Below are 288,358 nucleotides of genomic sequence, written 5' to 3' on the forward strand. Positions count from 1 at the left end.
TGCATTGCCTTCCGTGAGCTGTAATAGCACCGAATATTAGATTAAGCAGACTGTTCACATAGACGTTAACTCAACAGATGAGCATGGTAGTCATGAATGTGAAAAACATGTCCATCACGCCTTATGGACCGGAGTTAGCGCAGTTACGGGAGATATGAGGTTAACAGAACACTCAAGTCGATAACCAGTGCTCGAACAAGTATATCAAAATACAAAGAAAGGCGTGTTGGCTTAATTTCTACTTGAACCTCTGAAATAGTCGTAAAAATCGCCGACAAGAAACACAGAAGGCGGTACAGCTCGCAGTACAAGAGAGTGAGGAAGAGAAGAGCTTCACCCGCCACCGTTAACCGAGTGATTATGCCATTAACGGTGTCGCAGTTTTGCCTGAATCGCGAAGCATAGACAGCGATATCGAAGCATTAGATTCCTGCAATATATACACATAGTAAGGAATTTTAGGAGCCACATATACAGTGCGGTAAACATTCGATTACTAACGAGTGACGCAAGGTGCACCACGCCCGCAGAATTCCCATAGTGCACTCGATGACAACGCAGGTTGACACTGGCGTGCTGAGGAGTGCTGCAGGTGGGGGAGCACGCGCGCTTTTCTCGAGGTTCTGTACTGCCAGTTCTATTATTTCTTTTCTGTGAATACCATCAGTCCTACTTTCCCAAAAGGAAAAAAGTATGATGAGACCACGAGGCACCGATCACCAACAATGTGAGTAAAAGCAAAGCAGCGTGCCTAAGGTGGCCCTAAATTTCAGCAAGTGTTTTTATGCTTACAATAGTCAGCCGGCTACTGCACGCTTTAATAATTTCAGAAGGAAACTAATTTTGAAACATTCATTATGAAATGTGGGAAGAAAGATGTGCATGAAGTGACGATGTCTGCAATTTGCGTGCGTTCTGATCTCAGGGTGTGTAGTTGATAAATTAGCTTGGAAAGGGTTAGGTTTATAATTAAACACCTATCTTGGGCTCTAATGCGCAGTTCCAGCATCGAACGAATGAATATTTCCAAGTTTAAATGTCTTGGTCGAGAAAAAGCAATGGTGATATTGATAGCGATATTGTTTACAGTGAATGAGCAGTTAACACACAGATTTTGGATTTCAAATTATGGGTCCTATTATTGACCTATAGGCCAGACATTTGATATACTGAGTCACCACAATCAATTTTTTCAGAGGCTCCATAAAAGCTACCTGGCTTTGGAATATACTGTGTCGTTATGAACATTCCAGCGGAATGATACCCCAGAACTATGGAAGATTTTCATCTAATAATGTCAGATGGGTTATACAAAGCATTTTTTCCCTTTTACTAACGTACATTACGACCGATTCTGATGGATTTAAAACGACCTGATATTTGACCCTATGGCCTAATTTTTTCTGGGTTTGATTCAATTCGACCTGATTGATAGATGAATGAAACGCCTTAAACATAAGGCTGTCGTCTACGAATAGTCCAACTGGTACAGCAACGTCGTTAGGCAGAATTATGAAATACAATTGACACAATGCACTACCTTAGGGGACACCGGTTGTTTTAGTGGAGAAACTTCATTTAATAGGACCCATTTCAACATATCATCCCCGAGAATGAGGGTAAGAAAAAAATCACAGAGTAATAGAAAAATTTTATACTTCCACGTCATTGTCGGACAGTTTTGAGTGCGTTACCTTATCGAACGATTTTGCGAATTCTCAGCCTACTGTGCCAGTTTGACTGTGAGAAATAATGGTGAACAAGATGTCATCACGCACAAGTTCAAGTAGCTAAGTTGTAGTGGCCATTCTTATTACTGCAATCAGCGCTTTTGAAGAAATGAATTGCTGCGATCAGTGTATCCTAACAGGTATTTTGAAACTACATGTTCGAGCAGCTAGGGGCAGCGACCAAGAGGCACAGCAGCTTGATCAAAGCGCACGGTCGCTTTCATCCAGTGGCCTTGGAGTGAAAATAGGCCGATGGTCCCTAACATTTGAGAAATAGCCACATTTATGTACGGCCGTGCGATCGCGCTTAATAAATCGCAACTACCTAATAGACGGATCATATATAGTCGAAGCTAATGGTGTCTTCTCGTCATCAAAAATAGTAAGTACAGCGTCCCTCAGGGATCAATACTTGGGCCACTTTTATTTCTCATATTCATTAATGACTTGCCAGAAATATGAATACATGCGCACTGCCTTCTTTATGCAGATGACACCACTATTTTCGCGTCTGATAGAAATTTATTCGCATTGCAGGATAAAATTAACGCTGACTTAGCGAGTGTTCATTCCTGGTGTGTAAAAACAAGCTAACCATAACCCATCTAAGACAACATTTATGGTATTCCATTCTTGAAAAACTTTGCACATTGACTCTATTGTAGTGTCTCTAAATAATCATGTATTTGCAAGAACCGCGTCTACTAAATTTCTTGGTGTAGTTCTAGATGGGAACCTAAAGTTCCAGTGCTATATTCAATCACTTATTCAAAAAATCTCATTTGGTATTCACATCATCATAAAAACTCTCTTTTTTTCAGCAAACCATTCTAAAGCCTTCATATTACGCGTAAATACACAGTCATCTCTCATACTGCCTGTCATCTTGGGGTAATACGTATGCCACACATCGTCATCAGCTAGAAGTTTTGCAAGCAGGCATTACGATTAATTGCATTCCAATCGCATACATCTCCCTCTGCTCCGATATTCCGGTTCCTAAATGTTTTACCTTTACGCATGTTATTGAATCATAAGCTGTCATTACTTTTGTTTAGTCTTATAAATACCGAGTTTAATATTCCAGGTTTTACTCGCTCTAGCCTCATCAATTATGACAACACGATACTTTCAGCACAACTCAATCTTCTCCTTCCAAAAGGAAGAACTAATTATGGGAAATTTACCGTTGCGTTTTCAGTGATTTCTGTTTGGAATTCAGTACCAACTAATATGCAGTCATCTACATTATTATCATTCAAGAGTAGAACAAAGGAGCATGTCATGAATAGTTTATCTGACAGAATAATTTACCAAACCTACAATTAATTACATTTTGTTCTGCTTTACCATTATGCAATCTAGTAGTCAAATTACCGAGTCACTGAATGTTGCCTATAATTGATACTTCGCCTCGTTGTTAGCTTTACCTGCCATTTATCCTCATTTGTATTTGTGCGAGTTAATTTAAGACTTCATCTTATTTCTTTGTTTTCAACTGTGTTATTAGACTTCTGATAATTCTAATAGATTTTTTTTTCTTCCTTACCGCTTTTTTTACGATGATGATGTAGAAATTGTATACTATATGACATAACTCACTGTTCGCCACGATCCTACTATCCCCTTTTCATGTCCTCTTAGGAGGTCCCCCCGACAGTTGTTACTTTGAGACCTCCGAATGTGTACTTATACCCATCTTGGATTTGATTTCGTCAAAAATAAATATTTTATCAAAATGAAATCAAAAATGAAATGGCCACATTTATGTACGGGCGTTAGATCGCGCTTCCATGCTGTCGGTGCCGAACTCGTGGCAACTCATAGCGCCAAAATAAAATTTATTGTTTCCTAACTTCTACGGCATAACGGCACACCATTCCACGATGCCTACGAAACTAAGCAGATCACGTGACTTCCAGCACTTCACGGGCGGGACCCGCTAACGCTCTGTAGCACCCGGGGCTACACGGTCCACCCGTGTTGTCCGCATAATTCCAATGGTAATTAACGTGGGCAGGGCTGCTTCAGAACGGATATATTACCCATATCCGCCAACTGTTTACAGTTTCCGTGAAACTGTAAACAGTTGAACAATAGAAAGAAGGTGTAGGTGAGTGTGGTACGGATAACGCAATTCTGTCCTTTGCGTTGGTTTGACAGAGTAGAGACCCGTCATTATATGGCGAAGATAGCATTCTTAAATAATAAAAAAAATATCCGATTCAAGGTGGTTACATGAAGAGAGCTGAGAAAGGTTTTATATCTCTGACGCAAGGGTAAATTAAATATCCTTTGCACTAAACCCGTTTTGTTACAGCGAAGGGCATTTTTCAGAAAGGCGTTGCGCTAATGCCACACGGCACCCCAGTGTATTTCTGGAGTGGTTCCTTGGCAAACGCCGCCAAAAAGATAGCGCTGCTTGTTAGCACAGTAAGCGAGAAAAAGAAAATATAAAAAACTGCGTATGTGGCTACCATTCAGCGATTACAGAAACTAAAATCTTTTCTTTTTTTCCTTGTTGATGGCTTATAATGTGCATATGTATTTACTTCCTTCCTGTTTTCGCATTGTTGATTTGCATTAAGATTTGAAACCACAGTGCGTGACCAAAAAATGGCATTCGTTCACAAATCCCTAAATTTGATTGAATATACGTAATGAAAATACAATTACAAGCTGTCGAACATCGAATAAAGAGCGCTCAGGAATCAGCGAGAGGAATCTGCCGTCCCTGCCCACAGCCTCGTTTTCACATTGGCGTAAGATAAAAAAAAATTATAGCTTTTAATGCCCCGCGTTACGAGGCACAGAACAAATCAATGAGGACAAGTGGGCTGTCCAGAGGGCCCACGGTGCGGCGGTCGGGCATGGCCTGACTGTCCCAACGTGGGAGCGGCCCGCAGCGCGCTGAGTCGCGTACCTCAGGACCTTCATTAAAGTTTTGCACCCATCCATCGATCCACCTTTTAATGTATGCGCAATGCATATGCACGTCGAGTAGCCAGTGAAAAAAAAAAGAACATTCTTCGCTGGTGGAGGCCAATCCGACCACTGATAGATCAAGGACAGCTAATCTGTACACGTGGGTTCTTGCTGCACACTTCGGCAGTATAGGGGCCGGTTTGCTTGCTCACGGGCGTGCTCTGACGCACAGAGAACCGCAGATACTTCCTTCGAGCGCGCGGTCGTGGCTGGCTGTTTTTGGCGACGGCTCCCACGCAGACTGTGGCACAGCAGCAGTCTCTGATGCTTGAGCCCTACAAACTGCTAGTTGATTTCAAACTTGGAGCCGATATAACGTGATGTGATAAAAGGAGAATGCAGATTACTGGTCAAAAAGCTGACATATGAGTCGCTGTATGTTGGAAATAAGTATACGCAATTTAACTGATTTTATAATTATTGGTCATTAGGTTTCAACGAAAATTTGAAGATTGGACATACGTTGCGTTGCATTTACATTTGGTATTGACTACGACATCGCGCATGCCGGCTTTCACCACACGGAAATTGTTGTTTAACTCTCCTTTACAGATTCAATTTCAAAGCCATAAGCACCTGAAGCCGTAATTGAAGCAAGATGGTGTAAATTCAAGCGTCAGCTAACGGCACAAAAACAAAAAGAAACCTGTCTCCGGTAGGGTGTCAACGATGAAGTGCATAAAAAAACAGCTTCAAACATGTTGCCATAAGTATTTTTTTTCCATGGTGCGACGCCCGGAAGAAGTTCTCGCTGATTTCGCTGGCAGGCGTTTAGAACAACTTGTTTAGTATAATTGTGCCAACAAGTAACATCATATGCACGCTAATATTTACCGAGGCTGCAAGGCTGAAGTCTGCCCCTCATCTCAAATTTACGTAAACAGTGAACGCGCTGAAGGTATTTGGAAATATGAAGTGCATGCGTGTAGCATACGAGATGATGGAATAGCCATTTTAGCAAACCAGGTGTAGCAGTGCCGTTAAAGAAAGCTAACAGGCAGCTTACATCAGGTTAACTCACAGCGTTGTCTTAATGACATGTATAGAGTGGGCTTTTCGATCAGCAAATATTTTAGAATTTCCCGAGAGCCATCTGTGGTGTGCTAAGTAGAGCAACGCTCTAATGCGCTTGCGAGCAATCGCGCCAGTGGCCTCGTCATCAGCGTGATATACGGCTGTTTACACAGCGTATGGCGAATCCTGCCAACTTTCGCATATGAGTGCGGCCCGGCGAAAGCCGGTCAATGAGAGACGACGCCTCGACGGGGGTCCGTGGCCGAGAATCCCAGGGATACACCCACCCTAATCCCCTCGGAGGCTTCCCCTTTCAGCTCTAGCCGCCCATGCCTCCGCTTCCTCGGCCGACACCCCTTCACTGACTTTTAACCTTTTCGCGCTCACCGCCCTCCAGGTGGCGCAGACACCGACGGCAGTGGTGCGTCGTCCCGCGGCGGAGCCTTCCCGGCATGCCCCGCCCACCATCCCTGCCGGCGGCCATCGATCGGCCGTCACGGTATACGCTAGGGCGCCGTGGTATTGCCACACCGTACAGCGGAGGGAGAGGGCAAGTTGGAACAGAGGCGTCGCCATCTTTGTGCTCGTAGCCGTGATTGTCTGCCTCAGTGAGTTGAAAGGAGATGCGCGCTGGGAGATATGGAGTCGAATAGTCGACACGGAAACGGCTGCCACTGAGGAAACAATATTCCTAATTAGATGATCGAAATGGATGAATACCACAAAACACGCCTAATGGGGACGTAACACCAGCACGTTCGTTTTGTTGTTTACGTCCACCTGTTGGTCGCGGCCCGAAGAGAGATCTGATCGATATCACAGGTGCGATGTCGAAGCAGAGGAGCAGGCAGAAAGGAGCTTTCTTGCCCAGTTTTATTCGAGTTATCATTGTCTATTTACGGTGCTTGTTTACACCTGGAACTGTAGCAGAGACTGCACTTCTCGTTGCAACTTATTCTTTTTTTCTTTTTTGGGATGCGCATTTCTTTCTTCAGACCGGCCTTTAATTAAGGATGCCCACACAGCTCTTAGTTTATAACCAGAGTTACCTTCATAGTAGACTGAAGTATACTGCTGATTGGGCATACTCGCACTTCGTGTCTACTCTAAACGAAAATCGCTGAGGTTAAATCGAATGCAGTGCGTATCAGCGAGAATGAACAAGAGAGGAAACAAAATGGTGGTGCTAGCCATACTCTCCGCTACACTCTTCTTGCTCGGTTTTTGCACCGCCGCTCCCTTCGCTTCTTCCCGTCTGCCGACCTCCTCCCGCGCGCCTCCTCCCCGCATTCGGGAGCCGTTCTTCCGCAGCGCTCCTCCGCTGTCAGAGCCTCGGGTCCGCTCGATGGCTGCAGTCGCCGCCTCATCTAGCGGACGCTAGGAACTTCTGAGCTGACGGACAAGGTGAGTTCCTTAAAGGTGCCCCTTCCGGCGAGTGTTCAAAAAGCACTCCACCAACGCTTCGAGAGCCCGGCTTGAAGCGCCAGAATTAAGTTGCACGTAAATTGCGCGATTGCACTGACGCCGCAGAGTTAAGCGCTGAGGAGCACAAAGATAGTAGGTTTTGTACTGCATGTCAATCGCGGCCTAATGTTGCTTCGTTTATTTTTTTGTAATGTTTGATTAGGCAAAAGGTCATTTCGTTCTTTGCGAAGCAAGCTGTAAGAGCACTTTGAAAAAGTGGCAACCGTGCTCCTAAAGTAAAGGCGCGAATACGCCAAGAGGCAGTGCCACATTCATGTCCTAGCCACATTACGTGGCGATGAAGAATGAGTACTCAGGGCTTCCAGCCGAAATGCGCATCACGAGAACACCTAATCTTCAATGTTCGTGGTAGTACGATAGCGTACCAATCAATGTAAGGTAACTGTAACGTTCACTGTATTCACCGTGGTTTTGGCTCTACTCTCGAGTACACTGCGGGGCAATTTTAAATTTTTTTTTTTACTTGAATGACCTAATAGTGTCAGCAGTGCAAATTTTCTGAGGCAGGGAATCCCAACGAGTTCATTTTGCATTACCTGCTATCTATTGTAGAAAAAGATGGAGTAACAAATTATGGCCCAGGAAAGCCACTAAAATTAGAATTTCACCCATTCAATTATCGTTCATCGAAGAGTTAAACTCCATTGGTCCGGCAGGCCGCCTGCTGAATACGCCATTTGCTACGAACACGTGGAAGGCTTTCTGTAGGTGATGCACTTGTGGAGGAATATTATGCAGACATCTTTTTTTACAATCAGCCGAAAGATTCTGATTGTGGCAACAATAAAAAGGCTACAATTGTACAGATACGACGGCGTAAAAATCGCAGCGCCCCGTACTGATGTTTCATATACGTAGGAGACATAGTTAGCATCACGCCATAAGTATACACATTTAGGAAGACAGTAGGGAGACCATATGTTAAAGCATGTGGAAGCCTGTTGAGGGAATTGAGTTTGCAGTCTACGTAACAAAATGATCTCTAATGAGAATACGTCTTAAGCAATTGGCACGGTTGATCACGTGAACCAGAGAGCCACAATATAGATTAGGAAGCGCTTAATGTAAGCACCAAAAATATTGCGCTCCGCCAAGTGTACGGTTTAATTTTACAAAATTTATAAGCCCGTATTCACCAAACGTGCTTACTGCGTAAGTGTTCGTAAAAGAATCCCGACCAATCGTGGCGCTGGACATGTTACCCAAAAATACTGGCAAGTGGCAAAGAACATTTTATAGTGAGAAGCATCGTCAATTCTCCCCCAAATTTCTGAGAACTTGCAAAACATACCAACTGCACTAAGGCAACAGCTGAACGATTTCCCGCTTTGCCCATTTTTCGTCTACACATTTTGATGGCATCAAACGTAAGAACACTTCATGCTTTGACCTCATCAGCGCACAATTCCTATGATTTTGCCGGCAGAATCTATTTGTAATTAAAGTAGGAAAGTGGGCAAGTTCGTAAGCATTCATAATGGTAGAAGCGTGAAAAAACAGTGATGCGACTCCCTCGTTAGGAAGGAAGTGCAAACAGTTTAGCCGTTTAATTTAAGCACATCGCTTCTGTCTACTCTGTTGTTTCTTTCCAGATAAATTGAGCGAGTTCTTTCAGACCGTCAGTGTTGCGGGAATTGTGCTAGTTAACAGCGACAGCGTCTGTAGTAGCCTACAGATGCGAAAGCACGCAAAGTGCTCATATGCGTACTGCCCTTTTATTACTGAAGCGCACATATAAGTACAACATAATTACTTACCTTAGCGTTTATAGTAAGCTCTTCCTTCTTTTTTTTATAGAACTAGCTAATATTTACTTAAGACTTGTACGCAGTTCAGCACGAAGCGTAGAATTACGGCAATTTTCTAGAAAAACCATAACGTGCTGTCTCATACCATTGCTTGCTTGAATGCTTTGGTTCCTAAGGGTTCAAAATCATGTCTAACTCATTAAGCTCGGTCCAACTGCCGGTCAGTAAAGAGTACAGGGAAAATTCCGTCGTGGTCCGCAGCTGATTTAAAGCGAGATTTAGTGCGTTTTCTGCCCCCTATTGTGCGCTGAAAGGTACCACCCAACGAACACAATGATCCAAGAACTGCCGCTGCTGCTGCTTCTTGATTTGTGTTACCAGCGCTTTATGAATGAAACGCAAAGTGAAGACGAAGGCACAACAGACGCTTGCAGTGTTTGCGTCTTCAATTTATGCCTTGTCTATGCTGCGCTGCCAACACAAATGACGGATCTAGCAGCAGCCGTCGAACAACGCTATTACTCGCTGTGGCTGCATCGCCCATTGGGTGAGGTTGCAGCATTTGTTGTTGCGTACTAGTGCAAAGTTTCTTTTTTTTTTTGCCATCGCCCCCTCGTGTTCCTCATTTTAAGTACAGAGAAAGATGGAAGTGAGTGAGCAGTGCCAGGGTCTTGCATTGACACTGTTTCCAGCTAGGTTCTCGGGTAATGCTGGCGGTATCCGCGGATTAATCCGAGCACAGAGCGTGATACGCCGTATGTAAGCGGAGACTTTAGCATCTGACGTGTTTATTTATTAATTGTTTTTTACTGCGGTGACGGCGTCGCAAAACCACATTGATCAGAGGCCGGCCTTCAAAGGCCGCGAAACGAATCAAAAAGGCAACATGCTCTTCTTCTGAACGACTCTCGAGGGCTTAATTTCAACTCCAGCGTTGCTGTGGAAATCAGTGGAATTGAGTAAAGGGGAACACTGTTTGGGACGCACGTAATAATGGGCAACTTTGTGTAACACGGTAGGTCCCTAGGGCTTTCGTACTTATGTTAGACTTATATTATTATGCAAATTAACTTGATACGCTAAATACATGCCAGCATGCAAGCCTGACTTCGCTTTAGACCGCTAAAAGCTATAGAATTATGTATATTAACTTCTATTCTTGCGTTTTATTCAATACAATTTCACTACAAAACTGCCTTAAGAGACAGGGCTAAATGAAGTGTAACTCTTTATTTATTTATTATTTGTGGTCTTCCCATAGCGCTTATTGGCAATAAAGTGGGACGTTTACAAACATAGGACGTTAAAGTAGGTAAACATGACTCGTGTTGATAACATACATAACGGTTAAGAGTGAACCCACTTCGAGGCGTACAGAGAGCGCACGAATAAGGAGACACGCAGACACATTAACTCGTTCAGTACATCTTGCGTAAAAAAAAAACCACCATAAACACAGTGTAAAAGAAGCTGAAAAAATAAAGAAAACATTTCACGGTGGGAAACTCTTGCGCGAAAAGGCAACACGCGTTTTATCGCTAAATAAGGAAAACCGAAGTAGAACAAAAGACTAGAAGATGGCAGAACTGTGAAGCAACTGAAAAGAGTTCGTACACTTGGTATCGCGTTACAGGAGAACATGCGAGCCATGTAAAGAAGTAAAAACGAATCTTGACCAGTGGTCATCGTCACATCTTTAGATAACTGACTTAACTGCCGTATTGTTCACGCGAAAATTGAACCAGCAAAGGTCATTGTTCTACATTTGAATTGTCAAATCTCATGTTAGTGATAAAGTCGTACAGAAATAAAAAAAACAAGGAAGAATGTATTGTGCTCGTCGGATGCCGGTTCGTGAGGCACAAATACTATACAAAAATTTTTGTTCTTTAGCTTAGCCTTCTGTGTTGGAGCGGTTACCAGTTAAATATTTCCTTTAAATATGGCGTGCTCACTTTCTTTCCCTATAGTTGCCTTAACTAGGACATACTAGACGGCAATCTTCTCATTATTTTTTTTATTTTCGTTTATTGATACTCCAACCCCGATATCAGGAATATAGCAGGCGAAGAAAAGAAGTAAGCAATTTGCCAAAGAAAGCAAAGCGCAAACAAACAAATTAAGTAAAGGTGCGGGCAGAAGCTCTGCAGCATCAGGAATACAACAAATGAGCAAGATGTCAAACAGCAAAAATAAAAAAAGTACAACCATTCCACTCTGTGAAGATGGAATGGCAGCGAAAGCTGACGACGGCCAAAGGTCTCAAACGAAAAGCAAAGTTCTTTCGCTGCCATTCCATCTTCGCACAGTGAAATGGTTGTCATTTGTTTGAAGTGTCTGATGATGGGAATGATGTGCTTGATGATTTAGTAATGACAGTGGTTGATGTTCGATTGAGACTGTCGGTTCTCGAACTACAGACGGTCGCAAACTCTGCAACTAAATCCGAAATATTTATCTAGAAAGTCTCGTCGGAACTTGGCATCCACACCTTTGACGCCATTCACTCGGTCCATACCGTATTTCTGCCGCCGTATTGCGTTGCGAGTCTGGCGTAGTTGCAAGTCAGGAGGTGCCCTGGCTCGCGATTGTCGTTTTTGTTCAGCATCGCGGGAACGTTCTTTGTTGGTGTTCGTTTTGTGCCGACGCCGTTGACCTTCTCGTTGCTGTTCCCTCCGGCGCTCCTCGTATGCATGCTATTCTTCGGGGGTACGAACTATACGTGTCCGCCCCATCGATAACGCAGCAGTTGAATGGCTCACACCCTTTAATCAATGGCTCATACCCCGTAGACGCGGCCTTCCCATTACGATGACCGGAGAGAATTGAACGCTGGAATGATGAGTGGCAACGGAGCCACCTGTGGAAGACGACGGCGACGAAAACACGAGCAGTGGCACTGCGCGCTTGCGTCGTTGGCGCCGAGAACTTTTTGCAAAATTTGTACGAAACTTTTTTTCAACAAAATCTGTTCTTACCCGTGTGCCTGGTATCTCTTTGGGTCCCACGTGTGACAAGAATAGTTCAAGGGCGCGTTACAAGATCCTGAGCCCACAGGCGTATGCGACATGGACCTTGGCCCCTTTCTGCACTATCACCAGGATCGGCTCACGTGATGACTTTTTCTGTTGATGGAAGCCGAAAAAAGTACAGAAGGTTAGTCATATGCACCTTTGGCTGTAATATACCATATAACAATAAACTGACAAAATGCAGCACCACACGCTAGGTAACATGGCGCGCGAACAACCTCAGTGACGGTCGCAACACTTTATTGTAAACTGAATTTATTCCAAGGGATAACAGTTCGTGGAAAGGATGGGTACCTAAAGCAGTTATTAACGGACGCAATAAGGAGTCGTTGTCGTTGTGGAGTCGCATCCCAGAGGGAAATAGAAGTAACTGGGTGAGTTCAAGTTCTGTAGTGTCCTTTAATTAATTAGTGCACGCAGTTAAGTTGTGCAGAACGATTTCGCTCAGTTATTGTCGGCAGTACAGCTTTGATTGAAAGATGTGTCACTTATGTGCGTCAGTAATTGTTAGATATTTATCGAGGAACCCGTCTTCAAACCCTTGTTAGTCTTCTTGAATGACCCCAATTCTAAAGTAGGCAACACAATACATTTGCAAGCTAGGAGGCGGACAGATGGAGCGGGCAATCGCAATGCCTGTCTTAAGAAAAACAATATACGAAAAGCGTTACAGGTTATGAAACGAATAAGTTTATTCCAGGTAAGAGTGCCAGTGCCTCAGAGGCCTAGACATTTATGTTCTCTTGCTTCTGTAAGTGTCACACCATAAGTGTTCTAATCAAATCGTAAGACGCTCTTTTAGTGAGTGCCCTTCATTAGTACACCTTTTTCTAAGTTAATGAATATTCAACATGATTCACACCATGTAGAAACTTTTTGCAACGCGCTATTTAGAAGTAGTTCATCTACGACACTTCTTACTTCTGTATAGTTGACTCAATCGTCAGCGTGAAGTATAATTTTCACAGGAATTTTAGGGACAGCGTAATTAATATAAATTAGCAACAACAGAGGCCAAAGAACAGAGCCCTGAGGGATGTTACAGTGAACTGCAAACCTGTCATAGCAATGATCACCAAAAAAAAAAAAAAACGGATTCTTTTCGGTTTAAAAGGTAGGCTGAAATCCACATTACTAATTGTTTGTGATGAGTTATTGTGTCTAACTATTAGATCAACTTTTTGCGAGTGAGTCTGTGGAAAGCTTTCAAGAAACCGTAAAATACTACTGAAACAGTGTTCTATAATTAACTAAATAGGCAAAATTATGTAGAGTTTCTACTAGCCGTGTACAAGTGGACTAGCCTCTCCGGAATTCATGTTAATATCCGGATATTCATGCTGAATTCATGTTGATATTATGACACAAAAATGTGTTATATTTCAAGAAGTTTGATATGTGATTGCGAATTATGTATTCCAGTAATTTAAAAGCAGTCGATGCTAGTTAGATTGGTCGGTAGTTCTTGATCAATCTCTTGTCTCCACTTTTGCGAAGCGGTTTCACTCTGGCAGTACCCCAGTCTGGCGGAATTTCACTTTCAGATACGGACCTTGTAAATATAACAAACAAATATTAAGATGTCCATTGTGCATATTTTTAATAAGGTGTCAGGTATGTTGTGGTTTCCAGGTGATTGCTTCACATAGAGATTACGCAGCATACTTAAGTACCGTGTTCACTAATGATAACGACCCCCAAAGGCGGCAGTGAGGCTTCGAATATTAGAAAGATTATCGGGTCGCTAGTAAATAAGGACTAAAATGTTCATCGAAGACATTAGATACTGCTTGTGCGTCACTGACCATAAGCCCACTGGTTTCGAAGTGATCATGAGTCCTTGACGGTGGGGAAACCAAACTCTAGAATTTCTTGGGAGACATTGATATTAGCTTCCGTAAATGTTTATAAAAATAATGCTGTTCGTCAATCAACGTATGCTTCTTTAGCTGAAAACTAAGGAAAGGGATATTCTGTTGCAATTCAGGATGAAAAATGATTTTTTTTTCGTGCGCTTCAGGTGTATTTTTACCTGCAGGGTCACCCGAGAAATCCATGCGCTTTCGTTTTATTTTTTACAATAACCAGCGCACGATATTCAATACATTCAGGTACCAATACCTTAAAGTGGTCTCAAAATCCTTGAACAGTGGCACTATTATCATAAAATGCAAAAAAATTAATGGAATGAACATCAGCAATGGAGACATCTTCATCCCGGAAGAATATTATAAGGTGTATCTGAAAGCAATTTTATCAACAGTCAGGCTGAAAAGAGTGAGGGTCAGGAGAACTCAGGTGACCGGAGATACCAGATGACACTAAACACTTAATTTTATCGCTAATTATTCCAGAAAATAAAAAAAAGGTGTAATACACATTTTAAACTGCCGTGCATTCGGATGCGGAGCTCTACAATTTACGTCAAGTCAAACAAGGTAGCTTTGTCAAGCATAGTCTCACTTGACTTATGACTATCAGTTTTGAGTATTGAATTTTTCATCTCCATTTTTATCGAGGGCAAGCGGAGGGTCACATAATACGGACTCCTATTCCGATACCAGTCGTACCTTTGATTTGTACAACAGTTCGCGAGTGTACTGTGTAAATTTACGTGTATTTCACCGCAATGACCCTAGTGATTTCTAAGCCCTTGAGACTGTATAATCAGCACGCCCTATCCAAGACAGTGAATTTGCCAATTAGACTCATAGGCATTTGTACTCAGTAGCTGTCTGTAATACAGAACTAGAGACTCTATAACATGAACAGCGCTCGTTGCGTTCTCTTTGTTCGTGCGGGCTCCACATTGCGCGCCTTTATATTCAATAACACGTCTTTATTTGTTAAACTTTCAGGAAAGGTTCATAGACACTGTTTTTTTTTGCAAATTTTATTTACATACCACATTTTATCCCTAATAAGTATGCCGCGTCTAAGGCATTTTGTAGAATGCGGCAATCATCATTATTGCATACTTTTCTATACGAGGTACTACACTCTTCTTCAGATATGCATTATGCTACCTGAGTAGTGATGCCGTTGATGTACATAAGAAATAACTCGTGGTACTCCTGATGAAACATCAGTAGTACCTGCTTGTGACCCCTCAACGAAATTCTGCCGTCTCGGATGCACGTACGCGGCCGGCAATCTAAGAGACAGCCAGTAGATGAACATAGTAAATAGACTAATTTTCTATTCATAAGGTGTGAGGTATTCGAAAGCGTTGTTACAATAAAAAAAAACAAATTATCCATGTAAGATTGTTAACTGAAAAGCAAAATCCTCCAGTCTTGAAAACATTGTGTTAATTGTGAAACGCAGGAACATTATCGCCGATACCCATGTTCACTCTAGTTGAGCAGTGAATGTTATTGCTATACTGCATAATGAATGATTATGAAAGATGCTCTAAGATCTTAAAACAAACACATGTTAGAGATAGTGGACGGTAGTTGATAATGTATTCTGAGGGCCTAATTTCGAAACAGGCACGGTGGAAGCTTTTTTTTCAATCAAAAACAATATACCCATGGTTTAGCTATTACTAAAAATATTCTTTAAATATGGTGATACCGACTGAACAAGATTTCAGGAGTCAATAGCTTTGATGCATCTATCATCAGGAACACTTCCCACCCCATGACCACCAATGAAAATTTCCAGCATAACTGGTACTTCGCGCAGAGTAGGCTTGTCGAGTATGGTGTTGGCTTGTGGAAGTGAAAATACTGATTTAAAATATGTGATAAAACACTCAGTTTTCGCTGGCTCCGTAATGATAACGTTATCTATAACTACACCTGCAATAGAAACAGTGCCATTTCTATTTTTTGTCAGTTTTGTAAAGCCCTTTTGCATTTTGTCACACCTAGGAAAAAATTGTCAAATAAAATCGTACTTAGCACCTTCAGTTGCAAGTTTTACTTCACCAGTAATTGTTTTCAGCGTACTGACATTTCTCAACGATGCATTAGTTTGAGCGCTTGATACAGTCTGTTCTGGCACTGTGTCAGTTTATGCAATTATTTTGTAAATCATGGCTTATTCCGACGTCATTTTTGTGTCATTATCCACCGTGGGCCGAAACGAATTTCAAGGCGAATTATTTTATTCTTAAGAAGTTCCCAAAACTCGTCAATGTTACAAGAGTGCCAATGCGTTTCAAAAATCTTAAAATATGCATCCGAAGCCGAATTCCTCCCTGATATATTACCTTTTCCTATATATACAAACTTGTCGCACGCCACCGATATTTTCGTATAGGCAAACTTCATTTCAGTATGTAAGGCTCTGTGGTCACTAATTCCCGGAATAACTTTAGTTGAGAGCATGAGATCCGGTTTATCCGTCAGAAAAAGGTCGAGAAGGTAGACCGCTAATAGCTATACACCCGAAGTGAAAACTATGTCTACTTGCCCTAGTTCCGATGTATTTTATATGCTTTAATGTTTCTTCCGCAAGAAACAATATATCGGTGAAATAGGACAATCAATGAACGTCGGGTTAAGAGGACATCGCGCAGACACAGCTAAAAAGATTGCCGAAGCCGTCGCCGAGCATTTCAAATCAACCAGATCATAGCTCTGATGAATTTATAGATTCTGAATCCTGCAAACAAATTTCCGTTCTACTCGAGACAGAAAATACAGAGAATTATGCGGCACTCATAAGTTCTAGACACTGCAAACAATAGGCATAAACGTCTCAAAGGGAGCTTTAGAATCTATTTGCTATGCTAAATTTCATATTATACACAACAGCACCTAACTTGTTTATTTCTAATCGGGTTGCTTAGTTTTACTACTTGTCTTCTTGCTCTTTTTTTCGTTTTTTATTTATATATACTTTTTCTCGAGCATCAATTTCCGTCCCTACTTTTATTCTCTGCTTCAGAGAGACGTTAGTTCACTCACCTCAAACAGACCAAATATAACCTTCCCCCCCTCGTCGTCCAGGCCCCTTCCACGAGGAAAGGAACTTACATTGACACCTTGACCAGATGACTCACGACGTTACTCACATATCTTCGCCGACGTTAAATACCTCACCTTTCTGTACAATTCTACACCCTCGCTGCTAGCACACCCTCATTAGTTGGCTCGCCCACCCGCCTTATCCCCTTCTCCCCTTCAGAAGAACCATACCTGTATATACCGTGCCGAGGAAAGCATATGTCACATTGAAAAGGATAAGTTCTCTTGTTAACGTTGACTCCGACTTTCACTTCTTTTTCGGTTTGCGCACCTTCTTGAATTTCCGCCGCCCGCCTTCCCCGTGTTTTCCTCATTGAGCAACAGACACACTCAAGTAATCACGGTACGGGTCTTCGTCGTGTTCATCAATGTTCCACCGAAAAGCACAGCAGCGCGTCTGCTACAGTAAAACTGTTAAATAGGTTTCACACCTTTGTCTTGAAGCGCATTGGCAGCACACACTTCCGACGGCTCGTAGCAATGCAACTTTAAAGCTCGCGCCTATCAGCTCCCTCGAGTTGATTTGAGGCGCAAAGGGAGATGGCACACCAACATGAGCGCACTTCCGGCGTCAAAAGCGTGACGTCAGAGCCTCTCCCATTTGTTCATTTCCTCAGTGTGACTGCGTCTACGACAATACTTGCTCTTGGGCGTTGTCCTTGACGGGCGGTTGTCACGGGCTTCGCTGACGAAAGTGCTCGAGCAGAAAGTGAACTACTGAAGTAAACACTGAACTGAAATATACGTGTCAATATTATCAACATTCTTCGTCAATTTGCATGGGTGAGAGAAAATAGCGATTTGGGAAGTCACTCATTTTATGGGAAGTCACTTTTTTTTGCTTTCAAAACGAATAACATCGCCTATATTGAACCGTTTTTCTTTATAATTGGCTGCGAAGAGGCGAGTAGCATGCTCATGTGGAGAGAGTTTCGCTATGGCCGAGCCAGCGCACTGAAAATAGTTAACCGGACGAAGACGATGGTGGCGATGTCTGCGATTGGTCTGCTTTCACTTACTTAGCTTGCGGTGGCTGGGCGAAAATCACGGCGTCATGCAACGGAAGGTTAAGAATGCCGCAAAAACGGACCCTCCGCAAAGAAGAGTTAGCAGGAAGTTGTAAATGTGCCGAAAGTGCTCGATATCATTACACAATCACGTAAAAGCTTTTTTATACGCAAATAATCCCATGCTCTCTGGCAAGTGCGAATGGAAAAAGCCTGAGTGATCGGAGGCAGCCATCTTTTATTCCATTCGGAACGGGGGAGTCACCGCCTATTCATGAAAAAAATTGAGTTTTGTTCGGCATATTATTGCATCTTTAACGCGATCACGTCCCTTTCACGTGGTGAATTTTCGCGGTTTTGTGACGTTGCGTGACAAACAGGCGAAGTGGGTGCAGCCCGAAAACTTTTGACCAATAGCAGAGGGCTAAGGGCGAAGAGGTGTTGAATCAGAAATAATTATTTTTTTGTTCGGTCCAATTATGCCTAATCAGTGTGTACAAGTCGTATCAGATGGGGAAATATCGCAGTTTTCCTGACATCACGTGATAGACAGGGAAGTGGGGGTGGTCCAAAAAAGTTTTTCGCCACTCCCGGTGGGCTGATTGCAAAATTGGAATGGGAAAGTTTGGAATAGCTTTACGGTATAGCGACCTTGTTCTGCAATGTGAAAAAAAAAAACTGTTTGTGCTATCTACGTACGTCTGCTATTACTGGAAGCCGGACTCGTTTCGACGATGTTACCTTTCGGTGAATCTTACGGAACACTAGCGTTCTGCAGGTATTTATACTTCTGTGCTTTCTAGAAGAGTGTTTCAAGCTAACAGAAGCTGCCGTGCAATAAACACACACACAGAAGGAAGGAGACCATACAACGTAGGTCCCTAATACCATTTCGCAACCCGCTCCAGTCCGACCTCCAGTCCGCTCGCGGCGTAAGAATTCCAAGAGCCAAGACTCGATCGCATCCGCGTTAACGTCTTGACGAGAAGGGCAGCGTAATCAAGGCTCGCCCGATCGCTGAAAAGGCTTCGGAGTCCCAAGAAAACACTACGGCGAAAGTTGCAACGCAGGGTCTTGCGTCTCCCCTGCATAGTGATTCCTCATGCCTTCCCTCTGTTCACGGTGCGTCCCCGTGCTTAAAGTACCAACGTTCGCGGACATGCCCTGCCCACTCGTCGTTTTTTGTTAGCCATGTTCAACGCGCATCTCCATGAATATGTTGTGTTTGCCTCGCGCTGCCTGAATAAAATATCCTTCTCAGCTGCAGCCATTGTACAATTGATGGAGTTTACCGCAGGGGAAGGAACACCTCCACAGTGAGGCACGCCTAGTGGTGGCGAATAATGATTTCGCCCACGTGTAGCTTTTGTTTAGTTAAAGTCAGTAATTGTATCAGATGCGCGTTTTTCATTTCGCCCACGCTACGTGAAGCGCGGCCGGCGCAACACGGAATCAAAGGTTCCACATTGGAAACCAGGACGAGGTGGATATTTGCAAGTTCTGATACGGTATTCACAATGATTATTGCGAACAATCTTTACTCTTACGGAACCGTTACCCATCATTCACGCACATTTCTTCCCATTCGTTTAGATTCCTAACTGTTGGGAACAAGGGCTCAAGATTTGTTGGGAACAAATCTTGAGCTGGCTGCTAAGTGAGTATCTATGTATCCGAAGGAATGAACTTATATTGTATTGCATAAATCTTGTAGGCCCTGCAGGCGATATGTAATGCAGATCCAACACTCATGTTGCAATCTTAGTGAAGCAAGATGAAAGTTTATACAACTTAATGAGACACCTATACTTAACTGTATCTTCATCGTATGCAGCGTGCGACCTCATACAATGCTTACGTTTATGCGCTGCACAAGTCATAAGGTTAACGTTGCGCAATAATCAAGTTTATGCAATACACCATTGAAAAGCTATACCGAAATAGAAACATCTGCTGAAGCGTCCGTACACTGTGACACGTCGACTCAGTGATGCCCCAATTATGACGGCGATGTATGATCCTTGTCGTCGGATCAACGGCAAAGAGGAGGTGTACGCGCAATAAACACTACGCATATCTAGCTGCATCTAAGGGTTATGTATCTCTTGTATCACAGTGGCACACGCTCGTGCTGTGAGATTTTCCATTTATGGGCCACAGTAGCCCAACTATAAGGAAAATAAAGAGAATCGGAGAATATTTCAATATTATCTACTATTTCAATAATCACAGCATGCACTTTAAACGTGTACGCATGAGTCCTTGTTATACGCACAGGTTTTATGTCGAGTTCGATTACGGGAAGGCGCGCTGACTTGCATCTCTTGTATTCTGCATGCGTGCTTCGTTCTGTCATTGCTATCTCTTTCTGGCACTTTTATATGTTGTCTTGTGTGCAATAAAAGCGTATTAGTAATCACTGCTTCCTGGACTTATTTCCTTTCTCCCGTTCCATGCCATGTTACTCTGTTTAGGTATAAGACCGTATCCTATATTAGGTTACACCGGAATCAGCACGGCAAGCCTGTCAAAAGGCTCAGATGTCCAACCATCAAGAAACTGCCTCTATCACACACACGCGCGCGTGCGCACGCGCGCGCGCACGTGCTGTGGGCGTTAGAAATTGGAGCAGAGCCACCGCCAAAAGTTATGTGCACCAGGCTTGTACTGCAGCGGGACTCACACTCCGCGCCGTGTAGCGCTGCCGCTACGAAGCCTGCGCGTGGCATCCGAAATGCATGGCGTGCCGGTCCCTGGGTAACGCCGACAAATGCGTCCGGTGGCAACCGGTTCCGCTCTCGTGTTCTTTTTTTTTTTTTCTGGGCAAACTGCGCCATCTAATGGCACTGCCGACAAGTCGGCGCGTCGAGTTCGAGACGAGAGGCGTGCCAGGCCGGTGCCTGCGAGCCCAAAAAATTGTTCCCTCGCTTGCCGCACAATCAGTGACACATATTCAGTAGCTCAGTAGGTGACAGGTTCATTGAAGAACCACACATAAACAGTGCGTTAATGGCACAGCTCGCTAAATAGGTGGAAGGAAAGAGGCTTTCTGAACAGCAGCAGATACTCAGCGCGTCGGTGACGCAGCCTGCTAACGCGTCGTGTTGCTGTCCCTGTGGAACTCTCGAGACGTGGGTTTGATTCCGCTCTGCACCGAAGAAATTTAAGAGACCTTTTTCGTCATTGTAGAGCGGCACATTCCCAGCGCCACATACCTAGTTGAACAAGTTGGCTCCAAATCCGTTCATTAGAGCCACTCACCTACTGGAACGTACCCCGTTACCCAAATTCCTATCAACAAGGTTCATTGATCACTAGCACGGACCGAGTGGCACGCACCTAGGGCTCCAAGGTGGCGTAATGGAGCTTCTTCGAACAGCGCTGCCTACCCAGTGCCGCATCTACAGTGACCCACGTCGGTGTGAAAGAGGTCCGTTGAAGAGCGGCACGTAGTTACACACTAGCACATATTCGTTGACCCAAGTTGGTCCGATGCTTTGCTTTGAACCGTTACCTCAGCACGCCGCTCAATGAGCTGACTTTCCGGGCACTGACTAGGCGGGAAAACGGTTAGATATAAACATACAAACATGTATAGATAGCCCCCTGAAAGTGCGTAAATCACCCAAAGAACGTTAACGGGTTAAATGGAGCATCAGCAGTAGCCTATGTTTATGCCCACTGCCAGGATGAAGAAGTCTCCCGTGATCTCCATCTATGTCTCTCTTGCGCTAGCTGTTCCTGACTTGCACCTACAAATTTCTTAATGCATCATACCAAATAATTTTCTGCCGTCCTCGCCTACGCTCCCCTTCTCTCGGCAACTATTCTGTAACTATAATCCCCGCAGGGGCGTCTACGTAAGCAGGCATTTGGTGCGTTGCGACATCACATACCCAAGCACATGAGGGTTGCACCCTCACGAGTGTAACCGGGCGCGGCTTAGCCCCTGTACGGGGAAAGGGGGATCCTGGAGGTTGATACGATGCCGGGTATTTGGACCTTTAAGGTCCCCGGGGGAGACAACACATCTCTTTGGCCTCGGCTTCACGTAGACGGCACCCTCGGACTGGCCCATCCCGGGTAAATCAGCAGTCGCCTTTTCCTGTCTCTCTCCTCAAATCTTCGCCTTTCTCTCTTACTATTTGATCTCTCCTGTGTTCTTCGCTCTTCCATTTACTTTCTTTCTCCTTGGCAGCAAGGGTTAACCTGGTGTGTCTATCCTACGTTGGGTACACCATATTTGGTTATAGCGACGGCATACGACTGGCGTCGTGCAGACTTGTACACAAGCTTTGCCGCGTCCCCTCGTTGGGCTCCGCAGTGGGCGGTCGGCGCTGTTGGCCAGCCTACACATTTTCTTATGCCAGCGCAAACTTCTGTTGTCTATGATCGGCATCTGAAAAGATGCCGGACCGAAGCACCGTTTCTGTTCTCTTTTCAGAGCAACGCTGCATCATTTCCGAAGTACTATGTAGTCCACTGCGAAAACAATATACCAGTAAGAAAGCTCTCTCCATTCCTGGTGGCCAAGTGTCTGAAAGACAAAATCGGACTGACATGCAAAGCCTCAAGAATGCCTAGCGGGGACGTCCTCCTATAACTGAATGACAAAGATCAAGTGCAAAAGCTCTCGGAACTCACCAGTATTGGCGACGTGGTAGTGACAATTTTACCACACAAAACACTAAATAGAAGCAGGGCTGTGATATCAGAGGAAGACTTTGTTGGCCTGCGCTATGAGGAATTGCTCGAGGGTTTCCAGGAACAAAACGTGATCAAAGTATAAAGAATTGTCATCCGCAGAAGTGACCAAGAAATCCCGACAAAACATGTCATACTTACAATTGGAACAAGCTTAATACCCACGTCGGTGGATGCAGGGTACGTAAAAGTAGACATCAGGCCATATATCCCGAATCCCAGACGGTGTTTCAAGTGCCAAAGATTCGGACATGCTTCACATGCATTCCGAGACCAAACAACCTGTGCTAATTGCAGCTCCAATGATCATCAATCTGACAACTGCATTTCTTCGCCACATTGCAATAACTGCAAAGGAGACCATCCAGCTTACTCGCGGTCTTGCCCTTGCTTGAAAAAAGAAAAATAAGTAATTGCACTAACCGTGAAACATTGCGTTCTTTGAAGCCAGAAAGCGATTGCCTTACCTTTCGAGAAGTTATGCCGATGGGATGCAGGTGGGAGCAGTGTCATAGAGGCCTCAGGAGTCCTCCGAGCCCACGCATAGTGGTCCCGCAATAACCCCTTCCACCCCAGCCTTGGAATCAGCCAGTACTGTTCCATCCTTTTCGAAGGGCCTGCATACACCAGTTCCACAGGGCCCTAAGATCAACCGAACCCCCAAGCCCGAGACACGTGTCTCGGCGCCCAATTCTCGGTCCTCTAGCGGTTCAGAGAGAGCGATGAAGGCCTACCCAAAAACCCCGGTGTCATCGACGCCGAAGGACAAGCGCTCTCTCGAGCGCGAAAAGAGGGACAAAGCCCCAATAACCACATTAAATGAGAACGCGATAACCTAACGGTTATCGTGCCTTTGTATCAGCCTTCGTTAGATCTATGTCACCTAGCATCTTGCTTATCTTTTATTCACTCGTAATACCATTGTATACCTTTCAGTTTCATAGTGACCTTTATTATCCACTTGGATTGTAGAGGTCTCTTACATAACTTAGGTGACATCAAAGATCCGTTAATTAACTTCTCTCCTGGGGCCTTGGGCTTACAGGAAAGTAACCTAAGCGAAAAACACAAGAACATTTTAGAAGGTTCTAATGTACGGTGCGACAGTACTCAGACGAACCGCCTTTCGAGTGGTGTAGCCATTGTTCTGCAGCGTGGTATTGCAGCTAGAGAAGTTCCCATTACCGGTTGCATAGAAACCGTTGCTGTCACCGTTTCAGCTCACAAAACCATCACCATTTGTTGACTGTATATTCCACCCCACACCCATTTTACTACTCAACACTTACAAAATTTAACAGATCGATTACCGGAACCACTTGTTCTAGTAGGGGATTTTAAGGCTCACTGTACTCTTTGAGTCAGTGTCAAAATTGACCAACGAGGGCAGCTGGTGGAATATTTTATTCTCTCAAATGATATCTGCCTTTTAAATTCAAGTGCACCAACCCACTTTTCACCGATTTCCCGCACTTTTACTTGTTTAGATTTACCTGTTTGCTCATCATCTCTTTTTAATGATCTTAAATGAGAAGCCCTTGACACGTCATGTGGTAGTGATCACTTGCCCGCAGTCATCAAACTCTTATCATCACCACCAACTTTAGTCACTAGGCCATGCCGGTGGAAAATACAGCTCGCTGACTGGCCGGTTTTTATTGAGAATGGGAAATTGCAAGTTGCCTTTCACCGGAACTAAGCATTGACGAACGTAAAAAAAAATCACTGAGGTCATAATCTCAGCGGCAGAAAAGGCAATACCCAGTCATCCGGAATTGTGAGCAAAAAGCTAAATCCCTGGTGGACAAACAAGTGTACTGAAGCCAAAAAGAACAAAATGAGGCCTGGGGAATCCTACGGATGTACCCCACTTATAGAACATTTAACTTTCAAACAGGTCAAAGCCAAAGCACGATTTATTCGAAGAAGGGCGGAGAAATCATCATGCAAAAAATACCTATCTTCAATCATTAGTACAGTGACATCAGAACGAATATGGGACCAGGAGAGAAAATTTAAAGGAGAGTAAACATCCTACACCAACACCACTACTTACATGCCCAGGCACACAAACAATACTACAGGACGAGGCCAACTCATCAAGCGAACACTTTTGCAACGTCTCCAGCTCAGCAAGCTACTCAAGTGCTTTCATAAAAGATAGAGAGTCGGCGGAGAAACAGAGACTGCCCAGTGCTGGCGTTTCAAATGAACTTTATAATAACGTCCTTAATATGCAAGAATTGAACAGAGTTATCTATGCCGGCAAAAAAAAAATGGCAACAGGTCTTGACCGTGTCCACTACTCAATACTGACACACCTATCTCAAGCATGAATAGACAGACTTCTTAAATTTTTCAACAAGGTATGGGAGCCTGAAGTAATGCCTACAGATTGGAAAAATGCAGTAGTGGTGCCTTTTCTGTAATCAGGTAAACCCGCAACATCCCCAAGCAGCTACTCCACTAACAAGTTGTCTAGCCAAGTCCTACGGGAGCATCATAAACATAAGACTCACATTCATCCTTGAATCAAGAAGCCTAATAGACATGCACCAGTGCGGATACAGAAAGGGCTTCTCGACAACTGACCACCTCGTACGACTGGAACATGAAATACGTAACGTGCTTCTACGAAAACAACACTTTCTCGAACTTTTCATCGACTTAAAAAAGCGTACGATACCACGTGGCGATATGGAATTTTAAGAGACCTGGCTTACTCAGATGTTCGTGGCAGAATGCTAAATTGTCTATCTGATTTTATGGCAAATAGAACATTTCAGGTGCGTCTCGGCAAATACTTTCGCGCACATTTACACAGGAAAATGACATTCCACAGGGTTGCATTTTGAGCACGACAATCTTTATAGTCAAAATGAACTCTGTTAATAAGACCATCAACCATTATCTGTTATGCACTCAATATATGCCGACGTTTTCAAGTGGCTTACCGTGCCTCAAATCTACCCACTTGTGAAAGACAAATACAAATAACCAAAAATAAGCTCACACAATGGGCTGACAAAACTGGATTCCATTGTCAACACACAAAATAGTTGCAGTTATCTTTTCCCAGAAGAGAGGATTGCATTGGTATCCAGTTCTCACATTGGATGCTACAACGTTGCTGTTCAAAGAAGACCACAAATTTTTAGGCGTAACTTTTGAGACAAACCTGAACTTCTTGGCCCACATTAACACGACTAAAATTAAACCAAATAAAGTACTAAATATCCTCAAGGTGTTAACGCACAAGCACTGGGGATCTGATCAAACATGTCTACTACGTATATACCGGACCCTGGTACGCTGAATCCTCGACTGCGATAGTATAGCTTATCCAGCAGCTAGGCAGTCGTACACAAAGCGACTTGATCCAGTTCATAATCTCGGCCTACGACTGGCGAGCGGCGCCTACAGAACATCGCCTGTCCAAAGTTTATATGTTGACTGCAATGAGCCTTACTTACAGCACCGCAGAGCACTAGTTATACTTTCCTATGTACTGATAATTCGGTCATCACCACAGCATATACGCTACAACATCGTAACAAAGTGCAAATCACGGGTACACTGCACAAACAAACCCAACATGATTCGGCCACTTATATTACGACACGAAGAAGACTGTCAGACTTATGATGCTCCTCATGAGGTCCTGCAGGTTGCTGAAACGCCACCAAGATTGCCCCCATAGTGTAATTTGACACAGCTATGTGATTGGACACTAACACATCTAAAGAAAAAAGACATTCCACAAGAACACATAATACAAGAGTTCCGAGCTATTCAAGAAAAGTATAAAAATTACATGGAATTTTACACTGACGGCTCCAAAACACAATATTACGTAGGTGTCGGAATCATATTAAAAAATTGGGAAAATAGCATTCGGATAAATAATTTTTATTCAGTCTTTACCGCCGAAGTTTACGCGATATGGACGGCGGTAAAAGAAAATTACCACCGACAAGCACATCAATGCTATCATATATACCAATTCGTTAAGTGCACTCAGAGCTATAAACTTTAACTCCGCGTCTGAATTCCCGCTTGTCGATATACTAAACATGGTGGCCTGTAATATATAAGGAAGAACCATACGACTCTGCTGGGTCGCAAGCCATGTTGGGATACCAGGGAATGAAACAGCAAATAGGTGCGCGTTCATGGCAGCGCACACAGGCATAACGCACACAACACTTCCACACAAAGACAGTATCTGAGCGATTCATAAGGCTCTGGCATCAAAGTGGCAACTAGAATGGGATTCTTGCATAAATGACAAGTTACACGCAACAAAACCCATGCTTGGCGAGTGGAAGTCGTGCAGTCACCAGTAACGCTTCTATGAGGTGATCCTATGTCGACTTCGAATTGTGCATACACACCTGACACACAATTTTCTACTTCAAAACGAAAACCCGCTAACTTGCGAGAAGTGCCATGAACCACTTACAGTAATGCACAGTATGACATGCCCACATACTGAAACACGGAGACGGAAGCTTTTACAGAATCTATGTACCTTAAACATACCTTTATACCCTGCCTCAGTACTGAGAGATGATCCACAAGTATCTTTCACAGACTTGTTGAGCTTTTTAGAAGAAACCAGTTTTTTGTACAGACTGTAAAGTTACGCAGCATTCGCTGCATTAACATTTGATTTCCTAATATCCTTTGTTGGCGCAGCATGGCCTTCGTCACTTTTGCGCCATTAAACCCGATTTAACTAACTATAATAGCCCATTCACTACATGCCCACACAATACATTGTCGGCTTAGCTCCGGTTATTTCTCTTAATGTCAACTAGAATGTAAGATATATCTCTGTTTGATCTCTGATCCACACCGCTCTCTTCCTGTCTCTTAACGTTACGCCTAACGTTTTTCGTTCCCTCGCTGATTGCGCGGTACTGAAGTTGTTCTGGAGCTTCTTTGTTAACCTCTAAGTTTCTTCCCCATATTTTAGCACCGGTCGAATCCAATGATTGTGCACTTTTCTTTTCAACAGAAGCGCTAAGCTCCCACTCTGAATTTGGAAATGAGTGCCGTATGCACTTCAACCGATTCTTCTTTATTTTTAGTTTGTAAATTTTCTTCTCGTGAAATTAAAACTATTTTAACACCTTAAAAGCAGCTCAAGCTTCATGAGAGATGGAGTATTGGGTGAGGGGGTGTTGAATTTCGACATCTTGAAGTTATTTAGACAGCGTCGAATGCACCGTACACGAGCGAATATACCTCCAGGCCCCATAGAAATGCGAGCGCCTATAGTGAACACTAGATCCGCGATCTCTCGCTCAACAGCAGCACGCCATAGCCACTAAGCTACTCCGGCAGGTGTATTAAAAAAGTATACATGTCTTCGTCATAGCAACGCGCCCCAGTTTAGCCAACGCAGGAGCTGCATCAGACGGGTCAGTTGTGCCTTTTGTTCTAGTCTCACTGGTCTAGAAAGCCTCCACACAACTATATCAGCCATCGTTGTTTGTGGTGACATCATTTCGCATCATTATATCTTGAGTCTACCGAGGGAAAGCAGTGGCGCGAAACGCCGTGCGTCGCACAGGACAAGGGAAGACGAGGCCTAAGCGGGCGGCGAGCGGGGCTGCTCGTGCACGCGCCATAAAAAGGAAGAAGTTTTGGATCAGGGCAACGCGGATGTCGACCTCTTCTCTGTTGCTACAATATCAGTTACCCGCTGTTTTTCACGTCCTCTTTGCAATATGTTCGCAGATATTGCCTTGTCATTTTTTATAACGCCATACTCAATTTCTCTTCCGCTAGGATTATTCTTCACGTCCTTTATCTGGGCGTATTCGACGTGCGTTCTGCGCCGTCACCATACACTTCCAGCACGTAATTTTGATATTGCTTGCAAGGTTGTGACAGTCACTGTTACTGTGACGTTATTCCTTCCAAAGTATTCCGCTCTTGTAAACCAATACTTAACTATGAGCGTCGCAAGCTGCTTTGCTTTTATCTTTTGAATATTTGACTTCAAACTGATTATTTCCACTGCATATGACCGTGGTTCACATTCAAGTTGTGCCTCTTCGTCGCTCCAGTATCGCTAAGCAGTTCTTTATGAGATCAGACTGTTTTATCGACTACACCACGAAGGCCTCTCGCTGTGAGCCGTATCTTGCACTATCTTGTGTGTGGAAATTTCTGAATGCCATCCCTGTGCCTAAGCCTCTGCCGTCATGCACTGTGTTCCCCTCCCATTGGCACCCATTCTTCTGTTTAAAGTTCTCTAGCTTACCTTCTTTACACATTACAAGGCCTTTTACGCTGCTGTTGTTCCCCTCAATCTCAAATAGAATACCAGCCTACCCTTTTCTTGATTTCTAATCAGTACTGTCATCATGCTGGGCCTCCACGTTATGCTTATAGTTCGCCGTTCTGTTGCTCATTGAAGCTTTTCGAGTGTTTTTGTTACAAAACAAGCTTCTGCCCCAAAGGTTACTACTACTGGGATGCAATAATTGTGCATTATTCAAGAATATAAGTAACCCACCGCTCATCACTTGCGAATGCTTGTCATCTTGAAAAGCTGAATAGCTTGAACTAGAAGTATTGCCGAGGAGCAGTGGGGCAATACCACTTCCTAGAATGTTTTAATATGGACGGTGGTTTATCACGTGGTCCTTACTTTTTAGGCTATAAGAATGCTAAAGCGTGCGACAGTGACGTCAAAGTACTCCTACGACGAGAGAAGGCGTAGTTGAAAACTGTATTTAAATTCTGGCCACGTCGCACGCACCGCAATATTTGGCACGTCAGTTTGTCAGTGATGACAATTAAGGTTTATTCACATGCAGCCATTCATGCTGGCAGTCGCGGCTATCCTCATGTCTACTTGCCGCAAGAAAAAAGCTATTTCTACCTATCAACAATTCCGCCTTAACTTTTCAGATGAGGGTGTGGGACAAGCCAAGCATCCTTTATACACCCACAACAGTGCTAAAATGTTTTCTGTGCTGCAGTCCAGCGGCAATGAAATTGGGAAATCCCACTGAGCTTTAAGATACGCTTCATTGCCAAAGTAGCAGGTGCCTTTCGCGGCGCATCAGTTGGTGCTACCAACTGCATTTACACTTTACACATCTGGGAACACAAAAAGGCATGCTCCCGCCACAGTGGGTATGCCGGTTACCTGTACTGCGGCATCGAACGCACTCTTGGCGCTTGTCGTCCCTCCGCACAGTGACAGCCCTAAATCTTACCTAGTATAAGCGAACAAATAGACTTCGTCAAGGCTTCCAATCCTATAACACAATAAATATCAGAAAATATTCGTTGTTTTGTGTTTTCCCTCAATTTACGCCACTGTTGCTAAGGTACTGGCCGATACTGGTGCTTTCTTTTTTTACCTAGTTTACTTTCTCTTGCTGGAACTGGAAGCAGTTATAATCTGGACACCGGGACGCCCCTGTAACACAGCGGCTTTCCTAACATCAGGGCTTCTTGTAAAACCATGGCTGCTTTTATAATGACGCTTCATTTTAACATCACAGTTCTTTGTAAAATCAAAGCTGCTTTATTTTACCATAAAGGCTGCTTTATCATCACAGTTCACTCTAACACCACCGGTCATTGTAACTTTGCGGTTCTTTTAATGTAACGGTTCCTTTAAAATCACGGCTGGTTCGAACAACATGGCTGCTGGTAACATGACTGTTTATTGTAGCATTACTGCTGCTTGTGACATCACGACTAGTTGTGCCGTCACCCTTTAAGCGCCGCAAAGGGAAAGAAAGCTACGGTCAATTTGGCGCTTGCAGGGGCACAAATTGACAACAGCGCACTATGACCGTCAAGGGAAGGCCAATCTTTAGCCAGACTAATTTCATTTCATTTATTCCTGACCCGGGTAATAACAATGCAGAGAATAGTGTGTAATACAGTGTAATTATATCAAGTAAGTGGAAATGGGCGTCTTGAAGTAGTCGTCGTCGGTGATAGAGCTGCAGTCGGCGGGAAGGTTGTTCCGCTCCGTACTCTTCGTTCGTAGAAAACAATGGAAATACGCGTCCATACGACAGTTCGACACACCAACTTTCCACCGGTGGTCGTTGTGCGAAGAACTATAAGAGGGTGCTCTGAAGAGAGAGCTACGTTACTTAGTTAGGAAAGAGTTACTCTCCTTATGTGGAGGTTCGTTCCATTATAGGACTATTAGTTCTAAGTCGTGCAATAGAGCTTCTTAGATCAATCATGCACTCGAGGCTGCCAAAACTTAGGCTTTTTCTTTGCACTTTTTTTTTCGCTTTCACAGTCTGCATTAATATTCGCATGCCGTTTGCATTAACCTTCGACGGGATCTTGTTCCATTCCGCACTCTTTTCTTCTTCTTTCACATTCATATAGTTAAATCATATTTTTACTCCGCTGCACAAGGAGACACATAGTTTATTTTCCGGGGTCTGATTCTAGTACGGCAATTTTTGCTCGGCATTAGAACACAGGACTTCTTTAAGTGACCACTATTAATCGCCACCCGAGGACCCGCCGTGCTAAGGTTAGCTGCGATCAATAAGTGTTCCTGCGGCGGCCTGCTCTCTCCTTACTGCGCCGCCTTCGCCTCGCCAACTTATGTTCCATGTCACGGCAGTAATTATGAGTTACGAACTAAGAGCTGCTCTTTTCATTTTGTAACATGCCGAAAGCTTTTGTATACTTTTTAAAATGCGTTATATCTTTCGTCTGTGGAGGAAGACAGAATGGCTCCGTTCTTAAACGTGCTAAAATAGGGTATTTCCTCTTTAACTAGCAGGTATGTTACAGTTGCATGTCCTGTCTTTGGGATTATTTGCAACCACAATATAGATGGATTTAATGAGTCTACAGCGCTGTCTTTAAACATCAAGTGACTGAGCATACAAATCTTTTTTTTAAATACGAACAATTAGACACTTCTGTAAGAGTCACTTTAAACTCTCTGGGGATACCTGTCCATGGGGCGGGGAGCGGCCAATTCTTACCAACGTAATGTGAACGTCTAAACTATGGCCTCCAAATTCCAATTCGCCCTCACCGCGCAAATGCCGAATAACAGGCAGTGGTGGGTTTGGCTTGCAAGCGAAGATCTAGAGAGCTCGAGAGATCTTTTAGATCAAACCCAGTGAACGGCAGAGACCAGTGAAATACTGGACTGAGGGACTCACCCACCGCCCAAGACATCTACGAGAAATACAGTTTATACTACTACTAGACCTCGCTGGCGCTTCCGTAGTTATTTTCTTCCTTGCTATAGTACGTGTAGTGTTACCTTTCAGAGAAATGAAAGTGCAGCAACGACACTTCTCAGTAACTGCGTTAAAGGAAAAGAAAGCACAACTTGAAACCGCTAACAGCAAACACGAGCCATCGAACATGGCGGTACTGCATGTACTGGCATCGTGCTTGCACACCGTTGTGGCCAGAAAAACGTCCACAATGGGCAGCACACATTGTGATTCCTTTCACTGTTAGGACTAAATAGCGACACTCAAAGGTGCGCTCACCCGACCGATCACTGATTTAGCAGCCAAAACACATGTCACGTGACTAAGCTGAGAGCAATCGTGAATGATAAATCATTGCAGGCTCATACGATTGATGCTCCGAGGAGTGAGTTCACAACGATACCTTACGCCTGAACGTGACAGGAGACGCAATGTGTCACCAGATATGAAACAAGAAGCTTTCTTAAACTAAGACGAGTGTGACTTTTCACGCAGCTTTCAGATTTTTCTTAACAGGAGGAGTTATGCCGTCCTAACCGAGCGGCAGCTACTTAATAAAGAAAAGAAGAGAGCGCAACAACAACATGTTCTGTGCATTGGGGTGACGGGCCATTCTGCAATGCTATAGGGTAATTGCAATGACATTTTGAGCCACCTAACAATCCCAATTTGGGATAGCGAAAGTGTAGAACAGCCTTCGTGCCATGGAATACTTTCTGTGTCAAGTACGAGTACATGCCTCGAGAGACACGCAGAAAATTAGGCATTTTTGATAGCAGACATAAGGCAGGACTCGGAACGCGCTGCTCCTCTGCATGACCTCCGAGATTAGGCACCGTCCGCTTCTGTCCACGACGTTCTGCAAAATGTCTTAGGCCTCGTGCTGGGACTCACATCATATCAGCTAAACACCAGATGCACGTGTCGCCTCATTATGTGCTATTTAAAGGCTGCCGATAAGAAAATTTGAGAATTACAAGCCATGCAGCTTTGCCAAGGTCTCTTCGGCAATATACACTGCTCATTCATTACCACTTAGCCAAAGTAAAATTTCGTGTCAGTTAACATTTAAAGACCGTGCATGATTAACAGAGATACTCGAGAGTACTTTCGCCTTCTGCAACGCTCTGTACACGGTACTAGTAATTTTTTTCCTGCACGCATTGAGTTCTCTATGTACAGGTGTGTAAGATTTAAAGGAAAACGCATTTGCAGAAACAAAAAAAAACATAATTGGGGGGTTTTACCTGTCACGACCACGATGTGATATTAAGGCGAGTCGTAGTATAGAACTCCGCGTTCAACTTCACCACCTGAGATTCTTAGCGTGCGCCCTATGAAAGTACACGGGTGTTTTTTCGAGTTTCGCCTCCATTGAAATGCTGCCGCTACGACGGCGATCGATGCCCTGGCCTAGAGCTATAGAGCACAAAGCCGCCACAAAGCTATCGCGGTGGGTGCCGCGTGGGCAGTATTTTCTAATAAGTGATTATGTTTACGCTGTGTTTTTAATGAGTGATTAATCTACGCGCCTACTATTGTTTCCTTTAGGAAAACAAAACAGAGTGCACCAATCTCTTGTTTGCTTCAATAGCAGGCAAGCTAATATGAACTGCACATGCCGGACAGAAAGAAAAAGCACTTCGAGGCAAGAAGTGCTGAAAGACCTGTAATTCCTGTTTTGATTTCCCAACTTTTACTTTGCAGTTTTTTGCAGTTGCTTTTTACTTATGCATGCGTTTCTGCGCACTTGCACAAATTACATTAAGATGTTCATATCAGTCCTTGAAAATATACGCACACTGACTTAAATGCAACTTACGGTAATCTGTGACGCTTTGGCACACGATGTTAAAAGCACAAAAAGGAAGATATGTGGGGCGACGTGCGAAAGTGCAGATAACAGTATCGCCTTGCAACGCTGTATAAAAACGGACCCCGCTTCTTCCATTAAGGTATATTTGAGAAGCTTTTTAGCTGGGCTTTCAATGCAGCCCATGGCCCCACGCTGTATGCTGCTTACAATGATGTCCTTAACGATATTCTATGCTTATCCAATAAAAGCTTGTCTTCAGGCACGCATTTTTCATACAGAAAAAAGAAACATATTGCCCTGGCTTGACGAAAGGGCAGGTACATTGTCGTGCGTCATTATTCGAACCTGCATGAAAACCAAATACAGCATAAAAGAAGTGACCATAGGCCGGCGTGTACTGCTTTATTAAAGCGCTTTGGAGGATGGAACCATTAAGGCGGCTTGAAACACACCTTTGTCTCCACGAAATGAATCGTAGTAAGCAAAACAAAGCCAGTCATTTTTCAGGTCTGGTAATATTTAGTTACAGTATTGATTTACAGGAGCAATAACAAAACTCCAAAAAGCATGGCACACGCTAATAGTATCTCGCACAATATTTCAAACGAAAAATCAACTTCCATTTAACGGGCTGCAAAATTCTTAGCAAATTCTATTTTTTATGAAAGTCTCTGTGAATGAGTGTTCCTCGAAAAGAATGTTTCGTGGAACACACGTGCTACATACCAAAGTTGAGTGCTGTGGTCTGTTGAAGAAAAGTGGATGTCTTGGTATTTTACTGAGAGTTCGAGTAAAGTAATGTCTTCTCTTCCATTTAATTGATGTCTCGACCTTTTCGGCAGCGACGAGCCGCTCTCATAGTAAGGTGAAAGACAGCCTGGCTAGCGCTAGCTATATGTCAGGAGGAACACCGTCAGTCAACCCAGAGATGATTTGGCACTCTTTAAGGTCAGCCAAGGCACCGTGTCGTCTTTCCTCGTCGTACTACTCTTTGATGGCCTGTCCTCCTTTCAGTCTCTAGTTAAGGAAAAGTCCGAAGGCATCTCCATTGGTCGTCGAAAAGCGGTCCTGCATGCTACGCTTGATGTCTTCCCGTGATTCGTTGTTGCCGAATATCTTTGTCAGGTACCAGATGAACGCTTGCCCTTCGGTGTATTCGTTGAAGAGACAGACCCGATCGCGCTGCGTCCATCATGCATGAGCCACTTGTCGATTGGGACGTCTTCTGCCGTTGCTTTGTACTTCGGAACCTTGAGCGGATGCTTCGGGTTCTTTTCTAAAGCACGTGCACTTCCTCGTCCGCTTCTCCAGTCATCGCCTTCTTCAGTCGTCACACACAAACACACACGCACACACACAAACACACGCACACGCACACGCACACACGCCCAGATGTGTACATATATATATTGTCGCGGTACGACGTGGACAGAAGACAGGGAGACGTTCAAGAACAACAGGACAGCCTGTTCAAAAACAAACGAAACCGAGGCACGTCTTCTTCGTCCTCACCCAATCTCAGCCACCCACTAGACGGAGTCCGTTAATGCCCCCATCGTCGTTGTCTTCTAAGTAGAATACACGCGTCAATATAACACAGTAGCAAAAACTGTGTATTGCGAAACAGACTCTTCAGGGAGCGAACCTGTCCCAAGAAAACAGGCTACACTGAAAGCCGAGCGCAGCAAGTAAATGATCACTCTAGAAACCTCCGATACGTGCAATCGGGTCCTGCACTTAGCGATAACGTTTAAAATTTGTTAGCCGGTGAAAAGCAGTCAACCTAGGAAGGTAAGAAAGAAGACGTGTCAATGCCCGCCTCTTAAAAAACACAGTGTCCTTCCACTTTGGAGAAGAAGAGGTGCCGAGCAGTGCAGACGTATCCACGTCGGCTCCCGCGTTCTTAAATATTTTTGGGCGTCTTTCTAAGAAGAAGCCTGGATATATATACCTCATCGGAACCGCCAAGTTTCAAGGAATCCGCCGATGCCAGAATTTTATCGCTGGGTGGATTTTCGTCATATTCCGAGGCTTTTGCTCTACGATCACGCCGGCGAGGGAGCTAACCCTAACGGGCACAGCCTGCTCTCGGCGCGGCGTTGCAGGCAGGCCTGCCTGTAGAGGCAGTCCCACGTTTGCGCTTTCTCGTCTCTGTGCTCGACTGAAGCGACGACACGTGCTTTCATCGAAAGCGACGCCATGCCCGAAGTCGTAACTGTGCAAGGTATGGACGTAACCCAGGAAGATCTCAACGGTGCGGGTGGATCACTGCCCTCAGCAACCGTAAAAAGCAGGAGACGAAGAGGCCGCCATTACGAGATGGCCAACGTGGTACCGTGAACAGGACGGCTGGCTACCGCACTGCCAAGGGACCGGCTAAAAGTCTATTGTCGCAAGTAACGGCAGCTTCGCGACTTCCCAAGCTCCCGAAGGAACAGATCAAGGTTATCGTGCGCCCCAAGGGAGGCCTCGACGTATCAAAAGCCGACGTAGTACTGCTCGCTCAAGCCCTGGCCATGGCGGCGGCCCTGCCTGAGCATCAAACGAAGGAAGACACCGTGTGCCCAAACAAGGTACAGAATATTTTAATCATCGCCACTCCTCACGCCTCTAATGCGAGGGCCTATGCGAGACTAAATAAAATCCATACCAAGTACGGCGCCTACGAAGTCTCGGCGTACGTTGCCGCCCCCGAAGATACGTGCAAAGGCGTAATAAGGCACATCGACCCCTGTCACGATGAAGGCACGCTTAGAAACATGATTGTGAACGAAAGAAATCCCACGGCACTAGAAGCCAGACGAATCAAGGACTCGCACGTAGTCGTGATTTTATTCAGAGGCATGCGTGTGCTCAACCACGTGATCTGCGGCACGGCCTTGTTGCCATGTTCTTTATACCGACGCCAAGTCGACGTTTGCCATGCTTGCGGCCACGTAGGCCACCGTGCCGACGTTTGCATCAGCAGCGAGGAAGAGAAAAGTAAATGTCGCGGTTGCGGAAAAGCAAAATCGGACGACGAAGAAGAACATCAATGCACCCCCGAGTGCGAGGCGTGCGGCGGGCCCCACGTCACCGGGGACCGAACGTGCAAAAAGCGCTATCAAATCCCATACATCGTACGACGCCGACGCCGAAGACGCCGACAAAGAGCAAGGAAGGCACAACTGGACGAAGAATCTGACGTCACCGACGCAATTGGCGACATCTCGCTGGCTGCACCAGCTGCGCGGAGCGGTTCCATCCTAGGTACCCGATCTCTATCCGGAGGGCGCTCACGCTCGAGAAGGAGAGAACCCAAACCGAGGCAAGGCTCCTCCAGATCGAGATCCCGGTCTCGCTCCCAGTCCGTCAAGCGGGCAACGTGGGCCGACAAGGTCAAGGGAGCGACGCAGCGGCCTGGGAAGAAGAACGCATTAAGCAAAGAAACCACTGGTGAGGCACAGCCAGAGCATAGAATCGATCCCCGTATCCAAGCGCTCGAAGCGGAAAATAGGGAACTTAGACGCCAGCTCGCAGAGCTTAAGGAATCCTTTAACAGCATGAAAGGAAAACTTATAAACCGGCATGAGGTTAGCAACAGTAACCCAGGCCCGTTAGCCGGGCAGTCGAAACGCAAGGCGCCCAACCCGGAACCTTTTAGCGACACAGAGGAGGAAGAAGAGGGCGACATAACCGAGGTCAACGAGACCCCGTCCGCCGCCTCGGCTTCCCCCGTCAAAAACGAGGGTAAACTGGAAAAGACCCTGAGTAGGATTATGGAAATGCTCTGCGCAATAGAGTCGAGAGTAACGCTATTAGAATGACCTAAGGCTCAGCCCAAAAGTAGACAAACAACACATACTGAACCGCTCCCGACCGGATCAAATCCCGACGGGGGCGCCAAAGGTTTCTAAAATTTCACAGGAAACAAGATGGCTATCACAAATAACAATACCATTAAAATTTGGCAGTGGAACTGCGCTAGCTTCCAGAGGCGCAAGGCTCCGTTAGGTCAGCTCGTCAGATCGGTGACAGACAAGCCACAAGTCATTTTGCTGCAGGAGACGCATGCGGAGAAGATTACTCTGTCGGGGTATCGTGCAGTAGCGTACAAAGGCGAAACGGGGAGAGGCATCGCCACCTTAGTTAAAAAGAGCGTCTCTTTTATGGAGCACACCGTTCCAAAATATCGTAGCGGACTAGAAGCACGACTGATCGAGCTCGTGCCCAGTAGATCGAGCAACCCGAATGTCTTTATTCTTAACGTCTACAGTTCGCCTACAGATAAGAAGAGGGACTTTAATGCACTATTCCATTCCGCAATCAGGGCAGCCAGAGACGCGCCCCTCTTAATTGCGGGGGACTTCAACGCTCCGAACACGGAATGGGGATACGGGTTTAACAGCAAGAAAGGCACTAACTTATCCGGATGTGCAGCCTATTTTAACCTCACACTTGTTACAGATCCTAGGTTTCCCACTAGAAGGGGTAAGTCGGTCAGTCGAGACACAACGCCAGATCTCACATTCTTCCGAAATATTGAGGGCACGTGGGATAATCTCCAAGAGGACTTGGGTAGTGACCACTACGTTCTCAATATCGCGGTGCAGGTCAAACCCAAACCTCCGGTCAAATACGAATACGTCGATTGGGGTCTTTTCCGGAAAATTCGAGCGGAAACAGCCCCCTCAAGCGAATCCTACAAAGAACTAATTACCAATCTTAAAGAGGCCGTCAAAAACGCGACCAAGGAAATTAGCACAGAACTTAAAGTCCCCAAAATGGACTCGTGGTTAGCGCATCTCCTGGAGGCTAAACACGCTCTTAGAGAGAGGTTGAAAATACAGAAATTAAATCGCCGATTGCGAGCAAAACTAACGTTACGAACCAAGGAAATAGAGTGCTATTCCAAGCAACTGGCCCTGCAACAGTGGGACGAAACGTGCAACGAAAGGGACGGTCGCATGAGAAGAGGTAGTAAGTGGAATCTGCTTAAAAGCCTCCTAAACGACAAACAGTCCCGGAATGCGCCCAAACCGGGGAAACCTCCGCACATCAATAACCTGCGTCCCATCTCTCTAACGTCGTGCATTTGCAAAGTGGCAGAACATGCAGTACACAATCGAATCGTCGAACACGTAGAAAACCACGAACTATTTAGGCATAATCTAATAGGTTTTAGAAAGGGACTCTCCACACAGAACGCAATGCTCCTCCTGAAAAGATCCATATTTGATAACGAGACGCGGGACGTACGAGGTATCATTGCACTCGACCTCGCTAAGGCCTTTGATAAGGTGGCTCACGAACACATCTTGACCGAAATTTCCAATCTCAACCTAGGGCGGAAATTCTTTAATTTCACTCTCTCGTTCCTATCGGAAAGGAAAGCGTTCCTTCGACTGGGCACGATCTCGGGCGGTCCTTACGAACTGGGCAACTGCGGAACCCCTTAGGGCTCGGTCCTATCCCCGCTGCTATTTAATATCGCCAGGCATAAACTCTCCGAAAGGCTGGCCGCACTTCCAATAATAGGCCACGCAATCTATGCAGATCATATCACAATCTTGTCCCCGGGGGGATCTCTGGCCGATCTAGAGCAGTCTCTCCAGGCAGCCATAGATGTAACGGAAGAATTTCTTACATGCACGGGTCTCAAGCTGTCACCGACCAAATCCGAACTCTTCCTCTACAGACAGTCGAGGCAGGGCGTTAGGAACCTCGAGCCTCTGGAAACGCTGCCAGTCGAAATTACAACACGAGAAGGGCACCCCATTCCGAGGGTGAACTCCATCAAAATTTTAGGACTTCTAATCAACGCCAAAGGCTGTAATGCAGAAGCTCTAAACAAGCTGGGTGCCCAGGCGAACAACATATTAAGACTCATAACTAGAATCGCAAGCAAAAGGGGGGACTCAAGGAGGACAACCTACTCAGGGTCTTCCAAGCTTTCTTCATCAGTCACATTAGTTACACTGCACCGTACCACAAATGGAGCAAAATTGAAAAGAACAAACTCGACACGCTCATCAGGTCCGGCACCAAAAGAATACTCGGTATTCCACAATCCGCTAGCACAGTAAAACTACTTGAACTCGGAATCCACAATACCACAGACGAATTAATTGAAGCACAGTTTATTGCACAGATCTCCAGGCTTTCGTCAACTAGGCCGGGAATCAATATTCTTGATGAAGCTGGTCTACTCCCTATACAGGCACCGCTCGACAGACACCCCCTGTCTAAATTAGCCCGTGAAGGTATAAAGGTTGAGCCCGTGCCGAGGAACATCCACCCAATATATAACGAAGGTTGCAGAAGAGCGCGGGCTAGAACCATCCTTCGACGAATCGATCCTTACGGGGCAGATGCATTCTTCGTCGACGCCGCCAAATATGGCAGCGAAGACAGGTTTGCAATCACGGTCGTTGACGCGCGCGGAACACTTATCAGCGCCGCATCAATTTACGCTAAACACGTGAACGAGGCGGAGGAAACCGCGATAGCCTTGGCTCTTCAAGCCGCAAAAGGCCCGGCGACCATTTTCTCCGACTCGCGCACGGCGGTCGGGGCTTTCTCGTCCGCTCTAGTTTGTAAACACGCAGCCGACATCGTCAACAGATCCTTTCGTATTACTACGCGAGAAGACACTGGAGGTCATACCATAGCGTGGTTCCCGGCGCACATGAACGATGTAACTAAGCAAGCGGGCTCCAACCCTAACGAGCGGGCCAACTGCCTGGCGCGTGAATTCACGAACCGCGCCCGAGCTAACGGTCCGGCTCTCTCGCAGGATTGCCCCTTCAAAGATAATCTTACGACCTTTCATGAAATTACGTCACATTACAGACATAGCAGGAGGAAATTCCCTCCCCCCAGCCCGAAACTGAACAGGGCTCAGGCTGTTACTTTCAGGCTTTTACAGACGAGATCCTACCTCACCCCGAGAGCGCTTAGTTGAATAGACCCGAACTTCCCGCAATCGTGCTCCAAATGCGGTCACACTTGCTGCTCCTTTGACCACATGCTCTGGCTGTGCCCTTACAACGCGGGCTCCGACTTTCATAACAAGTCCAAGTGGGACGCCTTGCTGAAGAGCTCGGATTTTACAAACCAGCTACAGGCCGTCCAGAGGGCCCTCGTCGTCGCGGAGAGTCACCACCTCCCTGTGCCGTCGTGGGCGGAGCCACCAACTTGATCGGGGAGCCTTCGGTTCCCCCCAATCGGGTTCCTCAGGACACTCTAATAAAGTTCTTGTCACTGTCACTGTCCTTCCACTTTTTGAAGAAGGATGGCCGGCGAAGCTGTGCATGTGGATCCCTTAATGGCGAAATGCACCTCCGCCACGGGTCGGCCAGGCATTGCACCATCTTCGGGATCAGCCCACGTATGCGAAAAGCTTACCATGTGCTGCATGTCCGCCGTTGGTCGTCTCAGTATTGCATTATCTTCGGGATCGGCACGCGTATGGGGAGTGCTTAACGCCTGCTTCACCTCTGCTGCAGCTCGGCTCGGCATTTGACTAGCTTCGGGCTCTGCCCTCGTAAGGGAAGTGCTTACCGCCTGCTTCATGTCCTCCGCGGGTCGTCCCGGTATTGCACCCACCATCTTCGGAATCGGGCCACGTATTGGGAGTACTGAATGCCTGCTTCACGACCGCCCCGCCTCGTCCCGGTAGTGCACCATATCCGTGATCGGCCCACGTATGGGAAGTTCTTAACGCCTGATTGACCTCGGCCGCGGCTCGGCTCGACATTTGGTTGCCTTCGGGCTCGGCCCACGTACGGGGAGTGCTTAACGCCTGATTCATGTCCGCTGCGGTTCGGACCAGTTCGCACTATCTTCCGGATTGACCTACGTATGAAACATTGTTGGGGTAGGGGCGCACGCAATCCGCCAAATCTTAATCATTGACAACATCGCTTTTAAAAAAAGAGAACAATATTGACGTTTTAATAATACTCGTGCTTCATCTCGAGGCAATATAAAACGGTTCAATCAGCTCTCTGGCAGTGAAATTCTTGATGCATCACAGAATATTTTTCCTCGAAAACCGCGGAGCGCTCATGCAAAACTTCAATGTGTAGGCAAATGCGCAATACCATTGTTTCTTATCTAAAGCTAATACGGCCTTGTACGATCTGTAAAGGAATGGCTAGCTGTTAGGACGATATACGACTTCCCCTGCTTCTTACGTTGTGCACTAGCTTTTAGTTTTACGGGGGCACATTTCGGTAAGGACGCAGTGCAAAACATCTGTCTGCCATGCATTGTGTGCTCATGAAATCTACAAGTTGTTATGATAAATTCAAAGTCCCCCATATCGACGTGCCCTGTAATGACATTGTGGTCTAGGCACGTAACACTCCAGATTTTAAGCTTGTATTGACTTTTCTTTAAACGCCGGTTACGCTGAGCAAGTCGTGCAAAACTACATCGAAAAATATCAGGAATATAAAATTTGCTTACTACAAGCCCTGTGTTGTTCCAAGAAATGCAACTTAGTAACCTATGCTGGCAAGTCCACAGGAATCTCGGTGCAATAATTCCCGTCTTGTTGAGCAGCGGGCTAATACTGTTTGCTGCATAAGTAAGCCGGGAAAGCGTTGGATCTCTATTAGAATGGCCCAGCCGATATTCCATCCAAGGTGTTAATTTCAGGCGTTCACTGGGCCACGAATCAGGATGGCATAGCGCGTAGTGAAGGCGCGCTGTTAACCTTAGGCCATCGTCGGGCGTGGAGCGGCCAGTAAGTATCGAGCGTTGGCCCGAACTGTCGAGCCCTCTGGATAGCGTCCTAGTGACGGCGAACGCCGAGGCACGTCGTGTTCTTCACTGCGCTGCGGCGATATAGTCGGTCATGTCATGTGGTTGGTCGCCAAGCTGTGGACGAGGCACGTTGACGCTGAATTCACGTAGTCCTATCTCACGGTATGGGCAACGGCCGTAGACGTAGCCCGCTTCTCCGCAGTCATAGCAAAGTGGTCGGTGGGGAGGAGTGCACAGCACGTCTGCCTTCCTCGGGATGTAGCAATGGCTGACAGGCAGACGAACTGGTAGCGGCGGGTGCGGCGGCGGCACCGATGGTGGCGACAGAACTGCGGCTTTACCCGTCTCTGGAGCGACGTGAAAAAAAGAAGCTGACGGCAGGCGACGATAGCGTAGGCCTTTGCTTCAGGCTGGGGCTGCGGTGATTCAGGCTGCACACCGGGAACTCACAGTGACCACTGAATTTTTTAATTCTCAATGTCGGTGATCGAGGCTCCTTTAGGCTACGACACAGGAGACATGTTGCGTAGTCTTCGCACACGACGGCCCTGAATGTTTCTGAGAACTTGTCGGAGCCAAGTGCATGGACTTCGTGCCTCTGCGTAAGCACTTGACAGTGATACTGCCCACTTCGCGTCTCTAGCGTCTTCTCGATGGCGTGGCCTCTGTTGAGAATTCCGTAACTGTATTAGGCGGATTGCGAATTATTCGAGCAAAGAGTCCCTTCTTTACCCCCCGCATGAGGAAACTAACTTTCTTCTCTTCAGACATAATCGGGTCGGCACGGCGAAACAGAAAGGCAATATCTCCCATGTTAATGGCAACGTTCTCATTCGGTAGCTACACACGGGCTTCTAGAAAAGCTTCTGCCTTTTACTTGCGCACAACGCTCGTGAACGTCTGCAGGAAGCCATTGCGAAACAGGTAGCACGGCGTCAGAGTCGACTCCCGGCTCCCAAGCCAGGTGCTCGCGTAATCTTCGAACGAGAAGAACACATGGCGCTAATAGTCCTCAGAGTTCCAGTTACTGAACATCTCGAACATCTCATATGTCTCCAGCTAGCTTTCAGGGTCTTCAGCTGATGATCCGCTATAGGTCGGAGGCTCGTTGTATTCTTTCAGGACGATGGGAGACATGGGAATTATCACTTCGGCTCTTGGCTTGGCTATGATATTACGTCTACTGAATTATGCACCTTCTTGTAACCTATTTAGGCCACATAGAGGTTGGTTGTATCACCTATATTTCTCAATTACCTGACTGATAACCTGGATATCCCCCAGTGTAGAATATCCCTCCTGAAGCCAGTCTGTTTTCTTGGTTTATTGAAGCATTGCCCTAGTTCCATTGAAAATTACCTTGGGGATTATTTTCGGTAATAAGTAAAGAAAGATAATGGCTCTATATGTATAGAGGACGTTTAGGGTGTTCCTTCTTATGGACTGGTATGATCCTGACATTATTTCAACTCCCTAGTACACTTGAAGACATGAGGCATTGCGAGTAGTGTCGCGGGCTCTTAGTGTATGATATTACCTCCACCTTTGATCCCCATATCGGCTCTTGTTCCATATTATGCTGGCGCTTTTGTCCTGACATATGTTCCAAAAGCCGTTCTAACCTCGTCGCTAGTTACCCGTGCTATCTCTGTTTGTGGTTCGTCAGTATTTACAATCATTACGTGGCGTCTCTAGGTATTGTACAGTTCTGCATAGAATTATTTTCATTCTAGTGGTTTCGTTCTCTTCTCTTTCTTCCTTACTTTCTTCTTTATTTCTTTTTTCTTTCTTTTCCTTTTGTCTCTCAGTTTTTGTCTCCTCTTCCCTCCACTCAGTCTGCCTTCCTTCATTGTTGTTATCCCCGCTCTTAAATCGTCTTAATGCATACTGTCACCCATGGCTGACAACGTACCTGTAAAATTTCTGCAGGCAAATCTAGTGCATTCCCGATTACCAACATTGTTGTTGTCGAATTTTATTCAGCAGCGTCACATGGACTTCATTATTATTTCTGACCCATATACACGAGGCGACTCTCTTCCGCACCATCCCCACACGCACATCACTTTGCCAACTTGCAAAAGTGATGTGCTTCTCCTGTACCCCCTGAAACCTTGGGACTGTCATCCCACCCTCAAACCGATGTTTTTCATCATCACGTTCAGCTCCATGTGGTACCCTCTGTATCGCAACTTTTATCGATACGTCGCGGCGATTGGCTGCAGAGAGAACGATTACAGTGTTATTATCGTAGGCCTGCGAAAACACGTCCGGGGGAAATGGGAGGTCTAGTAATCCGTAAATAAAAAAATTCTATGGTAGCGGAATGAGGGGTTACCCTTGAGGGCTGCCCAATGTAGGCGTGGCAGAGACCCCGAGGCCTTGGCTGGAATTAGAAGAGGCCGTTCCTCTACTGACAACGTCATCGACCTCATGACGTCTGTACAACAAGAAAAACACCGCAAGCGTATATCGGTTGCACTTTTCCTCGATGTGAAAAGCACCTATGATAATGTAACGGATGAAGCTATTCTTGATGCCCTGGAAAATAATGGAATTGGTGGACGCATGTTTCGATGAATTCGGAACTATCTATTCAAAAGATCGTTCTTTGTGCACAGTAAAGATGGCCGAACCGCTGACCATAGGCTTGCCGTGGCGTCCTGCAGGGTGAGGTTCTTAGCCCCACTTTGTTCAACCTTGCAATCCTTGGATTTGCCGACGTTCTACCACATACAACAAACCTTTCCATATATGCTGACGATATATGCATATGTGTCTCGGCAGTTACACGTCTCCAGGTGTGCGGACGGCTCCAAAAAGCAGTCACTCTAACATCATCGTACCTGCGTGCTAAAGGTCTCAGCATTTCGACCGAGAAGTACGCCTTAGTCGCTTTTACCCACAAGCCCATGACCTGGTATCCCATTTCTATTGAACACCAAACAATTTCATACGCAAAATCTCTCCGATTCCTAGGCGTTATTATCGACAGACCTGTCATGGAGCCCCCCCCCCCCCCCCCATTTCATACTTGAAAAAAAGGCTTACTTCTATCGCACGTATGTAAGGTTTCTTGCAGCTAAAACGTGGGGCACATCCGTGGCATCTATGCTTCAGCTATACAGGACGCTCTTCCTAGGATATTTGCGATATAGCACACCAAATCTGTCCAATACTAACAAAACTAACATCCATGTCCTACAGAGCAATAAAGGCCAAGCCCTTCGAACATGTCTGAGGCTACCTCGAAGTGCTTCAACCATAGCAACAATTTCCACCGCAAGAGACCACCATATAATGACCTATATTGCTATCGACACACTTCGGGTGCATGTTCGCCATACATCCAAAGTCCCCGACCACCATCTCGCTCGCTTGCCCAATAAAAGACCCAAGGCAGTGTTCTCCAGATCAGTTGCGTCTAACCGGCACTCTTTGTCATTGAGGCACTTACCTGCAACAAGTACGCCATGCCCTCTGTGGTGCTTAAAAAGCCTCCTGTGTACCTTGCTATTTCAGGCATAGTGAAGAAAGCTAGCCTGACCACCGCGGCTCTGAAGTAGATCACATTCGAACCTTTGCATTGTTCACACGCTAACCGAATCCATGTTTACACGGACGGTTCCGTCTCGGAAAATTCGACGGGTGCCATTGTTATACCATCTCAGTCGGTCGTCATCAAGTTTAAGACTTCACACGTAACGACATCTACAGGTTCCGAACTGGCTGCTCTTCACGCTGCTGTCGAATACACTCAAAAAGAACCGCCCAACAATTTAGCAATATCTTGTGATTCGAAAGCAGCCCTCTAGATCTTGAGAGGTTTACGGCGTGGCAATTACGGTCATGTACTGTCCGTAATTGTATAAATAATTGTCTAAAATCAACGAAACTTGCCTTTGCGCTTCTAAACGAGGACAGGATATTATCTTTCAGTGGCTGCCGGGACGTTGTGGCGTTGTTGGTAATTACAGTGCCGATGACGCTGCCCTACGTGCCCAGGATGGCGCACCGACACTCCTTATACCTTTATCGAGAGCAGACGCTGCAAGACAGCTTCGCCGTCTCGCTCGTACCATCACATTAAGTTACTGGCATTCACCACAGAACTCTAAGTGTCGTTTGTACAGCCTCGACCCATCACTAAAACTGAAATTAGCAGGAAAGCTTTCACGACGTGACGCAACACGGCTGTGTCGGATGTGGGTAGGAGTAGCATTCACCAACTTCTACAGCTATCGTATTGGAATGGCGGACTCACCAATGTGCGCTAAGTGCAAGTATGAAGAGACCATCAGTAAACTTGTGTGCCACTGTTCTCGCTTTGATAACCAACGTAAGGCTCTCCAGTGTGCCTTGAATAGACTGGATGACAGGCCATTTACAGAAGCAAAGATCTTGGGAGCCTGGCCTTACAGTTCATTAGCCCAGACAGCAGTTCGAGCGCTTCTTCACTAACTGAAAGCAACAGGCTTGAGTGCCAGACTATCGACATCGAACACCTAAGTGCATGTGAAAGTGCGGTGAAGACTCATCTTTTCTCTCTCTCTCTCTTTCACTCCCCATTCCCCTCCCCACGTATAGGGTAGCAAACTAGAATCAGTCTGGCTAACCTCCCTGCCTTTCCTTCTTCCCTTCTCTCTTTCTCTCTCTGCATAGAATTCCTGTGCTGCCTTTCCCATATCAACAGAATTGCTGATGACACCTTTCGTGCTTATATTTCACTGCACACACCTTGTTCTTTCGAATGACATGTAGTTTCCTTATTATGTAATTCAATATGTTCCTTCTTTTACTGTTGGCGCTATCTTTCCAACTTGATAATTTCGAATATTACTTACTTTGCTCTTATTTGTCAGCTTTGAAATTTCAGCCTATTGCATATTACCTTTTGAGTTAGACACTTTCATGCTTTGTGGTTGCTTTATTAGGTCCGTTGTAACCGTGACGACCTTGCCTGTTTGCTCTCGTAGCTCCTGGCGCCCAACTTCCTGTAAATTAGTGTATTTTGGTCGCATTCAGTATTTCTAAGTTGTCTTCACTTTCACGTACGAAAGACGCTTATTTGTTCACGAGCACTAGCTTGAATTGATCTGCTTTGGTCATGACTGCTTCTAGTTCGGCCTATTTCTTATGACTAATTTTTTTTTCTCAAATCGAAAGCAAACCTTAACTTTGCTAACTGTGCTATGGAATTGACATTTGAAACGCGACGTATATTTTCTCTGTACATGGCAACAAATTTATTATTGAACGCGCACGATACACTTGTTCCCTAAGAAATCTGTAACTGCAGTTCTGTGAAAGCTATAGCGGGCAGAGGCCAGCAAGCGGGGCATCTCATCTGGGCTTTAGGTCGCGACGCTCGGCAGTAAATAACGGAAGCGCTGATTCGCAATCCTATATGTGGTACTATTTTGTGAAGGCTTAAGCGTGGAAGTGGCTCGCACACTGGATCTCTAGCCTTGGGCGAAGGAGCGAGTCATGTTTGGAAAGCTATTTCCGGTCGACTCGAACAGGAGTTTGCGCTGCAACAGGAAATGAAAAGACTGCCTGCTGTCATGCCGACGACCGAAAAAGGCCGCCATAGATGGCTCGGCATTGATGTGCCCCATCCAAGAATAGAATATAATCGAACCTCTGACGTTGGCGAATATATTGTTCCTTTGTGCTTTGTGAACTAAGCAGCCTGCCAAACTCTGGCTGATACCGGGCCTCGTTCGGGACACTGTTTCGAACAATAAGCGTTCCTTTCTCTCTCTCTCTTTCTGCACGTAATGATGTTACTTCATCTGTCCTGCGATTGCGGTGAGCTTTTACATACAGATCGATGCTACCAAACACATGAGCTCCTGCAAAGTGTGGTAGAAAACATGTACAATTAGGTATCACGTAGTCCTTCGCCATTGTTGTCCCGTCATAAAAGGAGAATATTTTCTTGCTTTTAATGAATTCTCAAATAGACGACTTAGTTTTGCGCAACCTGCAGAGCTGCATGAATGTAAACGTTGCACTTGCTTCAAGTTGTTGACAAATTCGACTTCGCCCTGCTATCTGCTAGCCGCCTGGTTAGCTGAGATGGTAGAGTGCTGCCCAGGAAAGGCGGTGGTCCCGGGTTCGAGTCCCGGACCACGAGGAACTTTTCTTCGACTGCGAGGTTTTGCTTTCAAGGCACCCGTATGTGTTTTCTTTGTAGCAACTGGTACAAGTGGATGCTTGGATTTCCCTTATTTAATGAACCTAAACGCTCAATGCAACTACGTAATTCTGGTCGTTTGAATCTGCGCGAAAAATCAGCGAAGTGTACTGATCAAGTTATATTATTGATGCATATCCCTGTTCCATCACGTCAACCTTGAACCTTGCCACATTGAACTTAAATATGCAATCTGTCTCTCATTTATATAATGTACGCCTGTAATTTTTATGAACATTGTTATTCTTCTGCGTGCAGGTGCGTGGCCGACACTGAATGTAAATTTCTAAATTGCTTTTAAGAAAGCATTGTAAATGATTACGAACTCTCTTATCAATCACAATATGGTGAAATTAAGCATGATCTGTGGTTGAAACTAATCGCCTGACTCCGAATCCGAATGCATGAAGTACATGGGTTCAGTCGGCAACTCTTGCTTTCTTCAGTTGAGACCATTGTACACAAGTAACTACTCGTAGTTTCTTATCATGGCGCATGCCGTAAAAGTGGGGTGTGGTTTCATGGCTCGCTTTCGCATTTAGACTACTGCTTAATCCATTCGAAGCACACGAAAAAAACGTGCCTGATGTGTCTATAGCATTTATGCAAGTGCCTGCTCTCCCGCTGCTCTGTTTAGTATCGTCGTTTACATTTCCTTTCTTCGCAGTATCGCGAGACTACAGCGCGGCTCTTGTCACACTACACATACATATCATCATCATCATCATCATCATCATCATCACCATCATCATCAGCCTGGTTACGCCCACTGCAGGGCAAAGGCCTCTCCCATACTTCTACAACCACCCCGGTCATGCACTAATTGTGCCCATGTCGTCCCTGCAAACTTCTTAATCTCATCCGCCCACCTAACTTTCTGCCGCCCCCTGCTACGCTTCCATTCCCTTGGAATCAAGTCCGTAACCCTTAATGACCATCGGTTATCTTCCCTCCTCATTACATGTCCTGCCCATGCCCATTTATTTTCTTGATTTCAACTAAGATGTCATTAACTCGCGTTTGTTCCCTCACTCAATCTGCTCTTTTCTTATCCCTTGTCACACTCATCATTCTTCTTTCCATAGCTCGTTGCGCCGCCCTCAATTGAAGTAAAACCCTTTTCGTAAGCCTCCAGGTTTCTGCCCCGTACGTGAGTACTGGTAAGACACAGCTGTTATACATTTTCCTCTTGAGGGATAATGACAACCTGCTGTTCATGAACTGAGAATGCCTGCCAACCGCACACCAGCCCATTCTTATTCTTCTGATTATTTCAGTCTCATGATCCGGATCTGCGGTCACTACCTGCCCTAAGTAGATGTATTCCCTTACCAATTCCAGTGTCTCGCTACCTATCGTAAACTGCTGTTCTCTACCGAGAGGGTTAAACATTGCATTAGTTTTCTGAGATTAATTTTTAGACCCACCCTTCTGGTTTGCCTCTCCAGCTCAGCGAGCATGCATTGCCATTGGTCCCCTTAGTTACTATGCAAGGCAATATCATCAGCGAATCGCAAGTTACTAAGGTATTCTCCATTAACTCTTATCCCCAATTGTTCCCAATCCAGGTCTCTGAATACCTCCTGTAAACACGCTGTGAATAGCATTGGAGAGATCGTATCTCCCTGCCTGACTCCTTTCTTTATTGGGATTTTGTTGCTTTCTTTATGGAGGACTACGGTGGCTGTGTAACCGCTATATATATCTTTAACTATTTTTACATACGGCTCGTCTACACCCTGATTCCGTAATGCATCCATGACTGCTGAGGTTTCGACTGAATCAAACGCTTTCTCGTAATCAATGAAAGCTATATATAACGGTTGGTTATATTGTGCACATTTCTCTATCACCTGATTGATAGTGTGAATATGGTCTATTGTTGAGTAGTCCTTGCGGAATCCTGCCTGGTCCTTTGGTTGACAGAAGTCTAAGGTGTGCTTGATTCTATTTGCGATTACCTTAGGCAACGTAGGCAACGGACAGTAAGCTGATCGGTCTATATTTTTTCAAGTCTTTGGCGTCCCCTTTCTTATGGACTAGGATTATGTTAGCGGTCTTCCAAGATTCCGGTACGCTCGAGGTCATGAGGCATTGCGTATACAGGGTGGCCAGTTTTTCTAGAACAATCCGCCCACCATCCTTCAACAAATCTGCTGTTACCTGATCCTCCCCAGTTACCTTCCTCCTTTACATAGCTCCCAATTCTTTCTTTACTTCCTCCGGCGTTACTTGTGGGATTTCAAATTCCTCTAGACTATTCTGTCTTCCATAATGGTCGTGGGTGCCACTGGTACTGTATAAATTTCTATAGAACTCCTCAGCCACATAAACTATCTCATCCATATTAGTAATGATATTGCCGGCTTTCTCGCTTAACGCATAGATCTGATTCTTGCCAATTCCTAGTTTGATCTTCACTGCTTTTAGGCTTCCTCCATTCCTGAGAGCATGTTCAATTCTATCCATATTATAGTTCCATATGTCAGCTGTCTTACACCTGTTGAATAACTTCGAAAGTTCTGCCAGTTCTATTCTAGCTTTAGGGTTAGAAGCTTTCATACATTGGCGTTTCTTGATGAGATCTTTTGTCTCCTGCGATAGCTTACTGGTATCCTGTCTGACGGAGTTACCACCGACTTCTATTGCACACTCCTTTATGATGCCCAGATGATTGTCGTTCATTGTTTCAACTCCACGATCCCCTTCCTGAGCTAACGCCGAATACCTGTTCTGTAGCTTGATCCGGAATTCCTCTATTTTCCCTCTTACCGCTAACTCGTTGATCGGCTTCTTATGCACCAGTTTCTTCCATTCCCTCCTCAATTTTAGGCTGATTCGAGTTCTTATCCTCCTATGGTCACTGCAGCGGACCTTGCTGTGCACATCCACATCTTGTATGATGCCAGGGTTAGCATGTTCGGTATGTTTATTTTTAAATTATGCAAGCTCTTTAAGTGTTCATTCAGCACGGTAACCACGGAATTATTAAAAGACCTGTGGGTGGAGCTGACATAATTTTAAATAAAGCTGCAATACGCTCGTGATAAATCGACTGAAATGTACAACACATTTTTTTTAATAGTGGTACATTAGTTACGTAGCTGTTAAACCACTTCCGTCAACGCTTTTCATGACAGGAACGCTTAGGCGCCGGTTTCCGGAACAAATGCAACCCGGACGTTGAACCTCTAATGCGGCATCTCTGCGTTATCGGTAATACGTTAACAGGTTGTCTTTCTCTTAAGCTGACGTGTCGATCACGTGAGATTAGAGCATAAGAGGCTGACAGACCCGCGATAATTAGGTTGCATTACTTGCTTGCTCTGTAGTTAGTGGACTCGTGACACCTAAATTTAAGTTTTATAACTGCAAGCTTCTAGCAGCCTGCAACATGTGCCTTTCTTCCAATGTCAGAATTTAGCGACGGTCTACGGACTTGGACTACCGCAATCAGCCAAGTGTGTGACGAGCAAATCTCGAATATGTGTTTTGCGATGTTTATGTAAGCTTCTACAAGGCTGTGATGTAAACAATGTGGCCATTCGTTAGATCATGTAGTTGTGATCATGTAGTTTGTATATACTACGAGTTGTGTGCACGATGCTATGAATTTCGCGCCAACGTTGGAAAGCTGTGCATAAACAGGTGCTTCTGAAGCCCATCGTATCCATCATGTGAGTTACTGCCGCATAACTATAGCTGTGCGTACGACACAGTGTATCGGCAAAAAAAAAAAAAAAAAACAATGCAGCTGCAGCAGTGGAGCAGCTCGCAAAATGACTGTGGGACCAACCCTGGATCACAGCCTGGATCCAAGCCTGAATATTCTCCGCTTTAAGGAAAACGGTTCAACCTTCATTAGCTTTGACACAAGCATAATACGCGGAAGATCGGGTATGAAACTCCAATGATATTGTTACGTAGGAAGACGCAGACGAAAAGCTATGTACAAATATATTTACAAGGAAAATACGCTGCGCTTGGCCAAGAGGCAACAGCCCGCGCTAGCTTCTAATCGTCGTCGTCGTCTTCACACTGCTGGCCTTTCGTGATCGCGCATATTGTGCCGTAGCACTACCCCCGGCTGCAAAAGCGCCGTCCCGGAGCGACTAAAGATCGGACTCGGAAGCAGTGTAGTAGGCCTTGAGCCTACTGACGTGTACGACATCACTAGATGCCACAGGAGAGGACGAGGTTGAGGCCACAGGAGCAATTTCGTAAGTCACAGGCGTCACCTGGCGCAGCACGCGGTAGGGCCCTGTGTATCGCGAAAGGAGCTTCTCTGAAAGTCCGACGTGACGAGAGGGCGACCACAGGAGCACGAGCGCACCAGGTGAAAACTGTACGTCACGATGGCGGGCGTTGTACTGACACTGCTGAGTGGTCTGTGAGGCCGTCAGTCGAGCACGGGCAAGCTGGCGTGCATGGTCAGCGAGGGCGATGGCGTCGCGCGCATACTCGCTTGTTGAGACCGCAGCAGGAGGAAGTGCCGTGTCTAGGGGCAAGGTAGGTTCGCGACCGTACAGTAGATAAAAGGGAGAAAATCCGGCGGTGTCGTGCCGGGAAGAATTGTACGCAAATGTTACGTAAGGAAGGGCAATGTCCCAGTCGTGGTGGTCCTTGGAAACGTACTTGGCCAGCATATCGGTAAGACTACGGTTTAACCGCTCTGTCAGGCCATGGGTTTGAGGATGGTATGAAGTAGTCAGTTTGTGTTGAATGGAGCAGGAACGCACAATGTCAGCGATAACTTTCGAGAGGAAGTTTCGACCACGGTCAGTAAGCAGCTGTCGCGGGGCGCCATGAAGCAAGATAATGTCACGCAAGAGAAAGTCCGCGACGTCAGTGGCGCAGCTGGTAGGGAGAGCCCGAGTGATAGCGTATCGGGTGGCGTAATCAGTCGCGACGGCTACCCATTTGTTCCCAGAAGATGACGTGGGAAAGGGACCGAGCAGGTCTAATCCAACACGAAAGAACGGTTCCACAGGGACGGTGATCGGCTGGAGATGACCGGCAGGTAGCACCTGAGGTGTCTTCCGACGCTGGCAGGGATCACAGGCAGCAACATAGCGTCGAACGGAGCGAGCGAGACCAGGCCAATAGAAGCGGCGGCGGACGCGGTCGTACGTGCGGGTTACCCCAAGATGTCCTGAAGTGGGTGCGTCATGCATCTCAAAGAGCACAGTCTGTCGTAGCTGTTTTGGCACGACAAGAAGAAGGTCAGAGCCGTCAGGGAGGAAGTTCCTTCGATACAGAATGCCACCCTGGAGGACATATCGGCGAACGGATGCGTCGGTAGGTGTAGAGCGCAGACGCTCGATAAGTGCTCGCAGCGATAGGTCTCGGTACTGCTCATCGGCGATGTTACCGAAGGCAGAGACAGAGAAAATGCCGTTGGCGCTACTACTGTCGGCGTCGTCAGGCTCGTCGACCGGGTAGCGAGACAGGCAGTCAGCGTCCTTGTGTAGTCGGCCAGATTTATAGGTGACAGTATACGAATATTCTTGGAGGCGTAAGGCCCAGCGACCAAGTCTTCCTGTAGGATCTTTCAGTGAGCATAACCAGCAAAGCGCGTGATGGTCTGTGACAACGGAAAAGGATCGGCCATATAAGTATGGGCGGAATTTCGCAACCGCCCAAACTAGGGCCAGACACTCACGCTCAGTGATGGAATAGTTGCGCTCCGCGGGTGAGAGGAGCCTACTGGCGTAAGCGATAACACGGTCGTGGCCACGCTGGCGTTGTGCCAGTACTGCTCCAATTCCGTGACCGCTGGCATCAGTGCGGACTTCGGTAGGCGCAGAAGGATCGAAATGGGCCAAAACGGGAGGCGTTGTGAGAATGTCGATTAGATGAGAGAATGCAGAGGCCTCGTTATCGCCCCACTGGAAAGGAGCGTCTTTTTTCAAAAGGTCGGTTAGTGGTCGTGCTATGGCGGCGAAATTTCTCACGAAACGGCGGAAGTACGAACAAACGCCGATGAAGCTGCGCACATCCTTGACACACTTCGGAACAGGGAAGTGCGTAACAGCATGGATCTTGCCTGGGTCTGGTTGCACTCCGTTCGCGTCAACGAGATGTCCAAGGACGGTAATCTGGCGACGGCCGAATTGGCACTTCGATGCGTTGAGTTGCAGACCGGCTCGCCGAAAAACGTCCAGGACTGCTGAGAGGCGCTCGAGGTGCGTAGCGAACGTTGGGGAGAATACGATAACGTCGTCCAAGTAGCACAGGCACGTGGACCATTTGAAACAGTGAAGAAGGGAGTCCATCATGCGTTCAAAAGTGGCAGGGGCGTTACATAGACCGAACGGCATCACTTTGAATTGATAAAGACCGTCGGGTGTGACAAAAGCAGTCTTCTCGCGGTCGAGATCGTCCACGGCAATCTGCCAGTAGCCGGAGCGAAGGTCAATAGAAGAGAAATAGCGAGCACCGTGGAGGCAGTCAAGGGCGTCATCAATCCGAGGTAGGGGATACACGTCCTTTTTGGTAACCCTGTTAAGGTGCCGATAATCCACGCAAAAGCGCCATGAGCCATCCTTCTTTTTGACCAGTACTACAGGTGACGCCCATGGACTATATGATGGTTCAATAATGTTCTTGGCAAGCATTTTGCGAACTTCTGCGTGAATAACTTGACGCTCAGCTGGTGACACTCGATACGGGCGGCGATGAATAGGAGGGGCATCGCCGGTATTAATGCGATGTTTGACAGCTGTAGTTTGGGCTAAAGGACGATCGTTAAAGTCAAAAATATCGTGGTAGGAAAACAGAAGGCGGTAGAGTTCACGAGCGTGCTCGGAGGGCAAGTCGGGGGCAATCATTTTCCGTAAGTCAGCGATGGTACAATTTGCCGACTGCGATGGTAGAGGAGTATCGGATGAAGTGTCGTCTACTGCAATGGATGCTACTGAGTGATCCTCGAATGAACAAAGCTGGGCCAAAGACATCCCACGTGGCAGCACTTGTGTCGTCAAGCCAAAGTTGACCACTGGCAGGCAGACGCAATTCGCCGTAATAGATAAAACTGTATGGGGTACTGTGATCCCATGTGTAAGGAGGACGTCTTGCATAGGAGCCGCGATGTAGTGACCGTCGGGGACTGGTGGGGATGACACTAGGTCAACGTAGGTCAGTGCCGAAGGTGGCAAGCGAACGAAGTCGGCGGAACTGAGGCGACTGGGGTGTGGTTCAGCAGGATCCAGAACAGGCAGGTCAAGGCGGAGAGTACTGGCGGAACAATCGATGAGAGCAGAATGTGCGGAAAGGAAGTCTAAGCCGAGGATGATGTCGTGGGGACAGTGGGCGATGACTGTGAATAGCACGATTGTTGAGCGATCGGCGAAGGAGACGCGGGCGGTACACATACCAATTACGGGGGCTGTTCCGCCATCGGCGACACGGACAACAGGCGTCGTGGCGGGCGTGATAATTTTCTTGAGCCGGTTACGAAGGTCAGCGCTCATTACGGACAAATGCGCCCCAGTGTCTATGAGAGCAGACACAGAAACACCGTCGACTTGCACGTCAAGAAGGTTCAGATGAGTGGGCAAAGTCAGTAGAGGATTTGGCGGCGTAGGGAGCAATGCAGCGTCACCTCGAGGCGCTGCATCGTCTAGTTTTCCGGCTGGGAGCGGCGTCCGAAGGGAGTCGGCGAATAGGAGCGACGGGGCTGGGGAGAGCGAGATTGTCGTCGTTGGGGCGAAGGCGAACGAGAATAGGGGCGGTTCGTTGCAGGAGAATCAGTGGTGGCATTATCGGAGCGTGCGGCATAGGGACGAGAAGGGCCACCTGAGGGGCGAGAGTAGGCAGTATAAGTAGGCCGGCTCGGGGAACTCCAGCGACTACGACAGTGCCGAGAAATGTGCCCGATTCGATGGCAGTGGAAACAAATAGGCTTGTCGTCAGCAGTGCGCCATTCAGATGGGTTGCGGAAACGTGGTGGGTAAGAAGATGCGGGACGGGGCGAAATCGAAGAAGCCGGGCGGGTATTAGGGCGATGGGCCGAGCAGATGGTGTGAAGACCCATGTTTTCAAACTCCTGGCGGACAACTGCCTGGATCAGTGAGACCGTGACTGCAGATGTGTTGGTGGGACTGGAGTCGAAGGCAGCCGGATAGGCGGCCTCGATCTCACGCCGGACGATCCTGGTAACATCGGCAGTGTTGTTGGGACGAGGAGCGTCGGCACAGGAAGATGTCGCTGGGGTGTTGGGCAGACGGGCAAACTGCTGGTCAATACGTCGGCTTTTGGCGAGTTCCAGGCGGCGGCACTCTCTTATAACAGCATCCACCGTGGCTACGTTGTTGCAAACGAGCAAGTTGAAGGCGTCATCGGCAATGCCTTTGAGGATGTGGGAAACCTTGTCTGACTCAGTCATGTGGGTGTCAACTTTGAGGCACAGAGCCAAGACGTCCTGAATGTACGTGACATAGGGCTCTGTTGACGTCTGCACACGGCCGGAAAGCGCCTTCTGCGCGGCAAGTTGTTGACCGTAGGGGTTGCCGAACAAGTCTCGAAGCTGTGTCTTAAGTGAATCCCAACTGGTGAGCTCATCTTCGTGCGTGCGATACCAAACTCGAGGTGTGCCACCGAGGTAAAAGACTACGTTGGCGAGCATAATAGTAGGGTCCCACCGGTTATTGCGGCTGACGTGTTCATACAGGCTGATCCAGTCATCGACGTCTTCCCCATCTTGGCCCGAGAATACGCCAGGATCACGGGGAGCGGGGAGAGTGATGTAGGTGGTCGAAGTGGCAGCAGGTGTCGGAGCCGGCGGAGTCGGGTTGTCGTCGCCGGGAGCCATGAAGGAAGGCTCGACGTACCGTCCACTGCGAAGCTCCGTGACGAGGTACAGGGAACGTCCACCTCCACCAGATATGTTACGTAGGAAGACGCAGACGAAAAGCTATGTACAAATATATTTACAAGGAAAATACGCTGCGCTTGGCCAAGAGGCAACAGCCCGCGCTAGCTTCTAATCGTCGTCGTCGTCTTCACACTGCTGGCCTTTCGTGATCGCGCATATTGCGCCGTAGCAATATGAAAATGATTACGAGCATGTATGCTTAATATGTTTTCAAGTGCGAATAACGACTTTCTAGTTACGGCGCCTGATCAATTTGTTCCCCACGTGAGAACGCTAGAGCGCGGGTGATGAGCGCTTGTGTTATGTCTTCTCCATGTCCATTTTTTGCGCTTTCTCATTTTACGATATACCACGAATCAACTAGACCAGCACCAAGCCTTTCTAAGAACAGCAACACGCCTTCTAATGCGTCAGTAATATAACCCTCATGTGAATAGCAACCCGACTTATTTTTTGATCGACTTGTTTTTATCAGACACAATACCTGTTGTGTGCTGGGTCATTCACCGTATTCATCCTTAGTGCACTGTTACTAGTCTCTCGGCTTCTCTTGACAGTGTTTTGTGATTTGACTAATTTAAGTTGTTTATTTTTGTTGTTCGATATCTTCCTTAAGTAGGAAATTGGGATAGCCCATCCTTTCGTTGTTCCTATGTTTTACAGCTAATAAAGAACGCGAAGAAGAGCGGTGCTAGTGATAGCAATGATGTGGCCATGATCTGCTGAAATGTCATCACTACTGATATTGAGTGAATTATCACGTATAAGGGCTCTCACGAACTGATCATAACTTTGAAAAGCATGGTAAATGCTCGCTGTCGCTTATTATAGTTTACGGAAAGCAGTGAACATAGCGCGCGTGACGTTTTCAAGAACCACTAGTCATGAAAGGATCACTACTTTCTTGAAAAATTATTATAAGCTAAGGAAAGGTGTAATCATAGCTCATTTCAATAGGTCACCGATTCTGAAGAGGCAATGTGGAGATATGCATACTGCGTGTGCTGATACAAGTGAAGCCTTTTATATTTATCGCCATTTGAAGTCGCTTAATATCATAAGCCCCTCCCTGTATTTAGGCATGAAAGACAGCTGTAGGGTTATGTGACCATTCTTGTTCTTTTGAGCTCTACTTCTGCGATAAAAGTGGTAAAACTTCTCTAAGAATTTTTACTGTATCAAACACAAACTGCAATCGGTGTGACAATTTTTTTTTAATTTCATCGCTCCGGTTATGATAACAATTTTTCCAACGTAACATTCCACAGCCAAACAGCAACATCAGCCCTAGGTGGTGGCTTCAGCCGCTCCATATTTCATCCATGTCGATACTTATTTCATTGTAGGTCTACAAATCAGATAAGTGTCGATGCCAAACGTACGTATCTGCCAAAATTATTTGAACATGCTGCAGGCTTTCCTTGCTTCACTTCAGCGAGAAAACACCAGCCTTACGATACATTCTACTGGTTCCCCCTACCGTGCTCCAACTCAAATTTGAGTGACGTGAAGACCTATCGACACGGCATCCAGAAAAAGCGCGCCCGATCCAAATGATCAGCTGCTCCCAAAGCATTAGGAGGAACCGCATGATTGGATTCTGTCGGACCTAGGTTACGTTCCCAGCTGAGAAAGTGGGACCGCTTTGATGCGCTCTTAGCCGGAGCGCCGCACCCTGAATGAACCAGGCGAAATTATCTCGAGCGCCAAATTTCGACCGACCGAATGTAGACCACGCCACAAGGGCGTTATAGAACGCTCCAAAGCAAAATGCGAAGTTTGCCATTTCATGTAGGTGTTTTTATTATTGCCAGAAAAACACGCGAGTAACGGTGCGTGCGCACGCAACCGTTGGCGCACCTCTGCCGAACGCCTTTGCCTTGTGCGAACAGCTGGGCCCCATCGTCTGAAAGCGGTATAGCCGGACTCGCACTTGCTACTCGCACTTGCGACTGCTGTTTGGCTGAACCAGCGAGATTTCTTCGAGGAAGAAAGCACCCATCTGCGCTGTCGCATATTACAAATGAGCGCTTAAGTGGCGTGCGGACGCACGCAATTACTTTATTGGGGTGACCAGGAATACGTAGTATGGAAAAATACGCCAAAGATGTGAGAATACGAGAAAGCTCCACAGCAGGCATTGCGGGACGCGTGACAACACGTGACAAGATAGCACAAGATACGAAAAGTTTGGGTTTACCGGCCGCTTTTTTTTTTGTAATTGCTTCCATTGAACGGGAAAATGTAGGGTACGATGTTCAAAGTGCACTGCAGAGGCAAGCATAAGACGGTGAAAACAAAGAATATAAATACACCGTGAATGCATGCTCCCGTTCTCTGTAACCTCTTTTTTTTTTTTATTCCTCATTTTGTCCCTGCCTTCACAGTGTAACAAAAATACACTGAAGAAATATGTGAGACTGCGCTATTAGTACTCCATTGCGATGTGCAGAGCGCTACCGCGGACAAAGACAGGAAAAACAAGAAAAACAAAGACATGTGCCGACGCACTTAAGATCGTTTACGTGTGGGAAGGCGAAAGCATTATAATCGCTTAGGTGAAGTGCTTCCAATTGTCATTTTCGATATGCATTAAAGTTTTTTCTCCTAAACTGGTGCGTGTGTTATCGCATACGTTTGCCACCGGCTGGAAACGTTTGGACCATTTTGCTACAGAACGATAAATTTTATTTTATGCCTAACGGTAGGTCTGTCGTGGCTATGCCGTCTTCTTTTTGTTGCCTTCCTTCATCTTCTGAGGCGTGCTTTCGTGGGTGACCACGTTTCACAGCTGCCGCTGAGGTAGACGCTTCGGAGTGCATCGCAGTAGACACATCCTTGATGAAATCTGAAGAGCAAGTGACACGTGGGAGGCAGTGACGAAGGCAGTGGCATCACGTATGCAATGACGCAAGCACTAGGGACAACTTTAGTCAACCATAGCTCTGGAGCTATTGTGGCATCGGGGAATAGTGCTCGTCTCACTACGGGGAGGCGCGGATTGGATTCCTAGCCAGACCGAAATTTGCCTAATTATCTTTTCAAAGGCATTAATTTACCTTGTTTATAGAAACCTGCCTGACAAGTTTCACGACAATCCGAATATTTTCTGACATGTTTCTACCCTTCGCTCCGTCGGCCGTTTATGGTACACATTTCGGTCCCGCCGCCTTCAACTATGCCGAATTTTGACCCAAAGGGGCATATAATTCTTTCCTATTAAAACGGCCGACGAAGGGCGATCGTTGGCTTCCAAGTCAACCTAAAAAGAGGCTCTACAAATTTCGCTGTGTGTGTTCGAAAAAACGTTTGCACTCACCACTACACTGTTCTTGTTGAAAATTTGGTGAAAAATTGCGCTTTGTAGTCTACGTCGTTTAGTACAACAATCGGCACCGTTATTTAAGCGGTTTTTAAGAAAGAAGTGTATATTTGCCTGGACTAAGCATAAACCTGTTTCGTCGCCTGTCGTCAGCTGCAGAAAGCAGCGCTTCATGGGCGGCAGTCGGGCCCAACGTTACTAGACTAGCTTCAGTAGTTGAACTCTCCGTCGACGCCGTATTTCGCGGTTGGCCTCGCGCCTTGGTCTGCCACCAGAGGGCGGAAGCGACGCAGGTAGCCCTACGCGGGTGCCGCTCTGCATTGACGAAGGTGCTCGGGTCCTCCAACTTCGTAACTTACGAACGCAGCGAGTGTTTTAACGGATGTGGTTTTTGACGTTTGTATAGTCTCGCGTTTAGCAGATGGATTGATGGACTGAGCTGTGAAAATGCTGCTGAGCTCCCCTGGAATGCGCTGTTGGAGTCCGTCCAGGGTCCCAGCAGCCCTGGCCGTTCGCTGCGCTCTATTAATCAACTGTTGCTGATGAGTACCTGTAAATAGCTGATTAGTAGCTGTAATCAGCTGTTGCTGATTAGTAATTATTAATCCGAACGCATTCTATGGCTCTAGAGGCGGAAAATTCGGCGTAGGCAGCGTTGGCGTGACCACACAATGCTCAGAAAAGTCAAGGGAGCCCAAGTAAGCCGATCGAGGGAGTTGATGTCAATTCAGGCATTGTTAATTAAGGCTGTGCGGATTCAGTCATAGTAAATAAGTCGGTGCTAATTAAGATAGAGTTAGTTAAGCCACTTGAACCCGCCACAATTCATGGAAGTCAAACCCACGAATCTTTGTGTCAATCAGGACGAAGGACGCATGTTTACGAGGGAGTTGATTGCGGCACTCGTACCCATGACCATTGGCAGTGGAACCAACTACCTTTGCTGTTGGGGAAGACTAAGGTATTTATTTAGATTTAAGTAGGGCACTCGAATCCACGATCTGTCGTGGGAGTCAAACCCTCGAGCTTTGATGGTGGGAATGCTTTCACATCCATCTACGTAGTGATAATTAAGTTCCCCTTGAACTTTATTTATTTAGCCATATAATTAAACAATTATTTAATTAGTACTAATAGCTGCTACCAATCAGCAGTTGTAGCTGTCAGCAAGTGAATCTGTTGATTAATTATTGAATTAGTACTAATAGGTGCTACTCATCAGTAGTTGAGGTCAGCAAGCCCATCGGTGCACATTTAAAATAGTAGGAATAAATCCAAGGCACCTTCTCTCGCTATATACATAATCCCAGCACTTCATTTCGGGATGAAAAAAAAAAGTGAAGCTAGCACAATTTGTTTTTATCAAAGCACCACATTCACAAGTACAATGTTAATACCTACGGCCGCTTTGCTCATTTTTGAGCAGAGTACTTGCATTCAAGGCAGGTTATCGCTGCAGGAACAACGCATAAAAATGCATTGGCGTCACCAAATAAAATTTGGTGATATGGGCCGTAAACTCCTGCAAATGCACACAGCTTTCAATACGCACAAGAGCGTCGCAACAGCACCGAGACTGCAGTAAAACAGGCATGTATAAACACCGCGAAAACACGTAAACAGTGCTTCGCCGCCCCGTCCACGCTGTGCTGACCGAGCAAAGTGCGACAGCAGCACCACCAGATGCGAGGATCGGTGGCGAGTCCGCGCAGTCACAGAATCATGGCAAGGTTCGTCACAGCGCAGCACAAGACAAGGACAAAGGAAGGTATAAAACGACGACACGGAGCTGACTCTGAGCTGATCACATTTCTCAACTCATTTCATTCATTTCTCAAGTCATTTCTCTTCTCTCTTTCATTTCTCAACTGGTCGTCAGAGTCAGCACCGTGTCGTCGTTTTATACCTTATTTTGTTCTTGTCTTGTGCTGCACTGTAACGAAAGTTACAATGAATCCCAACCAACTGGCCCAGCTTGCCGTGTTGATGCAGTCACAGAAGTTTGAAAACTGAGCCTAGTCTAGTAACGTTGGTCGGGGCACTCGCGTGTTCCAGTAGTCGGCAACACACGAGCTGCCCCGACTAGCATCCTTGAAGCGCTGGGTTTTTGCAGCTGACGGCAGGCGGCGACACAAGATTGTGCTTGCCTCGTCGCGGCAGCAGCTCGCATCGCCATAAGTCCAGGCAAATCTGCACTTTTCTCTTAAAAAGTGGGCAATTAGGTCTGCCAAGTGTTATACTAAGCTACGTAGACTCCGAAATGTGATCTCTCAGCAAAATTTCAGCAACAACAGTGCTGCGATGAGCGCAAAACTTTTTTTCCCAACGTACGTAGTGAAATATGCAGGACAGTGGGCAAACAACGCATATACATCCCCGCGCACATGATTCCAAACTATTTGAGTTTGTTACACCCTTCTCTTATACGGCAATACCCATAACCCGCTGTGAAGTTGCGGCAGGTTAAAACCGAGAATTTAATTGCATTTTTTTGATGGTACAGTGAACTGAGAATCGTTGGACAATTTTACTGGGAGAACGAGCTTGATTAATTATTTAGTATAGAGACGTACGAGGCTTTCTGAACTATCTACGTTTTGCTCGTGTAATTACGTACGTATGCATTCATGTGTGCACTATTCCTTCCTAATGAAACGCTGCTTCCCATGCGACTCATCACATTGCCAAGCCGATTATGCCTTGATGAGAATTCTCATTTCTTTCTTTCGTTTTTTTTTGCATTACTTGCCATCGTCGTGGATACTGTCGAGTTTTGTCGAGTGGAGGACTGCCTATTACTGTTTTTTTTATCTGGTCTGCGAGCCGGCGGACCATGTCGAATGCTGCAAATCATCCTACTGACATGGATCCTGTAATGATTGCTCCTCGTATAGCCAAACACGGCAAAGCCAGACGGCGCGGGCCATGATTGTCTGCTCAGATGAGTGGAGCTTCGATTAGCAAAACGGAAAAGTGCGGAACGCGGGACTTATTAGACCGTAAGAAGTGCGAATCTTGCAATAAGAAAACGCACTTTTCTTGCTCGGCCAGAATGAACTCATGCCTTACTGAAACAGGCAAAGGAAAATAAAAAAGGCGAAAAATGAAGAACAGGAGCTTGTTGGCGACACTCACATAAAAAAATGTATCGGCATAGGAGCGCCCCCCCCCCCCCAAAAAAAAAAGAAGAACAAAGATCTTGAACTAGAGCTTACAAACATAAAATCGCAGTGATGAGTTCCACGCAAACGACATTAGAATAGTGTTGTTCAATCAAGGTTGCGACGCGTGAGTCGAAGGAGAAGTGGAGCTAATGTAAATGCCGGCCAGAATCCAGAAGAACATTTGACCCAAATATCGGTGCTGCACTGACAAAACGAACGTTGGGGACGTAAAACAAACATCAAGCAACAGATTTACGGTGCTGAAGAGACATAGCAGACGTTATTGGACATGATGGGCGATAGGAAAACTAGAACAAATTGGATCAACTAGCACCGAACAGCAACTGGAACCTCAAGAAAGGAGAGCACAACGCAAGGAAGGCAAAAATAAAAATAACAAGGACGATGGCAGCTGGTAGCAAAAGTGATTGGTGTCTGGGCCACGAGAGATTCGGGTTGCGAGCGTGGTTGCGCGAATCCCGTTGCTATAGGACGTGCATCTCGGCATCGTATTTCTCGTGTAGTCACCGTGCTACCCCGGAGCAAAGGCGCCCGGCCACCAGGCGTTAAGGAGAAAAGCTGGGCGCAAGTCCGGCCCTGCTAACGCTGGCTTGGTATTTTAGTACTTGCTTGAGAACGAAGTGTATTTGCACTCTCGTACGTCTTGTTAGCAGCTCTGTGCATTATCGAAACGAATTATAAGTGAAAAATCTCACTCCAATGGGGTTCCCGTGAATTATATCGTGGGCATTCCGTACTATAGAATGCTTGGGTATATGACACGTACATTCTGTGTGGCTAGGTAAAGAACAAGCTTAAACAGTTAATTGTGTATTTGCATCATACTCTGATTTTATCACCTCTAGCTGGTCTTTTTCGGTTGTCTTGGGCTGCTTTGTTGAAATATAGGCATCATTTTTTTATGTTTCTTCGGTGATTATAAACTTGTATTTGACAAGTGCAGCTAAAGGACTTCTACAGTCAATATATAGTTATCTCACACAAACACAAGTTTGTTTGAGTTGACTGGTAAGAAGAAATTTAATTTTAAGTATTTACGGCGGACTGTAGCCACACATGCCGTAGAGACGAACCGCGATAAGCCCATCCTTATCTTTGCGCCGGTGGGAAGGGGGGGAGGTGGTTGAGGGCAAAGACAGTACTAAATTGGGTGGAGGTAGGCATGAAGGCCAACAAATAAATCATTCTTAGTGCTAGGGCTTCATGCCAGTCAGTGGTCGGCAAATAGGAATACTCAATTTGTGCCTGCGCACGCCATTAAAGGGACAGGAAATAAAAATATTACCCAGAGTGACATCAATAGCTTATCTGTCTAGATGTCTATCATCATTTTCTGATGCCAATATATTCCTGTGTTGGGTAGAATATTGCCGCTTAACGTCCTGCTGGTTCTCCTCATTTTCAATCGCCAGCCCCAAAACGAACAAGTTGACGCAATTCCCACGTGATCTATCTGTCTATCCCTCTCCGTCAAAGAACGGGTGCTACAATTTGGGGATTTCACCAGTTCGTTCAGAAACTGCTAACTGCCCAAATCTGGTATGGACTGGTTTGTCATGGTAAATGTTTGTAACTAGAGATTTGAATGACACAGCACAGCACGCCGCGAAGTAGAACCTTTACCGTTCACCAAGATAAAGTGCGAACGTGGTCGACCGAAACAAGAACTTAGTGATTTATTCTGCAGTGAGGAAGGGGCGGTGCTTTATAGCAAAAGCTTCGCCCTATCCCACACGTTCATCATGGTCAAAATTTGCCTAACTTAATTCTTATATCTAGCACGTAGCTGTAGTCGAACAAATAAAATAGCCAGTGACGTTTCGCTTGAAGAAGAAGTATTTTTTTAATGACTGGAAAATGTAGAGAGGTCGGCGGGATAATGGAGCATCTGGCCTGCTACTCAACGTAAGGGAAGGGGAAGAGGGGAAGAAAAAGGGTCACAATGGGGGATGATAATGGGAGGAACGAGGTGAAGGACACATTACACAAACTGGTATCACAGGCGTGAGTCCAGGCCCTGTGTCACCTAGGAAACGTGAAAGAGCACGCATTGTCTCTGTCGTCTGCCAACTCTGTGGCCATGCGCCTAACAAGAGGTCCTCCGACAGTGGTCCATGGTGTAAATGTCCTGAAAAAGAATTATGAACTATGGGGGTTTTCATTAACTCAAACTAAGGCGTTTTATTTGGTGAATCTTTATATATTGCTGGAGAAACTTGAGAGCTGCGGTATTCCTCGCGCACCTTTGAGGTTCATTAGCACATATTCGAAGAACTGTCAGCAATATGTAATAGTTATTGGTGTAGCGTCCTAACAGCTAACTACCAACAGCGGCATACCTCGTAGGTTCATTTGGGCCCTTCTCTTTTTGTCGGCCTTCCCGGTTATGCGTCAGAATATTGCACCTTATACACGGAGGATACGAATATTTTCCTAGCAGCTCAGACGGATACCGAGCTTTACATATAGTTCTTAGACTTTTGCGCGCACTAAGACAGGACGTTTGAACGAAGAAAGGACACACAACGTGCGCAAACTTCAACTGGCTTTTATTGTGAACGCGACATATATATATATATATATATATATATATATATATATATATATATATATATATATATATATATATATATATATATATATATATATATATATATATATTGTTACGCATGAAGAAAACGAAGACCGGTGAACGTGCTTGCGGTCCCGAGTGGAGGAAGGAAGAAGAGAACGACGCTGCGTTGGTCAACTATACATATCGCTTAACTATCATGTCGAAGACATCCCACAAGTAGAGTCACTAAAATACCTTGGAGTTATTTACAACGGAATTCTTAACTGGCGGCCGCATATTGAATATATTGCGACAAAAGGAGCTCGTTCAATGGGCATTTTGCGCAAGTTGAGCAACCGGAGAACAGGTATGCGAAGAAAATCCCTCTTGATGGTATATAAGATGTATGTTCGTCCGGTGTTAGAATTTGGATGCGTTTTATTCTCCGGTGATCCAGCATACAAGCTTCGGCCGCTAGTTTTGTTGGAACGAGAGGCGCTACGTCTGTGCTTAGGCCTCCCAAAATACGTTTCGAATGCCGTATTATACCTGGAGGCAAGAATCCCACCCATAATATGCCGATTTCGCCTTCTGACAGTTCGGACTTTCCTAAGGCTATATGAATCCCCATTAAACCGCCTTCAAATTATTTTCCGCTCTGATCCAGAATTATTTTTTCCTATTCATTGGCCCAGGTTTCATAGACCACAGATTATATTTGTGCAAACATTACTTGAACCACTAAATGTGCAAATTCGCGAGGTGCTTCATGATAATACGCATTCAAATTACCCAGAGATCAGGTTCGATGACATTTTCCCAAACCACGCGAAACTACTCCCTTACGGCATCTTAAACGCCATGTTGCAAGACCACCTAAGCAGCCTAGAAACAAACGTTATCATTGCAACAGATGCCTCACAGTGCGAGGAAAAAGCTGGCATTGGAATATTTTGTCCTGCACTCGACTGGTCTTTTTCTTTAAGGTTGCCTGATTTTGTGCCTATTTTTCTGGCCGAGTTGTTAGCAGTAATCCTAGCTTTACGTAAATTAGACCCAATTATTACAACGGCTGCCATTCTGACTGATTCCCTTTCAGTATGCTCTTGACTTACCGCTACTAATGAGTCACCCATGCTAAAGCTATTCCACTTACTAGTTCCAGCCCATGTGCAATGTGTTCATTTGATTTGGGTGCCAGGGCATAAAGGTTTGTTTTTTAATGAAACTGCTGATTCACTGGCAAATGCATCACTATCCGGCCCTGTTCTTCCTATTCTACCAGACACAGCACAGATCACGGCGGCAAGATTTCAGATGCGATCAATAAGATTAGCCTTATCAAACCCACATTTGACTGCTTCTCCAGAGTATAAGCACCTGACATTTCCCTGGCATAGCGAATCCTGTGACACAAAGATGCTTGAGGTCTGCCTCACCAAATTACGCTGCCGCGTACCCTCGCTGAATTTCTATTTACACAGGTCGGGTTTGGTTCCCTCCCCCCTCTGCTCTTTTTGTAATGAGGAAGAGTCGATACACCACTTTCTTCTATCTTGTCGCCGCTTTACTGCGGTTAGAAAAAGATGGTTGGAAATACCTTTTCGAAGAATTGGCCTGGACTTGACAGAACCTTCAATTCTTTCGTTCGGAGCGTCCACTTTGGGATTCAGCCACAGGGATGCATGCTTCGCTGTCCGAACATTTCTTACGGAATCTAAACGAATGCCCTGCTAAATTCCTTTCTTTTTGTTTTTACATTTAAATTAATTATTACTCATTCAATATGACCTTCCTGATTTTATTTAGCAGGTAATTAAGCGCTATTCAATGCTATTTCAATAGCTATTAGGAAATTTATGCTCCATAATAATTTTGAATAATCCACCCATTTCTTGGCCAATCCCCCAACGTGGGTAGGAGCCACACGCATCGCAGGCTACAACAACAACAACAACAACAACCAGCTGGCCGCTCTTGCGCTCACCTTCGCGACCTAAAGTAAACGGTCCCCTTAATCCGTAAGGGTTATAAACGGTCTCCTTCGCGCGTACCAAAGTGGTGGAGGTGCGGGGTGCCGCTCACAACAACGGAACCGTCACCGCCGCAGCTTCGTCCACGCCGTCTACTTGCCGGCCTCCCGCCATCAGCCGTGACCGTCTTCGACATGCCAGAAAAAGGAGCCGATGCGAGGGCAGCGCCTAGCAGTCCACTGCCATACTAACGAGTTCCACTTACCTTCGGAGGCAAAGCGGGGGAAGATGCCGACGAGTGGCTCGTCCACTACAAACGAGTGAGCAAGTCCAACGGGTGGGATGCAACCGCTCAGCTCACCAATGTGGTGTTCTCCCTGACCGATACCGCCCTCGTGTGGTACGAGAACCACGAGGACGCACTTACGACGTGGGAACATTTTGTTGACGAGTTAAAGGCGTGTTTTGGGGACTCAGTCAACAAAAAGAAGCGTGCGGTGCAGGCACTGTCGCAACGGGCGCAGCTACCAGGTGAGACATGCACAACATATATCGAAGAAGTGTTAAAGCTGTGCGAAGTTGGTCAGTGCTCGCATGTCGGAAGAAGATAAAATTGGACATTTGCTGAAAGGAGTGGCTGAGGATGTGTACAATTTTCTAATTGGAAAGCAGAGCCTCAGTTCTGTGTCCGACGTCATTCGACACTGCAGAACTTTTGAAACGCTCAAGATGCGTCAGATTGCGCCAAAGTTTGGTCGGTTGGCAAACGTTACGATCGTTGCCAGTGTGGACACGAGTCCTTGCCTCGACCTTCCTTCGACCATCCGACGGATTTTCCGCGAGGAACTTTCCCGCCGCGAAGAGGTGCTGCATTCAACTGTTGAACACCATGGCGTGTACACGTCACGTGAGGCTATGACGGCACCACATTCGGCCCCTTGGCAACCGATGGTTACCGCAGCGGCCGTAGAGTACAGCGCAGCCCCGCAGTCGAGGATGACGACACGCCCGCCGACTCCGCGCTATGACTGACGCGCTCAGCGCACGCCTTCTCGACGCCCGATGTATCGTCGTGACACACGCCATGAACCAACCCACTACACGCGGGAAAATGATACTATCCGCTTCATCGACGAACAACCAAGGTTTCGACTTCTCCCGGTGTGTTATTCCTGCGGTGTCCCGGGTCATATATCGTGGTTTTGGAACCAGCGTATGACCACGTGGTATGACCAGCCTTCAGAGTTTTCTCGGCCCTCCGAACGGCCACACAGTGCCCCGTGGCCAGCACACGTATCATCTGGCGACGAGTATTGGCCGAGCAGCTCCCAGAATCGCTCCCCGGCATCTGACAGGAGTTTGACGCCCCCACCGCAGCATCGTGCTCCCCGTTCTCCCTCACCGCTGCATCGCACCACGTCCCTTTCGTCACCGGAAAGCTAGCTAGCGCGGCCGATGAAGGTGAGGTCGCTGGAGACGTGCTACTGACAGAAATACCTCCTGTGTTGATGCTGAAAAACAAAGTGCGCGTGCTTGTAGATAATCTCCCTGTGATGGCTCTGGTGGAAACAGGCGCAACAATTTCGGTCATGAGTGTCTCTTTTAAACACGTGTTAGGGCGAAAGGTTTTGTTTAAATGGGACGAAGATTCAAAGTTCTGTGGAGTGATTGGCGAGCCGTTGCGACCTATTGGGGTGTGTAGCGCTGACGTGTTTTTGGGAAGCCATGTTATCACGACAGAGATTGTAATTATTCCTCGGTCGACCCATGATGTTATTCTCGGCATGGACTTCTTGCGGGAGTGTGGTGCTACTGTCGACTGCCGCACAGGGAAGGTATTCTTAAGTGGTAGGTTTCCATCAGGACTCCTGGAGAACCCTGTAGGTCGCGAAACTACACTGTGTGTTTGTGGTGATACGGGCATACCGGCATCATCTACCGTTTCCGTTCCCGTTGTCTGTTGCGGCGCCGATTCCGACAGCTTCGAAGCTACCATAGAACCGGTGCACTTTAACTGTATGAAGAAGAATGTGTTGGTGCCACATTGTGTGGTGTCGATCAAAGACGGACGCACTGGCTTATGGACCGTAAACTGTTCTAAGGAGCCCGTTATACTACCAGACGGCATGAAATTAGCCTTCGCCTGGGAACACGCGTCCTCATCAGTGGCTGAACTTCCAAATGTGCCGGAAGAACCTGATGGCCACAGTTAGGAAACGGCCCTTTTATCGATGGTAAATAAATCGCTCAGCACGACTGAACACCGAACGTTAGTGGGTGTGCTTTCGAAGCACGTTTCGGTATTCGACCTTGAGCAGAAGCACAAAATACTTGCAATCCATGCGTCTCGAGCGCGCCATACAATCAACACGGGTTCGGCAAATCCGATTAGACAAAAGCCATATCGTGTTTCACCATCAGAGCGCCAGATTATCAACGAACAAGTGCACGAAATGATGCAAAAGGGAGTCGTACAAGAGTCAGCGAGTCCGTGGGCAGCTCCAGTCATTCTTGCTGAAAGAAAAAACGATGGATCTTGGAGATTTTGCGCCGACTATCACCGTTTGAATGCTGTAACAAAAGGGAAGTGTACCCACTCCCACGTATTGATGACGCAATAGACTGCCTTCATTCCGCCTCTTACTTTTCCTCAGTAGATTTACGATCTGGCTATTGGCAAATTCCGATGCACCCTAACGACAAGGAGAAGACTGCCTTTGTAACCCCTGACGGGCTCTTCGAATTAAATGTGATGCCATTTGGATTGTGCAACGCTCCTGCAACTTTCGAGAGATTTATGGACACTGTTCTGCGCGGCTTGAAGTGGAACATCAGCATGTGCTACCTCGACGACGTCGTCATTTTTGGCCCAACCTTCCGCGAACACAACTCGCGTCTGGATATTGTCTTGAACTGCACCAGGAACGCTGGCCTAGTTTTAAACTCTAAGAAATGCCACTTCGGAGACCGCCAAACCCTTGTGCTTGGGCACCTCGTCGACAAGGATGGCATCCGCCCTGATCCCCAGAAAACAGCAGCCGTTGAAGCGTTCAGCGCACCGCGCTCTGTCAAGGAGCTCCGTAGTTTTCTGGGGCATTGTTCCTATTTCCGCCGATTTATTCCTAAATTCGACGAAGTCGCGTATCCGCTGACATGCCTGCTACGAAAGGACACCCCTTTTGAGTGGACTCCGGAGTGCGACTCTTCTTTTTATCAGTTGAAGTTTCTGCTGACGTCACGACCGGTTCTTCAACACTTCAGTCCTTCAGCTCCGACGGAACTCCATACGGATGCCAGTGGCATAGGTATTGGTGCCGTCCTAGTTCAACGCTACGGTAAGCGCAACCACGTGATCGCATATGCAAGCCGCTCATTAAGTAGGCCCGAGCAGAATTGCACTGTCACGGAACAAGAATGCCTCGCGGTAATATTTGCGGTTCAGCGGTTTTGTTCTTACCTGTATGGACGCCCCTTTACATTAGTCAACGATCACCACTCATTGTGTTGGCTTGTGAATCTTCGTGACCCTTGTGGCGGCCTTGCGCGCTGGGCGCTCCGACGGCAAGAATACAGCTTCACTGTCTCTTATCAGAGTGGTCGACGACACGCTGATGCAGACTGCCTCTCGCGTATGCCACTTTGCACTACGGACTGTGACGCCGACGACTTCGATCACCTCGTGGCTTCTGTGTCGCCGCGTTTTCCAGACTTCGACTGCTTCAAAGCCGGACAGCGAAAAGACGATAAATTAACACCGCTCTTCACCACTACGACCGCTTCGATGACAGCAAACCATTTCTGTGTACGTGATGGACTCCTGTATAGGAAGAACTTTTCCAGTACTGGCGCACGTTTTCTCCTAGTGGTACCGGAGAGTCTTCGCACAGCGATTCTGAGTGCTATGCACGACGACCCCACGTCTGGCCATTTAGGTTAGGCGAGGACGCTCTACCGGATTCAGGAACGCTTTTATTGGCCTGGAATGCGACAGTCTCTTGAGACGTATGTGGCCAGCTGCATGCTGTGTCAGCGCCACAAACGGCTATCTACTGCTCCATCTGGTCTCCTGTAGCCGATCCCGTCTCCAAGCACGCCTTTCCAACAAGTGGGCATCGACTTCGTAGGCCCATTTCCAAAATCAGCCAAGGGAAACCGTTGGATAGTTGTTTGCGTCGACTACCTCACACGCTATTGCGAGACGGCGGCCGTGCCCTCCGCAACTGCCACTGACGTTTCAACATTCCTGCTGCAATATGTGATCCTGCGACATGGTCCGCCTCGCTTGATCATCAGCGACCGTGGACGACAATTCACAGCGGACTTCGTAGAGGAGCTGCTTCGTTTGTGTGATTCCCACTTGCGTCACTCGACACCATACCATCCACAAACGAATGGGCTTACGGAACGCACCAACCGAACAATTGTAAACATGCTGTCTATGTACGTTTCATCCGACCACAAGAACTGGGATGACGTACTGCCTTTTATCACGTACGCGTTCAACACCGCCAAGCACGAGACTACCGGCTATAGCCCTTTCTTCCTGCCGTACGCACGGCCACCCCGGTACACAATCGACACTGTTTTTCCTTTCTGTAGTCACAATAATCCCACTGTCGCCGAGACTCTCTGCCTTGCCGAAGAAGCTCGTCATATTGCTCGTTTGCGCACTTTGGCATCGCAGGACAGATCAAAAGCACGCTACGACATTGGCCACCGTCCGGTAACCTATCACCGTGGTGATTTAGTCTGGCTGTGGACTCCAGTACGGAAACGCGGGTTATGCCAAAAGCTTTTGGCCACCTACGATGGACCGTTTGTTATTATTAACAGACTCACGGAAGTCGCGTATAACATAACTCACCTCACGGCGAGTGGTAGAAGCGCTGCCAAGACACAAGTGGTCCATGTCGCCCGCTTGAAATTGTTCACGTCAAGACGAATGGATTGACTCGCCCGGCGGGCTTCGTCTGCGACGAGAGGAATGTTACGCATGAAGAAAACGAAGACCGGTGAACGTGCTTGCTGTCCCGAGTGGGGGAAGGAAGAAGAGAACGACGCTGAGTTGATCAACCAGCTGGCCGCTCTTGCGCTCACCTTCGCGCGTAACAATATATATATACATATATATATATATATATATATATATATATTTCACAATCAGAAGGAAACAGGATAACAAAAAATTTCGCGTCATGCTATTTTTTTTTCTGATTGTGGTTGTTCTGATTTCTTCTCATTTATATATATGTACATATATATATATATATATGTATATATATATATATATATATATATATATATATATATATATATTTATATGTATATATATATATATATATATATATATAATAAAAGCCAGTGGCATTTTGCGCATGTTGTGTGTCCTTTCTTCGTTCAAACGTCCGGTCTTTGTGCGCGCAAAAGCTTATTAAGAGCCATGTACAACCAACTCGCCCAAAACGCAACGCTTTAAGCATATAGCTGATTATGCGCTACAAGAGCTGTCGAACTGGCGTCAATCTCGTTACCGTCGCGGTAGCATAGCTAACAGCAATTACACAGCCTTTGCCGCGAAAAACACCTAGTTAAAGAACGCTGAATTTTGCTGCCTGAAGCTGTCCTTTACAGACGCTTAACGCTGCACTATTTTTAGGAGTTCAGCTTGACAGCCGGTACACAACCATCCACAATACTATGCTCATATTCTGCAAGAAAATTACAATGCTTTACAAATTACTCCATATCTTTCCATTAGATACCTGCTCAGAAAGCGGTTACAGGGTGATCACGCGTCGCACTTGCGTGTGAAGGCGCCTATAAGCTTCTGCCGCTGTTCGCCATTCAATTTTTCAGCGCTTTCCGTTTCTCCCCTTGTGTTGTCACGAATGCGTCCTGACAGCGACAATATAAATATTTCTTGTGTTCCTGAGAGTGAGTTTGGTCTCAAGAGGCGCCGAAAGAAACGTATCTTCGTCTTATGGTGCTACCGACGCGGGACCTATGAGACAAGTGGAAGTGTGCCAGCCTGCGGCAAAAGGCTCACGGCATCTCTCTTGACTGGAAACATGTTCGCATGTCTGAAAAACGTTTGTGTGCTGAATACATTATTCATGCAGACGTGTGCACAGTGAATGGAAATATATCGCTGCAACCTGAGCGATCAAAGGTTTTAAGAATTTCTGGCTTGCGCGCTGCGCTAAGCCGAAGAAACAGCTTCGTCCAGTGACACGGCATCGCCCACATACGCGATAGCGGATTGCAGTTACCGTCTAATAAATGTTTTATTCTGCCAACCTTTCCGTTAAGCAAAACAGAATCAGAATTCCTGCCAAAGAAGGCTTTAAACAGTATTGATCCTGCCGCACGCGAGTTGCCCAATCAAGAAAACGATTCATGTGCGGTTTATTTTCTTCTAGCCGACAGCTTCGCCTGGTATACCTGTACTACTTTCAACAGGTTCACCTGTTTATACCTGGTTTACTCTATCTGTCGCGTGGTGACTCGTTAGCTGCGCCATTATGATGATAGGCAGGAGGTCGAGGATTCCGATGCCCTCCCCTAGGATATGGCTTTCCCATCTGTGGGAGGTCTGTGATAGGCTGTTTAATAAACGATCAGATAAAACGAAGGGTACAGAGAACCGCCGTCGCGCAATATGGCTCAAGTTTTTAGTTCATAAATTAAGCACAAGAATTTCATCATCATCATCATCATAATCAGCCTGGTTACGCCAACTACAGGGCAAAGCCCTCTCCCATACTTCTCCAACTACCCCGGTCATATACTAATTGTGGCCATGTTGTCCCTGCAAACTTCTTATTCTCATCCACCCACCTAACTTTCTGCCGCCCCTTGCTACGCTTCCCATCTCTTGGAATCCAGTCCGTAACCCTTAATGACCATCGGCTATCTTCCCTCCTCATTACATGTCATGCCCATGCCCATTTCCTTTTCTTGATTTCAACTAAGATGTCATTAACTCGCGTTTGTTCTCTCACAAAATCTGTTCTTTTCTTATCCCTTAACGTTACACCCATTATTCTTCTTTCCATAGCTCGTTGCGTCGTCCTCAATTTAAGTAGAACCCTTTTCGTCAGCCTCCAGGTTTCTGCCCCATACGTGAGTACTCGTAAGACACACCTGTTATACACTTTTCTCTTGGCAGATAATGGAAACCTGCTGTTCATGATCTGAGAATACCTGCCAAGCGCACCCCAGCCCATTCTTATTCTTCTGAATATTTCAGTCTCATGATCCGGATCCACGGTCACTACCAGCCCTAAGTAGATGTATTCCCTTACCACTTGCAGTGCCTCGCTACGTATCGTAAACTGCTGTTCTCTTCCGAGACTGTTAAACATTACTTTAGTTTTACGCAGATTAATTTTTAGACCCACCCTTCGGCTTTGCCTCTCCAGGTCAATGAGCATGAATTGCAATTGGTCTCCTGAGTTACTAAGCAAGGCACTATCATCAGCGAATCGCAAGTTACTAAGGTATTCTCTATTAACTCTTATCCCCAATTCTTCCCTAATCAGGTCTCTGAATACCTCCTGCAAACACGCTGTGAATAGCATTGGAGCGATAGTATCTCCCTGCCTGACGCCTTTCTTTATTGGGATTTTGTTGCTTTCTTTATGGAGGACTACGGTGGCTGTGGAACCGCTATAGACATCTTCCTGTATTTTTACATACCGCTCGTCTACACCCTGATTCCATAATGACTCCATGTCTGCCGAAGTTTCGACTGAATCAAAAGCTTTCTCGTAATCAATGTAAGGTATATATAAGGGTTGGTTATATTCCGCACATTTTTCTATGACCTGATTGATAGCGTAAATATGGTCACTATCAATCAGGTCACAAAAAATTATCGCACGCTAAATTACATTGTCTAAAGTTTACGTTGCATGTTCAGCCTGCAAACATGCTGGGAAAAAAACGGGAGAGAGGTGTCTTTACTAAGCGTAGTCGCGCAGCTCCGCAGCACGGCAGCTTCATTCCCGATGATGATGACGTCGCAGATGATGATGACGATTTAGTGGCGACCCCTTTGAAACGAGGCGATCAGAAATAGTCACATAGCCTGCTTGGCTTAATCCGGAAAGCCATACCTGCTTTTCAGTCTGGCGTTGTTGCATAAATTTCCTTAATGTTCTCTTTTATTGGTGATAGACGTTATAAGGAAACTCCAGACGCATTTCTACCGTCGGCGTCACCATGAGGTCTCGTAGAAAGTCCGAGGGCGATAAAACCATCGCAGGGTTGCGTATGCTGTGCGTATGTATGTATGCTGTATGCGCGAATGAAAGCTTGCGAGGGTGAGCCGGCAATCGCAGAGAGCGCGCCACCTTCCGTCGCGCACAAGCCTTCGGGTGGAGGGCAGGCAGGGGCGGGGGGGGGAGAGTTCTACTGTGGGCGGCGCGGCGGCGGTGTCTTGAAAGCCATCGGCGATGGGTACAGAGTCCATGCTGCGCTGCGCTTTCGCAGCCTAGTTCGCGTTGATACGAGCAGCCCCACCAAGGGCAAATCGCTCGCTGCTGCTGCTGCCGCCGTGTTTCCACGCTGCAGTGCTTTGACCGCGATTTACGCGGTCATCAAGTGAGATGTGTTCATGTTTGCTTGTGCCCGCGTGGCACGATGTTTGTTAATTTAGATAGTATACCTATGTTTACAAGGTTATACTGCCGATAGAACTACTATCCTTACTTCGTATAGCTGTGCACTAATTTGTTATCGCATTCTATGCTCGCATACATTGCGGATTTGTTATTGCAATCTGTCCACATGGCTTAGCGCATACGCGGCCCACGAATCCTATTTAGGAGGCAATGTGCGGCGGGTGCAAAGTTGGCGGGTGCAATCTGCGGCAGGGAGCGTTTGCTCCGCTCTGCCCTCGATCTTGATCACGCCGGAGTTGCGACATCGAGTTATCATGGTCATCGAGTAGGATGCGCGGGAGTTTGTATCTGCGCAATGCGCATCATCGTTTCTTAATTTATTTAATAATTAAATCCTTATTTCAATCAGAGGGTCGAAATAATTACGAACGTTACTTTGTGTAATTGTATAGTACTTTGTTATCGCTATCAATGATTATTAGCCTTTCGGGTAAAACGGCTACAATTTTCCGATCCATGCATATTTTCAAAAGGAATATCTCACGGAGCATTATGCCATCATGACATGCCATTGGTGAGCAAGGGAATGAAATTTCTGCCTCCTTGTTTGTATGTTCGTACTTTATACTATAACCTTTCTTTGCATCTGAACCTCGACGTGCCAAGCACGTCAGATATTTTTTATTTAAGCACTGCACAATACGCAAGTGCTCTGTCTCGTCATAACGCCACCACCTTTGTTCAATTCCTTCTGAGATTTCATGGCCGACGGCCGGCAAGCTCCGATGCAATGGGCTCTCGTCAGCTCGCGCTTTCAGAAGTGCGTCCCGGCGCGCGCAAAGTTTAGTGGTGTTTACATGCTATGGTCGGTTGAGGTGCTATGTCACGTTTCTTTGGCGCCTGGGCTCAGGGTTGTGGGAAGCATTCGCCGCCAAAGTGCGCTGCCTATCTTCTGTCGAGGCATGCCGTTTTGTCTTGCACGTTCCCGATAGCCTATTCTATGCCCCAACCTCTGGCATGCGTCGTCGAGCTTCGGCACGTGCCGAAGCGTCAAAAGCGTCGGTCGGGAACAGCGCGAAGTGCGACGACGCGCAGCGATTATGTCGACTGCCGATGTTAGAAGTTCGCCGATGCTACGCGAAGCTTCGCCGGCGTGCACCAATAAGAGGGTGCGATGCGTCGCCGGCGTCAACCAATTCGAGGTAGTGAAGCCTCCGCCTGCTATGCCTCTGATGGCCGCCCATGCGAAGGCGCCGACACCAACGATCGTACGAGTTCATTGGACGCACGAAGCGCGCGGCAGTGTTCCTTAAAGACACTGTTGTAATAGTAGGCCGACAACGACACGCCCTACGACCGTGGGTTGTGGCAGTACGACGTGGATCCGAAGCGACTTCGAACGACGCTGACTAGTCCAACCTGCCCACTGGGTTCCGCCAGCCTCTGTGCGATCGTCGGCTAAAACAGCCAACCGAATCATGATTGCCGCAACGTCTGTGCATGGCTTACATGTATTTTGTTATACTCAACATGAATGGGAACGGGTTTCCGAACTCCGAAGTGTGGATAATGAGCACTCCCCTGCTGCCGATGTTGTTGACGTTACACGTAGGCCTAGCGCGTCCATCGAGTTCGTAACCCGCGAGTGAACGAGGCCAGATGAGAAACTCTGTCGAAGTCATCATCAATATCAGCCTGCTTATGCCCACTGCAGGGCAAAGGGCTCTCCCATACTTCTTCAACTACCCCGGTCATGTACTAATTGTGACCATGTTGTCCCTTCAAACTTCTTAATGTCATCTGCCCACCTAACTTTCTGCCGCCCCCTGCTACGCTTCCCTTCCCTTGGAATCCAGTCCGTAACCCTTAATGACCATCGGTTATCTTCCCTCCTCATTACATGACCTGCCCATGCCCATTTCTTTTTCTTGATTTCAACTAATATGTCATTAACCCGCGTTTGTTCCTTCACACTATCTGCTCCTTTCTTATCCCCTAACGTTACACCGTCATTACACCGTCATTACACTGTCGAAGTAAATAAATTTAAGGTTCCGTTTATTGCTACAGCGATTCAAAATATTGCACTTCTGACTTCGTGGGGTGTATGATGTGGTGAATGAAGAGTGTGGAACTTCGAGTGGTCAACCGCGGCGTGTTTCGTGTGGTTTCAGGTGACTCAGTTTAACGGGCGAGCTCTGCGCTGTTTCCAGTGGCAAATGTAACTGTCGAAAGCGAAAGACACTTGTAGCCGAACGATGGGAAGTACGTACATTATCAGCCATTGCGCCCGTTTCAGCTGAAAGTGCACTCTTCTATTCCGCATGTGAATCCAGTTAAGTGCAAGCTCATTGTACTCCTTCACTCACTTATTTCAAGTGCATGTGTCTTTTGGGCTAGTCGGGAATAAATTGCTCGTGCAGCACTCAAGAACACAAACGGACTGAAGCATGCGTGACACAGAGCAGTCATGTTTGAGTCAGTGTGTCCTCATACTTGAGCACTGCAAAAAGAAATGATGTGTTTGCAACGTGTGCACCGTGTGCAGTGCATAGAAAGACCTGCATCATGCAAGATCTATGCATGTAGCAGCGTATACCAGGATTGCTTCAATGACTGCTTCAGAAGCAGCAAGTACTGAGTCAATAAAACTGTAATTGATTTTTTATCTCACTTTTTGTTTATGGAACGTGTAGATGGTGTGAGTACATTGTAGGGAAGGTGAAAAGTTGTCAGCAGTCCGTTGTGCAGTCGGTATGCTTAAAGTGCTCAAATGCCTTCAGCTTCTGCAAAAATTTTTCTTGCTGCTATACTATAAACTATAGCCTGAAAAGGATCAACTCAAAACCATGTTCCTAATGCATCTTCGCGGAATGTGTTTGATTAACAAGTTAATGCTTCCGCAGCAATGTTATGCCGATGCACAGTATATGTACTTGAAATAAATACATTCCGTAAAGGTGAACGACCGGGCCTAAAATAACACACTTTGTAGTAGCACTGCAAAAAGCGCTGCGGTGCCTATCAGCCACAACAAAACTGCAGCGCGTCCAACCTACTTTCTCGGAGGCACCTCTATAAAGATTGTGGGGGCCCTTCCCATTCTGGGTGTAACATTCAGCTCTTCTCTCAGCTTTTCCACATATGTCACCAGCACTGTATCTAACGATCGACCCATTCTTGGATTTGTGTCCCGTGTTTCCCTTCCCTGATGACCTGAGGTCTTCTGAACGCTCGACACTTCTATCATTCTTCCAAGACTTGAGTACTACTCATCAGTATTGTCCCCGTACCAAACTCGCGACGCTAACAAACTTGAGCTTGTTCAGCACCAGACAACCGGCACCCTCCACTCCCGCTTCTTTTGGTTGTCGCAAGCTCATGCCAGCCTACGAGGATTGCCTCAAACCCCTGAAGAGGCACACCCGGTAATATCATCGCAACATTGCACTAGTCTACACTGCAGGGTGCTTGACGGCTGTCTGGATAGCACTCATCTTTATTCAGTTCGGCTGAACAAATTATCAGCACAGCCTGAGCCCTCATCACGCCTGTATGGCCAGACACCACAGCTCCATGATTATATCTGGAGTACAGAGCTTTATCTCCGCCCCCTTGGCCATTCGGATTCTCCTTCCTTGCGACCAGACTGAATGGCACTCCTGTGTGTTGTGCACCCGTCGAATGTGCGCATGTGTGCCTTGCTGTGTGAGTGAGCAAGTGTGTACGTGCACGTGCCCGTGGAGGGGAAGGGGGTGTCTTTTGCACCCTGCAAATTCCTGCTCTAGATGGCTGGTTATGAGACGCTCTAACAAAGAGGCATCATTCTATTCTTTAGTCTGGAGTGCCATATTACCACTAACATTATTATTATTATTATTATTATTATTATTATTATTATTATTATTATTATTATTATTATAATCATCATTACGACCACATTGATTGTGTTGAAACCAGCGTCACAACTAATTCAAAATATTTCTGCACCTTCGTGCACTCTCACTCTTCTAGAAAGAGTGCCAAAGATGTAAGTGTTCTTGATTAAAATCGTGGTGCTGTCTCGAACAGTGCAGATGGCTTGGGAGAACATTTCTGTTCACTATATGGTGTGAAATATGCTTCAAGTAACTTTCCTTCTCAGTCTGGCAAGGCGTGTACGCTATCAGTCGATGAAAACCTTGTTTTTTTAGCGTATGAAGTACCTCAAACCTTTCCTTTCTTGTGGAGCTGATGGAATTTCTTCCGCAGAGCTCAAGACATATGGAAGCATACTTGTTCCGTGTCCTCACAAGCGTTTTTAATAGTTCCTTAAAGTGTAGTGCGTTTTCTAGCACTCAGAAGGTACCATGAACATTGCCCACGCACAAATCGGGTGCTAGATGTGCAGTTACTAACTGCCGGCTTACATCTATCCTCTGCAATGCGTCAAAAGTGTTTGCGTCTGTATTGGACTCCTTGCTGCCTGTTAGTGCTAAGAGCATATCAATGAACAGCATCGCTTTGTGGGCCGACGACTTAAAACTATTTCATGTTGTCAGCACTGTTCACGACTGCATCGAACTCCAAAAAGACATTTTTCACTCTAAAACTGGTGCAGAAACAATACTCTTAAATACTTTCAATACTATGGCAATAACTTATATGCGGAAAGCACACCATGTGCATACACCCAATGGGATGCTCGATTCGTTAGGGTCGATGAAATAAAAGATCTTGGTGTGTACCTCGACGGAATGCTACGCTTCTCTTCACATAGATAGCTACACAACATGCCCTTCACGCTCTTGGAAGTGCATGCTGAATATTGCGTGATTTTCACTCACACGTTGTGTTTATGAAATTGTAGTCTGCTGTGTGCCTTCCACTACTAGAGTATGCCTCTGTAGGAGGGTGTGCAACGTACAAATCTAATTCGGACCTCATTGAACGCGTCCATAATAAATTGATATCTATCTTCAAACACCGCTTTTGCCATTCTGGCGATCACAGTTGAGTCTTTTCCAATATACCTGAACTCGCAGCTCTAGATTCAAGACTTAATTAATCAAACCTTTTCTTCCTGTATAACGTGGTCCATGACATTATACATTCCCCAAAGCTTCTTGGTCATATGCATTTGTTCGTGCCACAACACTATACCCGGCAGCATTCCACATACATTATGCAAAAAAGAGAAGTGAGGCGTGCAGACAGGACACAAGAGTAGAGAAGTGGACAACACGAACGCCGACTATCAACTGAAGGGAACACTGAGGCGAAAAAAGAAAGAAGACACAAAACTCACCTGCGCATGCTCAGGAATGGTAACACCACCTGTCAGTCGGGTACACGTGCCGGTCTACGTGAGAGATAACTGTTAAGGCGCTTAATCTCTTCCTTATGTAAAGTAATCGAAGGCTGACTCTCGCACGCACTTCCACCATTATAGATATGCCATGCCTCTAGCATAAGACGCGTATCTTCATTCTTATACATGTACAATATCGCGCATTCATCTAACTCTGGCGTGCAGCTGCAATCTCGGCAATGTAGCGACAGATTAGAAGGCGATCCACCGGTTAACGACCTTTTATGTTCCATTAGCCTCTGATTGATACACCGTCCCGTTTGCCCTACGTAGAACTGGCCACAGCTAAGGGTAATATTATAAACCACACCCATACGACAGTCAGTAAAACTGTTGTTCTTGTTGTGCTTCACTGGACAAATATCTGTTCGTTCTTTGCCTTTTACCCGCTCCTTTTTATTCGGTACGGCAGCGCATATGTTACCTAGCCTATTGGGAGCAGTGAAAGCAACATTAACATCATATCTACATGCAACTTTTTTAAGCCTGTGTGACACTGAATGAATATGCGGAATAGCCACTACTCTTTTTTTGCTATTACTGCTTTCTGTAATCACGTCCGTCCCTCTCGAAACCGACTTCTTTAGGCGCTCAGCCACAGTGGCCACCGCTACACTAGGATAAGCTCCTTCTAATAGGCGGCGTACCTGCGCTTTAAAACTGGCGCTCATTTTGTGCATGCAGGGTCTGGTGAGGGAAGACTTAAGGCACGACATGGCAATTCCGTTTTTTACTACTTTGGAATGCTTGGATTGAAAGTTTAGGAACGGCTTCGAAGATCTTGGGGAGTACTGCCAACAAACATGATTTTGTTCGAAGATCAAGGAAATGTCAAAAAACTGAATTATGCGTCGCTGAGGAAATTCCTTGGTAAACTTTAATCCTCCCCCATAAAGTTTAAATTGCTCGCTTACTGAGGTGGCAGCGGAATCAAATTCTTCCGTATTTGAGAAAATCAGGTAATCATCAACGTAACGATATATCTTGATAACGCTATCACCTAAGGCTTTCTCTAAGCAGTTGTCAACCTTACTCAAGTAAATGTTGCTAAGAATAGGGGCAACCTGTGAGCCAATACAAATGCCTGATTTCTGCAGAAAAACGCCATCTCTCCACCCAGTCAGGGTCGACTTCAAGTACACTGAAAGAATTTCTAGAAAAGCTCCCGTGGAAACACCGCATCTGTCAATAAAAGCCGACTCTTGCACTTGTTTTTTAATGCCCTCATTTACGGAATTTAGCAACCCGTCATGCGGCAAGGAATCATACAGGTCTTCGATATCCATAATAAAAGCTGTACAATCACCAGGATTTTCCTCTCTCAAATACTGAACTAGTGCCCGAGAATTACGTAAGCAAAAGGGGTCTGAAAAAACTAATGAAGCTAAGCAGTTCTGTAGGTAACTAGCGACACAGACCTGCAACATCCCTTTCTCTGACACTATAGCACGAAAAGGAATTTCTTGTTTATGGGTCTTGCCCGAGAGAAACAGTTCTAAGGTGCGGGATTTAGCTTTCTTCACATTACAGACAAGCCTATCAAGATTATGTCTTGACAAGAGGTCAACCGCACGTTGCTTAACTACCGAAGGCTTGAGTTTTACTGGCTGTAAATTCTTTTCTATGGCTGAAATCGTTTTTTCTGAAAACATAAGCTTAAACATAAACAGAAGCCTTAAGTCTTCCCTCACCAGATCCTGCATGCACAAAATGAGCGCCAGTTTTAAAGCGCAGGTCCGGCGCCTATTAGAAGCAGGTTATCCTAGTGTAGCGGTGGCCACTGCGGCTGAGCGTCTAAAGAAGTCGGTTTCGAGAGGGACGGACGTGATTACAGAAAGCAGTAATAGCGAACAAAAGAGCAGTGGCTATTCCGTACATTCATTCAGTGTCGCACAGGCTTAAAAAAGTTGCAAGTAGATATAATGTTAATGTTGCTTTCACTGCTCCCAATAAGCTTGGTAAGATATGCGCTGCCGTACAGAATAAAAAGGAGCGGTTAAAAGGCAAAGAACGAACACATATTTGTCCAGTGAAGCACAATAATGACAACAGTTTTGCTGACTGTCGTATGGGTGTGGTTTATAAAATTACCCTTAGCTGTAGCCAGTTCTACGTAGGGCAAACGGAACGGTGTATCAATCAGAGGCTAATGGAACATAAAAGGTCGTTAACCGGTGGATCGCCTTCTAATCTTTCGCTACATTGCCGAGATTGCAGCTGCACGCCAGAGTTAGATGAATGCGCGATATTGTATAGGCATAAGAATGAAGATACGCGTCTTATGGTAGAGGCATGGCATATCTATAATTGTGGAAGTGCTTGCGTGAGCCAGCCTTCGATTACTTTACATAAGGAAGAGATTAAGTGCCTTAACAGTTATCTCTCACGTAGACCGGCACGTGTACTCGACTGACACGTGGTGTTACCATTCCTGAGCATGCGCAGATGAGTTTTGTGTCGTGTTTCTTTTTTCTCCTCAGTGCTCCCTTCAGTTGATAGTCGTAATTGCGCGTAATTGCTAGGCTGAAAAGCTTAGCGTAGGTGCATGAAATGTTTCGAGAATATCATTAACAGCCCCACGAAAGCTTCGGTTCATCTGCATGACTTTCCTTGCCAGTGTAGGCATGCCTTCAAGCCCAACACATTCATTAGTGAACGCTTGCACACAATACACATTTAGGCACAAAACCGTGAAATCTGGTGACATAAGTAAGAAAAATTATGATCGCCAGCATGTTATCATCTGAAAGGCCTTATTTTGCATGCAGCTCTCTAGTTACAGCTATTTTTAATTTGCTACATTTATATATTTTACTGACATATAAAATCTTGCCATTCAGCTTGTTTACCGTATCTCGAAAAAAAGTCGTGACGTAACTGTTAACACTTATGGAAAAAAAATCATATCTCTGACATTTGCTTTTCTCTCTTTTTCTGAGCAACGGGTGTTTCACCGTGCTAGATAATATTTTACTTCGTTCTTTTTTTATGAACTTGACTCCATGGTTAGAACGAAAAAGTAATAAAACTGAAATTTAGGGAGAAACCGTCGTTTACAAACGCTAGAGCAAAAAAAAAAGAAGAAAATATTCAACGAAAGTTCAACAGCAAGAGAGAGAGACAGAGATGAGGAGGAAAGCCAGGGAGGTTAACCAGATGTTTGTCTTCAAACGTTCTTTTGCGTTCATAATACCGATGCTAGACGAGAATGCAGGTCGCATTGCAATGTGTACATCAGCTTCACTTTTTTTCCAAACAGCGTTTGCGCACTACAAAGACATTGCAGATGCTTTGCATCACAGATGGCGCTATAAGAAAGTAGATAGGAACAATACAATCCGACCTGTTGCTCGCGCATATCTGGTAGAGCGTAAGGTGAAGCTTGCGTACGTTTATTTTTTAGTTACTTAAAATATCGAGAGGCACGTAATGCCCATCTTTAAGGAAACGAAAATGTATGGACATTCCACTTTTGCATCACTGACTGTGCAAAGCAACTCCAACTATGCCAAACACCTGTCACATGACGTAGAAAGCTCGGTCGCGTCTTGGCGTACCCTAGGACAACAGACTTCATCAAGCAGTAGAGCGTCGAGTTGAGCTAGTTGGTGGAAGTTAATCTTGCAATAAAAATACTTCATCAACTTTGCCTTTGGTTGACAAACACTTCGACAGTCCGTCTCCCCTAGAGCACTCTTTTTTGGGAGTAGCATAGACGCTACAAATGATGTTTCCTGTGCAGTCATTTCTGTTTTATTCTGCATCATCGTTCTGAAGAAGTTTTATTATAACTTTGTAATACGTAAAACTTCTAACCGTTGGATTTGCATCCACTTCTGCGCGAAAGATCGCCCACGTTTTCGTTTCTTCAAAAATGCTTTGTACGATGCCTCATTCTTCTGCACCAATGCACAATTTTTCTTTCATATTTGCCTAACGCTACTGATGGCTGCCAGCGTAACGTCACAGAGGTTGCAGCGCTGGGAGCTTATAAATATTTCTGTAGTAAAATGGAAATGGCAAGCTCCTATGTCAACGTCAGCATATTTTCCAGCGTGCTAAAAAGAACATACAAGATATATTTTTTAAACGTTAACAGAATCCTTAAATATCATCTGTGGCATGTAGCACACATCTACTCAATGAACTGGAATTATGTGAAGAGGCGGACATTACATACACTTCAAGTTCTACAAAATGCATAATTGAATAATTAACAAAATCTCACCGGCGAACATTTTGATAAATATTTTAGTGCCTGTGTTGCAACAAACCAATTCAAACCGGTGATTTCGCATGGGACATGCACTTGAAAAAGATTTCTAAACTAGCACCAGTTTTGAGATAAGCGCGGCGGAAGTTCCGATAAAGATGCGCTATTGTTCAACTTACTTTTTTAAGAAAACTTCGCACTACGGATTCAAACTGAAAAGTTACTGAAACGCCGATCCACTTCTTCGCAAAATTCGGAAAAGCATGTCTTTAAACAGGTATCATCCTCAGAGTTTGTTTTAAGTGGATATGAGTTTCCATGGCACCGGTTGCAATTATTAAAATGCAATATTTGCTGTATTGTAATTAGCTTAAATTTACTTACCAGTTCTTTGTTAATCAGTCAAATAGTCACCATTGTTTCTCGTACATGTTATGTCCACCACTCAGGAAGGCCTAGCTCAGGAAGTATAGTTGCACTACATTACAATCGGTCTATGGAAAATTCTGGTAACGATAAATTAAAAAGAAGGGGGTACATAGCCGGAACTATTAGATTGCAATTTGCTCATGTGCTTGTGGAGGATGAGGAAGGGGTAATGAGCGAGGGACATGAGGACAGATGATTTTTTCACTAGTTATTTATTGCGGTGAATAAAGCTCATTGAAAATGAAGGATGGAGTGTGCTTTAATTCATTTGCCGTAAGGACTGCAGGATCCGAAATTGGCGCGATGGCCAGTCAGCTCAACATTATGGCCATGACCACGCTGACGGGCCTCTTCCCGGGGAATTCGGGGACCCAAACACGGGCGGGGCAGCTAGGAATTCCACCAGCCCACATATAAGCGCTTCGAATGGCCGCATGGTACGCCTGCAGGTATTGCGCAATGTAGGACAGAGCGGTCTCCATGACAACTGCGCTTTTCTCTGCCCCGCCTTTGCGCTTCTCTCCCCTTCGTAGAATCATATTTGCTTCCGCGCTTTCTTCCCAAAGGCTTCTGGAATGCATTATCGACATTCCGAGCATTCTGTATAAGCGCACCGCTCTGGTAGACTTTCCAGAAAAAGGGGAGGGCGGGGGGCAGCGGCCTTCTAACAATATTTTCTTCCATTAAGGAACCCTTCAATGAAAGTATAGCTCGGATGCACTTAGTGCATACAAAAATTAGTTGCGGGTTACCTTTGAATTTGGTTCTTAAGACATTCTATGTAGAGAGGTTGCTTACTAGCATCTTAACAGAAGCTCGCTTTCTGAGAAGCATAAGGTAATACAGAAATTTTAGCCTGTGGCAGTTAGGTGTAAATTCCTTAAGTAGCACAGCTTAAGGCGTGGCTTAACGACGGAGACATCAGTATATACCTAGAATGCTTAATTGAAAAGCCTTTCAACTAGTCAGAGGTACACTTAAAAAAACTTGTACTCCCTGGGAAATTTCTTTTCTCGCAATAATAATGACGTCTACTGTTCCTGCAGTTCTTTTATTTAGCGCTGTACTTTCGATATTTTCGTGTCATAAAAGCTTTCAGCCTGATAGGCTTCTGTCATTCGTGACCTCAAAATGAGCACAGTAGGAAAGTATTTCGCAGTTTTAGTGCAGCGTAAAGCAAAATCTTCTAGCCTTATGAATCAACCAATTACCACCATCGTCTCCTTACAAATGTGCCGGTTTTCAATGGCACCGTACGTGTAACTACGTGAAAGGAAGCTGCCTGTAGGGAAAGTTTGATTCTGTAGACGTCATGAGCCACAAATTCGTGACCTAGCACTGCATGTGAGATATTTTTGAAAGCGAAGCTTTTCTTGCCGTCTTCTTCGACTTTCCCGCTGCTGCTGCTGCTGGTGCTACTGTGGCTGCTGCTGTGGCTGCTTCTATCGGCACACTGCGTGAGGGGGTGGGTTAGAGCGCGTATATACTCGTACCTCGAAGGAGCGCGTCAAAGAAGAAAAGGGACGCGAGAAACTCGTTTGGACCGCGCCGCGTTGAATGTGCACAATGCCCACTGGAGCTCCCGAGTCATCGCCACATCCTCCGGGTCGTCGCGGATTTGACCGTCTCTTGACAGCCGTAATTATCCATGACCCCCGCAAGTGCTTACTTTTCTACCAACGTGCATGTCCAGAGGGAAGCTAAATAGAATGGAAAACAGGACGCGGAAGAGAAGGCAGAGAAGGGGTAGAGCCGACGCAGTCGCGACACGTGTGAAGGAGAGCCTTGCCGCTCTTCGTTTGCAGTTTACATACAAATTCAACGGGGGTGGGGAGGAAGGGAATGATGAAAAGGTGACATGGTAAGGAAAGGGAACACTAAGGTACGGTACGGTGCGTTTCTGCTATTTCTGAAAATTAAAATCATGCAGGTATGTCTAGCGGACAACTTAAGCAGGGCGTTCAGAGGCAGAGCCGCATTAATTAAAGCGCACCGCAGGGTCTAAGCTACACAACGGAAGCGGTCGCACGTAAAATCAACACTTCTGTGGCCGCCGCGATAGCTTTGCGTCTATGGCATTGCTCGAGGTCAACGATATGACCAAGGAAGCCGAATTTTTATGGGGGCGAAATAAAAAACGCTCGCGCACTTTGATTTAGGAACACATTAAATAACAACATGGTGCCAAAATTAATTCGAAGTGTGCTACAACGGCCTGCCTCATGATCCGATTCTGATTTTGGCATGTACAGCCTCATAATTGAATTCAAGTTTAATGCTTCTTCCACGATGCGATATGCCATGGGAGGCAATGACAATGGTCAATCCTCTCAGAGGTTAGGAAATATGGCGCAGAACAACGCCTCAAACAAACACCTCTATCTTCGTGTTTTGTGTACCACGCAGACAAACAACAATGGTGCACGCAAGGCAACGTTTAACATCAACTCATCACTCTTGCGTTGACAAAACGTTGAAGAAATGAAATATTCGCCGTCAACATCACCGCTAATTATTGTCAATGAAAGCAAACAGCACAGAAAACTTCACTTATGTCGATTCCCACAATGCGTGAGATCTGCATATATTTTTTTTTTTATCTAGCGCTCCACAGCTATGTCACGTCGTCTGTCATAAGGAGAATGTCATCATGCACCGAAACTGCTGAAACTGTGCCATGGCTAGCACGAATGCTTCAATCTGTAAGTTTGAGAGGATGCTTACTACATAAGCTTGCTGAAGTTTTACGTTGAACACATCCACGCTTCTTTCGTCAACGCCTTACGGAAGCCCTCTTTAAATTGTAGGAATATGAACATATGAAAGCAGTCAAAACAAAATACCCCATCTGAGGCCAATTCTATCTTCAGTGACTATGAACCACTAGCAGCAACATTGCACTAGAAGCGCAGCGAACTTTGCTTTTGATGTTTTCTAAAGGCTCGCTTATTGTTAGCCAGTTTTGGGCGTGCCAGTCTCATTTCTCACTTGCAGAGGGCCACCGCGATAATACTGCCCTCACCTCAGTAGTCTTCCTAGCGATGCTGCATTATAGCCACATGGAACTGTATTTCATACCAGACGCTTACATTCTTGACTGGTGTTTATTGCGGTGTTGGATATGCCTGGGGCCCCAAGTATCTGAAGGCACAGTGAAGTGTCCAAAGGGCTCTGCCTCCACGTCCGCAAAGGATGCTTGCCATCTGCTGTGGTTGCGCTGAGAGACAAAAGCCACAAGAGGGACAGTGCTTGAGTTCTCGGCGTAGGGACAGACCAACGCACAGACAGCGAACGGTTAATCTTGGATGATAAGCGCCACCGGTCCCTGATGGGTCTTCTTCAGGAAGGACTGCGTTCATTTCAATGATACTACAAACCGTGTGATTGAAAAAAAAATGTTCTATGCTTTCTGCATACACAAAGACTAGAGATGCTGACAGGAATATCGAGTTTTGGTGCATTCAATGGCGTAGGGTGTGGCTTCGGATAAGGTCTTGAAGAAACATACAGCAACTGCCAGCACACTTGTCTTAAGTGCGGGAACAACGTGCAGCTGAGGGCGTCTGCACCATCACCGGAAGTTAATTTGGCCGGAAATCCTCGCTTCTGTGCCTGATTGCCTGTGCGTGCATTATCTTACTCTTGTATGCAGCAAGCACGGTAGCAGCAGTCACTAAAAGTCCTGGAAAGACGATAAGGCACATCGACGTTTGCTGCTTCGGCGATTGGCGGGGCTCGCCTAGCGTACTGTGCAATAGTAAATAGTGAAATGAACGGTGAAAGACAGATGCACGCTGCAAGACGTAGTAATGGTAGTCAACTCGTCTGCAAACGCATGCGCAAATCAACTTGTCGCCCGCAGCGCTCGCATAGCGGCTATGGTGTGGCGCTGCTATGCACGAGCTCACAGGATCGAATCCCAGCCACCGCGGCTGTATTTCAATGGGGGCGAAATAGAAAAAAAACACCCGTGTGCTTAGATTTAGGTGAGCGTTCATTAACCCTAGGTGATCAAAATTATTCCGAAGTACCCCGCTATGGCGTACCTCATAATCAAATCATGGTTTTGCCACGTAAAATTCTCTAGTTTAATTTTGATTTCAAATAGTCTCGAGTCAGTGGTCTCTGACACGAAGCGAAAATATATGACCACAAAGTTCGACAGGGTCTAAACGCGTAAAGTGCGTGCTCAGAGTTTGTCCATCTGTCCATGAATGTACTGATAGAAGTAGTATTTAGATATTTAACTTCATTTTTGCCCGCAAGTGCTTTCTTAATATACGTTTCACGAATGCACACGCAATGTAATTTTCCATTGGCTATCTCGTAAAGCCCACCGAGGAACGTCACTTTTCATGAATTCCACGTTCGCCAATTCATGTCAACAGTGTATGAAATACGCGATTTTTACAGACACGTAAGCCATGGGTGCCACTTGTTCATTCACACAAGCTGTATTGGAAATCACGTAATGCAGAATATTTTCATTTCAGCAAGTGCTGTTTCCATGCAGAAATCGAAGCTTCATGACATGCATCCTCTTAGGCAGCATATTATACAGGGTGCCTCAGCTTATTTTAGCCAGAGTTTAAAAATATGCATATGACACGTAGCTGGACCGAACCAAGGTAATGTTGCTTGCCATCGCTAGGAGATAGTCGAACAATTTTTTTTTTCATTCCGCAAAATAAGATAATTAATCTCATTCAATTAATTATCCTCTCAAATATTATAATTACATGAAAAGTGTCAACGAGAAAATTGTAGAGCGACATGAAAAACTCCCGATGCAGCTTTCTGCTAACCCATACTTGCTACATAAAAGTGTTGTTTCGAGCGTCAAAGAAGCCGGCAGGATACATGCAGAGCGCCCCGAGTGGCCAGTCGCGCGGAAATTTTGCGTGCATGTACGGGCTTCTTTATCGCTGGAAAAAACACTTTTAAGTAGCACGTATTGAGCAACAGAAATTTGTATCGGGAGTTTTTCATGTCGCTCTAGAATGGTTTATTGACACCTTTCATCTGATTATAATATTTGAAAAGTTGATGAGGGAATTACACTTAATTATCTAATTAGGCGGTATGGAAAGAAAGAACACTGAGTATCTCCAAGCGACGGCACGCAAAAAACCTTTATTCTGTTCTGCTACGTGACATTTCCATATTTTAAAGCTCTGGCTCAAGTTAGCTCGGACACTCTGTATAAACACATAAAGGGCAATAGAAGCGAGGAAAAGACGTAATAGTTATGCGCAAGCTAGAGAGAAGTAATTAATAAAAGGAAATTGAAACATCCACCCAAACGTACCTAAGTGCCACAAAGGAAGCCGATACGGGTTCCTAGTAAGAAAAGCCTCGCAGTTGAGGAAAAATTCGTCCTGGTCCGGGACTAGAACCCGGGACCACCGCCTTCTAAGCTCTACCATCTGGTAAGCTCTACCATCTTACATAACCAGGTGGCTAGCAGATGGCAGGGCGAAGTCGAATTTATCAACAACTCGAAGCAAAGGCAAGATTTTGACGTAATATAATAACAGGAAAATGAGACTATTACGTCAAATTCATGACCTTGCTTCGAGTTGATAAATTCGACTTCGCCCTGCCATCTGCTAGCAGCCTGGTTATCTCATATGGTAGAGCGGCTGCAGCGGAAAGGCGGTGGTCCAGGGTTCGAGTGTCGCACCAGGACAAATTTTTCTTCAAGTGCGAGGCTTTTCTTTCGAGGAACCCGTATGGGTTTCCTTTGTAGCACTCAACTGCGTTTGAGTGGATGTCTCATTTTTCCTTTATTAAGAAGCGAGGACAAACAGGCAACTAATCTGGGAAGAGAACTGCGTGATGCGCAATGAATAACGCGCTGACACAAGAGGAACTCATTTGACTCACTGACTGACTGCGCCATGCTTTATAGAAAACATTCAGTGCACATTCGTCAGAAGTTGGCATGCATTCTTAGACAGTACGATGAGCCCTGCACTCCTCCGTGAATTGCTCCTTTAGGAATACCTTATGCTCTACGCGAGCACTTATTCAGCGTGGTACCCATATTGTGCAACAACTGCAAAACGAGTTACACTTACGATACCACTCTATTCGTATCCACAAGGGAAGTGTTCCTCGCGGGAACAACGGTGTCCCTCATGCTGGTTGCTGCATAAATTTGCATGTCTTTCGCCTGGCACCGCCGGAGAACCTCTTCAAAAAAGAGCCTCTAACCAAGAAAAATGAGACTCAAGGGTCACAGGTGAAGTGAACTCCTTGTAGCGGAATGCATTCTAAAGCACCTAACGACATGGTAAACATGCACGCTTATCGCATAAAAGGCATCCATTTTTGAGACCTCGCTACGAAAAGCGTATGCCCAGGGGGGCCATTGCGGCATTCTTACTACGTTTTTTTCCCCTCATGACAACTGTCCCAAAGGCACAAAGCACCTAAATGTCCCTGTACATGTTTCAATTTTGCAGCGCTGCTTTATAAGTATTAGTATAAATCTGTACATCATTTCTGTTAAAAAATATATGGCACTATAGTCGCTAGTGTAGGCCTCCTAGCTAGTCCCTAGCAATGCGCTATACGGCGGCATGCTGGGCGCAATGATGCTTGCAAGGCAACTGCTGCTGGGCAGAAGGAACAGCGCTCTAGCAGCCACTGGGCATCTCACAACGCTGGCCTAATCAGGAGCTTCGGCAATGCTGTCGCAGTCATCGCACCGCGCGGGTGCATCAGATGAGACTGACAGGAAAGCTTCAGCGCTAGTGGGCGGCAACTGAACTATTAGGCACTCGCTTGGCTTCTACGGTCCGTTCTGTGAACGCGCGTCCGTAGACGTTGCAGCTAAGCGGGAACGCTAGTGTTCTCGTGCTGTTAGTGCGCCCAACGGCCATGGCTGCAGCGGAAGACGGAGAGCCGCCCCTTTCTCTACCACAGAGCCTGTAAAGCGGAGTGTGACGGTGCGGCCACTTCTTGTGTGCAGCCTTGCGGTAACCACGTCCTAGGCGACCATCTAAACCTTCGCGCTTTATCGGACTGACGCAGCCCAACACTTAAGCAAGCTAGCGCACCGTATGACATTGAGGAAGTGGCACGCACCTCAATTCGCCCAGCATCGATTGCATTCCACCGACCCATCTATGCAAATGCGGCTGTTACCTCGGCATCCGCGATATGAGGAAATAATGCTAGGCCGCTTACGCTTGGACGCCGCATTCAACCATCACTGATAGCGCCGAGTGCAATGCCTGTGGTGTTGAGGAGACGGAAAAAAATATATTGTGCTACTGCCCATCATTTGCATTTGAAAGACATCACTTCTCATCATCATCATCATCAGCCTGTTTTATGCCCACTGCAGGTCGAAGGCCTCTCCCTGCGATCTCCAATTAGCCCTGTCCTGCGCCAACCGATTCCAACTAGCACCTGTGCAACTTTCCCAATTTCGTCGCGCAACCTATTCTTCTGCCGTCCTCTACTGCGCTTCCCTTCTCTTGGTACCCGTTCTGTCACCCTAATGGTCGAATCGTTATCTAATCTGCGCATTAAATGACCTGCCCAGCGCCATCTTTTTCTCCTAATGTCAATTAGAATATCGTCTATACCCGTTTGCTCTCTGATCCAAACCGCTCTCTTTCTTTCTCTTAAAGTTATGCCTAGCATTATTCGTTCCATCGTTCTTTTCGCGGTCCTTAACTTGTTCTCAAGCTTCTTTGTCAGTCTCTAAGTCTCTGTCTCCTATGTCAGCACCGGTAAAATGCACTGATTGTTTACCTTCCTTTCCAATGATAACGATAAGCTTCCAGTTAGGAGCTCACGATGTCTGCCGTGTGCGATCCAACCAATTTTTACTCTTCTGTGAACTTCCTTCTAATGGTCAGTGTTCCCTGTGATTAGATGACCTATGTTAACGTACTCCTTCACACACTCTAGAGGCTGACTTGCGATCCTCAACTCTTGTTTCCTTGCCCACCTATTCATCATTCTTTGTCTTCTGCATATTTTTCTCCTACCCCACTCTTATACTCTCGCTGTTAAGGTCCTCAATGATTTGTTGTAACTCGTCTGCAGTATTGCTGAATACAACAATGTCATCGGCAAACCGAACGTTGCTGAGGTATTCGCCGTCGATCCTTCCTCCTAAACCTTCCCAGTTTAATAGCTTGAATATTTTTACAAGCACCCAGTGAATAGAATTGGAGTGATTATGTCTCGTTGTCTGACCCTTTTCTTTATAGGTATCTTTCTACTTTTCTTGTGTAGAATTAACGGGGCTGGGGAATCTCTGTAGATATTTTCCAGGGTATTTACGTAAACGTTCCGTACTCCTTGATTGCGCAATGCCTTTATGACTGTTAGCATCTCTATTTAATCAAATGCTTTTTCGTAATCTATGAAATCCATATAGAGAGGCTTACTGTATCTGCGCGTTTCTCGATAACCTGATTAATGACATGGATGTTATCCATTGTATAGTATCCCTTCCCGAAGCCTGCCTGTTCCATTGGTTGACTAGAGTCCAGTGTTGCCCTTATTCTATTGGATATTATTTTGGTAAATATTTTATACAATATTGGCAGAAAGCTAACGGGCCTATAATTTTTCAGTTCTTTAACGCCTCTCTTTTTCGGGATTAGCATAATGTTTGCATTCTTGCAGTTTTCTGGGACCATTGCAGTCGATAGACACTTCGTGCAGAGAGCCGCCAGTTTTCTAACATTATGTCTCCTCCATCTTTAAATAAATCGACTGTCATTCCATCTTCTCCTGTCGCGTTTCCCTGTTTCATGTCTTGCAAGGTCCTTCTGACCTCACCTCCAGTTATAGGAGGCGCTTGTGTATCCTGTTCATTATTGTTTCGAATGCAGTACTCCTGAGTACTCTGGTCAGTATTGAATTCTTCCACTGCCTTTAATATACCTTCGAGATTACTGATGATATTACTCTACTTTTCTTTCAGTGCACACATCTTGGTTTGTCCTATGCCAAGTTTCGTTCCCACCCATTTCAGGCTGCGTCAATCTTTTACGGCTTTTTCAGTCTTTCTCTCGTTATAATTTCGAATATCACTTATTTTCGCCTTCTTGATCAGTTTTGACAGTTCCGCGAATTCTATCTTATCTCTTGAGTTGGAAACTTTCCATCTTTGTCGTTCCTTTATTAGGTCATTTGCTACTTGGGAGACCTTGCCTACTGGTTGCCTTGGTGTCTCGCCTCCCACTTCACTTGCTGCCTCTGAAGCCAGCCTCGTTAAGGTTTCATTCATTAACTCTATGACATCATCACCTCTCTGTTCTAAGGCTGCATATTTGTTTTCAAGTACCTGCCTCTTTATCTTATCTTTATCTTATCTAATTTATCTGCTTTAACCCTTACTGCCCCTAAGTTGACCTGTTTCTTCTTGACCAATTTTACTCTTTCTCTGTTCAAATTGAGGTGAATCCTAGCCCTCACTAACCTATGATCACTGCACTTTACCCTACCTATCACTTCTACATTCTGCACTATGCTGGGATCGGTCGAAAGTATGAAACCAATTTCATTTCTTTTTCACAGCTAGGGCTTTTTTTTTTTCAGGTGCACTACGTTTTCTGAAAAAGGTGTTCATTATTCTCAGCTTATTCCTTTCTGCGAAGTTCACCAGCATCTCTCCTCTTGTGTTTCTAGAATCGACGCCGTAGTTGCCAATTTCCTGTTCAACGGCCTGATTTTTTCGGACTTTTGCATAGAAGTCACTACTGTATACCGAGTTTGCACTTTTCTCATCACTAATTGAACACATTCATAAAACTGATCTACTTCCTCATCGTCGTGACTGGATGTTGGAGCGTAGGCTGGTACTACCTTTAATCTATACCTCTTATTAAGTTTGATTACGACTACTGCTACTCTCTCATTAATGCTGTAGAATTCGTCAATGTTGCCCGCTATGTCTTTATGGATTAGAAATCCTACCCCGTATTGCTTCTTGTCAGGGAGACCTCTATAGCTGAGGACATGGCCGTTATTTAGCAATGTATAAGCCTCATCAGTGCTTCTAATCTTACTAAGGCCGATAATATACTAAAGAGCCTCCGGTAGCTCCTCAAGGAGTCCTGCTAAGCTAGCCTCACTCGACAGGGTTCGGCTATTCAAGGTTGACAGGGTCAGTTTCCATTGGCGGCCTGTCCGGAGCCAGAAATTCTTAGCACTCTCGGCTGCGTTTCAGGTCTGACCGCCGCTTTGGTCAGCTGCTCCGCAGCTGCTGGGGACTGAGGCCCGTGGGTTGATTGTAGATATCATCAGGGAGGTTGTGGCCGAATACTGCACCATGGTGGCCAATTGCTGTTCTGGTGAGGGAGTGTCTTTGCTGAAGCTTAGTGAGCCTTCCTAATGTGGTTGTACCTGGATGAGTATAGCCCCACTCGCTCTCGGTATCTTTCTCCGGTGTCAGGCGTCACTCCAAGCCTGCACATGTAGTGCACTGGAGAATGTCAATTTCAAATGAACCATCGTCAAAAAAAAAAGTCCGGGGGGGGGGGGGGGGATTGCAACTTCCGACTACCGCAAACGAGCACTCGACATAGCTCAGTAAGAATATCCCGCAGGCGGCTGGGCCCTTGTCCCCGAAAAGTACGGCTCAGAGGGCGCTACATGCACAAGAGATCCGCTGATTTGCCTGCCCTTTGTGGGTTTTGCAGTGTTGCACGATATAGTGTTAATATATAGTATACGTTGCACGCTATAGTGTCAATTCTGCGTGGCCTTAACGTCTTGTTTCCGGAATCTCACGCCTGCACGCGGTCTTGAACGCGCGTGGGTACATTATATATTTTCGCTGAATTTGAACAGCACTTAACACTTGCGTGTAAAAATAAAAAAGGCCAATGTTTTCAGCGCTTAGGGAGAGGGCCCGAGTCGCGTATCATGCGCTCGTCGCGTCTGCTTGTCTCTTGGAGTCCGAAAGCTAGCGCACCCGGGTAGCTATTCAGAATGGCAGCAACGTATGAGGCGCGCTGCCAAAACGGGCTTTCTTTGAGGTCGAAAAATTTCCGCACAAAAGGAACAGAGAAAAATGATGGGAAGGGTTTTTTTTTTGACAGTATTCACGCAAAGAATGAGGAAAAGCAAGTAGCGAGAACACCTTGCTGTAAAATTAACGCACACATTTTCAGCAAGTCAGAACGATCGTATACGCGTCTATTCCTTTCACCTACATCTGCGGTTATTCTTTCCTGATTGTTTTCGTTTGTATCCCCGAGAATCGTTTTGTGACCGCGGCAGTAGCAGATCCGTCAACGGCTTACAAGCGCTAAATGTTCAAACCATGTCTCACTGATCGAGTAAGGCACCACTGTAGGTTAAATGAGGCATACAATTCCCAAATCCCTAGCGTTTAGGCCCGCAGCGTTCCTAGAAAAACTACGGGGTCCCTTAGCCCCCCCCCCCCCCCCCCCCCCCCACACCCCCACTTACTCCTTCTACTTAGATCTGGTATTACCGCTGTCCAGAGCTGTAGAAAGGCTGAATACAGCATTGGGAGCTGTCATGGTCGCCTGCTTTGAGCGACGGTCAGCGCGGTATTCAGTGATACACCACTTTTTCAGAGCTGTAAACAGTTAGAACCGTGAAGATATTGAGATCGTGGCTTCGCATATCGCAGCTACAAAAGGATGCAAGAGCTCTGCTGGATATTGGGAAGCTACCGAATGGAGCAACCGTCTGTGATGCGGACTGAGTGACCATCAGTTGATATAGAGCCGAAAATGCTTACCGCGTCGGCGATATCCACAGTGAACTTTCTCTTATTTTCTTAATCTTTCCTTCCCATTTTTCCCTTCCCCCAGTGTAGAGTAGCCAACCGGGCTCAGTCCTCGTTAACTGCCCTGCCTTTAATTTATTATTTAGCCTTTCTCTAACCGCACGCCTGCAGCGGATGCACCGTCCACACAATATCGAACGGCATGGTCGATGCATGAGTGCACCTTTAGCGTCCGTATAATTGGTGTCACAATAATACTGCATAATACGAAAACATTTACAAGTCTACCAGGAAGGTGACTCTTCTGTACTGTATAGAAAGAAAATGGGTTAGCACAATGAAACTTCTCGGTTGGGAGGATAGGATCACCAATATTTTTGTAACCTCGCACATCAACTAGATGTAGTCGTTATATTATTTCTGTCATTGGGACGCTGCTTCAGTATTTGTGGCCGTCAACCGAGCAATTAAACCACTGTGGACAAAAAACCCAGTGGGACCAAATATTTTATATTTATGTAAGCACACAACTGTAGACACACAAGAATTACCACAAGAAACAGTGATACTAATGAATGATCTACAAGTTTTCAAATTCAGCTCAGCAATGCAAAGATGGAAGGCACAGGACGACGAGTCCTTGGTTTGAGCTTGTTCTTTCAACTCTTCAGGCGTTCTTTCTTCGCTGTGTCATGCATAAAAATAGCGCCGTTAACGATGCTACCACAACAGACAGACAATCAGCCGTGCAGCATTCTATATGTAAGCATCTATTGGGCCTCACACTACGCTTGTGCAAACGGTCTGCCTACACATTGCGCAGGTGGCTTTTCTGGTGAAGACTTCACACAGCCGATGGTATCGTAACAAATCATAGCGCACAAACGCATTGACGAACAGAAAAACAGACGAGTGACTAGAGTAAACATCGACCCCTCAAAACAATGCTTGGTCCATAGTTATCGCACGTATTCTGTCTCTGTTTTTCGGTCCGCCTGTGTGATGTCTAACCAACAAATCCTAACTGCAACAATTCTGAAGCCAATATTTATCCCGCGAGACGACTTGCCAACCTGGCGCACTTTTTGTTCAAGCCTAATGTGAATAGATAAACATAAATCTTGAATTACAGCACGGAATAAGTACGCGGACGGGAGCAAAAGCGGACCCGCGACTTGGTTTCACGAATGACTTATCTTTAACTCAAGTGTGACAAACAGTACAGCCTACATCTGCATTGAAATAACTACGTATGTACACAACATGTACAAGTCAATTAAATTGCTTGAACACATTTACAACCTCTTTTTGGCATATGACAACAGTATACTAGAGGGCATAGCGGGCGTGTAACGAAATGTGTTCGAAGTTCCTTAACAAGCTGAAATCAAGAAGGGGGCCGTCAGATTGAGTAGCCCCCCGCGGTATGGAAGTTTGACAAAGAGGGATAAAGCGCTTCAGAAAGGCTAGGCAACGTTTCTATATGTGGGCCTTTCTTTGTCAAGGACTTATGACAGAATTAGGTTTGCCGTTGAAAAGTTGGCCAGTTTTTCTGAGGCACTTTATCTCTGTTTATCTAACATCTATACCACAGTAAAATAGGAAAGATGATGTGTTTCAATTATTTCCTCTCGGTTGATTTTACTATAAAGGCATAGGCTTGAAAATTTCTCGGTACACTAATAAGACGAGTAATTAGGCAAATTGGACTAATTAACGCCTTACCTTTTATGGCTACGCTAGTGATCTCAATAGACGACTTGAACGCGCCACCCAAACAGCTTATAACCCTTTCCTGAACTCCAGATGTTTATATAGCTAATTTCTTCCCGAAATTGCCAATCGGGGCGCACCTAACAACACGAGTGGTTCTATGCCTGTGACATCTTTCTTGTGAGGTATGGCAAGGAAGCTTGAAACCCTATTTCACCAGTATTCTTTCCTGTTACACACTTATATTGTAGTAGTCGTCGAGCATAGATGCTTATCCTAACTATGGCGTGGATTTATAAGAGGCAAAAAAGGAGGGGAGAAAGAATTGAAGATGGGCCGAAACCTAACAAAACACAAACCCCCGGAGTTCTGTTATATTATTGTCATCTTTGCTTGTGCAGGCTAGGGCACGGCCGCCGGCATGCTGCGCAGCGGCTCCCTGCTTGTCCTGGTGGCGGGCCTGGCGCTCTGCCTCGACCTTGACAATGTCCAGAGGTCATCCCACTTCCCCGGCTCGAACGGCCCCTCTTCTCACCAGGGCCAGCAGCACCACTACGCGGCCTCCAAGCGCACCTCCGTTCCCCGGAGGGACCCCGAGGAACTCCACGGGCGGCCCCTGGTGGCTTCCGCCGGCAGCAGCCCAGAAGAGAGACTCTACTACCGGCTCCTCTCCAGTCGCATGGCTCGGCTGCTCCCCGCGCTCTTGGGCGAACAACAGCAACAGTACCCAGGAGAAGCTCCCGTGGTCGGTGCGTCCTCATTCTTCGACGACGACAGCGACGACGAGCGGGACGACAGCCGCCATGATGCCAGCAACGGCGGCGTGGCAGATGAGGACGCCGGAGAGGAGGAGCAGGGAGACGAGCAAGAGGCAGACCAAGTGATGATGTACCTGCCCAAGCGACGCGTTGTCCACTCCACGGCTGGGAGCATGAGGAGGAGGCTGCAGCAGCCAATGTTTGGTGAGTGCGGTCAAGAGAGAATGGAAAGGCCAGTGGTCAATGTGGCGCGCGTTCGGTTTGCTACCGCACACATGAAGAGTGTTAAGGGATGAAAAAAATGATAGGGGGGAGAGAGAACGCCCAGTATGCCGTTCCAATCGGAGGTGCACCTCGACACCGCAGGTCGTGACATCAACGTCCCTCATGGCCAGTGAGGTAACCCGAACATCATAGCCTGAATTGACAAAAAAAGTGTATTCTTTTCAGATAACGTTGGGCACCTTGCGCTTGCATCATATGGCACGCGGTAAAATGTATTGTCGGGTAACTAAAGCAAAGTCTGCTTTGCCTATATTCCCAGGTTTGCCTTGGCTTCGTGGCTGTTGGGTGCTGTTGGGTCGGACGCTGTGCCAGTGAATATATTTGTGCAAATATATAGAAGCGCCATATGAGTGCCGAAGGAAAGCAATTGTGAATGGCCTGATTGAACCCTCTTTTGTTGACAAAGTATGCTCGCCTCTGTTTTGGGCAACGAAATAAAAAGTTACTACAAAAAACCTAAACAAATAATCTCGGCTCACAGGCATATGTAAAGCACACCATTCTGGAAATAAAATGGTGGGCTATCTTTTTGTGTTAAGCTAACGTTACTTTCTTTAATTTACCCACTTAGTATGTGTCAGCGGCGGTGGGCCCGCTTTTTGTTCATCCTGCAGGTTTAGCATGTGCCAATGTGGCAAAAGAGGAGCAGAATCTCTAAAAGTTGTTTGAAAGTTGTCGTACCTTCCTGTACATAGAGCTGTCATCAGCATTCTTGCCTCGACAGGCACTTTACATCGCCTTCATACTTGTGTCACTGCTGTGCATTAGTCTCGCACTGTACATACACCTAACTTTAAGTTTGAATTTTAGCGTAGCCTGTGAGCGATTTAAGGCATAAACATACATATTGCCTTACAATAATGTTGTGACTTTTGCAGTGGATAAAAAAAATTTAAGGAGATTACACGTAGATATATCACGGAAGTAAACAAAATTGTACGCATCACCGTTGCTGCCTAAGCATTTCATTAGCCGCTTCACTATTGCTTTGATTTACATAGATCTGAACTTGTTTTTAATTCTTATGTCTAAAAAAGCACGTCATCACTATGTATTTCCCAATTGGGGATGGTTACAGTTATAAGAGGCCGCTGCGCTACGTTGGCACGGGTAGAGTTGAACCAATACTTAGGTATGCGATCGTAATCCAGTGATGCATCTTCGCAAGATGTCATATAGCGCTGTCTCCAACATTCGTTTTTGTTAGCTGCTTGAGAACATTTCTCTCCTGCGCAAGACGTCGACATTGTGAAGTACGTAGAGCACCCAATACATACGAAAGAACGCCCCGCGGTTGCTGAAAATATCGCATTCTTCATGTCTACAGTCGCATATTTGCTGTCACTGGTCTGTGGTATACATTCGGTAGTTGTTCTAACAAAGATAATAGGCACTATACATCTCAACCTAAGTTCCATGTCCAAACAAAAAGAAAGCAACTCCACGTGCACAAACGGCCTTCCGCTAAACGCATAGGTGAGTGGTTTAGTTTATTGCGCATATTGACGATAAATGCGTTAGATAAATAATTAACTGCAGCGTCCGTGGTCAGTGCGATACCTACTGTGCTGCATTTGGAAGGCATACGAAATTCCGCCTATGAGCCTGTTTTCTTATCATCACTGCCTCAAATAATTATGAAGAAAATAATATCCACAACGCTAGCCACGTCATCGCCGGAAACGTATATAATCCAGTAAACACCCGTAACTGCAGTGAAGTCTCAATTTAAACCTATTACTGTTGAAATTGTGGGCAATCGGGAGGTTTGTGTATCGCCGACCGCCTACCATCATTGCGCTACCACCGTCTTGTCGCGCCATAAACATCATTTACGTTTTCGAGTACCTCACTAATGCAGTGTTCCTCGTGCAAAACGTATAGGATACCCTTTGTTTTAAATTGGAATATTGCTGAACATCACTGCTCCGTTTTCACTACACTATAAATGCCCTAATCCTATTCAAACCAGACGGTAAAGAATGATCTACAAAGCGTTTCTTGGCAGTAACGCAAACTGAAGAGCTATTCATACTATGAGCATATAGCCCCACTTCATCGCACAGCTATTTCTTCAAAGGTAAATCGCAAATACACGTTTCGTGCCCCTACTGCAACAGTGCAGTGTGTGCTGAGATCAAAGGCGCTCTTTCCGGACAAGTGCAGAAAGAATAGGTGACGCAGGCAATAGTCAGCAGCGTGCTGTACCCTTTCATAGTCCGGTTCGTTGTTTGCATAGAACGCGTCCCAGATACCGATAGTTATGGAAATATCGAGCGCTGTGGCTCTGACGTGTAGACGCTCAACATGACGCAACAGATAAACGCAACCAAAATGAGACGCTATACGGGCGCTGTCGCAAGGGGGAGTGGAAGCCTACGCCTATGGTGTAAGAAACACCGGTGGCAGGGCCCAATGACGTCTGATGACTGTCGAAAGGGGAGAGAAACTTGTGAAGGAGGGTGAGAAGTTGGCGGCGATGAGATGGGGAAAGAGCAGCGTCGATGGCGTTGTCAAAACTCACTGAAGGTGATGAGTCTGAGGCCGAAGCGATGGCGTCAACGTAACAACGGAGGGAGTCAGTAGGAACATCGAGATCGTCAACGTAGTCGACCACGGGAAAGTATCCTAGGGTCTCTCCACGCAGCAGACTGATTGAGTACTGGTATTAGTTGGTGAGCAGCATCACAGTTCACCAAAATGTTATTGTGACCACGGCAAACGGAAGGACAATGCCCTTGCGCTGAGAAAACACATCGGACTGCGTGAACACTACAGTGGCGTCAGATGCAGCATCAGACGACAGGACAACAGCCATCGACGACTCAGGGGCTATGGTTGTGCCGGTATCAACAGTGAGTTTGTCGGCAAATTGAGGAGAGCCGATCGGCAGTGATTCACATAGTGGTAAAAGCGACACTTCTTCACGCGAACAGTCAATGACAGCATGATGACGTGAGAAGAAATCCCAACGAAGGATGAGGTCGTGAGAGCACGATGGTAGCATGAAACAGTCTATTATGTACAGAACGTCGGTGATGACGACACGGGCCGTGCACACAGCTGAAGGCTGAATTCGCTGTGAGCTGTAAGTGGCGAGCACCAGGCCAGATAGAGCTGTGTTCACTTTTCGTAGTTTGCCACAAAGGTTCTCGTGAATGACGGAAACTGCTGCTCCAGTATAGACAAGTACCACTGCGGGTACTCCCTCTGCAAAAACGGTAATAACATCTTGCGGCGAAGACTGAGGCCTTGAGAACGTCGAGGTATCTGCAGTTCTTACAATACAAAATTATCAATACAAGAGGCTATACACCAGATTTCGTAGATCTGTTTTGGTAAAAGCTTACACCTTAATAACTTCGTCATTCAGCTGCGTTTGAATTTGCATCGACTTCTCCTGCTTGCGACAACCCTGCATGTTTATGTAAGAAATTATAACTTGTCTATTCTTATCCTTTCTGCGCCTTTTCCTGACTCTTTGTGGTCTAATTCTACCCTTTACTGGTGTGTCGCTGCACTCAATACTTCCTCTTCCTTCCTGATTGCGTGGGACCCACCTAAAGAAAGCTACAGTATACGTTGCGAATCGACGTCCAACTGGCGTCGCTACGCTTTCGCTAAAATGTATCCCGTCACACATAAACGCTTTCTTCACAGCCTGCTCGGTGCACTTCTAGGTTGATGTCAATGACCGTAAAATTCATTGCCTTAGCCAGCCTCAAAAATCTCCCTGTTTACTGCAAGCACTGTGTTTCCACTTGGCCCTGCCGTTCAACCTTTGGTACTGTGCACACTGCGATTTGTGTTTCCTTTGAAATATTCTACACTTCGGTGTCCCCTTGGCTATTTTCTACGCGATGCCGGCTTCACGTTCTTACACTATATTGTTTAAAAAAAGATATGGGGCTTTACGTGCCAAAACCACTTGCTGATTATGAGGCACGCCGTAGTGGGGACTCCGGAAATTTCGACCACCTGGGGTTCTTTAACGTGCACCTAAATCTAAGTACACGGGTGTTTTCGCATTTCGCCTCCATCGAAATGCGGCCGCCGTGGCCGGGATTCGATCCCGCGACCTCGTGCTCAGCAGCCTAACACCATAGCCACTGAGCAACCATGGCGGGTTAACACTATATTGTTACGTAGGAAGACGCAGATGAAAAGCTATATAAACGTATATTTACAAGGAAATACGCCGCACTCGGCCAAGAGGCAACAGCCCGCGCTAGCCTCTAATCGTCGTCATCGTCTTCATACTGCTCGCCTCTTCGTCCTCGCAAATACTGTTCCGTAGCTATCAATCATTCTACCCATTGTCACCACTAGAGGCCTCTCCTCCATTGTGCCCCCCATGCGTTCCTTGGTCTTCGCTATCACCTTCCTAATCGGCATTCCCGGAAGCGCACCGACCTGGACTGGTTCAATTGCACCTACCCTTTCTGTTATCGCCGGTGTTAATTTATGCATGTTGGAATCCCCAACAATGACAACTCGACGCATTTCCTCGCCCTCGCCGCTGAAAGCTGCACCCGAAGGCTCGATGCTGTCCCCTCCTGTCTTGTCCTTGCCCTTTGCCTTGTTGTTTTTGTCTGCGTCAGTGGTAGCCGCTTCGTGACCACCACTCTCGGTTTCCGCCCAGTGCTTTTCTGCGTGGTGGTTTCGGCTTGCTTAACTGTTCTCGTTTCGTAGCCAGCGCCGTTTGCGATACAAGTGTTAATTGCTTTGCATAATGGTGGCACTCAGCTTCATTTCTACATTGGCTAGCTTTTCTTCTACTTCCTTCCTGTGCTTCTGTACGCTCTTAAGTTCCTTTTCTAGCTTTCCAACCCGCTTAACTAGCTTATAGTTCTCCTGCTCTAGACGGTCTAGTCGCGACCCAGCACACACATCCTACAGATCAAAGCTTCACCGGTCGCTTCGCGTACTGACCCGAACCGCGTTTCTTCCAACGCGTAAGAGTGCTCGCACTCAGAACAATGCACACGTGGCGCCCGTACTAACAAAGATTACTACAAAGTCACCATACTCGCGGAAAAAAGCGACTATTAGCTACTTACATCTACACAAAAACCTTAGATACTCAAATGAAAAAAAAATTATGAAGATTGCTTGGCTTTACTCGAGCACTTCGTGCCATTTGGTGGAGCGCGCTTCACTTAATTTCGATGGAACTTGGCGGCGGCACGGCAGACAGTGACAGCAACACAGCGACTCACATGGTACCCTGTTTAACGCTAATTGTACTTATTTTGCATTATAGGCTTAGATACTGGCCATTGCAGCGTGTCCTAGGCATGACGAGGTGTGATGGAATGCCATTTTCATATTCATAAGACACCTAGAAATCGCCTAACCAACCCTTCTTTTCTTCAACGGCTACAAGATACCCCGATCCCAGATAAGCCGAATCCATTTGAAGTCAACTAAGCAGGCCTTGTCTTCAAAGAGGGGTGGCTTTCAAACGCGCAGTCATGGAATACATTTTCTTAAAAGAAGCTTAAACTCCAACATATACTGCTAGAATAGCAGCTTGGGCTTGTTGGTTTTCCATCCTGGTGTTAACAGCGCAAAACGTAGACGAGACACGAGACGAGAAGACGACACCACAGGCGCTGACGTAAACGTTGTTGAAAGTCAGAGCTTGTGGTGTCGTCTTCTCCTCTCGTGTCTCGTCTACGTTTTGCTCTGTTAACACCAGGAACATCTACTGGTCGTCTTTTCTTGTATATCTTTAAACGTAAACCTTGGCAACGATAAAGCAACGGTATACACAGGACATTGAGCAATACGAAGCAACACGAGTGCTCTCAGTGCTGTCTATTGCGCGATTTATTCGTGACAGTGCTACAGCAAGTGACCTGCACTTGTACACGACGGAAACAAATAACATGCACGAAAGTCAACACAAGTTCGTTGAAATACTCTAGTTGCTGTAACGACCACGAGCCCAGCAACTGGCTTTTTTTTAAAGAGCGGTGACGTTTCCAAGGCCCCCTCAACATCCTGTAGAAATCTGCTTGGTGTAGATGAATGACTGTGAATACGCACAAAAAATACTGCGTGCTAGCTGGAAATGCGAACGTACTTGTGGGCTACCACGAATGTTCAATAGTTTAAACTGATATCCCACGGACACCTCGCAGTAGACAAAATTTTATTCTTAACATCGATATTTCACTTCTTCTTTAGACGTCAGACCAGAATGTAAATGCAAGTAATTCAAATAAAAATAATTTAAAGAGAAGTACGATGAATAATCGCACCAACACCGCAGTTAATAACCCAGTGCAGTTACCTATGTTTACGAATTTATTTCCACTGATAATTATTATTTCTTTTGTAGTCTGAACCCCGACACCGTCACAGCATGGTTGCCAATCCGGCCCTCTGGCCTAAGAGCCTTCTCAACTCTATCTACAAGACAGCGCTGCTTGTACATTGTCCTTAGCTTGAGACGAAAATAAACAATGACTGATTTTACCATTTATTTCTCACTCATTGCGAAGGAGATCAAGTAACCCAAGCGAATGAGAATCGAAGTGAGCAGCCTGGGCACTACAATAATGTTACACAGCCACGAGAATCGTCCTGTAAACTTAGTCGCTCCTGGTAAAGGCCACACATGCGCAGCCCTGGCAGCTGGTATCGGTATACGGTAAGACAGTAGCTGTATGATAAAACACTATATTTATCGCGTGGCTGTAGAACGTTGGTTGTTCACTTCAGGTCCGATTTGTTGCATTGTATCACTCTTGAAAACAGGCTTCTCGGCATTTGGCTATGTCCACCTGCCACTTTGGAACAGCACAGACGCTTTGTGTTTTATACTACGGCTTATGAGCAACACGTGGATAACAGGGGCGCAAAACGCTCTATTGAAGACAGTCTTGTACCGTGCCCTAATTGCATAAGTTTATTTGAAGTCCCTTCTCGTTTCCCACGCGCGTAAAAGTATGTGTTCTTATAAGAGGCTAATTAGAATCACTTTGTGAGACATTAAGAACTGTGCGGGTGCCCGAAAGGAGTACAAAAGGGCACACGTTAGGTGTTACTCGCTCGTCCATGTATTTTTCCGCTGACGCAAAATTCAGCCTCAAGCATAAAACCCCGCCCAACTGTTTATTCGTAAAAACACCCGCCACAGTGGCCCATTGCCTATCGCGTTGCGCTGCTGAGCTCCAGGTGCTCAGATCCGTCACTTGGGTGCACGTTAAAGCACCCCAGTTGGCCTAAGATATTCCGGAGTCTCCGACTATGGTGTGCTTCGTAACCGTATCACATTTACGCGGTTCTAGCGTGTCATCGATTGTAACGCGTATCTAATTTTCACCAGCACAAGTGAAAACTGCTATACGTTGTACAATGAAACCATATTGCTTACTTTGTACACAACGCCACACTCGGACGATAATGGAGGAAAATCCAGGATAGAGGAAATATTTTGAGCGATTCGGGTCCTCAACACCAGCTTCCTAGCCCCACAGGTTTACGTTGCCACGGGCCTGAGGCTTAATGACCCGCGCGCGCTCGGCGCTTCCTGAACCGTTTACTTACAGGAAATTAAATTTCCTGGGTAAGGGTGCTCACGAGGCTTCCATAATAACGGGTAGAGTAAGTTGTCGTTCTGGACGATGACGTTTGTTCTAAGGTAAACAAGAGTGGATCAGGCTAGACAAATGGAGTGCGTAATAGCACGAAGGCACCCTACGAACGCTAGTGGTGTTTGGCTTACTCATATAGACCTCACAGCTGTTAGGAAACTTTTTAGCGAAATTCAATGGTTTTTCTACAGAAACGTTACGGATGGCTAACAGAAGCCTACCGGAATTTGATGGATCTCGAGGAGGAGTTTAGTAACGAAGGCAAGGTGCATATAGATGCTTACTCAATGGGTCCATGGTGCGCTGACAGAAACTAGGACCTCGAGCACTGCTTGTCTACTGAGCGTTATTTCAGGCGAAAGCTGGTTGCCCGTCGCAATACTAATCGTCTAGTGTATCCAAGCAGAGACACCAACGCGCACGCAAGCGGCTGGAGGTTGCGATTAGGAGAAGGAAACCTGCTCGCATGTCGCACGCGGCTCCTCAACTCCGTGGTTGAGCAGCTTAGCGACACGTTCCGACTATTGCATTCGTTTACGGCCCGACGCTGATCCAAGGCTTAAACTAAAATAAAAAGAAACTGCTTAAATGCTCTTATCTCACTTGATGCACTTCATAAATAAGCTAATTGGCGCTTTGTCGCCTTCACACAACGTCAGTGCTAATAGCTGGAGGGGGGGGGGATTTGAAACAAACCGATGTATAGGCATTAGTATTGTTGCATTTCCGATTTAGAAGCATTCTGCAAGTGTAATGGGACTGATCTAAAATTCTAAAGCACTCCGTGTGATCTCATTACAAGGAGTGCAAGGATTGCAAGGAGTGAAAGAAGATAGGAGTATTATAGGTGTAAAAAATAAGATATTAAATATAAGAGTGTAAGAATAAGAGCGTGAGAATTTCAATAATACTTGTTCACGGAGTGAACAGATCTTATTCTTCGAGAGCAGTCCGTGCAACTTAGTTTTGCGTTCTTGAAATATGATGACTTCTTTTAAAGTAATCGTGTACCGGCAACCAGTTCCGAGCGAATACTTCCCTACTTCCGCCCTGCAAGGAATGATCGCGACTTTAAACGGCCCTGATTTCGCAACTGATTTTCCATCCTTGAGGATAATATCTTTGTTGTATAACAATATGCAGTAACCTTCCCCCGTAACAGCGTAACACATTTTTCTTCGGTCACAAAAATGGTTCCCCTCTGCTTCAGCAATGGTCCATTTCCATATCACTTGCCCCGTCGTGTTTTTACACGCAGCTGTATTTAGATGAGCTTGTCTGGTGAACTCACCCGGTTTTTGATCGACTGTCGCGTGTTCAATAGCTGCGGTTTGCTCTTCTTCTCTGCCATTTATTGCTTTATTCAGGTTGCAATGTTCGCAGCCGATTAACCACCGTAATTTTAGCTCTTATTCACGGTAAAATGCACACGTTTGGAGCAAATATGGAAATATTAGTGAGAAATGTTCTACAATAGCATTCAAAAAAGGCTGACTTCACTTAAAATTTCCAGTTCACACAATCACATGACCTAATTTGTTATGAAGGCACGCCCATATTCATGCGTGCCTTCATAAGGCACGCGTAAGGCATAAGTTAAGCAGTGCCCTTGTTAACACGGCAGGCCTATTCGCGCAAAACAAGAGACCAGTTATTGCTCAATATAAATGGCAAAACAGCTGGCCCAAACAGCACACCTGAAATGGATGAGGCCTCGCGAACCATTAAGCGAAGGACACTCCGGCCTCATCTGGGAAGCCGACCCGATAAAAGATGATTTACGAGCTCAAAAGGCGGAAGAACGAAAGACATGGCTTCGATTCAGAGTGGTGACCTGTCGCTACATGAGTACGCTCTAGACGAGCTGGGCTGGTCAAGGGTACACTCACAAAAAAGACGAATGACGAGCTCTTCCAGCGCTATTTTACCACACCACACTTAAAGCATTCCCGTAGGAGTACCCATTGTTGGCCGCCCTGTGGCAGCAGGCTCTCCAGCGCCTGTCTCTCCATCCTGCAGACGACGACGCCTGCAAGGAATGTTGCACATACAACAGCAAGCCCATCTACGCGGGCCTCTGAAGCTTTATAAAGAGCAATGCATCTTTATACATTCGTTTAGCTTAAGCCCTGAGGCCACGTATTTTCTTCTGTTTCTTTTTATCTCGTTTTTTATTGAAAACTTTCAATCAGTCACTCATCTTCCACGAAGCCACAAAAATTATTTGAGCTGGTTCGTTGCTCCCTGCTTCTTCTAAAAGACAACCAACTATAGGAGCCTGTTAAAAAGTCTCAAGTGGTGAATATGGAGTAAAAGAACATGCAGTGAATCCTTCTTCCGTGCACTTGGGATATAGGTACGTGGGCCTAGGGGCTCAGCACACAGTGCGAAAGACGTCGAGAACCGACATTGCCTTTATCCGCTGTCTGTTAGGGCGCGAATGGCAAACACACAAAACACTGTAATACCTACAACACTTAGTCAAATCTGGAGCAGGCTTCAGGGTATGTTTTATTCGTGGTAGCAGCATTTCGGAGATAATAATTTTCAATGTGTCCGACAAAATGCATTGGCGTTCCAGCCACTTCTCTTTTTTAGAAACCGCTCCTTTGTGCATTGGAGCACAAAAGTAAGTGGGACACCAATGCATTTCAACGTACACTGCAAGTTAATATCACGGAACTCGTACAGCCCGAACAATTCGTTCCAAGTGGATACGCCGTGCGAACTCAGCGGCTATAATTCGTAAACTGAAATATAGGGCGTAAAGTAATAATTAAACGGTAATAAGCGCAATTACCTTAATTATTCAATTGAACATTTTGATTTCCCGAAGAAGTAATGCCTACCTCATAGAGTAATTTAGATCAAGGGTTAGAATTGTGCTATCTGCCATGGGCAATCTTTAAAAAATTTGGTGCAACTAAAAAAAAAGCACCCCGTACACGCAGACTCAAGGCACATTATTACCGTTGGCATCGGCGGCATGATGTTCCGTGTAAAGTCCAAGGGCGTTAACACCGCCGCCGCGCGTCCTATGCTAAATGAGTGAGTGAAAGCTTGTGAGGGGAGTCGACGATCGCGACTCAATCTCGCGCAGGCGATGAAGGAAAGCGGGAAGGAAGCGCGCCGTCTCCCGTCGCGCGCTAGGTTCCGATGGGAGGGGAGGGACGGGGGCGTTGTTGCACTTTTTATCCTGTGGCCACGCACACCATACCTCGAGCGCGATCTGCGTTGAGGGCAGAGTCTAGGCGCTTCGACGGCTCATACCTTCGCGCGTGCTGCGTTCTCGCCGCTCAGTTTGCGTTGAAGCTATAGACGGCGCTAAGGTCCCTTCGCTTGCTGCTGCTGCCGCGTTTCCTTACACCACAGTTGTGACTGCGAGTGTCCGCGCTCATCGAGTGTGAGGTGTTCATGTTTTCTGTACGCGCTGACACCGTCGTTTTTCATTAGTAAGCGAATGTTTTCAAGTTTATACGGCCGATAAAACTACGTTCCTTACCTTGTAAGAGCTTTCTAGTACATTTCTATCGCAATCGGTTAGTGGCCTTAGGGGCTAAACTGCGACATATTTTTGTTTTTTTTACAGCAAAGCTGTACACCTCTACCGTCCAAGGAAGTTTTCGCGTCGTAAGCAGATCCCGGAGAGAGTGCAATACCGGTTCGACACGCGGTGGAGGTGAAGAAGGCGTTAAGCACTCCCCATACGTGGGCCTATCCCGAAGATAGTGCAATGCCGGTCCGACCCGCGGCGGATGTGATGCAGGCGTTGAGCACTCCCCATTCGTGGGCTGATCCCAAAGATAGTACAATGTTGGCCCGACCCGCGGTGGAGGTGCAGTTCGCCATTATGGAGCCCATATACACAGCTTCGCTGGGCATCTTTCTTCACAGAGTGGAAGGGCACTGAGTGTTTTTTTTTTAGTTTTTTACCGTCCTTTAACGGTTATGGTGGTAGTTCGCTAGATATGACCGTGTTCTGTCATAAAAAATTGCCATAGTTCGAACGAGCCGGAAATTATATACAGCAAAGCTTTTTGTGAGTGCATAAAGATTCGAAAGACGAGTACATGCACGCACGCAGGCACGCGCTCACACGCAGGTAGACACACAGACACAAGCGTGGGCATGCACACATTACACGGAGTCTTTTGTCAGGCGGAGATGATGACTGCTAGCGAGTGCAGCGGACGCCTTGAACGCATCACGGGGTCAAAGACAGCATGTGCATACGTGCCTAGCGCCATTCAAATCCATTCTACTCGCAAGAAGCGTTTACTTTCTCATTACGGTGCAGTTGCGGATTCGCGGAGGCGAAGCCTTTCTGGTGGTCACCCAGGGGCGGTGACGCGCGCATCTTCTGCTTTCATTGGGCGGCCTATTCAGCGACAGAACACCACGTAGCTCCCTCGGTCGTGAAAACCCGGCGATATTCGTAAAGATGAGCTTGGCTTTTGAAAACACGGCTAGAAACAATACGTTTACCGACACAACATTATTGCGCATTTACTCGCGCGGCATTGTTTTCTTTTGCCTCTGGCGTGGAGATACCCGGTGTTATGTTAAAGCATTATCTTCTAGATTTAGCGTGTTTTTATCGAGCTGAGTTGTAGAAACAAGACATTTCGGGGGTGGCGTATCTGCTGGTCCACACAACACGGAATTTTCGCTTGCTTAGTCTTCGCGCTTTAACAAAAATAGTACAAAAATAGTAGTTCGGTTGGTCCGAATTGTTGGTGTGTTTTCTTGCCGGCGTGTTATTTTTTGTTTGCTCGCATGTTTGTTTCCTCAATGCAAATATTCCGACGAAATGACACGCGTTACACGTGTTCACCAGTGCATTTTGTATCGCGAAACAGATATCTCATTTTAGAATATTAGGAAATCGCGCAGTGATTAAATCTAGAGTCTTAGATGGCCAACTGCTGCGTTTGAGACCGTCGCAAGTGTATTATTTGTTAAATTATTGCCTTTGCAATTCTTTTATTCACTAATTCTTCATAGCGCGTAGCTCGTTCTTTCTCTTATTGCAAGTGGGTTTGAAGCTTTTTGGACACAATCGGTACAAACTGACACGCAAAGTTGGAGGAAAAAAAGAAAGTTTTTTTTTTTTTATATAAGGTAGAGCAGAGAGGAGTCCTCGGCCTTGTCCGTTGTTAAAAACGCCTACTCTGTAATGAACAGGTCTAGACGAAGACCCCTTGTAGTTGTACATCGATGCATGTACAAGCTGCACAAAACATAACTATTTGAAATACAGGTTAGCGATCCTATCTGTATGATGATATGCGACACAATACGTCCTATTTGTACTTCAAAATCGTTCCATACATTTAAGAAAACATATAACGAAACCAACGGAAGCACACGGGAAATGTTTTTGTAGTTGCAACTTAAATTTAGACGTTACAAGTTATCCGAAAGTGAAAGTGTGCGATAAGTCAACTTGCCGCCAGTGAGAGCCGACCCACAGCCTCCGCATTATGCGTTCAATTGTGCTACTGCGGCGCCTGTTCCTAATACGTTCACATTCTTGGGTATTTATGCCTATGTACCGAATCTAACGCGCGGACTGTTACCCAGTGCAACTCAGAGCCATGGATGCAGGTTTGTTCACGTACAGAAATTTTCAAGAATCTGGGTGCGGCAACAGCCGCCGCAGTTTCGGACTCCAATGCACGCGCAATGCGGATGCTGTTGGTTTGTATCTCACCAGCGGCAAGTACTTTTCTGCACACCCTTTCATTTTCCAATGAGTTGTAATTTTTAAATTTGAAATAGAAATATAAATAGTTTCACCTATCCTTTCTTTGCCTTCAATATCTGTTGCCATCATATGGTTTTGACTAACCAAAACGTATCATCTAGGTCCCCTTCTTCCGTTGCATTTGTGCATATCTCATGTTGACTTTATTGCACAAAGTACCTGCAGGTTAAGGATATGGTTGACTTGCAACTTTTGTGCAAAAAAACGCACCTTGTTCCTCTTGAACTTTCTCCATTCCCACCTAAGAGTTTGTTTCGACGTTCCAACTTAAAGTACTATATCAATAGTAGCAACGCTTTCCGATGCTCGCGATACCTGCGTTGATCTTACGCAGGTAATCTGCTCAATTTTTAAAGTTTCGTTGCTGCCTTCCTAATTGGCAGTTGGAACTTCTCTGTGGGTTAAGCAGCTGTCGGTTCGGCGTCTAATTTTGTATTTCTTTTTAGATAGCAAACAGAGGCGTTTGAAAAGTCTGTTTACTAGTGTGTTCACAAATCTCACATCAAGCGCCTCAGATGATTACCCGCCGAAAAGTTCTCACGCACTCCGGAGGCATAAAATTAGTGCGGGACATTCCTTTTGTAGGCGGGAATAGATTGCATAGAAAGTTCTTACCACTGTTGAAGCTTCGCTAAACTTAGGTGAAGCTTATACTTTCAGGCACAGCTTTAAGCGAGCTCATAATGATCCTTAAAGGGACACTAAAGGTTAATATTAAGTCAACGTGGACTGTTGAAATACCATCCCAGAAACCTCGAAACGCTTGTTTCGTGCGAAGAAGAGACTTATTTTAAGAGAAAATGCGTTCTGAAGCGTCCGCGTACCTCTAGCGCTGTTCAAATCACCCGCCCTCCAATCGAGGAGTATTGACGTCATGGTCTCATAGTGACGTTGCGCCGTCGGTGAGTAAAATGGCTCCCGCAGACGGCGCTACGGCTTTTCTGCACAAAACGCAAACGCGCGGCCAGAAACAGAGCCAAGACAGAGCCGACAGCAGCGCGAAAGCGGAACTATGGTGGCCAGCGGAAGGGAAAGCGCACGACGATAAGCTGGTTCTTTATTTTATGACGTCAACTTCGACGCTCGTTGCAATGGATGACCCTGACAACGACACATTAGTTCGCGATGCTGGGCTCGAGTTAAGCGATTTAAGCACTGATGAACGTGACCTGCTGTTGAGGGCTCGCGCTGCCGGCGTCGTTGCGTACTACTACGACCACGGCCTGCTTTGAAAAGCACTTCACGCGACTTGAGTAGGTCGGCGTTGAACTCATAATCCTCTGGACGAAACTGCAGCGAGCACACTACGTGATTTTTCGGCTCTTTGCCAGCGTGCTGTGGCAGAGGTACGGCACTTAACCACTTCGAACGGAGACGTTCACTCGTTGGCACACAGTGATAAGTAACGTTGGATTCGCCGCTGCAACTGCCCTTGACCAAGTTCCGCGGACCGTTCGCGCATCCCACGACATCACATGGACGTGGCATTCTCGTTGCTTGTTCCAAATGCAAGTTTCGCGAACCAGCAGGAGCACCGCAGCACGACGCGATAAAGAAACTACTGAAACTCCAAAGCGCGCGCGGCGCAAAGTCGAGCGCGTAGAGTCGAGCGAAAACGAAACCTTTGGACCACCCATACTGCTGAAGGGTAACGTCAAAATGTTATTTTTTTTCTTAGAATCGAATAGAAGTAGACAAGTAGCATTTTCTTCCGTTTTATAATCTAATGAAATGATCTTTTTAATGCGAGTAGTTGAGTACTAGTGAAATAACTTATGATGAGGAGTGCTTTCGTCATCGGGCTAGTAGCGGAATGTCGCTGGGGGGTCTCAAATCGTGTCGTGCATTTACCTCAATTTCTCGGTTACTAAAGCTCTGTTCGCGATTATATTGACGCCTTAGACGTTCTAGAGCATTGCTTTATCACTTTAACTTGACTTTCTGGTAACCTTTAGTGTCCCTTTAACAAAGCACACCTAGCTTTCTTGTTGAAAGGAAAATCTGCGCCACCTAAGATAGCACAACGACTGTACTTAGTCATGTCCAGTTTGTCATTGAAATTTCCCAAAAATGCACTCGCAAACACGTTTTCACTGGTCGTCTGCATTCGGCAGTTTATTTTCGGTCTAGAATTTTCGGCCTCAAGAGTTGACCTTGCGTAACTCTGGCTGCTTTAGGAGCAAGTCGGCGTTTTGTTTTCACATTTACTGTGGAGCACTCACGCGATGCCATGTTGCCTCGTCGCCACTGAACCTGGCCTGGCAGTGAATAATTGTTATGCGCATTATCAGATCGATATTGTGTTCTCGACCTTAAGCTGATCGATCATATACTGGTTAGCAAAATTACGATCATCATAGTTCCTTTTAGTTGGTCGCGAGTGTCGTCAAAATACGTGCCCGCCGCAGAACATCCTTCCTTTTACAAGAAAATTGAAGTTGGCTGAGACTGCCCCCGTATTTCTTGTAAGTTATAAAGTGCGCTATTTCTTAGTATAACATTGTTTCAGCATTGTTTGCAGACTAGGGCACGTTATGTTAATAAAGGTACGAGTTAAGTTTTAGGAATAAGCTTTATTTTCCGCTTTTCACTTGGCTTCGATGCTTGCCTCTTCGTTGACCTTGCGAGAGATGCATCATGTATTTAGGATACACAACAAAATTTACTCTAGTACCAAGAATACAGATCCTCGTACATGTCGTTCCAAATGTGTCATGGTACACGACAACCTATTAGTGTCTAAGATGCACGTATCAGCACCACCACCCAAATATTTTGACTGGCGGGGAGAGAGCGGAAGAGAGAGTCATGGGGAATGCTAAGATCAATAAAGAGAAGGATTTTGCGCTCAGCACAAGCATATCCATAAACTCTCGAGTAATTCCCAATGTTGCGCAGAAGTTGTAGCAGGGCAGGCGCCGTTCTGTCGCCCATTTCTGGTGGGAACTTGAATCCTAATAACCTGGTTAAATGTGACACGCCATGAAATAAAGGGCAGTTTAAATAAAAATAAAATTTTTCCCGAATTCTTTCTTCTCTTTCCGCTGAATCCTGATGCTCGCCCGGCCGCCAGCTGAGATGGACCCGTCGGGACCTGTGTACGGCATACGCAGGCGCGTCCCACCCTTGAAGCGCCGACTGCACGTCCAGGTGGCGAGGCGAGAAGAAAAGCGCAAGCGCTCCACGCGACGCCAGCAGAAAGACGCGGCGTCTCCGTTTCGGCGGAAGACGCTCAAGAAGGCGTTCGGCAAGAAGCAGACCGCAGCCTCGTCGCCGAAGGAGCACAGCCCGTCTTCCACGCCTGCCTTCCGGTTGGGATACCAGGGCTCGGGAAAGAGCTCCGCGGGGCCCACTGCAATGGGCAATGCCACTCTTCACAAAGGGGACGCCAAGGCCGACAGTAAAGCTACAGCAGGAGGAGCGAGCAGCGGTGGAAGCAAGAAGCAGTACCACATTATGAAGCGCAGCAGCTTCAGTACAGACGACAAGGTGAGATGGTAGCGCTGGTGCATAGAACGTTTTAGGCGTGGATGTCTGAGAAAGTACGGGAACGCGCTATACTGCGAAGCCTCTATCATTGTTTCGGAACATCAGTTTTGTAGGCTCCCTCGCTATAGTGACGAAATGTCTGTCGTAGCTGGGTGGGTCAGTACAACTCCATGTTTACTTACAGAGCGAACGAACCAGCAGGGACCATGAAGTAACACGTACCGCGAGCACTGACTCACGACTGAAAGTTTATTTCTTTCGTTCGTGAGTTACCGCTCACGTTACGTCTTTCTTCTTTGTCCCTGTTGGTGCGTTCGATAGTAAAGATGCTGTCGTATAATAAGCGCATGTGAAAACGGATAACTACGAAAGTATTTCAAAGGGTAACAAGTACGTCAGCTTCTTACTATCCGCTGTTCCAGAAGATAGCAAACGAGAAATTGTAAACTACAGTCCCTATAAGAATTTGCATAATCAACTTTCCGTAAGTGCGCTACGTCGACAGCCGCATGGTGGTTGCCTTTCTGGTAGCAGCACACGGTGTAAACGCTGAGCTGATTTTTTTTCTTTTTTTTTTTGCGACGTAGTTGCGAGAGTCTAGGCAAAAAGCCTACAAAAAAAAACTTGAGAGCGTGGCCACTTTACGCACACGTTGGCATGAGAGTAGTTAACAAACCAAGTGCAATGCATTTTACATGGAACATATACAGACACAATCATGCGTGTGCGTGTTATAAATGTAAATGGCGCATACAACGAGCATTTCGAACAAATACTAAGTAATAAAATAAAATTAGGAAAAGGGAGCATGAGCAAGAACTTAATAATGTTCATGATGTCCTTCGCAGTAACAAAGTTCGTAGTCATTACAATAAAGTTTTTGTGGTATTCGAAAGCTCTTCAGTACTAATCGCATTTAGTAATATTGGTGGCAAGAAGTGTAGCATTTGCTTCCATTTGTAATGCGACATTATTTGACATGTCAGTCGTCCATTTGCGTGTATTATATTTCGCTATGTTAAATGTTAGTCCAGCTAGTGTTTTTCTCGCATTATTATAATTAGGCAAGCCAAGTTGGCACTACAGGCACAAATTAATAATGTATGTATGAAACTAACATACCCAATACTGTGGTTTAGGGAAAGGTCGCTGATGTGATAAATGTATGGAATTTTTGCATACTGACCGCACCGCACATTCTCGCAATGTGTGTAAATGTCCACATTTCTACGTAAAGCAATAATTCGTATAAACCACCACCCTCTAAGAAAGTAAATTTATTTCGAAGCGAAATTAGCAATATGGGGACTGCAAACAAGTAGGGGGGGGGAGGGGCACTGGTTAAGACGGCCATAAAACCGTATACTAGGCCCCAGGTACCCGCCGAGTGATTGAAAAACCTGTAACGCCTCCATGAACAGACGAAATAGATACAATATTTGGCAATGGAATTGTAGAGGATACGATCGAAAACGACACATTCTCCAACAACACCATAAAGACAAAGAAAATTCGGATAGTATAATGATGCAGGAAACGCACGGGCTGGTAAAATTGTCGGGATACAAGTCCTTTGGTAATGCCAAAGGGGAGACACAGGCGCTAACGACGTTGGTCAAGCGAAATCAGACGGTCGTGCAACACGACACGGAGGTTAAGTCAATTGATCGCGTTCTCCTAGAGCTCATACCGACGCGGAAAACGAACATTCTGTTTGTATTGAATATTCACAGCAGTTCAAAATGCAGACGCCATAAATTTCGCACGCTCTTTAGAAAAACCCTAGCCATAGCGTACAAACAAGTGGTAGTGATCGGAGGTCATTTTAACGCCCAACACGTGGCCTGGGGCTACAAAATCACAATTCAAAATGGCATGAACCACTGGCTAGACGCGCAGCAGGAAGGCCGGAACCTCGTGACCGACCCATCGGTTCCCACGAGAACAGGTACCAGATGCTCCGCCAGATTTGGCATTCACCAAGAACATATGTGATACGCAGTGGACAAACACGCCACACGACCATCGGCGCACTCACCATATACTAGAAATAATGGTAAGGGCAGGAACGCGCAAGAAGAAGGGTAGACAACTTAAAATTGTCGACTAGGACAAATTCAGGAAAATAAGGGAGGAGGCAGGCGGCACAAGATATTGAGGAATGGACCGAAAAACTAAAGGGAGATGTGGCGGAAGCTATGAAAACGGTCACGCTAGAGGCGCAGTTAGAGAACGTAGACAATATCTTCTACAAATGTGGGAAGCTTCAGGCAGGGTTGCCATGGAGATGGAAAAAACATAAACACAAACTCACGCTTCGTAGAATGGTAGCCAAATTGAACAGGCGCATAGAACAGTGCGCCCAGCAGCTATGCAGACAACAGTGGGAGGAAATATGCAACGACATGGACAGTCAGATAGGAATGGAAAAAAGCGTGGAACATCCTTCGACATTTCTTAGACCCAGACGGGATCAAATCGGCTCATAGGCAAAATATATTTCGGCTAATACAAGCGTACCGAAGGACATGGCTTCCTCAAGGAAATCGAGAAAAAATACGTCTCACAATCGATGCCTGTCATGCACCTTGACTACACAGGGCAGGCAAATGACGAATTAGCCAATGAAATTGGCGAGTCAGAGGTCAGGGCAGCCATACAGAAACTCAATACCAAGTCTTTCCCCGGACTAGACGGGATAACGAACGAAACGCTCTGGAACTTGGACAATGAGTCTAGAACTAAGTTAACAGAATACATTAAGGAATGCTGGGAAGCAGGGCAGATTCCGCAGCAATGTACGACGGCACAAATCGTGTTAATACCTAAACAAGGCAAGCGACCGCAGACTGAGAACTTGAGACCCATGTCTCTCACTTCTTGCGTAGGGAAACTCATGTAGCACGTGGTCCAAGCGAGGATAACCACCTACGTTGAGGACTGGGACGCGCTCCCACCCACGAGTATAGGATTCAGGAGAAACCTCTCAGCGCAGGACGCTCTGTTACAACTAAAGCATCAGATCATAGAAGATCCGGGCAGATCGACAAAGGCAATACTTGGGTTGGACCTAAAGAAGGCATCCGATAACGTAACAGATGGAACGATACTAGATAGAGTAGGAGAACTAGGACTGGGAAAACGGACGTACGATTACGTATGAGATTTCCTAACGGGCAGAAAGGCAAATATCACGATAGCGGACCTTGTTTCGGAGGAGATCGAGATAAGCAGCGTAGGTACGCCACAGGGTTCCGTATTATCACCGATGCTATTCACTGTGGCGCTAATTGGGCTGCCAGCCAAGCTGCAAAAAATCGAGGGACTCAATCGTACCTTATACGCAGACGACATCACCCTATGGGGGAGAAACGGAAGCGACGGGCAAATAGAACAAACGCTTGAGACAGCGGTCGAAACAGTCGAATGATGTCTAGAGGAGACAGGGCTAACCTGCTCAGCAGAGAAATCGGAGCTGTTGCTGTACAGACCGACTCGCAGAGGTCGCAAACCAGACAACTACAACGAAGATCTCAGAGGAGATACAGTTAAAGACGGCCGATGGGCAACCCATACCCAAGGTTGACAGGATTAGGGTATTGGGGCTCGTCGTCGAAGCCAAGGGCAACTACGGAGAAATCTGGACGGAACTGCAGCGCGAATCATGAGGCTAATCAAAAGGATAGCAAACAACACAGCGGGATGAGGAAGGAAAACACGATCAGGGTAATACAGGCCTTCGTCATAAGTACAATAGTATATGTAGCGCCGTACTTGAAATTGCAGGTCGCGGAAAAGATCAAACTAGAATGCCTCATTCGGAAAATAGACAAACTAGCCATATGGCTACCGATTAGCATCCGCACGGACAAGTTGCTACAATTAGGCCTACGTAACACGTTAGACAATCCCACTGAAGCGCAATGTACTGCACAATACGATCGCCTCTGTACGACTAGAGCAGGCAGACACATCCTGGAGAGACTACGTATAGGTTACCACACATAGGTCGGTTTCAAGGTGGATATCCCAAGGGAGACAAAGGAAACAATGGTAATACCCCTTGTACCAAAGAACATGCAACTACGAGAGAACAGGGCGAGAGAACAGAGCGAAGCAGATACCGAAGAAATTCGGCAGCGACAAGGACGCAGTCTTCGTAGACGCGGCTCGATACAGTCGCAGACGGGGGTTTACAGCAGCCGTAATCGATAGCGAGAAACAGTGTAAGACGTGCGCGACGATACGCACCACAAGTAACGAGACAGCGGAAGAAGTAGCCATAGCGCTCGCAGTAGCTCAGACTAAAGCAACCGTGATAGTCAGCGACTCTCAGACGGCAGTAAGAAACTTTGCCATCGGCCGAATCTCCCCGGAGGCACTGCGCATTCTTCTTGCAGGAGGTCAAGATTGCATAAGATATACATGACATGGACACCCACTCACTCCCTCGCGGAGGACGGCAACAACGAGGCGGCACACGACGCAGATCGAGGGCTTACGGACCGAGCCGCGGTCGCAAGTGACGCCCCGGCACCCTCCGGACGTGACGATGCGGTAGATGAGTGGCAGTGGGAGGACAGAATCGCCACATATAATGACATCACAAAACACTATAGGTTACAGAGGGGCATATTCCCGCGACCTCTCCCCAAAATTGGCAAAAAAGCAGTCTGTCGCATGGCGGCAGTTACAAACTAGGACGTATCCGAATCCTGCGCTCACGCACATCATATCTCCGGATATGTATCAAACGGACAAACGCAACAAAAGTGAATCATGAGCCACTCTAGAGCATATATTATGGGAATGCAGAAGGGATATGTAACAATAACGAGAACGCGGCTTCTAGCAACAGCCATCGCAGGCGCTGGCAGGCCGCACTGCTCAGCCCCGCCTTCGAGGATCAACTGCGGGCCACCCAGCGGGCCGAGGGTGCCGCCACGACCCACGAACTCCTGGCCGTCACCTAGGCGGTTCCCTTAGGCCTCCCCGCCAACTCGCAGAACACACAACAAAGTGATTTCCTTCTCCTCCTCCCCCACAGAAAAAGGCGGCAGAAATTTTCGCACAATGCTATTGTTAATTTTCGCAGCAAGTCAAGGTAGAACCTGCAATTGTTATGAATATGCATATGACAAAAAAGAAACAGCTAAAAAAACCCATAAACCCAGCCGCAATGTTACTGAGCATACCTTCTTAAAGAAAAGTTATGATAAGACGACCACACGAAAACTCTCTTGAACAGGGAACGTAGCGGTAAATGTATTATTAAAGTAACCAGTATCCATAATACTTTGGCGTAATTCAGGCCCTTCAACATAACCATTCTTTAGTTTTTTGTTTGTGTGTGCGTGCCTGCCAGCTCAGGATGCATGGATGGAGGCATGCATTAAGTCACTATCGCGGGTGTCAAGACCTGCTCTAATTAGTCAGTAAATGATGTTTTACAGCGATATCAAATGTACGGACAGCACAGACGTCAGCCGACAGGGAATGCTCATCAGGATTGAGTACTGAGCTTATTGGTTCGATGCATTGAATAACTCGTGTCGACAGCCAGTAGAGAGGAGGCACGACAAGTGGAGGTGTAATTCTGTTGGGCAAGTTGATACTACATGTTGCACATTTAAACAGAACGAAAAGACGAGAACACCCACACACGCGCATTGCAGGTTCCTACAGAGATGTTCCTGCCTACACGTGTGTCTGTGGCCTCAAGATTTGATGTCGTTTAAACTTCCAATACGGAGTGAGGTGCTTGTCGGTTGCCTAAGTTCGATAAACCGTTCAAGGAAGGATGTTCGCGCTCTTGCGGTGACTGATGGCTGACACATTCTCCCAGTGATCGTTCATTGGAGACACCTTGTTCCGAATGAGGTTTAGCGGAGATAGTGGTTGTAGGTGCAAGCACATAGGTGTCTGAACTTTTGCAATGACAGCTGCACTTTTACAGTACGGTGAAAACCGCCTCTGTGAGATCAAGCGTTCTCATCGAGTTGTCAGTTGTGAAAAAATTTGCGATCATTTCGCAGAAAATTTTGCCTAGGAGTTGCTTAGAGCTGAAACCTAGTTGTAATTATAGGTAATTATAACGCATATATTTGCTAGCTGAAAACATCGAAAGGAAAATTATGCTCTAGATCATTTACGGAGTATTTAAAACAACCAGGTATCAGAGAATTGAATCGTTATGCTTTTAGATGTAAGCACCAGTTTTGTATCGCAATTCGCGTTTCTAATGCATTGAATGCAGCTACGTTTTGACGAGAGCAAATATCACATGATAAAACTAGTCGGACTCAACCGTCTTCTTCATGCAGATCACTGGAGAGCTGCGGAACATCTTCGGGGACGACGAGGACGATCAGAAGAAACGGGACAAAAAGACGTTGAAGAAGAGAGAGAACACAGTGGGCGCGCTAAAAGGTGAGGCAGGCATTCGAATACGCGGTAGTGCGAAACTGAGTCTGGCTGAAGTCGCTGAAAAAAGAAAAAAAAAATACCCTCTGATCTCCCGGATCAACGTATCTCTCGTCCTCGCGTTGCGGTTTGGTCACGTCGCCATGCAACCGTGTATGCAATGTCACTGAGAGAATCAAGTGTGCGTGTGGACGCCTCGCACAGCAGCAGCAGCAGTCTTTCCGCGGATAAAACCTCAGGGATGTTTCTTGCCACAAGCGCGATTGATGATATGTCATTCTTTTGTGCACCGACAGCTACTCTTTATCACGCATTTTTGTCTTGAATCTGCCGACGCGTGCGTGCTAAGTGCTACATTGTCCGCTGCTGCGTTTGTGCTGTTCTCACTACATTACCGGTCGTCTCGCGGCCGCTTAATCGACATTCCGGTGGCGTGGCTCCTTCTCCATGCTTCTTGGTTTGTTCACTCGATTGCGCCGACGTCATTTTCTTGAAGATGCACGCTCGTCTGAAAAGAGCATGGATGTTTTTCCTGATATGCTGTGCACGTTGCGTGGAAAGACAAACTCAAAATTTCCTGCACACTCAAGCTAGCGCCGGTTCTGGTGCTGTTCGCTGTGTGCTTCTTTTTTCAAGTCCGAGCAAATAAGCAGTCGTTTCTTTTTATAGTATGTGTCACGGCGTGCACCACAGTCACCTGCAGTAGTATACAGGTACCGCAGTAGTATACAGGTACCGTAAAATTACTGTTGTGTATGTGGAAGAAATCCCTCCGCCAGATCGCACACGGCGAGTTGGCGACCGGCACGCTCTTGGCCCAAAAGACGCCATGGTCAGCGTTTTCAGATCTTCCAAGCCGGACAGTCACTATAACAGGAGCAGGTCTATCCAACTTTCTGAGGTCGTGCAAGAATTTGTACTGTGGACAGTGTTTTCATTTAGGTAGTTCAGTGTCGAGGCAACAGACGCTGGTGAGAATACATCGGGTTCTTCTGTGTGTCGCCAATATATATATATTTTTGATCGTCTTCTATATATTCCTCAAGAAAACTTCATCTCATGCAAGACGCGATCTTTTTGCAGGGGTGAATGTGTCCAATGCGGCGTGCGCCCGACAACACCGATACGTTTAATATACAGAGACGCCGGTTGTTGGAGGGTGAAGTATAAGGCAAGACAATGGCACGGCGAAAGCGAGGCCAAATCGCCGCACTCAAACTGTGCACCTAAGACAAATATTTTTTTTCCTAGTGGAATATTGCGACCGTTTTATTTATGCAATATAGTTATGGTATTTGTTGAAAATATCTTTAAAGAACACCGATTAAATAAGATATCAGAGGCGTCAGGACAGTGCCATTATCACCATGCACTGCTCTCCTTGACTATTATTTCTGCATCTACCGCTTATCCCTGTACCGCCCAAACACCGTTCCATATCAAACAAAATCAGAACAACTTGTGCGCCGTTATTTCTCACCATGGAACGTACATTTGTAGAAAAAAACAAGGAAATTATGTTTGAGGTGTAATCTCATTAGTACATAAATTATTGACTTGCAATAGAGTTACTGAACTATACCAAACTTATAACTCTCTCCCGCATATAACAGCAGCACTATAGACTATTCGCTAGTTTCCACTGCTTAAGCACGAATATGTTAAAGCACTCCAACTTAGAACTTAAGCACGTAGACATGAACAGTGTCAAATAGGCCTTAAATTCATCAGCTCGGCAGCTGTGCGCTTCCGATAGTTGTCATAAAACTGCCGCTGGTAGAATCACAAGGGATCTGGCTTAGCAATTTGAGACAATTTAGCTAGTTTGTGATTTGTTACCAAACATTTTAGAGACCAGAAACCATGGACGCAAATTAGATTACACAAGGACAAGCACAAACTTACAACTTAAGTTTCAATACCGAAAACAAGTCAATTATGCTTAAAATGGTCATACATAGAACCCATATCACTACATCACAGAGGACTAAAATAAACGGAAAGTAACAAAAAGAGTGCATATGGAAGCGAGAAGAAAAAGCTAGCGCACCAGCGGTAACCACTCATGCGTGATTATGACATCCGTCGCTTTGTCAAACGAAAAGAAAAAAAGCGGTATCTCGGCAATGTATGTTCAGGTAATCACTAACGCATAGATTCCGGCACACCAGCTCCCTTTCTGTTTCTTTTGGCCTTCTATGCTATTGTGATATCGGTTCTACGTGTGGCTTATTTCTGTATAAACCACACTATTAGAATAACAAAACATTAGTTGAAAGTCAGTGTTCATGCCTTAACATCTCTTGTCTTTCTGCGGTTTCTGCGAGTTTAAGAGGTCTTGAACCACGCCATCTGCCTTCGTGAAAAAAAAAAAACACAGTCCGCATATTGCCTACGCTGCTCTGACCGTATCAGTGAAATTTTGGAGTCGTGTGCCGCGTGTAGAGCTCGTAAGCGGAGCGCGAGTCGCCCTTTTTCTGCAACACTCTTTTTTTCAGCAAGCGGCTTCTCCTCAATCTTTTCGGGCTGCTATATTTATATTTCGTCATATAGCAGATTACCATACGCGGCTGCCATTGGCAAATAACTGACTTCAATCAAGAAGGCTGTACTTGTCTGCGCTTCTTCCTACTGTTACTTTTTGTACTTATTCACGCAGTTTATTGGGCAGGCAGAAGCAAGCGAAAATCTGCGTTTCGAATTTGATAGGTATTGTGTATTTAAAGCAGGCCTAACGCCTGCTTTATCTCCGCCGGGATTCGTCCCGGTGTTGCACACTCTTCGGGAGTGGCCCACGTATGGGGAGTGCTTAACGCCTGCTTCACCTTTCCCACGGGTCGTCCCGGCGTTGTACTACTTTCGGGATCGGCCCACGTCTTGGGAGTGCTTAACGCCTGCTTCACCTTTGCCGCGAGTCGGCCCGGCTTTGCACAATTTTCGCGATTGGCCCAAGTATGGGGGGTGCTTAACGCCTGCTTCACCTTTGCGCTCGGTCGGCCCAGCGTTGCACTACTTTCGGGATTGGTCCACGTATGGGGGGTGCTTAACGCCTGCTTCACCTCCGCCGGTGGTCGACCCGGTGTTGCACAATCTCCGGGAGCGGCCCACGTATGGGGAGTGCTTAAAACCTGCTTCACCTCCGCCAGGGGTTGGCCCGGTGTTGCACTAACTTCGGAGTCGGCCCACGTAAGGGGGGTGCTTAACGCCTGCTTCACCTCCGCCGCGTGTCGGCCTGATATTGCACTATCTTCAAGCCAACCCGCGGCGTAGGTGAAACACTTTGCTTTTCTTTTGAGAGCTCTGATTGTCGTCAGCTTTCGCTGCCATTCTATCTTCACAGAGTGGAGTGGTTGTCAATTTTTTCCCTCCTTTTGAATGGCGGGAGTTATCGGCATCTGCTGGGGTGTTAAGGCCGGTTTTCTCGTAGGTTCGGTGCCCGCCCGATTAACTCAAGATGAGGTCAGTTGTCACCATCTATTGCAGCAGGCTGGCCGTAGGTTATTGTTTTAATCATACTATTTTGTTTTATTTTTATTGCCCAAGACAATTGTTATGTCACCATCTATTCAACGATCACACACATCGCTGTTGCTTCGTTAGTTCAACCTTCCGTGTTTAGACTGATCCAGTGGCCAGGAAGGATATTCGGTTCATAGTCAGGTGGCCTTTGTGCTTGGGGAATGAGTTGTGGCCGGAGAAAATGCCAGTTGCATTTAACTTTTTCTTTCGCTTTATTATTTCCTTGAGTGACGGCTCGTCGCGATGCTGGCAGATTCTCGGAACCATAAACCGGCGATATGGGTTTGATAAGGTGGAAAATAAAATAATGCGAAACAGCGTGCATCATCAGATCCTTTTCGTAATTATGGGGTTTTACATGCCAGAACCACTTTCTGATTATGAGGCACGCCGTAGTGGAGGACTCCGGAATTTTCTACCACCTGGGGTTTTTTAACGAGCACCTAAATATAAGTACACGGGTGTTTTCGCATTTTGCCCCCATCGAAATTCAGCCGCCGTGGCCAGGATTCGATCCCGCGCCCTCATGTTCAGCAGCCCCACACCATAGCCACTGAGTAACCGCGGCGGGTCGTCATCAGGCGCTGCAATGACCGCTAAACCCATAAGCAATATGACTGTCACCCGTTACCTCGTCTGGCTTTTGCCTAATTGTACAGCACTTCTCGTGCAAAATTGGCAACTGGAAACAAGAGTCGCAAGGAGTTGAGAAATTAAGCTATATACTAAGGGAGAGAGCCAAGGGAACAGCCAAACAGGGAGGAAAAGTGAAAATTGTTTTTGAAAATATTTATGGATCAACATTTTTTTAAGAAACGAAGTATATAAAACGCCGCCGGAAGTGGAGAATAATTGTTCGTGTTTTGAATGACGCTTTCAAAGTTATCAATCGAGCCGCCTGACGTAGCCACTTCTCTGCTGTGTTAATGTGGGTGTTTTCCTAACCTTCTTCCGTGAGCGCAGTACGTCTAGAACCGCAGCGTCCTGCGCTCTACGCGGTTGTACGGGACTGGTGACCACGCATCGCTACACAACTTCCCAAATAACAACACGAGTCGGTTTTGGGACTTGGTAGAGCTGTAAACGAAGTATCCGAAAATAATTGTGATTGTTCCGGAAATATATATATATATATATATATATATATATATATATATATATATATATATATATATCACTGTAATTTTTGCAGGGCTAATTCACGAAACGCTACTCGAAATCTTGATTTTGCACTTTCGCTTGTTAACTTGTTTTTGGCAAGGTTCTTCCTGCGCATCTTTCACGCGCGAGTCCATTTGATGTGGTTCTTTGTTTGCCCAGTACCTCTATGGAGAATGGTGGGCATTATTCACATTCGTACTAGTAAAAATACCTCCGCCCCTCTCTTGCATAGAAAAGTTACCTTGAGATGCCCCTCCCCCCCCCCCCCCCCCCCCACGCGAAAGAAATCCTGCGTACGTGCCTGAAATACGAAAATTGTATTATCGCCTCCTCTAGTCCGTTTACGGCCGCAGTAGTCCACGCCCGCACGCTTAGGAATCAAACGTAGGCCACACTGCTGATCAATGTCGTGGCTGCCACGTCTCGGTAACGTCAGTAAAGTTTGAACACTCAACTAACCTTGAACTACGTGAAATTTAAGGTCTGATCACACGTAGTACACTTGACAGCGCGCGCTCACTCCTGGCCACTCCTGGTTAGGCGCTTTGGCAAGGCTCAGCTACGTATGGAGCTGTATTGCGCAAAATTGGTAATTTGGATGTGGCTATTATCCGTTGGTCAAGCTGGAGCAGGACAAAGCTTGTCCACACTACATAACACGGCCAGACTGGAGCACATGAGCGCGAACTCCAGCCTCGTCGCGCACGGAGCCACTACAGTTTCCTGTAACCACGTCCGCAGCGTAGCGTAGATACCGCGGCCGCCGCGGGGTGTCGCGGCGATCACACTCGCTCGGCTCACCTGCGGTTAGCTCAGGCGAACAGCATGTTCTGACTTGTATCTGTGGGTGGCGTGACTCGAGGCTCGAGCGCCAGGATTTGCTAACCACGTGGTCTGCTTCCCGAGTTGCACATCCTCCAGTTGTGACGCCAGTTATGTCGCTAAGAATCCTTTCAGCGCGAGGCCGTAGTGTGGCATCCATCGCGTAGCAGACCTGAGAGCTGCCGACGTACTCGCCCGAGCGAATATGAAGATTCAGTTACTTCGACCCTCGGAAAGTGTGTGATTGTGGTATACACAAGTGCGAATGGAAATGTGCGACACATATCACTCGATGCGAGTATAGACGCACGTACCTGTGTAGTACACTGTACCACAGCGAAATAATGAGACCGTGAACTCAACCGTAAGCTGAGGAATAGATTCCGAGTTTGACGAGGATGAGGTGCCAAAATTGGATGTGGTGGCGTATATGTGAACATGTACAGTTGAAACTCGATTTAACGACGTGACGACCACGCTTGAATTATTTCGTCAATCGGGAAGTCCAGAAAATCGAGTAAAGAATTTTTCGGTCCTTCGAAATAAAAAATTGTAACGTAGCGATACCCAAAAGGTACCGTGGCATTGTATTTACCGCTAACCCACGCCTGCGCATATAAAAAGTCCGCAAGCGCAGCCCAACTGCCGCCGCCCCTAGCGCCATCTGGTACGTAAGAACGCTAGCGACTGCTGAGTCCGTTGTTGCGTGCATGGGCGCGGCGTTGAGCCTCGTCAAAATACAGCCAGGGCTGGTACTAAGGGGCCTAGACGTTATAAGGTGACAGCGTTAGAGCGCACGAGCGAATAAAAACCCAGCCGCCTCAAAATTATAAAGAAATCACAGATTTATTTTACTCATTTAATTTTAGAAAGGCTTCGTTAAGTCGGATTTAATGGAAGCTAGTTAAGGTAATTCGGGTTGATGAAAACATTGAACCTTATGGGTACTTGCCGGGGATACGAAATTCCTTCGTTAGATCGGGAACTTCGTAAAATCGGGCATCGTCAGATCGAGGTTTAGCTGTATAGCCAAACTTGGATTACGGGCCACAGTAACGTGCAGTAGGCACAGCGTTATGGGCACCACCGCGCTGACACCGAGGGCAAGGCATTGAAGAAGGGCCGGGCGCCTCGCGAAGTCGATCTTTGATAATAACTCCGCTTCTATTGAACGCGTGCAAGTACTTTTTGCGGTAAAGCATTTCTGAAATTGTCTGCTCCAACACCAAACGCATTTCTCATTTTTCATCTTCAATAAAAGGCGTTTCGAGAGCCCTTTAAAGACTACTTTTGAAGACTACCAATGAATTGCGTAGGGCTTATCGCGCGCGCTTGGCCACTTGTTAAGACGGACTTTAAAAGGAACAATAAGTTGGGCTGTAGCAGTTCATTACCGTCCTACATTGATAAAAAAAATTATTGGCAAGCCACAAAATGCGGAACTAGGAGAGATGGGAGGGAAAGACATTTTTAGGTTCCTGTAAGAGCTCACCATGACTTCATAGCTATAACGTGCTCAGGCGTAATTCCTTTATTATTGATATCGGTATTTATGCTTGATTGCATTTTGCACAAGTAGCCGGTCATGCTTATATTCGACCTGAATATAAACTTGACAGACTACTAAACCTTACGCATATAGCTCACCACATCCTTCTGCGCAGTTCGATGTTAACTGCATGTTAACATACATGAAAATGCAGGAAGAAGGCCGTTTTTCATCCATAACTGAAAGAGCTCGAACTGGGACAGGATATTTAGTTGAAGACTCATCATTGGAGCCAATGAAATATTTTGGCTCCCGGCAAGGGCAAATAAGGTGAAATTGACTACATGCTGCTTATTTCATGCGAGTCAAAAATCTCACTAATAAAGCGCAGCAAGCAATTATATTCAAAACAAATGAGAGCTCAGCCTTATGTTGTGTGACTTCGAGCTTTAATTGCAACGAAGCTTGAACGTGTGCACAAAATGCCTCGCTTCTTGGCCTCACCATTGGGGTGTACTGAATAATTTTACATTTTATTTGCGCTGCCGTATGCAGGTTCATCGCGAGTTGACGACGCATCCGACGTTGTGCCTGCTGGCAGCGAAGGCGCAGCATCCCCGTCCAAGGGCGGCGCTGGGACCGCCACCGACGAGGATAAGTTCAAGAAGTGGCTCCTTGACGAGTACTACCGCACAATGGCGCTGTCATTCGCCAGCATGCGTCGCAAGCGCATGGCCACACACCAAGACACACTGGACCTCCGCCAGGTCAAGAGGACCACGCTGCCGCCCTCTGTCCCTGGCACCGCTGACGACCAGTTTCAGGCACGTGCATGGCGCATGAGGGGTCTTGGCAAAGCATGACTTTTTGCTTTATACTGATTTATTCAATCAATCAATCAATCAATCAATCAATCAATCAATCAATCGGTCGGTCGGTCGGTCGGTCGGTCGGTCGGTCGGTCGGTCGGTCGGTCGGTCGGTCGGTTGGTCGGTCGGTCGGTCGGTCGGTCGGTCGGTCGGTCGGTCCTTCCGTCCGTCCGTCCGTCTGTCTATCTATGCATTTATACATACGCCGTGAAGACGTAGTGGCCTTGGCGTTTTACCGTTAAGGTCGTGGGCGCGGGATCGAATTGAGACCACGGCAGCCGCCCTAAGACGGAGGCGAAATGCAAAAAATAAAGAAACAATAAAGCCGTGTCCCACGCGTTGGTTGCCAGTTAAACAATCCCAGGTTGTCAAAAATCCCAGATTGTCAAAATTATGGTGAAGTCCCTCACTACGACGGACCTCATACCTATATCGCACTTTTCACACGCAACAACAGACAAATTATCTCAGTCTCTTCCTGTCTGTTTACAGACAACTGCATTCAGGGCAACATCGTGTAAACAATTCCAGTTATCCGCACGACCACGCGAAAAAAAATGAACCTGAAACAACTTAATGATGCGAGATTGGCACTTGTATTTTTTAATATTTCAAGATGACTGATTATGCGCACGAACTGTAAGCTACCTTGTTTAAGTAACTTTTGCTGTACTAATGTAAACAAACACAATGGAAATGCGGTGTGCCGAATATGTCCCGAATATGTGGCGAATATGTCGCGTTTCCTGCTCCAGCGATTCAGACTTGTCAATTACCGATGATATAGCCCTATTATTGAACAAGATGAAACAATTGTTTAGGCAATAATGGTTGTACTCTAGTTTTGCAATACATTTAGGATAACGAATCCCTAACTACTGCCGCTTACGTGCATTGGATAATTATGGAATTATACCCTTCTGTCCTGACTACGTTGTTTATTTCCGTTGTTAATTCCGTTGTCTATTTAGTTGCACAATAGATTGATTGCCGGTTGGTAATCATGATAGGGTACAGTCTAATACGAAATTTACATCTGAGAGCAACGCCGCACTGCGAGTATAAGTGAAGTTGTAAGTGCATCGAAATTTTCATTATATGAGTTCATGATACTAACAAAGATAAACACATATATTGTTGCGTGCAACTCAATTTTAATACGGCCAAATTTTGAGAATCTAAGGAGTAGACATGAATTTTTGTTTTGATAGCAACTATATGGACACTCTAGGCGACCTTCCGTCGCCGTCATATTCCGTACATATGTATGTATAAGTGTGCATTTATTTTACCTAGACCGTACAAGCAAGCTACATGCTACACTATTCCACCACCGGACTCGCTCAGACCAGGTCTCAATTTCTTGACTGAATGGTTCCTCAGAATTGTTTAACATTGCAGCGTACCAGGAAAAGCCATGGAAACACGCTTTTTATTCTGCATCATCTGACTACTAAAAAGCGATAAAGAGATATTACTGTTCACAATCTGAAAAACATGTAACGTATCACTGGCGTTGCTGTTTACATCCTGCACAGTGGCGTCTGTTCGATGCCATTACAGGCCCATACACGGTGTGTTGGAGATTTTTAAGGTGGCCGAAAAGTTGCCTCACCGACATGTGTCGCATATGCGTATAGTCCCACGTGCGCATAGTTAGAACACCGTTAGAACACCGAACATAGTTAGAATACAGCTGGAAATGGAGGCTCCGCTACTACATTTCCAGCTGTATTCCATAAGCCTTTCTCTTTATTTCATTTGCCCGGTGGGCAAAAATATCTGCCATTGTTTCCATTATGTTTATTGAGATTAAATAAGTGCGATAACTTTTTCGTTGGGATTACATTCTTTGAACTTTATATGCTTCTTCAATGGCACAGTTTATACCGAAGTATCTTTGTGTTTTTGTTTGAGATCGCATTGAAATAAAATTTAATCCCGGGGTTCATTTTCATAACTCAGTACCGATAACAAAAGTGGTTGAGGACGAAACAAATCACCTAGCTTCTGCCCGAGCTCAAATATAGCTTGCCTAACGTCAGGCAAAAAATAAAGCGAAACACACGATCTAACTCGTTTCACATTAAATCTGCACGCACAGGCGCCCACGTGAAAGCTGATGCGCAACAGGGTATTATTCTTACTGCACCAGATTTTTTGGAAATTATCTGTTGCAGATAGCACAATTCTAATCCTTCATCTAAATTGCTGGATGATGCGGCAACGACTTGTACGAGAAATCCAGGTGCTTAATCACATAATTTCCAAAGTTACGCGAATCAAATTTCGATTAACTATTTTACAGCGCACATATTGATCTATGCATTCCAGCTAATGAGTTCGCAAGGCGTATCCACTTGGAGCGAATCCTCTGGACTGCACCAGTTTCTAAATACTAACTTTTCAAATGTCTAGCGAAATGCATTGGTGTTCAGATACCTTTGTGATTCACAGCATCAAACAGCGTTTTCTTTTAAAAAGAACGCCACCCAAGCACTCCGTTCAGATGGATAACCAGCGAAGCTGAAACGTGCGGTCACAGTGTTTATCACTGGTTTAATCCCGACGGAGCAACCTGACCCTGCAGCGAGCGTTAGGTTAGCGATGCAGAGTTCGCCACATCAATTTGCAGAACACGCTGCTAGAGCGTTTGATCCGCCGTGGTTGCTCAGTGGCTATGGTGTTAGGCTGCTGAGCACGAGGTCGCGGGATCGAATCCCGGCGACGGCGGCCGCATTTCGATGGGGGCGAAATGCGAAAACACCCGTGTACTTAGATTTAGATGCACGTTAAAGAACCCCAGGTGGTCGAAATTTCCGGAGTCCTCCACTACGGCGTGCCTCATAATCAGAAAGTGGTTTTGGCACGTAAAACCCAATAATTTTTCTGCTAGAGCGTTTTTCCCGAAATTCGATCAAGCGTCACCTATAAACTGCCCCGAAATTGATGAGTCTGACACAACCTCCAAATCCGAAATATCCAGTCCTTTCAGCATGGCCGAACTAATAGCGGCGATTGAAACATCGAAGCAACGAACAACACCTGGTCCCGATGGTATTCCTTATGAGGTTTTCAAGAACATGGAAGGAGCAGCTCTCGACGCACTTCTTCAGGCTATTAATAAAGTATGGGAGACTGGAAACGTTCCACCTGATTGGAAGCATTCAATTGTTGTCGCGATTCCGAAACCAAGAAAGTCTCCAAATAGCCTGCAGTCTTTACGCCCAATTTCACTAACCTCAACTGTCTGCAAACTCGCTGAAAAGATGCTGGCCACACGAGTTTCCTGGTGGCTTGAACGCCACGATAAATACCATCCTGCTCAAGTTGGATTCCGTTCTTACTTGGGAACTGAAGACGGACTTTCTATGTTATCAGACGATGTTTTACAGGTTTCTCCACACAGTCACGCTGTGCGCACGGTAGTAGCAACAGACATAACGAAAGCTTATGACAATATAGACCATGAAATCATTATATCCAACCTCATCGACCTGGGTCTTCCACCGCGGGTGATAAGATTCATCTACTCATTCCTTCAGAATCGCACATTTGCGATTAGAGTAGATGGAAGGCAAGAAGGATACTTCACATCGAAGAGAGGAGTCCCACAAGGTTCGGTTCTGGCTCCTCTTCTCTTCAACGTTGCCTCAATACCTCTAGCCTGGCAACTACATCGGATTCCAAATGTGAGGTTCTTAATCTATGCGGATGACGTCACTTTGTGGTCCGTGCATAAAGATATATCTAGACAAACTCAACATCTTCAAGAAGCCCTTGATGTGCTGAACAACTACGCTCGGAAAGCAGGGTTGGACATTTCCGCCCAAAAATCAAGCTATGTTGTGGTGGCCAACAAGAAAGGACGCACAAGAATCACGCAGCACCCCTTCACATTTAGACTCGGCGCAGTGACAATCCCTGAGGCTTCTGAGGTCCGCATACTGGGTCTCGATATTCACCATTCCGGCAGTGGTGCACACTGGCTCCATAAAACCAGACAGAGTTCGACAAAAACACTTCACCTTATTCGTCGCATTGCAGCAAAAGCAGCTGGAGCTCGTACGGACGTAGCTCGATGGTTCGTGCGTGCAGTCTTGCAGCCACGAATTTTATATCAAGCACAATTTCAACGGCTGGCTTTGGCACAGCTGGCACAGTTGGAGACGATTAATCACGATGCTATGCGCACAATCACAGCACTGACCCGCATCACTCCGATACCAACCTTACAGGAACATGCCCAGCTCAACACAATTGCACAGCTAATTTTGCAACGTGAAAAAGCACGTGAAATAAAAAAGCAACTTATTCCGGCTGTCGCTGCGTTGCATGCTCATTTTCACCGCGGCTCTCGGATTGACAATCAGCCCTATCCAATGCCTCCCTGGGAATTCATCAGCATCACAACTAATAAGCCAACGAAGTTACGACGCAGCGATACAACAGGTATTATTGACGAACACAATATCGTCGTTGCATCATGCGTTAACACCTGCAAAGTCTATACGGATGCTGCCATTCTCCCAGACGGCGGAAGGACATCATTCCTGAGTACTACGCATAATTTTATCAGCTGCCACCAGCGCTATTTATCTACGGAAGCCAGCGCTCTAGTAATGGAACTTCAAGCCATCCACGACGCTGTGCAAGATCCGACATCTAGGCTGCCTACCATCAAGCAACTAGATATCTTCACTGATTCTTTAGCGGCTATTCAGGAACTCAAGAAGGTTGTTAAGGCGATGGAAATCTGCGAGACAATACACACTATGAATAGTAAGACAGCTACTTGCGTCAAGGTACAGTGGATTCAAGGCCATTCAGCGAACCCTCACAACATTGCTGCTGACCAGCAGGCACACTGCCCTCCTAATCCTGATCTTCCGCCTATTCCCCTCCCACCTCAACCCCTTAACTCGCTCCGAGCCCGTAAAAACTTTCTCCGGCAGGACACACGCGCTCTTATCCCACCGTGTGTCTGCTCCCTCCCCCTTCAGCTTACTAGGGCGGAGGAAGTTGTGCTTAGGAGGCTTCGGGCCGGGGTGGCCCTTACACCGGCTGTTATCTCAAGGTGGAACTGGTCGCATTTACCACTGGGTGCTACGTGTCCATACTGCTCCGTTCCTGTGATGGAAGCAGATGCATACCACCTAATATGGACATGTACTCGTTTAAAATCGGAACGCTCGCGTCTCCTACTGCAAGCCGGCCTCCGCTACAGTGTGACAACCAGCTATGACCGCTGGATACATGACAACAGATTCCACAAAACACTCCTTCAATTCATACACAACACAGGCCTCACAGCACACATATAATACACATATACGCATCAAGAATTATGCCTTAAGAGCAAGTCTTTATCGAAAAAAAAAAAACCCGACGGTTCATTTAACGACGGCTTGGAAGGCTGCCGGATTCTCGGTGCGCAGTTGCTCCTTCCGCTCGGCTGCACCAGCCTGTTCTTGTGCCCGGGCTGCAGTATCGGCATGGCGTTGACGAGCTCGTCCCCGGTTCTGCTCGCGGCGTTGTTGATCGAAAGCTACGTGCCCCTGAGGAGTAGTATGACGAGCGGCCTACCCATTTAGGAGCCGGAGAAAGAGTACTGTGATCGCGCTCGGCTGCGACGGAGAGCAACGTCGTCACTACTGGCGCAGCCAATCGCGTGCCTCTCTTCCTCTATTTTTTTGGCGCACATGCGCATGGGTTTGCGCCGGAGTTTCCCGCGTAGAGGCGATGGACGGACGAATCGGCTAGCCATATACAGCTTCGCTGTAGAAGAAAAAAAAAACTATATGGAACGCCAATGCATTTCGTCGGACATTTCGAAAATTGATATCTCGGAAGACCAGAGTATTCGCGAACTAAGCGGCTATAGATAGTATATCGAATGGCGCGCCATAAAGTAACTAATCTAAATAGTTAATTAGGGTAAATATGTTAATTATTCAATTACGCGTTTTGTATTCTCGTATGAGTAATGGCCTCATCGAGTAAGTTAAATCAAGGGCTAGAATTTTGCTATCCACCGCGGGCAGTCTCTACAAACTTGGTGCAGCTAAAAAAATATGCCCCATGTGAGTGCGTGAGCGCGTACGTGCTCGTGGTGCCTTCGTGCTCGCCCTTCTGTCGCCACGAAGCTTTGTGCGAGGCGTGTGGAGATGCAAAAGACCGGCTTCGATCGACAATCCACATTCATTGGCGCATTCTCAGTTTCGCGCGGTTTCGTGCGTGGGTGACACGCCACCACGAAACGCGAGAAATACGAGAACGCCACGGTTCTCCTGCGATGGCCTTCAGTACCTACTTCGACCTATCTGGCCCCCCGCGCCCTCGCAGCAGCGGCGGCGTGGCTGTGATCGATACCCGAGCCGTGCCCGTGCGCAGAGTCGTCCCACGCACTGAAGAAAAAACGGCGGTAGTTATGCTTCGCAGCACAGTCGCTCGATCACTGTCGCCAATGGCCAACTGGCGCTGGCTTCACACAGAGTGTGACAAAGGCAAAATTTAGGTATGGCGGTAGTCTTCTTTAAATAGGATTAGGAATGTCTGACATTGCACGTCATTGATGTAGGTATGCCCCAATGCATTGATCATTTGTTACAATTTATTGACTGGCGCCCTTTACTGCCGTGATGTTTTTACATGGGTTGACTTTCCACGTCTTTATGCTTAAAATAGAAACAGCTTTGTCTTCATACAGTATGCGTCGAATAAATTGATGTCACTGCATTTATCATCAAATTAACAGGGCTTCGCATTTGAATAGACTACGCAATTTACTAGCAACAACCTCTGCAGAGAGAAATAGACAAGCTAGAATTCTGGTCAATATTGAGAACGAGAAAGGTTTAATGCTGACAGCCGCGTGAAATGGGTTCGCACTGTGTATAGTGCAGTGTGTATAGCTTGCGTAAAGGCGCACTGAAATAGTTATTTACTGGTATTTGAACGTGCTATTTGGGCTGCTATTGTGTAATGTAAGGAATCATAGTACGAGCTATGTTATTAAACTTACTATTTGCATCTTTTATGGTACTCCGCGTAGAGAACGTAACAAATGCAGCATTAGTCTGAGAATTTGTTTACTAATAATATAGTATATAGTGGCGTGACAGTCTCTTGAAAACAACACGCAGTACTCAATCCGCCTAAGTTCAGTGCCTTAGGCCCTCATCCTTTGTGCCTGCTAACCCACCTAGTTGTCGCTCGCTCGTACTTTTACGCGAAAATGATTATACAGTTTCCCAGTAAGTATGCATGTCCCAGCGGTGTTGCCGCGCAGCAGAGCGTTCGGTATGTCTGACGCAATGTATAATCCGAGCGCCCTTCTCGATTCCCAGGCGGTCGAAGACAAACTCCGCACCATCGAGGACGCCATGATTGGCGAAGCCGTGGCGCTCGTCCGAGACGGCGCCGGTGACGAAGCCGAGCTGCGGGCTATAAACGCCGGCGTCGCGTCGCGACTTGACGCCGCCTACGACCTGGAGAGCGTGCGCCAGTCGCTGGACCACCTTCAGTCGACGCTCGAGGACCTGCGTCGCCAGGAGCTTCAGGCAGTCCTGGCGGAGGACGGCGCCGAGGAAGAGGAGGGCAACCCGGCGGCGTCCAACAGCGCCGCCGCCTCTGGCGTTCTCCGGAATGACGTCGCCGACGTCGAGGAGTTGACGCAAGGCACTTCGTGGGCCCAGCTTACCGACAAGCGTGAGATGCGCTCCTTCTTGAAAATCATGGCAGTTAGCACGGGAATGAAGACTCAGTACAGCAACGTTATCGCCTGAAGTGTGTAGTAGTTCACTGGAAGCGACTATATGCAATTTTAGAAAGATGAAATATGATCTTTTTTAAGGCTAGCCGTAGCCCTTTCAGTCGACCCGTTCGATCAGTTCAGTAGCACTGATAATTTTTTGACAGGGAACGCCAGGAACGCCACACCTAAACGCAAGGAAGAATGTCCAATTCATGCGCCTTGGTAACGCATTTAGTGTGACAAAGACATAAAATCAAACAGGTGCATATTATAGGCAACATGGAGCAGCACGTCAAAACAAAGGGCCTAAACAATGTCAGCAGTATCTAGCCACATAGGAAACACCCGCAAAATAAATATTCCTAAAGATAGAAGTTCACATAAGTGGTTTCGTATGCGCTACTAAGTGCGAGTTGAATCAGATTTATTACTTTTAAATAACTTTTTTGTCTGCGATAAAGTGTATACACAAATGGAAAACAAATTATAAATATTGCTGGGAAATTTGCAAAAGTCTCAGAACCCTAGCGCCGTTCTAGATTTAGCAATAATAAACTTAAATATCTTACACTATCCCTTTCAGTCACATTGCCTTTGAACATTGAAGATTAAAAGAACTTGAACAAAGTACTAAATGTAAACATAACCCTCGACTAACTGAAAACCATATCATCCGTAAATTTTGTAACGAGAGCAATGAAAAACCGTATATTAAAGGGACTGACAACCAATTTTCACGGTACCCATTCTTTTTTTTTTTTTTGCAATACAAAGCTTACCGGTCAGAGTGTCTAATCATGAAGTGCTAACGCGGAAAACGCCGCGGAACATTTTCTTGCAGTGAGGATGTAGTCGTTCACTGGAAGCAAGCTGAAAACAGCGATAGCTGAGCGCGATAGTGATTATACGCCGGCATTAGTGGGATTCAGACAAGTGTGGCCGTGCTGTAACGAACAGTGATTTTGTTTATCAAGTAGATATTCCTGCTATTCATGTTCTCCGAATCGTTAAATGATTTCTGCGATAATAGCTACGCGTTTTCGTGGTTTCCTGTCCAACTGCTTTGATGTTTAACCTGTTGACACGAAACCAATCGGATCGAAAACGACGTCTTGACACCCGACACGGAGTTCAGCGTGTTGCCGTAGCCACGCGTGCGTTCTTGGTTTCCAAAGCATAGAATAACGCACGAGTGGATAACAATATACCAATTGCAATTTTAAACAATAATTATGATGAACTTAATAGCAGTCAACTTACGCACAGTAATCTCATAGAATGCATCCAAAGTACCAAGATTTTAGGGCCAGGTCTCGCCACTTACCGGTTTTTGAGACTTTCCTTGCCAATTTAACATACAAATTCCTACTGAGATCACAAATAGCGTGCTAGAATCTATCAGTATAATTCATGGTCACTTCCTTTACATCAATGTGTCACAATACACATTCTGGCCAGTTGTCAGTCCCTTTAAAAAGATAACTGGCACGTTTGACGAGACGTTTCGCGTGTTACTCTATATATCACTGGCTCTTTATGCCTTTTGTTGCTCCATAAAGCGTTTAGTCTATTAATAATGAACTAATCTACTTGAACACTTTTGTCATGTTTATGATATAACGCATTAGCGTACATGTCAATACCCGTAACAATTATGTTTTTTTTAAATGCGATGACTACGCTAGCGCGGCTGAAATATTCATGCTGCAGGTCCAAAATCTTCTGAAGTCGCAATAGAAGTGTCCGAGTACAGCGCATCGTATAAAAAAAAAAAAATTCTCCGCTGCTTCATGCTAGCATATAGCTAGCGCCCTCCGTCGGGAAGCGCTCTTTTTGTACTGCGCTAGTGGGCCTAGCTGAAGCCTGGCACCCACGGAGCAGTTGGCAGCTGGTCGGCGAAGGAAGGAGACGTATTTCAATGCTCGTGTGAGTTCGCTTGTGTTGCGTAGTCTGCCTGTGTGGCTATGTAACTTAATCTCCACCCTCGTCTACTATGACTTGTGCCGGAGTCACCAACGGGAAGTCAGCATTCTCAACGTGGAATTACTTCAATGCAATGCGTTTGTCGCAAACTTGCACTTAGGTAGTGCCACATGATTTCTCCGGGCAAGCTTTGGCTCCGAGAAAAGATATTTTTTTTTTACTTTTCGCAGCACCCATTGGTCTCGTAACTTTTGCAGGCGACTGTACGTGCGAAGCTGTTAACAGGGAGGTCTTCACCCACGTAAGCAGTACAGTGGCGCGTCTAGCGAATGTGAATGGTGAATTGAGGTAGATGGCGTTGTTATAGCGAAATTTGCCGGAATAACATTGGTGAGGCCGAAAGAAAGGGTAGTTTTTGGGCCAAAGGGCAGAAGGAGTGTGCAGACAGTCGCAGCTGCGAAAGTATCCCACGTGCCACAAGCCTCGCACCTTGCATCTGCACTTGGCGACGACAGTTTGTTGGTTTATTAGCCTCGGCTGCACGACAGCTGGTTGCTCAATTCAGGACAGTGTGTAATTAGGTATACAACGGTCCTCCACTCTTCTTAGTATTCTTCTGCAGAAACTCTCGCAGTCGGGGGAGTTCTTGCGCCGACTACATTGGATCCGTATGCACGTGAAAATGTGTCTGTGGGAACGGACTACATGGCGGGTGGCATGTGTAGGAGCTGAAGCGGTAAATGACTTCGTTGGGTGCCCTCGACGCCGATCGCATTCGCTCTTTACAGCGACTAGAAGGGAAAGGTGGTCAGTGAACATTTTTTTGAAAGGTCGGCGCGTTTTGATTCAAAGCGTAAAATGGCTCATTGAGCGAAAAAAAAATGTCCAACCCTTCCCCTGCCGGAAAATGGGGGTAAGCGAAGCCTGTCCTGCGTGCATCTGACCTTCGTCAGGGTTACCTAACCCACAGGTAATGGTGCCGGATTGCGTCGGCCGCCCGTTCCCTCAGCTCATGATATTCTCGTTGCTGTCGAATTGCCTGGGCTCAGGCTGCTCTAGCAGCTGGATCGCGCGCCGACGGCGAGCCCTTTCATGGGCGAGTTCTCGCCGACGCTCGTCGAACGGTGCCCGTTCCTCCGGGGAACGCACAACGCGTGGCCGTCCGATTCGTTTTCCGAGACTGAACTGAACTGAAACAAAAGCCGGCGGCAGCGCGCGCGAAACTCTTTCGTGCCCTCTACCTTCCCGGCTGCAGCGAAACGATTGATTGGTTGCGCGCATGACGTGAGCGCGCGCCTGTGTAGCTGCAATCCTTGCTAATGACTCCCGCGCCGGCGCAGCTGTCAAGTCATGAAAGCGTTCTTCCCTGCAGCTGCTCCTGCGCAGGGAGCAACTGAGTTTTTGCGTGACCGCGACAACGCCAGTTGTCAGGCAATGCAAACTTCAGTTGAAAAGACGGCGTCCGGCGTCTGTGGCACCTAAATTGCCATTGGCTATGACGCCCCGTCACTAGTGCGCCTCGACGAAGTTTCTTTTGGCTGCGGCGCCACGGTAGGAGCGCGCCTCGACAGAGCAGAGCGGTAGACAGGGAGCTCCTGCTGATTAGCGGTGTCGAACACTAGCGCTGATTAGCGTGCCAGGTGTTGCGTGAGGGGAGAGGGTATTGTTGCGGCGCAAAACCATCCTCGCAATAGCTTTTCGAAGCCTGTTTTATTCGCGCCTTCCAACTTCGCCTCGGTAAATCCAAGTCAACGCAAACGCTTGTCCGCCAGAACTTCATACCCCGAAGAACCACGGAGCAACGTTCAACTGGACATTAATGCATACACATACACAACTTATAAGAAGAGCTTAGGTGTCCTGGGATTTTTAGAGCGATAGCTCTACTACCTTCCAGGTACAAACCCAGAAAACGCCTGGTTACGTAAATCTGGCCTGCATGCTCAGCCAACGTCAAACCGGAACGTGCAGAGCGTCGTCAGCGCCGAGCAGCATCTGTGTGTTTTCCGTTTATCCGGCCTCGCGCGCCATGGAGGGGTGACACCTGCAACGGTACTGGCACGTTCGTCAAGCGTGCCTCCTGAGACGTCTTCAGCGCAACGCTAAACCATGCTATTACTTTCAATGCTTCGCCTTGGGTAAAATTGACCATTTTTTTAATTCGCCGCTATGGGGACATACAGTTGCTTCTTGAACATCGAACTGATTTCTACATCAGATGACATGATCGTTGTTTTCTCTCTCTTTCTTTTGTCTGTTCTACAGAGAACTGCCCCGCAGTACAGGTGCTCAGCAGTTCGTGTCCAGCGGCGGCGCAGTCTGCCACCCCGGTTCCAGCGATGCAGAGACTTCTTCTGGATGCCTGCCAGTGGCAACAGACGTGCTATGTTTGCGTACGTACATTACAGCTGCACCCGTAATATTGTGCGATCAGCTGTTCTAGAACTACATTCTAGCCTGCACGCATAGAAGTATTGCTACTGGTTACTTAACCGCACTTGCATCGGTTGCTGCTTTTAGTCTTCCGGATATGGGCTGGCGGACCGGCCCCGGGCTAGGCCAGTGTATGGTCGGCGTTGCGGCGAGAAGTAGCGGCCTGGTGAGGGTTAACAGAGTGGTCGTTGAGAACTCCACTGAGAGGCGGCGAGGTAGTCGGCGATGTCACGCGGGCGCTCCCCAAGCTGTGGACGCGGTGCGTTGACGGCGAACCCTCGGAGTCCCAAGTCGTGGTATGGGCATCGGCGGTACACATTGCCGGCTTCTCCGCAGTGCTAGCAGAGCGGCCGGTGGTCGGGGGCTCGCCAAAAGTCCGTCTTCCTCGCTTAGCTGAGCTGGGCGTGCTGGCAGCGGCGGCGGTGGACGACGGAAATGCAGCGTTACACAGCCCTGGCATGATCGCGCAGGGAGACCTTGACGGCGGGCGACGGCGGCGTAGGTCATCGTTTCCGGTTAGGGCTATGGCGATGACGGTTGCACTTCAGTAATCCCAAGTGATCACGGACTCTCCTCTTTCGCGATGTCGACGATTGAGGCCACTTGAGGCTGCGACTTAGGGAAGAGCCTCTGCACTTGCTCGCGAACGACCAGTCTGATGGTCTCTCGCATGTCTTCACTGTCGAGTGGTTGAACATTCTTGTAGTTTCGGCGATTATACTGCTTTGTCCGCATATTGAGTGTCTTCTCAATGGTTGTTGCTTCGGAAACAAATTAAGCAACAGTCCTTGGAGGGTTGTGTATCAATCCGGTGAATAACTCCTGTTTTACCCTACGCATAAGGGACCCAATTGTCTTCTCCTCAGGCATATCCGGAACAGGCGGGGCGGAACAGACGTGTCATCTACTAATTGAAGATCGCTACGGTCTCGTTGGGTAATTGTACTCGGGCTTGTAGCATAGCTTCGGCCATTCCTTGCGCACCATGCTCGTAAAAGACCGCAGGAAGCCGCTACGGGATAGGTCCCACGTTCTCAGGGCCGACTCTCGGTTCTCAAACCACGTTCTGGTGGCGTCTTCCAAGGCTAAGTATACATGCCGCAGCTCGTCTTCGGACTCCCAGTTGTTCAAAGACTCGATTCGTTCGTAGGTCGCTAGCCAGGATTCTGGGTCTTCAGTCGATGATCCGTGGAAAGATGGTGGTGGGTCACGAGATTGTTGTAGTAAGAGGAGGGGATGCTTAACTCTAGAACGCTGGGGCAGCCATTGGTGTTGTCTTGGCTGCACTCTTCTTCGTCTTCCGGGACGACGATGGTGTTTCCGGGACGATGATGGTGTTGTCTTGACCGTCCGGTCTTGGATCCCGGCTTGTCGGGGGCGTCCGGTACATGAAAGTACTAGCACCTCTACCAGATGTCACGTCCTAGTGGCGATGGAGGACACAGCACCAAAACTGTGAATGGTGAAACTAACTTTATTGGGCGAACCTGTGCCCACAAAAACAGACTACACTCAATGTTTAACGAAAGCGGCGAACACAGTCGGCGATTATCGAAAATCTGATCAGCGAGTCAAGCGCGTCGGCGTTTGTATATCAGTCGTTGAATGTTGCAGAGTAATCGCTGGCACCCGCGTGTCTTCCACAAAGTTCTAGCAATGAGATTACACACGGTTCGGTGAGAGACAGCAGATGGAACGATCGATAACATTCCAGAAACTTCGGATACATGCAGGCACGTCCTGCGCAGTGCGATAACATTTGTTAGGCGGTGAAACGTGGTCGCCCGTTAAAGATAAACAAGTACATGTGTCAATGTCTTTGACACATATTCCAAGGTTATTTTCGACCTGATCAAGACTTCAAAGTGGTGAGAGTGATTATAGCATAGATTGTGGCTCTGTATGCAAAACGGCAAGGATAATTACTGACAAAAAGGATTCGTTTTATGCGCTTTCCAAGAGTTTTATCACAAAAAACGCTACGCAATCTTTGTTTTTGTCTGTTATTTTATGAGCTAGCCCCATTTTTAACTGCGTAATTTTGAAAAACGACAGAGTACCAATTTGTGTAGCTCTCTATACTTCAATACACAACGGGACCAGCGAAGGTACCTATGACTGCTATGCCGTTCCACCTGCTTTCACAGGAACAGCGTGTACGACGACACAGATATAAAAACGTCATGTTCTTAGAAGTATTGGGTTTTACGACAAAGCAGAAATCACTGTGAACAAGCTAAGCAAAATAGCGACTTCGTGAAGGAAAGGCCTGTGTCGGCCCAGAGCAATCAAACAGGAAGTCTTAGAACTGAAGTGGATGTCAGTACATAGCTTTGCAGAGTAGTTCGTACACAGCGAATTCCTAAATCCATTTGCTCCCCTATACAGAAATTATTTAGCCAATGCTGTCTAATGAGAGTGTCGAATTATTTATCAAATGGTATCAAATCTATGATAAAATACGCTGTATAGCATCCTAATTAGCCCGCTACAATATAAAATGGGCTCATAAAAGCGCGAAGCCGTTCACTTTTCATTCCTGTTGCGATTTTCTTGCAAACATGTTTTTCTGACTCAAGATGACGAGAATAACGAGCATTCAGAAAGTATTAATGAAAAACGGATGCATGTATGAAAGCTCGAGTCCCTGTGTTCTTGAAACAAAGGGGTGCGGTGAACCAAAAAAAAAAAATAGTTTCTGGTCGCCTGCAGCGTTAACAAGCATGCTGCATATTTACATTTCCGCCTCTTCGCAAAACATCCATGGCGACATGATTCACTAATCTAGCACAAGCGGCAAGTTCCATTTGCGTAGTGCAAACAGAGTAAGCCTCCACCAGGCTCGCCCTCTCTTGTCACGCATACTATCCTAATCTGTCTGTAATGGCTCCGTCTAGCGTCAGTCGAGTAAGGGTTTGCGTTTCATCCGAAGATTTCACCGCTTTTAAACAACTGAGCACCATGGGTTACACAAGAAACTTTTTCTTCGAAGCACGCGATGAAGTATCCAACGGAACTGAGTGAATTCGCCATACGATTGAATGTGATGACAAGCGAATTCAAGCAATTGTGTCCAAAGTGCGCCGCGCGAGACCATACCGTGCCCGGCCCGTGTGATAGGGCTTCCAGCTGTTTACATTCTAGAGTTGGAAGGCATGTCTGATTTTCCGTTTCATCGAAACGTTAACCCCATTTTAAAGCGGGCTCCGAAAGCGCTGTGGTGCACTGCCTGGTGCCTTTGACTACGCGCCCATGCGCGCTTGCAACCACGCATGGCGGATAATATCTGCACCCAGGCATGGATCTCATGTTGCGGAAGCCTTTATAAAGAGGGTGTCGCCACCTTTGACGCGAAGCACAGTATTCTCCGAAGAGTAGCGGCTACAAGCAACCGTACTGACGCTGTCCACAACCCACTTAAAATTTCGCTTTTATACCTTCTAAGAAAAAATTTTTCTTTAGAATTACGCTTATCAATTTCGGTTAGGAACTCCGCTACTGCGTATATACCATCCCTGAGTTGAGCAATGAAATACCGAGCAATGCTTTATTGTTATCTTTGAAGACTGCATCGATATTTTTTTAAACTATGCCTAACATTTGACTGTATACCGCCCGTGTTGTCTATATGTGTCTTTCTTTTGTGTGTCTTAAATTGCGGCAAAATACCATGCGAATCAGCGATACAATTCTATTTAACTGATAAGCCAAGAGTACTAGATTCTGCGGCCAGTGTGCCGGCCCTTTATTCATTGTCGAGGTGACACCGGAAAACGTGGTTTCAGTTGAAGGTAGCAGGGTATAAATTATTATTGATAACGTAGATAAATAAGACAAGTCGCATAAAATGCTGTGACGATCAAAATATGAGTGGAATAACGTGCATCCCGATGGAAAATCAGGCAGGTTGGTACAGTTTCATGACTGCAACAGCGTGACCAGACATGCGTTGAGCAAAAGTAGGGAACACAAACGGTACTATCAATTGAAGCTTATTTCGAGACAATATCCAGTAATAACGAAGCATAACAGTCACGTGTTCTTATCCCTTCGATAAAGTCGAAGATAACTATCAAAAAAGCAATCTTTCTATTAAACGGATGACTGGTTTATAAAAATGAACTTCAGTTGATAGTGCCGTGCGGTGCGCTTTCCTTTCACTGAGCCGGTGTCTAGGCGCACTACTGCAACTATGAAGGTAAAATGCCTTTCTTTTTTTTTCAAAGCGTGAAAAAGGATCCTAACGTTTTGTTGAGTAAGCGCTTATTTTTGAATCACGTCTTAATGCTATGTAAGTAGGCGTTAAGTGTGTGATAAGATTTAGAGGTTTCTTGGATATATAGACAAGCCTAAAGAAACTGCAGAGGTTCTAATTTTAGCTAGTGAGATATGCCTGTTTACATGAACTAGATGAAAACCATTCATTTTACTTCTTTTAAATTCAATGAAAAGGGCTTACACTACAAGGTAAGTGCGTGTACGAAAACGAACGCAATCGTTTGCTTTACTAAATGTTTTAGTCACTTCAGTGAGCAACGATATCTGAACGCGGCGTTCACGAATGGCTTTACCGCAAAGCAAGTTCAGGAGTATAGCCATGTCGGGAGCCCAGCTCCACACGAAAGGGCAGGTTGAAGGTTGAATGTACCGATGCTGTGCTGCGACGTGCATCGGGGCTGCATTTTCCGATCGTTCGTGTGACATTGCTCCGCAGGGTTCTTACTATGGCCTTGGAGCTGAAGACTGCGACGGTGGCGCCGGCAACCGCGGTGGTTCTTCTCAGTTCACACGGCTGCTGGTCAGCCAACTCCTGTTGCGTCAGGCCAAGGGCGGCCAGACGCAGGCCGCATGCGCGGAGTCCTGCGTCACGGACTTCCTGCTGAGTCACTGAGCAGCGAAGAAGCGAGCAGCCGACGGCATCCACGGCTTCGCACTGGAGAGACCAGCAAAGATTGTGGAGAAGGTTGCGCCACTCGTCGCTAAAGAAGCAAAAGAAAAGGAAGTACCACAGACAAGGCGACAGGGAGATGACTTCCAATGGCGTATAATTAGCGTGTTTATTTTATTAACATTTTACCCAGCCCGTGCCTCTCAGGTCTGTAGTCAGTAAGTCATGCTAGGTTCAATGTTTAATTGCCTTCCTTTTTCTGTGTTCACTTGTATCTCTTCGGGTACGTGTAAAATGTGCAGTGTTGGTAAGGAAGGCATTTTTTCGACGTTTTTAGTGCCAGCTGATATATTCATTCAGAAACGTTCCGGGCTACGGAATGTACGCGCATGCTTTGCCGTTGAGCCGCGGTTGCGAAGTTGCCTTTTCGGCAATGAACACACGAAGGAGACGTTTATCCAGCCATGGAGACTTATATGTGTACATTTGGAAAAAAACCTGCTGTTTGGAGTGACTTATTCTTTTAGAATTGTCTTAGTGTGCATACAAATTTACTCCGAAGCGAAGCTTTTTTTTATTCGTCTGTGTATATTGGAGAAAAACATATTTGCTGCTGCATTGCTTTGTTTCACGTGGCGCGAAGAACAACTGACCATTGTAAAATCACGCACATGTAGACGTAATCGTCATTGCGCGTCTTTATTTGTATGTTATGGAGGAGTTTACGTATTGTGGAGCTTACGCAGTTTTTTACGGGAAAAACTTTGAGTAAGTTCTTGAGAAGCGCCTCCCATAGCTTTTGGTTTGCTACAGGTAATATGACGCATGCGACCAGACTTCATGGTGCCTGCTATTTCAGTTGTATCGACCTGTCTAAAACATGAGGGTTGCATGATGAAATTTAGGAGTTAAAATAGTCGTTCTTCTTCGAACGGTGCTGCGAGGAGAGTCGTCTTCTAGCTGGGTAAATCTTCAGTAGAGGAGGAGCCCTGGCCTGTAGGCCACGCACCTGGGCGTTACATGAGCTCGAAGTAATAAAAGGTCAAGAATATTTCACACATAATTAAAAAGATATCAAATTGAAGTGTTAAGAGAAAGGGCTTATTCTCATCAATATATTTAGATGATTCTTGCTGTTACGTGATTTTCGTTTCTACCCACACTGTACACATGTTTCTCAATTCCTGTCGTGTTGACGACCACTGGAATTGTTTTCTGGAGCCAGTAAAAATTATAATATTGATAGTGGGCCGATTTCCAGGATTTCATATATCAGAAATAAAGGTCGAAGTTGTAGTTGGCGAGAGTAAAATACGTGCGGCGATAAAGAAACCTTTTCGTCCCACTTGCTAAAAAAAAATCTTTCAGTAGTTAAAGAGTCAATCTCTGTCGAAGCTTTTTATTTCGGCGTAATAAATAAAAGCGGCCCTTGCTTTAGATGTGCCCTAAGCATTGCGCATGTGTTTCTCTTTAGTCAGTACTTTCTTTGAGATATTTAAAGCGTTCCATTTTCAAGACACCGAGAGGCCGATCTTCGGGGCTTGAGCCGCCCCGCGTCCGCGAAGTCACAAAATACAAAGGCAATAGACGCATTTGAATTCGCCTGACCGCAGTAGGCGTAGGCACCGGAAACTAGGTGTGGATGCTCTCATAAAAGGAATAACACGCGTTACGGAAGTGTCTTGTCTGATTACGGTATTTGCACTTGTGGTTTGTAATGTCTGCACATTCCGCGTACGATCGCTAATAACACAGCGTTCGCGCCACGGTACGTTTATAAGGCCGGCTGGATCTCGATCGCTGTGGCCGCTGCATGCTTTGACCTGATTCAGATGACCTCACTTGGGCGTGATCTTTTGTCGTTTGTGCCTGTTGTCCGTATATTATCGCGAAGACGGTTTCAGCATATATACATATAGCATTGACGTGCCATTTTTGTCCGAATAAAACACTGCGAAATGTGTTCAAATCATGTGATACCAAATAAAGAATAAAATATATACTGTTGAATATGGCTTTGGTCATTTTCCTCCACAATTTCAAGTTTTCACATTTTTCGAAAGCTCACTTCGAGTGCATTGCACATTATTACGTCGGACAACATGTCTTGATAAGTACGGTATATTGTCACCCAGTAGCGACGGGGAAGAAGCAGACCATGACGCAGCGGCGTGTCACAAGCATAACTCCTCACTGAGCGAACCCGTGCCCACAAAAACTAGGTGCACATGCAGAACGACAGGGACAAGCACATTTATACTGAACGAATGACAGCACGAACTAACGGGGACGAGACGAGGAGACACATGCAGCGCATCTGTGCCTCGTCCTCACGTGCGGTCCTCGTCAGTTTTTGCTCACTGTGAATCAGAACCAACTAGCCCACCAAAAAGCCTTCACAAGCACGCACGTCGATCTTTATAACTAGGTATCCGGGTCAAGTGCGTCAGCTATCTGTGCGCGACCGGTCAAGATTCCAAGTTCTGCAACAACACAGATATCGGATCAAATCGGCTGCAACAATGAAGAATGTTCTGATACACGCAGGCACGCTTAGCGCGGAGCGCGAACATTCGGTCTATTATTCGTTATAATTTCATTAATCCACTCGTTATTCTAATACGCTTACAGACGTCCGCATTGGTGAATGTATTTAACTGAAATGAAAAGTGATTCTATATCTACGCAGGAGTATGTTTAGAATAGTTTCTCACTCAACTAAATATATTGTAAAGCTTGATGTCTCAGGATACACGTTATACGTGCTGATGCTGGATCTATATATCTAAGAAAACTGAAATAATGCTATAAAGCAGTTACCTTTTTTTGCGAACTAACCGTGATTTCCTGTGGGTGCCTAACCGTTTTCGTGGGCTGTTCACGAAGGTAGTGCAACGTAACAAACCGGTAGAAATTGGGTAAGCCGTATCGGGAATGCAACCGCAGCGGGGTACATGAAAAGCTCCAGAGGGTGTATGGGCCCTACATAGAACAGTAATGACGTAACCAAATACACAATTCGTTTTCAATGAAGACGGATTTGTATCACACAGTAGTGAGCTCCTGGCGCGTGTGGTACTCGGACGCATGCATAATCTCTGCCTGTTGTTCCAAACGCTGTCTCTCTGGTGTACCCTCGATGCTCTTGGTGGACGCTGGTAGGCTTATTTCAGACCTCCTTATGGTTGCATTGGAGACTGCCCTGCGCCCTAGTAGTTCCAGTGACAACTCTGCGCGTTACAGTGACTCTACCCTGGGCCGCTAGAGCCAGCCGCACTTATTGATGGTAGGGGCTCCTACGCTTGGCGCGGTTTCCTGCGGCTACGCTTTCTATGGAGACGGACAAGTTCCGCCGTTGCTCAGTCCGTACATAACTGAACACGAAGGAAAGAACGCTAAGAAATAGTACGGTGACGAGAGGAGACAAACACGCTGTAGTAAAAGGGGGTGAGGTAAAATTGGTTCTCTCTTTTGCTTCCGGGGTCTTTTTACGCCATTTGTGGACCTTGCGTTTCGACCGCCGTGGTGCTAGAGCCAAGAAAGTGAAATATATGCAACAAACGACATACTTGCAAGCCTATAGCTGCTGGTGAGTACCGGTTTCATTGCGATAGATTGTACTTTGTACGGCAGAGTGGGCTCTTTTAAACGCGGCTACTCCAGCTCGGATCAACGAACATAGCAGCTAGCTACGCTTCTGTGGACGTCGCACGAGACTAAATCGTGCTCTGATTGCGTCATGCGTGGCACGGCAATGACGTCATCTACTCTCGCTACGCATGAGTTACCAGGCAATGGCTTCTGTCCTACGCAGTAAGCTTGCGGGCTACTGGAACAATAAATTTTGAAGTTCTTTGTGGGAACCAGTGGCGGTGGAAAATGGAGTGAGGAAGCTTCTTCCAATCAACAGTATTCCACGGAAAATACCTGTTTGTGCGTATATCTGCTTTGGCAAAAAGTGGTTTTAGCGCATGTTCCGGCGTATGACGTGTCTTTCGTGTAGTAACAGGTTTGATATATCAAAGTACGAATCTCATGTGTGCCTCACAAAACATTGTGAATAATCTAGATTCACGTATGCTTTCTATGCTTTTGTAAGGTTGGAATGTATCGGTCATTAGTTTTGTAGAAAAATCGCATCTTTTATACTTTCCACAAATTAATCTTGTAGCTTTTCTTTGTACTCTTTCCAAGTAGTGTATTCCCTTTTTGTGGTATCAGTTATCAGTTCAGCACATGCCTATGTGCCTATGACGTAGGACCACCAATGCTATAAAAGCTGAGGCGCTCTCAAATAAAGCACATTCGTTCCTGCCCTGGCTTCCTGCATCGTCGTCTTTCCTTGGCCACGACAGAACAACTGGCGACGAGGGTGGGATGACGCTGCGATTCTGAACCAAGCGCCGGCGCACCTATTGCAGCGGGACGAATGGCCGGGCCACCGTCAGAAGGCAAGCGTTTCAACATGGCAATCCCTGTAGCTTCGTAACGTTTTGGAAGCATGCCATATTTTAACCCAAGAAGCGACGATATTAATTCGTATTTCGAGAGGTTTGAAACTTTTGTGGCACTTAACGAATTTCGGGGGACAAAGAAGTTTAGGTTCTTCTTGAACGTAGTAGGCAGCACAGTGTACGGGGAGCTGAAGAAAATTTTAGTTCCTGACAGTCTTGCTGACCTTCTCAGAAATAAAGAGGGTACTAGAACAACACTTCAGCCCCGAGTATTCAGTAATAGCCAAGCCATAGAGAAAAAAATTCTAAAGAGAGGACACTCTTCAAAAACTGGCAACAGGAAACACGTCACGCCTAGTTTCAACACCATGAATTAGTTGACGCGAGCATAAAAAAAAAACAATGTGAAATAAACTTTCAGACAACGTCTTATTTTTTTATTCCTTCCCACTAAAAGTGAAAAAGTTTTGCGTGTAAATGAACTTATACTTTTCAAGTTTTTGTTGCGTTGCCTAGCAACAAGCTAGCGGCACGCCAGACGCGCGTGCATACGTCATGCGCCAGACAAGCCGCAGGAGTGAGGGAGGCCGGCTGCGCATGTGAAGCTCGCCTGCTTCGCGACCCGCCTCTTTAGGATGTAGCCCGTTTTTTGGGCTCCCGGCGTTCTCTTGTGTTCCGTCTGCATTTCGACACGGCACCGCTGCACTACTGGACTAGAGCAAGGTGAGTAATTTTGTTTGACAGTCTGCGACGCGCACTTCAAGCACATTTAGGCTTACTGTACAAAACTGAACCTATATAGTGACGCAGTTATCGAAAAACAGCTCCGCAGTCCAAGCCTAGGTAATGAGTTAATTACTCGTACTGGGAGATGTTTGCGACGCTTTCTATGAGCCCAAGCATAATTATAACCTAATTCGGTAGTTTTTGGGCATGCTCGCCGCACCTGGCTTTCTGACGAAAAGCACCTTGGCCGTGTGACGCAGTTTCGCGTGTACTGAATCTTACCGGGACAAGTTTTGGCGCTTTCTCTGACCCAAGACATTATTGTAACTAATTTCACTACATTTTGGGGTACCTTTCGAGCACAGTGGCCGCGTTCGGCGTAGTGGCGCAGTTAGCGAAAAGCAGCTCGGCTGTGTGCCGCAGTTAGTTTCGCGTGTACTGAATCTTACTGGTAGAACTTCGTGACGCATTCTCTGACCCGAAAAAGTATTGTAATTTATTTGGTAACTTTTGGGGATATCTTGAGGCTTGCTCGCCGCGCCTGGGGTTGTGAAGCTGTTAGCAAAAAAGCAAGCCGGCCATAGTGAGTTAGTTTTGCCTGTACTGAATTTTACTGGGACAAGTTTGTGACGCATTTTATAGCCCTGCAACAACATATACCTTATTTCGGTATTCACGCTTCTCGAAAACGCGACGAGCGATTGCCGAGAGTGATAACGCGGGAGTGTTGCATGCGCCGGCAGGATGCGTAAAAGATAACATGGAGGAGCTCAAGAACATGACAATTATGTATTCTGAGCGACTGTAAGCAGGCTTTGCACCCACGAGTCTGACTTGAGTGCGACTTAGAAGGCATTCTGCGAGCGTGTAACATGGTCTGGCTGAGCCTGTGTTGTAGCCACCTTTGTGTACTTGGCGTACCATCGTGTGGACTGAGGCCAAGCTGTTTCGGAAACGCGCAGCCACCCGTGCATTTGGGCACTTAAAGTGCAGGAAATAACGCCCGGGAAAGGAGGGGTTTGAAAATCGGATGTTCAGATTTTATGGCATTGTTTGGGAGGAGTCTTTGCTGCGAAATGTACGAAAAAGTGAATTTATCTGTAATGCCGCTCATTCACCACTTACGCACGTTTCGCCTTACACGCAATACTCCTGCTAGGTCAATATACCGAAATGATACATGCTCGTAATTTACTTTCTTTCAGCTGACGGCATCCGGTGGAGCATCTTACGGCAACGACTGCTGCTTACCTGGTGCCACTACTTTGGATGAGTGCAGAAGAAGGCCGGAACGAGCATTTATATAGAGCCAAATAAACATTTCATCATTTCAGAAGACGTCTTTCGTTTTCTTTATGAAATTGCACCTGACAGATTCGGCGCAGTCTTGTAAAGGTCAATCGCGATCATTTCTACTTAATGAACGATTCCACGCCGAGGCCACGTGAGCTTCAGCAGAAGCGAAAACAAGAAATGAATGCCGCGCCGAGCAGCGGAGCCGGCGCGACGTGTACCAACTGGTGTTCAAAACGCGCGCGCCCAAAACCGAAACCGGAAGGAGTCAATAACAACCGCTTGGTGTGCTACAGTCAATTCGGCCGCTGGGTTCTATGGGAGTGTCCGCTCCTGTTGAAATTTCTTTCTTTATGGCCGAGCGTTGCAAGTTCAACAAGTGAACGCAGCAAGAAGGAGAATGCGTCAGAGACTTCATGACTGAGCTTCAACATCTGGCGCGTAATTGCGAGTTCAAGGCGTTTCTGAATGATGCCTTGAGGGATTGACTAGTGCCAGGATTGCGCGACCAAGAGATTCATAGGATTTTGTTCGCTACGGAAGAGTTAACCTTTGAAAAGGCGTGCAAGATTGCGCTCGAAAAGGAACTTGCTCAAAAGCAAAGGAGCTCCATTGCAGGCTGAACGCTCGGCCGACGTAAATGTGGTTCGAGGGAAAGTGGGAACGACAGCCAGGCCGTCGGGGCGAAAAAAGAAAAGGGGCACAAGCAGACTGTTCGTTATCGCAGCGGGAAAGGGCACGATTCAGACAGGTGCTGGTACCGCAACGCGAAGTGGCCCTCATGTCCGAAGACTGGGCACCTACCTACAAACGATGTGCCCAGAGCGAAAAAGTCGTCCAGTGAACTACGCTGAATCAACGGACGAAGAAGCGGAGGATTCCGAGACATTTCATGTCTTACTATGCGCAAAAGATGGAAAGCGAGGCTACAAAGTTTCCGTGAAGATTGAAGGGAAGCCAGCTTCTATACTTTTGGATACGGGTGGAGCTGTCACGTTGATGCCTGAAAGTATTGCAAACAATGGTTTCCGCGGACTGAATGCAAGCCAATAAGGTCAGTTTTGCAAACGTATACAGGTGAGCCTGTAAAGCTGCGAGGAAAGGCGACCATAGCCGTTAACATAACGGCTGCAGAAGTAAGCTTCCATTGCATATAGTAGAGGACCAGGGTAAGGCTATGCCTACACTTCTAGGCCGGGATTGGCTAGAAAGGTTGCAGCCTGACTGGAAAACCGTCAATGCTGTCACAGAAAACACTGATGCCAATTCTCTACGCGAAATATTTCCGGAAGTTTTCTGCACAACAACGGGAGTAGTTTGCAATTTCGAAGCCTAAATAGCCATAGAACCAAATTGTACGCCTGTGTTCTGCAAAGTCAGGCCTTTGGCTACTAAAGAAGCAGTCGGCGAAGAACTTCGGATGCTGGGAAGTCAGGGCATCTTAAGAAAAATTACCACCAGCAAGTTGGTGGACTCCCTTGCCTCTGATGAGGTTACCCGAGCAGGATCTCTCCTTGGAGAAAGTTGACTCTGCAAAGCGCTTCCATGCAGCGGGGATCTGGAAAATACCTCTTGAGAAGACAAATCTTGATAAGCACCACTTGGCTCTTCTAACCCTCCTAGACCGATCCCTCCATCTTTCTCCTGACCGGTTAGCGCTGTCGCATTATTGCTTGCTTCAGTCAATACACTGGTTTTTCTTGGCTTGTTTCTGTGCTCTCTGCATTTTTGGTGAACTCTTTGCCTTTCGGGGTGCCTTACCTCCCCGTCTTGCGACCAGGGACGCGGAGCATGCCACAGGCCCTCCTGGCCAGAAGTCATCACGGCTGTCAACCGCAAGGAAGCGAGTTGGCTCCCCCAGCGACACCGAGGACACCGAGCTGTACTCTATTTCGGAAGACGACTCATCCGACGACGGCTTCATACCCGTCCAGAGTAAGAGGGCGAAGAGAAAGATCGCCAACACAGCGCCGTCACCTCCTGCGAGCACTACGACTATGAAGTCAAGGCCTGCGCGCTGGCCACACGTCATCATCTTTATGCCGGAAGAACCGTCAAGCAACCTACGGTTGCTGAACAGGCAAGCCCTATCCATTTTTCTGGAACGTGCGGTGCCGGATCAAATTAAAGACATCAGAATAAACCCACGCAAGAATGTACTCGCCATAGACGTGTACAACGCGAGTGCGCTTGGAACACTTCAAGAAATCACGGAGCTTGGCGGAATCAAAATGCGCCCCTTCATCCCGATCGACGACACATCGATAGCCGGTGTAATTTACGACATTGACATTGCCATTCCCAATGAAGATTTACCTAGCCTCATCAAGCCGGCAAACGAGGGCACGATCATTACGCAAGTGCGCCGTCTTGGAAATACGCGCTGCGTAAAAGTAATCTTCAAGGGGGATTGCATACCCTCCCACGTTAAAGTCGGACATTTTCGACATCCAGTTCGACCATTCATCCAGAAGCCGCTTCAATGCCATCAGTGCTTCAGACTAGGACACGTAAAGGGCGTGTGTCCGAACTCGCTTCTGTGTCCCCGTTGCGCTGAACCACATGCAGAAGTGACCTGCGGTGCCACAGTTCTGAAGTGCGCCAACTGTAGCGGCCCTCACGCAGCCTCGTCGAAAGACTGCCCCCGCATCAAGAGGGAGCGCGCGGTTCTGAAGCAAATGGCCAGAGACAATTCGGCCCACAGGGAGGCAGCCGAAGTAGTCCGGCGTCGGCGTCGACGTCGGCACCGTCGTAAGTCTTCAAAGAAGGCGCATGAGCGAAGCGATAGTACCCGCTCCACTACGGTACCGCTTAGTCGCGACGCGATAGGGCCCACCACTTCCACGAGGGCATCAGATAAGACTCTTTCTTTAGAGGAATGGCCTACGCTACCGAGCCGCTCCCTTGCTAAGGAACCTCAGAAGGTCACGGCGCCACCGGAGCCTTCTCCGGCCATTGATGATTCACCTAAAACAGATCAAGTCATCTCGGTGCTACGTTCCCTCATGGAGGCCATCCGAACGATTTTAGTTGAGATGGGGACACCGTCTGCTCGAAGCGCACTTAAAGTGCTGGACGCCTTAAGCCCAGTGCTTGAATCCCTCAACTAGAAAGATGGCTACCCATACCCCATCCTTCCGAAAAGAAGTCAAGGCAGCGTCCGTCATGCAGTGGAACGCCAGAGGGCTAAAATCACGAATTTCAGATTTCCGTCAGTATGTGTACACCAATGTGTTTCCACTCATCGTCATTTGTGAGCCCAACTTGTCGAAACCAATCAGACTGTCAGGGTACGAATGTTTCATGTCATCAACAAATAGTGCATGCAGCAAAATCATCATTTTTGTTCGTCGGGAACTCACCTATGTTTTGCAACCGATTGCGCCCCACGACGACAATCAGTATATATGCGTCACAGTTAAAAAGAACAAACTCTTGTTTACTCTCATAGGCGTGTATATATCGCCTTCCAACAATTTCGACACTAAAAGATTAGCGGATATCTTGAGGGTTTGCCCCGCTCCATGGGTCATCATAGGAGATTTCAATGCACACCATCCAGCATGGGGAAGTACAAAGACAAATGCAAGAGGACGAAGATTATCAAGCATCGCCTACAACTATGGCCTTACTCTCTTGAACGATGGTAGCCCCACCTTTCTTCGAGGCGTGACATACGGCAGCTGCCTCGACCTTGCTTTTGTCTCCAACTCTCTCGCCAGGTATGTGAAGTGGTTTCCAGATATTGAGACCCATGGGAGTGATCACATTCCCACCTATCTGAACATCAAAGGCTTGATGTCTAGATCTGGCCCACGGAATACCATTCGGACGATTCAATGGGCCAACTTCAAATCTGATATGGAAGATGCCTGCAGCGAGGGCCTACCCTCTGGGTTAGAAGAAACAATTAAAAATACGATGCGGAACGCCACTCGCATACTGACGATCTCTCACACGCGAAACGACTTCGACATAGAATTAGAGCGACTTCGCGCACTTCGTCGCCGGGCGGAACGTCGATATCGGCGTACAAGATCAATCCATGACCTTAGGGCAGCCAGGAGGATACAAAAGAAGATTCAGCGTCGAATGAATAGATTAGCGTCGGAACGTTGGGCGACTTTTTGCCAAACACTCGACCCCCGCAAGCCGCTGTCTCACATTTGGAAAACGGTGCAAGGTCTGCGTTGCCTTCCGGAACAGCGTTTTCCATTCAAGGCACTCGCGCTTTTCCAAGGGCGGCAAGACATCGATGTCGCAGAAGACTTTTGTGTGCGAATGGCAGACCAAGCGACACGCCCAGATCCTCCAGCCCGAGATGATGTCCCCCATTCCCGAGATCGCCGCATGGACCTTCCTTTTACAATGGAGGAGCTCGAGGCGGCACTAGCTCTCTGCAGGCGCTCATCATCTCCGGGTCCAGATGGTATATCATACCGAGCCTTGTGCTATCTCGGAGAATCCGCACGGACAGCACTATTGAGTCTCTACAACACCTCATGGCAGGAGGGAAATGTTCCTGACGAATGGAAAGTGAGCCGCCTGGTGCCAATATTGAAGCAGGGCAAATCCCCACTAGAGCTCAGCTCTTACCGCCCGATAGCGTTGGCCAGCTGTGTAGGAAAGATAATGGAACGGATGATCCTTGGCCGCCTGGAATGGTACCTTGAACACTACAAGATTTATCCGAGTTCCATGGCTGGTTTCCGACGTGACCGCTCTTCCATCGACAATGTAGTTGATCTCGCTTCATATGTCCAGCACGAAAGGTCCCGTAAACGTTTATCTGCAGCTTTATTCTTAGATGTGAAAGGGGCATACGATAACGTATTGCATGAGGCTATTCTCGACGCTCTTGTGACGGTTGGCCTAGGTGGCCGAGTATTTTTATGGATTGCAAGTTACCTATCTGCAAGATCATTCTATGTATTAACTGACGATGGCCCAACTACGCGACGCTATACCAGCAAGGGCGTTCCTCAAGGCGGTGCTCTCAGCCCGACGCTATTCAACCTCGCTCTTATTGGGCTTGCTGAACACTTGCCAACTACCACCAAAATTTCAGTATACGCAGACGACATCTGTCTCTGGACTTCGGCAGTCACACGTCCTCAGATACGTGCACGGCTTCAGAGAGCGGCTACTTTGACAGCGAGCTACTTGTGTGAACAAGGTCTCAGCATATCGCCAGAAAAATGCGCCCTGGTGGCGTTTACTCGCAAACCAATGACGCCTTATGTCATCTCAATCAACGGGCGGACCATTTCCTATGTCAGAACCTACAGATTTCTAGGCGTAATTATCGACCGAGACCTCTGTTGGAGCCCGCACGTGGCTTACATGAAACGACGCCTAACAGCAACCTCCCAGTTGTTTAAATACCTGACAGGAAAGACGTGGGGGATGTCAGTAGACGCAATGCTGAGACTCTACAGAGCTCTCTTTCTCGGTTTTTTAAGATACAGTCTACCTGTACTGAACAACACCTGCAAGACAAATATTCGTGTTCTGCAAGCAGCGCAAGCTCAAGCACTCAGAGTTTGTCTTGGTTTGCCGAGATGCACGTCAACTGAGGCAACTATTGCGATTGCTCGGGACCATCCAATGCAGACTCACATCACGGTGGAAACCCTGAGAACGCATATCAGACATTTGGCACGGGCCCCCTATCACCACCTTGCAACACTACCTTCAGACAGGCACCAAGCATCATTCTCAAAAACTATTGTCAAGTACAACGACAAACTTCCCTCGGGCTTCACCGCTGCATCTAAACCATCGATGCCCCCTTGGTGCCTTGTCAGCCCCACAGTCCATCTCAACGTGCCAGGAATCGGGAAAAAGTCTGAGCTGTCGTCGCCTGTGCTGAAACAACTGTCTCTGCTTCTTCTGCACGAGAGGTACGCAGACAGTGCACATATTTATACTGACGGTTCCACAAACATCCAGTGTTCGTCCGGTGCTGCAGTCGTCCCAGAAAGAGGTATTACCATCAGCTTTAGGACTGACCACCCAACGACATCTACATCTGCGGAACTAGCTGCTCTTCGAGCTGCACTTTGTTTTGTCAATCGGGAACCACCTCGACAATGGTCAATTTTCAGCGACTCAAAGGCAGCCCTACAATCTGTACTATCAGCTTTGCGTCGCGGGCCATCTGAACAGCTCGTATTCGATATTAGATGCCTACTTCATACATCACATGAGAAAGGACATCACGTGACGTTTCAGTGGCTGCCAAGTCACTGCGGCGTCATCGGAAATGAAGACGCCGATAAAGCCGCTCGGACAGCTCTTGAAGACACACAGGAAGAGGCCATACCACTTTCACGTTCCGACGCAGCCAGCAGACTTCAAGTGCTTGCACAGGAGATCACGCTCTCTCTATGGTGCACACCAAGCAGCCAGACCAACCGCAGCGATCATCAACACGACCTGCCCTCCTTGATGCATCTCTGTATGCCAACCGGACTCCGCCGAAGTGAGGCCACCCTGCTTTATCGCTTATGGCTAGGGGTGGCCTTCACGAAATCTTACTCGTTTCGCATTGGAATGGCCGACAACGCTCTCTGCAATGCCTGTCTTTGCGAGGAGACGCTGGAACACATTCTGTGCGACTGTCCTGAATATAATGTTCAGAGACAGTCCATGGCGTCCGTTCTAGCGCACCTTGACAGTAGACCATTGTCAGTTGCAACCATTTTCACATATCGCCGACTGAAGACATCGCAGCTGAAGGCGACGAAGGGACTACTTCGGTTTATGAAGGATACGGGCTTGGACAAGCGACTGTGACAGTGATGTCACGTACCACACAAGAGTGACAGACTGTAACCAACGATGTGTGTGCCGTGTTATGTGCCCTCTATCTCTTCTCCCCATCTTTCATCCCCCCCATCCCGCTCCCATGTGTAGGGTAGCAAACCGGTTAGGCAAAACTGGTTAACCTCCCTGCCTTCCTTCTCCACTTTTTCCTTCCTTCCTTCCTTCTTGGCCGCAGGTGATCAACGTGAGTGAACTGTGGTCGGCCTTGAACCCTAATCATGTACGTGACTGGGCTGACAACTTGTTCAACACTACCTTCTTGCCAGGATACAGGTAACCACGTCTGGTTTTCGCGTAGACTTCATCACCCACGGAAAAGGACTGCGGATCCTCTTTGGTCGTTCCGATGTTCCGTGTCTCGTCTCAGGCGCTCCGCCATGTCGCCTGCGAAATTTTGTTTGAGAAGACACAATGTGATTCGCGGCAGCCGCTTATCGGACTTCTTAGGCGTGATTAACCACTGCCATCTTCAGCAGCTGCACGAATGCAGAGATGGGCACTGGCGCTAACAGCATATCAGTACGATCTCAAGTTCAGGAACGGCAAGAAGATGGAAGTCGCTGACGCACTGTCACGGCTACCATTCTCGACAGCTTCAGGCAACAACGAACCGGAGTGTTTGACTGTTTTTGACGCAACCCCGCAAACAGCTAAAGAAGTCGCGTGAGAAACGAAGCGAGACCCCATATTAAAATGCGTTTTAAGCTACGTTCTTTTGGGATGACCAGAGCAATACTCTGAAGAGTTGCGACCATTTTTCATACGCAGAGATGAACTGTCTGCAGAGCAAGGGTGCGTGACTTGGAACAATCTGGTGATCGTACCGAAAGCCCTGTAAGCACATATTATCTCGTTGTTGCACGAAGCTCACCCATGGATGACTCGTATGAAGACGCTGGCACGGGCATACATGTGGTGGCCTTCCCTCGACAAAGACATAGAAAGAACCGTTCACAAGTGTCAAGTTTGTCAAAGCACTCGTCCAGCAAAGTCGGCAGGGCCTCTGCAACCATGGAGGTATCCAAAAAAAGTTTGAGAAAGGGTTAACGCTGATTACGCTGTAAAAGACGGTGTAAATCTGTTAGTTCTGGTAGACGCGTATTCTAAATGGATTGAAGTGTTCGTCATGTCATCGACGACAATCACTAGAACCTTGGGGAAAACTGGACACAGTGTTCGCAGGCTACGGCTACCCCGAAGAAATTGTTACCGACAACGGCCCGCAATTCACTTCGGAAGAATTTGTAGAGTTCGTGAGGCACCGGGGTATCAAACGCACAAGGACACTTCCGTACCATGCCGCTTCGAATGGAGCCGCAGAAAGACTCGTACGAACGACAAAACAGCTTCTCGGCGGTGAAATTGCTGGAGTCAAGAGTACAGTACAAGACCGCCTGAATAAACTTCTTTTATTTTTCTATATGAACACCCCTATATGGACGCCTGCTGAAGTTTTTCTCAATCGACTGCTGCGAATCACACTGTCTCTTCGCAAACGAGCACGAGCAGACCCACCGGGCCCTGTTACCAAGACCACCACAATATCCACCAACAGTTGTAGAAAGAGGGTCTCCAGAGCGCAGCGAGACCGGGTCTAACTGCAGAGCAGAGGAGGAGCCTGCTGTTACTGGCAACCAGACAGCGCCAGTTGTATTGCGACGAAGCACCTGTGTGCGAAACCCTCTTAAAAGATGCACAACAGAAGACTTCAGGAAGAAGAGCAAGTAGTAATTAAAAGGACTTTTTGTTCACTAAGATGGGAAGAATGTGGTATCAGTTATCAGTTCAGCACATGCCTATGTCGTAGGACCGTCAATGCTATAAAAGCAGAGGCGCTCTCGAATAAAGCACATTCGTTCCTGCCCTGGCTTCCTGCGTCGTCATATTTCCTTGGCCATGACAGAACACTTTTTAGTGTGGAGATCCCACATTCCTGACGCATATTCCAAGTCAGTCCTAATGTAGGTATTATACGCCAGCAACCTAACATTACTAGTTGCCTTGCTCTTACTCCTTCAGGGGAAGCTTTAGCTCGGGTGCTCCCATCCAAACACGTGTAGAAGGAGAATCCGTTTTTGTCGGCAACCACAGCACCATACTTGACGAGGTTTATTGCATTTAAAAGAAAAGCTCAAATTTAAGTGACTGTTGGTTTCAAGTTTTTCATTTAGGTCATCAATTTTGCATTAAAAAATTGACAAATATCGCAATTTTTCAGAAAACGGTACTATCACGTTTACAACTCAATAACTCAACACTGAGGCGCGATATCACAATTATGTGACTTTCATTTGATCGTACATCTAATGCAGGCAAAATTGATATGTCACACAAGTATGTCAAAACAACTAGTAAAATGGAAATACAGCTTTCGGAGAACCTTTGTACGCAACGTAATGAATTCACGTCAGATATAAATTGACAAATCAAATTTATCCGCTTTGAATGTTCCAATAGATGCCGTTGACAAAACTGCGATATCTGACATTGATGCAGCTCTAATAATTTGTATACCTCGTGCCTCTATCTTTTCCAATTTTCTAATTTTTGAATATGTCTAACAAAATTCAGTCTCTAAATTCAAACTCCGGTTCCAGCAGTGGCTAGAATTTCTCAAGTGCAAGAAGTTTCATTAAAATCTGTCAAGGGGTCATCTCAGAAAAGCGTTTCTGTATTTTACTTGTATTTGAATAGGCCACGGCTGAGTTGAGCCCGAGCTACAGCTCCCTCTTAAGAAGCGCAACTGTGGAAAAAGAAAAACTACTACTTTTATGTGTGTTGACTAGCAGAGGCTACTTCTGAGAGTAACGCCTAAATACTTATGTTTGCTTACCTCGGTGATTTCCCAATCTTAAGGTCATAAGTAAAACCACTAAACTGTTTTTTACGTGCAATCCTTAAAAACACACTTTTATCAACATTTATTTCCATATACAATTCCCGACATCACCGTTCAAATTACAGCGAGGAATCCTGCAACAGCCTGTGGTCCTTCATCAGAAAACACTTCCTTCTAAATAGGACAGTCATCTACGAATATTTATATCAGTTTGCTGAGGCATGGCGAACGTATAATGGTTTCCAGCAAGTCCTGTCTGTTTCTACGTTTTGTGCTCGCGTCCGTACTTGCTGGGAACCATTATACGTTCACCATGCACCAACTGGCCCAGCAAACTACTCTACTAAACTGCTGAGGCATAATGACTTGCACGCACAACCATATCGGCTATAGGGTCTGGGAGCTCTAAGCTGCTATAGCTCACTTTGTCGTAATCCTAAGGAGGACCCCTTTCATAAACATCACGGCAATATGCCCCCACGCAGAAGCAAAACTCAGCTATAGTAGAACATTCGCCTTTAGGCTACCACTGTTCATAAGTTAATATGTCTCGGAAAATGTTTGTGCTATTAAATTGCCAAGCCTTTCGAAAGCGATGTGCAGCTGTTGGTCTTGCCCATTTCGGACCCGACGAGGAAAAGCTGATTTCAATTCACCCAGGAAGCCATGTGCTTTATAGCTTTGCACAGTCCGCGCGCACTTAGTCGCATCCCACTGGTTTACAGGAACCAGATTGTCAAGCTGGAGCAGGCAGCTTGAACATGTGCCATCAACTATTGTCTCAGGGCCCTTGATCAAGTTTGGGCGTTCCAAACAAACAAGTCCGGCATGCGGATCACGTGGCCGCGATCGTGTCTGCAAAGTATTAAACGGCGGCACGGGGCAAAAGCGGTAAAAATTTAGAACCGAAAACCACGCCCTTGCTCTCGAGGGAGCCGCGCTTCGCGCGAGAGTCGACGCCGCGTGCACTAATGCCTCCACGCAAGGCGCACAGCTTGCACCGTCGCCTACCATCGCACGTGACTTCGGTTATCCATCCAATGCGTAATGCGCTATGCTGCCACTGTAGCCACTCCTCGAAGCAAAAGAGAAAGGAAATGAGGCGAGGCTCGTCATGCGAAATGTGCGTGGTCAGTCGGCTACGGAATGGGCAAAGGCTGGAGATCTTTCATAAGCATGCCTACGCCCTGTGCTTACGAAGCGCGAGTGCTGATGAATGATCCCTAGAGAACGCAGGGAAGCAACGCCGCTTTCGGAGGCGAAGGGAGAGAATATCTCTGGTCGTGATGATGTTTATTGGCATCCCGGTTGAAACGGGGCGCCGACAAATCGCCACCCAACCTACTTGATTTATCCGCATTTTACTAGATCTATCGCCATGTAAACTTTTGCCTATCCTAGTTCAATCGTTACTTTCGTACTTAAAGCCTCTGTCACTGTATTGTACACAGGGTGTCCAACCGAACGCAAGCTGAAAACTGTACAAAACAGGAATTGTAGCTACACCTGAACCCAAAACTGAAGCAATATCCTTAGAACATGCCTGAACCCTAATTGAACCTGAACCGCAAAAAAAAAAAAAAAAAAAAATTATAGTAATGGTTACCGTTTCCGCACAAAACAAGCATCTAAGGTTGTCAAAAGCATAAAAGCATACACGAGTTTTCAATAGTTTAGCTATTCTTGGAAGTAGTTACTTCTTCAGTCGGCAAACCACACTAGCAGATTGTTAGTGACCACAAACTGCGTTTTGTGCGAGAAAAGGGGATATAGCTAAACAGAGACACTTGAATTTGTGCACTAAGCCGTTGCCCACGGCCGATACTTTAAGGGACTCGACTGCACAATCACCATTTCTGTTGAAACTTCCAATCCTGCCTTTATAGGTAAGCTTGCTACAATTACTGTAGATAAACCGCAAAATGAACATGCGAGAATACCCGGAGAGCAAAAGTGACGCTGTTCTCGAAAGTAGCAAAACGAACGTGTTCATCAGTATGGCTTCTTGTAAAAATAACATGGCAGCCGTCAATATAAATGGCATCACCATCTCTGTGCCTGGCCACAACGGTGCATGACGAAACGGAAGATCTGCTTTTTGTTACTTGCAGTGGTTCAACGTACACTTAACGCTTACAAGCTTATTATAACGTTCTTCGATATTTCCACACTTTCCCGTGGCACGATCTGCGTGATTCGGACTTGTTGCTCCCGCTAAGTCAGCGCGAGACTCTGCGACCCGTGAAGTTCCGTAAGAAAGAACATCGCGGTATTTAGCGTAATCTGTCCTCATTAATCGTGCAGGAACATCTATATCTTCACCAGCTTTTATTAAAAAGAACAGACAACTAAGCAGGATGTCACTGGATATATAGCTTGCTTCATGGATACAGACTAGAGGTTTGGAGTTGTAATTTATGTAATACAATATTATTTCGCACTCTCTCCGACAAAGAAAATCATACAAGGGCACGGAAAAAGAAAAGGGAATCGAGCATGGAACCGCGCGGCCGCTGTTCGCATTGTCGACTTCTCAACGCCAAAATCTGCCCCGCATCCGCCTCAACGCACGTTCTTGCCTCTTTCATTGCAATACTGTGAGGGACAACAACAGTTCTTGCAGCAGACAGGGAAAGAGACTATGGCGACTTGTCTGATTGATTCTGGTTTAGCAGGGCCGCACTTGCTGCTCAGATGATCGACTTCCTGAGTAAACACGCGGAAGAGGTCAGTTATACACAATAGTTACCGGTCGCCGAGTAAGTATGCCTCGTGTTGGCAGCCTATGAACTAACACTGTCAGTTTAGACAAAGCCATTTATTAGATGACCCATCGCAACGTGTTTGGATTCCTTCAAAAGGCTGAACGCTGCTGTAGCATTGCCTTTAGCTCTTTTAACGAGCTCCACATGCTACTAAATGCCTCTGGGACGTGCACTTAATCGCATTCATTACTTTTATTTTCATCGTGTGCCAAATGTGATCACATTGTATCGCATCTCGTGTACAATATAACAAATGTAAACAAGCCTACTGTTGCGTACTAGCCTCCTTGAAAGTTCCCACGACGCTTTTTTTTTTAATTGCGAGTGTTTGACATTGGTCGGTCGGTTTCTCAAATATTTGCATTCGATTCGATTAGGATATCTGACTATTTGAACGACCTTTAGCAGAGAGAGAGAGAGAGATAGAGAGAGAAAAACGCCACTGGAAGGACAGGGAGATTAACCGGAAGAGCTTTTGATTTGCTGCCCTGCACACGACAAAGGAAAAGAGGAAAAGATGCCCTTGTAAATTTCTACTACAGCCAGTAGAAAGCTGATCCCTTCCACCAGCTGACAAAACCTGTGCATGCGCCATGCGGACAAGTAAATAGCACTGTGAACCGTGTCGTAATTATAGAACAAGATGAAGTTAATTGGGGAGAACCAGTTCTTGGACCATTATAATATAACTTGAACTGGACCGGAATGAAATCGGAGCGCACTGAAAGCGCACCGAAGCGCTTTTTTCCGCTTTGACGCGCAGATTGCACCCATACCTAAGCTTGAAAAATACTGCCAACACTGGTACAGAATATGGTTGAAAGTTTCCTCTTCGCCGCTGTTGACAAACGCTGTAGCGTGCTTAATTGCTATACGGAAGGCGTAGGCATTGGCAAACACTACACCCAACCATAGTGCACATAATAGGGTACCCCTGCCTTCATCCCTGCTATCACCTACAAGCGTAAGGGATTCGCCAATGACAGTACCACATGCCCAAACTGTACAACCCTGGCACAAGATATGGATGTGCACCACCTGCTCTATACTTGCAGAACTACAAGCCTTATGAGGGAGCCCTTGCTCCGATGGTCTGACCTCTGCAGTGACCGACGACCGGACTTCAACAAGTGGAGTCAAGACAGCTCTAATTTCGTACTTTGCTGCGCTTTCTGCTTGATGGAGCACTGCATGCAAATTTATGTTTTACAGCGAAGCTGTATATGGCTAGCCGATTAGTCCGTCCGTCTATCGCCTGTAGGCCGAAAACCCTTCCGGTGCAACCCCATTCGCAGGCGCGAAAGAAAGAGAAAGAGGGGCGCGTGATTGGCTGCGCCAGTAGTGACATCATTGATCTCCGTCGCAGCCCAGCGCGCGTGCAGCAGTTTCTCTCCGGCTCCGAAATGGGGAGGCCACGAGTAATACGTACTACTGAGGAGCAGGCAGCTTTCGGTCAGCAACGCCGCGAGCAAAACCCTGAATGAGCTCGTCTACGCCGTGCCGATGCTGTACCCTGGGCAGGATAACAAGGTCGTGCAGCCGAGCGCAACCAGCAACTTTGTGCACAGGATTCGGTCGCCTATCAAGCCGTCGTTTATTGAACGCTCGGGATTAACCCAGTGATAAACAGAGGAGCCGCACGTTTCAGCTTCGCTGGTTAACCATCGGTACGGTGTTTTCGGGCAGTGATTTCGCTTTTTCTAGTTTTGTTCGCGCGATAAGCCTGTCCTCCTGGAAATAAAAAAAGAAAGTGAGAGTAGCGTATGTTCGGGGCAGTCCTGATTGTACTTGAAGGCCTAGTTCAGGGCCCAGCAAATGTTTCCGTGCATTTCTGAAGTTCAAAACATTGTAACCTGATAACGCGTAGGGAGACGCTCAATCACTGCCGCGATCAATAAATTTGGTTGCCGACCTCTGTCGCAAGAGACCATCCTCCAACGTAGAAATAACTCAACACCTAATGAAAACGCTGTTAGAGCATTGTTGTGCTTTTTGTAATCTGCGGGATTCAGTGAACGCCTTGAGTACCTCTTGTTTCGTTTTTCTTTTTGTGTGTTACTACGAGTGGTGCCAGAGTGAATAAATGAGTCTGTGAAGCGTGGGAAGCCAGGCAAAGGGTATATATATATATATATATATATATATATATATATATATATATACATTACTGTAGTATTTGCCGCCTTTGTTTGTGGTTGTCTTGTTTCTTATTTTGGTCCTACGTTTTTTCCCTTACACAATGCCTTTGTATTATAAGTGACTACACACCCCCACACGCATGTATATATATATATATATATATATATATATATATATATATATATATAACCGAGAAGAAAGGGCGTTAACCGAGGAGCCCGATTTTTTTAGTCATATCATGGGAGGCCAACAAACACTGACACCAAGGACAACAATAGGGGAAATTACTTGTACTTAATAAATCAAACAAAGAAACGATAAATTAATGGAAATTAAAGTGGATGAAAAAACAACGTGCCGCAGGTGGGAACCCAGCCCACTCAATTGGTAGAGCATCGCACGCGAAATGCGAAGGTTGTGGGTTCGGTATATATATATATATATATATATATATATATATATATAGTGTGTGTGTGTGTGTTGTCAGTGATGGTAAAGAACACAGTAGCAATATTGCGAATGACGAAACAAGGGGCCGTATAAGGTAAAACTATTCCAATGTGTTTTTATTCCAATCTCCTGACGTAAAATTTGCGTAACCGCCAACGCAAGCATCGGCCGATCACCCGCAGGGTTGTCTGAACAAACCAATCGAATGCTCCCCTCGTTCATAAGAGGTCGCTTTTGTTTGCATGAAAAACGAATAACATTGCCTGCACTGAGCGGCTTGTTTTATCTAATGGGCTCACAAGAGGCAAGAGCATGCTCAAGTGGAGAGGGATTCAATGGGACCGAGCCACTGCACTGAATATCGATAACCGGATGAAGAGGGTGGTTCCGGTGTCTGGGATTGGATTGGATTGTCTGGGAGCTTGGGGTGACTCGTCGACAATCGCGGCGGTATGCAACGGAAGCTTAAGCTTAAGACGCTAAACCGTATCCTCAGCATAAAAGAGTTCGCAAAACAAGGTCGTAAGTGTGCCGGAAGTTCTCGAAAACGTTACACGGCCACGCAAAAAGTTTTTTTTTTTTTTTACACGAAAATAAACTCATTCTCTGCGGCAGGGGCGAGTAGCCAGTGCCGGATAGATCAGCAACAGCCATCTTTTATTCCTTTCGGAACGGCGCAGCCTCCGGCTATTCAGAAGAAAGTTCAGTTTTGTTCGGCATATTAATGCATCTTTAACGCGAACGCGTCACTTTGACGCGGTAAGCTTTTGCGGTTTTGTGACGTCGCGTGAGAGGCATGTGAAGTGGGTGCAGCCCGAAAACTTTTGAAATATTGCCGAGGACTAATGACAAAAAGGCGTCGAATCAGGAATAACGATTTTTGTCTTGTTCGGTCAAATTATGCATAATCAGTGTGCACACGTCATATCAGATGGGGAGCTATTGCGGTTTTGGTGACGTCGCGTGACAGACAAATGAAGTGGGGGTGCTCCAAAAAGTTTTTGACCAATCGCGGTGGGCTGATTGCAGAATTGGAATAGAAAAGTTTGGAATAGTTTTACGTTATAGCGCCCAAGGTTGTATTAGGCGAACCTGGGCACACAAAAATAGGCACAAGGAGAGGCTGCACTCAGAGCACAAGGATAGCGGCGCACACGGTCGGCGATCGTCCAAATCTGATAAGCGGGTCAAGCGCGTCAGCTTTTATACGTGAGTCATCGCAGGTTCCAGACTAATCGCTGGTGCCCACGTGTCTTCTAGAAAGTACTACGTAATTTGCGTCGGGCATACATGAAATCAGATTACACAAACTTCGGTGACAACAGAAAAGGCAGAGAATTATCGATAACATTCGAGAGACTTCCCATACATGCAGGCGCGTCCAGCGCTGAATGATGACATTTCTTAGACGGTGAAACGTGGTCACCCGATAAAGATAAGCAGGTACACGTTTCAATAACCCCTCTTAAAAAGCATCGTCTCAATGCTTCAAACAGAAGGGCGAAAAACAAAATCACAGTTAGTAAAGAAAAAGTAACAAAGCAACGAAGAAACAAAGTTTTAAAGGTCGTTAGCGCTGGTAGACAGGCCTATGACCCACAACATGGAGTATTTCAAGTTGCGAGCGGTGTCGCTGCGATTGCAAAATGCCGTATGGCCCAAGCTCATATTCCAGTGCGCCAATGCGTCGGGTGATCTTGCAGGATCCGAAATAGCATCGCAATAGTTTCTCACACAGTCCTCGCCGGCGTATATAAGGGTGCATACTGAAGCACGGTCGCCGGGCTGGTATTTCACGTAGCGTCGTCGAAAATTGTAGTGCCGGCTGTCCGTCCTCTACTGTTTCTTGATGCGCAGGTGAGCGAGATGTCGAGCTTCTTCGGCGCGCAGAAGACGCTGGCATTTTCTTCGTCAGTGACCTGCGGCAGCATGGCGTTGAGAGTCGTCGTCGGGCTCCTTCCGTAAACCACCTTGAACGTGGTGATCTGTGTTTCTTGCACTGCCGTGTTGTAAGCAAAGGTGACATGCGGAAGGACAGCACCCCACGTTACCCGCCGCGGTTGCTCAGTGGCTATGGTGTTAGGCTGCTGAGCACGAGGTCGCGGGATCGCATCCCGGCCACGGCGGCCGCATTTCGATGGGGGCAAAATGCGAAAACATCCGTGTACTTAGATTTAGGTGCACGTCAAAGAACCCCAGGTGGTCGGAATTTTCCGGAGTCCTCCACTACGGCGTTCCTCATAATCAGAAAGTGGTTTTGGCACGTAAAACAGCAGAATGATTTAGGACCCCATGTCTCGTGTTTCAAGTCGGCGTACATCGCTAACATGTCCGTGAGCGTCTTCTTCAGTCGTTCCGTTAGGCTATTCGATGGCCGGTGGTAGGCAGCGGTCCTCCAGTGCCCTCTCTGGCCATACTGTAGTATGGCTTGAACAAGTCCTGCCGTAAAAGTCGTTCCTTTGTCAGTTGTGAAGACTTCTGGTGCGCAATGTCGCAGCAGGGTGTTCTCGTCGAAAACTTTGGCTACTTCGGCTGCACTACCTTTGCGCAGGGCTTTCGCTTCAGCATAGCAGCTAATGCCGTCGGTAGCCACGACGATCTACTTCTTTCCTGATGGTGACGTCGGAAAGGGTCCGAACAAATCCATCCCGATCTGCTGAAAGGAGGCTAGATTGGGTGTAGTATACCCACTGGCCTTGTCGGTGCTGTCTTGCGTCGCTGGCAGGCACGGCATGTCTTGATGTAGCGGGCGACGTCATTGGTGAGGCATGGCCAGTAGTACTTGTAGTCTTGCGAGTGTACGGGAAAACCCGAGGTGTCCAGCTGTCTTATCATTTTGCAGAGCCTGCAGCACTTCTGACCGGAGTGCTGCGGGCACAATCAGAAGGTAGCTTGGGCGGGCAGGCGAAAAGTCCTTCACCGGGATGCTGTTTCGTAAGAAAAACGAAAAAAATCTGGGCCTATATGCCCTCGGGACAACGTAGGTGTTGTCTTCCAAGTACTCAGCAAGGCTTCTGAGCTCCGAGTCTGCTCGCTGGAGCTCGGCAAGTCGTCTGCACTTATTCTACCTAAAAAGGCGTCCTCGTCTTGGTCACCTTGGGGCGGCATGTCCACGGGAGCACGAGACAGGCTGCCGGCCTCAGAGTGTTTTCGTCCAGCCTTGAAGATTGCAATGATTTATTCTTCTAGTCTGAGGCTCCGCTGCGCCCGGCATCCTGAAGGGTATACCTTGAATTCACTGGCCAACACAACGCGTAATGGTCGGTGGAGACTTTGAAAAGCCTGCCATAAAGGTAAGGGCGGAATTTTGCTGTAGCACAAATGCTGGCGAGGCATTTCTTTTCGGTCGTAGTATAATGGTCCGTTTCTCCGCAGTGTGAGCAGAGGGGGCGGTGACATGCAGCTTGCCATACATTTGCCTTCCTTGAGTAGCTGAGCTGGCCGACAGCAGGGTGAGCTGGTGGCTGCGGCGGCGCCCTGGCGCGGAGGGGCAGCGTGATGGCGTGCTACCGCGGCGTAGGTCATTACTTCTGGCTGAGACGGTCGCGATTCGGGCACTCCAAGTGACAGCTAAATCGACGATGCCAGCAATAAATGCTACTTGAGGCTGCACGGAAGAGAATGATGTGAAACTCCACCCGAACGACCGCTCTCACAGTCTCATGCAGGTCGTTGGGGCCCAGTGATTCAACTCCGGCGTAGTTTGTGAAGCTCGTGCGGCGGTTGGGACTTGCCGTTTCCGCATTTCCAATGTTTTCTCGATGCTGGAAGCCTCGCCAAGACACTTCGACGGTCTTGGCTGGGCTACGTATTATTCCGGCGAAATGTTCTTGCTTCACACCACGCATGAGTAGGCGGACTTTCTTCTCGGACATTTCTGGAAAGGTGCGACGGAATAGACGGCTCACATCTTCCGTAAAGATGGCAACGTTCCCGGTAGGTAGCTGCTCTCGGGTTTCCAATGAAACTTCGACTCAGTCTTTACGGACGACGCTCGTAAAGGTCCTCAGGAAGTTATTGCGGAACAGGTCTACGGTGCTAGGGTGAACTCCCGCTTTTCAAGGAGCTTTTTGGCGTGGCTTATCGTCAGAGGTCTAGTGTTAAAGGGCGTGATTCCTTTGAAAGTCTCGAGCGACGTTCCAGGATTGTCCGACGAAGCTCCATGGAAGGTAGGTGGCGCCCTGGGTTATTGAAGCACGAAGGGGAATGCTGAAGCTGCAATTGTTGCTGTGCACTTGGCGATGATATTATTGGTCTTCTCAGGCAAACGTCCATGCTCCGGAGGCATTCCTTGCAGCCTGCGGCTACCTCACTGGCCTTTGTCGACGTTGGTGTTGTCTTCAGGGCACGGGCTTCGACTGCGGATTTGCTGGGACATTCGGTACATGAAAACAAAGCACCTCCACCAGGTGTCGCATAGAACTGACGGTAATGAAAGCAGTAGCAATACTGTGAATGACGAAACTAACTTTTATTGGGCGAACGTGTGCCCTCATAACAGGCTACACTCAGAGCACAATGACTGCGCGGAACACTGTCGGCGAACGTTGAAATCTGATCAGCGGGTCAAGCGCTTCGGCTTGTTTACATGGGTCATCGAAGGTTCCAGAGTAATCGCTGGTAACCGCGTGTCTTGCAGAAAGAACTACACAATCCGTGTCGCGCATACATGCACTCAGATTTACAAAGTTTTGTGACAACAGAGAGCGGATAGAATCGTCGATAACATTCGAGTAACTTCCGGTACATTTAGGCGCGATGTGCGCTGAGCGATAACAATTGTTATACGGTGAAACTCGGTCACCCGATAAAAAAGTACGCGTTCTACTCTAGTGCAACTAACAGTAGTGTTCTCCCGACCAACGTCAGTATAACCACGGCTAGGTAAGCCGATATACCGCCCAGGTAAACTGGAATTGCGCCGCGAGCCCTAATTTCCCCCTGGTGTTTGGTAGGCTAAGCTCCAAAAGCAAAAAAAAACATCGAAAAAATAAAGCGTGCTTACATGTCAAGGGCTTTGTTGTTGCGCAAAGGGGACACGCCCGCCGGCTTGTCGTGTGCTATGCGCTCGACGAGCACACAACTTTCTTTGCAGGCGCCAGCAGAAACTAACACCGCTTGTATTATTTCTTTTTTCAGATTGTTTTCTTCTCTCAGATTTTGTTTTAAACGCCCTTCGGCTTCTAAATTTTTCTTACTGACAACTTATGTGCAACGCATCCGTGTAAAACATCTTTCTTTGTTCAAGATGCGCGATCCAGCATGCCATCCCACGCGGCTATTTTGTTTCGGCAAAACATAAGTAGGCATAAAAATGTGGTTTCTTCACTGTTTTTATTTGCAACCTATCGCACAGCAATACATTCAATACACAATACAATAATGTAGAGCTGAGTATCTCATTAGTCAGTGGAAATGGGCCAATCCTGTACTACGTTCATGCAAACGTAAGACAGCTTCCTACAATTTCTCATAGACAGAAAATTGCTACAGAGGTCGCGTTTGTTTGCTATACACAACAGAACCAAAGCAATTTTTGTCGCCATAGTTATTTGTGCATAATAGAAAGATTATTAAGAGCAGCAGATCCACATTTTTCGCATACCAGTAACAAAAGCTTGCACGTTCTTTTTTTCCATACAACGGGTATATTTGCTAGTCCAAACAACATGGTATACCTAGTGAATTTTCTGCATAGCCCTCCTTGTGCTAATGTGCCAATATATGTCCAGGAAATTATATTGAAAATATCTGTCCTGTTTAATATGTTGTTTTATTTCGCAATACAACACATAAGACCACCAGAGCTCCATTCAGATCTGTAACATTGCGAACAAGGCATCAATACGAAATTCCTCGCAAGCATATTGCAGATGTTCCTTAAAATTTTAATGTACTTAATTTGTTCTACCGCCCTCTAGGCAGAAATGACACAGTTAGAAAACAATAACAACACATAGCGCAGAGTTCTTTTTTGTTAAGAAACAGTAAATGCAGAATCATGTGTCAATCGGCGGTTGATCGTCAGTAGAGGCTGAGCATAGACAGTCATGTACAAAAGCATTATTGAAGGCGTAGCTTTGGGAAGTGGAGAAATATTTTCTAAATGCAACGCAAGTCGGCTGCATTCGACGCATCAGGGCAACCTCTTCAGAACAATTCTCTTTTTAAGGATTTTCAAGACCTTCCTCTAATACGATGAATGTACATTACGCACTTTCTTTACCAGCGCCTATAGGTTCAATTTGGTGCGACTTGTTTGAAGCAGAGGACAGGTGTTAGAGCTATGTTACGAGTTTCGTCATTTGCTGGAGGTCATCCGTCATGAGAATTTCGGTGTCGGCACAATAAGGAGGCGAAAGCATTTAAATTTTTCTAGAACACTCGTTTCAGGCACAAAATGCTTTCTTTGCTTATTAAGATCATTCGTGACTTAGCCGAAATGAGACCGGTTCCCCTCCAACTTTTGCTATAAGAAAGAAACCACTGAAGCTAAGAGTGCTGAGTAACATTAGTACTTGCACAGCTTTACTGAAATAAGCTCAAGAAGATTATAGCAACCAAAGATGCGTGTATGGTAACGAAATGGACAACTGGGCTAGTTGGTTTACTTGCATCTAACCCGCCGTGGTTGCTGAGTGGCTATGGTGTTGGGCTGCTGAGCACGAGGTCGCGCGATCGAATTCCAGCCACGGCGGCCGCATTTCAATGGGGGCAAAATGCGAAAACACTCGTGTACTTAGATTCAGGTGCACGTTAAAAAACCCCAGGTGGTCGAAATTTCCGGAGTCCTGCACTACGGCGTGCCTCATAATCAGAAAGTGGTTTTGGCACGTAAAACCCCATATATTGTTATTATTATTAAAAGAAGGGTGCAAGTGTGGGAGCAGTCACTGCCTGCAGAAAGAATATGTTGCAGAATGTTTACGCAAATATTGAAATATGCCCAAACATTTTCTAAAGACAGGCTAATGAGGAGACCGCCCTAAAGGCTATCGGAATTACAAGAAGAATAAAAGATCAGTGAATTTTTTTCTTCATCTTGAAGCTTTTGGAGCTTTCTTTTTGCAGCGGGTTTTCTTTTACGCAGTGTTTTTTTTTTTTTGAGATCGAAATTGATGTCCTGTATGTGCAGCATAAACCAAACATGTAGAGCTACTGCAGCAGGTCTATGCGACACTTATTAGAGCAAAACATCTCTTATAGTACACTGCTGTTTAGCTTATCTTTCAGTGCAGTGGACACAACGCACTACTGCGCAACCACACCAACGTGCTCCTGAAAACATATATCCACGTCCTTCCCTTTCTTTTGCTGACATGATACATCAACTTCGTTGTTGCTTCGCTCGTGGTAATCGTTCGGCATCTCTTTAACTTCGCTGACGTGCGATACCTTTGTGTATCATCGCTCAGTCGGTTTATGACGCGTGTAATCTCTGCTGTCTATTCTTTTTTTTTCTTTTGGTCTCGCTGCGGCGGCGTACAAGCTGTAAAGCCACATACATCATCAGAACATCTTGTCAGGCTAGTTGGCACGCCGACGTTGCACGTTGTGTCAAGGAACACTACACACAGGCACACAGTAGAAAGGCAGCGCCCTGTCTATGCTTGAGTGTCATGTTTCACTGTAAAGAGAATTCCATTAGCAACACATGCGTGCCACATGGCATCGGTTCACGCTTTGGAAACACGACATCAGAAGCCCGTTCATCATCAAATTTCTAGTGCACGTGACAAAAAAAAACACGGAACTGTTTTCGTAAAATAGTCCTTTTAATCCATGCAGGCTAATCCTGATCATATTTGGTTGATGGATTTCAAGTAGAAATATGCCCCCGAAATTTAATAAGCAAAGTTCCAAGCATTAGTGCTGCTATATATTCATGTAACATTTTAGGCACTGCTCTTTTCTCAATAGCCGGCTGAGAATACTAGGCATCAGTTCTTAGAGCTAGTTTTCCTGATCGACTAAAGTTTTCATTCACATTGTTATGAATTAGGTAATTGAACGTGTTGTTTATTTTGACTTGGTTTTTCTGCAAAATACCCATGATACAATCGATCTTCTTCTTTATAACTTCAGCCGATTTATCATACAAATGATGGCGTACTTAATATCGGAAATGTTCTATCACATAGTGAGCTTTATCTTTAAGACAGGAATCTATCCAACTTAATTGAAAAAGGCCGAAAAATTACCTGTTTTCAAGAAGGGAGAAAAGCGTCTAACATTTAACTAGCGCCCTATTGCTATACTTTCATTCTTTAGTAAAATTCTCGAAAAACTAATCGCAACACGCTTATCAAGTTATTTATGGAAATTTCGCATCCTATCATCAAACCAGTTTGGGTTTAGGGAGGGTTACGCAACTGATTTGGCATTAATATTTCTAACAGACAAAATTCGGCAGGCAATTGAGACTGGAAATTTTGCTAGCGCATTATTTATTCACCTTTCTGAAGCGTTCGATCCACTTGTTCAAAAGGTACTTTTTGCTAAATTAGACTCTATAGGTATAACTGGCTTGGCACTGCGATTATTACGTAACTATTTGAGAGATAGACAATATACTGCATCAATATCCAGCACTTACTCACACTCTAAAACAACTAATATTGGTGTACTAGAAGGATCTATATTAGGACCTCTCGTGTTTTTAATGCACATTACCAACCTCCCACAGTGCTTAAAGTCCTCTGACTGTATCCTTTATGCTGACGACACTACAATATCTGCTCCTCAGAAAAAAGTCTTGATTCATTAATGCGCAACTTTAACACCGATGCGGCTAATATTGTAACCGGGTGCCGACTAAAGAGACTACACATTAATACTGCAAAATCTAACTTCGTCATCTTCTCAGTTAAACAAAAGCATATCTCAGTGTATCCGTCGCTAACGTTTGCTTCCAGCACAGGTTATCCCACTTATACTCTACTGTATTTTTGGCGTCATATTAGATTATTAGTAAAGCACCTAAAATTTGGTGAGCATGTTTTATCCTTAGCAAAGAAGGCAGCATATGGAATTAGAATATTAATTATTGTTCGCAATTTCTTTAATGTGAATACACTCATCTCCCTCTCTTCATCATCATCAGCCTGGTTACGCCCACTGCAGGGCAAAGGCCTCTCCCATACTTCTCCAACTACCCCGGTCATGGACTAATTGTGGCCATGTTGTCCCTGCAAACGTCTTAACGTCATTCGCCCACCTAACTTTCTGCCGCCCACTACAGCACACCCAAAATAAAGCAATTCGCCTCAATACACGTAGCAGCTACACATCGAAAGCATCTCCATCGCTCAGATCTAACGGTATTTTATCGTTCCAGAAACTAAATAATTACACACTTCGAATACTTGTTAGTAAATCTGTTAACGGAAAGCTCCCATTCCCTATAATTACTAACAGCCAGTATCAACATTCCACGTCTACCCGTTTCGCGTCTACCAACCGCTATTTACTACCAAAACCTAGAACTAATTGTGGTAAATTTACTACTAATTTTTCAGCCACACTACTTTCGTACTCATTACCGTGTCATATTAAGATACTCTCTCATTTTTACATATTCAAATCAAAGCTTCATAATTTTTTGCACGCGATATAACAATTCGATTCTTGTTATTATATTAGGTGCTTTGTGTCATTTAATATTTTACAGCGTTAGCTAGTGACTAACTTAACATGGTGTCTTGTGTGTTTGCATATAGCTGCTTTGTATTTACATATCGTACTAACTTGCAACGGGAGGTCCCCTGTGGAGTCTGTTGACTATGCAACTTCCCTTTGTATGCATGTACAATGCCCATTTGTAACCTTATTACTATGCACAATAAAGAAATCTCAACCTAAGAGAAAAACTAACTTTTAATAGTTAGTTGTACTAATAATCTAATATGACGCCAAAAATACAGTAGAGTATAAGTGGGATAACCTGTGCTGGAAGCAAACGTTAGCGACGGATACACTGAGATATGCTTTTGTTTAACTGAGAAGATGACGAAGTTAGATTTTGCAGTATTAATGTGTAGTCTCTTTAGTCGGCACCCGGTTACAATATTAGCCGCATCGTTGTTAAAGTTGCACAAAGCTCGAACAGCATTCCACATCAAAGGGAAATGGAAAACAAATTGCTCACACGTATTGCTGGCCACGGAGAGCATTTTAGTATGAGGAAAACAGCGAAATAATGATTCACTAAAAATAAATAGTCTGGCAATTAGTTAATTAGCTATTCATTTGCTGAACTATTCACAAATGAGCGCTCCCTCAAAAATATCTAAAACACCAGTATAGGCTATACATATAGTTTACAGCCCTAAATCGGAGCTTTCAGGCATCAAACTCCGCATATCAAAAAAGATACATTGGACATTGTGGTGTTAAAGCTGCTCGGCAACTCTCCATTGGAATTTTCGCTATGGAGCAATTTCTGCTACAAATGCGGCCAACCAAGCTTCGGGAGAAGGCGGCAGTGCGCGGCAAGAACTGGCCAAGCGAGGCGCGACATGTTACGAACGTCAATTCGCTCATTGTCAGCAAAATTGTTCAGTTTTAGTTTAGCCTATAGTAGGGAATATCGCACGCCACAGACGAGCCATCAATAAACAAGAAACTCACAAGCCCGCGGTTTCTTGGCTCACGTGGTGCAAATTTCGCTGCCTAACATCACATGGCTCCCGGCGCCGTATCAGACGACGTGGCAAAGAAAGCGTTGGCCGTGCTCAGTCAAGTGGTTTCTGTACGAAAATAATGAACTACAGAATCACAGATTCGCAACCACTAATAACTTGTTTTTGTTACCTTCATCGATTAGGGACCGCTCTTCCACTCCAACAGACCAGGACAGGGTCAGCGTAGTCCCTTCCTTTCAAGTAGTCCGAGCAAAGGCCTTAGCCGTTATACATCAGCTCCCATGTCAGCCTCGCCAGAATTCCTCATTTAGCGTAATTTCGCCATATTCCACATCTGAAAAATGGGCAGAACACAGTGTGGCCATGATTAAAAAACACTTCAAAGCGAAACCAGAGCTGAGAGTATAAAGAAGCCAGTGAAATATTCTGCCCTTCTAGGCACAGGTTGACAAGCGAAGCGAACCTATGTCGTCACATACATAACTTGAACTTCTTGTAATTCAAAACACAAACGGTGACTGCTACAAAATTAATTTTTTTTTACTTCTGCCGTCTTCATGACCATTGCAACAAATGAAGCGGCTAAATTAAGATATAAGATGCCGAAAAAGAAAATGGTCAGAAAGCACATACTATTTTTACACATCATGGCATCGCATTACTTTATTGCTATGTAGGTTGCAATCATAGAGCCACATGTGCAAATGTTATGGGATTTTTCTGTGGCTACCAGTGTCATAGCGACGCTTTATTGCCAATGCCGAAACTAGCCCCCCTGTCCACCTAGGGGTATAACTTCGCTCCTTAAAAAGGTGCGACGTATGGTGAGCGTGTTTTTGAAAAAAACACTGCAGTATGATGAACGCGGTTACGTAGCACCTCAGAGGTGCTCAGAGGTGCTATGTAATGCCAGCGCGTTTCTCTCGCATTTGCCGCTAAACCACCACCACAAATTTTTTCTCTCTGCTCCTCACTTCTTTCACGCCCTCTTTTTCCGGCACGCAAGTATAGGGTAGCGAGCAGATTTCTCTCTGGTTAACCTGCCTGCCTCGTATAACCGTTCACTCTCTGCTTTTCCCTACCAATATTCTAAATGTATCATACTTACTTCTACTGCGAACCAGTTATTATTTTCCATGTTTGAATTCCACCGTTACTGGAAGGTGAACGTTCCCTACGGCTTTCGCTGGGTAAATATCTTGGCAGTCTATTATGATGTGCTGAGCTGGTTCCGGGCTTTGGTCGCAGCACACATATGCCTCATTCTGAGTCGCACATTGACTCTGGTATGTTTTTGTACTCAAGCACTCAGCTCGGGCTTTGCCTATTTTGCATATTTTGCCTCCTCAGTTTTTATTGCCGTTTTTGTAAATTTGCATGTTTTTTTATTTCTATCATTTGTTTCTAATTTACCGTGTCTATTTCTCTCACTTTCTTTTTTATGACGTCTGGTTGTCTATTTACAGTTTAAAGTACCCTGTACTTGGTTGGCAACTTCTTGACACCTTCTGTTTACTGCTTGACAGCCTTCCTTTTATCTCTCTCTCTCTTGACAACTTCCTCCACTTAGTCTTAACTCCTTGAGGTACAGATATTTGTGCACATTAGGTGGCCATAAGGTTTGATTCATGTTTTTTGTGCTTCGTAAAAAGTAATTTCGCTTTGCGGCCCTCCGAATGCAAAAGAAGCAGAACCCACGTCACCTTGCACTGCTGTATTTGTGGTTTTACCTAGGGTCCCCAAACCCAGTCGACCGATCGACGTGTGGGTAATTTTGAACGCTTCAGATTGCATATTTCTCTTATTTAAAAAGCACATTCGATTGCAGTCACCGTCCACGAATAAAGCACGTTGCATTCAGCTGTGAAGCAGCAGCACACTTTTCGAGAAAAAAGTATCACTGCTCTTTTGAATTGGGATACATAATCAAAAAATTGTGCGCACTTGCAAACAGGACCACTAGAGTAGCAGCCGCTACTCTAACCCTGGGAGCGTTAGCCAGAAGGTTAGCGCTGGCAGCAAAACATAAATTCCCCAAAAGGTGGAGGGGAACACGGTGCCTTGGTAGCTCAGTTGGTAAGAGCATCGCACGCGGAATGCGAAGACGTGGGTTCGTATCCCACCTGCGGTCAGTTGCGTTTCGTCCACTTTCATTTTCGTGCATTTACCGCTTATTTCTTTCAATGAAGTACAAGTATTTCGCCCTATGTTGTCCATGGTATCTTTGTTGGCTTCTTATGATAGGAATAATAACAATCGGGACCCTCAGTAACATATATATATATATATATATATATATATATATTACTGAGGGTCCCGATTGTTATTATTCCTATCATAAGAAGCCAACAAATATATATATATATATATATATATATATATATATATATAAATAAATACATACACACTCTCACGTAGTACATGACCGGAGTTGTTGGAGAAGTATGGGAGAGGCCTTTGCCCTGCAGTGGGCGTAACCAGGCTGATGATGGTGACACTCTAACGACGACAATTTCAGTCGAACCAAGTGACATAAAGGCAGCGCAGGCATGATATCGCTTGTGTTTGAACATATACACGCAAGAAGCCAATCATCGTCAACATCTCTGGGTTTGTTTTGAGTGACAGGTAATCATCGCCCCAGCCGACAAGCAAGAAGGAACGCAGAGACAGAGAGGCAGATATTTGGAAAGCTACCGCTGAATATCTATTAAACTTCTCAACATTATAGCGTAGTGTGAATGACACTGAGGAAAATACGCGGTCTTATTGCGTCTTCAAGAAAATTGATTTTTGCAAGCTGCAGTGAGTTGCGCAAGCTCAGAACTGCCGGTTATTGTTTGCAGCTTTAGAGCGAGGCTTCCAAGAGGGCTTGTCATGTCACATTTCTCACCGACGAGCAGCTGTGGAGCAAAATAAATTGAGTGCATTTTTTAAGGCATTTTAGGCGTGTTGCGTAAAGGCAAGAACATGAACAAGATTGTTTTTTTTCCGTAATTATTGTAAGGGTGATGAAAACGAAACGTACTATCGAAGATTACCCTGGATCTTTCGCCATAAATCGATCTTCTGTCATTGCCTTCTCTTGAGTTCAGCTGTTTCTGCTTTTCTTTATTTTACTTCATCACTTTCACTAAGCGATGGTAATCAAGTTCCAATCAGTGACAAGCAATGCCCAGTCGTCTTTACGTTACCGTGAACTATACTTTTCATTTATTCGTGACAACTCTTTCTTTTTCTTTACCTTTTCTATTTGTAACACTGTTTTGCGAGCAGGTTATCGTGGTAAACATGTTTAGGTCTCGCATTTTCAGCTGTCATGTATCGGTTTTCTGCTGTCATTTGTTCAACGACGCCCCCTTACTCAATGCTCCTCTTTGTGCCTGTGAAGGTACTTTGAAATAATTTGTTCTTTTACTTCATTTTCACTTTTCTACTTGTTTTCGGGCTTTTTACTCGCAACCCTTTGCGAGGAGCCGCACAGGTAGGCTCGCGCGAGTGAACGCTGTTGGCACGCAGCGAAGCGCGGACGAAACGCGCGGAGTGATAATTTTTCTAGACCGAACTTCTTGCGTAGCTTCCAGCCTTGACTGCTGTGTGTGTAACGGAGTGTAGTGGTTGGGCGCGCGGCGCTGAAGGCCAGCGGGACAATGTGGAACGCTGCCCTATGTCCACTACTGAGTCGATTGAGGAGAGCATGGTGGCGCGGAATAGCATTCTTTTGCAGGCTGTCCACCATGGCTTTCCTTTTTACGTCCAACTGTGGGCATATCCAAATGAAATGTTCGATATCGGCGATGTCACCACAGAAAGCACAGAACGGGGAAGCGCATCGTCCACTCTTGAATAACCAAGCCGGGGTGCGCGCGGAGTTGGTTCGGATGCGGCAGAACAGCGTTGCTTCTTCCCGAGTAAGTCCATGGATCACACAGGCTGGGTGTGGAGCCTGATATATTGCCCTAAAGTGATTGCCGATTACATTGTTAGAGTTCTGAAAAATCTTTGGCGCTCTTGCTTTTAGGACACATGTCAGCGCCCGGCGTGCAAGAGTGTCAGCTTTTTTCATTTCCTTCAATTCCTACGTGAGATGGGGTCCACTGAAATTTTACGGTAAATCCCTTGCTCAATACAACTTTGTTCAGTGCCAGAGATTGCCTTGTAAACATGTCTCGAGGTAGGCCATGGTGTAATAGTTGTAACGATTATTTTGGGTCCATCAGCACCACGACGTCACATGCGATAAGTGCGTAGTTTTCGCAAGGCCGCGGTAATGGCGACACTTTCTGCTGTTGTAGACGACACTACGCGATCCAGGCGGCCACACCCGAACACATCAAGGGAGGGATGCACAATGCCGCTGCGCGGCTGTCTGTCTGTACACACACCGACCCGTCTGTGTAAACTTGTGAGTGGCTTTGAAACGCTGTGCTAAAGTGGTCTAGCACAAGAAACTATGCATCGGCAGTTAGAATGGTGCGTTTCGTCGGTAGATTGGGCACAGCGAGGCTGCACGTAACGTCCAATAAAGACCATGGCGATTAGAGGTGACTCCGTTTAGGCCACTCCAGTCCTAAAGATCGAATGGTGTTCAGCGCCACATGGAAATGAGAGGAGTTTTTGCTCTTAGCCGCCGGAGAAGCGTCGCGCCTGCGGGGGACTCGCCGAGCCTTGAAAGCTGCATCAGCAAGGCCTGAGATGCCAAAAGGCGGAGTGGACGAGACTCCGTTTCGTTATTAACCTTCTCGTTTGCAGCCGCCTGAGGACCTCCCATCGCCAAGCAAAGTCATTTTCTGTTGACGGCCTCCAAGCGCTCGAATTGGCTCGGTGATGGTGATATCAGCGGCAGCTGATAAAGAACGCGGCTCGTTATCAGTGCAGCGTTCAGTTTAAGCATAGACATAGGATTGTTCCCCCAACGTGCACCTGCCATTCGACGAAGTGCGTTGATCTTTGCACTGATGCAGCCACAATACTTTCAACTGCGTGTCGCCAGAGTGGCTTGCTGTCGACGGCGATGCCTACGAATCGAACACTAGTTGAGTTTTATGGCCTCTAATATTCAGTGACAGGTGAGTTTACTTGCGCCTCACTCCCGGGAAAAGCATGAAGGCAGATATTTCCGCTGATAAAAATAGGCCAAGCGTCTATCAGTGATGGTCGATGACGGAGAATGCACCCTGGGCTGTCTGGGACAAACGTTTGTGCTGGTACCCTGAGATCATAATGCAGATGTTATTTGCGTAGATGGACATTCTAACAGCCGTCCAGCCTATCTTCAGTGCGTCTGGAATGGTGGCCATGGCAATGTGAAAAAGCAAGGGAGATAGGACATTTCCTTGTGGGACGCCGAAGGAAATGCGTTGTTTTTCGCTAATTATATTTCCGAGCTTAACCTGAACATGTCGCTCTCTAAGAAATTCATGGACGAAGCGAAGAGCATTTCCAGAGACACCCAGGGCTTGGAGTCTGTTGATGATGCCAGTATAAAGCACTCAGTCGTATGCTTTGGCAATGTCCATAAAGATGGCGAATGTCGAAAGGCCGTCGACGTGATGGTGCTCGGTGTGGCTGACTAAGTCTAAGACGCTGTCCTGGGCACTCAACCGTGAGTGAGAGCCGGTCATACACAATGGCTGTCGATTTCCTTGCTCAAGATACCAAGTTAATCTCGTACATATTGGTCGTTCCATCAACTTTGGTACGCATGATTGGGAGCGATACTGGCCGATATGAGCCAAGGTTCTCAGGATCATTCCCAGGCTTGAGCACTGGCACCACCCATGCTGTCTTCGACCTTACAGTAATCTTTCCTGTACTCCTGATGCGATTAAATATATCCTGAAGAGCTCGCCTTCACTCGTATGGCAGGTTTGTCAGCATTTGATTGCTGATCAAATCGGGACCCACAGCACAACGTCTTTTCAATCTGCTAAGCGCCAAATGCAACTGACGAAAGGTGAATGGCGCATCCGGTGCATGCCATCACTGAGATGACAGAAGGGTCGCCATTCCTGCTGCTGTCAGATGTGTATACATCTGCAAAATCTTCTGCAAGGGTTGGTAAATCTCTTCCTTGCTTTAAAGCACGAAGTTTTGAAGACATTGTTTTCCCCAGAGGGCCTTCGGCAATCAGGAAGATGGCGCAACGACTGCTGATTGCCTTCATTCGAGACACACGGTTCTTCGACACCTGGTGACACACACTTTGACACTCATGGGAGGCTCAGGTGGAACAATTGCCGGCTATTTATGCCAAGCTAACCCCGCCTGCTGCAATAACACCACCACCACCAGCATGATGGTGCGTCCAATCCAAGAAAGGGCGAAAAATAATTACGCAGATCCCGTGCCTTCAGGGGATCGATGTATTTTGTGCAAATACATTGGCAGTACCTGGCCGCAAAGCCTTACCAGGTAGACCAATGTATTTGCGTAAGACGACCAGCTGTGTGTTTGACGTGAGTGCTAGTGACTACATCAGAAAGACGACGTTGACGTCATTCCTATGGCGGCCACAGCGTGACTTCTACTTCAGTCGTTTGACGCTAGTTTACGTCATGCTGACTGCTGGTTTCTACATACGCACCAATGCCTACGTCATCTGGTCAGTGTCAAAGCGACGATGTTATTTGCACTACGGCAAAGAAATGTTCTATGCTGCTCGAGCGGGCTTATCTCAAAAGCGGTGCATTCTAACACTGTCTCAAAGCGACAGTTGGTACTGCGGAAGACTGCGAAAAAACGGCACGTGACGAACGCGCCAAGCATCTCAAAGAGGTAGCAAGCTTCTTCAGTACTCTGGAAGTAGTTTGCTTTTGGCCAAGAGAAGTATGCGTTACATCGTGGCCTTATTCTTATAACATTGAACTTCTCTGCATGAAGTGAGAAGTTCAATCACACCGCTAGCAACGTATATATATATATATATATGTACGTATGTATGTATATATATATATATATATATATATATATATATATATATATATATATATTCTTTGGAAAGGTCCGAAACAATGCGAAAGAGGAACTTACCTGCCCACCTAAAAGCGGGTCGAATTAGGCAAAATATGCGTCGCATTGAATATTCTTCGCCGATGCACGCAAATCTGAGCATATGATGCATCAGAGGAAGCGAACCTGTTGAAAGGCTTCTCACAGTCTTCGGAAGTAGTAAGCGTCAGCTTTTTGGCTAATCTACAATATATGCCGCTCGTGAAACTTCACAGAGCGGATATATAATCGTTCTATATTAAACTTTCGGATGTATGCGTTAAGAGACAAAGCCGGCAATATCATTACTTATATGGATGAAATAGTTCAAGTGGCTGAGGAGTTCTATAGAGATTTATAAAGTACCAGTGGCACCCACGACGATAATGGAAGAGCGAATAGTCTAGAGGAAATTGAAATCCCCCAAGTAACGCCGGAAGAAGTAAAGAAAGCCTTGGGAGCTATGCAAAGGAGGAAGGCAGCTGGGGAGGATCAGGTAACAGCAGATTTGTTGAAGGATAGTGGGCACATTGTTCTAGAAAAACTGACCACCCTGTATACGCAATGCCTCAGGACCTCGAGCATACCGGAATCTTGGAGGAACGCTAAAACAATCCTAATCCATAAGAAAGGGGACGCCAAAGACTGGAAGAATTATAGACCGATCAGCTTGCTGTCCGTTGCCTACAAAGTATTTACTAAGGTAATCGCAAATAGAATCAGGAACACATTAGACTTCTGTCAACCAAAGGACCAGACAGGATTCCGTATAGGCTGCTCAACAATAGACCATATTTTCACACTATCCATGAGGTGATAGAGAAATGCGGGGAGTATAACCAACCCTTATATATATAGCTTTCATTGATTACGAGAAACCGTTTGAATCAGTCGAAACACCAGCAGTCATGGAAGCATTACGAAATCAAGGTCTAGACGAGCCGTAAGTAAAAATACTGAAATATATCTATAGTGGTTCCACAGCTACCGTCGTCCTCCATAAAGAAAGCAACAAAATCCCAATAAAGAAAGGCGTCAGGAAGGGAGATACGATCTCTCGAATGCTATTTACAGCGTGTTTACAAGAGATATTCGGAGACCTGGATTGGGAAGAATTGGGGATAAGAGTTAATGGAGAATACCTAAGTAACTTGCGATTCGCTGATGATATTGCCTTGCTTAGTAACTCAGGGGACCAATTGCAATGCATGCTCACTGACCTGGAAAGGCAAAGCAGAAGGATGGGTCTAAAAATTAATCTGCAGAAAACTAAAGTAATGTTTAACAGTGTCGGAAGAGAACAGCAGTTTACGATAGGCAGCGAGGCACTGGAAGTGGTAAGAGAATATATCTACTTATGACAGGTAGTGACCGCGGATCCGGATCATGAGACTGAAATAATCAGAAGAATAAGAATGGGCTGAAGTGCGTTTGGCAGGCATTCTCAGATCATGAACAGCAGGTTGCCATTATCCCTGAAGAGAAAAGTGTATAACAGCTGTGTCTTACCAGTACTCACGTACGGGGCAGAAACCTGGAGGCTTACGAAAAGGGTTCTACTTAATGTGAGGACGACGCAACGAGCTATGGAAAGAAGAATGATGGGTGTAACGTTAAGGGATAATAAAAGAGCAGATAAGCTGAGGGAAGAAACGCGAGTTAATGACATCTTAGTTGAAATCAAGAAAAAGGAATGGGGGCATGGGCAGGACATGTAATGGGGAGGGTAGATAACCGATGGTCATTAAGTGTTACGGACTGGATTCCAAGGGAAGGGAAGCGTAGCAGGGGGCGGTGGAAAGTTAGGTGGGCGGATGAGATTAAGAAGTGTGCAGGAACAACATGGCCAGAATTAGTACATAACCGGGGTAGTTGGAGATGTGTCGGAGAGGCCTTTGCCCTGCAGTGGACGTAACCAGGTTGATGATGATGATGAATAAGCGTACTTTAATGCGTAATCATGTCACGGGAAAATATAATACCTTTTATCTGCACAAAAATGTCTAATTAGCGAAGTTAGATTTAATTGTTGTAACAACATGAATGTAGGTCATTGGTAGCTGCATCAGCAATAAGGAACAATAAAAAAAATATCGGTCAGGGACAATAACCTAAGGGATACGTAGGGCTCCTCATGAAATGCATGGGGAAGCTAGTAATAGGGGTGGGTCAACAGAAACTTGGGGGTGGGCCAGCTTGAAATTTGGTGCGGGCTAACTTAGAATTAACACATGTGCTAACCTAAATTTAGGGTTAGGCAAACATGAAATTGCGAGGTGGGCCCCCTTAAAATTGGCAAGTGAGCCAACTTAAATATTTGGTTGGGCCAACTGAAATGTGGAGGGAGTCAGCTTGAAATTTGACCGTGGACCAACTTAAATTTGGGGATATGCTTACGCATACTTAGACAACTCCAATGGAATTTCTGCAATTTTTCTTTTTTCGCTAGTGATGATTCGTCTCCGACACTTTGCTTGGGAAACGGCCGCGGTTGAACGCTACCAACTGTGCTCGCAATTCAGCGCGGCCATGCATCAGTGGTTCTCACACAGGTGGAGTTGCTGCGCAGGGCCATAAGCTTTTATTTCCGCAGCGGCACAAGCTCCTAGCTTGCCTCCAACGTGGAGATAGGAAAATGCGGACGTGAGAAGAAAGAATGACGGATTACTAGCCAAACAAACACGCAGAGAAGTTTCATATCCATGGAGGTAAACGAACGTAACATTGTTTATTGCGAAACTCCAAGCGCATTCTTGCCGTCGGCATCGTTGTCGCCGTGACGTTCCGTATGAGTGAAAGCGTGTGAGGGTGAGCCGGCGTACGCGGTTCAATCTGGCGTGCGTCAGCGAGGGACGTGTCCCGAATGCGTGCCTTCTCCTGTGGCGCGCGAGGCACGGCGGTCAGGCCAGGGAGGAGGGACATTAATCTCCGGCAGCTGCTAGGGTACCTCGCCCGCCACTGCGTACAAAGTGGAAACTACGACGGCGTCTACTACGGCGTTGGCTACGGGAATCATGGACGCCATAGTAGACGCCTTTGGCGGACGCAGTAGGGACTTGTTGCAGGCGCTGGTGTATCTTGAAAGCGATCTGCGACGTGGCCAAAGTGCGCGCCCACGCGGATCTCGTCTTCAAAGGAATCTGCGACGTTTACCGAGTGCGCGTAGTGCCGGTAGCTTTGTATGCGCTGTGCTTTCGACGTTTCGTTCGCGTTGAAGCGACTGATGCACAGAGGTTAATTGGCTCGCGGCTCCTGCCGCGATTCCTCCGGCACCTCCGCCGATTCCTTCACCATTCTCGATAATTGAGTTAAAACACGTTGACGGGCTAGTTCGTTTGAATCCACGATAGAATGTGTAAGTGCGACTGAACAAGGACGTAGTAAGAAGCAGACACGCAAAGACAGCGCAGTACCTGTGTGTCTACTTCTTTCTACGTCCTCATTGAGTCACGCTTGCACATTCTATCATTGTTAACTTAGTGATCGAATGCTTACAAGTTTATATGCCAGATAAAGCTAACATCCTTATTTCGTACAGCTATCTACCAATTTGCTACCGCAATGGGTGCTTCGCATTTCGGGGGGAACTGCGAATTTTTTACAATCATCGTTAATTACGCCTTAAAGACGTCCTCCACGCATCCACCACATCTTGCTTGAGTGCCCAGCTTTCGCAGATGAGCGACATATAAAATGTCCATGTAAAATGAGCATTGAAAAGCTGGACCAATATTGTTGGACAATGACACGCATGCTGGTTTCCTGGCATTGCCAATCCGAACAGAGCAAAGCCCTCGACTTCTTGTTTTACAGTGTAGCTGCTCGAACCTCACTGGGTTTCTCTTGATGTGCGCAGTTTCGCAGAGCTGGGGGAGAGAGAACTGAGAGAGAGAGTGAAAGCAAAGCACAAAAATAGCTTAGCGCAGCATAGGGACGGGGCGACGGTGGGTGGAGTCCAGTGGGGGAGAAGGAGCGGAGCGGCGGGGACGCAGGTGGTGTGACGTCATTGCTGTCCGATAAAAAAACCCGCGCGATCGCTTTGGCGTATTTCAAGAAGCTACCAGGTACATGGCGTCGGAGCTAGCAATCTGATGCATGCTAGCTCCGACGCCATTACGTGGTAGGGACGGGCGCCTCAAATGGCGCGCCGTCCCAACCGAAACTCCCCAGAGAGGAAGACGACATGGATTTTTCTGAAGCCTTAACTTCCTCCAGCTCCGCTGGTCTCTGGTGTTTGCGATAGCAGAGCCACGCATAATTTTTTTGACTTAATGAATCAATAGGTTTGCTCTGGAACTGTCACCTACAAACGGCGTCACATCAAGACTGTGGTTTTATTTTATTGGAATTGACCATCATGCAAGGAAATTAGGTACTTTCGCCGCCTCGGACACTTATGTCGCTGCCAGTGGCATCGGAATATCCACAGTTCTAGAGTCTATCTTCTCCTTTTTCCCATTTCCTGCAGAGTAGCGCGCAGGCGGAAATACTTTGACTAACGACTCTGCCGTTTCAATAACGAACTTTATCTCTCTCTCGTGACCAAAAGAAAAGTATTGAAAGACTCGTAAAGTAAACAGCACCCCGGCCGCTATAAGGAGTGTGACTTCGCCGCCAGTTTCGTCTGCAGGCGTCTTCGATTCTAATAAGTTTCTCGTTACAAAGTCTTTCAGATAATTGAATGATTATGTATGCAGTGTTACATTCTTATGACTGTTTGCTCGGTTTCGTGATTATGTGGCAGTCTTGATGTGTGTAGATGCGCCGCCTTTGAAGTTAAAATTGTCAGACTGTCACGGCCATGTCACGTGATCAACGGTCATCGGGCGGTTTCAAACTGCATCAAGCTGCTTTCCAGCCCTGGGTCCCCTCTCACTGACTACTTTCTAACTGTGACAGAAACAAACACTTCTTTTCATGGCGCACGAGATGAGATGGACCACGGAAACAGTAGGTGTTAGCCAGTGCCCAGTAAAATTGGCTTCTTCAATACTGCTCAGACCAAAGAAGACATGGAGCACCTCAGCAAGAACACTTGTGTTATTATTATATGCGTACGCACAATGCTCTTACCAACATGAAAAAGCAATACGCCACCCTTTGTCAGCCAACGAGGCGCTAGATAGCGTGGACTGTGCGTCCACTTCGCTTCGCAATTTTTGCAGACACATGCAAACCCTTTCCCTGAAAAACGTCTAACCCTCCGTTTATGGGCCTTCAGCGCGGCAGCACGGCGACGGCGGCGATAGCGGCGACATCGTAAATGCGCCTCGAGCGTCCACATAATTGCTCTCGCAATAAAACGACAGTGCTGCGTAGAGCAGACTGGGAAAATGCTTAAACGACTGCCAGTGGGAGCACAATAACAATCGGCGCCATTGTGAAGAAGGGCGTTTATCCATCCGCTGTCACATTTGTGGTTGAATTCCCTTCTTTCAACAAAACCTTCGTTAACAAGCATCATGATGAACCACACATGCGAAATTATTGAAGCGACAAGGCTCAGCACGTGCACTTTCTCTCCAATTATGTCAGGAAAAACTCGTTTTTGAGTTCGTAAGCTATGTTTTCATTGGCATTCAACTTGTGCTACTCTCATTCCCCCGTTTTTCTATTGCTTATTTTCATTTCACAACCCACATATGCCTCTCATTTTCCATAAAGATACCTAACTAAAACACAGTGCTTGTCTGTCTGTCCGGTTTTGTACGCATCAGGAAAACTGGCACTTTCGTCCGAAAGTAAAGCGTTGATAGCGGTAATAGAAACAGAGGAAGAAATCTGACGCTCTAACCACTAGGCCATAATAACACGTATACTTCTGTCATGCCAAGTCCAAATAACTCTTTCGATTTATATATATATATATATATATATATATATATATTGTAAGCACCCTGTGGCGTTTTCAGTCAACTGCCTCGTTACTTGTTTCGCTCCTTAGTAAGCATAGCGGCAAGCTGTCCTTTATCGCTTTGAGGTAGGCAGGCATCCCTCTCGGAAAATCGGAAAGAGTTATTTGGACTTGGCATGACAGAAGTATACGTGTTAATATGGCCTAGTGGTTCATAAATAAAAGAAATAAATTGTGGCCTAGTGGTTAGAGCGTCAGATTTCTTCCTCTGTTTCTATTATCGCTATCAACGCTTTACTTTCGGACGAAAGTGCCAGTTTTCCTGATGCGTACAAAACCGAACAGACAGACAAGCACTGTGTTTTAGTTAGGTATCTTTATGGAAAATGAGAGGCATATGTGGGTTGTGAAATGAAAATAAGCAATACAAAAATGGGGAATGGGAGTAGCACAAGTTGCATATATATATATATATATATATATATATATATATATATATATAGTCACAGTGCGTGCTTGCATCGGTGGTTACGTACAATCATCGTAAGCAGACAAGAATAAAGTGAGGGTGGAATATCTTCACGTTATAGCACTGAAGTATCGAGTTTCTCTTTCCCCACCATCGAGACAAGCTCCATGGACGTTCCGTTTAAATATTCCTTTAATGCTCAGAGACGCATTTTGCCGCATGTTTCTGCAAGTAAGCGCATCTTGCCGCAAGTTCAAAGACGAATAGCACAAACCTATTCCTAGGTTTAAAGTTCATTACAAATGGACTTACTAGGTGAAATAAATAATTCAGCTATTCGAATAGTGGTATGTCGTGAGTAGTGCATAGTTCAACAAATAATTTTAGGCCCTTTTAAAGCGAATACTCAAGGAGAGAACGGTGGGTTGCTTGAGTAATTCACGTAAGACAGTAAAGCGTGTTATATGCCTGGCCACAGGGTTGTTTGAAGGTGTCTTCATTCGAATGATACAGATAATGTATTGCGCGTATATCGAAACGCAATTTTTTTTCTCACGGGGGCGGTCATGCTGCGTCTATTTCCTGCTTTTTCATTGCTTGGATTTGCAGGAAAAGTACTGCTTCAAGAGAACAAAACTTTCCACTTGGTTGACCAACACACGCAAAGCTGACGATTGCACGCTCTCTAAAGATTTTGAGACAAAGGCGCACTGCAACAGTTTGTGCACACAGAAGACAATGCGCCTGAATGGCCCTGCGCATGGAAAGTGCCGTGATTTCTTACATTCAATCTGTCCTGCTGCGAAGGGAGAATGGCGTTCATCTCTGTTTCATATTCTTCAATTCGAGTCGTCAGATACTGAATAGTTGATACATTATTCATGGAGATGTACAACGAAAAGCAATTTTGCAAGCTCCAAGTTCGAAGTTTCGCGTTCGGGAGATGTGAACACACAAGCTTTCAGCGCAGTTCGTGAGGCGCGAGCTCTTGTTTCCTGTGAACAGCGCTTACCAACCCCTAATTTCAAAGGAAAGCGGTAATGTGCGTATATTCATCTTAATTTCTTCCGTCTTTCTACGTCCTTTCCGCTTATATATTCTCCGAGCTTTTGCCTACAGTCTTTATATTTTAAGCTCTAGAGCACCATAGTACCTATTTGTGCATTAGCCGGCCGATCGACCAGAAGTGCAAGCGCTCATCCTTCAATATACAGCCAATGTCTATGAGTGCACTCAGCTACTGAATTACCTTGGCAAAGTCGAGAGCACTGGCAGAAGCGGCAAAAGCCCTAACAAGGATGAGTAGCGTTGCTTAGTAACGAAGGCGTCACACTGTGCGATCAAGAAAAAAATTCAGAAATAGGCGCGATATTCATTTCAAAGCACGCCTTAGGCCAGGAAATTCGCTTACAGGGTCTCGTCCTATAGGCTTCGAGGCTTTTTGCACTTTCAGGGCTTTCGGGTCAGTGTTACTGCGCATGTACACGTTGGCACAAAGGACGAGCTATCGGTACACAAGCACTCTTGGGCTTATCGCCATTCTATCATTTGTGTTGGCGTTGGTGTTGTGTCACCGCAGCCTGAAAGTGCCTTTAAGTATTGTGCTACTGAATTGTGAATAACACAGTGCTTGTAGTGGCAGGATCGTGGTTCGTGACAAACAGCTAAAATCAAGATATATTCAAACATGCGTCTCGGCCATCATAATGCATGACTTCAGCGTCAGCAGGATCGTCCACTGGGCGCTCAGCCTGCAGACGTGTATGAAGAAGTCATCTGATATGAAGACGTGTTTGAGGGCGACCGATCGTCACCACTCTTGTGCTAAACGCTATGCTTGAAGGTAGAAGCTCCTGTTTCCATGCGAGCAGATGGTTCTTCCTCATGCACGGTAAAGAGCGATCGTGTTTAGGAATAGCCAAACCAATTCTGGAATGTTACGTATACGATTGCACGTTTTGTTAGGCCCTAACCCAAGAGCGACTTGGAAAACTTCCCTCAAAGCCGCCAACTACTCTTAATGGGGCATTTATTCACTGTTCGATGAGATAGGTGATTATGCCCAGAAGAATGCGCACTTTCTCGCCTAGTTGTAAGTTACTCACAGTGCAGATGTCATTCCTCAACGTCCACGGTGCGAATAAAGGCGCTGCTTTGTCTCACGAACGCGTGTTGGCGCGGGACTTTGGTTGTCGCACCCGCGAAAAAGCTCGCACCGCATCTTTCTTTTTGGTTGAGAAAGGCGTCCACAAACAAAGATTTTGAGTTACAAAAGCGCTCGCTTGCGCTGACCGTTTCTGGACCACAGAAATACATTCCAGGGATCGATTGCAGGATGGAACGTTTCAGAAAAAAAAAGACATTGATCATCCAGGTATTTGCCACATGAGGTGTTCTAAGAGATTTTATTGATGCTGTATCAGCCGAGACCTCATCACTTCACCTATTTCCTGGCGTGTGCGTTTGCTAAATGAAAATGGAAAATCGCTGCTAACATCCTTGTCACAGCACTAAAGAAACCTTCACATTTGTTTACTCACTGAACAATTAACTCACTGGTCTAAAGAACAGGTGAAGACAAAGAATATATTCAAAATCATTCATGATATGATGTGTGTGTTTAGGCTACGGTCTCTTTCCTATGAGAGAGCAAATAGCGGAGGCGAAGAAAAAAAAAAGGCAAGTATGACTGAATGGCGGAGCGCTCCCCGATTTAGGAACCGTCTTCTCATTGTTATCGTGTCATACCGCATTTGTCGCTCCAATCTAATTGATATTGGTTATCGAATTGATAACCAATCTCCTTCAACCAACCCGAGTAGGCAACAGTGTAAGTCGAGACACGTTTCCGGACCTGTCATTTGTCAAAAACGTAAGGGAATACTCATGGGCGCACCTGGGCGAAACATTGGCCAGCGATCACTACATGCTCAGCATCTCCGTATCCACGCCGAAACTCAAGAGAACAATTGGCGAAATTAGGCTTGCGGACTGGGAGCCATTCAGGCAGTACCCCCCCCCCCCCCCTCCCCCGAAAACGGTATAACGGACATAGCGGATTGGATGCAGCACCTCTGGGACGCCCACATTCAAACCACTAAAACCATCCAGCGCACGGTCGAGACGCCCGAAGTCGACCGCCGGCTCTTACACCTGTGGGAAGCCCGTGAGGGCTTCTCAAACCGTGGAGGCGACAGCGGCTAAACCGGAAACTACGTCTACGAATCGAGAAAATAACAGACGAAGCCAGAAATTATGCAAACGAGCTGACGCAGCAAAATTGGGTACAGTTGTGCACCTCGCTCAAGGGTACCCTGAGTACGGCGCAGACGTGGGCCATCCTACGTTGCCTGATCGAGCCCGACAAGGCGAAATCGACAACCAGTCGGACGCTTCTAGAAATTGCTCACAAGTTCCCCGGAAACGACCAGGATCTGATTGACACCCTAAAAACCAGATACCTGGGTAGCGACCCCATACAACCCTGCCTCCTAAAATATGAAGGAGAACCAAGACCAGAACTGGACGCTCCCATCACGGAGGAAGAGGTGTATGCCGCGGCACGAGCCTCACAGCGCAACACTGCTCCCGGAGTTGACAAAATCACCAATGCCATGATTAGAAACCTGAGCCCGATGCACATCCAGGACTTGACCGAATACCTAGACGAGGAACTCTGGAGCAAGGGCCACGTACCGAACGAGTGGAAACACGCGGAAATCGTGACAATTCCCAAACCCGGTAAAAAGCCCGCGATCGATGCCCTGCGTCCCATCTCGCTGACTTCGTGCCTCGGCAAGCTGTACGAGAGGGTCATCGAAACCCGCCTCCAACATTACATAGAGGACGGTGACCTCTTCCCGCACAACATGCTTGGCTTGAGGCCGGGACTTTCTGCGCAAGATGCGTTCCTAATCCTAAGGGAACAAGTTCTCAAGGGCATCCCGAAAGGAGGAGAACAGCTCCTGCTCGCATTCGTCCTAAAAGGGGCCTTCGATAACATCTCTCACGAGGCCATTCTCAAGGGATTGAACGACATCAGCTGCGGGGAGCGCATCTTTAATTACGTTAAATCCTTCCTGACGGGCCGGACGGCCCAGACTCGATCGGATACGATCGACGTGCCGAACAAAGGAACACCGCAAGGGGCGATAATCTCCCCGATTCTCTTCAACGTCGCGATGCTAGCGCTGACCAAAGAGCTGCGGAAGATCCCCGATCTAGGTTACGATCTGTCGGCAGACGACATCACGCTCTGGGCCACCAAGGGCTCCCTAGCGCGAAAAGAGGCCACCCTTCAAGAGGCCGCGACGGCCGTGGAGAGATTTGCGGCAGCGAGCGGGATGCGTTGTGCGCCCGAAAAGTCTGAGGTGATCCGGGTGCACGGAGGAGGAATCTACAAGTCCCCCGGCCCTATCGATCTCTATCTTGAGGGCCAGAAGATCACGGAAGGCAATAAGACTAGGATTCTGGGTTTTTGGATCCAGAGCAACCTGAAAGCCCCCCACACCATCCAAACCATAAACCAGATCTCGCGGATTAAAACACAGATTACAAGAAGCCGCAAGGGCATGCGAGAAGAGGACACGCTTCGCCTCGTCCAGGCTTTGGTGATCAGCAGAATAACGTATAGCATGCCGTATCACTATCACTCGCTAAACAAACGCAACCAAGAACAAGTCGATGCCATCATCAGAGGCGCGTGCAAAACGGTCCTGGGTCTCCCTGTCACCACCTCAAACGAGAAGTTAGCGGCCCTCGGGATCCACAACACTTTCGCTGAGCTGTCGGACGCGGTTATGGCTTCGCAAAAGACCAGACTACAGAAGACGGCGGCGGGCAGAGCCATCCTCCACCGGACCGGAACGGCAATGGAGCTCCGTGCCCTCGATGGGCAACGATCACTCCCGCCTGAGGTCAGAGGCAAGATCAAGGCGAACCCGATACCGAAGCACATGAGCCATGAACTCGATGAAGGACGACGCAAGGGTAGCGTCGACAGACGGCGCCGACAATTCAAGGGTGACCCGTACGTAACGTTCGTGGACGTGGCGGCGTACCCTGTAGGGGGCCTCTTCGCGGTAGCCGCCGTCAACGGGAGAGAACTCCTTGACCCTCGCGGCCTCCGTAAGGGCAGAGACCCCAGCTGCAGCTGAGACGATAGCCGTGGCACTGGTAATAAAGCAAGAAAACAGGGTAGGCAGGGAAGTCCATGTCGTTACCGACTCGCAACAGACCTGCCGTAACTTTACCAACGGACGAACACCGCTGCTGATGGCTCAGATTCTAGGCCCCAGGCTGCAAGAATACCATCAAATCACGTGGACGCCGGGCCACGCGGGTCTGGAGGGGAACAAAAGGGCTGACGCCCTAGCTCGAGCGCTAATCAACCGAGCTGGGCAAGACGAATCGTCTCATCAATCCCCACCCTTTACCTTCATGCCCCTGCCATCCAATTACTGCGACCGACTCGAGATCCAGCCACTCAACCGCAGGATTTATCCTCCGCCTCAAAGAAAGTTCAGCACTGAAGATGCCGTAGCTCTCCGACTTATTCAGACCAACGCATTTCCAAACCTACACAGATACAGTAAAATGTTCCCACATACATATCGCGGCATCTGCCCCTGGTGCGGCGACACACGCCCTACACTCTTTCACATCTCGTGGGGGTGCGGGGGTAAACCTCAACACTTAAAGACGCCTAGTACGTCATTTGAGCGGTGGGAGGTACAGCTGACCGGCGATACCCTGGTGGGACAAGAAGCTCTCGTTCAGCAAGTACGTCGAGCAGCCATGGCCAGTGGAGCCCGGGAATGAGGACACCACCCACTCGACCTCAAGAGCAACCACCTCGTTGGTTCGAATAAATGTTTTCTCTCTCTCTCTCTGTCGCTCCATGAACGCAATTCTTTCTTTGTCACTCTATCGTTGTTACTGTGTCGGCATCATGACCGCGGATCGCAAAATGAGGGATTTGGCGCCGAAGTGTTCGAGAGGTCGGGACTGTTGAGTTATCCGAGAGAAGGTCGAAAAGGATGCAATCCAAGGGGTCATTGTGTTGTTCGGAAGAAATAGCCTCAAATTCAAAAGCCGACACCGTGCGCTCACAAGGGGACTCGCGAGTGGGCTCTAGCGAGAGGGGTGAGCGGGAAAGAGAGTCAGCGTCGGAAGGCTTCCGCCCGGAACGATGCACTGCGCGTATGTTGTACTCCTGGATTCGCAGGGCCCAGCGAGCGAGGCGGCCAGATGGGTCTTTTGTATTCGAAAGCCAACACAGCGCATGGTGGTCGGTAACTACGTCAAAAGAGCGGCCATTTAAATAAGGGCGAAACTTGCCAAGCGCCCAGATGACAGCCAAGCACTCCTTTTCCGTGACGCTGTAATTGCTCTCCGCCTTGGTCAGCGTGCGGATCCCATAAGTCATGGCGTATTCTGGCTGACCAGGATGACGCTGTGCGAGAACAGCACCGAGGCCTACACCACTTGCATGGGTATGTGCTTCAGTAGGAAGTTGAGGGTGAAAATGGTGATGAATAAGTGACGTCGTGAGAAGACGGCGCAAGGTGGTGAACGCATGGTCGCAGGCAGGGGACCACGATGAGAGGTCTTTGGCGCCACGAATTAGTTGCGGGAGGGGTGACAGTATCGATGCCAAATTTCGAACGAAGCGCCGGAAGTAAGAGCATAAGCCGACAAAACTGCGAAGTTCTTTCACTGTAGTTGGCTTAGGAAATGCAGAGACGACCCACAACTTCTCGGAATGGGGAAGAATGCCATCCTTGCACATAACGTGACCGAGGATCGTCAACTTGCGTGCGGCAAAACGACAATTCTTGAGATTAAGCTGCAGACCAGCGTTGGTTAGGGAACTCAGCACGTGCTGAAGGCGGCGCAGGTGTGTTGCGAAATCAGGAGTGAGCATCACAATGTCATCAAGGTAACAGAGACACATCTTCCATTTAAGACCGCGCAAAACGTTATCAATCATCCCTTCGAATGTATCAGGTGCGTTGCAAAGTCCGAAAGGCATGACGGTGAACTCGGATAGGCCATGTGGTGTAACAAAAGCAGTTTTGGGGGGATCGGCCGCCGCCATCAGGACTTCCCAGTAGCCTGACCGCACGTCCAATGAAGAGAACTCGGTTCCAGAGCATTATCAATGCGCGGTAATGGATAAAAATCTTCCAGCGAGACCTTGTTTAAGTGCGGGAAATCTACACAGAAGCGTATGGAACTGTCTTTGTGACAAGTGCCACAGGAAAACCCCATGGGTTCTGTGAAGGTTTAATCACGCCTCGACTGAGCATGTGGTCAACCTGGTCCGCAGTGACGCGGCGTTCCGCAGCGGATACGCGATACGGAGGTTGGTCTAGCGGTGAGTGGGAGCCAGTGTCAATGTGGTGCTCGACTGTGGATGTGCAGCCTAAGAATGCTTGTGCGACGTCGAAAGAAGTTCGGAAGTGCTGCAGTATGGTAAGAAGCTGGGATCAGGGTGTCAGATCCTCGGTGATGTATGGGCTGAAGACATCCATAGCTGTTATATCAGAAGCAGAGAGGGTGTTCAGGTCAAGGATGGCTGTAGAAGACGCCTCGTTGGGGACGGATAGAATCTGCATAGAGTCGATGGTCTCGACGTGACTAAGGCATTTGTGACACAGCAATATGACCGGGAATGAAAGCGTGTTATAAACGGGCATTGTGCTGAAACCACCGGCGAGGTCATGAGTAGCCAAAGACTGAGGAAGGGCTTTTCGGGCAACGAACAGGTGGGACGGCGTGAAGAAGGCCGTTACATCGTAGATAGCCCAACATGAGACTGACACAAGTGCTGACAAGCACGGTGGTATACTGGTGTCTTCCTTGACAACAAGTTAAGCAGAAGAATGATGATCAATGAAGGTGAAGTCACTGATCTGGATGAACTCAACCTCAGCGTGAGCGCAATCGATTATTGCGTTGCGGGAAGAAAGAAAAGCCCATCCTAGCATAATTGCGAAGGAGCATGGTGAGAGCACTACAAATTTTAAAGTGTACTTAACGTCTCGAATCAGGACACGGGCTGTACAGACTGTGGTTGGTTCGAAGGGTTGAGCACTTGCAGGTCGAAGTGACAACCCAGAAAGAGGCGTCGTTACTTTACGAAGCGATCGGCAAAATCTGGCATCCATAACAGAAACAGCTGCACCGGTATCAACAAGAGCGACTGTAGCGACACCTTCAACAAAAACATAAATAAATATAGCAGGTAAGGAGCAAGGACCTTGGCATTTCGAAACTTGCGCACTTCTTGCCTCAGGAATTGCGTCGTCTAGTTTCACTCGTTCTTAGAGACGGGCCTCCGACGCATTGGTGAAAGCGACCAGTGACGTGGAGATGCGAGCGGCTATGGTCGAAGAGAGGACGACCAGTAAGAGTACGAGGTGGCGGTGGGTCGGATGGAGTGTAGCTTGCATTGGAGTCGACCGTATAACGAGGCGCCCGGAGATCATTGTCGATTGTTTGCACCCGGCGGCAGAACCTTGCGACGTGTTCGGGAAACCCACATGCAAAGCACATAGGCCGATTATAGTGCGTGCGCCACGGCAACAGGAAGGCCGGCCCAGAAGATGGGAGGAAAAGGGGCAGCGCAGGTGCAACTGAAAGGGTCATATCGCGCTCTGGGCGTGATCTGGCAGCTACCGCAGCATAAGTTAGGGAAGCAGCCACAAGCGGCTGCTGGGGAGCGACCGGCAGTGTGTCAGTGACTTCTCCTTGAATGACGTTGCAGAGAGCAGATGGCAAAGGACTAGCAGACACCTGGGTGAAGGATACTACGGACAGCTGTCGTGCGACTTCTTCGCGGACAAAGGCCTTGATCTGCGTGATCAGCGACGCTGGGCCAGATCCAATGGCCAGGCTGGAGATCGAAGCATCCGTTGTCGGAGGAGGCCTCGTGAAAGCTCTCCATTTGCGTAGCTCGTCGTAGCTCTGGCAGAGACTGATAACGTCGGCAACACTGTTCAGATTCTTGGCCAGTCAACCTCAAGCATCATCCTCATATTGCTTTCATGATGTGCTTAGTGCGGTCCGCTTCCGACATGGTGCCTTTTACGCATTTACATAGATCGACAACGTCCTCTATATACCTGGTGAATGCTTCACCCGTGTCCTGTGCGCGTGTGAGCAAACGCTGCTCGGCTCAGAGTTTGCGGACGACGGGACAGTTTAATACCTCTGTAAAAAGCGCCTTGAACATAGACCACGTTCGGAAATCCGCCTTATGATTCTTGAACCAGAGCTTGGCCATGCTGGCGAGATAGAAAACGACGTTGGTTAGCTTGGTCGGGTCATCCAATTTGTTATGAGCGCTCACCCACTCGTAGGACGCAAGTCAACCTTCAACGTCGTTGTCGTCCGTCCCGCTGAAGGTGGTAGAACAGGCGGCGACGGGAGCGTCTGCTGGTCGGCGTATGGCATGACGGAATGTAGCATCCGAGGGCGGAGTTGCAGGTTGGTAGAGCTGAAAGGGACCCTAGCACGTGCACCAAATATAAAGGGGGTTTATTACGCGACGCGCCGATGACAGGTAGAGCGCTTCACCGAGCACAGTCTCTAAGCTCGAGCATCTGCGCCACGCCATGCTGTTGGCAATCCCGCTCTGACTGCTACCCGCTCATTAATGCTCTGGATTTCATCTGTAGTACAGAACGTGACCAATAGATGGCATTGTATAAGACTCATAAGTTCTTCTACCCTCACTAAGGCTAATAATAATCCACGCAATGTCTGATAATTACTCAAAGAGCCCTTCTGATCTAGCCTCACTCGAGAGGGTTCATGTGTTAAGCGTAGGCAGGCTCAGTATACAGTGGCGGCTAGTCCAGATCCAGGGATTCTAAGCACCCTCTATCCCGTCGCAGGTCTGATCGCCGCCTTGGTCAGGTGCTCCGCAACTGCTGGTGATTTAGAGCCATGGGCAAATTACAAGACTGATGAGCGAAGTAGTGGCCGCATATTCCACTAGGGAGGCGAATTCCTGTTCTAGTGAGGCAGTACCTTTGTTCAAGCTTAGCGGGTCTCCTTAATTTGGTTTTCCCTGGACTAGTGTGAGCCCTCTGGCTTTCGGCACTGTTTTTTCAGGTGTCAGTTCGAAACTCCCAGCCTAAAATTGAGTGGACTGAATGAGGACTCGAACCTAAGACTTGCAGATTAAAGGCGTGGTCTTCTACCTCCGCTCCACACCACCACGGTATATGTATATGTATGTATGTACATATTGTAAGAATTTATGCGGACTTCATCTTCATCTGTACAAAGTCATCATCAATCATCGGCTCGTGTTCGTTTTTGCATCGGCGCCATTTTTTCTTGTTGGAATAAAGCGACGTCTCGACCGTGGTATTTCAAGTGGTGGAGGCGCTTTAAGATCCCTTCGACCTCAATTCCCTTCAAGATCTCTCCTGGAGCTACGTTCGGGACGCCGCTTACGCCAAGAGGCCGCCATGTCGCAAGACCAGACCGCAGCGTCCACCATCTCGGTTCAAGTGCCAGCCACCCCCAATCCCAGCCCTGCCAACAACCGGTATCGCGATCCAGAAATCTTCTCTGGCTTGCCTGGTGAGGACGTTGAAGACTGGCTCGACAACTACGATCGTGTCAGCGAATACAACAATTGGAACGAGACATCGAGGTTAAACAACGTGCCATTTTACGTCTCTCAAGTAGCCAAGACATGGTTCCTGAATCATGAGAGAGACTTCCGTGATTGGTCGTCTTTCAGGGAGCAGCTACGGCGGATTTTCGGCACACCCACGGTTCGTTCGGAAGTTGCGAAAAAGAGGCTGTCTGAGCGCGTCCAGCATTATGGCGAGTCGTATACCTCGTACATTGAGGACATCCTCGCGCTTTGCCGCCGTGCCGACAGTGCCATGCCAGAACCTGATCGCGTGCGACACCTTCTTAAGGGTATCGGATCTACTGCTTTCAACGCACTCGCCGCTCAAAACCCTTCGACGGTGTCGGACGTCGTCTCCGTCTGTCACCGCCTCGACGCCCTGCAATCAATCCGCTTGCAACCGGACTTTTCCGACAACCCCCTGGCAAACAGTATTGAGCTCCGGTCTATCATTCGAGCCATAATTCGTGAGGAATTGCAAGCGCATGGCTCACCCCCTTGCAGCAGCGCTCACGTCCAACCTGCTTCTACTGACCTGCGCGGTATCATTAAGGAGGAATTGGCCTCCCTTCAGAACGCCCAGCATACCAACGCTTCTCCTTGCCCACAACCGGCTTCTTACTCCCAGGTTGCTGCACTGCCAGCCACGCCGTCTCCAATCACACCACCTGCGCCTGTTCACGATCACCTGGCACCTTTAGTCACCCGAGCTCCGAACCCACCTTACTACTCTGCCTGGCGTTCGTCGAGGCCTATCTGCTACTACTGCGGCTTTCGAGGACATATCTCCCGGTTTTGCCGACGCCGCCAGCAAGACGAACGTCGTGGTTACGCGGCCTTTGAACGCGATGAGCCACCTCCTTGCGTTTACCGCACTTATGACGATAATCCTCCCGCTCGCCGATCTCCATCCCCGGCCGACTTCTCCAACACCGCATTCAACACACGTGCCTCGAGACGCCGCTCCCCTTTGCCGCTCCGACGTTCTGTTTCGCCACTTCGACCTGTCTCCAAACTCCATGTCCAGCGACCGGAAAACTAACCAGTGCAGTTTTTGGAGGGAAAACTGCATCGCCGCGAAGTGCTCCAAGTCTTCCTGAACGTCCTTCGAACATGTTATTGGTGTCTGTGGAAGGTGTGCCTTTGTTAGCTCTGATTGACACGGGAGCTACTATATCTGTTATGCGTGCGGACCTGTGCTCTCGTCTGCGGAAAGTGAAGACGCCTTATATTGGATCATCCCTGATTGGGGCTAATGGAGCAATCATTCGACCATCAGCCCAATGTACAGCACGCGTCTTCATTGATGGTATCTGTCATCACATTAAGTTCGCGATTTTATTCCCGTGCGCTCATGAACTAATTTTAGGTTGGGACTTTCTCTCGTCAGCGTCCGTTTTAATCTCTTGCCGTCAACGTGTAGTCCATATGACCGAGACAGTTCATTGCAGCGAGAGTGCCGATGAGCCACGACTGCGTTTTCTCACTGCTGCCGATTCTGTACTGCCTCCCGGCCACGAGCAAGTCATAAGTCTCTCCTCTACGGACATCACCGATGGCGACGTGTTCATCACTCCTTACAGTCGCTGTCTTGCCCGTGGGATTGTCTTCGCTTCCTGCCTGGTGCGGTTCAAAGAAAGCTCTGCGTTAATCATCGCTTTAAACGCGACCACTGAGACAATCCTCCTACCTCAAGGCTCCGCAGTGACCTGTTATGTGGATACCCAACCAGTCTCCCTGCTTCCTCTTGCCGCCTCGCAAGCTCTTCCTCAACAGGACAAATCTGCTTCATCTGCCCTTGCTTCCGTAATAAGTCCTGACCTTACTGCTGCTCAACATGAAGTGTTGCTAAAATTGCTTACGAAGCACCAGGCCTCCTTTGATATGGATACTTCGTCACTCGGACAGACATCCGTTGCCTTCCATCGTATCGACACCGATGGCCAGACTATTGTACGCCGTCGTCCCTACCAAGTCTCTTTGGCCGAACGCAAAATCATCGAGGAGAACGTCGCCGATATGCTGAAAAGAAACGTCATACGTCCCTCCGCTAGTGCTTGGTCATCACCCGTCGTTTTAGTGCAGAAGAAGGATGGATCGGTACGATTTTGTGTTGACTACCGCGCGCTAAACAAGATCACCCGTAAGGATGTATATCCGATGCCCCGTATCGATGACGCCCTTGACTCGTTGCAAGGCGCGCAATATTTTTCCAGCCTTGATCTTCGCTCCGGATATTGGCAAATTCCAATGCACGAAGCGGACAAAGAAAAGACCGCCTTTTCTACTCCGGATGGTCTTTATGAGTGTAATGTAATGCCTTTCGGTCTATGCAATGCTCCCGCCACATTTGAAAGAATGATCGACACGGTTCTTCGCGGCCTCAAGTGGAAAACTTGTCTATGTTACCTCGACGACATCGTCGTGTTTTCCTCGACTTTCACTGACCATCTGCAACGCTTAGATGAAGTGCTCACATGCCTTTCTAATGCCGGGCTTCAACTAAACACGAGGAAGTGCCGTTTCGCTAGCACAACGATTAAAGTCCTGGGTCATCTCGTTAGCAAAGACGGCATCCAGCCCGATCCGGATAAAATTACCGCGGTGCTCAACTTTCCACGCCCACTTCGTGCAAAAGAACTGCGCAGCTTCATTGGACTCGCCTCATACTTTCGACGTTTTATCCGGAACTTTGCCAGCATTGCCTCGCCTCTCCACAAGCTCCTTGCTAGTTCCAGTTCCTTCGATTGGAACGATCAGTGTGAAGCCGCGTTCCAAGAACTCAAGCGCGCACTAACATCCCCACCTGTTCTTTGTCATTTTGACGACAAGGCGCCCACATTAGTGCATACTGACGCCAGCGGTCACGGAATTGGTGCCGTACTGCTGCAGCGCGACCACGAATTTTGCGAAAAGGTTGTTGCATATGCAAGCCGCACTCTCACTTCCGCGGAAAAGAAGTATTCGATAACCGAACAAGAGTGTTTGGCTGTTGTCTGGTCCATTCAGAAATTTCGTCCATATCTCCATGGTCGACATTTCACGGTTGTGACCGACCACCATGCCCTATGTTGGTTGTCGACGATCAAAAACTTGTCCGGGCGCCTTGGCCGCTGGATACTCCGATTACAAGCATATGAGTTCAATGTCATATATAAGTCCGGACGGAAGCACCAAGATGCCGATGCTCTTTCACGATGCCCATTACCACCATCATCGGAGCACATCACATCACCTTGTCAAATTGGCCGCACGGAGGACGCTTCGTCTATTACACCGATTTCTTCCTTGACTTCATCAAACCGCCTTTCAGTGCTTTCCACTCACCAGCGCGCCGATTCCTATTGCCATGGTATCATCAATCGCCTTAGCGGTGTTTCATCTCCACCCAATGCCAGGCTACGGAAACAGCTCAAACTGTTCAAGTTTGAAGACGACGTGCTCTACCGGTACATTTTTCACCCGGAAGGCCATCGATGGGTTCCCGTTCTACCGCGCTCTCTTCGCGCTGCAGTTCTGCAGGCCTCACACGATGACCCTACGTCAGGCCACTTGGGTTACCGCAAAACACACGAGCGCATACGCAGCCGATTCTATTGGCCAGGCCTTTCCACGAGCATAGCTAGATATGTTGCCTCGTGCACGCTTTGCCAACACCGTAAGCGACCTACTACTGCTCCAGTCGGGACCCTACAACCACTTCCTTGTCCAGCACAACCCTTCTCTGTCGTCGGCATTGACCTTTTCGGGCCACTCCCACCTACTCCAGACGGCAACCGATGGATCGTCACTGCTGTTGACCATTTGACCCGGTACGCTGAAACAGCCTCAATACGCTCAGGAGCTGCCTCAGAAGTAGCGGCCTTCTTCTTGCAGGCTGTCTACTTACGTCACGGGGCGCCTCACGTTCTTTTGAGCGACCGAGGTAAGGCATTTCTTTCAAGCACTCTTAATCAAGTTCTGCAAGCGTCCAACACCGTGCACAAGACAACGTCTAGCTACCACCCTCAAACCAACGGCCTAACAGAGCGATTTCATCGCACGCTGTGTGACATGCTATCCATGTATATTCAACCTGATCATCGTAACTGGGATGCGATTCTCCCATTTGTAACATTTGCGTACAACACGTCTGTTCAACGGACCACCGGATACTCTCCGTTTTTCTTAGTATACGGCCGCCACCCAACCTCATCACTCGACGTTTCTTTCTTCTCTGGCCCCGTCAACGCTTCACCATTCATTTGCGACCAGTTTGTGTCTCGTCTTGCCCAATGTCGTCGTCGCGCCCGTATGAACACTGCAGCCAGCCAAGACGATCGCAAACATCTGTACGATGCCTCTCATCGCGTCGTTTCCTACCGCCCTGGTGACGATTTGCTCCTATGGACCCCTGCACGAACACCCAGTTTATGTGAGAAGCTTGAGTCTCGATATCTTGGCCCCTACAAAGTCATAGAGCAGACCTCGCCGGTGAACTATCGCGTTACACCTGTTGAGGCCCCAACCGACCGACGCTGCCGCGGAACAGAAATCGTGCACGTTTCTCGCCTGAAGCCCTTTCATCTCCGTTCCACTGTCTAATGTGCGGCCAGGCTGGCCGCTTCCGTCCACGGGGGAAATTAGTGTAAGAATTTATGCGGACTTCATCTTCATCTGTACAAAGTCATCATCAATCATCGGCTCGTGTTCGTTTTTGCATCGGCGCCATTTTTCCTTGTTGGAATAAAGCGACGTCTCGACCGTGGTATTTCAATATATATATATATATATATATATATATATATATATATATATATATATATATATATATATATATATATATTGGGACAGTGGAACGCCTGCTCCAATTTTTTATAGTATGACCTGCCTAAAAATGCGAACGTTGGACTACTCAGTCGAGGTTGCGTTGTCACTGATATTGGGGGGAAGGCAAGTGTTCGTACGTAGTAAAATCTCATCGCTGCAGTTATCAAGTTACAAGCATAACTTGGTGCACTTAGAAGCATCCTACGTATGGTCGTGTAAGATAAACGGAATTTCTTATACTGAATGAAATAAACAGGTGATAGTTGGTTATTACCAACTCTGCGTGTTAGGGCTACTGCAGAGCTTGAGTTGTCAGTGTTAGTGTGATACACATATACAGTCCAATGACGATGTTATTTGGATAACATCGTGGATTCGTATTTTGAAACTAAAAGCTTGAAAGGAATGCTTTTTTTCCCCTTCCATATTGTTACTTTCCTTCTGGCAAATCATGTTTAAGTAGAATTATCACCGATGGCAATGTGCGTATTTTCATGTTGTGACCTTCTCTTAGATATTCTGGTTTCCTTTGAAAGTTGTGCAGTTCGTGATAACCACTCTACACTTGTCAACTTGGTATCTGCCAAGTCTGTTTGCACTTTCAATTTGTGAATGAAGCACGATGCTGAGATTCCGCGAACATTGGTCCACAACGGTTTGCTCGAACGAAGACCAGGACTGGAACGGTTTGTCGGTGAGGCCAAACAAAAGCAAAGAGGGCTACCATAGCGTGTTCCCGGCATCTCCACATCGATATTTATAAGCCTTAAGCTGTTTGCTTGTGTTATCGCCAACAGTTTGCGATTGCAATCGCTGCTGTACGCACATAAATAGCGGTCCTTTTATTATTGCGATAGCAGTTATGTGGACACTCCAGGCGCATTTCTGCCGTTGTCATCCCCGTCGCCGCGATGTTTCGTATGAAGTCCAAGGGCGATAGCATCGTCTGCGCTCGCCCTATGCTGTATGTGTGAATGAAACCATGTGAAGGTATTCCGAAGAGGGTAGTTACATTTCGCGCGCTCAAGGGCGGAAAGAGGGGAGGAAGCGTGCCGTCTTTCCTTGCACACATGGCACCGGGCCAAGGGAAAGGGCTTCTACAACGGCGGCTGCTGCGCACGGCGCAGCCACGAGCGACCGCGCGAGCCTTATCTTGAAAGCGATCTGCCATAGGGACAGAATCTGGGCGGCTAGATGCACCGAGGTCCCACAGCTCCGTGTGCACGGTGTTCTCACCGCATAGTTCGTGTGGAAGCGAGAGGCATCATGAAGGTCAGTTCGGTCGCTCCGGCTACCACGCTTCCTCCCCTGCAGTGTTTTGACGGCGAGTTTCCGCGGTCATCCAGTGAGGTGTGCTGGTGTTGGCTTGTGCGCGCGTTACATCATGCTTGTTAAATTAGTTACTAAGGGAATGCTCAGAAGTTCACACGACCGACAAAATTACTATCCTTACTTCTTATAGGTCTCCACTAATTTGCTACCGCAACCCACGCTTCGCCTTTCGTGCGAAACTGCGACTTTTATTTGACCTCTCACTGGTTGTAAGTGAAATAATAGGTGAAACAATATTCAGTGCATAAACCACGACGAAATACATTGTACATAGAAGAATAACGACATCCTTACATTGCCTTCTGTTTAGATAGCTATTGTCATTGCTAAGAGAAGTCGACCCACAGGAGCAAGCACGCCTGAAAGGCAGTGTTTTTTTTTTTTTTTTTTTTGGTCAGGTGCTTTCTTGTGCTAAAGATATTCGAACACCCTAAAGTTTTGTGAATAGGACTGCTTCAATGTAACGGCATACGTCAGCTTTTACGATTTAAGGAGCCAAATTGTACGTGTCTATTTCGAAAAACGTATTCGTATGCAGAAACCAAATGGTGCTCTTTATGCAACGAAGGTCATCCTTTGTCATACAAAGCCGACTTTCCTCCGTCAATCTGACTAGCAAAAAAACGCCAAATATCTCGCTTACACGGTTTGTGCAGCGCCTGAGTTTCCATATCAAGCAGGCTTGGTATTCTAATCTACATACTGATTACTTGCATGACTGATAGATTCGGTAGGAATAGATATCCGGGTTCTCTCTTGCCCTTACTGTAGCTAAGACACTAGGACGCTAGAATAACAAGGACACTAGAAGAAATGGAACACAGACGCTGCGATTCACTGCATGTGATTCAGTGATGATCAAAGATCATCGAGGCACGAAGTCCACAGAATAAAGACGAATCATTCCTTTTTTGTTGCATGACTGAATTTGTTTTTAAGGCCCGGGAACCTCGTCAACGCCCCTGTTAAATTGGTTTTTCTTGTAATTCTGGCTTAGCTGTGTTTCTTACCGGCCATCTGACTGTTGAGAACAAAGGTTTGTTTTTAAAAGCTTTGGTTCTTAAGATATAAAAGAGCTAGCAGTTCCTGTGGACGAACGACTGCCAGGTTAAGGCTCCTCAGACTAGCAGAAGCAAGGTGTTTCTGATAAAGCTCAGGAGCTGCCTACAGGTTGTCACCTAATTCTCGTGTAACCACGATCCAGCACCTTTGTTATTATTCTTGTTTTTGCCGCGGATGCGCATCTGCTACTTCATGTCTTTGTTCTCTGCGGTTGAGTTCATTGCTTCTCTTTCTGAGAAAAAATACAGTTGCTTCGTGCACTGCAATACCCGTAGCCTGCGACAAAAACTACCGTGGTTGCTTAGCGGCTTTGGTGTTGGGCTCGTAAGCACAAGATTGAGGGATCGAATCCCGGGCGCGGCGGCCGCATTTCGATGGGCGCGAAATACAAAAACACCGTGTATTTAGATTTAAGAACCCTAGGAGGTCAAAATTAATCCGAAGTCCCCCATTTCGGCGTACCTCATAATCAGATTGGAATTTCGGCATGTAAAATCCGCAATATAATTTTTTAACCTGCCAATGGATATTGAAAGTATCAGCAATTTTATTGGCTCAACCTAGCACCGTTTTTGTTCATATTTGCATCTGTGCATCGAAAGCGTGGCTTTCTGATGGCGATGAAAATCTTTAGGGTTTCCCATTAAAAAAATGTGAGTGTGGTCACCGTTCATCCGATGCTTATGAAGGCTCAACCGTATACTCATTGTAGCTATCGTCAATTACACTTGTAGACAAAATCTTTCCATTGATGTAGCATGTTGCGAATCGGCTTCGGTAGAAACCTAAGAGTCTCACTTCACATAAAAAGAAAGAACCTAATTCCTGCTCGAATTTATCACTCTCCTTCTTCATCTATTGCCGAATTCTTATCGGCTTTTTATACTGTTCTGAGAAATCATCGCTCGAAAATAAGAATATTTTGTTAGTAGGTGATATTACCATAAACGTATGCGACACTAATACGACTTGCTATGCTGCATATAGTCATTGCCTTTCAGGGTCCACATTCGAGTGCCTCGTTGATTCCCACACTAGATAAAATACACGTAAAACTTGCATTCTTTTGGACCGTGATATTTCAAACTTCAATCATCAGGCGTCTAGAGCAGTTCAGACAGACATCACCATGCTTGGTACACTTACTTGCCTTGCAGCTCATAACACATTTATTAGAAGACATTCAATGAAGAAAACCTTACTTATGCTATATTTTATTATGACTGGTCTGAAATCAAACCACTATCTGATACACAGCAGGCAATTGATATTTTTCGCACTTTATATTTTGCAGATATTTCCTCTAGCCCTTCTACCGTTACATGCAAGAAACGCCAAAAGCCTAGACGACCTTCGATGTTCCCTGCTTTACAAGTCAGTTTGAGAAAAAAAATAGAACTATCGTCACAAGAATTCAAGAGGCAACCCATTAACCGCATGTTGGCATTTAGATATAAATTTTATGACAACCTTCTTACCGGTATACTGCAACACGCTAGCAGTACAGGTTGCTGGCTTAGTCGGTTCGTATTGCTCAGCAGATCATAAATATTTATGATCGCTTAGCGCAAACAAGGAAGGACGGCAGGTAACAAGGGGAGCACTCCCCTTGTTCCCTGCCGTACTTCCATGTTTGCGCTAAGCAATTATAAATATTTATGGTCTACGCTACGACACGCTAGAAAAGCTATTACGACAAGATCACAAAAACTAGGTCTAAATTTAGAAAAGCTGTGTAATCTGTTGCATTAGTTTTTATATATGCCGGCCTCGAGATGGTCTATAACAACAATAGCTTACAGTGACATGACTTACTTCCACTCATCTGATACTGCAGATCCTTTTCCTGACTATTTATGTTTACCCCCTTCCTGCAGTCACAAAGTAGTTTCTTCAGCCAGCTTACCACATTTACCTCCCTCATTTTTTTTTTTATTCTTTCCTACCTCTTCTGACGAAATAGTGTCTTGTTCTCGCAATCCTGAAGATACTTCTCCTGGTCTAGATAACATTTGTGCACGTAACTTAAACTTAGTCGTTCATCTGATTTCTGATTTCATTAGTTAATAATCAACCTAAGTTTTGCAGAGGGTTATTTTCCTGATTCATTAAAGAAAGCTAAATTCTTAAATACGTTTAATAAAGGTCATAAAGATGCTATTACAAACTATAGGCGTAATAGTTTGTAATAAGTAACACAATTGAACACCTGTTTCTTAAGTGTCTTAGTTCTTACTTAACGAAAATTAGCATCACAAAACCTTGCCTGCTTGGTTTTCGGGAGGGAGCGCCACTGATAATGCCATTTATTTTTCATTTCTTTCAAAAACCATTCAACTGACAGCGACAATCTTGCAGGTTTTGTAATTTTTAATCTAACCAAGGCTTCGGCATGCTCAATCACTGAATTCTATTTAGAAAGCTTTATTCTAACGGTATTACCAGTCCCGCTTTAAAGTTGTTGGCGTATAATTCGCTTGCCTGACAATCCGTGGTTTCGACCGGTGGTGGTTCTCCAAACCCTTCAAATACTAACCGAGGCTTGTATTGCTGGTTCTTTCTTCACCATAATGTGTATAAGTGGCCTCCCTGCCGTATTAAGTTCTCCGCATTGCGTCTTGTATGCTGACCATACTATAGTATCATGTAGAAAACTCTTTACTCTCTAACATCGAAGCTAAATTCTGTACTAAGTGAATTTCTTAAGTGACACAGAAATAATTGCCTCACTTCAAACTCTTGCAAAACTAAGTTCATGATCTTCAGGTTCTTCAAAAGCCAATATTCATTCTGGTTGTTCTGACGCTCGGTTTCGACCTTATTTCTGCCTGCGAATCGACATCACTTCCGGGAGTTACCGATGTGATGTAAACCTTAATTTCGGTTCGCTCATGATCGACATCAAGAAAAAACACTGCTTGATATGCGTGTACTAATTAATGCTAGGCCATATTTTTCGACTAATCCTTTGTTATATCTCTTTCTTTTCCCTTCATTCATAGCCATTTAAATCACCGTATAGTTATCTGGGGTAACAGTCATCATTGCCACATTGCACTTGGGCAAGCCAACAGGAACCAGAAAATCCAAATAATTACATCAGTCCTCACCTTTAAAATGTCCTTTCATTTCGAAGACACTAAATATGTTACTCCTCTATGCACAGGAGGTCCCAATCTACTCTTTAATTCGGGGAACTCCTGTGTTTAACAACTTGCATTACCAACCTGTGAAAACAAGGTAATGTCATTCTAATTCCTGTTTTCTTATATCTATAGATACTCGCCCTTCAAAATAATTATTCCTGAACTGCCTTTCGAGCTAATTAACAACGATAATTGTAAACGCTAACTGCCCTCGTTTCGCGTCGGAAGCTTATTATTAGCATTACTACATGCTAACAGCCACGTCCTCTACTAATAATAAACTGATTACGGAGTAAAAACCTTGTAATTTACTTCCATGCCACTTTAAGACTTTTCGACGCCTAATATAAGCCATTGTCTATGCTATACGCATTTGTAGCGACCGTCTGTAACTATGATTTGCCCCTACTTCCATGAAATTCAGTTACGCCGTCTGGCCTCCCCGTGGGGGTCATTGCCCTCAGCTCTTTCTTTGGATGTGAGGCGGTTACCCGACAGAGGCGCCACCACTTCCACTCGGAAAACCGGTTTTACTGTGGAATAAAGCCAGTCTACTCTTCGTTCTGAACCTGTCAAAACGTGTATTACTTGCCTCCGCTAAACCGAGCTCCCAAGTGGTGACCCAGGACATTTACGTTTTTTTAACACTGCCATAGACGACGCTGCTCCTACTCCTGCTGACCAAGAAGACGCCACTATTAAGTCTACTGTCATCGTCCCAGAGTTTCACCTTCCCAGCTTTTGGCACAAGAATCCTCGAGTTTGGTTTGTACAAGTAGAGGCCCGTTTTCGACTCCCGCGCATCACCCCACAGACAGCCAGGTACCTAGCACGTCGTCGCCGCGCTACCCTACGACATCGTCGATGCCATATACGTCTTGATAGCGGTTACACCTTCGGCCACAGCATGCGACGACCTAAAACGCATGGTCCTGCAGCGCGTCGAGCCGTCGCAACAGAGTGGGCTTCACCAACTCCTCTCCGAGGAACTCAGCTACCAACGACCGTCATAACTCCTGCACCGGTTGCGCCAGCTGCTGGGTGGCCGCTCCGCAAACGAGAGTCAGTTTCCAATTTTGCGCGCGCTCTTCTTGCAGCGCCTCCCACAGTCCGCACGCATAGTGCTCGCGGGTTCCGACGATACGAGTTTTGATCGGCTAGCTGCACTCGCTGACCGCATACGCGGCTGCTCGTCTGCGTCACCACTATACCTATCCCTCTCGCGCTTGGAGAAAACAATCGACCGCCTTACCAGTCCACTGGAGAAGCCGACGATGAGCGACAACAATGGCGACCAACTTCTGCGCAACCAGTCGCCTTCACCGTCTCGCAGCGCACCTAGGGACTCGCCTCGCCAGTTGTGCTGGTACCACAGTCGCTTTCGCGAACAAGCAAATCGCTGCACTTAGCCCTGTTTGTGGACAGGAAACGCAGCAGCCAATCGCTAACGGCAGCATGCGACATCGGCTCTCGCGCAAGCCGCCTATTCTTCGCAGTCGACCGCATAACTGGCAACCGCCTCCACCGGAGCTGAGCTGTCTATCGCCCCCGCCACCGCCGCAAATTCACACCCACGCTCCACGCGCTAAAAAACACTGCCACCGCGTCATGTTGGCTCCGGCCAATAACGATAGACATCGGACTTCGGCGCTTGCAAAGATGCGTGCTCGTGATCGCCAACGTCAGCTATGCCATACTGCGAGCGGACTTCCTCATCCATTTCAACCTAGATGTGAGTTCGCGATCGGCGCTTAAATGATAACGTCCCATCCTTCGCTGTACTTGGCCTGCAGTCCAACCTCACCTCATCTGGCATCCGTACATTTATTTATTTATTTATTTATTTATTAATTTACATTACCCCTAAGGGCCCGCACACGAGGGTATTACATAGCGGGGGGGGGGGGGGGGGGCACAAACATGAAGTATACACAAGAAATAAAACTACATCAAATATACATACACACAAGGAACATAAAGTGCATATATGCACTTAGTCATGAAAACACAAGAACATTTTACATAATATGTTAATATGTGAATATAACAATAAGTAATATCTAATCTGCTACCACTAACCGTTTTCTTGCAACAAAGTTTGGAAAGATGGTAAGTTAACTTCAGCAGCTATGCGTGATGGTAGGTTATTCCATTCTATTATTGTGCGAGGAATAAATGATTTTGCGTAGAGCGATGAGCGGCACATTATCCGTTTTACTTTGCTAGCGTGGTCACGGCGCGGGAAAACTGCAGGGGGTGGTGAAAAGAAGTCATCGTGAAGCGTGGAATGGTGATAAAGTTTATGAAATAAGGTTAGGTGAGCAAACTGGCGTCGACGTGTTAGTGATTCCAACTCGGCACGTTGTTTTAACGATGTGAAGCTGGTGAAGCGTGAATAATCGGAAAAGATGATGCGAACAGCACGGTTTTGCAGAGATTCAATGTTGTTGATTATGTATGCTTTATCGGGATCCCATATGGCAGAAGCATATTCAAATTTTGGGCGGATCAGTGTCATATAAGCAAGTTTTTTTAAGTGTGAAGGTGCGTGCTTGAGGTTACGCTTAAGAAGACCGAGTGATCGGTTAGCTGATGCTAAGACGATGTTAATATGGTAATGCCAAATTAAGTCAGACTGAAGATGAAGGCCAAGATACTTGTAAGTTGGCGCAAGTTCTACTATAGCATTATTGAGAAAGTAGGTGGTAGGAAGTCGAGTGGAATGGTTGGTAAATGACATTAGCTTGGTTTTAGACGTATTTAAAGACATTAACCACGAAGAGCACCAAGCGGTCGCCGCATCACGATCAGTTTGTAAGGAAAGTCGGTCAGCGTCATTACTAATATTACGATATATAACACAATCGTCTGCGAATAATCGAATTCGAGATGAGACACATTTGGGTAGATCATTAATAAAAATTAAGAAAAGTAGGGGACCGAGGACGCTGCCCTGGGGGACTCCAGATGTTAAAGGAACAGAAGAAGAGTTACAGCCATTAGTACAGGTAAATTGTTGTCTGTTGGAGAGAAAATCTTTAATCCATGCAAGAACGTTTGGGTGAATATTTAAGTGTGTTAATTTGATTAGAAGCCTGTGATGAGGAACGCGATAAAAAGCTTTAGAGAAGTCAAGAAACACGCGTCAACTGGGAATCCTTTGTTAAATGCGGAAAATATATCGTTAGTAAATTCGGTGAGCTGAGTGTCGCATGAATAACCCCTGCGAAAACCGTGCTGGTACTTGAAGATGATATCATGGTCTTCCAGGTAGTTGATGACTTGTGTGAGTACAACGTGCTCGAGAAGATTACATATGTTGCTAGTTAATGAGATAGAACGATAGCTAAGTGGGACAGAGCGATCACCTGATTTAAATATTTGTATTACTTTAGCTATTCGCCAGTCATGAGGAATAATGCCAGATAATAATGATCGTGAAAACAGGGCTGATAACACTTGAAAAATGTTTAAAGAAGCGTTTTTAAGTACCTTGTTATTGAAACCAAGGTGATCAGAGCTAGTAGTAGTTTTGAGGTTATTCAACAGGGCAAGAACACCAGAATCACTGATGACTATTTCTGGCATGGAAATGTTAGGCAATGGCTCTAATATAGGCGAAGAAGTTATATCTTCATTGGTGAGTACTGATGAAAATGCATCGTTCAGAAGCTGCGAACAGTCAGTTTTAGTGACTGGTTGTCCGTCAGCATTAATTAGTACAATATCAGAATAGGAACTCGGATTGATAATGCGCCAGAATCTATGAGAATTATTGGTTAACATAGTAGAGAGGTCGTGAGTGAAGAAATTACGACGGTTTGTTCTAAGCAGGGACTGATACTCTTTATCACAATTTTTGTACTTGTTCCTTGATGACAGGAGACGTGTGGTCATTGCTTGGCAGTACAAACGTTTTTTCTTACTATTAAGACGACGAAGACGATGTGTGAACCAAGGTGAATTTTTATGATGTCGGATGGTGATGATTGGCACATACTTATCAACAAGGTGAGACAAGGTGGTTTTGAACGACAGCCAGTTTAGTTCGATTGAGCATGGTGAATACTGAGCCAGGAAGTTTTCAGAGAAGGTGTTTAGTTCCGAGTTATTCATCTCAAAATTCGCGCGATTGTAGCAATGAATTCGCTTAATGGTAGTTTTCTTTTCAGTAAATGGATGCGTGATGCACCCGGTGATAATGTCATGATCGGATAAACCATTTAAATGCATTATATCAGAAAGAACGTCCGGGTTATTTGTTAGAACAAGATCAAGGATATTTGCCGTGGTAGCGGAGCGACGGGTAGGACTAGTAATAAGTTGGTGTGGTCTCAAGTTGGTCTGGTCTAATAAGTTCGGCTGGTCTCAACGCACGACAAGGTACTTGCTGAGTATTCGCAACTCTCGAAGCCGCGAAAAGATGCGCTTCCCGTGAAACGCAAGGTGACGCATCATATCACCACCACCGCTCCACCTGTCCCTTTGTAGCCACGGAGGCTCGCTGGATGCAGGTTGGAGGTCATCTGTCGTGAGTTAGAACACATGCCTCAGTCCGGCATTATTCCTCCTTCCTCCAGCAATTGGTCTTCTCCTGTCCATCTGGTTCCAAAGCAGGACAGTGGCGACTGGCGGCCTTGTGGTGATTACCAAGCTTTGAATGCCGTCACTACTCCTGGGCAATATTCGCTTCTCCACATATATGTCTGCTCCTCTCGCACGAACCAAATATACAGCAAGATCGATTTCATAAGCGCATACCACCAAATTCCTATCGAACCTAGCGGCATTCCGAAGACTGCAATCACTGCTTCATTAGGCGTGTTGGAATTTATCCTTATGCCTTAGGCTTTGAACAATGCGGCGCCATCTTTTCAAGGGTTCATGGACGAGCTTACGCTCGGACCCCCGTTCATTTTCGTCTACCTTGACGACATTCTCGTTGCAAGTCGCACAGGCGAAGAGTACTTTCGCCTTCTATGTGAGCTACTACAGGAACATGGCCTAGTCCTACAGCCCCAGAAATGCATTTTCGGAGTTGAAGCCCTGGATTTGCTCTGCCATCGCATTTCACTCCAAGGCCTTAAGCCATTGGAAACACGGGTGTGGAAAAACGAGGATTTCCGCTCTCCAACCTCCTGCAGAGGGTTGTGCGAGTTTCTGGGGCTCATAACTTTTCACAGGCGCTTCCTACCATCCTGTGCTCAAGTTCTTCAACCGTTTACCGACATGCTGCGTCGCGACTGCAAGAAACCGCCTACCTTCCACTAGTCCTCGGAGCACAAACATTCCTTCCAGGAAGCCAAAGTGCGGTCGGCTACTGCTGTGTTGCTGATTCATTCGTTGCCCGACGCCCCAACTCACCTTATGGTAGACATGTCGAATACAGCAATGGGTGCAGTACTGCTGCAGTCCGATGGCACACTCGGGGCCCCTGGGTTTCTTCTCTAAGAGCCTCAAACCTACAGAAGCTCATTACAGCACCTTCAGTAGGGAGATGTTGACCATCTTTTGCACTGTCCAGCATTGCCATTATTTTTCTCTTGATTGCTATGGTTTTTACATACTGACCGACCACAAGCCATTAACCTTCGTTTTCAAGAACCACAGTTCCTCGCACTCAGAATGTGAGCTGCGGCAACGTACCTTTATCTCCGAATTTTCTATGGACGTCCGCCATATCTCCGCGACCAAAGATCAGGCAACTGTCGCACTGTCGCGGATCGGCGCTGTGCCTGCTGGCTCGGTGGATTTCCAAGCTCTAGCCTCCCCCAGCAAAACGAATCCGAGCATCGCCAATCACTGGAAAAAGGCTCGTCGCTCCAGCTTGCGTAGCAGCCACTTCACCTCATAACCACATTGGTCACGTGCGACACATCGCAGGCAGCTCCTCGCCTGTTCGTGCCCCATCAGTTTCGACAGCAATTATTCAATTCACTACACGGGCTAAGCCCTCTCGGCATCAGAGCGACACAGAGGCTTATCACAGACCGCTTCGTCTGGCCAGGCAGGCACGTACCCAGGATTTTTTTGCGGGGGGGGCCCACCACCTCCATCATCATCATCATCAGCCTGTTTTATGTCCACTGCAGGACGAAGGCCTCTCCCTGCGATCTCCAATTACCCCTGTCCTGCGCCCTGTCCTGCGCCAACCGATTCCAACTAGCGCCCGCGAATTTCCTAATTTCATCACTCCACCTAGTGTTTTGTCGTCCTCGATTGCGTTTCCCTTCTCTTGGTACCCATTCTGTAACCCTAATGGTCCAACGGTTATCTAACCGGCGCATTACATGACCTGCCCAGCTACATTTTTTACTCTTGATGTCAATTAGAATATCTTCTATACCCGTTCGCTCTCTGATCCAAACCGCTCTCTTTCTCTCTCAACGTTATGCCTAGCAATCTTCGTTCGATCGCTCTTTGCGCGGTCCTTAACTTGCTCTCAAGTCTCTGCCCCATATGTCAGCACTGGCAAAATGCACTGATTGCACACCTTACTTTTCAATAATAATGGTAAGCTTCCAGTCAGGAGCTGGCAATGTCTGCCGTATGCGATCCAACCTATTTCTATTCTTCTGTGAATTTCCTTCTCATGATCAGGGTTCCCTGTGATTAATTGACCTAGGTAAACGTACTCCTTCACAGTCTCTAGTGGCCGACTGGCGATCCTGATCTCTTGTTCCTTTGCCCGGCTATTTATCATTATCTTAATCTTCTGCATATTAATATTCAACCCCACTCTTACACTCTCTTTGTTAAGGTCGCCAATCATTTTTTGTAACTCGTCTGCATTGTTGTTGAATAGAACAATATCATCGGCAAACCGAAGGCTGCTGAGATATTTGCCGTCGATCTTTACTCCTAAGCCTTCCCAGTTTAATAGCTTGAATTCTAAGCACGCAGTGAATAGCTTTGGAGAAATTGTGTCTCCCTGTCTGACCCCTTTCTCTATAGGTATCTCCCTGCTTTTCTTGTGTAGAATTAAGGTAGCTGTAGAACCTCTGTAGATATTCTTACGCGAAGGACGAGTCAGTAAGACGAGAAACTATTTACAGATTACATTTACAACAACGGTTGCAGCGCTGACCGGTTAGATTCACAGCGCGAGCCCAGTTCGTTCTTCCTCCTCTTTTCTGGAGTGATGGCGCCTACGCGCCTCGTTCAAACAAACAAATACCACACGCATGTAGCAATATTTTCCAAGCTTTTTACGTAAGCGTTCTGTACTCCTTGATTACGTAGTGCCTCTACGATTGCTGGTATCTCTACTGAATCAAATGCCTTTTCGTAGTCTATATAAGCCACATAGAGAGGCTTATTGTACTCTGCAGATTTCGCGATGACCTGATTGATGAGATGGATGTGATCCATTGTAAAGTATCTCTTCCTGAAGCCAGCCTGTTCCCTTGGTTGACAAAATCCAATGTTGCCCTTATTCTATTGGAGATTATTTTGGTAAATCTTTTATATAATACTGGGAGCAAGCTAATGGTCCTATAATTTTTCAATTCTTTAACGTCTCCTTTTTTGTAGATTAATAGAATGTCTGCATTCTTGCAGTTTTCTGGGACCCTTGCAGTCGATAGACACTTCGTATAAAGAGCCGCCAGTTTTCCAAGCATTATGTCTCCTCCATCTTTGATTAAATCGACTGTTATTCCACCTTCTCCTCCCGCTCTTCATCGTTTCATGTCTTGCAGGGCCCTTCTGACCTCATCGCTAGTTATAGGAGAGTTTCTGTATCCTGTTCATTACTGTGTCTAAGTGAGGTATCGTGACTCCTCTGGGTACTGTATACAGGTCAGCTTAGAATTTTTCCGCTGCTTTTACTATATCTTCGAGATTGCTGATGATATTACCCTTCTTATCTTTTAGTGCATATATCGTGGTTTGTCCTATGCCAGGTTTCTTTTTTTACTGATTTCAGGCTGCGTTCATTTTTTACGGCTTCTTCAGTCTTTCTCATGTTATAGTTTCGAATATCAGTTATTTTCGCCTTGTTGATCAGTTTTGACAGTTCCGCGAATTGCGTAACGCTGTGCGGCCGCCAGTCCCATGCAACCGCGTAGAGCGCAGGACTCTGCGATTCTAGACGTACTGCGCCCACCGCGAAAGGTTAGAAAAACACCCACATAAGCACAGCAGAGAAGCGGCTACGTGAGGCGGTTCGACCGATAACTGTAGAAACGTCATTCAAAAGAAGCAATTGTTCTCCACTTCCGGCGGCGTTTTCTCTATTTCCTTTTTAAATAAAAAGATCTTGATCCATAAATATTCTCATAAACAACGGTTAACCTTTTTATTATTCGCTTTTGCTCGCAGTTTGGTTGTTGCCTTGGCTCTCTCCCTTAGCAGACCGCTTAATTTCTCAACTCCTTGCGATTTTTGTTTCCAGTTGCCAATTTTGCACGAAAAGTGCTATACAATTAGGGAAAAACAGACGAGGTAACGGGCGACAGTCATCTTGCTTATGGGTTTAAGGGTTATTGCACGGTTTCATGATGGACGCTCTTTCACAATATTTTATTTCCCACCTTATCTAACCCATATCACGTGTATATGGTTCCGGGCAGCGCTTCCGGCGCATCTGCCAGCGTCGCGGCGAGCCGTAACTCAAGGAAATAATGAAGCAAAGGGATAAGTTAAACGCAACTGGCGTTTTCTCCGGCCGCAACTCGTTCCATGAGAGTACAGACCAGCTGAGTAACAGCCGCATCCCTCTCCTGGTCCCAGGATCAGCCTAAACAAAGAAGGTTGAACTAACAAAAGCAACAGCTATGCGCGTGACGGTTGAATAGATGGTGACAACTGAACACATCTCGAGTTAATCGCGCGGGTGCGGAATCTATGAGAAAACCGGCCTTCACCTTACAAGAGATGCCGATAACTACCGCCATCTAAAAGGAGTGAAAAAGGCAGCATAATGCTGACCGATGAACAGCTGCCAAGTCTCAACATTGATCTGGCGGCGCTTTAGGAATGTGTGAGGAGTGGTGGCGTGGGGGGGGGGGAGGTATGCCACTTGATTTCGGGGGGGCCCGGCCCCCCCCGGGCCCCCCCTTGGGTACGTGCCTGTGGCCAGGGATCAACGAAGATGTTCGAAGCTGGGCAAGAAGCTGCCAAACCCGTCAAGCCGTGAAAGTGACCCGGCACACGCGTTCAGCGTTGCAGCCGTTTAGACCACCAGGGGGCCTTTCGATCACGTGCGTTTAAACTTGGTGGGGCCTCTTACGCTCCGCCAAGGTTTCAGGCACCTTCTCACGTGTGCCGACCGGTACTCAAGGTTGCCTGAGGCGATGCCTCTAGAAGCCATCACGCCGAAACAGTGGCGGAAGCATTTGTCGCTACGCGGGTATCGCTGTATGGTTGCCCTTTGCGAATAACCCCTGGCCGAGGCCGACAATTCCAAAGTTCGCTTTTTTCTGCCCTGGAAACTGCTCGGCACGCGCCTGCGTAAGACCACGGCTTACCACCCACAGAGCCACGGCATGGTCGAGCGTCTCCACCGACAACTAAAGGTGTCATTGACCGCCACGCTTGAGAGACAGCAGTTGGTGGAAAGGCTACCCTATTACTACTGGGGCTGCGAACAACAATCAAGGATGACCATGGAGTGAGCGCTGCCCAGATGCTCTATGGATCAGCAATCCGCATTCCAGGCCAGTTTTTCGGCACCCAGCAAAGCACTCGGCCAGCGGCGGCGCAACACTAAAGAGAGGTTACATTCCTGGCCCGACAAGCTTTGAACTACACCTCCATGTATAGCCCGCGGGCAGCCTGTCTTTAGTTTTCCGACAATGGAAACGACCACGCACGTCTTTCTGCAGCGCGACTCCATCAAGCCACAGTTGACTCCTACCTATGAAGGCCCCTTTCGTGTGGTTTCGCGTTCAGAGAAAACCTTCAAGATTGATGTACGCGGCAAAAAATAAAGACAGTGTCGGGTGACCGCGTGAAAGCCGCCTATCTTGAACATTAACGCTTCATTTCTCCCGCCATTCACACCTAAGCCTCCGGCATTCCTGTGGAGGAGCCCTTGTAGCGACCGACTGTCACCGTGATTTTTCCCCCGCTTCTGTGAAATCCCGTTATCTCTCCTGGCCTCCATTTGGGGATCATTACCCCCTGCTCTTTCTCGGCATGTGAGGTGGCTGCCCGACAGGGGTGCCTCCACTGCCACCTGCAAAACTGTTTTACTGTGGAATAAAGGCAGTCTACTCTTTGTTCCCAACCTTTCAAAATGTGTATTACTTGCCGCCGCTAAACCGAGCTCCCAACAGACTTATAATGTTGTGAAGCCTTTCCTTCTGTTATTCCAACTCACTCTTTTCGACTTAGCCTAATTGCCTTGCATCTATGTACTGTTTTGTATCGTTTCATATTTTCATAATTATACGGATTTCTATTTTGTATGCTTTTGACATCTTTACAGCTGCTGAATCATAAGGTTTCATAAGTTCCATGATCTGCCTGTCTACATGGGTCCCCTTAAAGTGTTCGGATAATGGGACACTGGTGTGCAAAAACGATTACCTATGCAATCGTACCGTTATTTTGTGCTAAATAATTCTGAAATAAATGAACAAATCTACATCGCTGCCCTCATTGACTTAGTGTCCCAGTTTCGCATTCAAAACACAATGAACGTAATTCAACGTTTATAATTTATTCAGCGCCTTGAAGAGCGTAGGAAGATTTTTAAGAAGACCAAGTGCTTTGGAATCACAGACAATACACTGGCTAGTTTGCCAGTAGAGTGTTTATCGCCGGCACGCTTAGATGCTGCTTATATTGCGTTGTCTCAATCACACTATAACAGTGGATATGCTTAGTGTGTAAAGAATATTTCTTAATTTTAGTCATTCAATTTCTAGTTGCCACTGGCTGTCATACAATGGCGTTGCTTCTAGGGTTAAAGCTAACGGCCTCCATGTTTCAATATTATGGTGCGTGCGTACGTGACTATAAAATTTGTATAGGGAGAACATTGCCAAATATGTTGGGTGTCGCCACTATGCCGTGATGCATTGTTCTAACCTAGCAATGTGCACGATTTCAGGTTTTGTTTATCTGCGCAAAAAGCTGCAGGCAACTATTGAAAATTGTGCTTCGTAATTCTGGCTTCATCAGAAGTGCTTCCTGTAAGATGCCGATCATGAGAGCTCACTCACAGTAAGCGTCTGATTCTTTTCGTGTCAGCAAGAGCATTGCTCGGATTATTGTCAAAAATGCTAAAAATGATTATTGTCAAAAAAATTAGGGGCATAATAAAACAACATTATAAACAGGCATGACTTCGGGATTATGGTATCCTCTAGTGAAACACGAACCTGCAAATGAGACGTATGCGTCAGCAGAAAGATGACTTGATGAGTGAACAATGAAGTGCAACAGTTGACCAGTTGCGACGTCAGGCAAGTTATTCAAGGTGGGGTAGACGAGTGTGAAAGATGCCAGTGGTACTGACAACAAAACAAGTGAACCTATGTCAACTAAGCATATTCCACATTGTGAACGTCATACTGCTTATAAGGGCTCGAAACATGCGACGAATATTCTAAATCAGAACAAATGAGTTTAGTGCATTAGCATTTGAGTCTCCTTTGTAGCCTTGGACAAATTAGTAACCATGTTTTTTTATTGCTACATCTGTGATGTAGTCAATTGCTGAGTGTTGCCAGCTTTCTTCGACGTTCCGTTACTTCTTTCCACATACTCCCTTTACAACACCACATGCGAATGTTTTCTTTCGCGCTACAGCCCGTCTCCCCCCCCCCCCCCCCCCCCCCAATGACCAACCACACCACTGTAGAGCGGGAGGCCTTGATGGCTATCTCGGACCCGCGGCACTAGCATCAGCTGGTATGACGGGCCCTGGTGGCAGCGAAGGCCGCGGAAGCTGTGGACTGAGAGCTCCTCTAAGGAACAAGCATAGAAAGACTAGCCGGCTTGCGTTCTTTCCTTTCTCTTTTCAAATTTTCAGTGAAGCGATTTCCTCATCTGCTTACTCGTACAGCCACTCAAAATGCGGTCCCCTTTACCAAGCGCCTAACAACTGGCATGTGGCGAATGTGCACGAAAGATTGCCACAATGACGAAAGCTCCTTACGATACGACAGTATTGACAATTGGCCGGCTCGCGTCGGCCTCAGCTTCTCCACATTTTAAATTATTTCCTTTCAGCGCAACGACCTGCGCGCAAATTCATCTTCTTGGTAACAGAAACGCCATTCTCACTGCGCGTCGAGGCGCCATCCAAGTGCGTTGTCACGGAGTAGTGCCTGTGCGCAGGAAGATAAAAACGATGCGAGCAATAAACTGATCCTTTTTTTTCGTTTATTTGACGAACTTGCACTCGCTAGGGCTGTTAACATCAAATCGGCTGCGATGGAAGCTGCAAGCCCGAGCATCGGGCGTCAGATGAAGGGCCCGTGCAGTCACTCGTTCGTCGCTTATAACTGACCCAACAGCCCCGGGGCATGCGCGTAAAGTTGATTTGACGGACCTTTAGATAAACGGTGTTGCAGGGCGCATCACTAATCTGACATCTCTTGCACGTCATTGTGCTGCAGCTAAAACGCCATAGAAAGGCGCCGCCAATGTATACGTGGACAAAAATTAGGAGCGCACGGGGCAACATAGTGGGCACGGCGGCAACGCCAGGATCATGGCCTCAAATCCGTTTCTGTTCTTCGTCCAGGCTTTTGCTTGGCTGTTGCTGATACCAGGTCCGACAACGGAGCATGCCACACCGCTGATTCACTTCCCGGCTCCCGACGGCGACTGGGCGACTCGTCCGATCATTCTGATGCCCATTATCGAGAGACGATCCAGAGCTCCAAGCGGCACCAATTTTTCAACTTTGGAACTGCAAGCCCGATTGTCAACGACAGCAACCAGTATAAAAGACGGCTTCCAAGTAGCTCTCGGCAGTGGGCATGGCGGCAACGTCAGGATCATGGCCTCAAATCCGTTTCTGTTCTTCGTCCAGGTGAGCAGACGATATGGAAAGTGTTACCACAATAATGATGTTTACCTGCTCGTGCTGCCGTGCCCACGGCCTGTTTTTGAAATGCTTTGTAACCTGCGGTTTTTACTGCTGCTCGGAGGAGATGTTGAATCAAATCCGGGTCCGGGGGACACGTCGCTAGATGCCCAATTGAAAGCAATCCCAGTTGACATACAAGAAATTAAAAAGGTGAAAACAGTAACCAACCAAAAACTATCCGCGATAGACAAAAAACTTGAGTAGGTTGGTGTACTTGAAAAACAAGTCGCAGAGTGCGTGAAGAAGGTGACCGTACTTGAGCAATGCGTGGACACTATGACCAAGAAACTTGATGATCATGAAAATAGGAGTCGTCGGAGCAATCTGATTGCTTACGGTTTGAATGAACCTGAGGAGGAATCCTTCTAAACGCTTCAGCAGGCAGTAGTAGATGGAATTCTGAAAGACATTCTTGATGTTGACATTGCGGGAATAGATTGCATTCATCGACTTGGTAGACCAAAACCAGATGACGAGACTTATATTAGAACAGTCATTTTTACGTTGCACGACTACCGAGACAAAGCGAAAGTCCTTCAAAATTGCAATAAGCTGAAAAATACCAGGTATTCTATTGGAGAAGATTTTTCACGCAACGCTCGCGACATAAGGAAAAAGCTTCGGAATAAAACTAAAGAAAATCGAGATCAGAAAGAGAGGGTAATGTTACCTTACGATAACGTTGGCGTAGCTGGCCTCCTTTTTAGATGGGAAGCAGATAGCGACGATATGGTTGAGGTAAAACCAAAAAACGACGAATACTCCAGCTCAGACCGCAGAGCAACGCGATCTTACCAAAAGTAACCCTTCTGAAGTTAAACACGCGAAGTCTTGTTAACAAAGGGGAAAGTCTGGAAGCTTTATTGGTAGCATTGAGTCCCGATGTGGTCACTATATCCGAAACGTGGCTTCACTCTAAATTCTCAGATAATGAAGTTGTTCCGCCAGGTTATGCTATTCTGCGCAAAGATAGAGCATCGAGAGGCGGGGGTGTGGCTATTATCTTGAGGGATGGTTTCATCTTTCATGCCTATGCCTTATGTACTGAACGTTGAAAGTATTTGGTGCAAACTAAACATAGAAGGATACATCCTGCACGTAGGCGCTGTCTATAGGCCACCAAACGCTGATCCAGAGCACCTGGTTCCCTTACTCGATTACATGCACCGGCACATATCCGGTGACAAAATTATTTTGGCTGGGGACTTTAATATTTCGGAATCCGATTGGAGCTCTCGAATCCCGAGATCACTTTATAATACTGTTTTCTCGGACATAATATTTGCATTTAACTTGAATCAACTAGACCACGCACCTACTCGCATTCAAGGGTCGTCCAGCTCGATACTCGATTTGGTTTTCGCTAGTGATTATTTTCCTATGGCTGTCAAAAAAGATAGTTCGCAGGTATTAACATTTGGAAAGGCAAATGACGGAGCCATTATAACATATCTTGTTCATGAATACGCCAATTTTCTTGAACTGTGTATGGATGATTCGTCAACCATTGATCAGGTATGGGCATGTTTTAAGGTCAATGTCAGGCATTGCATTGACAATTTCATTCCGACTGTAACAAAATCCACAAAGAAAAAGAATCCATGGATAACACGCGATGCTATCACCTCAAGCGTAAGATCCGAAGACTGAGAAAATCAACAAAATACGCCCGGTTCCAAACTACCTTACTCGCCTTCACTCTCGAACTAGCCTGTTAAAAAGTACAATTAGGACTGCTAAACTGACTTATTGTAATAACACACTTAATGGTTTCATTAAATCAGCACCCAGCGAATTCTGAAGATACCTAAGTTCCCAACGCACAAGCCCGCCGTGGTTGCTCAGTGGCTATGGTGTTAGGCTGCTGAGCACGAGGTCGCGGGATCGAATCCCGGCCACGGTGGCCGCATTTCGATGGGGGCGAAATGCGAAAACACCCGTGTACTTATATTTAGGTGCACGTTAAACAACCCCAGGTGGTCAAAATTTCCGGAGTCCTCCACTACGGCGTGCCTCATAAGAGAAAGTGGTTTTGGCTCGTAAAACCCCATAATTGAATTTTTTTCCCAACGCACAAACAGCAAGACAATATCCACCGAAGGAATTTATGCTGACACCTTTACCACTCACTTTCAGTCATGTTCACACATGACAACGACTGCTCTGACTTTGCCCTCGAATTCGAATGTAAGACCACGCTGACAGGTACTCCACTAATATCCGAGGCGGGAGTGCTTATGATGTTCCTAAACATCGATGATAAGAAATGCGATGGACCAGATGGAATCCAGAACAAATTTCTCAAGCGGTATGCCGAGCCTAGAAGTAAATACCTGATATATCAAAAATCAATCAATGAGTGTAGCCTTCCTGCGGAGTGGAAACTAGCGAAAATAATTCCGGTGCATAAATTTGGCAATGTTTTATCGGCAGCTAATTATCGACCAATATCACTGACATGTACATTCTGCAAATTACTGGAGCACATCATTTTGAAATTTCTGACAAATTTTATCGAAGTCAATAAAATACTCCACAGAAGCGAACATGGATTTCGTAGTGGTTGACAAGCCACTACGAAATCCATGTTTGCTTCTGCATGATTTTGCACAAAGCCTCGACAATGAGTCGAAAATTGATGCCCTTTTCCTGGATCTATCGAAGGCTTTTGACCAAGTCTCTCATACTAAACTCCACTTTAAAATTAAAACGATATTTGGCGATGGACCACTAGTACGACGGATTCATAATTACCTCTCTGATCCTTATCAATTTGTGCAATACGACCATCATGCCTCCAAGTTAGTACCTGTTCTTTCAGGAGTACCTCAAGGTATAGGCCCCGCTGCTGTTTCTACTTTTTATTAATGACATACCAAATGAAGCTGATGTAAAAATGCGGCTATTCGCGGATGACTGCGTGCTATACCAAGAAATAAAAGACTCTAATGACCAGGAAAAACTTAACAACGCTCCAGGAAAAATTGCAGAATGGTGTAATACATGGCAGATGGTAATTCATTTCGAACAACATGGTCTCTATATCCATTACAAGGAAAAAGTGTAAATTAGAATGCGTATACTCTTGCAATAACAAGAATATCAGTAGTGTGACTGAATATCGGTACTTGGGTGTAGTCATCACTTCTGACTTAAACTGGACTACGCATGTTCAAAGCATAGCTAGCAAGGCAATCAACAAATTATTTTTTTCTTAAAAGGGCCCTTCGTCATTCTACATCTGATGCAAAACATCTAGCTTACGTCACTTTTATCCGTCTGGTCTTAGAATATGCTAACATAGCTTGGTTCTTCCACGCTAAAAACAACGTTATACACTCGAAATGGTTCAAAAGAAAGCCATGCGCTTTATCTTCAACTGCTATGGACGCATGCATTCACCCACAGATCTTTTACGCACGGCTGGGCTCTACACGTTGTCCAGCCGTGCTAAATTACACCGTCTAAAGTTTTTGTATTTACTGCTTAATAATGCATTCAAAATCTCTCCCACAGATTTTGTTCTTATAAGCACTACAAGACTAACACGTCATAAGCATGCACTCACCCTAAAAATTATGGGGTTTTACGTGCCAAAACCACTTTCTGATTATGAGGCACGCCGTAGTGGGGGACTCCGGAAATTTCGACCACCTGGGGTTCTTTAACGTGCACCTAAATCTAAGTACACGGGTGTTTTCGCACTCCGCCCCCTTCGAAATGTGGCCGCCGTGGCCCGGATTCGATCCCGCGACCTCGTGCTCAGCAGCCTAACACCATAGCCACTGAGCAACCACGGCGGGTTGCACTCACCCTTGAAGAATATTTCTGTTGAAGTAATACTTTCCGATATTCTTTATTTTTCCACAAATTGTCCGAGATTGGAATAGCTTGGATCCATCAGTCACGGCCCAGCGCACCATAGACAAGTTTATTACCCTTGCTGAGAGCTCTGTGCTTACATTCTTAATTAAGACGGCAAGCTGGGCGAGTTGGTGATTGAACATGTTCCTATGGGTGGGCAGCGCAACCCGGACGAAGGACGAGAGGGAGTACACAATACGAGCGCAGACTAACAACTGGTTTATTATTTTCGAGCGATTATTTAACCACGAGATTGTAGAGGCCTACTTCATGCATGTGAACTCAGGCGTATGCGTCAGCCAGACTTCTATCACTCTGCAGGATAAAGAAACTCATTTTTTGAATGGCAAGATAGGCTAACACCCTTGTAAACGTCACTTTACACGGGTTTACATTTTCTGTATATTATAGTTCGTTGCTTGAAATAATAAACCAGTTGTTAGTCTGCGCTCGTACTGTGTACTTACATTCTTTTCAGCATAACCATGTTCATAATCTTATATAACAGTGTTCCTCTCAGTGTAATTATTGTATTCAAGCGGCACCATCAGTTTTATTTATTATTGTCATGTGTATTGCATGTTTTTGCCTTTATTTTTTACTCTTAAGCATGTATATATATATTAGCAATGAACCTGTATTTGTATGTTTTGCCCTCTCCTGTAAAAATGCCAAGAAGGGATTGACAGTATTCCGAAATAAATAAATAAATATACCGACGACGGATCTTGCAGTAATCAAAGTTCCACCAAAGAGTTCTTGATCCCAGTTTATGTACGACAAGCAGCATTCAAACTGATTAACGCTATTTCATCGGCCACAAAAGAAGTGTGCGTGATTCTTTCCGCAATATGCCTGGTTGCCGATGCGCCCGAGTCAATCTCAAGTGTCACTTCTTTTCCGAAAAAACAAGCTTTTCTACAGGGATATGCTTTAGTATACGAGATCGTACAAAAAAAATAACGGCATCATGATGTAGTGGTCCAATGAGTCCCTAGTCATTGACGAATGGCAGGAAACAATAGTTGGGATTCTTCATACAGCGAGGTGCCTTAAGAGCATCAGACTTCACTCATGTGTGAAAAAAGGATGCGTCTTGCACTATAACAAAAGCCACACTGAAATTACTTCACAGACTTGGTTTATAACTGACGCTCAATTTTCTGCCTTGTTTACAATACTCTAAAAACGTTGGCACCCCTTTAGGCTTTTATTGTGTCGAAATAATGCTTGTAATGTATCTTTCCTGCCTTCTTTTTAACGCGACGCACCCGGCACTACCACATCATGAACGCCATGCGCTTTATAAGAAAGAATCACAAGAAAGTGTCAACTGCAGAGTTTTCAAGAAAGGAAGCACAAGCGCAGCGGATCATAAAGATATTTAGGCGCGCGAGAGAGCGTGTCTGTAGGGAAGCGGGTGCGCAGGAAGCAGCATTAGTTGGCCGGGCGCATAACTCGAGAGGTCAACTCATAGGCACGCGCGGTAGCCGGTCACGCGCTGCTGAGCATCGCCCTCCCCAGCTTCAAAAAACAGCTGTTGTTTGAGGAACCAACTCACGCGCCTCCTTTCGTTCACAGTGTTTCGTACAATTACTAGAGGGATCTCTACACCTTTGTCTATGGGAGCTGCATGCGGGGCGGCATGGCCAGCAGGGGAATGATTGGTAGCACATGAATTTGCCTAAACTTCGTCTTTCATACGTCAAACGGAATTGGCATTCTGCAAACTCGTCATTTTCAACAAAGCACTGTTGGATAAACAGTTAACATTATCAAAACTGTCCGATGACAGCTTGGATTCGAACACAGGACCTCTAGCACGGAAGTCCTGCACTGAAACGATTACGCCCAGGGTCTCTTTTCCTGGCTTTAATTCGTGGCCAAATTCTATGCATGTGAATGTACTAAAGTGAACATACAAACGGAATTGCAACTAACTTCCAATGCCAGCACAACTTGAGCTGAACTGAAGGAAGGTTTCATATTGTTGCGGTGCAACGCGGACAGAAGACAGGGAGACGTTCTTCAAGAACTACAGGACAACCTGTTCCAAAGCCACGGCGGCCGCATTTCGGTGGGGGCGAAATGCAAAAACACCCGTGTACTTAGATTTAGGAAGGAAGGAAGGAAAAAGTGGAGAAGGAAAGGTAGGGAGGTTAACCAGCTTAGCTTAACCGGTTTGCTACCCTACACATGGGAGAGGGATGGGGGAGATAGAGATGGGGAAGGGGGAGAGGGAGAGAGAGCACATAGCACAGCACACACACATCGTCCGTTGGAGTCCATCAATCTGGCATGGCACGTGACATCACTCTCACAGCCGCTTGTCCAATCCAGTCTCTTTCAAGAACCGAAGTAGTCCCTTTGTCGCCTTCACCTGCGATGTCTTCTGTCGGCGGCATGTGAAAATCGTGTCGAGGGACAATGGCCTACTGTCAAGGTGCGCTAGAACAGATGCCAGGGACTGTCGCTGAACATTATATTCAGGACAGTCGCACAGAATATGTTCCAGCGTCTCCTCGCAAAGACAGGCATTACAGAGAGCGTTGTCGGCCATTCCAATGCGGAAGGAGTAAGATTTCGTGAAAGCCACCCCTAGCCATAAGCGATAAAGCGAGTCGCCTCTCTTCGGCGGAGTCCAGTTGGCATATAGAGATGCATCAACGAGGGCAGATGGTATTGACGGTTGCTCTGGTTGGTCTGGCTGTTTGGCGTGCACCATAGAGATAGCGTGATCTCCTTTGCAAGCACTCGAAGTCTGCTAGCTGCGTCGAATCGTGAAAGCGGTATGGTCTCTTCTTGTGCGTCTTCAAGAGCTGCCCGAGCGGCATTATCGGCACCTTCGTTTCCAGTGACGCCGCAGTGACTTGGCAGCCACTGAAACGTCACGTGGTGTCCTTTCTCCTGTGATGTATGGAGTAGGCATCTAATATCGAATACGAGCTGTTCGAATGGCCCGCGACGCAGAGCTGATAGTACAGATTGTAGGGCTGCCCTTGAGTCGCTGAAGATTGACCATTGTCGAGGTGGCTCCCGATTGACGAAACGAAGTGCAGCGCGAAGAGCAGCTAGTTCAGCAGATGTCGATGATGTTGGGTGGTCAGTCCTAAAGCTGATGGTAATAGCTTTTGCTGGGACAACCACAGCACCGGACGAACACTGCATGTTTGTGGAACCATCAGTATAAATGCGTTCACTGTCCGCGTACCTCTCGTGCAGAAGAAGCAGAGACAGTTGTTTCAGCACAGGCGACGACAGTTCAGACTTTTTCCCGATTCCTGGTACACTGAGATGGACTGTGGGGCTGATAAGACACCAAGGGGGTATCGATGGTTTAGATGCAGCGGTGAAGCCCGATGGAAGTTTGTCGTTGTATTTGATGATAGTTTTAGAGAATGATGATTGGTGCCTGTCTGAAGGTAGTGCTGCAAGGTGGTGATAGGTGGCACGTGCAAAATGTCTGATGTGCGTTCTCAGGGCTTCCACCGTAATGTGAGTTCGCATTGGGTGGTCCCGAGCAATCGCAAGAGTTGCCTCTGTTGACGTGCATCTGGGCAAACCAAGGCAGACTCTGAGTGCTTGAGCTTGTGCTGCCTGCAGAACACGAATATTTGTCTTGCAGGTGTTGGTCAGTACAGGTAGACTATATCTTAGAAAACCGAGAAAGAGAGCTCTGTAGAGTTTAAGCATTGGTCTACTGACATCCCCCACGTCTTTCCTGTCAAGTATTTAAACACCTGGGAACTTGCTGTCAGGCGCCTTTTCATGTAGGCCACGTGCGGGCTCCAACAGAGGTCTCGGTCAATAATAACGCCAAGGAATCTGTGGGTTCGGACATAGGAAATGGTCCGCCCATTGATTGAGATGATATAAGGCGTCATCGGTTTGCGAGTAAATGCTACTAGTGCGCATTTTTCTGGTGATATGCTGAGACCCTGTTTACACAAGTAGTTCGCTGTCAAAGTGGCCGCTCTTTGAAGTCGCGCACGTATCTGAGGACGTGTGACTGCCGAAGTCCAGACACAGATGTCGTCAGCGTATATTGAAATTTTGATGGTAGTTGGCAAGTATTCAGCAAGTCCAACAAGAGCGAGGTTGAATAGCGTCGGGCTGAGAGCACCGCCTTGAGGAACGCCCCTTCTGGTATAGTGTCGCGTAGTTGGGCCATCGTCAGTTAATACATAGAATGATCTTTCAGATAGGTAACTGGCAATCCACAAAAAAACTCGACCACCTAGGCCAACCGTCGCAAGGGCGTCGAGAATGGCCTCATGTAATACGTTATCGTATGCCCCTTTCACATCTAAGAATAAAGCTGCAGATATACGCTTACGGGACCTTTCGTGCTGGACACATGAAAAGAGATCAACTACATTGTCGATGGAAGAGCGGTCACGTCGGAAACCAGCCATGGAAATCGGATAAATCTTGTAGTATTCAAGGTACCATTCCAGGCGGCCAAGGATCATCCGTTCCATTATCTTTCTTACACAGCTGGCCAGCGCTATTGGGCGGTAAGAGGTGAGTTCTAATGGGGATTTGCCCTGCTTTAAGAGTGGCACCAGGCGGCTTACTTTCCATTCGTCAGGAACATTTCCCTCCTGCCATGAGGAGTTGTAAAGGCTCAACAACTCTATCCGTGCGGACTCTCCGAGATAGCACAAGGCCCGGTATGATATACCATCCGGACCCGGAGATGATGAGCGCCTGCAGAGAGCTAGAGCCGCTTCGAGCTCCTCCATTGTAAAAGGAAGGTCCATGCGGCAATCACGGGAATGGGGGACGTCAGCTCGGGCTGGAGGATTCGGACGAGTCGCTTGGTCTGCGATCTGTGCACAAAAGTCTTCTGCGACATCGATGTCTTGCTGCCCTTGGAAAAGCGCTAGCGCCTTGAAAGGGAAACGCCGTTCCGGAAGGCAACGCAGACCTTGCACCGTTTTCCAAATATGAGACAGTGGCTTGCGGGGGTCGAGTTTCTGGCAAAACGTTGCCCAACGTTCCGACGCTAATCTATCCATACGACGCTGAATCTTCTTTTGCATCCTCCTGGCTGCCCTAAGGTCATGGATTGATTTTGTACGCCGATATCGACGTTCCGCCCGGCGACGAAGCGCTCGAAGTCGCTCTAATTCTATGTCGAAGTCATTTCGCGTGGAAGAGATCGTCATCATGCGAGTGGCGTTTTGCATCGTAATTTTAATCGTTTGCTCTAACCCAGATGGTAGGCCCTCGCGGCAGGCATCTTCCATCTCAGATTTGAAGTTGGCCCATTGAATCGTCCGAATGGTACTCCGTAAGCCTGATCTAGACGACAAGCCTTTGATGTTCAGATAGGTGGGAATGTGGTCACTCCTATGTGTCTCAATGTCTGGAAACCACTTCACACATCTGGCGAGAGAGTTGGAGACGAAAGCAAGGTCGAGGCAGCTGCCGTATGTCACGCCTCGAAGAAAGGTGGGGCTACCATCGTTCAGGAGAGTAAGGCCATAGTTGTGGGCGATGCTTGCTAATCTTCGTCCTCTTGCATTTGTCCTTGTACTTCCCCATGCAGGATGGTGTGCATTGAAATCTCCTATGATGACCCATGGGGCGGGACAAACACTCAAGATATCAGCAAATCTTTTGGTATCGAAATTACTGGAAGGCGATATATACACGCCTATGAGAGTAAAAAAGAGTTTGTTCTTTTTAACTGTGATGCATATATATTGATTGTCGTCGTGGGGCGCAATTGGTTGCAAAACATAGGTGAGTTCACGACGAACAAAAATGATGATTTTGCTGCATGCACCGTTTGTCGATGACATGATAAATTCGTATCCTGACAGTCTTATTGATTTCGACAAGTTGGGCTCACAAATGACGATGAGTGGAAACAGATTGGTGTACACAAACTGACGAAAATCTGAAATTCGTGATTTTAGCCCTCTGGCGTTCCACTGGATGACGGACGCTGCCTTGACTTCTTTCCGGAAGGATGGGGTATGGGTAGCCATCTTTCTAGCTGAGGGATGCAAGCACTGGGCTTAAGGCGTCCAGCACTTTAAGTGCGTTTTGAGCACAGGGTGTCCCGATGTCCACTAAAATTGCTCGAATGGCCTCCATGAGAGAACGTAGCATCGAGATGACTAGGCGGTCTGTTTTAGGTGAATCATCCATGGCCGGAGAAGGATCAGGTGGGGCCCCGACCTTCTGAGGTTCCTTCGCAAGGGAGCGGCTCGGTAGCGTAGGCCACTCCTCTAAAGATAGTCTTTTCTGCTTCCTTCGTGGAAGTGGTGGGCCTTTTCGCGGCGTGGCTAACTGACACCGCAGTGGAGTGGGTACTGTCACTTCGCGCATGCGCCTTCTTCGAAGACGTATGATGGCGCCTACGCCGACGCCGACGCCGGACTACTTCGGCTGCCTCCCTGTGGGCCGAATTGTCTCTCGCCATTTGCTTGAGAACCGCGCGCTCCCTCTTGATGCGGGGACAGTCCTTCGACGAGGCCGCGTGAGGGCCGCTACAGTTGACGCACTTCAGGACCGTGGCACCGCAGGTCTGTTCTGCATGAGGTTCAGCGCAACGGGGACACAGTAGCGAGTTGGGACACACGCCTTTGACGTGTCCTAACCTGAAACACTGATGGCATTGAAGCGGCTTCTGGATGAATGGTCGAACCGGATGTCGGAAATGTCCGACTTTAACGTGGGATGGGATACAATCCCCCTTGAATATTACTTTTACGCAGCGCGTATTCCCAAGACGGCGCACCTGCGTAATGATCGTGCCTTCGTATGCCGGCTTGATGAGGCTAGGTAAGTCATCATTGGGAATGGCAATGTCAATGTCGTAAATCACACCGGCTATGGATGTGTCGTCGATCGGGATAAAGGGGCGCATTTTGATTCCGTCTAGCTCTGTGATTTCTTGAAGTTTTCTAAGCGCACTCGCGTTGTACACGTCTATGGCGAGTATATTCTTGCGTGGATTGATTCTTATGTCTTTAATTTGATCCGGCACCGCACATTCCAGAAAAATGGATAGGGCTTGCCTGTTCAGCAATCGTAGGTTGCTTGACGGTTCTTCCGGCATAAAGATGATGACGTGTGGCCAGCGCGCAGGCCTTGACTTCACAGTCGTTGTGCTCGCAGGAGTTGACGGCGCTGTGTTGGCGATTTTTCTCCTCGCCCTCTTACTCCGGACGGGTATGAAGTCGTCGTCGGATGAGTCGTCTTCCGACATAGAGTACAGCTCGGTGTCTTCAGTGTCAATGAGGGAGCCAACTCGCTTCCTTGCGGTTGACGGCCGTGATGACTTCTGGCCAGGCGGGCTTCTGGCATGCTCCGCGTCCATGGCCGCAAGACGGGGAGGCGAGGCACCTCGAATAGCGAAGATTTCACCAAAAATTCACAGAGCACAGAAACAAGTGTTCTGCCAAGAAGACACTTCGTCGTCTTCCTACTTAGATTTAGGTGTACGTTAAAGAACCCCAGGTGGTCGAAATTTCCGGAGTCCCCCACTACGGCGTGCCTCATAATCAGAAAGTGGATTTGGCCCGTAAAACCCCATCATTTTTTTAACCTGTTCCAAAACAAACGGAACCGAGGCACGTCTTTTTCGTCCTCACCCAATCTCAGCCACCCACTAGACGGAGTCCGTTATTGCCCGCATCGTCGTTGTCGTCTGCGTAGGATAGACGCGTCATTTGTCCCTCCCTAAGAGAGCATCGCCTCGATGCTAGAGCAGAAATGTCACTTGCTGAAGTAAGGATCTCTCACTCAGATACGGACCATTCACTCTCACGGATAAGGACCATTCACTCAGATACGGCTTCATGCGCACAACGTGCACAAGTGTAGGTCGGTGCCTGCGGTGCCGCGAACAATTGCGACTTTCACGAACGACCTCGTATGTGACATCACAGAGTCACCGCAATACTCATACGGTAAGGAGTATCGCTTTAACAGCCTCTCGGAGAGGCCTCATTTCTGTAGGGGTGTCGAAACCCACACTGTCGCCGGCTTCATAGGCTACTATTTTACGGTGAAGATGATAGCGGCCCGCGTCGTAGTCTTGCAGCTGGAAGATACGCAAGCGCGCGAGTTACCGAGCCTCTTCTGCACGTCGCCGTTCGTGTTAATGTCGTCTAAGTTGTGTAGAAGCATCGCATCTAACATCGTTCGTACACCCCATCCGTGAACAACGCTGAATGGACTCATGCACGTCGTCTTTTGTTTCGTCGTGTTATACGCAAAGGTGATATAAGGTAGGATGCCATCCCCATTTTTAGCTTCAACATTCCCATACATTGACAGTATGTCTTCAATTGTTTAGTTTAGGCGCTCTGTTAATCCGTTGGTTCGCGAACGGTAGGCGGTTGGCTTCCGATGAGTCGTTCAACTTAGCAGCAAGACCTGATCTAAAAGTGCTGCCTTAAATGCGGTTCCTCAGTCTGTTATTACGACAGTTCGTGCGCTGTCGCAACACAACATGCTCAATGAAAAAGCGTGCCACCTCGGCTGCTTGCTTCTCTGGATTGCCTTTGTTTCAGCGTAACGTGTGAGACTGTCGGTTGTGACGACAGCAAAGCGATTCCCCGCAGTAGAAATAGAAAGTGGGTCCAAAATATCCATTCCGATTTGAAAAATGGTCGTCAGGGAACCTGGACGGGTTGTAGGAGGCCGGCTGGTTTCGTCGGAGGCGGTTTGCGCCTCTAGCAGTCGAGACGAGTGCGAACGTGATGTTTAACGGCAGTGGTAAGTCTCGGCCAGTAGTACCTTTGCTGCACTATGCTCAATGTTCGGGTGTTGCCTAAGTGACCAGAAGTCACCTCGTTGTGACAGGATTAAAGTACTTCCGTAGAAAGAGCAGCAGGAATGACGAGCAGATAGGGGGGCCCGGTCGATGAAAAGTTTCTTTTGTAAACGACTTTGGCCCATAACCAAAACGATGACAGTCCTCTTGCGAAAACTCGGCGGTTTTACAGATCTTCCCTCTTAGTAATTGATTAGTTCAAGCGACTCAGGATCGTCCCGTTGTTGCGAGATGGCGAGTGTGTCCAGAACGCAAAGAAATGCCGAGTCTTCTTCGGGTGGAGCAGACGACTCTATCGGTGATCGAGACAGGCAGTCAGCATCCGTATGTCGTATCCCCGACGTGTACATGACAGTCATGTCAAACTCTTGCAGCCTTAGGATGCAACGCGCCAGTCATACAGAAGGACCTTTGTGGTTTGTCAACTAACACAGTGATTGGTGGTCTCTGATATCTTTGAAGTGGCGACCATACAAATATGGGCGAAATTTAATAACCGCCCGTACTAGCACGTGGCATTGTTTCTCAGTTGTGGAGTTTTTAGCCTCTGTGCATGAGAGCGTTCTACTTGCATAGGCAAGCACTCTTTCTGTGTCCTCCTGCTGCTGCACGAGAGCCGATACTCAGTGTGGAGCATTGTAGGAGCGGTATCATGAAAGTTAGCAAGCACTGGAGGTGTCTGGAGACGTTGCCGCTAGCCGTTGAATGCATCTTGCTAGTCGTCGTCCCATTCAAGTGCAACGTCGTCCTTCGTCAGGCGAGTTAACAGCGACGCAATGCGAGCAAAAGAGAGAGAGAGAAATTTATTTACAGAAAGGCAGAGAGGTCGGCCTGAGCTATAACTTGCTCTGGCCTGCTACTCTACACTGGGGAAAAGGGACGGGGAGGGAAAGGGCTGATGCATGATGATGGCATAAGGAAGAGATGCGTATATACAAATTCACAGAGTTGTGGCATCTCTAAAGCCGTGCGTCCAGCCCAGTGGCTTGGAGAAAGGCTATAGCGGCTCTTCTTACCAGGGCTGCGCTGTTTGCACTAGGCCAAGGACCTAAAAGAAACTGGTCTGACAGTGGTCTCTCATGGATATTTGCAATGGAAGAGATTAGTTGCTGTCTTTCTTGCGCTTACGCGGGACACACACAAAATATATGTTCAAGTGTTTCTGGCACCTCACAGCATTCACAGTTCGGGCTAGTATCACTGGCATCTATCATATGTCTATAACGGTTGGTGAATGCGACACCAAAGCGAATCCGGTGCACCATGCTCGTCTGGCTTCTTTTGAGCTTGTGAGGCATACGAAACTTCATTTCTTGGTCCCATTTGGTAATCGCTTGTGTCGTCGATCTGGTTGGATCCAGTGTTCTAACGTAGAGTAACATTATGGCCATTTTGAGTTGCGTGGTCGAGACGCTCTGCAATTTTTATAGCCTCTAGCCATGGAATAATACGGGCCCTGTCTGAGGACACAGTCAATCGTTTGAAGAGCTGGTTTGCAATCGCAGAATATCGTCCATGCGTGAGGAGGCTCCTCGGAGAGAAATCGAAGTGCCTCTCGGATAGCAACAAGTTCTGCGGCAGTTGATGTTGAGCTATGGTCTAGTTTAAACCGCCGAGCGATGATCATATGTGGAATGACGAAGACTGCAGTGGAGGCATATGGTGTGACAGAGCCATCGGTATACACGTGTACAGTATCTCCGTACTTTGCAGAAATGTGCAACAGGGTGAGTTGCCTCAGGCCAATAGATGCAACGGATGACTTTTTAGTAATTCCAGGGATCTGCAATGTAACGACAGGTTTAGACAGAACCCACGGGGGTATTCTCGGAATACCCCTATGCCTATTTGCTATGCCTTTGCTCGCATTGCAAAGAGTGTTTTGCCGTCAAGATTTGCAATGCGAGCAAAGTCCGCAATAAACCGCCTGTAATAAGCATAGAGGCCTAGGAAACGCCTGAAAGCCGTTTTATCGGGTGGTATGGGAAACTGTGCGATGGAGGAAATTATTTCAAGAACCGGGCGGACACCGGCGTGGCTGACGACGTGACCAAGAAACTGTAGTTCCGCATAGCTAAAGTGGCACTTCGGCTTCAGGCTGAGGCCGACGGACCGTATGAAGTGCAGAACCGCTTCAAGCCGTTCGAGGCTTTCTTCAAACGTTGCGGAGAACACGATGACGTCGTCAAGGTGCAATGAGCAGGTTTTCCACTTAGGGCCAGAAAGCACAGTTTGAGGTGTTGGAACGTAGCAGGGACAGAGCAGAAGCTGAAAGGCAAGATCTTAAATTCGTATAGGCCGTCTGGCGTCACAAGAGCACTTTTTTCACGGTCTCTCAGGTCTACCTCGATTTGCCAATATCCGCTTTTCAAGTTCATTGAAGAGAAGTAACGTGCGTGTCGGAAGCCTGTCGAATGAATCGTCCATACGGGGAAGCCGTTTTGACGATTTTGTAGAAACGTACTCAGTCGTTAGAGTGGGTCCTTCTGATCATTAGTTGACGCATCTAAGTGCTCCGCGAAAAGCGTGTAATTTATTATAGGACTTTTAAAATGTACATCGCTGCCGATCGCATCACACTGCTCGGCTAAATGTTCAGCCGCCCCTACTCATTCGACGTAAATTGCCCTAATGGCGTGAGCAGGGCGAGCTATCCGACTGGTTGCTCACGGCGCGTTATTAGTAATTTTTCCAGCTCAATGGTGAACAGATGTTGTTCGTAATAGTTAGAATGTTACTTAATTTGTTTGTATGAAAAGAAAGTAACAAAAAGAGAATGCGCAATAACAATTTCTCTGTACACTTAAGCACTTCCGGCACACAGCAAGTGTCGTGTGCTTGTGTTGCAACGTGTTCCGTCTTGACGAGAACGCAGTGGTCAGTGTCGGTCTCAGTCATCGTTCGAGCACCATGAATCGCCTTTGTTGCGTTGTGGGCTGCAAAGGTAGCGACTGGCAATATGTCAAGCTGCGACATTGTATCCGTCTGCAAGGCATGAGACGGGTGGAGTGGCTGTAACGCATCGGACTGTCGGTATCCGATCGGCGCCAGGGTTTGCGGGTTTGCGACCGCCACTTTACACCGGAGGATTACTACCACAATAGAGATGCTTAGCTTGTCCGGTATTCCGGTAAACGCAGGCGGCCGGGGCGTTGGGGCGGAGGCGTAAACGGGAGCGGCCTACATTGTGCAGCCACCTGGTGGCACAGAGCTCAAACAGACAAAAACAGCTCATATTGCCTTAACGAAGTGTGCCCTACTTCGCTGCTAGTGTAAATTTTTGGCACTGGCGTAACTTGTATTGCTGCTAAAAATGTACACCCGTTGCAAAGTAAAATATGTTTGGTTACTGCATTATTAGCTGTTTTTGTCTGTTTGAGCTCTGCGCCACCAGGTGGCTGCACCATTGAGGCCGCTGCCGTTTGCGCCTCCGTCCCAACGCCCCATCCACCTGCGTTTAGCCGAGTACCGGACAGGCTAAACCTCCCTAATTCGGGTAAACTCAAGCGAGCCGACAGGGCCTAGACGCTTGACCGTGCCGTTTTACGGGATGAGCAGAGGCGCAAACGTGAATTATCTGCACGGTGCAGCCACCTGGTGGCACAGAGCTCAACCAAACACAGTAGCTGTAACGAAGTGCATTCTTCTTTGCTGCTGGTGTAAATTTTTTTCGGGAACGTAATCGTTAACATGCTGTTCTTGTAAATGTTTAAAATGATTTGCAGTTGGTAAGAGTAATATTCGCTGTTTGTTTGGCTGGTTAGGCTCTGCGCCAACAGGTTGGTTGGACCATGCAGATCGATCAGGCCGTTCACGTACGCCGACGCTAAATTTGCGTCATCAGCTTGAGTTTATGCCTCCACCCACCCATCGAAACGCCCAGCTCGCCTGTGGTTACCGGAATACCAGACACGTTCGGCGCTGCGACAGAATGCTCGCAACGCACGCTGCATCAATAGCTCTCGCTTGTGGTCGACTGCCAAGCAGCTGCCAGAGAGTTTGGAGAGGCGTCACGCGCGCGCTCCTTGAGAACCGGAAGTAGATGACACGACGTGCCATCATGACGCAGAGCCAGTGAAGGTGGAGCTTAGCCCTGATCACTGGGCGAACGAGTTGAGGAAATGCATGGCTATGGAGGAGGGTTACTTGTAATCGACCGCAGCTCTCTTAATATGAGGCCCTCCACAGAACTTGTGCTGCGAATGATTAACTTTAGCTGTACCCCAGGCGTCTACAAAATTTGTCCGAACCGTTTCAGGGGCCTTTTAACTAGTGTTGATGCTAGCAGAGGATAAAGGGAAAGGAAAGTAACTATATGTTTCTTCTAAATGGCAATATGTCTTCTTTTTGTAATTGTCCTTGCTGCTCTACAGACGCGTCATCTTCTACCCTTTGGAAGGATGCATCGTCCCAATGTGAAAGTTAAGTCTGCGCATGAACCAAACATTAAAACGAGAATGACTTCGATAAGTATGGTTTTGTACGCGCCACAGTATGTACCTGCAATGCAAACTAAGCAGGAGGCGCACCTGTGATATCGCGTGAGTTCTCGCGCGCTAGGCGAAAGCTGCAACAGACACCGACGGCAGCCGCGCCGGAAACTATCGCCAACCAAAACTGCTATTGGAATGAGCCCATAACTAACAATTATGGGGTTTTACGTGCCTAAACCACTTTCTGATTATGAGGCACTCCGTAGTGGAGGACTCCAGAAATTTCGACCACCTGGGGTTCTTTAACGTGCACCTAAATACCACGGGTGTTTTCGCATTTCACCCCCATCGAAATGCGGCCGCCGTGGACGGGATTCGATCCCGCGACCTTGTGCTCAGCAGCCTAACACCATAGCCACTGAGCAACCGCGGCGGGTGTGCCCATAACAGCTTACGCTCTTCATGAAAAAGGGGGGCAAACCAAGCCCGCTATGGCGGACGCGTTGAAAACGTTTGTCCCACTTGTACTCTCCCATGTAGAGCTCCCAAATGAATACTGCAAGAGATCGATGCACCTATGGAACGCGTAGACGCGAACAGTGTTATACTCGTAGCACGTACCAAGGCTTTCTGCAATTGCAAGACTGCAATGTTATTCCTCGGAATTTCGAAAATGACAGCCCACAAACAAATATTATTACGGGGTTAAAAACAGTCAGACGTGTATTTACAGAATATTTACAATAAATATAGCGGCTGACAAGATGGTAGACAGCGCGTGAAGACCAGAACATCGTCTTCTTCCGACGATGACTAAAACTTCTTCGTCAGCGTGTCACATGACCCCCGGCGGCTTAAGCGCCGGTTCGGTGCTGGTTAGGAGGCGGGCGAGTGATACAACTTAAGACGCGCGACGTGGACCGCGTCGCAGCGGTCCTGTGCCACGGTTGGCTGAAGAGGGGCGATTTCGTACGTGACGTCGGTTACTTGACGCAAGACACGGTAAGGGCCGGAGTAGCGTGAAAGTAACTTCTCCGAGCGGCCAACGGGTCGCGACGGCAACCAACGGAGAACCAGGGCGCCCGGTGTTTAATGGACATCATGATGGCGGGCGTCATATAAGTGCCGTTGATTGTCCTGCGACTCCACAAGTCGACGTCGGGCAATATGGCGTGCTTCTTGGGCTTTCGGGATGGCTTCACGGACGTACTCGGATGTGGAATTCAGACTAGCAGACAGAACGGTGTCGAAAGGTAACGTAGGGTCGCGACCAAGCAAGAGGAAGAATGGAGAGAAGCTTGCGGTATCATGACGAGACGAATTATAGGCGAAAGTAACGAACGGCAGCGCAATGTCCTAGTCGCGATGGTCGTCGGAGACATACATGGACAGCATTTCAGTAAGGTTGCGGTTAAGGCACTCAGTTAGACCGTTCGTTTGTGGATGGTAAGCAGTAGCAAGTTTGTGTTTAGTCGCGCGCGAGTAACAATCATAAAAGAAAACACCGACAGCGCATGACTTTTACGTTAAATCTTCTCCGACGTAAATAATAAAAGTGCAAAACAATAACGTGAAACCTGAAAATGATATAATTTTAGCGATGCTGTGGGCAATCTCCGGGATCTGCTCACGCAGGAGGCCGCGTTTACCGCCAGCGTTTCCCGGTAATTATTGCGGTTAGACAAGCTGCAGTTGGCGGAAAGCATAAGAAGCAGTCATGGATCTTTGAATGCAATCGCGTTCCGCACTTAAAGCGAAGCTTAAGCGTCCTCCCTATTTTTCATCATAATTTTGTTATCAACGTTTGTTAGGCATATAAGCCGATACGGTGTTACTTGACGCAATTTGTCTTTGTCATGTGTCGCTAGTAATATAATTACTACTAATAAATATTTTCCATGGGGCTGTGACCCAGTCAAGTGTTCTGACAAACAGCTTTCTGGCACAGTCCTTCTTTCTGTATCTTTGACAGAATGAAAATCAGCTTTCATTTGATTTGATTTGATTTGAAGAATTGAAAAAAGGACGGGCAATGCATCCTTGAATAAGGGTATTATTATATACTGTAGGTACTGCGAGTGCAACATCGTGCTTATACATCCTGTAGAAACAGACCCTTTTCCATCTGGTGTACGTCGTACACTTGCAAGATTCAAGTTCTCCATAGCCTTCTTTACTTCGTCTACGGAGACAGCACTTCTAGCGCTTCTTTAGTTGGAAGTGCCTTCCAGGCAGTACGCCGAGTCTTCTAGCTCTACTCCTTTTGTAAATTTGTGAGACATTGTGAGTGAATTGCAGTTTCCTGCCTAGTTATGACGGAGATCGACTCTCACGCACGTCCACCAGACTTGGTAGTGTGCATGGCGGCCGCCTGCAGGAAGCGCAATGGCACTGATGGTGACACTGACAGCGAGAACACCATGCAATACTGTGTCAGCAGTGAATAATTTTGTGACAAAGCATTTGAACTGGTGAGGAGTCTTAAAGCAAATAGAATGTTTCTCAGTACATCACTGAGTTCGAGTGCGTCCACCGTGGGATCTTCGCTGAATATCGAGGTACTCACCATCCTTCTCGCGCCAGTTCACGCCACTGATTACCTGAAACGCCTCAACAGGCAAGCCATGCGTTCACATCTACAGGCGCTGGTTCCGAATGAAATCAACTACAGCAAAGTAAGCACCCGCAAGAACGTCCTAGCGATTGACGTAGAACACGCGGCTGCACGGATTCTTTCCGCAAAGTGATGAAACTTGACGGGTCTGAAGTACGCCCTGATATTTCACTCGACAAAGAAGTATGTACTGGCGTAAGTTACTAGGTTGACCAGGCCGTTGCCAACTCCGATCTATTGGTATTCATCAAGACAGCCGAAGAAAAACCCATTAGTGTTACAACCACAAACGCGTTTTCTCTCCGCACGTCACGGTGTGTATAGGTCGCATTTAAGGGCAAATTCCTCCTATAACATGTAGAGTTGGGCCACTTCTGACAGGCAGTTCACCCCTTTATACTAAAGCCGGTGCAGTGCTAGAAGTACATTAAGTTGGTCCATGTGAGCAGTGTGCGCAAGAACACTACCGAGTCTTCTCGTTGCACGGGGTCCTGCCCCACTAATGCGTGCGAGGCCAACGTGCTGAAGTGCACAGACTGCAGCAACTCTCACGATACATCTTAATAGGAATGCCCCTTGATTCGAAAGGAAATGGTAATATTGAAGAAATTAGAGACCACTCATCTCACCGATAAGCAGCAACATGTATTAGGTGACGATCATGTCGCCGACGTCGATGAAGAACATCCAAAGTGTCTACGACGCGAGTCACTTGCATCACCAAGCCCTCTCGCGCCCCGGCAAAAACGTGGTCAGCTCTAAGGATAAAGAAGCATCGAACAGCATGGCAGCCTACGCTTGGCATGAACTCCCGAGGCTACATGCACCTACTGAGCATGACCAGACTTCTACCGCAAGGGCCGCTTCGTCTGTTCCTGATAAATTTATGGGCCAAGTTCAACAAATTGTTGTCATGATCAGCTCTCTAGTGAGTGCTATTCGTGTTTTTCTCGACAAGCTACGAACAACAGTGTGCTACAAGTGTGATACAAGCGTAGAAGTCGAGCGCTTGAGAAGTTATACAACAGAACCATGGCTCATCAACAAGAATAGCGATCGTTCCGGGATGATCTCAGAAGCGCCTTAATATTCCAGTGGGATGCGAGGGGCCTGAGGGCATGTATTTCGGATTTCTGGCAGTTAGTGTTTGAAAACCACTTTGCTATGTTGGTCATCTGTGAACCGAACTGATGAGCCACCATAAGACTATCAGGATATGAACCTTTCACTTTAACCACGCGTGCCTGAAGTAGTAATGTTATGGTTGACATTCGCAAGGACTTTGCTTATTTTGCCAAATCTGTGCCGCCACATGACGGCAACGAATCCATCGGTGTTTCTGCGAAAAAGAAGAGGCTGTATTTTACACCTATTCGTGTCTATCTTCCCCGAAATAAGCTAGTTTGATTCTAAAATCTTAGTTGTTATGCCTGCGACTTTCGGTCTTTGGATAACAACGGGAGACTTCAGCGCTCATCAGCAGAAATGGGGAACCTCGAAGATAAACTCAAGGCGCAAGACACTCATACCTTTTGCATCAGGCAACAACCAGTGGCTCCTAACGGACGGAAGTCCGGCATTTGTGCGAAGATCAACGTACAGCAGCTGCCCTGTCTTGACACTGGTGTCACGTTGCCTCACTTCGAGCGTGCAGTGGTTCACTGATATTGAAACCAAAATTGAGGTGATCATATTCCGGCCAGTTTGAGAATCGATGGAATAAAAGCCTCATTACCGGTTGTATCTCGCCAAATCGGTCGATCAGACTTTGAAGATCTTGTAGCGGACACATGCAAGAAGCCTATCGCGCGCGGGTTAAAAGACATAATTGTAGATGCTATGCAAGATAGTACTCATTGCTTCACACATTCATCAAAGCGTACAGGGTATGACATTGAATTGGAAATTATTCATGTATTACGTCGCCGAGCTGAAAGGTGGTACAAGCGCGCGAACTCAATTATCGACCGCGGAGAAGCTCGGTGCTTGATAAATAAGATACAGCGCCGAGTGGATAACCTAGCCGATCAAAGATGGAAATAGTGTTGCGGGTCACTAGACCCCCGCAAGTTACTGTCGCATGTGTGGCGTATCCTTCGGGGTCGTTGCTCATGTTCCCAGCAACGATACCCCTTTAACACTCTTCCTCTCGATCAAAACCGCCATAAGATAGACGTTGCAGCGGAATTTTGTGCGAAAGTTGCCGGCGGGACAGTTTTAGTCTCTGACATGGTTTGAGGCGACAGTCCCCTTTCACGATATAGAAGTTTGCTCATTCCATTCTCTATAGAAGAGTTAGAAGCTGCTATGGCGCTCTATAGGTGTTCGTGTTCACCAGGGCCCGGTAGAATAACATATACTGCTTTGCGCCACCGAGATTGAGAAGCGCGACGAGAAATTCTCAACCTCTTTAATGGTTCATGGCAAGAGGATGTGGTTACACAGGAATGGAAACTCAGCCTCCTGGCACCGCTGCTAAATGCAGGAAAGTCACCACTCGAACTGGCATAAGTCGGCCTATAGCACTTGCCAGCTCGGTCGGGAAGCTCATGGAACGTATTGTACTCATGCGTCTCGAATCATACCTTGAACACCACAAAATTTACCCTTACTATAGGCGGGATTTACTTACTAGGCCGATCACCGAGTGACAGTGTCATCGACCTAGTGTGATCTGCAGAGCAGCAAAAATCTTGGAAGCGCTTATGAGTAGTACTCTTTCTTTACGTGAAGAGTGCTTACGACAACGTTTCCCACCAAGCCATCCTAGACGCACTTTTGACAATTGAACTAGAAGGGCGAGTATTTTTATCGATCCGAAACTACCTGACACAAAAGCCCTTGCTTGCACGTGCGGAAGATGGTCCGACTGCCGACCACTACACATGCCGTCGCTATTGCCAAGGCAGTGTTGTTCTAAGCCCTGTTCTGTTCAACCTCGTGCTTCTTGGACTGGCCGAATCGCTACCGGAAACAGTGAGTCTCCGACGACGACGTCTGCATCTGGGCATCAGTGGTCACTCGCCTGCGGGTTCGCGCAAGATTACAGAATGCTGCAACACAGACAACTGGCTATCTTTGCACACAAGGCCTTACCATCTCGATGGAAAAAATGCGCGTTCGTCGCTTTTACGCGAAAAGCGATGTCTGTTTTACCGGTACGGTCAGCCCATTTCCTATGAGAAAAATTATCGGTTTTTGAGTGTCATTGTTGACCGGGACCTCTTCTGGAGCCCTAAAGTTTTGCACCTGAAGAAGAAGCTCATATCAATTGTTCACGTTTTCAAAGTCATCGCCGGGAAAAGATGGGTTTGTCAGCGCACTACAGGCTACAGTTGTGTCAAGCACTTTTTATCGGATTCCTACGTTACAGCTCTCCCATGCGTGCTAAAGCTTGCAAGTCAAATCTTCGAGAATTTAAGAAAGTGCAAGCAGGAAAGTGCATTATGCGTTTGCCTAGGCTTTCCGCGGAGCGCCTCAACAGCAGGAACAGCTATAGTGACTTAACACCATCCAATCACGACTTACATTACCACCGACTCACTTAGGGCCCATATTCGATACGTTTCACGGATAATATCAAGCTCCCTTGCCTGCCAGCCAGAACGACGACTACACACGTCATTCTCCAACGTGGACAGCAATCATCGTGCCTCCCTACCATCCGGCTTCACACCCTCGGCAAGTTCACCCACAGTTTTGTGGGTTTTAAACCAACCTCAAATGCGCGTTTCCGTTCCATGGATAAAAAAAAGACTGGCCTGCCTACCTTGGCCTTGAAGCAAGTAGCTCTCGACTATTTGCACGCTTCCTACTTTGACCGAGTCCACATATATACGGTTCGCTCTTCCACTCAGACCAGCTCCGCCGGCGCAGTGGTAATATAATCACAATCAATAGGCAACAGATACAAGAGTTCTCACGCGACAACATCGACTGGTTCGGAGCTTGCTGCCCTCCAAGGTGTTGTTGCTTATATTAACAAGCAACCCGCTAATTGGTGGGCAATATTCTGCGACTCGAAGGCCGCCCTACAATATCTTTTGTCAGCTCTTCGTCGCGGGCGCTGTGAAGAAATTGTGCCGGAGATACGAAAAAGGCTCCATCATATGATCGCGAAAGGACACGACATTGTGTTTCAGTGCCTACCGGGTCATTGCGGTACCTCTGGCAACGACTTCGCCGGCCAAGGTGCTAGAAAAGCACACGAAGCAGGAAATTTTGCTTCTATACAATTATGAATGACTCACGCAGCCCAACATTTAAGCAATCCAGCGCACCGTATGTCATTGGAGTGGCACACACATCAATTCATCCAGCGTTGATTGCATTCTTTCCACTCATCTCTGCAACTGCAGCTGTTACCTGCGCTTCCGCGAAATGAGGAAACAAAAATGCTGTGCCGCTTACGCTTGGGCGTTGCATTCACCAATGCCTATATTTGTTTTTATTGGAATGGCTAATAGCGTCCAGTGCAAATGCCTGTGGTGTCGTGGAGCATATAGAACATCTACTGTGCTTCTGCGCATCTTTCTAAAATGAGAGACGTGATCCCTGCACAGCTCGAAGTCAGTTAGACAGCAAACCGTTCACCTTGAACAAAGTCTTCGGACCATGGCCTCACCTATCGGACCTACAAACAGCCGCAGAAGCGATGCTTCGATTTTTGAAGGCTACCTGATTGTGCGACCGTCTGTGATCCGGACAGAGTGACTGTCAGTGATACAGCGCAGAAAGCTTTTGCCACGTCGACGATACCACAAGGGAATTTTCTTCTTCTCTTATTCTTTGCCAACCCTTTTCCCCTACCCCAGTGTAGGGTAGCCAACCGAGCTGAGTCCTGGTTTACCTCCCAGCCTTACCCTTTATCAATTTCTCTCGCTGTTCATCTCTCTCTCTTTGTTGCATCATCCAACTGTGGCATAAAAGAGAGAAATTCATTCGGGAAGCTTTCAATGTCAACTGTGGAGTCAACTGCGCTCTAAATTATTAAGTGCTTTAAAATTTAGGCCAATTTATGCCTGCATACAATGTATTAACGAAGCCACAAGAGCGTCTCTAGCAAGAACAATCGCAGCGCCAGAGTTCTCTCTAACAACTGTTGTAGGAAACTCTCCACTGACGGTCGAGCTGGGCATGACGCCGCTCCTTCGAGGCTCGTCATGGCGGTGCTTTGACGCACCTCCGTGCACCGCCATTGCAGGCGCTTCCTCACGTTCATTCGCTGAAGCATTGGAGTGTTCCGCAGAAGCAGCGTCTGGCGCGATGCCGAATTCTGCGGTAACGCAGACAGCTTCCGCGCCAGAGGGTGGTGGTGGTAAGCATTCATTACTTGAGCCTTTTTACAACATTAGCTCAGCCCCCTCACAACTAATCTTGTAAAAATGCTCAAGTAATAAATGTTTACACCACCGCCCTCTGGCGCGGAAGCTGTCTGCGTTACTGCAGAATTCGGCATCGGCAGCAGCGTCTCATTGCTCTTTGCCATTTGCCGCCCGTCTTCGCTGATATGTCTTGCATCAGGATTGGCTGGATCTTCCTGTTAGCAGCAATTCTAGCATAAAAAACTTTTTTTTAATACGGGCCTTAATCTTGCAACTCGGGGTCGTATTCCATTTGTTTCTGGCAATCGGCGTGCAGCCACGTCAGCTAAACGAGGAAGACTAGCAAGCAAGGAAAAAAAAAAGTGCGCAATTAGGAGAATTTGGAAAGGCCAAAGGATGAGCGTAGTATTACAGCGCAACCTTCGTCACCGCACTGCATATAAGTAGCATATTTCTATGGCACTCTGCATACCATTTCATTTTTCGTCATACACATCTACACTATATTGTTGGCGCGCTACCGGGCAAACCTTCTTATGACATGATTCATTAAAGAGCCCTGGCTGCGTCTCTTTTACTTCGTCTCTTATGCATAATTTTTCGTTAGCGTTGTTTTTTATTCTTTCCACTCACTTTGTACTAATGGAATCACGACACTCACACAACTTTACAAACACTCGTTAGATGAAAAAAAAAAGAAAGTACAAGTGCTTGAAGACACAAAAATAAAGTTAGTTGCGTTTTCACTAGGCATCGCAGATTTGCATCCAGAGTATTACTGCTGCTTCCCTCGTTATTCTATTGCTGTTGGTGCACTTTCTCATGTTTTAATTACAATCGGCCAAAAACGTATCGCATTATGTCATTTACACGTAATGGTTCTATAGACAAAAAAATCTATGAACATGAAGTGGGAGCCGGAGCTGTTGTCTACTGACAGAAAAAACAAATCGATTCCGTTATCTTAAGCTCTTAAGATGAAGCTTTAGCTCGGGACGAACTCCGTCGCGGCCTATTAAAATACATGTAAAACACGAAAACGCTTTTCTCAGATAACTCCTGGACTGCTTCTAATGAAATATGTTGCATTTGAGAGAGGAGGTCAAATTTTAGTGACTGTTGGAAGCGGAATTTCGATGTAGGGCCTGAATTTTGTGAAAAAGATTTTCAAAAATTCAAAAGTTAAGAAAAGATAGACGCACGAAGTTCATAAATTAATAGCTCTGCATCCATAAAAGTGCATGCAGCTCTGTAAACAGCATCCTTTAGATCATTCAAATGGGACATATTCGATATCTCAATTTATTTCTTACGTGAATTTGTTATGTTGTGTGCAAAGGTTCTTTAAAAGCAGTATTTCCATATTACTAAATTTCTTTCGATTTATGTGTAACATAACAATTTTGTCCGCATCGAATGTACTATCAGACACAATTCAGAGAATTGTGGTAGCACGTTTGCTTGCTGAGTTAGAGAGTTGTAAACTTGATAGCTTTGTTCTCTAAACATTTTCGATTTTTGCTAATTTCTGATAAAAAATTGACAATATAAATAAAAAAATTGGAAACCAACAGCAAATAGATATTTACTTTTGTTTTATATGCAAACAATCTCGTCAAGTTTTGTGCAGTGGTTCGTGAGAAAAACAAATTCTCCTTTTACATGTATTTAGATAGGAGCACCCGAGCTAAAGCTTGCTCTTAAGAGAGCAGGTGAGCTCAACGAATTATACATTTCTTTCTATATTGCGACAAAAATCCCCCAAAATAGCAGCAATGTTAATGCGATTAGCATTCTTAGAATAATTCACCCACTTTGCGGGATGTTTGCATGTTCCTTTCTATGTCTGTAACTGTTTTGGGGCCGACTATGTCTATGGTCCAACGGCTAGAGCGTCCGGCTGCTGTGCTGAGGGAACTGCGATCAAAAGCAACCATTGGACGAACTAAGGTCACCGAGTGTTCCTCTCACTTCGCGCATTTGCGCGGCTTTTCAATGAACTCCTTTGACGAAAAGTGGGGTCGCTTGTATGTAGAACTCGGGAGGGGCCCTCTTCAATTACATCCTTTAGAATAGCTACGTTGCTGGGCGACGTGTTCGACAATCTGCATGGATTGATGTTATGAGCGTCCCCTTTGGAACGCGACGCTGGGTTGCGCCCCCAAGCCCTTGCTATTGTAGTGCCTAATGTCCTACCTAGATTAAAATAAAATAAACCCACAATGAATTCCCATAACCAAACTTTCGGAACCCCTATCCTGAACTTTTCTTTGCACACCTCCGTTCCTTGTGGTTTCCCTACTTCCAGCAATCTTCCAATCGCCTCTTACTAATCTCTAGTGTGGACATGTTTACTTTCCCCCTGCTTTCACTGAACCCAAGGACTTCAAAGAGGCAATTGATTCCTACATAGACTGCTGGGCAGATATCTTCACACTCTAATAAAACATGCCCCATCGTTTCCCTAGCTTCACAGCAGCAAGCGCATGCTTTTCCTTCCTTCTCCGTCCTCGCTTTATAAGTGCATGTTCTAAGGCATCCTGATCTCGCTTTGAAAAGTACTGAGCTTCCCTTTGAGTACACAATTAATTGTTTCTTTCCTGATTTTGTTTTTTCTTCTTATGTAGTTACTCGTGGCACATTTTTTTTTCCATAGCCACCACCTATCAAATCATCTCAGCCTCTCTGACTTCCCGCTTGGCGTTCTTCGTTGCTGTGTTGCTCACTATACAGGCCGCATACTTGCTGGTAAGCTTCCTCGTTCATTTCCTCCACTGAGAATCAATGTTATTCCTGTAAAAATATCTGGACACTCTCCCAGCCCATTTACTTTCTTCCATATTCATCAGTCTTTCCTCATAATTAATTTTACTCTAAGCTTCCCTCCCTTCAAAACTAGTCCAACCGATATCGCCCTGCACAGCTTCATTTGTAGTCTTCCCGTGAGCCCCCAATGCGAGGCGACCCACTGACCTTTGGTTCCCGTCGAGTCCTGACAGTACCCCTTATTTCAAGCAAACAACCGCATTTCCAAAAGTAAGTCCTGGAACCATTACACCTTTCCACATACCCCGGAGCACTTCGTACCTGTTGTATCCCCATAGCGCTATGTACTTCGTTATGGCTACATTTCACTTCCCCTTTACTGTTATTGTTTTTTCCTGTGTTTCCATATATCTGTTTCCTTCGTTTATCCATATACGAAGCTATTTATATTCTTTTACACGATGTATTTGTTGTCCCTGTATTGTCACTGTCTGTTCGCTGTTTTCATTGAATACCATAACATATGATTCTTTAACGCTAAATTTCAGACATAACTTACCGCCTTCCTGTCCACAGATATTAGCCAGACATTTCATATCACTTTACTTATTAGCTAGTAACACAATGTCGTTCGCATAAAACAAACGTGAAAGCTGCTGCTCTACTATTGCGCCCGTCTGTTTGTAAGAGAGATTAAACCCGATATTACTTCTTTTTAGCGCCCTTTCCATCCTCACCATGTACATCATAAACAGCAGTGGGGATAAAAGGCACCCCTGCCTCAGTCCCTTGTTAATATCAACTTTCTCCACACTCCTCATCACTTCCCATTTAACACAAACGATATCTTATACGTAAATCTCTCTAAAAAGCTCTAGACCATCGTCGTCTAAGCCTTCTATTTCAAGCATATCCCACAAAATGTTGCGGTGTACGTTGTCATGCGATCCTGTAATGTCTAAAAAGGCCATGTATAACGGTCTCCTTTCTACTCTTAATATTTCAAAACACTGAGTAACGACAAATAAGTTATCATCCAAATGCCTACTTATTCTGAAGCCATTCTAAGGTTCCCCAAAATGTCATTATTCTCTCTCGATGCTTGCAGCTTTAACATAATTGCTTCCATTGGTAACCTGTATATTGCCTACGTAATGGTCAGCGGTCTATACAAGCTAATTATATCTTTCTTTCCCTTACTTTTATAAATTGAATTCATACTGCTTTTCGCTGGCTGTCTGGTATTCGCCTATCCCTTAGACTCTTTTCTACTGCTTTCAACAGAGCTTCCTTACATGTTGGTCCTTGTTCAATAATTAGCCTAACGGTTGCCTCGTCTAACCCTATGGCGGTGTGCTTCGGAATTTTATCTTCGGTTTTATTTCAATTGAAATATGTCAGCACCAGCTCCTTTTCCATCTGGTTCTCTTACATGCCTCTTTTTTTCCCTCAACTACAAACCTATCATTGCCTTGGAAAGATTCGGCTGCTATTCTTCGGATGTACTTTAATGCCGCGTCCCCTTCAAGTTTCTTTCTATCTTCGTTTAGGATATGTTGCTGTATCGTTGCAGACTTCCTCTGTGGTTTCAAAATATTCAAGGGGCGGCCTTCTTTTTCTCACGTATTTCTGCCAACCTACTTTCACTTTCACCTTTTATTTTGCTCGCATGAGTATTTGAACAATAGATTTTTTTCTCCCGGTATATTTCCCATTTCCTGGCTACTTCATCGTGCGGCAACTGCGTTTTTTTCTTTCCTGTCTGTGCTCTCAGGATGCCTTCTGTCGTTCGGTAATCGCTTCTCGTATCTTCCTGTTCCACCAGCTTCTGGCTTTCTTTTTTTCCTTTCCAACAAACATGTTGCTTTTCTTTCCACATTTCTGTCGTTATTACACTCCATCGCTCACTATATTCCCACTGTTTGTTTGGCTATTTGCCGAGCTCTTTCCCGACTCTTGCGACTATATTTGTCATTCGCTTAGCCTTCAATTTTGGACAGCCCAATTTGCGTTCCTTGCCGTCTTTCCTCTTGTCTGTGCATCAAGGCGCCGCGCGTTGACTTCGCGCTTGTGCGGCTACATGGCGCAGCATGTCGGAAGAGTTGCGCGAGCTTCACACACGTCTCATACATGACGCGTTTTCCCTGTCGCAATACCGTGTGGTGTTAAATTGTTTCAATGCTAACCACATCAACGTCGATATTCTGAATTTCTTTTGCGGCAGGTACTTCCAGATCATTTAAGTTTCATCGTCGGTTATGCCGGGGCCGTGTTTTAAAACGCACCCAGTGGAGTCCTGCGGCTTATCCGTTCAGTACAACGCTACATACGTCATTTATTCATCTAACTTGTACACATTCTGTACGACGATAGTTGGGCGCGCAATGCTCTGCAATTCTGGCCTAAGTTTTCCGCAATGAAAGGCACGCCATGGTAAGGTCGACGACAGTAGCGACGGCGCGATGACAATGACAGCGAGGGTGACGACTGATTATTATGATGGTGCTTATGAAGTTGAGCATGGGAACATAAATTTATTGGAGATATCTCGTTTCGTATTTGTAAGGGCACTTCATAAAGTACCTTGTAAAATAATGTGGCTTTACGTTCGCGTACTTGGGATGCTTTGCAAAGTAGCAAAGTTCATTGCGGTTACTCTAGTTTGCTGGTAATTGCCTGCATTTGGTCATACGCGCATAGAGGAATTTGTTGATTTTCATAACTTTAGGAATGGTATAGAATGTATACAGAACACACCGTATAAAATTTCCGGAGAATATGAGCCCGTATTCCCTACAAATGTCCTTACGTCCTAACAGTTCGTAAGAGAAGGTCCAAGCCAACCAGTTTTAGACATAACTTTTCCGAAGCCGTCCGTCCAATGGCTAACAGTTAATACGAGCAAAAAATCTCCGTGAATTTCGTGTGTTCAGCTCCTCAAAACTAGCTGACCATAAAATAACGTGCGTTGTATGAGCAACACTCTTTAACAAGTCATCATGGACGAACTTGTACATGTGTGCTTTTGCGGCACTAAATCGTGACTGTCCTTGCGATTAAAGTCCCTCAACAATTTTTAAGTACAGAAAGGGTTTCATCTAGCCGACGACGCCAGCGATAGGCAGATCGCTAAGGTGTGCCCTTGCTCTGCCCCTTTGCCGCCACGAAAGTTCCTGCGAGCCGGGCGAAGAGCGCGCGTTTCGCCTGCTGTGCTATGCACATTGCTGCGATAATTTCGTTCCGGGAGGGCCCAAATGCCTTGTTGCTGTGCCGTTGGGTGCCGAAACCGGACGCAAGACGGCAAGAAGTTATTTCGTGTCCAGCACGACGAACAGAACCCAACCAGAAGGAAAGTATGGTTGCACAGAATTAGACGAAAGGACTTCGAACCGTCGGTAACTGCCCGACTACGCGAGGTAAGTAACTTAGAACAATACAAGGGCAAGATAGAAAGCATACACGTGCTTGTGTCGAGCTGTGATAGTATTTCTCTAGCACGCATGAATATTGATGTCCATAGCATGTGTAGATCATTCATTTTAATTCCTTATGGGCCCGCTGAATAGCACAGTATGACCGAGGATGCGAAGGGCTGAAATGCCTTCTGGCTGTGCGGGAGGGTGCCGAATTTTGCATCCAGCGCGGCAAACAGAACCTAACCAGAAGATAAATGGGGTTGCATAGAACTTGACGGAAAGACTGAACCGTCAGTAACTGTAAGTCTATGGAGGAAAGTAACGTACAGCGATACAAAGGTGCGAGAGAAAGTATACACGTGTGTGGTGCAGAGCTGTGATGGTATTTCATTCGCGTGCGTGAATGTTCACGGCCGAAGTTTGTGGAGTTTATTGATTTTTGTGCATTACGAGCCCGTTGACTTAGCACATGCAGTATCACCTAACATGCAAGTAAATAGCGCGGCAGAAGCGCATTAGCTCTGACAAATATCCGCATTGCGTTACGTGCAATAAACATTCATAAATTTCAGCAGCGAATCCTACTTTTAGATTTTCCTGTGTTTGTACGCACGTCGTTAACTACGCTTTACAATATGTCCAAAAAATCATTTCTAACTCTGCATATCCTAATCGTATGTTGAGCATTGCATATGTGAATGAATATATTCCTAAGTGTCTGCATTACTCTGGTTTTAAAAACAAATACTGCATAGCCACTGCTACTGGCCATCAAATAATAAAGTATAACCCAATATATCAAAGTATATTACATACAGCTGTGAGCTCGTTCCTTCTAAGTTTCCCTTACACTCGAAGATGTTTCAGTAATCGGCGATGCCATCTTACTGATGAAACACGCACAACTACAAATTACCAGAAGAAAAGCGCCAGGAGCGATGCACGGATTGCCAGCAAAACAAAGTGCAGTAAAAACTAGGCCAATTCGCGTGCGTTTCGTATAAGGGCCTTCTAATTCTCAAGGGGCTTTAGCAGTGTACGGAGGCGAAAAGGCATAAACACAACAATGCGCGTCATGATTTAAGCTTACGTGGCGACGTCCCACGGTTCACGAGAACAGTCAACCGCATTCACGCACGCGCACACACTACGCTCGATGCTGGTGTGCCGCGAGGTTAGATCGCGCTGCAGCCCGAACGCTATCGAAGGGACTCGCTGCCACGATCCATACCGCCGCTTTAGAATGCCACAAAAGTTACAATGGCTCGCAACACTGAACAACAGAACACAACAGTCGTCGAGTAATTGCTACACGAAAGACACACTGAGCGGCAAGAAGACTGGTGGTGCACTAGTTTCCACCCACAAAAACAGGATGTTGTTTAGTTGCCGTGAGGGTCGCACGTTTCAGCGACGTTCTGTTGAAAGTTTTTCGGTCCAAGCGACTGTCGGCGTTCTTTTTTACACGAATTCTTCGTTGAAAGTAACCGCTATGTGTACGCAGCACACGTACGAGCAAAAGAAGTCGCAGAGCAAACGGAATCAAGCGCAAGCAATCACCAAGGCTCGCGCAGATAGACACGAAACACGTCTAGCGTTGTTTGCGGCTCCGACTCCGTGTTGTTCACCGACAAGTGCTTCGAATCTTTTATGAAATGCAAGTAAATCAGCCCTTCACGCTGTTCTTAACTATCTGTAGATAGTTTTGCTGTGAAAATGTAATGTAATGTAATACGAGCGTAAACAAATGAAATGTAAACATGCACAATCGAGGCAATCAAGCACTCATTGCGCTCTCTTGAGCGTTTTTCTTTCAGCGCTCATTTGAAATTAAAGGACTAGCTTTAGCAGTTCGGCCCCTTCTTTCATTTTTAACCACAGTCAGGCACCAGTAGGTTTTATTTCCGCGCATGTGCCGATATTGTTTCACGTCATGAATGCCGCGGCGCCGCGGCTTAACGCGGGTGCCGTCTGCTACGGGAAATTCCTAGGTGGCGCACGCGACAGATGTCGCTACCTTAAAAATTATAGAGGGACCTTACTTGCAATTTGCATAAAGCGTCACCTGTTCGCTTTACATGGCATTGCATTTTCGGAGCTCTGGGCGACGCACAAAAAGGAATCTGCAGCTAAATTGTTTTCTTGTCGTGCTGACATTTTTTTTTTCCTTCTACGAGTTCCTCCAGCGCTATATTTATACTATGGCATATTCCACTGCCCCATGATGCGGTTTACCTCTACAGGGGAAGCAACGAAGTGCGAAGACAACGTTACCGTAGCTAGAAATTTCGAAACATGGTTCTGGCACCGAAGCTTGCAGCGGGAAATATTAATGGGCGCGTCTGTGTTCACTCTCTGTGCGTTGTTTTTGTATTCGTGTATATGGCTCGACGTGCACGTGTCATGGTCCATAATTAATTACGGGCGCAGCGTCAGTGCCGCGTGCGCATGGAAATGGGTCGCCGGCTACACGCTCCACGCGCATGCATCGCACTCTGCGACTCACGCGTTGCCCCCTAGTGTCGACCGAAACACGAATGACCAAACGGTTTTTCTTTCTGCTTATTTTTTTGCCTTACATCTATTGTACATATTCGAGATCAAGAGAGAAAATCCCACGCACTGTCGCAATCGATGTAAGCGAAGCTTTCTGTGCTGTTAGCTGTGAATGACTATAATTAGCGGTGATATTGACGGCGAAGGCTTAATTTCTTCAACGTTTAGTCCTACACGAGAGTGGTAAGTAGACGCTAAACGTTACCTTGCGTGCACCGCTGCTATTTGACTGCTAGTGCACGGAAAGTAGAGTCAGAGTGGTTTGCTCGATTCGTTGTTGTGCGCCATACTTCGTAACCTCCTAGAGGGTTGGGCATTTTTTGTTGCCACACATGGGACATCCCATCGTTGCAGAAGTGTTAAACTTTAATTGAATCACGGGGCTGTACGCGCAAAAAAGCGCGATCGGACCATGAGGCGCGCCGAAGTGCTGGACTAATTGGGATTAATTTTGACCGCGTGGTGTTCGTTAACGTGTTCCTAAATCTGATTGGAAGCCCGTTTTTTTTTACCTTCTTTTTTTTTGCGGCTGCCGTGGTCGGGATCAAGCTTGCGACCTCGAGCGATTCCATAGCCGCAAAGCTACCGGCTCGGGCACCCAAGTGTTGATGTGACGCGTAACCGCTTCCGTAGTGTCAGCTAGACGCTGCGGTGCGCTACAATGCTTCGGCTCTGCATCTGCACGCCCTGCGGTTCCCTTGACAAATATGCACGGTGTTCATTTTGCAGCAATAGCAGAAACGTACCGCATCGCACCTTGAACTTAAATTTAACCCGTTTGCCCGCAACCGCTGTCGTGTCTGTCGTGTCTGTCTGTAAAAGTAGCGTTTCCTTGCGTTCTCATGTAACCTTCTCGCTATTTATGAAAGGGAAGTAGTGCCACCCACCTTGGAGCTATCAGCCCAATTCTGTGCAATGCCGAATTCTTGTGCATACTTGCCTGATATGGTACTCTGCAAGCATGTATGCTATTGCTACGGCACAATATGCGCGATCACGAAAGGCCAGCAGTGTGAAGACGACGACGACGATTAGCAGCTAGCGCGGGCTGTTGCCTCTTGGCCAAGCGCAGCGTATTTTCCTTGTAAATATATTTGTACATAGCTTTTCGTCTGCGTGTTCCTACGTAACATATCTGGTGGAGGTGGACGTTCCCTGTACCTCGTCACGGAGCTTCGCAGTGGACGGTACGTCGAGCCTTCCTTCATGGCTCCCGGCGACGACAACCCGACTCCGCCGGCTCCGACACCTGCTGCCACTTCGACGACCTACATCACTCTCCCCGCTCCCCGTGATCCTGGCGTATTCTCGGGCCAAGATGGGGAAGACGTCGATGACTGGATCAGCCTGTATGAACATGTCAGCCGCAATAACCGGTGGGACCCTACTATTATGCTCGCCAACGTAGTCTTTTACCTCGGTGGCACACCTCGAGTTTGGTATCGCACGCACGAAGATGAGCTCACCAGTTGGGATTCACTTAAGACACAGCTTCGAGACTTGTTCGGCAACCCCTACGGTCAACAACTTGCCGCGCAGAAGGCGCTTTCCGGCCGTGTGCAGACGTCAACAGAGCCCTATGTCACGTACATTCAGGACGTCTTGGCTCTGTGCCGCAAAGTTGACACCCACATGACTGAGTCAGACAAGGTTTCCCACATCCTCAAAGGCATTGCCGATGACGCCTTCAACTTGCTCGTTTGCAACAACGTAGCGACGGTGGATGCTGTTATAAGAGAGTGCCGCCGCCTGGAACTCGCCAAAAGCCGACGTATTGACCAGCAGTTTGCCCGTCTGCCCAACACCCCAGCGACATCTTCCTGTGCCGACGCTCCTCGTCCCAACAACACTGCCGATGTTACCAGGATCGTCCGGCGTGAGATCGAGGCCGCCTATCCGGCTGCCTTCGACTCCAGTCCCACCAACACATCTGCAGTCACGGTCTCACTGATCCAGGCAGTTGTCCGCCAGGAGTTTGAAAACATGGGTCTTCACACCATCTGCTCGGCCCATCGCCCTAATACCCGCCCGGCTTCTTCGATTTCGCCCCGTCCCGCATCTTCTTACCCACCACGTTTCCGCAACCCATCTGAATGGCGCACTGCTGACGACAAGCCTATTTGTTTCCACTGCCATCGAATCGGGCACATTTCTCGGCACTGTCGTAGTCGCTGGAGTTCCCCGAGCCGGCCTACTTATACTGCCTACTCTCGCCCCTCAGGTGGCCCTTCTCGTCCCTATGCCGCACGCTCCGATAATGCCGCCACTGATTCTCCTGCAACGAACCGCCCCTATTCTCGTTCGCCTTCGCCCCAACGACGACAATCTCGCTCTCCCCAGCCCCGTCGCTCCTATTCGCCGACTCCCTTCGGACGCCGCTCCCAGCCGGAAAACTAGACGATGCAGCGCCTCGAGGTGACGCTGCATTGCTCCCTACGCCGCCAAATCCTCTACTGACTTTGCCCACTCATCTGAACCTTCTTGACGTGCAAGTCGACGGTGTTTCTGTGTCTGCTCTCATAGACACTGGGGCGCATTTGTCCGTAATGAGCGCTGACCTTCGTAACCGGCTCAAGAAAATTATCACGCCCGCCACGACGCCTGTTGTCCGTGTCGCCGATGGCGGAACAGCCCCCGTAATTGGTATGTGTACCGCCCGCGTCTCCTTCGCCGATCGCTCAACAATCGTGCTATTCACAGTCATCGCCCACTGTCCCCACGACATCATCCTCGGCTTAGACTTCCTTTCCGCACATTCTGCTCTCATCGATTGTTCCGCCAGTACTCTCCGCCTTGACCTGCCTGTTCTGGATCCTGCTGAACCACACCCCAGTCGCCTCAGTTCCGCCGACTTCGTTCGCTTGCCACCTTCGGCACTGACCTACGTTGACCTAGTGTCATCCCCACCAGTCCCCGACGGTCACTACATCGCGGCTCCTATGCAAGACGTCCTCCTTACACATGGGATCACAGTACCCCATACAGTTTTATCTATTACGGCGAATTGCGTCTGCCTGCCAGTGGTCAACTTTGGCTTGACGACACAAGTGCTGCCACGTGGGATGTCTTTGGCCCAGCTTTGTTCATTCGAGGATCACTCAGTAGCATCCATTGCAGTAGACGACACTTCATCCGATACTCCTCTACCATCGCAGTCGACAAATTGTACCATCGCTGACTTACGGAAAATGATTGCCCCCGACTTGCCCTCCGAGCACGCTCGTGAACTCTACCGCGTTCTGTTTTCCTACCACGATATTTTTGACTTTAACGATCGTCCTTTAGCCCAAACTACAGCTGTCAAACATCGCATTAATACCGGCGATGCCCCTCCTATTCATCGCCGCCCGTATCGAGTGTCACCAGCTGAGCGTCAAGTTATTCACGCAGAAGTTCGCAAAATGCTTGCCAAGAACATTATTGAACCATCATATAGTCCATGGGCGTCACCTGTAGTACTGGTCAAAAAGAAGGATGGCTCATGGCGCTTTTGCGTGGATTATCGGCACCTTAACAGGGTTACCAAAAAGGACGTGTATCCCCTACCTCGGATTGATGACGCCCTTGACTGCCTCCACGGTGCTCGCTATTTCTCTTCTATTGACCTTCGCTCCGGCTACTGGCAGATTGCCGTGGACGATCTCGACCGCGAGAAGACTGCTTTTGTCACACCCGACGGTCTTTATCAATTCAAAGTGATGCCGTTCGGTCTATGTAACGCCCCTGCCACTTTTGAACGCATGATGGACTCCCTTCTTCACGGTTTCAAATGGTCCACGTGCCTGTGCTACTTGGACGACGTTATCGTATTCTCCCCAACGTTCGCTACGCACCTCGAGCGCCTCTCAGCAGTCCTGGACGTTTTTCGGCGAGCCGGTCTGCAACTCAACGCATCGAAGTGCCAATTCGGCCGCCGCCAGATTACCGTCCTTGGACATCTCGTTGACGCGAACGGAGTGCAACCGGACCCAGGCAAGATCCATGCTGTTACGCACTTCCCTGTTCCGAAGTGTGTCAAGGATGTGCGCAGCTTCATCGGCCTTTGTTCGTACTTCCGCCGTTTCGTGAGAAATTTCGCCGCCATAGCACGACCACTAACCGACCTTTTGAAAAAAGACGCTCCTTTCCAGTGGGGCGATAACGAGGCCTCTGCATTCTCTCATCTAATCGACATTCTCACAACGCCTCCCGTTTTGGCCCATTTCGATCCTTCTGCGCCTACCGAAGTCCGTACTGATGCCAGCGGTCACGGAATTGGAGCAGTACTGGCACAACGCCAGCGTGGCCACGACCGTGTTATCGCTTACGCCAGCAGGCTCCTCTCACCCGCGGAGCGCAACTATTCCATCACTGAGCGTGAGTGTCTGGCCCTAGTTTGGGCGATTGCGAAATTCCGCCCATACTTATATGGCCGATCCTTTTCCGTTGTCACAGACCATCACGCGCTTTGCTGGTTATGCTCACTGAAAGATCCTACAGGAAGACTTGGTCGCTGGGCCTTACGCCTCCAAGAATATTCGTATACTGTCACCTATAAATCTGGCCGACTACACAAGGACGCTGACTGCCTGTCTCGCTACCCGGTCGACGAGCCTGACGACGCCGACAGTAGTAGCGCCAACGGCATTTTCTCTGTCTCTGCCTTCGGTAACATCGCCGATGAGCAGTACCGAGACCTATCGCTGCGAGCACTTATCGAGCGTCTGCGCTCTACACCTACCGACGCATCCGTTCGCCGATATGTCCTCCAGGGTGGCATTCTGTATCGAAGGAACTTCCTCCCTGACGGCTCTGACCTTCTTCTTGTCGTGCCAAAACAGCTACGACAGACTGTGCTCTTTGAGATGCATGACGCACCCACTTCAGGACATCTTGGGGTAACCCGCACGTACGACCGCGTCCGCCGCCGCTTCTATTGGCCTGGTCTCGCTCGCTCCGTTCGACGCTATGTTGCTGCCTGTGATCCCTGCCAGCGTCGGAAGACACCTCAGGTGCTACCTGCCGGTCATCTCCAGCCGATCACCGTCCCTGTGGAACCGTTCTTTCGTGTTGGATTAGACCTGGTCGGTCCCTTTCCCACGTCATCTTCTGGGAACAAATGGGTAGCCGTCGCGACTGATTACGCCACCCGATACGCTATCACTCGGGCTCTCCCTACCAGCTGCGCCACTGACGTCGCGGACTTTCTCTTGCGTGACATTATCTTGCTTCATGGCGCCCCGCGACAGCTGCTTACTGACCGTGGTCGAAACTTCCTCTCGAAAGTTATCGCTGACATTGTGCGTTCCTGCTCCATTCAACACAAACTGACTACTTCATACCATCCTCAAACCAATGGCCTGACAGAGCGGTTAAACCGTACTCTTACCGATATGCTGGCCAAGTACGTTTCCAAGGACCACCACGACTGGGACATTGCCCTTCCTTACGTAACATTTGCGTACAATTCTTCCCGGCACGACACCGCCGGATTTTCTCCCTTTTATCTACTGTACGGTCGCGAACCTACCTTGCCCCTAGACACGGCACTTCCTCCTGCTGCGGTCTCAACAAGCGAGTATGCGCGCGACGCCATCGCCCTCGCTGACCATGCACGCCAGCTTGCCCGTGCTCGACTGACGGCCTCACAGACCACTCAGCAGTGTCAGTACAACGCCCGCCATCGTGACGTACAGTTTTCACCTGATGCGCTCGTGCTCCTGTGGTCGCCCTCTCGTCCCGTCGGACTTTCAGAGAAGCTCCTTTCGCGATACACAGGGCCCTACCGCGTGCTGCGCCAGGTGACGCCTGTGACTTACGAAATTGCTCCTGTGGCCTCAACCTCGTCCTCTCCTGTGGCATCTAGTGATGTCGTACACGTCAGTAGGCTCAAGGCCTACTACACTGCTTCCGAGTCCGATCTTTAGTCGCTCCGGGACGGCGCTTTTGCAGCCGGGGGTAGTGCTACGGCACAATATGCGCGATCACGAAAGGCCAGCAGTGTGAAGACGACGACGACGATTAGCAGCTAGCGCGGGCTGTTGCCTCTTGGCCAAGCGCAGCGTATTTTCCTTGTAAATATATTTGTACATAGCTTTTCGTCTGCGTGTTCCTACGTAACACTATTTACGAATCCTACAATACTGACACGCTTTAAGCCAATGAGTTGTGATTTATTTCTTTGTGCAAAGGCTACGCTCACTTTCATAGAAAATTTTCTGTTCTTGGTGGAGCTACACATGGTGCGAACAGATAGTGTGATGCTGCGAGTGCAACGAAAACACGTTCGCAGATTGAGAAAACATTAACCGAAAGCATCACCCTAGGTGTTGTAATAGCTTCGCGTCATGAGTGAAGAAAGCAATGCCTAAGCAGAAAACGATTGCAGGCACCCATCTGCGCCTACACACAACCAAACTAAATTCTTAGAGTACAACAAAAAGAAGGCCAAGTTGGTGAGGGGGAGCCAGCTTAAATATATTTTACCGATAATTCCGGTTATAATAAAGACAGAAAAAAAGACATTTTTGCTGAAAACGTTTCCTGACATGAAATTCTACAAGGGGGGAGGGGGAGCTGAGCAGTCGACTAACGTGTTTATAACTACGGTTACCTCTAAATTTACTACGCTTTTTTCTTATTGCGAACGAGATCACGGTTTCTACGTAATTTTTAATGGTGCCACTCGAACAACACAGATATTGCAATCGATTTATGGTATTAGGACATTATTTATAGAGCTCTCTTTTCACGACTAAGAAAATTTTGGAGGAACTTACTGAAGACTGCTGCGCTTTCTTTAGATACCTTGTGCTTGATTTAGACAATGTGTGCTTCTTAACAAAAATAATTATATTGGATGTGATCATCCCTTCGAAAAAAAAAAAGAACTCCTAACTGCAGGCCCAAGTTCTGACCCGTGTTCTTGGAGAAATTTATGAAGAAATACAATGCTGTAAAGCAAACATGTTGGTACAATAGGCGCAGCAGGCATTCATGAAGGACGTACACGGTTGCCGAGAAGATTATGTCCAAAAAACACGTGGCCTTGAGAAAAGCGCGCTTTAAAACAATCGTTGCACGAATTGCAGCTTAGAACGCTCTTACAGCGTAATCTCCATTTTTCTCTTTGTAGTGGCTATTGACACTGCTCGTTTCACTTGCCTTTGCCGTATACTTGGTTTTATTTTCGACCAATACCCGAAATACATATTGGCAATTCACTGAACACCCGTGGGGTGACGCACTTCTTATTTTACACTGACGGCTTCAGAGACGTTCTTTCGAGCGTTGATCCCATGATTATGATAATGAATAGCGTCATACACAGATGTTTTTGGAGTGGGTGCTCTAACATACGTGGTTTTCGGCAAGTACATCAATTCAACTTGTTCAAAGACTCTTTTCTGTTCTAAGGCCATCCATGGAGACGCAACCTTAGAAGCTGCGCTGCGCCTTTCTTTTCGGGAAGCACTTGTACCACATGACAGAACAGCAGGCAGCTTTCAGAAGATTCGAAAATCACGAACGTCACAAATTGTAGGACGATAATTATAGGGATAGCCGATGATGACGTAAACTTAACTAAATGTAAACCGCCAAAATTATCGCCTTTTCTTTGCGTCGTATAATACCTAATGAAAGCAGGGGGCAAAAATAAAAAAAAAATATCCTGTTCTTAGATATAGGCGCATTTTAAGTAACCACATGTGATCTAAACACATCCTGAGTGTCATACTACGGCGTCTCAAAAAGCTGCATAGTTGCTCTGGGACAATAAACTTTATAAAAGAGTGAATCAACTAACAAACTTCTTAAGGTAATTCAACATTATCATAAATATTTGCACATGAAGTACATTTAAGCGCTAATGAACCTGAAAATGCAATGTAGAAAATCACCAAGCTTCACTTCAGCCAGAAGAACCAGTAGGCGCAGCTACAGCGGAGTGCGTTTCGAAGCATTTCTAAATTCCTTGCAGCGCGCATACGACCCTTGTTGGAAATATGTGCCAATGTTGCTTAAGTATTTTATTGTTAAAATACAAAAAAGTGCTTTTTGACTCATTCTGGCACCCATGATCTTGCATGAATCCTTGAAAGACTTCCGGCAGTTCGTCATTCTCTTGCACCATCTTCGATAAGAGTTGGCTGTAGCAAATATATATAGCCAGGTGAGTGGAGCCATTATGCTTACAAGCCGCAGCATTCGGCGCGAACAGGACAAGGCAAACAAGGCAGAAAAGAAGGCCAGCTGGCAGCACAGTATCAATCGAGCGCAACATAACCCCTTTATCTGAGCACAGCTGGTCTGGATCAAGGTCAATTCACATGGTAGTGAAGGCATAGCGGAAATGTTCCAAATCAATGAGCAGCGACATAAATTATGGCCATGCGATTGAAGCGCGACAATATGCCGTGGGGCAAAACCCTAGCTGATGAAAATTATCTATTCAGTAGTCACCAATGGAAACATTTGAAACAGTATAGACAATGTCATTAGAATAGAACAAATACGAAGTCGCAGGCTATTTGCTTCCCTCCATGAATAATTATGGGTGCGAAACTGTGCAATCTTTCTGGAATTCGTTCTTTGCGATGCGTGCTGAGATATGCCGAGGCTATACTAATGTATTTAGCCCCGTAATGGCTTCAAAACTCTCCTGTGCGTGGCCTAGCTTAAGGGTAGGGGCAGTAGGTACTTGCAGGGTAGGTACTTGCAGAAAAAACTGATATGCATAATCAACTAATAACCAAGAATTTACTAATGAACTTTTTAACTAATGCCTTGCATATTGCAATATACAAATTCTAGCCGTGTAGTTCGCAAGGCGGATCAACTTGGAACGAATTGTCAGGGTGACACCAGTTTTAAGACATTAATTGTGAAACTTTCAGGAGAAATGCACTGGCGTTCCACTTACTATTGTTGTCCTTCAATGTATAAAAACGACGTTTGTTTAACAAATTAACCTGAACGCCAATGCATTTCTCCGCCAAGTTCAGAAATTAATGTCTCGAAACTGGTGTCATCCTAAGAATTCTATGCAAGTAGATTCGCTTTGCGAATTCGATGGCTAGAATTTGCAAATTGCAATATCGGTCACAAGGTAATTATTTAAAATGTTCGTTAATAAATTTTTGTTAATTTGTCGATTATGCATTTTCATTTTTTTTTGTGCATGTAACGTCCGCCTTTCCCAGTAGACCAGCTCATGAACTAGAATTGTGCTATCTGCCACAGGCAACCTCTAAAATATCTTGACACTGTTTGAAACACACTGTATACTATTAACCTTATAAAGGTTCATCGGTAACTTCATTTTAACTGCATTTTGAATAGATATTATGGTATAACTATGTCTTCAGTATGTAGAGAAGGACTAGAACGATATAGTGGATCGTCCTCTTCAGCGCTTTTGCTCGTGAATGCCGCTCGTGCTGGGAGTCCGTGTCCTGGTCTAATGGTCAGTCCCAAACACCGGTGACTAATAAATGCCTTTACAAGTGGTGGAGGGTGCTTCTGTCAACAGTGTCCACCCTGGAAGTTCGGTACCGTACCTTACGCTCAACCATGCCTGAAGACGCATCTCAGCAAGCGCCTGTTCCGTCGGGCCTGTGCTCTGGTGCGCCTCACCATACAGATGCTGCCTTTTCAGCGGCAAGGAAGACACCGACGTCGAGTACTGGCAAACGACATATGAGAGATTAAGCGCGCACAACAAATGAGATGACCTCGCGAAACTGAGCAACGTGTTCTTCTATCTCGCGGGTGTGGCGAGTCTCTGGTACAACAACCAAGAGTCCCAACCAAGAGTCCGAATATGCGACGTAGTCCTCGTTCAAGACCTCTTTAGTGGTTGTGTTTGGTCGCCCGGCTGTGCACAAGCGGCGCCCGGAATCGTTTTTGCGCGAACATGCACCGCAACCTGGTAAATAATTTACCAGCTACATTGAGGATGTTCTGGACTTGTGTAAGAGAGTCAACGCGACGTTGTCGGAGTCCGACAATGTACGACATGTCATGAAAGGGATAGAGCACGACGCTTTGAACATGCTTCTTGCAAAGAATCCTCAGTCCGTCACCGACATCGTGACTCTATGCCATAGCTACGAGGAGCTACGCAGGCAGCACTGGTTGACACGTCGCCCCTTATTGCATGGAGAACGCATTGCTGGTATGGCTACCATCTCCAACCAGTCATTGCAGCTTGCAGAAATGAAAGCGTTCGTCCAGAAGGAAAGTTCCACACGAGCTTTCCTTGATGACCTTCGCTCAGCCGCCGCGTATACAACAGCCTGCCTCGAATTTTATGTCGGCGTTCCATCACGCGATGACACAGGAAATCGCCGGGGTCTTACCAGACCAGCGCCATCATATTTATGCGGCTGCTCCACTGAGCTACGCTGCAGTCGTTGCGCCGCCCTAACATGTCCCGCTGGCTGCACCACTCAGCTACGCTGAAGTCCTCGCGCGGACCCAACCACTCTCTCCAAGTATGCCTCTCCGTTATGCCGACGTCATGGTTAGGCCCCAGCTGCAATATGCCATGCAGTCATATCAACAACCACCCCGTACTACACATCCTGTGACATGGATGGGGCCTGCTCCAGCGAACCGGTGGTGCACTCCTGACAACCGGCCCACGCGCTTTGCATGCGGCTACGCCGGACACGTCACACGTTTCTGTAACCATGTGCAGCCACCTAGCGCCACACCACCTGTTACAAGCCATCCAAACCGTCCATGTAACGACCACTCTTCGGCTATGTCGCCGACTTTGCGCCCGACGCCATCTACCCAACCTTCCCCGTCTCCTCGCCGTCTCTCTCCATCGCTAATGCGAACTTGCCCCGTCATTCGAGACAAGGAAAACTAAGCGTCGCAGTCCAAGTGGTCAGGGCTGCGACACCGTCAAAATGTAATCCTCGAAGTCATCGAATGTAATCAGTGTTTGTTGACGATGTTCGCGCTACTGCACTCATGGACACAGGAGCCGCCGTATGTGTTATGGACGCTAAGCTTTGCCGTATACTTCGGAAAGTGACGACGCCCATTTCTGGGCTGTCCCTCCGCCCATTCAGTGCTCAGAATATTCACCCCTTAAAGGCTTGCACTGCACGAGTTCTCATTGTCAACGTTCTATACGCCGTAAAATTCATCATCATTTTCTCATGCTCGCATGACCTCATCTTAGTCTGGGGTTTTCTCTGCCGCCACAATGCCGTGGTTCATTGCGCACGCACCGAAATCGAACTCTCGCCGTTGTCAGACTTCACGGTGGCCGGCAGTCCTTCGACTTCGAACGAGCTACTCATCAAAGACGATACCAGGGTCCACTTAGGGGACCAATATTGCAACGCATGCTCACTGACCTGGAGAGGCAAAGCAGAAGGGTGGGTCTAAAAATTTTTCTGCAGAAAACTAAAGTAATGTTTAACAGTCTCGGGGAAGAGAACTGCAGTTTACGATAGGTAGCGAGGCACTGGAAATGGTAAGAGAGTACATCTACTTAGGACAGGTAGTGACCACGGATCCGGATCATGAGACTGAAATAATCAGAAGAATAAGAATGGGCTGGGGTGCATTTGGCAGGCATTCTCAGATCATGAACAGCAGGTTGCCATTATCCCTCAAGGGAAAGGTGTATAGCAGCTGTGTCTTACCAGTACTCACGTACGGGGCAGAAACCTGGAGGCTTACGAAAAGGGTTCTACTTAAATTGAGGACGATGCAACGAGCTATGGAAAGAAGAATGATGGGTGTAACGTTGAGGGATAAGAAAAGAGCAGATTCGGTGAGGGAACAAACACGAGTTAATGATATCTTAGTTGAAATCAAGAAAAATAAATGGGCATGAGCAGGACGTGTAATGAGGAGGGAAAATAACCGATGGTCATTGAGGATTACGGACTGGATTCCAAAGGAACGGAAGCGTAGCAGGGGACGGCAGAAAGTTAGGTGGGCGGATGAGATTAAGAAGTTTTCAGGGCGCAACATGGCCACAATTAGTACATGACCGGGGTAGTTGGAGAAGTATGGGAGAGACCTTTGCCCTGCAGTGAGCGTAACCACTGGCTCAATTGGATTCCAATTGAGATAGTGAAGGACCGCGCTCGTACCTACTGCTATTGAGGTTAGTTAAGGAGAAGCTAATTAAGGCCGGGTAATTAGAATAGTTAATTAAAGCACTCGAAACAAGGACCTCTCGTGGGACTCAAACCCGCGACGTTAGATGTTAAATAGGGTGAAATTAAGGCATAGGCGCCTGCTACAGGTAGTGGGGGGTTTCGGGGCATCAGCCCCCTCCGAAGCTTTCCGGGAGGAAGATTTTCCTTGATAAGGATCTCCTTGATAACGTGGAAGCTTGGGCGAGTTGGTGATTCAATATCGACATGTGTGAACAGTGCAAAAACGAACACTGAAAGGAAGACTGGTGGAGGCGCGGAGTATACCGTTCCATGTACTGCGACCTACAGGAAGCTCCCAACTTCTGTCACGATACCTTCGACGCTGACCTTGGGCGCAGCCGGCGACAACTAGGACTACCACCAGAACTGGACCCTCTCTCAGTAAAGTGTACAACCATGAAAGTACGCATGTGTTATGTTCTGCCTTTCAGCCCTCGTTTTTTGCGCTGTGCACACATGTGGATATTAAGATATCCCATGCCAGCAATCGGCTATCCATCCCGCCCACCCCCGAAACAGACGACGCACCACTTCTTGAGCACTCACTACTTTTCGAGCCCTCTGCCTTCCGCAAACACAAGTCTAAACGTGCAGAAATCCAGTGTTTGGCTAATTCCAGACAATCAACCACTTTGCATTGTGGTGAAGCAGGTCAGCCACACCAAGAGTGCACAAACCGCCAGATGGCCTTTCCTGGCTTTCGCGCGGACGCACGTCGACCCCTTGGTGGTGAGCGCCCCCGAGCTCTTGTCGAGTACTTGGCGAGCTTGCAGTCCCCGTCTCTTCCGTGGCGCCAGCCCGCCTCTCTACCTCCTCGACGTCCCACGTCACCTGGCCCACACTTGCCGTTCGCTCGTGGCGTTGGGTGCAAGTCCAACAGGTCCCCAAGCCCACGCCAGGGAAACTTGGAGCAGCGATCTCCGGGGGTGGGGCCGCTGTTGACGGATCTATGAAACATCCTCTTCCCTCGATACGCCAGCCGACCGCCAATGATTCTCGTTCACCGCCGCATGCTGTCGACTACAAAAGCGTTTCCTCAGACATCCCCATTCAAGTCGACAACTACCCGGTCACTGCTCTCTGGGACACTGACGCCAAGTATTCTGCTATGAGTGCCGAACTAGCTGCTGAACTGAGGAGTCACGACGCCATGGCACAGACCAAGCTTCGGGACAGCAGCTGATCATCTCTCGACACCGATTGGGAGATGCAGCAGCGGGCTCCAAATCCGCCATTCAACGTACGTTGCTGCGTTTATCGTGTTGCACGAGTGCTCGCGCAAAGTCATCCTTGGCATGGGTTTTCTTCGCCAGCATGGTGTTGTTACCTATCTTCGGGAGTTGATTATAAGCGTTTCCGACAACTATGCCCCTGTGCTGCGCGATCTTAACACGCGGAAGACAGCACTGCGTTTTTTCGATGACATTGGGGCACCTCCGCCGCGAACTAGTATGTTCATAACTGCTGAAAGCGACTGCGACCTAAATAGCAGCGGCATCACTGAAGGAAACCTGTCGGTGCTCTTGGCTTGGCAAGTCTGTGTCAGCCGCGGCATTATTCTACTCAACCACCGAATGACTGAGCTTTTAGTGATGAACCTCAGTGGTGAGTACCAACAACTGGTGAAGTGAACGGCATTGACCACTGTGACGATATTAGGGCTGCAATAGGTCCTACGCTTGCTGAGCGTTCTGCAACCGCTAAGAGTGACACGGTGGTTATCAGTACAACCGAAGTAAACCCTGAGCTCTCAACCACACCGACAGCGAATACGAAGTATTTTATGCATGTTCAGTTATTGTTTTGCATCCACGTAAAAATAACATAGACCCCTAGAACGATGCATCGCGTTATACCGGACCCGACCGAACGTCCCGTGCGTCAGCACGCCTACCGCATGTGACAAAAGGAGCAAGAGGCGATGGGCTGTCAAGTGAAGCATATGCTAGACGATTACGTAATTCAATCTACAACCAGCCCATGGGTGTGGCCCGTTGTACTTGTCAAGAAGAAGGACGGCACTCTTTGGTTTTGTGCGGATTGCCGCAAACTGAACAGGGTTACGAAAAAAGATCTGTACCCTCTTCCCCGCATTCATGCCTATCAAGACTGTCATCGACATGCCCAATACTTCTTCTCAATGGGTTTACGCAGCGGATACTAGCAGATAGCAGTTGATGAAGGAGATCACGAAAAAACTACATTCGTAACTCCTGACGGCCTGTACGAATTTAAGGTGCTGCCCTTCGGATTATGCTCCGCTCCCGCGGCCTTTCAGCAAATGATGGACACCGTGCTCTCAGGTCTCAAGTGGCAATTATGGCTCGTCTATTCAGACGACGCTGTTGTTTTTTCTCGGACATTTGAACAATACTTACAGCAACTTCAGTCTGCGTTTCTTGCAATTCGATCTGCAGGCCTGTCATTAAAACCTGAGAAATGCCATTTTGGTTATCAGAAACTGAAGTTCCTCGGCCACGTTGTTAGTAATGAAGGTGTTCGGCCAGACCCAGAAAAGAGTCTGACTTTTGCCACATTTCCACCACAAGCCTACAAGCGTGACGTGCACCGCTTCTTGGGCCTCTGCTCATACTACAGCACTTTGTAGAAAGCTTTTGCAAGATCGCAGAACCCCTCCCTTGTTTAATAAAGGAGGATATCCCGTTTGTTTGGGATCCGGAGCAGAGAGAAGCCGTCTCCGAATTTCAGCGGCTCCTCCAGACACCGCCCATACTTGGACACATTGATCAAAATGCAGACACTGAACTCCACAATGATGCTAGCAGCATCGACCTCGGTGCAGTCCTCGTGCAGTGTGCAAGATGGCGCTGAACGTGCTATCGCTTACACTAGGCGCACCTTAACATCTGCAGAAAGGAGCTACTCTACCACTGAAAAGGAATGTTTGGCTGTCGTCTGCGCGATTGCTAAGTTTCGACGATATTTATATGGTGGGTAGCGTTTATTATCATACAGTGGTTACCGACAATCATACCCTTTGTTGGCTAATCAATCTCAAGGACTCTTCAGGACGCCTTGCCAGGTGGAGCCTTCGTCTTCAAGATTTTGATGTAACAATCGTCTGCAAGACTGGCCGGAGGCAAACTGACGCTCACTGTCTTTCGAGCGCTTCACTTGCAACGGTGACAAGTGATGCTGATGATGACGGTATTTTGCTTTGCGCTGTCAATATATCTGACTTAGCTCGGCAACAGCGGGACGGTTGAGAACTCGAGCAACTTATCGACTATCTTGAAGGCCGAAGTTCGCATCCTCCACGGACATTCACGCGTTCAACATCCGCGTTCTGTCTCCGCAACAATGTCTTGTATAAAAAGAATTTCTACCCATCAGCGACCGGACATCTCCTTGTCGTTCACTCCGCGTTGCGTGCAGATATTCTGTACGCTTGCCACGGTTAGCCCTTTTCAGGCCACTTGAGATTGGCGCGTACCTTGGCCCGAGTTCGACAACGCTACTACTGGCATAAGCTTGCCGAGGAAATCCAGCATTACTTACAAACTTGCCGCCACTGCCAGTGCCGAAAGACTCCACCTCAGTGCCAGCCGGTTTGCTAAATTTTGTTACAACGCCAACACAACCATTTCAACAAATCGGCATGGACTTGCTCGGGCCCTTCCCTAAGTCTTTTGCTGGCAACAGCTGGATCGTGGTGGCGACTCATTACTTGCGCGATACTGCGAAACTGGAGCCTTCCAGCGAGCCATTGTCAGTGACGTTGCGCACTTTTTGGTCCACTACAGAGTCCTCCTGCATGGTGCACCAGCAGTAGTCATATCAGATCGTGGTGCAGCTTTCACAGCTCAGATGATGCTAGACGTCATGATGCTTAGTGGAACATCTCGTCGCCGTGCCATTGCATACCATCCTAAACCCAACGGTTTTACGGAGAGGTTAAATAAGGCAATCGCTGACATGTTTTCCATGCATGTCGACAGCGAACACAATTACTGGGACAATGTTTTGCCTTACGTTACATTCGCGTACAACACTGCTTGTCAAGAAACTACTGGGCTCACTCCTTTCGGTTTGCTCCACGGCCGTGAGGAAACCACGATGCTGGACCCCATGCTCCTCCACAAACAATAGCATTGACGCGGATGAATTTACCCGGCTCGCAGACCCAGCTCCCAAGCTTGCACGCGAGCGAATCCAGAATCTGCAATCCATAGACTCCCAGAGATATAACGCTCGCCATCGCGAGATTGTGTACCAACCCGGTGATCAAGTTTGGGTATTGACCCCGATTCTCCAACTTCGCCGTTCGGAAAAGTTGCTGCGCCACTACTTCGGCCCCTACAGAGTCCTCCGTCGCCTCAGCGAGGTGAACCACGAAGTTGTCCCTGAAGACACAAGTCGGCTATCCCATCGCGTGCATCCTACGGATATTGTCCATGTTTCCAGGATGAAACTGTAGCACTCACGTTGACGCAGCCATTCTCACTTCCACTCTCCTTCATCTCTTACCTTTTCACAAACTTTATCAGTGTTGCAGGGTATGTGCTTTGTTTTTTTCCCCTCTGCTTCGCATTTGAAGCATCGAGACGATGCTTTCTGCTAGGGGGGAAATGCCACGAGCATAACAGTTGCCGGTGTAATGGGTTTGCCGGTACTGCAGAAGCTGAGGTCAACGACGACGAAGACGCACTCTCAGTGATCGTGTCGGAGGGGAACTGTCTGCTTCCATTAGATTAAAGATAATAGTTTTGTCATATATTGTAGTGTGACTATATTCAGAAAGGACAAGGTTTATTATATTTTTAAGCGATAGGAAGTAGCCAACTAACAATTATTTCTAATGGTAAGGATAACCTCTGCCTAGAGACTGAATATGCGGCTGTGTTCACCTCGCTTCAAGTTTTTTTTTGCGTGCTTTTTTGACGCTGACAAAACCCGTAGGCTTCATTGACCCCTTCTGCAGAGCCTTTTACCAACGGCGTGTGAAATGCCCATGAATGTATGGTTCAGTAATGCTTCTCTTTCCAGTAGACAATACTAACGACTTATGAAAAAATCTTTTATAATAATTTGCTACATTCAGTAGCGATGGAAACATTGGTACTTGCATGCAGGGGTCATTGATGTACACGTTGTTTTCATAAACGCTTTCGAAATTTTTAAATCTTGCCTGTGGCATACAGCACAAGTGTAGTTCATGAGGAGACGTGCTCGAAGTGGCAGACACAACTTGCAAAAAAATTGAAATGCATACTTGACTACTTACCAGAATTTCACCAATTAAGTTTTTAACTAATTACCCTATGGCCCATACTGTAATGTGCAAATTGTAGCTGTGGAGATCACAAGGCGGATCTACTTGGAACGAATTCTCAGGATGACACCTGTTTCGAGATAATAATTCCCGAACATTGCGGAAAAATGCATTTGAGCTTCAGTTATTTTCTTAGCAAAATGTCGTTTTATGCGTTGGAACGTCGGTTCATTTCTCCGCAATATTATACGGTATTGGGTCGTTGTCACCTCGGGGGAGAAAAGGGTCCTCGAACGACACCAGCAACTCAAGTAGGTCAATTATTGCACCGTATTCATGAAGAAAGTGCATTCCAGGGTTTATTGCGCGGGAGCCCACAGGTAATCCGAGGAAAGACCCCCGTGAACGTCGACGCTCGGATTCAAATACCTGCCGTGCACTTTCCAGTTGGCATCACCAGATGGTGATGCCCACGGGCCGTGGAAAATGGGCTTCTTAACATGCTATGGTGACTTTCCTTAACTTAGATGCCAGTGCATCGCTCATAACTGAATATTCAGCACCAGTGTCGACGATGACAGTGAGAGCACTATGATCAACAAATACGGCGACGCCAAGTGGAAACAATATTATTAGTGTCAGAAAATGCAGAAAAACCAGAATAGTCATCGTCGCGTCGTTGCGTCGAGGGAGGTTATTCAACTGTTCGTTGGAAAACGGCTTCACCTCCAAAAGTCGCGGTTCCTAGTTTCCTTTGTGGAGACTCGGTGATCGTTTTTTGAGGGGAGCGTAAGATGACGAGCGCAAGCTAGGTGACACGTACCGACGAGGAAATCGTGATCCCGATTGGCGAGACTCATTAGGAATCTACTGGCCTGTCAGATACGCCTCGGTATCAAGGGGACGCTCACCGTAGCGTGGGCGCCGCGGGTCAGGGTGGAAGCCGTGGAGACCTAGCTGGCCGTACTGGCAATCGCCGTACATGTGACAGTAGTAGCAGAGCGGACGGTTATCCAACAAGCGCCATGCACTTGCCTTAGTAGCGCTCTGGCTTGAGCCAGGTGGTAGATTCGTTGGTGCGTTCGGGTACCTTGAGCCGTGCAGTGGATGTGAAGGGGTGCATGGGAACAGAAGTGTAGCCTGGTCCACTGTCCATATTATAGGCTGTGCAGACGGTGGCGCAGGAGCCTTCAATGCCACCGCATATGTTAGGACGGCGACCTCAGGTCTTGGTGGTGCGAGTGGTTGTTCTGCCTGTCTGATTTCACTCCGGATGACGTCCGCAAGTGCTGTCACAGGTGCTTGGGGTCCACTAGTCCCAGTGCTTGGAGTTGCCGCAGTTCACCACGCACAACACTTCGTATGAAATCTGCGAGGGCCTGTTTCTCGCTGTCGAACATAATAGAGCATGCAGTAGCCGCGATGTCGTGGTGTTCGTACTGTGACGACCGCTGCTGGAGAGGACGCTGCATCGTGGTTGCCTCACTCATGAACTTGGCCGCGGTTGTTGGTGGACTGCGTACGAGTCCGTCGAAGAGCTGTCCCTTGACTCCACGCATTAAATGTCACACACCTTCTTTTCCTCTGGCATTGCAGGGTCCGTGCGTCAGAAAAAGACGAAACATGTCCTCGACAACCATCGAGACTCTCGTTTGGCCACTGTTTCCTAGAAGGGATGACTTGTCCAGCGCTCTGCTTTCTTTCAGCGTTGCGATACGCATCACGCAGCTGTCGACTAAACTCTTGTCATGTCGCAAAGAAACCTCATGGCTCGCGTACCGCGTCTTCGCCCAGTCTTCCAACGCGAAGTAAACTCTCCGGAACTTGCGAACATCGTCCCACACGTTGACGCTGGCAGGTGTTTTGGCGGTTTATCGCGCACGTTGAGCAAAACTCAACTTCTGAATTCGCGTTCCTCGAGAGTTTCAGCAACTCTCTTCGCTGTATAGAAACATCTGGCGGCCTCTACGCGTTACCAGTTTGCGCGTTTGAAAGCCGGCTTCAAGTAGAGATGTCATTGGGCTCGTTACGGCAATGGGAAGGCCATTAGAGAGTGCCGCGGTAATTCTATGCCGTTCCTCCCATGTACTGAAATTTCCCTGGCGCGAACACGACACAGCGCTCTTTCAACTGCTGAAGGCTGTCACTGCGCATGTCGCCACTGCACTACATTGTGTGACCATTCGCGTAAGTAAATAGGAGGAGCGTTCAACAGCTTTATATTTTTTGACGGCACAATCATCTGGATCGGCCCCCATTTAGATGACAAGTATTGCTCTGAATATGACGTACACAGTAGTAGGAGAAGAGCGTCTGTGGCGAAATGGTTACAGCATCGGGTTGTCATCCAGTTGTCCTCTGTGCGAATCCCACCACCGTCAACTTTCTTCACTTTCTAAAATAACAGTGTATGTATATGTGGACATTTTTCAACTCCTCACTGCATTGCCTTCAGTAAAACTTTATTATACTGATATATATTCGTATAATCAGGTGGAAAGTGGCCCCAGGGACACGCACACCTGGTTTGCCTAGTAGCACATATCAACCCTTCACCCCCCCCCCACCCCCCTTAAGACTGCACTGTGTTCGGGATCAGTCCGTGAAAAAGCCAGTAAACCTAGGTCGTAGCGAAAAGGGATGGTGCTACGCTATGAAAGACTGTATTTAATAAATGCTAAAGGACGGCAGGCTAGCATGCACCTTGTGTGAACGACTATAGCTACTAAATGGTGGACTGGCGCAAAACTAATGATGTATAGCATGGTGACTGCTTGGCTGCACCTGAGACCAAAGATACTTCTTATCGCCGTCACAAGGCGGCAGGCCCTGCTTCCACTTAGCAGCAGTCATCAGCTACACCAACGCTTTGTTGCTGTTAGGTAGTCACCAAGGCGGGAGCTTAGTAGAGTTTGTTGATGAAAACGCACATCTTGAGCACAGTTGTTGCTCACATAAGGCACGTGTAAGCACGCCACCCCCTTATTTCGTTTTCTTTTTCTTCTTTCTTTCTCACTGGCAACCGGGGCATAAATAACTAAGGAATATGGGAGTGATCTGAAAAACTTTTCATTACGTCGTTGTTCAAGAAACGGAATTATGCCTTCTTTCTTCCGCTGTCGTACCGGTAAGTAACAGTTTGACGAATAAATTCGATTTGTTTTCCTAATTTAGGTTATCAAGACAAAAATAAAAGGCACGCTCGGCTCCAGTTCACAACTACGTAAAGGGAAGCATTCTAGGGGTGATTAATTCACGAGTCATACGCGTGTGTATATGCAGTTCTGGAGGTATGATATTAGTATTAATGAACAGACTGTTACATGAAGGACTGGCTTCATTGGCAGAGAATTTTAGACAGACTGGATATTACATACAACAGGTCACATGCAGTGTATAACATATATATATATATATATATATATATATATATATATATATATATATATATATATATATATTGTTTGTCCAAGTTTCCATCACTGTCGATAGTGTCGTGTTTCTGATGCGCCGGTTTCTTTTGGTGCAACTGCGGATCGATACGCGCCAAGCGTCTCAACACCCTAGCTTGCCCACGATAGAGGGTGTCCTAAGCTACTTATCTATGTGCACGTACATTGCGAAATGGTTTGGCTATCAGGCTTGCTCACTTGAAGTACTTGAGGACCCCACTGACAAGGTCACAAATATTCGGACTATAACTATCGAAAATTATCCCATCAAAGCTTCTAATCATTGTACATTTTTTGGGACTGTCCTTATTTTTACTTTAGGTACATTGCCCCTATTTCTCATCTTAAGCAAGATAATCGCATATGGCTTCCGTATTCTTCTAAACGCATGCCCATACTTTTGAGTACAGACCTTGCTTTCTCTTTATTATGCATTCATTCACAATCACCTCACCGACTGCAGTGACTCTTTGGACAACACATATAGCTCTCCATCTTGCTCCTTTACAATACTTTCAGAACCAGGCCATCCGCATTATTGCTTACCAGTCCCGCAGATGTAGTGCATCTGCTATTTTGCTAGAGCATAGCATTCTCACAATGCATAAGATATTTAAATTAAATATGGCAATCCTTGTTTACCATTCGCTTCACTCAAACATTTCCCCAATAATTTTTAACAGTGAACTTGTTAATCACTATAAAACTAGATTTGCATCTGCTAACAACTTTATATTCACTACAATTAAAACTAATTATGGCAAATTCACTTCCGTGTTCACAGCGATGTCCTTCTGGCACTGTTTTCCAACTGTCATAAAGCTGTCTTCTGGTATAGGTAGTTTAAAAAAATGTATTCTTATACCAACGAAACTCGTGACTGCTCTCATCTAACTTAGAATGCTTTGTTTGCTTTATTTACGTATCAAACACTATATCTGCATGACGTCTCACAATATATGAGTTCCCTTGTTGTCTGCTTCTAGTACTTGTTACAACTCTACCTCTTTGCTACATTTTATTATAGCGAAGCTGTATACCTCTACCGTCCAAGGACATTTTGTGGTGTTGTAAGCAAAAAACTCCCCATACGTGGGCCGATTCTGGAGACAGTGCAATGCCCGGCCGACCTGCGGCGGAGGTGAAGCAGGCCTTAGGCACTCCCCAAACGTGGGCCGATCCCGCAGCTGGTGCATTGCTGGGCCGATCCGAAGCGGAGGTGAAGCAGGCGTTAAGCCATCCCCACACGTGAGCCGACCCCGAACATAGTGCAATGCCGGCCCGACCCGCGGTGGTGTTGAAGCAAGCGGTAAGCACTCCCCATACGTTTTCCGATCCCGAAGACAGTGCAGTACCGGCCCGACCCCCGGTGGAGGTGCAGTTCGCTATTAAGGGGCCCACGTACACAGCTTCGCTGGTCATCTTTCTTCCCAGACTGGGAGGGCATTCAGATTTTTTAACTTGATTTGTATTTAATTTGGTACAAAATGTAATTCTGGCCAGCGTCATACGACGTTCTCAGTTCACTTATTTTCTTGAATTAGTACGTTAAGAATTCCACATATTTGCTGCATGTGCTTTACCTTAATTTGTTTTGCCCTTTTAATTAGAACAGAAGGTCCCCTTATAGCCTTGAGCTTTGGGACCTTGTGTAAATTTTGTTGCTCTGCTTTTGTTTTCTTCAATGAATGAATGAATGAATGAATGAGTGAAATTCGTCTTATAAGCTTGCTGTGCGATAATTTCGTTAATGTCTTATAATTCAAAGCACCGCATTTTGTTAAATATAATTGATCCGCAAGAACACGAGCCCTCTTGAAGACATAATGACGAAATTTAGGCAAATCTATGTACTAAGCATCATTATCAAGCTGCCTGAATCGCCCTGCTTGCAGCTGCCGTAGACATTGACGCCGAAATACGCACTATCGTGGGGTATAACTTTCAAAGGCAGGAGAGTCCAGACGACCGGAGCGCGGCAGCTGATTGCCTCCGCGGCTAAAGAAATAGTCCCACGCAAGAAATCGTGCTTTGAAAACGCATAATTCTCGCTATAAATAAGACTTTTGCATCTTGATGACAGGTTTTGTTGAGCTATCGGATCAACAAGCAATGCCGGATGGCGAGAAAAAAATAACCCCGTGCCTTCTGCTACACGGCACGTCATCTTCCCTTCATCCTCGTTTGAAGGGACAAAAGTAAAATGTGCAGCGTGCATGGCTTTTGCGCTGGTTTACATGTATGTACGCGGACATTCGCTTCTCGTTATCCGAGCTTAAAGCAAATCACTAACTGCTTAAAAAAGTTCTTTAAAAAATGGCTGTGGCTTAGCTAAGGTTAAGCCCAGGATGCGAAGCATACTAGCCTTTATTTTAGTTGTTGAACCACTGTTTAGCCTGGTGAACTGCTGTTGCTTGGCTATATTTGGTTAAGCTAGACGAAGAAACAACTCATGCGTTACTCTGCTTCGCCTTCAAGAGTGGAACGCGACAGCGTTCCCGTCGACCCGCCAAGGGATGTAAGACAATGGGCTACGGCGCAGCGACTACGCGCCCCGCATTGGACGCGGTGAGCGTCGAGCAACGCAGCGTTCGGCGCGGCAACGAAATGTGCGCCTGAGCAAGCGACGCACGCCTGAGCCTTAGAAACAGCTCGTTTCTAAGGCAACACCGCATTCACTAGAGGCGCTTTTGTACCGCTTTGAAGCATCGTACTCGTGGCTCAGTGGTAGCGTCTCCGTCTCACACTCCGGAGACCCTGGTTCGATTCCCACCCAGCCCATCTTGCAAGAGTTGAGCCAAAGCCACCTAGAAAATCAGTCTCTGTAGCACGCCGCAACCTTCGCTTCTCATTCCAACGAGCAGCTCTGTCTCCAGGAGGCATCTCACCTCGTGAGTGTCTAGCAGAGGCAAGCGCAGCTGCGCAGAGGCAAGCGCAACCGCCGCGACGCCGCGAGCGACGGCGCGAGTTGGAGCCCCGTTTCTCCTCTGTCGTGACGTCACGGTGTCACGTGGTATTGAAGGCGACACCACCGCGCCTGAGGAGCTGGGTTGAGCTCTCGTAATATGCTTCGCATAAAATTCGCAGTTCGGCCCGAAACACGGAGCACCGGTTGCAATAGCAAATTACTAGATAGCTTAATGAAGTAGGAATAGTAGCTTTATCGGCCATGTAAACTTGTAAACATTCCTTCACTAACTAAATTAACAGTGGCAGAATATGTAAGCGTGACTATACGAGGACGTCGAAAGAAACAGACACACGGAGACAGCACTGTCGTTGTGTGTTGCTTCCTTGTACGCCCTTGTTCAGTCGCGCGTGCACATTCTATCATGGATTCAAAATAACTAGCCCAGCAACGTGATTTAACTCAATTAACCAGCATGGTGCCCCGCGTGCACAGGCAAATGTGAATACCCGTCACTCGACGACAGCGGAAATGGTCTGTGAAAACGCTGGATTTAAGAATCGTGGCAGAAACCGCGAGCCAACTGACCTCCGTGCATCTGTCGCGTCAACGCGTACGAAACGTGGAAAGCACAGCCCATACGAAGCTACCTGCACTACGCGCACTCTGCAAAGATCGCACATCGCTTTGAAGATGAGGCCCACGCGGGCAGGCATTTAGGCACGTTGCAGACCGCTTTCAAGACACACGAGCACCGGCAAGGCGTCCCTACGGCGTCCGCCCAAGGCGTCTTCCCTAGCGTCCGCGATTGGCGTGGCCAACGCCGTAGTAGACGCCGCGATTGATTCCAAGTCTCCACTCTGCACGAAGCGGCGGGCGAGGAGGACATCGAGAGAGATAGTGACCTAAAGAAATGAAAGGCGCCTGATTCTGAAACCCGTGAGGGAGCACGGCGAAGCGTTGTCAGGGGAGAGGGAGTGGGAAGTGAAAGATGATAAAGAGGGAGGATGTGTCCTAATTGACAGCACTATGTGTGACGGGTGGCAGTCCTCAGTACAGTGGCCAACATGGTAGCGGGCTCTCACAGGGTATCTATTGCACTGAAATTTATAAACTACAGCAGGTTTCGCAATGCAGGCAGCCGGAAACACACCGGAAACAGCAGGTTAGTCTCTGTGGCCGCTGGAAGGCCGTGGCATCTGTAAGTGCTGATCACTATGGAGCGTTCCTGCGCCAAGGATGGACAGGCACAGAGAAGGTGCTCCAGAGCCTCGAGGACCCCGCACCTCTTGCAGGCAGGTGACGTTGCGCGGCCCTTGGCGTATAGCCGTACCGCAGTCTAGGTGCAGCCAGTTCGCAAGCGCAAGAGCATAGAACGGTCTCTTATGGAGAGGCCGTTCTCTGGAAGCGGCTTGGGGGCCCTGCCACTAGCCCGCACGAGAGTCCGGATGAATGGAGGTGAGCAGGCACCGTA

The 288,358-nt window shown here is 46.8% G+C and overlaps 1 protein-coding gene across 1 annotated transcript; it reads left to right on the top strand.

Annotated features, from left to right (window-relative positions):
* Positions 1-7,025: 7,025 nt before the first annotated feature.
* Positions 7,026-151,857, top strand: LOC126540237 (uncharacterized). The gene is made up of 8 exons (XM_050187037.2): positions 7,026-7,133; positions 101,063-101,623; positions 118,149-118,564; positions 124,888-124,993; positions 132,534-132,802; positions 140,197-140,557; positions 144,792-144,919; positions 149,674-151,857. The coding sequence occupies exons 2-8, from the start codon at positions 101,083-101,085 to the stop codon at positions 149,848-149,850; spliced, it is 1,998 nt and encodes a 665-aa protein (XP_050042994.1). The 5' UTR covers positions 7,026-7,133; positions 101,063-101,082; the 3' UTR covers positions 149,851-151,857.
* Positions 151,858-288,358: the final 136,501 nt, after the last annotated feature.

The sequence above is a fragment of the Dermacentor andersoni genome, chromosome 2 (assembly GCF_023375885.2).
Source record: "Dermacentor andersoni chromosome 2, qqDerAnde1_hic_scaffold, whole genome shotgun sequence".
NCBI classification, from domain to species: domain Eukaryota; kingdom Metazoa; phylum Arthropoda; class Arachnida; order Ixodida; family Ixodidae; genus Dermacentor; species Dermacentor andersoni.

What these genes read in the sequence shown, in the direction of transcription:
- LOC126540237 (XM_050187037.2), top strand. Translation starts at nt 101,083, where the DNA reads ATGCTGCGCAGCGGCTCCCTGCTTGTCCTGGTGGCGGGCCTGGCGCTC. An exon ending in GCTGCAGCAGCCAATGTTTG is followed by an intron (nt 101,624 to 118,148) that starts GTGAGTGCGGTC and finishes CCCGGCCGCCAG; the next exon opens with CTGAGATGGACCCGTCGGGA. An exon ending in CACAGTGGGCGCGCTAAAAG is followed by an intron (nt 124,994 to 132,533) that starts GTGAGGCAGGCA and finishes TGCCGTATGCAG; the next exon opens with GTTCATCGCGAGTTGACGAC.